This window comes from Bactrocera dorsalis, chromosome 5 (assembly GCF_023373825.1).
Source record: "Bactrocera dorsalis isolate Fly_Bdor chromosome 5, ASM2337382v1, whole genome shotgun sequence".
NCBI classification, from domain to species: Eukaryota; Metazoa; Arthropoda; class Insecta; order Diptera; family Tephritidae; genus Bactrocera; species Bactrocera dorsalis.
This window is the reverse complement of record NC_064307.1, coordinates 3,153,408-3,441,765: the sequence shown is the minus strand read 5'-3', so window position 1 is coordinate 3,441,765 and position 288,358 is coordinate 3,153,408. Positions and strand designations below refer to the sequence as shown.

General features: G+C 36.0%; 19 protein-coding genes and 2 long non-coding RNA genes across 53 annotated transcripts; 8 read left to right on the top strand and 13 right to left on the bottom strand.

Moving 5' to 3' along the window:
• Positions 1 to 75,237: 75,237 nt before the first annotated feature.
• LOC105232659 (transmembrane protein 184B) lies at positions 75,238 to 98,833 on the bottom strand. Of its 3 annotated transcripts, none has more exons than XM_011214433.4 (9): positions 98,392 to 98,833; positions 83,211 to 83,478; positions 82,933 to 83,098; positions 82,600 to 82,858; positions 82,370 to 82,539; positions 82,128 to 82,294; positions 80,545 to 80,619; positions 80,397 to 80,481; positions 75,238 to 76,700 (listed from the first exon to the last, which is right to left on the bottom strand). In XM_011214433.4, exons 2-9 carry the CDS (start codon positions 83,475 to 83,477, stop codon positions 76,417 to 76,419), a joined length of 1,473 nt encoding a protein of 490 aa, XP_011212735.2. In that variant the 5' UTR covers position 83,478; positions 98,392 to 98,833; the 3' UTR covers positions 75,238 to 76,416. The 3 variants fall into 3 exon arrangements, with proteins under 3 accessions (XP_011212735.2, XP_049314642.1, XP_011212736.2); XM_049458685.1 differs by lacking the exon at positions 98,392 to 98,833 and adding an exon at positions 89,576 to 89,599; XM_011214434.4 differs by lacking the exon at positions 75,238 to 76,700 and adding an exon at positions 77,534 to 79,769 and having other exon boundaries at positions 98,392 to 98,831.
• On the top strand, positions 86,785 to 88,482 carry LOC125775339 (odorant receptor 43b-like). The gene is made up of 3 exons (XM_049458686.1): positions 86,785 to 87,560; positions 87,633 to 87,990; positions 88,048 to 88,482. Exons 1-3 carry the CDS (start codon positions 86,797 to 86,799, stop codon positions 88,126 to 88,128), a joined length of 1,203 nt encoding a protein of 400 aa, XP_049314643.1. The 5' UTR covers positions 86,785 to 86,796; the 3' UTR covers positions 88,129 to 88,482.
• Positions 98,834 to 99,148: 315 nt separating the features above from the next.
• On the top strand, positions 99,149 to 124,046 carry LOC105232662 (putative uncharacterized protein DDB_G0282133). Of its 2 annotated transcripts, XM_049458684.1 has the most exons (4): positions 99,149 to 99,354; positions 101,023 to 101,075; positions 111,361 to 111,674; positions 119,740 to 124,046. In XM_049458684.1, exons 3-4 carry the CDS (start codon positions 111,532 to 111,534, stop codon positions 123,578 to 123,580), a joined length of 3,984 nt encoding a protein of 1,327 aa, XP_049314641.1. In that variant the 5' UTR covers positions 99,149 to 99,354; positions 101,023 to 101,075; positions 111,361 to 111,531; the 3' UTR covers positions 123,581 to 124,046. The 2 variants fall into 2 exon arrangements, with proteins under 2 accessions (XP_049314641.1, XP_011212738.2); XM_011214436.4 differs by lacking the exon at positions 101,023 to 101,075 and having other exon boundaries at positions 99,150 to 99,354.
• On the bottom strand, positions 101,251 to 110,487 carry LOC105232661 (uncharacterized). Its single transcript, XM_011214435.4, has 2 exons — positions 110,374 to 110,487; positions 101,251 to 102,408 (listed from the first exon to the last, which is right to left on the bottom strand). The coding sequence occupies exons 1-2, from the start codon at positions 110,386 to 110,388 to the stop codon at positions 101,251 to 101,253; spliced, it is 1,173 nt and encodes a 390-aa protein (XP_011212737.1). The 5' UTR covers positions 110,389 to 110,487.
• On the bottom strand, positions 123,975 to 125,866 carry LOC125778927 (uncharacterized). Its single transcript, XR_007423032.1, has 2 exons — positions 125,530 to 125,866; positions 123,975 to 125,454 (listed from the first exon to the last, which is right to left on the bottom strand). It is a non-coding gene; the product is annotated as an uncharacterized LOC125778927 (long non-coding RNA).
• Positions 125,867 to 126,572: 706 nt separating this feature from the next.
• LOC105232663 (DDB1- and CUL4-associated factor 11) lies at positions 126,573 to 129,752 on the bottom strand. The gene is made up of 9 exons (XM_019992546.3): positions 129,620 to 129,752; positions 129,105 to 129,520; positions 128,770 to 129,043; positions 128,537 to 128,683; positions 127,894 to 128,478; positions 127,677 to 127,832; positions 127,329 to 127,435; positions 127,116 to 127,265; positions 126,573 to 127,045 (listed from the first exon to the last, which is right to left on the bottom strand). Exons 2-9 carry the CDS (start codon positions 129,303 to 129,305, stop codon positions 127,028 to 127,030), a joined length of 1,638 nt encoding a protein of 545 aa, XP_019848105.2. The 5' UTR covers positions 129,306 to 129,520; positions 129,620 to 129,752; the 3' UTR covers positions 126,573 to 127,027.
• A 160-nt stretch (positions 129,753 to 129,912) lies between these two features.
• On the bottom strand, positions 129,913 to 131,279 carry LOC105232664 (peroxisome biogenesis factor 10). Its single transcript, XM_011214439.4, has 2 exons — positions 130,764 to 131,279; positions 129,913 to 130,708 (listed from the first exon to the last, which is right to left on the bottom strand). Exons 1-2 carry the CDS (start codon positions 131,070 to 131,072, stop codon positions 130,082 to 130,084), a joined length of 936 nt encoding a protein of 311 aa, XP_011212741.2. The 5' UTR covers positions 131,073 to 131,279; the 3' UTR covers positions 129,913 to 130,081.
• A 102-nt stretch (positions 131,280 to 131,381) lies between these two features.
• Positions 131,382 to 134,875, top strand: LOC105232665 (RING finger protein 10). The gene is made up of 5 exons (XM_011214440.3): positions 131,382 to 132,030; positions 132,085 to 132,616; positions 132,673 to 133,757; positions 133,824 to 133,978; positions 134,059 to 134,875. The coding sequence occupies exons 1-5, from the start codon at positions 131,946 to 131,948 to the stop codon at positions 134,551 to 134,553; spliced, it is 2,352 nt and encodes a 783-aa protein (XP_011212742.2). The 5' UTR covers positions 131,382 to 131,945; the 3' UTR covers positions 134,554 to 134,875.
• A 2,591-nt stretch (positions 134,876 to 137,466) lies between these two features.
• LOC105232666 (choline-phosphate cytidylyltransferase A) lies at positions 137,467 to 143,446 on the bottom strand. The gene is made up of 4 exons (XM_019992547.2): positions 143,003 to 143,446; positions 138,992 to 139,315; positions 138,742 to 138,904; positions 137,467 to 138,193 (listed from the first exon to the last, which is right to left on the bottom strand). Exons 1-4 carry the CDS (start codon positions 143,444 to 143,446, stop codon positions 137,610 to 137,612), a joined length of 1,515 nt encoding a protein of 504 aa, XP_019848106.1. The 3' UTR covers positions 137,467 to 137,609.
• A 4,775-nt stretch (positions 143,447 to 148,221) lies between these two features.
• LOC125778675 (guanosine-3',5'-bis(diphosphate) 3'-pyrophosphohydrolase MESH1) lies at positions 148,222 to 151,857 on the bottom strand. Of its 4 annotated transcripts, none has more exons than XM_049457660.1 (2): positions 151,717 to 151,857; positions 148,222 to 148,885 (listed from the first exon to the last, which is right to left on the bottom strand). In XM_049457660.1, the coding sequence occupies exon 2, from the start codon at positions 148,861 to 148,863 to the stop codon at positions 148,324 to 148,326; it is 540 nt and encodes a 179-aa protein (XP_049313617.1). In that variant the 5' UTR covers positions 148,864 to 148,885; positions 151,717 to 151,857; the 3' UTR covers positions 148,222 to 148,323. The 4 variants fall into 4 exon arrangements, with proteins under 4 accessions (XP_049313617.1, XP_049313620.1, XP_049313619.1 ...); XM_049457663.1 differs by having other exon boundaries at positions 148,222 to 148,906; positions 151,717 to 151,856; XM_049457662.1 differs by lacking the exon at positions 151,717 to 151,857 and adding an exon at positions 151,467 to 151,605.
• A 958-nt stretch (positions 151,858 to 152,815) lies between these two features.
• On the bottom strand, positions 152,816 to 161,668 carry LOC105232667 (DENN domain-containing protein 5B). 7 transcript variants are annotated; one of them, XM_019992535.3, is made up of 19 exons: positions 161,341 to 161,668; positions 161,165 to 161,244; positions 160,588 to 161,099; positions 160,375 to 160,484; positions 159,571 to 159,741; positions 159,271 to 159,509; positions 158,915 to 159,204; positions 157,803 to 158,847; positions 157,527 to 157,733; positions 156,184 to 156,349; positions 155,812 to 156,124; positions 155,711 to 155,746; positions 155,523 to 155,652; positions 155,208 to 155,458; positions 154,991 to 155,136; positions 154,812 to 154,930; positions 154,365 to 154,744; positions 154,061 to 154,310; positions 152,816 to 153,893 (listed from the first exon to the last, which is right to left on the bottom strand). In XM_019992535.3, the coding sequence occupies exons 3-19, from the start codon at positions 160,988 to 160,990 to the stop codon at positions 153,704 to 153,706; spliced, it is 4,446 nt and encodes a 1,481-aa protein (XP_019848094.2). In that variant the 5' UTR covers positions 160,991 to 161,099; positions 161,165 to 161,244; positions 161,341 to 161,668; the 3' UTR covers positions 152,816 to 153,703. The 7 variants fall into 7 exon arrangements, with proteins under 7 accessions (XP_019848094.2, XP_049313586.1, XP_019848092.2 ...); XM_049457629.1 differs by having other exon boundaries at positions 160,588 to 161,050; XM_019992533.3 differs by having other exon boundaries at positions 161,181 to 161,244.
• Positions 161,669 to 161,955: 287 nt separating this feature from the next.
• On the top strand, positions 161,956 to 164,008 carry LOC105232670 (probable splicing factor, arginine/serine-rich 7). Its single transcript, XM_011214445.4, has 2 exons — positions 161,956 to 162,623; positions 162,678 to 164,008. Exons 1-2 carry the CDS (start codon positions 162,234 to 162,236, stop codon positions 163,773 to 163,775), a joined length of 1,488 nt encoding a protein of 495 aa, XP_011212747.1. The 5' UTR covers positions 161,956 to 162,233; the 3' UTR covers positions 163,776 to 164,008.
• Positions 163,995 to 165,646, bottom strand: LOC105232668 (cyclin-dependent kinase 8). Its single transcript, XM_011214444.3, has one exon. It carries the CDS (start codon positions 165,515 to 165,517, stop codon positions 164,216 to 164,218), a length of 1,302 nt encoding a protein of 433 aa, XP_011212746.1. The 5' UTR covers positions 165,518 to 165,646; the 3' UTR covers positions 163,995 to 164,215.
• Positions 165,647 to 165,675: 29 nt separating this feature from the next.
• LOC105232671 (ribosome biogenesis protein SLX9 homolog) lies at positions 165,676 to 166,879 on the top strand. Its single transcript, XM_011214446.4, has one exon. The coding sequence runs from the start codon at positions 165,814 to 165,816 to the stop codon at positions 166,396 to 166,398; it is 585 nt and encodes a 194-aa protein (XP_011212748.2). The 5' UTR covers positions 165,676 to 165,813; the 3' UTR covers positions 166,399 to 166,879.
• On the bottom strand, positions 166,671 to 180,135 carry LOC105232673 (cysteine and histidine-rich protein 1 homolog). Its single transcript, XM_011214447.4, has 9 exons — positions 179,175 to 180,135; positions 171,383 to 171,441; positions 171,061 to 171,175; positions 170,846 to 170,969; positions 170,629 to 170,781; positions 170,302 to 170,462; positions 170,115 to 170,231; positions 168,899 to 168,984; positions 166,671 to 168,818 (listed from the first exon to the last, which is right to left on the bottom strand). The coding sequence occupies exons 1-9, from the start codon at positions 179,673 to 179,675 to the stop codon at positions 168,791 to 168,793; spliced, it is 1,344 nt and encodes a 447-aa protein (XP_011212749.1). The 5' UTR covers positions 179,676 to 180,135; the 3' UTR covers positions 166,671 to 168,790.
• Positions 174,205 to 174,769, top strand: LOC105232672 (uncharacterized). The gene is made up of 2 exons (XR_852840.4): positions 174,205 to 174,324; positions 174,502 to 174,769. It is a non-coding gene; the product is annotated as an uncharacterized LOC105232672 (long non-coding RNA).
• Positions 180,136 to 181,702: 1,567 nt separating the features above from the next.
• On the top strand, positions 181,703 to 202,244 carry LOC105232675 (epsin-1). Of its 20 annotated transcripts, XM_049457638.1 has the most exons (13): positions 181,703 to 181,943; positions 182,080 to 182,338; positions 182,421 to 182,971; positions 191,617 to 191,791; positions 194,033 to 194,121; positions 194,214 to 194,869; positions 194,929 to 195,094; positions 195,165 to 195,653; positions 195,724 to 195,826; positions 195,887 to 196,134; positions 196,262 to 196,360; positions 196,902 to 197,855; positions 199,531 to 202,244. In XM_049457638.1, coding segments are annotated over exons 4-13 (2,871 nt in total). In that variant the 5' UTR covers positions 181,703 to 181,943; positions 182,080 to 182,338; positions 182,421 to 182,971; positions 191,617 to 191,790; the 3' UTR covers positions 199,597 to 202,244. The 20 variants fall into 20 exon arrangements, with proteins under 20 accessions (XP_049313595.1, XP_049313597.1, XP_049313604.1 ...); XM_049457640.1 differs by lacking the exon at positions 182,421 to 182,971; XM_049457647.1 differs by lacking the exon at positions 191,617 to 191,791 and adding an exon at positions 198,999 to 199,037 and having other exon boundaries at positions 182,080 to 182,470.
• Positions 202,245 to 203,475: 1,231 nt separating this feature from the next.
• LOC105232814 (uncharacterized) lies at positions 203,476 to 213,356 on the bottom strand. Its single transcript, XM_049457677.1, is given in 22 exon segments — positions 203,476 to 203,658; positions 203,803 to 203,963; positions 204,164 to 204,261; positions 204,602 to 204,754; positions 205,104 to 205,219; positions 205,338 to 205,859; positions 206,917 to 207,075; positions 207,269 to 207,411; positions 207,559 to 207,656; positions 207,830 to 207,982; positions 208,052 to 208,167; positions 208,246 to 208,328; positions 208,438 to 208,653; positions 208,724 to 208,871; positions 211,021 to 211,188; positions 211,676 to 211,836; positions 211,904 to 211,998; positions 212,069 to 212,221; positions 212,287 to 212,408; positions 212,477 to 212,553; positions 212,898 to 213,125; positions 213,199 to 213,356. Coding segments are annotated over 22 exon segments (3,417 nt in total). The 5' UTR covers positions 213,263 to 213,356.
• LOC105232677 (serine protease snake) lies at positions 206,791 to 209,345 on the bottom strand. 2 transcript variants are annotated; one of them, XM_049457657.1, is made up of 8 exons: positions 208,724 to 209,345; positions 208,438 to 208,650; positions 208,246 to 208,328; positions 208,052 to 208,167; positions 207,830 to 207,982; positions 207,559 to 207,656; positions 207,269 to 207,411; positions 206,791 to 207,075 (listed from the first exon to the last, which is right to left on the bottom strand). In XM_049457657.1, exons 1-8 carry the CDS (start codon positions 208,842 to 208,844, stop codon positions 206,902 to 206,904), a joined length of 1,101 nt encoding a protein of 366 aa, XP_049313614.1. In that variant the 5' UTR covers positions 208,845 to 209,345; the 3' UTR covers positions 206,791 to 206,901. The 2 variants fall into 2 exon arrangements, with proteins under 2 accessions (XP_049313614.1, XP_049313613.1); XM_049457656.1 differs by having other exon boundaries at positions 208,438 to 208,653; positions 208,724 to 209,344.
• Positions 213,357 to 214,027: 671 nt separating the features above from the next.
• On the bottom strand, positions 214,028 to 215,806 carry LOC115066596 (trypsin-1). Its single transcript, XM_049457658.1, has 8 exons — positions 215,558 to 215,806; positions 215,284 to 215,499; positions 215,121 to 215,197; positions 214,908 to 215,032; positions 214,700 to 214,852; positions 214,543 to 214,637; positions 214,317 to 214,477; positions 214,028 to 214,259 (listed from the first exon to the last, which is right to left on the bottom strand). The coding sequence occupies exons 1-8, from the start codon at positions 215,625 to 215,627 to the stop codon at positions 214,077 to 214,079; spliced, it is 1,080 nt and encodes a 359-aa protein (XP_049313615.1). The 5' UTR covers positions 215,628 to 215,806; the 3' UTR covers positions 214,028 to 214,076.
• Positions 215,807 to 268,452: 52,646 nt separating this feature from the next.
• Positions 268,453 to 269,698, top strand: LOC105232678 (fibrinogen C domain-containing protein 1). Its single transcript, XM_011214452.4, has 3 exons — positions 268,453 to 268,727; positions 268,794 to 269,333; positions 269,403 to 269,698. Exons 1-3 carry the CDS (start codon positions 268,516 to 268,518, stop codon positions 269,545 to 269,547), a joined length of 897 nt encoding a protein of 298 aa, XP_011212754.2. The 5' UTR covers positions 268,453 to 268,515; the 3' UTR covers positions 269,548 to 269,698.
• Positions 269,699 to 288,358: the final 18,660 nt, after the last annotated feature.

Sequence of the window (288,358 nt, the reverse complement as noted above, 5' to 3'; positions counted from 1 at the left end):
CACTCTGCTGACAGTTATGTAACCGAGCATTGAGCGTATGCTGCTGCAATTTAGAGAAAATCTATTTTATTCACAAATAAAAGAAACGAACTTAAACAAAAATGTTTTCTGAAAAAAGAACAAGAAAACCCATTTCATAGCTTCGCAGCGAAGGCAGTAGATGGACGGCAGCAGGGGAAATAAGTAAAGTAGAAAATAATGAAAACGGAAGTGAGCAAAAATTAAATTGATAAAATTTTTGTCGAAAACTTCAGCCATAGGAAGTCACATGAGTGATGCGATCATTGTGGAGAAAATTCATGCATTCACTTTTTATGTTTTTTTAAGCCTTGAAAAAGTACTTTTTGAGCATTTTTTATGTTCAGTCACGAAATATGAATAAAAAAGGGGTACATTTATTAATGTATGCGATTAAACCTGAAGCAAAAATTATACTTTTTAAAGCGTTGAAAAGTTTGGCAACACTTCTTTAGTTTTTAGAGACTTACAAGAGACAATATAGTTTCGAACTTTTTCAAATTCTACATTTTTCAGCTTTTGTTGCATAGTGTAATCTGAGCTGCACTACATACATGTATTTCTATGTTTAGAAGCCTATTTTAAAGTTTATGATTTGACAATTTCTAAATTTTTTAGATTTTGTTACATAGTGTAATCTGAGCTACACTACATATTTCTCTATTTAGAGAACTATTTTAGGGTTTAAGTTTTGAAATTTCCTACATTTTGTTGCACAGTGTAATCTGTACGAAAACTTTTCCCTCCACTTCCTGCACCTTCATTTCAAGAAGATTTCAGAAATTTTCTTATTGCGGTACTTTTTCCGAAATGTGTTGCACAGTGTAGTCTTCAAGTCATCTACGCTTTCTAAAAAAACTCTTCTTTACTTTTAAAATTGTTTAATCTCTGAATTTTTTTAGATTTTGTTACATAGTGTAATCTCAGCTGCGCTACATATTTCTGTTTTTAAAAATATTTTTTTTTTGCTTTAGAATTTGACAGTTTCCAAATTTAACCAATTTTGTTTCATTTTTTCAAGAAACTATGAAAAACTGCGTTACTGCGGTATTTTTTTCGACATGTGTTGCACGGTGTATGGCTTAAATCACCTACGCTTTCTAAAACGACTCTTCTTCAGTTTCAAAATTTGACAATTTCTAATTTTTTCCCCTTTTGTTGCACAGTGTAATTTGCGACAATTTTTTCCTACACTTTCTTCACCTTTCACGTCTATTCATCGGCTATGCTTGTTAAAAAAGCTTAAACTTTTCTCAGCTGCGAAGAGGTACTCTTTTTCAAAAAGGACTAGAAATACGTCATCAAAAGAGTCGGCAGAAGAGGTTGTATCGGATATGGATCACGAAAAAGGTAAGAAGGTCTCTTCTGGAAAACACTTCACCTATCAGCATTAACTAAAGATAAGATTCTTACTTTAATCTTATAAGATAGTACTTCTCTTGAGAGCAGTATAGCGAAGATCGTCTTCGACCAGTCACTTCTTGTTCGATTCAACTTTCATAAAAGTAGTTATAGCAACTTAATTTTTGAAAAACTGAAAAAGAAGTATCATCATCATTGATCAGTACATGGAAAGCTAATGTTTTTTGGATCATTTTGTAAGCGTTTTCGAGTTTACTCACGCTACAAGGAGTATTTCGCCTAGAACTTGTTTAGAAGATACAACAGCTTTTATAACAGAAGCCGTTTCAAAATCAGAACGCTTTAGAACGTCCTTGCAAAAAGTAAGGATAATACAAGTATCATAACCAATTTTTGTAGAAAACCCCTTTGCATCAAATCTGCCTTTTCAAGCTTGAATTTAGTTATCCGGAACTACACTCTACAACCAAATTCCACTTCTGTTGTCAATTATTATAACTCGACAAGCCGAACAAGCCTCAAAAACAGCGTATCACATATCACAATGGGAGTAAAATGAGATTTGTTGAAGCATTCATTACTTCTCGAATTCAATTACACTCTTTTAGCAATGAAAGACCACACTTTTGACCTCAAAACGCCCATCAAGTGGCTGTTGCGAGCATTAACCAAACAAAAGCGGGCATAAATTGTTTCGCACTTGCATTTGTATTCCCATGTGTATGCTTGTGTGTGTGTGTGTATGTGTGCGAGCGTTAGAAAACACCGCCTTAAGTGGCCGCAAAGAGCACTTCACTAACACCAAATGAACGCCGAAACAGAGAAAGGGAAAAAAGAAAGAAATCACAAAACAAACTAATTCAAACCATAAAAATAGAAAGAAAGAAAACAAGAAGAAAAGCGAAAAAGAAGGGGTATAAAAATACACGACATGAAGAATAACCGAAAACGAAAAAGTCAAGTCTTTTCCAAGCTAACTGCAATGTATTAGTGTGTATGTGTGTGCGCAAATGAGGTTTTATGCACTATAGTGCCTCCCTCTCACCCCTTAACCCTCTCCTTATTTCCAAACTCTCACACATTTTCGCATTTCGCGGTTGCTTTTGTCTGAGACTTGAAAGAATTTTATGCTGCAGCGCTTTGGCGCAATGAATACACTCACACACATATACACACAAATTTATATGAGTGTGCTTTGGCTTTTGTAGAAAAAATGTGTTGTTGTTTGTGTGTGAGTCCTCATATTCGACTAAGTGTCCGTTTGTATATTAAAGGCGCATAACAAAACCCATAAATGCCAACACACACGCACGCCCATACAAGCACATGAACCGTGCTATAATTTCGCAAGCGTGCACGTCGTAAAATCCTCGAACCGCACACTGGCCAGTTGTACGCCTGTGGTTTCGCACAATGGGACGGGATTTATAAATATGGAGGAACAACTAACGAGAAATATATATATGTGTATAAAACGGGTGTAAGATTTTTAGAATAGAAGCGATCGATCCAACAACGAGTCGAAATTATTAAAATTTACCACCGAAATTCGGAGTCAGGGGCTTCAACTTTAAGAGCACTACGTCTAATTTATGGTAGTCATAATCGTCCTGTCAGATCAACAATTGAACGTACAGTACAAAATGTTCCCGTGCAGTGAGACAAAGAAGTACCCCTAGTGTCGATAATATTGCTGCCGCTGGCGCATCAACTGATGAAGACCCAAATCAATCTATCATACGTCGTTCTCAAGCATTGAACATCTCTTGGCGTCGTTGCAAAAATATCTTGGCCTACATCCTTACAAGATTAAATTGACGCAAGAACTGAAATGATAATATGGACTTGGACAATATGTCGATTGAAAACCAAGTTTGGTGAACGATTATCGCATGAACTGGCCCAGTCAATTGGCCGCCTCGGTCGTGCGATTTGACGTCATTAGAATATTTCCTGTAAGGCTACGTCAAGTCTATGGAATATGCCAATATTATGCGACGGTTGATGCACTTCGTATGAATGTCGAACGTGAAATTGCAGAAGTATCGGCCGATTTATTCTTGAAAATTGTCGAAAATTGGGTTCAGCGTCTGGACTTCGAATTTACTTTCGCAGGAATAAAGAATATTTAAAGAAAAGTTTGAGGTATAAGGATGGAAGTCTTCCTGCAACTCATTTGGAATACTTGTAAAATTAAATAAAGCTGATAAAGCTGTTCATCTCACAGGAACCCAAGAGACCATAAAACGCTTAAGGAGGTCATTCCGTATAACGGTTTCAAAATATTGATTTTTTTTTGTATAAATCCAATCTAGAGTTGTCATGGAATCTACTGGTAAGGCAATTGTTCTTTATTGAATGTAATTGGTAAGTTACAGAAGTGAGAAAGTAAGGTCTTTAGGGCGCGTTCAAGAATGTCACCTTAATTTCCAAACGAGGTTTTCTCGAAACTTATACTAGCGTTCACGATTTCTCAAAACCAAGTCCATCGTTTGCTTTGAAATTCGAATTATAGATTCATTACAGATGTGGCTATCGCTCGAAGAAGGACTCTTGAAAAGTATTAAACCTTTTATTCATAAAAAAGTAGTCGCAAAAAATTGTACATTTTTGGCTTAAGGTATTAAACGTTTTAAAAAAATTAATTTTTAAGATATCCTCGTTCCGACATAAGCAGCTACCTACAGATCAACCTGTATTTTTTTGACTTTACGTTAGCCAGTCTGCTGGAATCATAGACGCCATTTGTCTCCTTTTCTAGCTCTGTTTTTCTTCATTTCACTATAAAAAATTTCAAAAAAAAACTAAAAGAATTACTGAGAACTTCAGGGATTAGGTAGTTTTGAAAATTTCAAATTAAGGAGTGCAAAACTGTTTAAAATATTTTTCCAAATTTTTAAATTGATCCGAGTAAAATTCTAAGAGATACACCCGTCGAAAGTTCCGCCAATCAGGCGACGTAGGTGTAGCGTAAAACTTGAAATACGTTTTTCTCAAAACTCCATTTTCGAAGTCGATGGTCACGATTTCTCTAGAAGTTACCGAGACCGATTTGGTTCGAATTTTATACACATATTTAAAATAACATTGAACGAAGGATTTTTGTTCATTACAACTTATTTTTTTAAGCCAATAGTCCGAGAAAAAGTCAAAACTTTAATTTTTTTTCGTAACTTTCAACACGAGATTTATAAATGTACTAACGGAATACTTTCGTTTTTTTTAATTTTAGATGAACCAATGACAAGTTATGTTGTCCATGGCGAGATCACTTTTTTGTGAGACACCCAGGGAAATGTGGTCTCAACGGCTGAATTTTCAATATTTTTATATAAAGATTTCGGGAGACATATTTCAATTTTATGTACCTGTCGTGTGCAACATTAAATTCTTGAAATATATAATTCTTTATATATTGAAACAAAAATTGTAAAAATAAATTTTTTATACCTCTGAAACCCACTTAACCCCTTCATATAATATATATATGAGTATAATTCCGTGAACTCGATGCTTACCTCGCTTATTGGATATTTATAGTTTTCTTCAAATCTAAGTCTAAGCAAAATCGCCATCAACCTTACACACTGTGCACAGTCAATAAGTACAACCGAGTCACTCTATTCTTCACACAAACCCACACACCGACATATTTAACAAACCATATTTTTCTGCTGCAACACAGTTTTTATTTCAAAGCTTTTTTAGTTTTTCCAGCAAACTTTTATGTTTGCACTTGTATGTGTGTGTATGCGTATATGTCAATATATATACAATATCTGATCATATATAAAAATACTTGGGTGTGTATGGCTGCTGCCGTGCTAGGCGCCTCAAGGATCATACCATGCAAGCGCAGCAAAATCAACTACCAACCCAAAAGCAAACAGCAACAACAATCACTACAACAACTGCAGCAACAAACAGCAAGAAGAAGCAGTAAGATCTCACTCTAACGAGTTTATAGTGAAATTCCCCTTTCCCTATTTGAGTGAAAGTGTGTGCGTGCATGGTTTAGTGTTTGTCGGTGTGTGTGTGTATGCAGTGTGGACATGAAAATTCACTAACTTGTGCGTGCTGTGCGCCTGGATTTGTTGGCCTCCGCTACAGACGTCGCTCTCACTTTGTCAACGTGGAAGAGTGTAATGCGCAGCAACAACAACACTGACAACAAGGCAAATGAATTATTAGCAGAGGGCGAGTTGATGGCTATTAGAAGTGCTACGTGAAAGGAGGAGAGTAGTGAAGAGTAGGAGAGAGGCGGCAACAGAGCACATGGCAAGCAAACTGTAAGAGATGAGAGCGCGAGAGGCGCGGGCAACGCAGTGTGGCAAGCTGGGCAAGAGGTGTGTCGGTGGCGCCACTGCACAGTGGGTTCACAAAAGTCATTTCGTTTTATCACCAGCGATGTTGGCTGTCACTACACATACAACAACAACAACAACAAACAACGAATAATCAAAAAACTCAAAGAAAAAGTGAAAAAAGTGGCAGCAACAGCGGCACTAAGCCAGCTTACTTGTGTGGCAGCTGCCACAAGTGGGTGGCACAACAAGTACAAATTTAACACTTCACATCAATGGCGGCGGCAGCGGCGGTGGCGACAGGAGCAGCAGGCGTAGAGGTTGTTGGTTCGCTCATTGTTGTTGCTGTTTGCAGGTTTACTTGCGTTTGGATTTTTATTTTTCGCTTTTTTCGATTTTGTTTTCGTTTTTGCTTTTTCAGTTTCTGTTGTAAATAGTTTTTGCTGTTGTTGCACGCGTTGCATGCAGTAGTTCTTTTTCCGGTTGCACGCTGTCAAATATACTGCCGCATAAGCGTAATTGTTTGTGTGTGTGTGTGTGTGTGAGTATGTGCGTGTGTTAGTGTATACTCAACGGCACGTTGTTATTGTTGGCTTTTGTCATGTTACATTTGTAATAAATTCAACTTTTTTCTCTTGTGAAATGAAAAATTACACAAACACACGCTTAATATGCTACAGCAACAACATACTATGTAAAATATATATGCTCGCACACTTGTCGACAAACCCGAGTTGAGCCGAGCGTTAAACATTTCACGCATCGCATAGTTAATGCTGTATGTGTGGCATGAAATATGTGCTGCATACTTTCAGGCGTTGAAGCGTTTTTTGTCATATTTGTCGGTAAATTTATGCAGCTGCAGACATTTAAACGTGTTTGTGTGTGTGCGCGCTGAAAAAGTTTGCATTCGTGTTATTAATTTTTTCAGCAGCACATAAAATTGACATACGTACACCGACGCGGGTGGGTGGAGGGGGCGTTTTACGTGCGTGCATGCGGCTGTGTGCGCTGTCACATTAATGTATTAATTCTGTAGAAGTTTATTGTGCTCTTTTCACAGCGTTAAAAAGTGGCAAGCAGCGGTTGCACTGGCGGTGGTTCAACATTTAATTTATTTGTTTCTCTCAATTTGCGGTAAATGGATTTCTTTTTTCATTTCATGGCAAAGCAGTCGAAGCGAAGGTAACTTTATTATGAATGTGAGTGGATAAATTGATGACGATTTTTTTCTCAAAACACTTTAGAAGTGGTGGGAGGAATGTAAAAATATAGACTCGAAAATAAAATTAATAGCTTAAAGTTAATAAAGAGTCCGCGAAGCACATAAACCGTCATGATGACGCAACAAAATTCGGAAGTTGCATTGCAATTTATTTGAATGCGTAGGTTGTTTTTTACATTTTGGAATTAGAGAACAAAAACAAATATTGATCATCGAAAATCGATGAAATTTTGTTTTTTAAGATAATCTGCATTAAGATCTATACCCTTTTGTATGCATTTGAACCTATTCTCGAAGCATTTCTTCCACTCTGGTTGCGCTATCTCCAAAACATGCCTTTTGAACGCATCTACCTCCTCTGCAGGTGTCGAAAAATTTTGCGTACGAGAATACAAAGAAGTCTTTCGGTGCCAAGTCAGGACTATACAGCACATCGCACAACAAATCGATATTTCAAGTGATCAAAAATGTAAGGGTTTCGCTCAATATGTGAGAACTCGCATTGTCTTGGTGAAGAGTGATCCGTTTTCGGTCGTTTCTTGAAAGACAACAGGCAAACAAATAGTTGTGTACCACTCATAATTTGCTGTTATACGTCATTCAACTGACGAGATGGCGACATGGCCAGTTTTTCCACAGAAACAGGCAACCATTTGCTTTCGGCTTATTTTGAAACACCCATACAGTCAAATTCTTTTTACTTTTTAAGTCATATGTATATATCCATGATTTATCACCTGTTTCGTTGTCATGACAACATTTCTCTTGACCAGTAAACACGAGCATTTTTTGAGCGATTGACAAATAGTGTGAGATCCAACGATAACAAAATTTTTTTAGTCAAATGTTCATGCAATATTAAATGTGTGCTAGTCCCACCAATGCACTTATTAGTTCTAATCTCACAATAGGGCCCATTACGATCTTGCAATATTGATAATGATGTTCACCAAAGCAAAAGCTGAGTTAATTCACGTCGAAAGTTCTAAAAATATTCGCACTAAAATGTTCGCGTTTTGATTATATTTTTTGGCCAAGATGAATATTTTAAGTTACTGTAAACAACACAAATAATGCTCGTATGTCAAAATATTCTGAGCATGCAGAACATCTATAACGTCAAACTTTACGATAAAGTTGAGAATTGTCAAATTGCAACAGCAGGGTTGCCAAATCCCAAAATATAGAAGACAAATTATGAATATTAAACCTAAAGTGATTAAGATCAGCACTAGAAGCCTACACTGCAGTTAAGAATAGGTTTTAGCAACTACAAATGTCAACTGTGCCATTGGTATTGCTCTCAACAGAGATCGCAAAGATGTTCACAAACAAGTTTAGTCAAAAATCACCCTCAGATATCGATGTGGCTATTCCAGGTGAAGAAACTAGTACTTTTTTGTTTTATAAAGGACCGCTTTACAACTCTTCAAATATGTTCCCTGTGATCGCGGTCGCAGCAATCAATCTCAGTACCTAACCTAGTCTTAGTCAAAGAAAGCTGTTTGTAAGAACTGTTAAAGCACAGCCTCTTTTCAACTGAGGCAAAGATTTCATGTTTCAAAATTAGTATTTCCCCTAACACCAAACCATTTTTTTTTTTTTTTCAGAAATATTGATATATAATTACAAAATTGATTTCATCGATTTTCGAAGTTATCCTCCGAAACGAAATATTTGCATTCCAAGTTCTAAATTAGGCTTTTTGAAAGCGTTATTAATTAGCATAGTATGTTAGTCAGTAAAAAAATTATAAATTAGAGCATGATCTACTTTTTCCTTTGACTTTGACGCGGTTTTGGAGGTTGCATAGATAAAACTTAGAGTATTGATGATTTTATCAGTGACACAGGGACGTTATAGTAAAGTGAAGCGATCTTAGTCCTAGTAGTTTCACAATGGGCGCCCTAAAGGCCTAAATGTGTTATCAGACATCCATCGTACCAGCCCACTTACCTACGGTTTCTTAAAAACTGCTATCATCTTCATATGATAAATCTTACCAAATTCCATAATAAACATACCGTTAAAGTCAAAACGGATATCCATACGAGTACTTATAATCGTCAGAGTAAACAGCTGACATATAAAAGAGTTAAGTCACATATTCTCCGAAGCATGCGCTAGCGACTGTTTTTCTTAAAGTGGCACAAAAGTCAAATATGTAAAGAATGTATAAAAAAAATATATATGGCACACTTTGGTATGCGTGGAGAGAGTGAGAGTCTAGTTAGAGAGGAATAATGTAAAGCCTTTGCCAATATATCTCAAAACAAAGGACACCTTACATTTGTCACGTAACACATTGTTGTTAGCAACAAAGTAACCGAAGGCGGTCGCTGCACAATTTCTCACTGACGTTATGAGAGTGTGAGAATTTTCTAGTTTGCGCAAGGCAACCGTTTCTCACTGAGCATTTGATGGCAATAAAAACAGTTGCTTCACTAATGGAACTATAACGAGCTTATACTCTCGCAGATTTCTACAACATGAGTTCAACGGAATGCTCACTTTGTTACGAAGCGCTTGCGAGACAACCGAGTCAAGACACCCGAGTGAAAGCGGTTGCTTTTCATAAGAATCTCTCAAGTGCCCACAGCTACAAGTTTATAGATGTTTCTTGTAATACAAATTCGTTGACTTGTGTTGCCAGATTTGGTTAATAAATTAATGTGTAAAATTTAACATAATTTTTTATCAAAAAAAATTTATGAAAATTTGGTGAACATTTTTTTTAATCTACTTGTACTTAAAAAAATTACTAATATCTATAGGCTTGAATCCTATCCTTGGCACCACTAATTTACTTGGGTAGATCTCAAAATTAGAGTTTGAAACAACATTAAAGCACACTTTTGGCTTTTCTTTCATGAGCACAATTTTAAGGCTGACGAAGGATCGGCATGCGATTATAAACTACGGAGACAAAAAAAAATTTTAATTAATTTCAAGGAAATGGATATGTCAAGATTTAATCGAAATGATTTCTGAACGAAAACCTTCTAAAAAATCGCTTGAAGCATATGCAATCGGTTAATTCCGCTTCGGTCATAAAAATATCTTTTCCAAAAATGAAAGAATTTTGACTTTTGAAAAAAGTGTTTAATAAGCAAAACGACCAAGCCTACGCAAAAACTTCCAAAAATGCCAAAATAGCTTTTACACGGGTTCAATGTGAAACAAATACCTGGAACAGACTTTTAGAATTTGAGTTTTTATTGCATATTGAGACTCTACCCCATTTTCTATTTTTTCTGTTCTTTTTGTGGAGTCAATTACTATTACTTTTTAAATTGTTCCTCAGCAACACATCAAGCTTACTTCCAATTAGTATATCTATTTCACAATTCAAATTTATACCCTTTAGGTTATATATTAAAATGTCTAAAAATTTGCTTATAATTCATTCAAACCACAAAGTTTATAATTCGTATTTCGAAACTTTTCAATGCAAAATTACAACATTAAGCCAAAAAGTTTGTAATTCCCCAAGTCTTCATGCTGCATTTTCACATGGAATTTACTCAACTTCGAGGAACAACATTTGCCTGCAGATTGCAATTGGGATAATTTGCATATAATGAAAATTTTAAGCAGACTCCTCACGACACATAATTATTTCCATTAAAGCAAAGGTACCACCTGCAACGTCTTTGTATGAGTGGGTGTGGGTGTGGGTGCGCGTTTGTCTGCCGCTTGCACCACGCAGCGTGCAACATGCTCCAGTTAAGTCATTGAAACGGCAGATTACACACCAGCGTGGCAATGTGCAAGCGTGAGTGTATCGGTATGCCGTAATATTTAACGGTACATGCACACACAAAAGTAATAGCATACATTTCGGCGCCGACGCTTGCGGCAATGCCGAGCGAACTGCCTGCCGTTTACTGTCCACCAGCTGCCATGTTGGCGCTACCCTTTTACTCTTCCTCTCTCGCTCACTCGCTGCCCCACTGCTGACTGCCGACTGCTGTTGCTTTATCTAATTTCTTCCTTTTAACTTGTCTGTCTTTGTTGTTGCTTCAACCGTCTGTAATACGGAAAATGGAGCAAACTAATACAAACGCATTGGAAATTATGCTAAAACTCAAAGCGTAGTCGCTATACATACATTCATACATATATACATATGTATGCGTGAGGCTGTGTATATTTGAGTAAGTATTCCATAACCAAAATAAACCAAGGAAAATGATGAGTGTGATAGTTACGACATAAGACTTAAGCGTCAGAGAGAGTTAGTATTAAAAGAGCGAGAGAGCTGAAGTGTGCAGAAATAACAGCAATAAATGCAATATGTCAACGGTAGTCGGAAGGAATTATAACAACAACAAATTATACAAGCGAAACTAGCAGCAAGCAATGACTGCAGGGGGACACCATGTTGTATGAGTGACTTTTTTAACTTGCAAAGAGTAAGTCATTAATTCATGGAGAGCCGACAAGCGTATTCGTAATAAAAGCAACACTAACACTAACATTGGCGATTATCAGCTATCTCAGCGACTACGAACGCCATGTTGTATGAGTGACTTTTTTACGTTGCAGAGAGAGTGGTCTAGAGCGTTTGTAAAAGCTACAACACTAACAAAAATATAAACTACAGTTTAGGCAGACACCATGACGTATGAGTGACTTTTTGCTTTTGCTTTGGAAAGCGTAGTAAGCTATAGAAACAAGTATGGCGGTCTATCTAGAGATTATAGGGATACCATGCCGTATGAGTGAGTTTCTTATCCTCAAGAGGGAAAGCCATAGAAGTATTGAGTGGAGAGTATGCCAAAAGTGCCAATGTTAGAGAGAAAAGTGCTGAGCACAGAGATAAAATGAAAGACTTGGAAGCATTAAGAGAAATTTTCTGCTGCGATATCTAACTTCTGCGGAAAATCCAATGCTCTCCACGACATCGAGTAGGAGAACTTGGAGAGAGAGAAAAGTAATAGTTTCAGTTAGAGGGACAGGAAGAGAGAGAGAAAGAGAACGAGAAAGATTGAGAGTAGAGTTAAGAAAGAATGAATTAGCAGCAACTGCCATGTGATTTAAAGCCATGCCAACAGCAACATGACTACAGAAATTCAACCGCCAATACAAATATACACACTACGTATATTTTTACTTATAAATGTATTTGTGTATATTGGCTCTCACATACATACATATGTATTTGTGTCATCTGTGTGAACGAACAAACATAAATTTGTAAGTCGCTTTGTTTGTTGGCGTGCGACAGCCGTTAAACAGGTTCTCTTCATCTGCGAATTGCCGGTTGGCTTCGTGCGACCGTTAGGTGCAAGCAACGAGAGATAACAACGCACGGGAGCCACGCGGGCGGTGAGTGAGTAGGTTGAGCATACAAGCACATGGCTGGCGTAACTCACGGTGAGTTGCGCTTATGAGCATATTTATGTATGTGACAGTGAGTATATCATAAAACACACACACACATACATATAAGAAATATATATGTATATTTATGTGTGAGTGTGTATGTATGTAAGCGCGCCTCGTGCCACTTGCGCCTATAAATTTCATTCTATTTGCAAGCACAGAAAGGCGAGCATGTGGGCGAGGATGGGCGAGTGATTGTTTGTGTGGTTGAGTGTGTCTGTGTGTGTGCGTAGGTTTCGCATATTCATTGCAAGTGTTTGCTTTTGTTATCCTACGACTTGTGGAAATTTCATTGTATCCTTATGGCTGCTTAAGCTTGCGTAAGTAAATACCTATATCAACTACGTGTGTATGTATGTATGTGTTTGTGCATGAAAGTGTGTTTGTAAGCATTTAAATTGAAATGGTAATTCTCACAACGCCGTGGCTACGCAAATAGAGTTCTTATTGTGGTCTCCTCTTTAATTCTCATTAATAATTAAAAGTGTTATTGAAGAGTTACCGATAAAGTTAACGACTAATTTAAGGCAGTAAGAATGCTTAGTGTGTAAAAAGTTGGTCAAAAGCAGTAGATTAAATTTTGGTTCCACAACTCGCGTAAAACTCGAATTTGATAGCTTTTTTACAGTTTGGCATTAAGAACTGCACCCAAACGTTGAATTTACCACAACATTAAAGAAAAAAGAATAAGTTGAAAATGGTATCAGTCTCGCAAATTTAAGGCACACAGTTTCAACCCGGAATTGGCCCCGTTTGGCAGTGTCAGCATGAAAAAGAGCTCTCTGGAGTATATGGCAAAAATTATCGATTTCACTAGAAGATGGGAGGCAGCTAACATAGCGGTCATCGATAACGATAGTGCACAGAGGTATTACAATATGAACAAAGCTGAAGGTAGGGTTACTCCTTGGAAACAATAATATAAATGGATAAAAATGTTTACTTTGAGTCAAGGTGACCAAACATAGATATAAAAGGCCGGCAAATTGGAAATATATATACGGGATGCCACATCTAAGTAGCTATAATAGACACATGAGGATGAAGCAACGCAATATCGTTTTTCTTGCCATGCCAAGATTTTTCCCCAAGTTCAAATATTTAATCTAACAAAAATAAACAAACAGTGCAACCGAAATTTAATACTCTCGCAACTTGTAAGAATCAAAGCCAGGGAAATACTTTAAGGTGCAAAATGTCAACCATAGGATATATACTAGCCGACATATTTGACATTAGGTTGGTCAGAAAAAATTACATAAGTAATAAAGGGTGATTTTTTAAGAGCTTGATAACTTTTTTAAAAAAACATAAAATTTGCAAAATCTCATCGGTTCTTTGATATGAGAGTAGGGGTTAGTATAGTCTCTTATTTAATCTATCTACATAATATTAACGTGCCACATACTAATAAAATGTTATCTGAGATTTATTACGGCCCTATAATGGTGTAAAGTCACCCGGATATTATATGTTTCTTATATGGGGGATAGGTCAGTTTATATTGGGGACCGCATATTCGGTACTAAGGGACTTGAACAGTTTGGTAGGATTTGAACAAATTTTAATCATAAGGTGGCATATTTTGAACGAAATATTCTTGCAAAGTTGTATCCCCTTAGATTTATTTGTTCTTGATTTGTCTACCGGAGGGTGAAAAATTCAAACGAAAATCAAAATTGCGTTATGTCGGTAGGGGTAGTCCCATTTCACTCATTTTCACACCATAGCATAGGAATATATAATATAATGTCATGTACCAAATTTGGTTGAATTCGGTCGAGCAGGTCCTCAGATATGCAAGCCAGCCTACAAGAGGGTGGTGTCACACCGATAGTCCAATTTTGACCCCGACTCTTATAAGGCTGACTAATATCATCTCTATGGTAAAGCTTAATATCTCAGGAGTATATTTAATTATTGATTCATCCATCTTTTACCAGTTTTAAATAGTACCGTTATATAGGAAGTGAACGGGGTTATGATTCGATTTTATTAATTTTCACACTGTCGGTAGGGGTTCTTATAGGATTTATCTTCAGCGAACTTAGTTATTATAGGCGTGCGAAATTTCAGAGCGATATATCGAAAGCTTGGAGACTAACTCGCGAATATACAGACAGATAGTCAGATGGAGAGATGGACAAGGCTAAATCGAGTAAGCTAGTCATGATCAAGGTCATATGTGTTACAAGCATCGTGGCAAACTTAATCTACCATTTCCGAACTTGATCTATCTGTACACGGTACACAAATTGCATACGGTAAAAAAACCGCGTATGCAAGATTAACAGTCAACATATGGCAACGCCATTAAAAAATTCACTTAATGTTAACAGTTAAATTGATGGCGACTGAATTGCGTTGCACTCTTGTATTTGCTTCGTTTTTTATTCAGTTCAATTTTTATTTATTTTCATTTACTTTTTGTGTTGTTTTTTTTATATTGTTTGTGGCTTATGGCTATCAATGCGATATAACAAAAAAGGCAGCAGTTGCCATTCTACTATTAAAGGCAATAAAGCGACACACATGCGCACAGCAACCAATACATCGATTACACATACACACACATATATACATGCAAATGCATATAAAAATTTACAATTGTGTTTGCGTGTGTATGGGTGTTATTTGACAATGCGAATTTATTTGTAGCATTTTCATATCGGCCCACAAGAAATGATGGCAATGCGCCATAAAATTACACATATGATACATTTAAATAAGCATATGCATGTACATATATGTGCATATCGGTGTGATTATAGAATACCACTTCAGTGTATGTGTGTGTGTGCAAAGCTGACAGGTATTTATATCCCCACTTCCATTGTATTAAATTTACATTTGCTGGCAGTAAACAATTTGTATTAAGCGAATGCATATTCACCGATTTATTTACACACCCACACACATACACACACATTCATATTACAAATATTATTGCTTGTTGGCAGGTTGTACAAGTGCATACTTACGCTGCTGTGCCGGCAGATGTGTGAGTATTTATTCACTTTAAGTACGGTTCCAATTACAGTTATTCGCTTTTTGCGATATACATATGTATATGTATACATGGAATGCAGATATAAGTCGTAATTATCATTTCGAAAAATTTATAAAACGATTCACAGGGATTTCGAGTATATATACCATCTGATCAAATTTGACCCGGACTGTGTCATTTAAACTGCGAATAGAAACCGAAACGATAAGAATTGTTTTCCTAAGCTTGTACAACCTTTTTGATATTGGTGTGAAGCTTTATATCCATGTCTCATTTAATATGCCTGACGAGTTTGGTGAAAATTTTGTGTCTACATTGGAGTCCTGGTTACAAATCGTTGAATTTGTTGCAGAAAGTTTTGGCGAGCCTACTTTATAACAACAGAAAAGTATTCCAGTGGCCGAAAGCATACAGTGAAAGTCTTGAAGTCTTCGACAATCTCTCTCATACCAGTCGTCTATCCACCTACATATACATATATGTATTTAAATGACGATAACGCGGAAAAAATAAAGAAAGAGCGCTAGAATCGTCGAGACAACAGAGGATCTGAATCTGAAGACCAAATAGAGATCGCAAAATAAGTCTTTTTTTTGTGGTAAGTCCGGGTCATTTTTGTTCAGATGGTTTATTTCAGCTAAACCAAGGAAGTAAGTCTTTAAGCAAGCAGCTTTTCATTTGGCGAATTTATTTTTCGTCTAGAAGTTCAGATTTCAAATACTTGGCATACCAAACAGTTATGTGATGAATTATTGGAAGGAGTAAAGTCTAACTCTACTTATAAAATTGACAGACGAAACTGTAGAGAAACTTCTTGCCTAAGTAGATCTAACTGCCACCACTGCCATAAATATATATAATTACTTTGTTACTTACAACAAAATTTACGCAGAGCAATGACAACTCCAAGCAACCGTTATATGACAGCAAGCCGATGTCTAAAGTTAAAAGCAACATTTTTTCTATTTCTTGCAACTTTTACTTACTACCGTCTTGCTTTGGTTCGCCATTTATTTTACCTTCATCAAGCCCTTACCATCTATCAAACAATGACATACACGCGCATATAAAGGATTGTAATAGTTGAGGTTGCGCAGTCAGCAACGTTAGGTCGACAATTGTTGCAAACGTGTTCATTTGTAGGAAGTTGTATATATTTCGTATATATATATATGTATGTACATACTCGTATGTATATATTTGCATGGCTATGAAGGCAACGAGTCAACAAGAAACTGTCATGCAAACTTTGCGAGCAATGCAGAACGTACTTGCCAGTAGACTTCGTAGTCGAGCGGCAATAACAAATGATCTCAGAGTGTCTCGGAGGGAGCAGTTTTGTCGGATAAGTTGACAAGCTGGCAAACGTAAACACTTCTTTGTGGAATTGTGTGTATATAGCATACGAGCTTAAGTGAGGGGCTTTGCAATGACAGTTGCGTGCAAATAAAATGCAGTGAGATTTCGTTATGGATTATCACGAAGAGTCATGCAGTTTGTGGTGAAGATTCTTGCTCTGCAGTTCAGTACAGCTCTGAAAATTTGAAATAGTATATAGTATAGTTACCAATGCGCAAAGGACCATACGTTTTCCGCAAAACCTTTCTCTCGAAAACTCACAGAGTCCACTCATCAGATGTTGTCATCGTCCTTGCCAACATAGAGGACTTTACTTCTCAATTGCCTACTCTGTTGGGAAGAGTTATTCTGCTAGTACTGGTTCCAAAATAGATGAAATTATCTACAACTTCGAAATTATGACTCTCAACAGTGATGTTGGAGCCAACTCGCGAGTGCGACGACTGTTTGTTTGACGACAGGCGATATTTCGTCTTGCCCTCGTTCACTGCCAGACCCATTCACTTCACTTTCTCATCCAGTCTGTAGAAAGTGGAACCCACGGCGCGAATGTTGAGTTGTTTCAACTGAAAGCTTGCTACATTTTCTTTGCACCCAACTGTATTTACAAACATCACTGTGTTGCTACATGCCCATAATACTGCTACAGCACGTTGTAAAACTTTTTCAGAAGTCGGTCCCAATTCAGTTCATAAATTTTGCCTCAATGAAGCATAAAGCTTTACACCTCCATACATGCACGCATATGTACAAGCATTCACACACACATGCATAACAGCATACCATGTGTGAGTGGATGTGTAAGTTTCTGTGTTGCTCCGTTTAACTGTCTTCCTGGCATAATTTTATTGTTTTTTTGTCGTAATCGCTGTTTTTTGTTTGCCTTTTCTTAAACTGAACCCATTTCACTCTTATGACCTACCAGCATGCACGCTATCTTCATATACATACATATATACATATGTATATACAAGTACACATGCAGAATGTCTACGCTTTGTTCTCATCTTCCTTGCTTTGATACTTGCAGCGCAGTGTGAGCGTGTGGCGTTTGAGAGGAGTAAAAATTTGCGCTGGAAAAGTTTTCGGTTTCAGCATTTGCGCCATTGCCACACAGTTTGTTATTACTCGTCGCATTGTTGTTGTTGCTATTGTTGGCACAGGCCAAGTTATCAGCGTTTATATAAGCAGACTCCAATACAGACACAAACAAGTACGTATATGTATAAATATATGTGTAGATACAACGAGGCTGTGCACCGCGACCAACAACAATAACGGTAAAATAATATTTTTTCTGTTGCCTTTTGCATTTATCCACTTATCTACCCATCTGTTTCCCAGCTTTTGCCTCTCAATTCATTATAACTTTTCTTATGCAAAAATAAACGTGGCTGATGTTGTCGTTGTTGTTGTTGTCGCACAGCAGTGGCGTCTAAAATTCGGCTAAATTATTAATAGTAATTTAAATCAGCAGCTGGCGCTTAGCAAATCATTTTGCTTTGCCGAGGCAGTGAGCGAAACGCAGAAAGAATTTCGGAACGACAGGGCGTATACGCAACAATTATGCAGCAAACTTTGGCTCTTGGGTTGTTTGAGTTTAAATTAAGTAAGAAATGTCTTATGGATGAGCTAAAGTTGAATCCAAATGGTGTTTTGAAAATACTGTCGCCATTAAATTATGAGTGCATATAAGGCGTATGTAAATAAAGTGAAATATCTTAAGACTGAAATTATTTAATATTAGAAAATTAATAAAATATTAAAACACAGAAGTAGATTTGGAGTAAATTTGCAGTGTTGTGTAATTTATGTTTTTTTAATATTTGGTAAAAGTAATTTTTTTGTATTAGAAAAAATACGAAAATTTATGAAAAAAATTTCAAAAAATTAAGGATATCTTCAAGTCTGAAATAAAAACAAATCTACTTTTGTTTTTTTCATATTTTCAAAGTTTAACTATTCAAGGATATTTTTGAAATTCAAATTATTTTCGGTGATATGGGTATTTTCCTCGCTCGCAAGCCAAACCTGTTCGGCCAGAACAAAAGCATTAAATGTGTTTTTCTCGAAACTGTCTTTTGGAAAGCGTTAATCACGATTTCTCAGGATCTACTCCACCGATTTAAAATTTTCAATGTTCACTATTTTTAAAAAATTTTAAAAAGTCAAAAGTATAAAAATTATTGCTTTTCAGTCAGTCGCCATTTCGTGAAAGCTATTGTTTCAAAACATTTCATATCTCCAGATTTCTGACATCATTCTCAAATAATATTTTTTTTTCTTTTTTGCTTTCGGATTGCTGGAAGTGATAAAATCGTGGGAGAAAAAGAAAAATGGTTAGCAATAATATTAATTTTCTATTTTTACGACACTTTAAAAACACTTCAAAACTCATGCGTCTAGCCGGAACTACTTAAAATGGACTCAAACTGGCGTAAAGCTATTTTTTTCAGTGTTCAAAACAACTTTAAATATATTTTCAATCCTGTAGTTACAATATTCATTTGTACATATAAATAAAATCTTACTCCCCACTTATTTTAGCCAGACTTTAATTACCCAAACTGCCATCGCGTCTCACTCAACCCCTGCTCTGCCGCAGTACAAAACTAATTATAAACACTTTGTTTGCTGTCTCGCTGCAGAGCGTTTTGTTGTTGTAATTTGTTGTGCGTTTTTACTTTCTATTTTGTCGTTACTATTTCTAGCTGCCTCTAATTGCGTCAAACTTTGTACCCTTATCTTCTTATTCTCAGCACTCATACCTTTCGATTAACACTTTTTCTTGTTGTAAATACATACAGCTGTCTGTGTTTGTTTGAATTTTTGGTTTACTTGACAATAATTTAATTATTTTTTAACACATTGATTTAAATTTTCTGGGTTTTCCCTTAGACAAAAAATTTGGACTAACCAAGCTTAGAGTTTTTTTTAGATTTACTCACGCAATTTCTGTAGAAAGCACAGCAGAAAATAAGCTAAGTTCACTACTTTAAAATGGTCGTGGTCCCGACGAGGTGAAATGTGTATCCTAGAAATCACTGCACCACACGAGTTTTTAATCAGAGAAATCAGACGAGGGACCATAAAGACACAGAAAATCGTAATTGAAATAGCCCGAACTCAAAATTTAGGAAACGTGAAAATAAAAATGAAAATCTTAGCACCGATACTGACGTGTTTCTTAGATATAGTAACCCTGCAATAAACAAAGTAAGCAAAAATTTTAAGCTTTTTATAGACGAAGCATCGCTCTTGATAGCCATTAGGAAAGGTCGGTTATCCTACCGAAATTCTTGGGATTAGAACGTACTACTGTGATCAGTTTGAAAGGTGAATTTTGTTCATTTCATCTCGTTCGAAGTAATCCCCTCCCGCTGCAATAAACTTATGCCAACGAATTTTCCAGTCATCAAAGCACTTGGAAATATCCTCCGCCGTGATGGCCATCAGAGCTTTCTTCGATTCAGCTTTTATGCCCTCAATTGTATCAAAACGGTGTCCTCGGAGTGGTCATGTGAATTTGCAGAAGTTACTCGAAGGTAAATCAGGCGAATGCGGTGGTTGCGGCACGATATTAGTTGAAAATGTGGTGAAATGATCACGAATAACCAATGCAGTATGAGATGTTACATCATCGCACTTCTTTCTTCATGAAATACTAAACATTTCAGGAATTTTATTAAGAACAGTTTATCACCATAACCTCAACTTTGCCGTAAGTAGTAGCCAACTGTTTCTGTCGTCCTATGCTTCTTAGATAAACTTCTTTAAAAATAAAACACTTTAAGATTATAAAATTTGAGCTTGAAGCACATTCTAAATTAAAGAAACATATACAATAGTAAATACATACATTTATTAGATCTACTCGCGCCACTTATTTAAAATCAGCAGGCTTTGCACGCCGCCTATTCCCAGAAATGTTTACATGTTATTATTACAAAAATAACAATTACTAGTTTTTACTCCCACCAAAAACCTAATTATATTTACTACATGGATATTGTTGTTGTTGCAAAATTACAAAGCGTTGTTGCCTTTATAGCGTTTTATACACGCTGTCAACCGCCAACCTTTGCTAGACAAATTCACCGTTACACCAAACACCCAGCACAAGGACACTGCGACGCACACACCCACATGCACATGCGCATACAATTATTGCCATAACGGTTGATGTCAAAGTAATAATTTCCATTTAGCACCATCAGCATTGCACATTTGCTCATTCACCTCCACACACACACACACACCCCCAACTCCTTGCAAACCTTTTCATTTGGTTATGCCCACTACCTCTCACCCTTGTTGTTGGTGTTGCTGCGGCGTTCATTGTTAATGCCGGAAATGTTGTTACACGCTTGACGGCGGCGCACTTAAGCTTGCTTGCGCGCCTAAACATATTGTCAATTTTATGCATAACAACAACTGTTATGGCAACAACAACAATAACGGCAATAATAACAATGACGTACAGAAAAAGCAAAAACAAACAACAACAAGCAACTAAATAATCATGTTTGCTTGTGTGGCACGGCATAACAACAACAACAACAACAGCAATAATAATAATTTTCGCAAAAAGCGAATAAAACAAGAAAAGCGCGCATTTAGCGAGAATTATAATATTTCACCCACACCAAGCGAGAGCTAAACTTTGCACAGCACACACACACACACATACTCCTCGGTGTTTATGTATGTGTCTGACGTCTTTGGAAGGAGCTGGCGGCGGGTATATAATGTCTGTCTATTCGCTGCATATTGTCAAGCACATAGCCGTTATAATTCCATTTATACTTATAAAGAAAACACACACACACATTGACATAGACACACAAACCAACACACTCTCAAATCACATTTGCTTACTTAGCTTTCTTCAGCACGGCATGACGCTGCGGGTGCTCAGGTGAGGCATAAATTTTTGATGCGCTTCGCTGCCACTTTTTATTAAGTCGGCTTTTGTTGTTGCTTTTATAGTGTGTGTGTGTGTGTGTGTGCACGTAGCAACCGCCTTACGGTTTGAGAAAGCAGCGCCAAATATAAATTTTGAAAGGTTTGGCGGTGTGGTGGCAAATTAATGATATAATTAAATTTTACAGGCGCATAATGTCAGAAGAAACAGATTTCCAGCAGGTCGAATTTCACACAATTACACACTCACATAAAATATGTGTATATATATATGTATTTGTATGTATGAGTGCGCATTTACTCATAAATAAGTATATCTGCCTGAAGCGGTGAAGAAATTATTGCCAAATGTGTATACATCCATGCTTGAAAATATTAAGAGCACTTACCCTTATCACGGTATGCGCAGCGTTATTATCCTGAAAAGAAGAAGCAAAAATAAGTTATTTTTTGTGGTTGGAAAGCATTTAGTATTACGTTGGAGTAATTTGGAACTTGCACCCTATATGCTATCATTTTTAGACTCACTTGTAGAGCCTTTCCATAACCCTATTTTGACCTGAGGCAAATTCTTTCATTTTCATAAAGATCCGGAAAAATTTTTAGACCCTCTTGTTAGGAACTCCCTATTCACTTAGGAGTAAAAGAAAGCCTAAGTTAACCCGGGTGTAGCCGGGAATGTTGTTCTTTTAAGTTGCCTGAGACCACTCAGCTCCTTCAAGAGTTGCTTTTAGCAGTGAACTCCGATGTTGACAGAGAGGGAACAAAACAACCTTGTTCGAGTGATCACAGACCTACTTCTAAGATTTCACCTTCAGACGCTTGGTCAAGTAGCATCAGCAGAATGCAAACCTTACGCAGATTAAAAAAGAGTTACTGAATATAGCTTGCCATATATCAGTCCTATTGATCTAATAATGACTTCAGTGCGATAATCTGCGGACGCGCAGTCCAGCGCCACCGTTTTCAATCAACTGGCCATGTTAAAACTCTGCGTGATTAGGACTCGAACAACAATGTCAGTCTTCTGGAGCTACTTTGGACTGAGTGAGCAATTAAAAAGTAAAGTGCTCTCGACGAACAAGACCGAACTCTACAAGAACCTCATCATTCAATATGATGCGGCGACATGGACATAGACATCTTCTGATGAGTCATAGGAGTGCTCGAGAGAATAGTTTTGCGGAAGTCCGCAGTCGAAGGAACGATAAGCGATATACGCCGACGTTAACATTGTTCAGCGAATCAAGAGACATCAACTGCGCTGGCTAGGTCATGTCGTCCAGATGGAAGAGAACATTCCAGCTTTGAAGGTTTTCGATTCAGTTCCAGCCGGTGAAAGCAGAGGAAGAGGAAGACCTCCACTCCTTTGGAGAGATCTGATGGAGAAGGACCTGGCAACAACAATCATTTTCATCATTCCGTGAATAATACGTCATTCCTTTATAATTACAATGTAGTACTACTCCACTATTGATCTACCATACTCTTCTTTTTCTCCTCCATTTCGATCATGAGACATAGAAAGTACTCCTATTCCAAGTGATTTGGGATCTTTGCATACTTAACCAAACAATAACGCAGATGAAGTTATTTCAAGGCCTGAGAGCATTTCACAGGTAGCTTTAACAGAGGCACGTGGGTCTTAAAAAGTGTTTGTACTTCTAGTTCACACTTTCCTAGTTCCTTAGTAATATGACATTAATTTCGGGTCGGGTAAGCAATACCAACCCACTCTGCCACGAATTAATCATCTCAATAGCACGGTAGGTAAACTGAGTTCCAGTTCTGGGCTGACAGAACTGATATTTCTGATCAGTTGCAACTTTAGAAATTCACAATGAACTTCGGATCCCTACTCCTCAACTGTCGGAACCGACTGAGGCCCTCTTTAATGTGAATCAAGAAACGAACAATTGAATTGAAGCATAAGCACTATCAAATGAAGTCATATGAGCATATTCATTGGATATGTCTGAAGTTGATTGTTCAATCTTGGAGAGTATGTATTTCGGTACCGGTACTCAAATAACCCGCCACATCACGCAAAGATTCGTGGAAGAAAGGATAATTGCACAAAATTATTCTAGAATAATGTGACAGCTTCGAAGAGTTTGTAGGTTCATATAATACGAAATTAAAAAAAGAAATAAAGATCGTCAAGTAACGATGTTTGAATTAATTTACAAAAATGCTGATTTAAACATATTCATCTAAAGACTTCGAGCACAATAATTCATAAAGAGGGAAGGATCTGAAGCTGCCAGTGCTTCCTTCCACAGCAAGAATAACAATAGCAACAATGTATGTAAATATAATATATATATAACGGGTGATTTTTTTGAGGTTAGGATTTTCATGCATTAGTATTTGACAGATCACGTGGGATTTCAGACATGGTGTCAAAGAGAAAGATGCTCAGTATGCTTTGACATTTCATCATGAATAGACTTACTAACGAGCAACGCTTGCAAATCATTGAATTTTATTACCAAAATCAGTGTTGCCAAAAATGGAAGAACTGAACTTGGTTGACATGTGGTTTCAACAAGATGGCGCTACATGCCACACAGCTCGCGATTCTATGGCCATTTTGAGGGAAAACTTCGGACAACAATTCATCTCAAGAAATGGACCCGTAAGTTGGCCACCAAGATCATGCGATTTAACGCCTTTAGACTATTTTTTGTGGGGCTACGTCAAGTCTAAAGTCTACAGAAATAAGCCAGCAACTATTCCAGCTTTGGAAGACAACATTTCCGAAGAAATTCGGGCTATTCCGGCCGAAATGCTCGAAAAAGTTGCCCAAAATTGGACTTTCCGAATGGACCACCTAAGACGCAGCCGCGGTCAACATTTAAATGAAATTATCTTCAAAAAGTAAATGTCATGAACCAATCTAACGTTTCAAATAAAGAACCGCTGAGATTTATGCATTTTTTTTATGCGTTTTTGTTTAAAAAAAAGTTATCAAGCTCTTAAAAAATCACCCTTTATATGTATTTTTTATATTGTATTAATGATAAACGCCAAGCGAGTACATTTCCCTAATTAAATAATTGTCCTTGCCTCATCGAGCAACCTTCAAATAACCTTCTGTGCCACAATGCCGTCGTCTGCTGCTACTCAAAAATATCATACTACAATACCTAGACGAACGAACGAATCGACACGGTTAGTATTCCATTTAGCGTCAAGTTATGTGTACATAATTTTATAGCAAAGCAATAAACAGACACGCACACACCCCCACACACACATACACAAAGAGCTTACGCATTTTTGCGTACACACAAGACCAACAACAATGTAATACACAAAGTTATCACGTGTTTGTTGTTCTTGTATGGGACGGTATTAGTGGGTCGAGGACAAGTTAATGTTGACATTGCGCTCGTCGCTTTCTCGCTGCAGAAGCGGTGGGTGTGGTGGGGGCGCCATTGAGCCAACGTGCCAGCGGCCATGGCTGACTGTTGAGGGAAAATTATTATGCGATGACACACACGCACACTCAGATGTTGCGGTAGATATGTGTGTAAGTAGCGAGCAGTACCCTCCAGGCGAAAAGACAATGAAGGAAATTATTATTAATAAATGAGCTCGAATTTGTAGAGACAATCAAATAAATGCTTATGCACTTAGGCGTGGAACTTCAATAAAAATTGCAAATCATCTTATTGATCGTTATTGGAATTTTAGGCGAAACTTTTCATGTGTTATTAATGATTCCCGTGAAAAGTTTCGGCATCAGAAGAAGGTCAAGGTGAAATTATTTTGAGGTTTTTGCTGACCTCACTCCATCCATCGTTACCTTTTAGTCAACCGAGTTTCCAAAAATTTTAGATATTACGCCTGAGATTTCGATATTTTTGGGATATTCAGACTAAAACTACCCGACGGACAGACAGTAAGCTCATCATCCTGATCATTTATATACATATATATATCCCCATATCTAGGATATATATCTAGAATAAATATATACAAACGATAAGGATGACGAGAAGACTGTCTGTTTGTCTGTTCTAATAGGTTTAATGAACAGATCTCCAAGCCCACCACTGCTGCTATACCAAATTCGCCGAGGACAATTCTCATAAGAACTTTTCCCGACAATAACAGTACTACTTAAAACTGCTAAAAGCGCGATAAACAATTACTTAATACGCCAGGGACATATGAACATATACGAGCTGGTGTAAAAAGTGGACGATGGTTATGACACCGCCCACTAATAGGTAAATTCATTTACCTCAGGACTTGCTCTACGGTGCCAAAATAGGCGAAATCGGACTGCAACCACAATTATCAGATTATTTCAGTTTCCAATGTATAAGACAAAAAGTAATAAATATAACGGGATAAAACTTTGCACAAATAATTTAGCGTATGCCATAAATTGTTCAAATCCAACAAAAACTGTTCAAGCCCCTAGGTACCGCATATTTAGACCCCAGTACATATAGTTAGTTTTTACGACAAATATCGGTCAATGGGTGAGATATACTATATAAGTTAAATTGTGATAATCCTAACATGACAATGTGTGTCGAAAATGAATTGAAACATGTCAATATTTCCCTAAGCTCCCATTTACCTAGTACATCGATTTTGGAACTTCCAAGAGACCGCATATATTTACCAACATGTGAGTTATCTCAATGAAACTGAGACACAGTGCCTAGGATAGATAAAATTAGGCGAAAACTTGAGCTAGCCTTTATAAAAACAAAAAAAAAAACATGTATCATCCGGGTGACATTTTATTAGTATAGATATATAGTATATTATATAGTATAGTCCATACACTACATACATATGTATTTATAATGGTCTTTGTTTTTCTCACAACCCTTTTGACGAATATGTCGAAAAATGTATATAACTATATAATTGCTTGGATTCCGATTCTCTGGTTGAGTTTTTGCACCTTAAGGTATTTCTCTGGCTTGGATTGTAGCAAGTTGCACCCGAACTTAGACTTAATTTCCGATTATTTAGGCTAGGGAAATTATTTAAAGATTTTTTCTGATTGGTATCTTGGCAGTAAGTCTGAGATTCAGTTTTTCCCATCCTAAAAAATGGTTATATTTGACTGTCTGGAGGAACTTTTTGAAGAATCACCTATTGAGCAAAACATTTTCATGGTTTTTTCGCAAAATCATAAGGAAACAGATAAATTGGTAATAAGTCAGTTTTGCACTGCTTATTGGCATTCTATGAAATAAGAGGCCACAATATGTAATCAATGATGCAGATTTCAACGTACCACTTCCTGGTGGGGCTACCATCTATACCTGAATGAAAAAGAGGCTTAGTAGAGGAGGATGATGCAACCTCTATCTATACCGTCGTGTGCAAAATGAACTGCGTCGTAGGGGCGGTGGTATACTCCGATGATCTCGAAATTTCTCTACATCGCACTGCCAAAGTCAGCCAAAATCTTCCAAATGGCGAAGGCCTATTGAATAACTACGAGAGGATACAAAAATTAATCATCACACAATCACAGATATCATTTATTAAGTCCAGCGCCGTTAACAATTACAGGAAGGCTCGTTGCCAGGTCAACTCCACTTTCCCATTATTTGGGCAAACTAGGAGCCTCTTTTTAGGTTAATAAGAGGCTGGGCATGATCAAAAGAGAACAAAAAGCGCTTTTAAAGTGAACCCAATCAAAGACCATCCATATAAGAGATATCTCAAGCTGTAAGAATGATAATTGGCTTAATTTAGCACATCAGGAACATTTATAGCAATTCCGTTTTTCCAAAAATGTACGGTATAAATATATATCACACCTTAATATCAAAATAAGCTCGAATTTTGCCTACAATTTTCAGTCAATTTGAAATTAATTTAAATTCAATTTATCAAAAAACTAAAAGTAAACTCAATCGTTTAACAGAAGTCAATTCTATTTTTGGTGTGAAAATTTCTATTTTTATGCCACACAAAGCCACATCCAGCAGTGATAAATGCAAATCGACAAGACGTCACTGGTAAAGCCGGAAGTCGAGAGTCACAACAGATTGTCGCTCACCCACACATAAACCGTTGCTACTGTCGTATACAAACACCCAATGCCCACACATTAATCTCGCCACAGTCACTTTGTTTTTGTTTTGTTTCTACTGCCTTTAGGTGCCACATCCTACACCGTCAAGTGCACGTATCTAGAACTAGTATTAGGGTCGTTACTGATAGATGCAGTCTGCGGAATTTAAATTTTAGTTGCGGACGTCGAAAAGCCTTCCACAAATTAAAAGGGATCTCATATATTTTTGAGGGCTTCGTAAGTGGTATTTGTGGTACTCAGTTTCCGCTCAACCTTAATTTCGACAATAAAGTTTTGCTACCATTTTTTTTTCAAACCCACCCTAGTAGCCTACTACTTCAACATATACGAAAGCAAACAAGCACAAGCCAATATCTGCCCACAAATGCAGAAAACAAAATCCACAACGGTTTGTCGTTTCCTTGTTATGCCAGCTTTTGCTGTGCGATTTAACCTGCTCGAGGGTATATTTACATTCCGTCATATTATAACCGTTAACTGCGTTGTTGTTGTCCTTTGTGGCTGGACATTTCGTAGATCCTGTATCCATCGTCTATGCTTGTGGCGCGCTTCGTTCTATTTCCACTTCCTCTCAGTTTTCATATTTGGGTTATTTACTGGTCCCCATTATACTTTTCAACGCCGTTGAATGACGTAATCATCAACGCACTTGCACTCATCATTTTTCTATTTTCCAGCATATCCTTCGACGCTCTATCCGGCTAAGTAATCTATTCAAGCGACGCCATGACGTCATGCGTTTCACTTGTGGGCACTTCAATCATCTCGCTTACGCCTTTGCACATAATCACAATAAATAACGGTACAAATGGTATACGCTAATACGTTATATCGCACACCTACTTATATTTATTAGGATACTAATGTTATCCCCTTTGTTCCACTTCGGAACTAGTTCAGAAACTCTGCTTCTGCTCGCCACAGAATTTGTTGCTTTAAGCCACTTATTTTGGCAATTGCTTCGGCGTTATTTTACTGAATTTCACTTAGCGAAGATTTACGTTTACGAATATTTATGATTGTGGCGCTGATGACGCATTTGGTCGGAGCGACACGTGTATTGAAATTTCATATAAGCGTTGCCAAGGGGAATGAGTGAAGGTTTCATACCTGTCGGTGTTTAAATTTAAAATACAAACAAGCGGTGGCATAGACACTACCATAGTTATTGTATTATTAACGCAACGTTAAAGTTCAGTGAGAGGCCTTTGCGGAAAAATTTAAAAGAAAAGTATAGTAGAACAAATTTTAAGCTTTCCTCATCAAATGCAATTTTCTAAGATTAGTAAATGATAAAACTACTGCATATATCCTGGCCTCCATGCCATAAGGGAAAAGAAATAGTTAATATGATAGCCAAGAGTACCATTCGCTTCAATGCTGAACCAACTAGGGACATATGCAAGTCGTTAAAACGACAGTGTGAGATAGAATGGCTTAGAGACATGTGTGATCGACAGGATTAAACTCCTTTAAGGAAACACAGAAACTCTCTACTCACACGGTATCGAAAACATAGCAACGCAGTTGCTGGCCTAGTCACTACACACAACTTACTGGCATCACATGTGAGACGTAGTATGTATAGGCATTAATAACGATGCCACATGTAGAAAATGCAGGGAAGTAGGCATGAGAGAGATGCTGCAACACCTCCTCTGCTTTTTTCCGGCTCTATCTAGAACTCGGCTTAGATATCTGGGAGCTTCACAGTTCAAGGCACTGGAGGATATATCAGAATTAGTTATCCGGAGTCTAAAAAGCTTTTATCTATGTATATTCTTATCGAACTCTTCGCCCGTATAAATACTTTTGAAGTAATTCCTTTAAGTCTCTACCTTGGAAGAGAGTAATTTTTAATTGTTTTGTCATAAATCATGAGACAACTTTCATGGAACTCTTACTAAAGCAGCATCCAAATGTCACTAGCCCCTTCGTCCATTTCCTTTTTCTACAAATACATTTCAATCGAGGGCAATCAAATATATTTATATCTATTCCAGAATATTAATGGAACGAAGTTTTGAAGTTATAAACCTCTAAGTCATTCCAAAGGATGGTAAACTTTATAACAGAAATCAAATGGCATTCACATCCCTTAAAGCATAGGTAAAATTTAAGGGAGTATTCTGGTCTGGACGCATGAATTAACTAAGATAAAAAAATATTAAAAACATTTTTAATATCCATTTTTTTATATGTTTTTTATTGACATTTTAATAATATAAAAAAAAATGCAAGAAAAAAACAAAATTCTTCGAAAAACGGGCCAGTGGAGTTGGGGGCTTCAAACAAAAACGGTGCGTCCTGGTTGACGTGATTTCAACCCTTGTAGAGATCTAAAACACAAAAACCAAGAAGATTCTTCATTAGTAGGGATTTTGTTATCGGGTTGGCCATTTTCAAAAAAAAAAAATAACAAAATGGCGTCGACTTGAAAAAAAAATTTTTGACCCGATTTTTTCGACTTTTTCGAATTTTTTAAAAATACTTCAAATCAAAATTTTTGGAAATCCAAGGCAGACACGATATAGCATTGTATAAAGAAAGTATATACCAAATTTCAAAGGAATCAGTTCAGTAGAACTTGAGATATCATGTCAACCACCTCAAAAAAGTAGTTTCGAGGAAAACGCGTTTAAAGTTTAGGAGACAATTCTAGTGAACACGGACGCCACGTCACAAAATCCGCTGTATCTCCAAAATAAGTCGAATTTTGAAAAATCCTTCCAAGGTCATATTTTTGAAAGTCTAAACTTTCAAAATATGCAAAAAAAAATTCGTTTTTTTTTTTCAAAATCCTAGACCAGAATACCCACTTAAAGCTACCTATTTTACAACAGAGAAATGTTCTTTGGAAACTGCATTTATTTCTTTCTCATCTCTTATTCTTTTCCTATGCTCGTGTCTAAGATTTGCACCACAATTGAATCTTTTGCTACCGCAGCTCCAGGAAAAGGAAACCGTCAGTGGGTTACCTTTTATGGAAAGCTCCGTTGCTGAGAAAATAACTTCTAAAATTTTGGCAGCAAATTTGCCGCAACAAGCATCGCCTATTTTGCTGTTGCCATAAGAAAAACGGTGTAAGAATACAAAGTTTGGAAATAAATTTTGCATTACTCGCTAGTATTTTTTCTTTCGATTTGTAGCGGTGTGTGAGAAAGTAAGTAAAAGCCGAAAATGCACGAAAGCTGTAGAGATTGTGCTATGATTGTAATGCGGTGGAAAAGCAATAGAAACGAAAGCGGAGAAGCCGCTGGTATGCTTGAGAATCTAATAGCAGCGTACGATTATTGCAAACAGGTCCACCGCGCTTTGGTCGACTGTCATTCTATGCACCTCGGCTGCAGTTCTCACCACTTTACACTAGATTGTTGTCGATTTGCTTACTCATATATGGCTATGCAGTTTATTAGCGGAATAAACGTCAGAGACACTTTTTTGTGTGCTCTTCAGCTTCCATGCGCATAATTGAAATGCAAATGGAAGAATATGTGTGAAAATTAGAAATAAAAAATCAGATTTTTCCTCTTGTACTAGGGTGTGGTGGTTTTATAAAAAAAAAGTACGGAAAATATTGAGACATTGAGTAACCTAGAATATAACACAATAATCGAATCAATACATAATTTTTATGTTATTTCTAATTTTTCCATTTGTTTTTCAACATTTTTGGCTTTAATAATTTTCCTCTCGAGTTGTATAAGTGCGATCAGCTGACGCTATATGGCAACAGAAAAGATAAGAAGATATATTTTTTTACCAAAAAGCATTCTCAGATAGTGTTGTGATCACATATCTCAGTATTGATTGAGCACGCGCCAAAGATGGGCACCTGCAGAAAGAAAATTCATCAAAATTTACAACGGATGGTTAATGGTTATGGAAGGTAGGACATTTTTGTGTTTTCACTCGACAAACGGTCGTTGTCGAATCGCTGTGAGCCGACCTAAAACAATACCAGGATTGGCGGTCAGGAAGGTTTTGTTATGTTTGGTGGGATTTGCAGAAAATCATTCGTTACGAGTTGCTCTCTTACGGTCAAACACTTTACTCTAACCTGAATTGTGAAAAATTGGTCTGTCTACAAGAAGCAATCGTTGAGAAGCGACCAGCTTTAACTAATCGTAGAGAAGTTGTGTTCCATCCGGACAACACCAAATATACATATTGATAGGAACTCTCCAAAAGCGACAGTCCCAGGCTTTCTGACTATAGGAAGGAAGGTTCCTACGAACAAAACACTACATATTTGACAAACACCATACGAACACGTTTCGGTGCCATAGTATTATCGTTCGCAGGTAGTACGGGGAAACGTTTCAAATGGTTTCTATGGAACCAGACAATTCGAAAATCACAAAAGCGACTGATAATGTTGCTCAAAGACGGGGAATCTAAAGATTATACGTGATGAATACAAGCTTGAGGGATAAGAAGGATTGTCGTGTGATTTAATTATAATCGAAGTTTGGACATTATACTCGTAGCACCAAACTATTTAAAACTCAATGCCACCCCAGTAGAGATAGTTTATGACCGCACGAAGAACCCCTTTCAATAATATGATTATGAATGCCAACCAATAAAGAGTAAAACTGCAGAAAATAAATTAAATTCCGAACACTTACATCGGACCTCTTATCGCAAATTATCGAGAAACAACCGTAAGAAGTAATAAATATTACCACAGCTACAACAGCAACGAAGCATCAGCCAATGGCGACGAAGAGTCTTAAAGCGAACAATCAATTGTCGGACATAAGCAACAAAACACCAACAAAGTAAGTCAAAACGAAGCTTAAATTCAAATAAATCGAGGCCGGTGATGCAAATGAAATCATTTACCGAGAAATGTGCATAAATTGCTATAGCAAAAGCAACAAAACCAACAAGAACCACAGTGATTATGTGAACAAGAACGATAATTTCAATAAAAAAGAGTTCTCATGAAAAAAATAAAAAGAACGAACGAAAAGTCGACGACAAGTTTATCAGCCAGTGCCATACAAGGAGAGCGAAATTTACGACAAACAAGAGAATGCACTAACGACGAAATAAAGAAGCGCAAAAACAATAAAAACGGCACAAAATGGCATTAAACTAAAATAACAACAATATTAAGCCAGTATGAGTCTTTGCTTGCGAAAAGTGCTGAGGTAGGCAAATGTGAGGTTATGTGAGGCAGTGGAAAGAGCGGAGAAAGCGCCGAAAGCATGCAACATTAGAAGCATAAATAAATAACACAAATAAAAGCATGCAAAGCCATTGCCACAAATAAAGTTTCGAATTGCAAAATCTGTCTTAACATTAAATGTAAAGTCCGCGCACAGTTGCAGCGACTTTTACTAGACTAGAATTCGTAGAAAATTGTAATTGCACTGACTTTCAACACTTGGCGGCGCTACACAGCTGTGCCAGCCGGCCGGTGGTGGCAGAGTCAGCACAACAGTAACAGTATGTGGCTCAATTTTCAACTCAGATCTGTTCTGCTGCATAGTCGAGTTCTTTTTATGAGACAGCGCGCAATTCTAGCCATTTGTCTAGATATACCCAGCGAGCAAAAATCGTATATTTCTTTAATATATTGTGATCGAGTGTAGACCTGCTTCTGAGTGTGCAGTTATAGTCGTATAATCAGTTATTAATCTCGAGCACCCAGAAAACGTAAGCAACCCTTGTGTAAGATGCAGTGGCCAACCCTTATGAAGCCTGGGGTGACGGCTAAAAGAGAGAACGCCTTAGCGTAGTCACTCTGACCTATTCGGTTTAAGGGATCACTGAAGTCTAATTGCAGTGTCTGTTCACCATAGGTACGCCTCCGAGAGAGAGAGAGTCGGTCTTGAAGCACGCGGATCGCTTAAAATTTCATACCACATCCTCGGATCCCCTCATCATTCCCGTCCTACTTTATGGTACGGAGGATTAAGCACATTCCACATTTGAAATTACTCCATTCAGTCCCCGCCGGTGGAAGCAGAGGAAGAAGAAGACCTCCACTCCGTTATTGAGATCAGTAGTAGAAATTGTAAATCGACGATTACTGGGTATATACGTTTGCGCCTAAATACTGGCGTGTGTTTTCGACTTGCGGCTGCGCAACGAATTTGCGAATATTTCCATTGCATTTTTCCATGTGTAGAGCCACAACTGAGCATCGCTTGTGTCTAGCACTTAGTTCGCCTCTTGTGTACCCCTCCCGCTAACACTAGCGGAACTACAGAGCGGTCTGTTACGAGATTGCCACTGGGATTGTTGTGATTTTTGCGCGCTTTTCTCGCTGCTGCTTGCAAATCGCAAACAATTCAGGTTGCCACATCTTGTTACAAGCCAGTGATCCGCAACAGCGACAGCAACAGCTTAGCCACAGTTCGGCAGTGATCAACTCCGTTGCGATCAGCTTCAGTGTGCTCAACTCAACTCAACTAAACTCAGTTCATCTTAGCAAGTTTTGCAGATTACTCTTGGCCTCACTTAGCCAATTGACAGTTATATGTCTGTATTATTGTTGCTGTTGTTGTGTTGCTTATTTATTGTTGCTGTTGTCTCTTCATCGCCGCATTTTCATTTCCAACGCCGCTGGCGTAAATGTCTCTTTGTCTTTATCGTTTTTTGTTTTCTTCCAGCGCTTTTGACAGTTAGCAATGTCAGCGTCGTTGCTGATGTTACTTTTATTGTTGTATTTTATAGCACTGTTGCAATTGCTGTGTATTGGTTGCAGCCTCATTGGCTTTATTGCACTTAAATATCATGTAAATAGACGGAAAACTTCGCGGCCATTGACATAGGTCAACCAAAGCAACAACAAAAACAACAATTACCGTTAATACATTTATAGTCGTTAGTCGTCGTGGTAATTGCTTAAATTCAGCCAAAGTAGTAACATAATTGCGTTAAACTTATCTACTTCTTCACGACTTGTGGTTGTATGGTAATAAGTGCCTAGAAGCTTTGGGAATTTACCTAGAGGAGGAGGGGTTAGACTCACATTTTCATTGTTTTATTGTAATCGTTGTTTTTTAAGACTTTGAACTCAAAATATGATATATTTCTAGTGACAAATTACAGACTAAGTTCAGGCTATACCGAGCATATACCATCTGATCAAATTTGACTCGGACTGATCTATTTAAAGTTTGTTATGTTCGTGTGACGTTTGATCTCCAGCACAAGTATTTGAGTGGCTAGAAGCATTCAGTGATGTCGAAACTGTACAACAATTCAGCGAACTCCAAACAATGTACCAAAATTCGCTGAAGATAAAGGCGACCATTTTAGAAGAGACTTATCAAAACTGTATAGAAAATTGGATAGAGCGTTGTCAAGCTTGTGCTGGCTCTGGAACCTATTTTGAAGGCGAAAAAGAATGTTTTTATTAAAATACGTAAAAAGCTATCTTTTCTATATCAGTCCGGGTAAATTTTGATCAGATGCAAGTCGGGTTAGCCGAAATTGGTTATTAAACTATAATTGTAGAATAGGTTAGGTAAGGTTGCCTGAAGCAGATACTCAATCGGGAATCACATTTAATATGCTTTTGTGTACGGCACTTTCCTCCAACTAAATTCGAGAAACCATGGATTGGTTGCGCACCACGTTTATTCTAGTGGATAATACACACAGAAGGGGCTATTGCTGTTGTGGAGCACAGTATCGAAGAAGACCCGAATGAGTCCACCTGCCATTGAGAGCACCCTTGGAGCTGTGCCCATCCACTTTATGGAAGATTTTGAGGAACGATATCGGTTTGCCTCCTTTGTAAATCCAATTTGTACAAGAATTAAAGTCGAAGAGTCATCAACCGCGTCGCACGTTCAGTGAATGAACCCAAAACGAGATGGTCACCGATCCCGGTTTTCACAAGAAAATTCTGTTCAGCGATGCAGCTGACTTTTGGTTGAATGGGTAGGTTATTAAACAAAATTATCGCATTTAGAGTGATGATAATCCATAAGCCATTTTTGCGCCCTTACATGCAGATAAGCCCGAGATCATTGACGCCTCGGAAGAGGGCATTTGGTAAGTTATTGCTGACATACGGCCACGATAGCTGCAAAAAGTGACATAAAGTTAGGCCTCTCGGTCGGAGTTTATTCGAACCAGCCACGGCGAAAAATAATGAATAAGGCCGGATGTTAATATGTTTATCATTTTGAGTGAGAGTTCTTGAAGAGAATGACTGTACAATATTTTTCAAAATTATTAAGGCGCTTAAATCATTACAAACAAAAAATTGGGAGAAAATGTTTTTTCGCGCATTAATAAAACAATTAAATTTAATAAAATCGTGATTGGGGCACATTAGAGCGCTTTCGGCACATTAATGCATACACATACATACATACATATATACCTACATAATTTTATAAAAAACTCTTAAACTTTACTCTTCCTCCTTAATTATATATTTTAAGCAGTTTTATATATGAACGTGTCCGCGAATGCATTTAAACCCATGGACGTCATTCTTCATCTGCCACAGCGAGTTACCCGCCTGCACACTGGAAATATATCATTAGTAGATACATAAGTACGCGTATTTTTAGCTTAAACGTCGTCGCCTCTACCCTCGATTACGAAGGCAAAGCGATCGACGGGCAGCCAAGCAGTCAAGCGAGCGCGAGATCCGCACATCAAACGCCAGCGCAACGAAGATGGCAATGCAGACGCATGCGCACCAGCAGTTACTACGAAAATGACAGTATTTACACACACACATACACATATATGTGTGGGTATTAATATGCGCTTACTGAGCGCACTGTCGATCTGTGAAACTGCGTATCAAAATAAAATTAAATGAAATGAAAATTATTTACGATCGTTTTGTCGCAATGCAAAACATACACACGCCGTAACACCGGCATCACATTTGTGTGCGTATGTATGTATATGCCTGCTGTCTTGTCTTGAGTTGTCTCGTCGTTTTGTCGGTTTGCCTTTTTAATTTCTTGGAATCCCTGCCGGCGATGCTGCGAGTTTATCTGCCGGCATTGCGCGCCTCACATTCACCATTCAGTGATTGCATCTGCAGGCGCAAATGTGTGACGATGACGATATACCCAATCGTACACTTGTTGATCTGACCTCCCACACCCGCCGCCCTGCGCGCCAATCAACGAGCGACTCGACCATCCATCGCCCCAGCCACCGTTTCCGCACCTCTGGTATCCCTGTGCGCGCTGCGGCACTGCGGATGTGCGCCTGTCTGTGCCGGTTGCATATTCGCACATTCCCATCGCCGTCGTCGTCTGATCCGTGCGGCCGGCCGGTGACTGACCTGCAGCGCTTAAACGCCTTGACAGTCGTGTAGTTATCTGTCGTCTTGTCTACAGCAGCGGCAGTCGTAAATTTCCGCACAATAAAAATGCGTTTTGCAGGAATCAAATATACATAAATCGATATGCTCACCTACATACACATACATACATACATACATGCCTATATAGATATATATGCGTGCATAAGTGGTGGCATAACCGCTTGTTTGGGCGCTGAAATGCCCTCTGTTCACTCATTAATTACGCCAATTTACCGAAACAAAATGCGAATTTTGCCTTTTTCGCCGTCAAAATGCTTTCTTCGGAAATATTAACAAATATTCTTTGACAGACTGTCCCGAAGCGGGGTTGCGTGTGCGGGGGTGCAGCGGTATAAGTAATTGTTTGGATTGGTGGTATTAAGAAGATTATTAAGCCTGTACTTATCACAGCCTACGTTGCCTTTGTGGCACGAAATCTCTGGCTATCATTTACTAATGAATACATAGGTATGTTAGTGTGGATGTACAAATCTATTCAGATTATTGGTGCATTTAAGTTTATTGCTCCGCAGTTAGAATATATTTTTTCTTAGGAAAAAGGAAGAAAACAAGAAAAAATGTTAATAATACCCTCCACATGTGCATTTTTTATAGCATCAAATGGTAAAAAGACCTTATTCCAATTTTGATTGGTCAGTTTAAATGTAGTTAAATACTATAGTACTCCGATCTGATGAATCTGTTCGGAGATTATGGCAATGCCTTGGATAATTATTTATTTTAAGAAGATACCTTGTCAAATAAAAGAGTTTTCCATACATTGACTTGAGTTGGATTAGTCAGTTTCAATGTGAGCCATATTCAATAGTGGTCCGATCTGAACAATTTCTTCGGCGATTGTTGCGATGCTTTGCCTAATAATATATGTCCCATTTATTGTCGTAAAATGAAGGAGTTTTCTATACAAGCACTTGATGCCGATCGTTCAGTTTATATTGCAGCTGTATGATATATTAGTCCTTTTGGGTGTTACAAACGTCGTGGACAAACATCATCGTTGAATACAAGTAAAGAATGAGGCTGAAAAGAAGATGAGGGAAAGTCCTTTGGAGCATTCAAACGTTCACGAGTTGCTTAATATTTAAAGAAGTTTTTTATGGCTATTTTCTTCTGGTAATTGGTACTCTCAGTGGGAAAATTGGTAAAACCCATCTGGTGACCCAGGAGCAGAAGGAACGAAAACGCTGCCAAGCTGACCCACTCTAGGGCAGCCGAGAGCACAATTCCCTAAGCTGCCTTAGAATACTTTGCTCCTTCAATGAACTGTACACCTCAGGTCTTGGAACACTAGCAATACATGGCATACCACAAAGGTGCTTTGTAGGCGGTAACACAGAACACCTGTCTCTAAGGTCTCACCCTCAGAAACTACGTAAAGAGAAAGGGAAGGGAAGGGAAGGGAAGGGAAGGATATCATCCACGGCCACCAATCTTCCAACTTAAAAGACATTGGGTAGCTCTGGTGGAAACCAATCAGTTTTTTTTATCGATTCTACTAGGTTGCACTTGAAAACACAGTGAACCTAATAATGTTGGCCTAAACATAACCGCCTGTGGTCTGGCGCTCTTGCGCCTACCTTTTTAACTCTCCAATCAAAGGGTTCGAAAATTCTTACGTCACGAGCGCTTTCCTTTTTAACCAATCAACCAAAGCGTTCGAAAAATCTCAAGTGAAAAGCCTTGTTCAGTAAACTTTTTCGACAAGCTTTCTCCCAAGAAATATATCGACAGAAATCTTCCAGCTAAGCTCAGTTGAGATACTACCACTTGGCTTGCATCCCTCATCTGGTTCACATATAACCTCCCTTCCTCACACTGAGCCGAGGCTTGGAATTATAAAACAGTTTCAAGAGGCTTTCCACTATGAACAGAAACTGTATGTTATATTTTACTGATCTGATCTGCTAAGATGTGGAAGCGTTATGTATGAAGCTTGAAGAAAGATCCGTCTAAAGACCACTTTAGACCTACTTTCTATTTCTTCAAAGAATTATTATCAGGTTTGACAAACTGTGACGAACAAGCTAGCCAACTATGCATTTTGCATTTCTATTGCAATTTGTGCAACAACAATTGTATGAGCGAAGAGGCCTTACTGTTGCCCCACAATCTATAACCGAACGACAAACATATGTAAGCTCAACAGGCGACAGACAGCAACTTGTCCTTCCAACACAACACGGTGCAACAGCGCTGAACCGTAGCCCGAGTCCTTGAGCCCTGTGCGCATGTGTTGGTCGTAATGACCGCAAAGAACGGCATGTGCAACTCACTTCGCCAAAACACTTGCAACAACACACGCACACGTGTGCGCACCTTCGTCCGTCCGCACCTGTGAGCGTTTTGCTGCAACCACAACAACAACAAAGTGCGCTTCATATTATTATCGTCTTGACTTTGTTTTAAATATGAGCGAAATATGCGCCCAGATACGCCGATACGACATGTATCAACGGGTGCGCGACACAAAGCCAACCGAGTTCACGACGGCAGTCAACAGTTGCAACAGATAATCGCCAGGGCTTACCTGCTGGCCTGTCTGCCACGCCGGCCGCTGGTGTCGTGGAATTTTCGTCTCCATTTTTTCTTTTCTTTTTTTGTTTTTGACTATTTTTTTCGTTTATTTTTAGGGAATGTTTTGCATTTTGTATTTAATTTCATTTTAATGGCGGCCGGGCTAAGATGCGTTCGCTTGCTGGCTGCTTGGTGTGTATGATGTATGTGTTGCACGTCTTTCTGCAACCGCAAGCGGCAATAGCAACAAGAGCAACGACAACAGCGACGGCAGCAGGCCCAATGCAGCCAGAAAAAATGCGACAAAAACGCACTCTTTGATGTCCGCTGTCTGGCGACTCGCCGCTTTGCCTTCATTATTATTTTGAGCCTTCAATTTTTTTATTATTCTACTTGGCTGTTTTGAGTTTTTCACTTTATGCCTTAATTTTTTGCGTTTTTATTATTTTTTTGGTGCATCTACTTATTTTGTATTTTTTGTGTCTCACTTATTTGTGCGTCCTCTTTTTGTGCTTTATTTGAGCGCACTCGCCGCTGTCTAGATGGCACTGTGTATGTAAATGTGCTGTTATGCGAAAGTGGCAGCAAACACCCCCCAGGAAATTTAATATTGGAAACCCAAAAAAAAAACCTTGAAGGATATAATTTTTAATGCCGGTCTTGATTAGGTAGATGCTCAGGAGAAAGGCGGTGTGAGTCGGGGCGTTGTGGTGGTGCAACTTCCAATCGGCTGCGATGTCTTGTCAGACCCTTCGTTTGAGTCTTTTGAGGACTTCCACGTAAAATTTAGTGTTGACGGTTTGTATAGGAAGAACAAATTCATGATCTGTGATGTCAAATAAGACAATGAGCATCGCTTTCACTTTGGATTTGCAGGTCGCAGGTCTCCCAGCACGTTCTTTATCAGTGACCTCTTCTCGGCCATTCAAAAAGGCCTGATGCAACCGAAACACACCATTTCTTGCTAAAGCACCATCTGGATAAGCCTGCTTGATCACGTTAAACGTCTCTGTCGCAGTTTTAAAGAGTTTCATACACAATTTAATACACACATTTTCGGCTTAACACGAAACACGCGCAAAAAATGTTTGTCCATACTCTCCAGGTCCTCGAAGACAACTGACCAGCCGCTCATTGGTTAGCTAGAAACGCCCTCTACCGAGTCCAGTCGGTGCACGCACGCACGAAGTACAGTCGTGGCGGAAGAAAATCAGTCCTATTACTTTCCGGACAGAACCTGAACATCTACAAACATCTCAGAATATATGTATATCTACATATACAAATAACTCGACAACATTACGACCTGATTCTGTCTGTATATACGCGATCTTGGTCATAAATTTATGAGATATCGGTCTGAATTCTTGTACACATCCTTTTTTAGCTAATAAACTGCTGATTTGTTGGATCTGTCGACATCGGATCACTGTAGTATACAGCTGTCATACAAACTTATCGATGAAAATCAAGTATTTGTATGGAAAACTTTCATATTTTATCAATACAATATTACCAATTACAATATAATAGATTATTGTCGAAGACAATGCTACAATCCCCAAAAATAAGTTTACGAATCAGACCACTACAGCACTTAACTGTCACACAAACTAAGTGATCCAAATGAAAATAAAGATATTTGTATGTCCTTTCAATACTACTTCCAAATAAATTTTTCCTCTTTAAACGCATAATAATAAGAAATTAATTCTGACCGTCATCTGCACAAATTTTTCCTACAGGGAGTCTTTTCCCGTGTGTATCGCCATGCCCTGGCTGCACTAATTTTTTGCTGCTACAATTCGCTCGATATTTTTTCTGCACAAAATATCGCTAAATTATCTTTCCGAATTTTTTCCCCTCCATTCTGCCGCGTTTGCGTCTCTTTTTATCAACGCGCTTTTTTGACATTTTTTGCTCGCTTCATTGACCGTCGCTCGCTGCGGGTCTTTATTTTTGTTTACCCAATTTGGTTCATAAGTCACTGCCTACGATGCGGTGGTATGCATTACTGCTTGTTTTGTTGTTGCAAAGTGTTCGGCTGCGCTTTTGTGCCGCACATTTTGCTGCCTTGACCAAAAAATGAGGTTTTCTGCTGACCATTCATCGTTGCTTTTGTTCTTACTTATTACCTTTCTTTTATTTTCTTTAATTTTTGATGGTCTAAAATTTATTACTCTTTTACAGTTTTGCGCTCTGCGCGCTTAACGCAGTTGCCGGCGCATTTACATACACACACACATGCAGATACATATATGTATATATAGTATATCGCTATGGATATTTCTTGACTTGCCCTTTATATAAATTAAATTTGTCGCATTTTTGCATTTCTTCGGTCCTTTTATTTTATTTCTTCATATTGTGGTCTTTTATAATTCTCATTATTCTTTCTCTTATTTTTGCTGAAGAATTTTAATTGAAACGAATTTAAATTGAAGTTTAAGCAAAACTGCGAATTTCGTGCAAATATCGATGGCGGATGACTGTCAACTCTTATTGCCGTTGAAGAGTGTCTCTGGGAGAATTTTAATATTGTTTGTTGTTGTTGTGCTCAATTTGATGCAAACTACTTTTGCCTTCGCAACTCTTGAGTTTTTGATTTCGGACATTTCATCTGTCTTTTTGATTTTATTTTAATTCTTAACTAAAATGGTTACTTGGGAGTTAGCGGTCTTAGATTTCAGTTAGTTAACAACATTCTTCAAAAGGTATTGTGAAGATATTCCACCTTTAAATTTTACAAGAGCCAACACTATTCAGTGAAAAATATGAGATCTGAGGAACTATTGAATAATAACATCAAATTTGACCCGGACTGAACCCATAAATGTTTTTTCTTAGGAACAACCTTTTTTGTGTTTGTATGAAGTTTGATCTTTATATGTCAGCTATTTTTTGACGGCACCACAGGTTTATCTGGCGATTTTTACCAAAAAAAAAATTACCAAGAGTTTGCTTGAAATTTTGTGTTTCCATGTAATCAATAAGATCGAAAAAGTTAAAGAAACAGTGCTTTAATGTCGTCGCCAAGAGATAACAGAGGGTCTCAACATCTCTTATGGACCGACTCAACAAATTTTGGTTAATGTTTTTGATACGACGCGTGTCAATGTTAGACTTATACCAAAGTACTTGAATCTTTTGCAAAAATAACGTCGAGTCGACTGTCTGGGGATTGCCTGGTAACCAGGGGCCGTTAGGTTTATGAATAATTAGCTACAACAAAAAAAAAAATCGTTCAAGGCAAAACCTCCAGCCGTGGCTTATAATGAGTGTTTGGAAAACTAAATTGGACGTTGGCATACACGAGCCTATTTTGAAGGCGATAATAAAAATTTTATTAAAACACGTAAAAAGTATATTCTTTTGTCAGTCTGTAAGAAGTATTTAAATGATTGTCTAAAGAAAGTTTAGCGACAAATTGAAATGACATTAAATTAGCCAACATATTTTTGTTCCCAAGAATCATCCAAACTATAATTTTTTATATAAAATAAGCTTGAATTCCGCTTTGCCGATACCATCGCTGGGGTTTACTCCTTTTCGCTGAAGATCCTTCGAGCTTTCATTTCGATTTATGACTGTTCGCTTGCATAATCTGTTTATACGTACCATATTTGGCATTGTTGTTATTGTTTATGCGTTAACTTTACACTTAAGCCAAACTTTACGCAGTTGATTTTCATCATAAAAATTCAATTTGTATTAAGAGCAGCCGAAAATGCGTGCAAACAGGTCACACCAAAAACGCAACCGCCAAAAGAACAGCAACAACATCAGCTTTCGTTGCGATGCACAAGTTCGGTGGCAAAGCTGGCTGGTTGGTAGCGTTGCAGCTGTTATAATTCCTGGAAATTGTCTTTAATGTGTCCATATTGTTATTGTCGTTTTGTTGGTGCTTTTCTTTGTTGTTTTAATTTACCGACTGCTGCTGGCCCGATGATGGTGCAGACCTTTCTGGGTTGCTGGTGCATGCAATTGCAAGAAGAGTGCGGATTTTACTCACACATACATATATGTATATGTATTTGTTTGTGGAATATGTGTGATTGTATGCACATTTGTTTATTTAACTATATATTTCGTAAATTAATGAGCTCACATAAATGTAACTCAACGGTTATTGTTGCAGAAAGCAAGCGTCGCAAAGTTTTAAGGCACAGTGGTGCATTTATCGCAAAAAAATTAATAACATATGAACAAAATTCTCCACAGTGTATGAATCATAATTTTTTTTTTGTAAGATTAACCAAGAAAAGTTATTTACATAAGAAATGCAAAAAACGGCTGCACCGAATCTGCGATGTTTAATATTTGATGTTACAAATGCATAGGAAGGGTTAAGGGCTATACCAGTGTGACAATTTCAAAAAGTCGATTTTTCCTTTTTCGATAGTTTATATTTTTAAAAATATCCTGTGAAATCGGCAAGGTTGTATCTGCAAAAGTTTTTGGATGTCAGCCTTTAGAACGCTGCGACCGTTCGAAGGTACAAACATAAGACAATTTCTAAAATTGCTGACATCATAACTCAACGAGAAATTGACCGATCGACTTCAAATTGAAACTGGGTATTCTAGGATATATTTACTATACAATGGCAATACTACTACGATCTTAATGTAGTACATATTAAAAAAACGATAATTTTTACCTAAGAAAAATAAGTTTTTTTCTGAACTACGCCATTTTGTTAATTTTTGAAATTTTTCCAAAATCGTAGGTCAATATATAGGAAACACCTTCAACTTTAATAACCTTTGGAATTTTTTTATTTGAGTTACTCAATCGGCCGGAATCATGTCAGCTGTTGGGGAACTTTTTTTTGCACCTCCGAAGACAACACATATTATTTTTGTAAAAAAAATCTTAAAATATAGCTGAAAATATACCTTATTATGTCCAAAGAACTTCCAAACCTTTGATCGAGTACTTTCTTAAAAAAAATTCACGAAAATCGCCTAATATTTCATGGGTTACATTGGCATAGCCCCTTAAACGAACGAAAATTTTTTTGGACTAACCTATGATGATCAGTCAAAGTGCGATAGTAGTTTTGAATCTTGTCAGAATTGTCTGAAGAGTCCATGCTCATCCCCCGGCTTTTGCAATAGCATTAGCTCTATGGTTTTTTTGATAGCTATTGCTAACTATATTTGTATGAGGATTTGTTATCATGTAATAATCATTTGCAAAATGCTATCGACCAGATAGGTTCGAACTATAGAAGCACATGTTTGAGCTCTTGCATCACTCAGAAACCTAATGAGGATGACAATATTTTATTAACAGAAAGGAAAAGGTATAAAATCTGCTATTTTGAACAAAAACATCGATGTATCGAAAATAACAAGCCCCATTCGCATCGAAATTAAGCGATGTATCATAGAAAATCGATGATTTGTATGTATATCGATGGATATCGGCCATCACTACTTATCATCCCACGTCGCTTACTTTAAGCCGCTTCTTTATTTATCACATGAGACTTATGACCAAAATTTACAGTTAAAGTGTGTAAGACAATGCAGGCACAACAACAGAAGCAATCAACAGCTCGATAACGGTATTGTATTGTAAATTAAGTACCGAAAACAAGGCCACAAAAATACGAATAAAAAGGCGCGATTTTGGAACTGATTAAGGAAGCTGAGGCACATGCGAATGCGCAGATTGGAAACTTATTACCAAGTGGGGTCATAAAGTCAACAAATGATAGTAATCGACAGTTTTATATAAAAATAAACTCAGCTTTCTTTGGGTTCTTCATTGAGTTCATGAAAGTCATTTGAAGTTTATATCTCTATCAATTCTGCTAAAACAAATAACACGAAAATTAAGAGTTCCTTCGGAGGAAACGATGACGCACGGAATTATGTTAATAACCTTGTTAAATACATGTATATCAATAGTTATGCTGTCATGCTCTACAAGCCGGCCAACATGGTGTAACTGGAATATTGGCCGCACATGGCAACTGTTAAAATTCAAAATGAATAACATAAGAACTCTAATGTCTGTCTAATTCGTAGACATGTCAGAAGACTGGGTGCACCATACAATGACTATTGCAAAAGCTGTCAGGGAACAGAAGGGGAGGATTCAGGAAAATAACTAACTATCGGTCGAGGGTTTCTTGGCGATGTTGCAGAGATTGCAAAAAAATATTTTGTACTGATGAACTTCATCAGAAGCCGGGAGTTGCTCAGGGGGATAGTGTGAGGAAGTATAAGTCCTGCTGGTGTCACAATAGGTCTCCTAGAGGCCTAGATTCGCCGTCAGGCAGCCACTATACCTCCTACCTACCTAACATCACAATGGTAGTGAAGATATTGGTACTAATACCCAAAAGGAAAACATAATTTTATTCTTTCCAAAAAATACCAGGCCTGTTTTTGGATATTTTCATAAAGCATATGTTGAAGGCCTCACTTTTATCATAGTTCTTCTTTCGAATTATTTTTAAGACTATATACTCCGTATGTAGCATAGCAAATTTGAAATCGATTCATTTGAGCACTTGAATCCAGACGAGGTTAGATTGAAGGTACTAATATAGAGAATTTTATAAGCACCCTTTAAGTTAAAGATATTTTCATCCAGTGAGAGTTGGGCCTATATAAGCCAAGAATGGATGTGGCCCAGGATTATAAAGTTCATCTTTGATTTATTTTTATCGCTAAAGTAAATTAAGGTAGAAGTGATAGTTCGAGTAAATGGGTGAGAGAGTCTGAGGAAAAAAGTCGGTAACTGAGTTTACATGCCAAACTTACTTGAGATTTTATGAATACCTCAGTGAAGAGCACCGATGAAGGAAAACTCGACCTCTAAAGGACTCATAACTCAAAGACTAAGGAAAGAGGCAAGTAACAATTGTTAATAAGTGAATAAAATTACAATAAATGAGTTAAATATCGCAACAATTTAGAGATCAGTTTAAATTAAACCAAATTAAATTTGCAACAAATATGAGTTTCATTAGAGGAGCTTGAGACACCCGCCTGCTGCATACACGCCCATAAGAGTGCCCGCAGTTGCACGTGCAGGAAACCACACATTTAACGGCACACACCAGCATTGCAACAACAACAAGTGCAGAATGCGCAAATACTCAACCGATGGGCAAGTCGGCGAGCCTGTGGTGGAACTCTTTTATTGCCTTGCTTTTGTATTTCACTTTGCTGCTGTTGTTGTTGTTGCTACTATTTTTCGTTCTGACTAAGGCTGTGGCAGCGCACAAAGTGTTCTCCAGTGGTAGCAGCATCATTAGAATTTCGCTCATGGTCATTACACTATGTGCAACATCGATAGCAACAACAAACAAACAGAAGAACCACAACAACAACCAAAATCACTAAACTATTATGCCACTCATACACGGTTGCCGGGCCTTATTTATGCTGTTGTGTGCACTGCGCTGTCGTTATTATTTGTTGCTGCTGCTGTTGTTGTTTTTGTTGTTTCTTTTGCACAACTGCTTTCAACAGGCATGGCCGAGGTCAATACTACGCGTGGAATTCGATACTTTTGCATCTCAACTTAGAACGGCCACAGAAGTCCAAATCACATCACAACAACACACACACTACAACAAACATGTTTAGAAATATACGATTCGTATGCCGTGTTGTTGTTGCTACACACGGTTGCATAGCTGCATTAGTTGCTGCAATATGCTGCTGCAGGCACTGCTCACTGCCTCGTCTCGCTGTTGCATGTGGCAAATGGCAAGTATTTGCACAGCTTAAATATGAGATTGCAGTTAAATAGCCACAAAAGCACACAAACTCCACAACACGGCGCGCAGGCAATGTGTAGCGAGGGGCGAGGAGGTGGAGGTGGACAGCGACGGTGGCATAGAGGAAGCGAGTTGGCAGCATGACACAATGCGGCACACACAAGTCCAACGGGCACAAGAGGCGCACAACGAGCGAGCGACGATTGTGGCAGGCTGTGTGGCAGGCAGTTGGAAATTTTGTTGGTTTGCCGCCATTGCGACAAGGAAGCTCGATGCACATGCCAAACAAACGTGCAACACGAAGGTGACAAGCAGCGGCAAGGTGTAAGGCCAACGCACGCTCCTCACTCCGCGATTAGCACAACATACGCACACACACACACACATAGACACAGATTCTGCGCCGCATCACGTTACCAATAGCTTAGCCACTTATAGACGCTGAGTGGCTGGGTTCAGTTGGATTTGGTGGCAAGCTCCGAAGGTTCGCTTAATGCTTTTTAATTTTGTTTCGCTGGTGTGCGTGTTTCTGTACATTTGTGTTTATAATAAGCGATTTGTCCTCTGGGTAAGTTGCTTTGCTGCAACAACCACAGTCCAGTAGGCGTAGTGCTAACGAAATGCGGTGAGATTCGCAAACAAATAGCCACCAAAGTCAATGACAGTCGACCATTTAGATATGCTAGCGTGTGCGACGCCGTACATAAGTGCAAACAACAACAACAACAACTATAATCCGCAGAATTATTAAAAACGACTCTAAGCAACTCAACCGGAGCAGAAACGAAGCATGAAAGCAAAACGCATCGCTAGTATTGAATCCATCGCTACACACATACATACACACATACCTACACATATACTCATACATATGCATATGTATAATAATACTAAGCATACTGTGCACCGTGAAAATATTTTGTAAATTATCGTAGTGATATTTTACACCGAAGAATAACGAAGCAGAACCTCGAATGAAAAGATATTCAAATAGAGTTGCCACCTATTTTGGTATTGTATGAGTTATTGATTATAGCGCGGCCAACTTTTACTAATATTGAATCAAAAAAGTAAAAGTGTATGCGCAATGCATTTAAATATGCGCTTTTGCAGGAAAGGGAGAGGCTCAGAGTTGCCACTTAGCTTCAAAAAAATATTGAGAATTGTTAGTTGTCAACTATAGAGATACAGCTATGGAGGACTGATGTCAGCGGTTCCGAAAAGTGAGCAGGTAGCAAAAAGACGGCTGGGTAATTCCAGATGTATACCTTAAACACTTTTGATGGTGTAGTTCCCATATATACAGATAAACAGAGGGACATAGCTAAATCTACTTTATTCATTTCGCTGATCGTTTGTATCGTCTACCAATACTACTCAAATGTGGTCTGTGGGTTCAGCAAGGTTTAATTCATCATCACTTTGTTACAACGCTTGGAAATTGTCTAAGATTATGACGAAATTTACGTTCTCCGGTGGCTACAACATTTCTGGCTTACTGACTTCGTCATTATTGTGGTGAGTCAAATCCTCATGTGGTCCAGAAAACGCAAATGCGGATTGCAGTATCGCGGCAGCATAGGGTCTTATTGCTTTCAAAGACAGGAAAAGTCGACACCATCAAGAGCGAGCGTTATAACATGATGTAGACCGACTTTCTTCCCGGAAGTTGATGAATCGACGCGGACGACCTCATCTTCCAACAAGACGATGTGCAACCTCATGTTTCACATCAAAAATTGGACACCGTGCGCGCATAGTTTGGTGACTTGGATCTGGCGGTTTGTAGCCTCTAGATTATTTTCTCCGGGGTATGTTAAATCAAAGGTTACACCAATTAATCATCAACGCTTGAGAGGTTCGAAAGCAAAAATGGCATACAATTATTTACGAGTAAAAGCCAAAAAAACAGAATCCATTTTGGCCGATTTTAAGTTTTCTGTTTCATTTTAACATTACATCGTTTTTGTTGGTAGACCCCGTACTTTTTAAGATATCCAACGTATTCTCCTGAGTGTTAGAAACTTCGTGGCAAACTGTGAAATTTCCATGTTCACACTTACAGCAAAAAACATAAAATCATATGTTTAACATTAGGATCATATCGATTTTATATTAAAACTCGTCTAACTGGTGAAGATGCCTTAAACTTGGAGTTAAAGATTAGCGTAATATAAGGATATATTTAGGAGAGGTGTCTCAAGATTATAGAATACGATTTAGCGACTTATGTTCCAGATAAGTTCTATTTAAACTACCGTCAAATTCTCTAACTTCACAGCATTCCCGCTCTCGAGTCATATCAACACAGATATAGCTATAATCACTCTCAACATTCCATTAAACCAATTTTCCATTTTACGAGCTGTGAATGTTGCCAATTTACCTAATTTTCCAATCATTTCTTTCGACAACATTTCAATAATCAGGAATTATGATTATCGCTATTTCCTTTTGAATTGATTTGCTTTATTCTATTTTCATGAAGGCACACTTTCAAGGCGTTCCAGCCGAAACACAAATACCACGCGCATACACTACAACAAAAACTGGAAGCGATGCAACCCACAACGATAGCCGTTGGCCTTCAAAAGTGGCAAACAGCGAAAAATGCGGCACACCAATGCAACAAAAACAACAATATGGATATAAATAAAATAAAGCAATAACAAATCGGCAATAAAGCAAACGGGTGGAGAGAAACAACAGCAAGAATAACAAAGTAAAAGCTTTGCATATGTGCCGGCAAAGTACAAAAACAGAAAAAAAACACGAACCAGAGTTGCATGCAACACTTAATCTTCAGATCAACTGTTTGCCACCGATTGGCGCGAGAGACGCAGAACACATTCGTTGCAAGTTCCAACCGTGGCTGGCTAGATGATGCACCTATCACGGCCGCTGCTGTGGTGGTTGCATTTTTGACGCCAACAACAGCAACAACTAGGCAAATTCACATAAATCCAACCGGAATCAAGTCAGCACCAAAGCTTAGCGCTCAACGTCCAATGCCATGGCAGCCAAAACGCGCAGAAATAGACGACTTAGCTGCAGCAGCGCACCATTAAACCGCTCTGTGGCGACGTGAAATTTCTTCTCTTGCCATAAGAATTATATTTGTGTTGTTTTATTACTTTTTCGTTTTGCAATTTTTATTTTAATTCGCTGCCAGCTTCCCATGACAAAGCCGCTGTGCTGCTGCTTTGAGTGCTGAAACTTTTATTGCCACCACATGACGGTCAATATGCAGCGAATTGGCACTATGATGGCCGCAATGTTGCTGCAACATTTGCGGAAATTCCACAAGCGCATGCAATATCATGCATTGGACACACTGTGAGCCAGTGTTGGAAAGCGTTCACTTATTACATTTTCATTTGAGAGTTTAATGAAGAAGACCAGCAAAAGAGGGTCCTCACGGTTTTGGCCCGAGACATGTGATTGCACACTGCAATTAAACTGATTTGACCGATAAATTCGACCCGAAAATATATTATTTACAGCCACAATTTATATGACCGTGTAGATCAAACATTCTGTAAGACTCAATCCCTTTGGGTGGCTTCCCCGAATATTGAATCTGAACTCCGTGAACTTCGGTGTAGCTACTTTCTGTTATAAAACCTTCACCTTCTGCCCGTAATATCACAAAACATCGGTTCAAATTTAGAGTTTTCGGAGATGTGAAGCAGTTTTTTAGCCTACGTAGAAAGATATCAAGATGGCAAGGGTATTACCAAGACAGCCTCTGAGATCTGTCACTAAACCCCTTTACTGAGAAACCTTTACTCACCGATTATGACATTGATTGCAACCTGAAAATTATAAGAACAATTTAGAAACCGAAACTTAAAAAAATATATTATTATTGATTCTCAGTCAGATGTCCATTACAGTCAATCTTTGAAAAAGGAATTTAGCTCGGGTCTAACGGTCATTGTTTCAAACTGAACTCATAACGTAAAGTAGTGTCTGCAGCAAGGCCCTAAGGTCCACTGTAAACATCACTGCACATAAATAGACATTAGGCTTTGAAGCGGTGATGGAAAATATGGGGGTACAATCATAGCTGAGCTTAGCTCATGTGGCCTGTCATTTATTTTCAATCTTTACACATCTACCTCCCCCCGCAAGCAGTGTTATTTCTTTGAGCTGAACTAGTAAAATAGACGCTGCTGCCGCAGCAGCAACCTCACGTTCGTATGAGATTAGCAACATCGCCGGCGCCGACGTCTCAACACCGCGAGAAAAAATTAAAAATTAAAAAAACAAATATTCAGTTTGCGCATTATAGTATTTGCTGTTGTTGCTTTTTCTCTTGCAATTTACTATTTACTCGCTGCAGTCGTTGCTCACTCTCTGCAAGCGCTTTCCGATTAGGCAGCCCTGCAACCAGTTTCGTTCCTGCCTTCCCTGCTCTGTTGTTCTGTTTTGGCTTGGCTTCCTTTAGCTGCGCTCACCAGTCACTTTGTTGCAGAACTAGTAATTTTCTGCGGTTGAAAAGTTTGCCGAGGTGACAATGATAAGGTGTGCTACGTAACGCGTGTGAATGCTTTGACTGACAGCCCAACTGACACGCCCACCACGCACGATGGCGGTGATAAATTATGATTTTCTGTACGTATGGCAGCATGACAGCGGCGTATGGTGGAATGGTGTGAGCGAGCAAACACGATTTATTAGCGATGTAATGAGCGATATTATTCAAATCATTAGCCCCAGTTGGAAGAGCCATCGTGTAATTAAAAGCGTATTAATTAGTCCATCGCTTGACAGAACAGCATTGGGTGAGTTGATATAAAAAAGCAGACTACTTAGTGAACTTTTTTCTTAACCCTTACGTTCATAGAAGGTCCAGTTTAAATTACATAACCTCCTAACAGAGATCACGGTATTCACAAAAGAATTTTAATTGCTTTGGAGTGTTAATAGCAATGTTCAGAATTTCTTCTTCAAGAGGCAGGATTCAGCTAGTACCTTTCTCGTGTAATTGCATTGGTCTCCATTCCCACGACAGTCGCGTCTCCGTAACCGAAACCAACCCGGATTTTTATCCGGACAAGGACTCAACTCAGCAAAATTCTTCCGATTGAGTATTAAGTACTTTTAAATATACACTTTCGGACCAGAAAAAGTCTTTTAAAGACCAATAAAGATCTCAAAACTTAATATCTTTTCATATGATATTGGCTGGTAAATAGATATCTCTATTGGAGTCACAATTTCAAAATAAATGGCTGCAATCTTGATGTTATTATTCTCCATGAATTTTTCCGATTTCCGAAATAGCTTCGAGGAACGTGTCAGTAAAGTCAATTCTCGTTGGGTTATAAATCTACTGGTTTTATAGATCATGTAGAGCCGAATGGGGCTGGGACTGCCACAAAGATTGAATGACAATTCCCACAACAGCCAAATTGACCCAGATTTCATCTGGCCAAGGGCTGTTATTTCGAAGATCTAACCCCGTTAAAAAATCTAACTGCGGGATCAAATAGTGCAGTCATGAGCTTATTTTTAGTTTTGAAGGTTAACAAGTGCCGCAATATTTGGATACCAAATAACACTTACTATAGGTAAAAAAATATGGAGTCGATTGGAGATATCGAACATCGGATGATGCAGAATGTTTTAAGGAGTCTTCTTTACCTATCACGAGTACAAGTATTTGTGTAGGACAAAGTATTCAGTGAAGTCATCGAAACTTACTTTGTACATAGCATTAAGATCGAAATAACATTAAGATCAAAACGACGTCGAAGTAGAGGTCGCAAAAGAGATGCTTGGCAATATAGCCGAAGACCCTACGCTTATTAAACGTGAGTTTGACGTGGGTTTATGAATATGATGGCTCACCCCAAAATTCTGTTTAACAACCTAGCAAATGGCGCACACCAATATTCTCTTAAGGCACTGCGGGCCATCCTAACCGAAGTTTTTAACAACTACAAATATGGACAATAGGAATAAGCATTAACATGTTTGCATTGGCTCAGGATCCTATATTGAAGGTAATGTTAAATGTTTGAATTAATTTTGTTAGACCAGATTAAATTTGATCAGATATATGCAAATATAAACTTCGCAATAAATTGCACTTTTGTCGAAACACACGCATACTCACACAGCCAAATAAATAAGAAATTAGTAGTAGTACATGAAGACACATAATTTCTGCTTTCCCACAGCATAAAGTACACATATTAATATTCTCTACCCAACCATATACACAGCCAAGCATGCTTGTGTGCTCTCCCTGCTGGTGATGGCTTTTCTTGTTGCCGAAGTCAAAACAGCAATAACAACAGCAACAGCAGCACTTTTCCAATGAAAGCAAAGCGAAAGAAGGAAATGCAACGCAAAACTATTTTCCCGCGAGTGAGCAAACTTGGCCAAAAACGATGGTTTAACGATGCAAATATTTTGCGAAAGCAACAACAATGTACTATGCAGGCATACGTGTATTAGTGGCCAACAACAGAGCTGGAGGAGGGATGACAACACGTTGCAACTCTTTGAAATAAGACACTGCCTGCTTTTGTACATCATTAGCTCAACAGCAACAACAAAAACTACAGCAACAGCAGCAATTGCAACAAAAACATTGGACGCATGCCCAGAAAAGTATGTATGTATATACCAACATAACGTGTGTGCGCACATTGGTGGCAGTGTGCATGTTGCACGGTCGCTTTGTTGTTGCTTGCCAGCCAATGTTGCCGCTGGTCAAACATTTGTCGACTGTGGCAGATACGTTAACGATCGCTTAGTTTCGCTCTTGCCACTGCTGCTGATGTGCCGTTGTGCCGTGTTGTGCGATGGCATGGTGTGGCACGTTCAACAATGACGCTTGCTGCAGGCGCAAAAGCAACAACATCCTCGTTTGTAGCTATGTGTGTCTGTATGTGCATATGTTTTCAAATTGATGTAGTGTACCATATGCAACAACAACTGTCAATAAGGAAACTACTAAAGTAAGTGGCTAAGGTTTTTTGAAGCGTTAGGGAAAGAGGTAAATTTATAAGCGCTTGCGCAGTATTATTGTTGTTTTTTCAGATTGGCATTTATTTAAACACGTTGATTATATATTAACAGATTAATGATGTTTCGTGTTCCTAGAGGGGGGAGTATAAGTATAAGTATAAGTATAAGTATAAGTATAAGTATAAGTATAAGTATAAGTATAAGTATAAGTATAAGTATAAGTATAAGTATAAGTATAAGTATAAGTATAAGTATAAGTATAAGTATAAGTATAAGTATAAGTATAAGTATAAGTATAAGTATAAGTATAAGTATAAGTATAAGTATAAGTATAAGTATAAGTATAAGTATAAGTATAAGTATAAGTATAAGTATAAGTATAAGTATAAGTATAAGTATAAGTATAAGTATAAGTATAAGTATAAGTATAAGTATAAGTATAAGTATAAGTATAAGTATAAGTATAAGTATAAGTATAAGTATAAGTATAAGTATAAGTATAAGTATAAGTATAAGTATAAGTATAAGTATAAGTATAAGTATAAGTATAAGTATAAGTATAAGTATAAGTATAAGTATAAGTATAAGTATAAGTATAAGTATAAGTATAAGTATAAGTATAAGTAAATATAAGTATAAGTATAAGTATAAGTATAAGTATAAGTATAAGTATAAGTATAAGTATAAGTACAAGTATAAGCAGACATACATTCATATATACTAGATGTAAATAAGCATGATTATTCACAACGCTACAATTATCTTTAACGCCAATAATGAGATCAAAAGCACTTGTGTTCATTTGTTGAAGTGAAAATAGAAATTCATTTTTCCGTCAGACCCTAGTTTCTCAACCGAAACACTGCCGCGTTGCCACATAAGCACTCACTCATCAACTCCACCAGAGCGGCCACTGCAATAATGAGCTGCATAGCACGAGAAAAAGAAAAGCAACAGCAACAACAAAAACAACAATAGCCGCAATTATACACCGACTCTGCTGTGCCAATTGTAAGACAACGCTGGCCTCAGGTGTCGTGTATTTTGTCAGCATTATTTGCGCTTAACTTTCCGCTTGTTTGTTTCTGTAGCTGCGTCACAACACCACCACCAACAACAATAACAACAACAACAACTGCAACAACCGCTAGCATGCCAGCAATCAAATCATACCGCAGCGAAGAAACGGCAACTCTGCAACAGACATGCAGTCAGTCACTCCGAATGGCCGACAGGTAGAACGCATCGAACTGAAAGCGGCCGGCAATTGACGCCGCCGCGACAGCGTCTTGACCGTACGATCGCACAAATGAGCGCGGACGATGAGTTATTACAGGGCATCGTTTTCAACGCGGGCGCATTCAACTGTTGCGCATGCGCGGATAAACGAATGCACGGCCAATGTGGCCAATGTAGCCGCCCAGACGACGGACAAATGGACGGACAAACGAGCGGATATGCACACAGCTGAGTTTTGCCAAGCAAAATGCACAGCGCGTTGGAAGAAGTCAAGAATTTTTATTTGCTGCAATGCGCTTTGGACAGCACCGACACGTTGTCGCCACCGCCGCCAGTCAATTCTCTCACTTTTTTCTCCCACTCTTTGCTTGCGCATTTTTTCCTGGCCCGCGATTTGCGGTGGGCCTTTTTCTTCTTCTTCTTCCATTTCTTCTTTTTCATCGTTTTTATTGCGGTGTTTATATTTTTTTATATTTATATTTGAGTTTATTATTTTTTTATTGTTGTTTTGGCTGATGATCGCCGACGACGACGGCAGATCAAACAGTAAAGTGCAATAAAGCGCAGGCGCAAGGAGCTGCGAGTATTATGAGCGCTGAGCAAGAAGAAAGTCAGCATTTGCTGCGGTAAGTAAGTGGTGCTCCGTTTGGCAGCTGCGCCACAAATGGCACACACACACTTGCGTATTCGCATATGCAACATGCAGCATGTGGCAAGTTGTTGCTGCACCACTGCCTTTTGGACTGTCGGTCTGTGGCTGTGTGCTGTTCGTGTGCTTTGGGCTTGCAAGCTGGCCGTTTGGCTGGTTGATTGGCTTGCGTTGTGGTTATTTAGTAAATCTAAATATTTAAATTCAACATGCGTTAACTGCTAAATGGTATTTACTTGTAGTAAATACTCAAATAAATGGCCATTGTGGTAAACAAGTTGTCGCTTCACTTTGGTCAATTTAGTGGCGAAAATTGTTTGCGCATTTTAGGTGAACACTGAACAAGAGCACCAGCATTTCCTACACATATTTGTGGAACTTGCGTTTCTGTAAATGATGGTGCTGAACTGAAGAAGACATTCTTTTATTGTTGTAATTATTTTCTTAAATTGTCTGCATTTTTGTGGTAAGTTCTCAACAAATTCTTATAACAGCCAATTAACGGCTTAGATTGGTTATAATAATAGGAGCAGCGTTATCTTTTAAGGGTGTGTCAAAAAAACACTCGATAAAGTAGGAAAAATCATATGTTTGCTTGATGTGAACTCTGTTCCTTTAACAAGTGTTCTTTTGGTGCTCTCTTAAAAGGTAACTGGGTTATTTTTCACAGCAACGAGTAAAGCACAGTATATACCCATCAAATATGATGTTTCCAGACTTCTTAAATTGACTAAGGGAAGTTTTAGTAGAGCGTTCTTTTGTCTCTGCCTTACAAAAAATTTAAAAAATAGATGAAACCCGGAACTTTCCTTTACAAAATATATCAATTTTTTGCATTTTCCTGTTTAAAACAGGAGAGTTCGTATCTTCTTTTCAGATATGTGTTTAACCTCTAACCTCACTTCAATATCTCGCAAGAACGATATTATTTTTGAAAAATGGGTGTAAAAATAATCAGCTCGAAATTACTCAACTTATCAAAAAAATGCACTAATACATAATATTTTCTAAGAAATGCTTATTGTCACTGTAACTATTTGGCATTTTTTGCTCAATACGATGGTAGGCTGATGCACAAGTCTCTCATTATTTGGCGTTTTTTTTAGGGAAAAAGGTGGTATACTTTTTCTGCGGTCTCTAGGGTCAAGCACTGGTCGATTAAATCGATAGAATCGTTTTATATCGATCTTGGACATTTGTGTCAACATTAACCCAACAATATTTGTAGAGATCTGTTTGCATCCCAAATTATTCTCAACTGAAAATGTCACTTTTGAGCCGAATTCTGGACATTTGTGGGAAATTTTGCTTTTCTTTTTTAATTCCAAGTAAAGTGCGGCTGAGGCTCATCGAATGCTTTCGGCTACGTAGGCTGTCCTAAGTGAAAGAACATGTCGCGAATTGTTTCAAGGTTTTAAGAATGCTAATTATGAAGTCGAAGACCGGCATGGTGGAAGAAGATTTTCGAAGATGCTGAATTGGAAGCATTACCTGACCAAGATGCGTTTCAAACCCAAGATGAATTGACCGAATCGTTGCAAGTGACACAGCAAGCTGTAACAAAATGCCTCAAAGCCATGGGAATGATTCAGAAATAAGGAAACTGGGTTCCTTATGCCTTGAAACCAAAATATGTCGAACGGCGCTTCTTTGCATGTGAACAGCTGCTTCAAAGGCACAACCGAAAGGGATTTTTACATCGCATTGTAACTGGCGACGAAAAATGGGTCCACTACGATAATCCTAAGCGAAGAAAGTCATGGGAAAAGCCTGGATATGCCTCTACGTCGACGGCAAAACCGAACATTCACGGCGCTAAGGTCATGCTTTGAATTTGGTGGGACCAGCTGGGGGTGATATATTATGAGCTGCTAAAGCCATCACAGGAGATCTATACCGAACGCAATTGATGCGTTTGAGCCGAGGAGACACGATAAAGTCATTCTCCAGCATCAAAAAATATTTGGAGACGCTGAAATGGGAGATCTTATCCCACCCGCCGTATTCTCGAGACTTTGCTCCACCCGACTACCCGATACACACGATCTAGCTAACGAGCTCTTCAGTTCTTATGATGAAGTCAAAAATTGGATCGACTCGAAAGATTAGGAGTTCTTTCGTCACGGAATATGCATGCTGCCAGAAAGATGGTCAAAAGTAGTAGCCAGCGACGGCCATATTTTGAATAACATTTTTGTAACCGTTTTTATAAAATAAAGCCTTAAATTTACAAAAAAAACGGCGGGAGCAAAGTTGCAGACCTAATAATATCACGTTAAGCTTTAGCTTGATAATCTTGGACGTCGCTAACTTGACCATTTTATTCTCACACTTACTCTTTCAACAAATTTATGCTTTCATTCCGTTATAGTACGGCAATCTTGAAGCCCATAAATTCAGACTCGCCGAAATTCAACATTTTTCGGTGGCGGTACGAACAGAGTGGGAAATTCCACCACCTGCAGATTTCAGGCGGTTAAACAGACACCTGATATTTTAATGGAGAGAATAGCGCACGAGTGGGTATTTCGGTCTGCACAGCTGACGCATAAATCGCCACGTAGAAGGGAAATATTTCACCTAACCTAAAAGCAAGGATCGATTCGTTAACTTTAACTAGTTCACAGTACAAAACCTTCAAAGGCGGTCGAGAGATCTTTGAAGAGATGCCTCGTTCTGGACGACCTTCGACCTCTTCAACTGATGAAAATTTTAAAAATGTGAAGGATATGGTGTTTGAAAATCGTCAGGAATGTGTTAGGGAGATGGCAAAAGAGCTAACATCTCTCGCTAGACCGACCGAACTCAAAAAATCGTTGGCATCTGGGGGGATCACTTTGAAGGCGACAATATAAATATTGATGAATAATTAAATATTTTGCTTTTTAATATGATTTTATTGACGGCCTTCCGAGCATGTGCAAAAAATATAAAAAAGAGTTTCGAATGTGACCAAAGCCTCCGAGTCAAATTCGATCTTTTCACATGTAGAATAAGACTGACAATTTTGACACTGCATAAAATTATTCCGGTGGCTTAGTAAAAGGAAAAATGAGGGAAAACATACCTTAAAAACAGAAAATTATCCTTGTAAGGAACTTATGAGGTTTTTGAGGTTAGATCGCTTTTGAAATATAAGGGAATAGTTAAATAGAAATAAAATGGATTTAGTACAAGTAATGCCAATTAATACAAAGAAACCACAAAACGCCTTATTCGCTCGCTTTTTTTTACCAAAACGGCAACTCTTAGCGATGCTCGCCAACAAATGTATCAATTTATCTGCGGCAACCAGAAGAAGCACTCGTCATATCACTACTTCACACCCAAAATAATGTTGTAATGCATGCGCGCAATGTGCTTATTACAAGAAGCTGGTACGCATGCGCGTGGCGACAGGCAAACAGCTTGCAGGCGCAGCCAACTGCCAATCAGCAAATTGACCATTACCAATTAAAAACGAGTGTACAACAAGCGAACAAGCGCAAGCAGGTATTAATTGATTGCACTATGAAAGCGCCACGCCGCGCCGCGCCGCCAGCCACACAATTAAATGCGCTATGGAACATACCTATATATGTATGTGTGTATACATGGACGTGTGTGTGTGCGTTTAGAAGAGGCAGAGCCAACGACTTGCAAGGCAGGCATGCACAGGAAACACTTCGACTTCACACATTCGCACATAGTTACTTTGGTAGCGAGGCATCGTCGGCACATTGGCAGCGCCTTTTTAGGGAAACGCTCAGATATGTCGTTTTTGCGCTTGCGGCAAACGCTTTTGTCGCCGCTGTGCTTTAATTTACTTTTCCGCGGAAACGATGCGACAATGAATGAGCGGCTACCAACAACAGCAACCACAACAATAGCAGCAGCTGCCACCATATCAGTGAATTTCTGCCAAATGCTCGCACCTGGCTGGCAAGCATGCGCACTAACTTTACAAACTGTACACACATACACACACGAGTATATGCACGTACACACACATTATCTAAATAGTCAGTATTTTAGCTTCACTCCCACCAGCACGCCGCTGCCGCCCGTCCGCGGCAACCGCGCTCCATAAATGCGCACGCTCTATGCCCGTTTGTGCGCATGCGTGCGTGTGTGTGTGAGTGTGGTGGAAAACCAAATACCAAATACGGCGTTATTGCCACTACGGTCGCTGGCGCATCTAACAGCCGCAATGCTTCTTGCATATTTAATATGTTGCGAGTGCAAGTTGTCACACTGGTGGCGAGGCCGCCGCTTCCAGCCACCGCCAGCAGTCGCCAGCTAACTGTTTTGGTCTGATTTGCTGCCACTGCAATTGCTGGCATTTGCTGGCGATTGCCTAAGGCCGCAGCAGGCGCACAAAAATGGCCGTAAAAATGCAGTAATAAAAGAGTTTTATTATTTCTCGAAGTATTTATGCGTGTGTGCGCTTGCGCAATAATTTTCCACAATGCTTGCAGGTTAATTAAGTGAGCAAGGCGTTCTTCGGGCTGAAAGTGACTTGCACATATTGGAAAATAACTGGCAATAAATTAGTGTGAAACGGTCGGCATTCTTCGGATGTTGCACTTTTTCGCACCATTTCCGAGGCACGCAGATATTTTCCTTAATTAAATGCATTTCAGTTTTTATGTTAGAAGAATTCCTAACAGGATGGGTTGGCTGGATCGTGGGAATAAACCTTTTGGAAGTTGGTCTCGTATTTATATGGCCAAATAGTTCACTCATATTCATATCACATATACTATAATTTTTGTTGTAACTCCGATGATGTCTTTTTCTTTACTAAAACTTTGAATATGGCAATGTAATTCGAGGACAGTTCGAGAAAAGTATATAATTTCGAAGTAAAGTTTTAGTGAAATCCCACTTATTTAACTCTTTGGTCGGTATTTATCTCTGTGGAGATACCTCAAGACTAATCACGTAGATCATCCAGATGATGAAAGCTGCAACATTTTCTGTTATTGACCAAATTCTGCGCGACATAAATGGTTAGATCATAGGGTAGACACAAAACGTTATGAGCTTACCACAAATATGTATGTTAAGTCTGTTGATATCAATCCCAGTCACCTTACCAGGTTCCTCAAAGATGTGTGTTGCAAATCCGGAAATAGAGAAGAAGAGGACAAGATGATTTCACACCTCCATCCTCCAATACAAAGAGCGACCGACAAAATATTTAGTCATACCGCATAGATACCTATTGGACAATGTCCAGCCAGAACGCTTACAATATCAGCGAGATTGACTTTGCTAGGTGCAAGTAGTTCGGAGAACCTCCTACGGTTCGATCTCGGAGTCGCACAAGTGGCTGTCCGAAGCTAATACTAGCGATGAGCTCACTTACCATGCATTCAAAGTTAGTTAAGAAGTGTCTGACTTCATTATCGATAGCATCAAGCTACTTCAATATTAGACTCGTCTCAGTGTTTGATCATTGGGGAATCACAGAAAACACCAAAGCCTATGAGCTCCCAGGAGAGAACACCCTTGGTTAGATCTTCCTTGTTTTCTTGATCTTAGCAGGCGCTGGTCAACAATAGCTGCAGTGCGACTGCAAGTTCCATCTAGCTTAATGCGGAACGCAGGAGACCTTATTGTGGACGCCAACTGTCAAAGTTATATGGAAGTAAGTGAGGTGCAAGCTTTCAACCACTAACTCCTTCATTGTTCAGCTTTTACAAAACGTTGAAATATCTCGACAGTCATATATTAGTTGTCCAAATAGGATCCGTTTTAGCATCGATCTTTACCCTTACCGATCCTAACCCTTACCGGTATCCAAATCGACTAAAGAACCTATTGCCTATTTCGTCCCAAGTGCATAGTAAAGCGAAGAAATAAGACTTACGTCTTAAGCTTTGCTTCGGTATTCGGATTTCGGTATCTTAGCGAGAGCAAAAAATAATTTCCCGAAAGAAAGTGAACAAGAAGTACATTGAAAAAGAAGGAAGCACCGTTAGACAATATTAGATAGACATAATCTGGAGCTGAACATTTTTTTTCTAGTTGTGGACTATAGTCAGTTAACTAGCAACTTACAGAAAGCAATTGGAGAACATCATTTGAGTTCCAGTTAAGAAGAGTAGTTGGCAAACAATATCATGATTATCTATTTGAGATATTGTTAAGAAATAACAACTGTCATTTTGAGAAGTTTTCTAGTTTACAACTTGAGCTCAAATGGTGTTTTCTAATACATTGAATGGTATAGATGGGGTTTTGAGCATTTTGGTTTGTTAAACGCTGTCTTACTCAAACCTTCCCGAACACTTTCGATGCACGGCTGTTATTCCATGTTGAACGGACTTTGTCAGCATCTTGTAGAGTAAATTGAGCATGATCGCTCTTATGTTCGACCGACGCCTGCCACACAAACGAAAAACTAAAGAAATTCGAAGAGAAAATTTATCAGCCAAACGCAGGTAACTTAGAACTTGCAGCATGCTCCATATGGCATGCAACACTGCGCAGTGGTGAGGAGAGGTTCGGCATAAGCGCTTTATTACAAACATTATTGCCGCACTGTTGTTGTTGTTGTTGTTCACTGTCATTGACTTCTGCAATATTTTTTTGTTGTCTCAAGCTACGTTTACTCCTGCTTTCGGAATTAATGACTGCCATTGCGGCAATGAATGCAACATAACACTTCATGCACACACAAACACACAGTTACATAGGAGCATGCATCTTTGCTTGAGACATTTGTACAGCAATATGTTTGTACAGAAGTAAATGATTAAGCAAGAGCGCGAAACTGGTTTGCCATTCTATGCACTTGCAACTTGCAACATCCAAATGTATGTGTGGCAATTGCTACTCTTATTACCCTTGTTGTTGTTGTTGCTGCTGCTCACTTAACTTAAGAAATACCTGTTGGCCACCTCAAATGATTGATTACATTTCGATGCCGCAGCCGCCAACTGCCAGTGCCGCCACAGCAACTCGAGAACAACGCGTCTTTGTTGCCAATAGTGCTGTTGTCGTTGTTGTTGTTGTTGTGTTTACAGCGTTTTGTGTTTTTACTGTTAGCATAGCAAAAGCAGTTCTACCGGCCGCCACCGCTGCGCTCTGGGCGCATTTTAATTGTTATACAACAGCAATCGCTGAGCCTTAAGTGACTGTTGACATGATTGGCGGCTTCGTGTAAATTACGTCTGTCGTCGTTTAGCGTTTATTATTTTCATAGGCAAAAAGGTGCATAAAAACGCTTTGGCAAGTCAAGCATAGCGAAGAAACGCAAAAAATAGACGCGGCTTCGGAATGGCTGTCATATTTCGCAATTAACTGTGCAAGCGCAAGTGCGCATGCGTAGCCACGCAATGGGCGCTAGCCTCCCGAACGCTTGCTGGCTTGCCGAACATACACTAATGCATGTGCGCAGCGTTGACTGCTGCAGGGCGCCACCACTCTCCATGCGTTTGCGCAAATGCTAGTGTTCGAATCGCCTCCGTTTCGCTTTGCCTTTGGGTATGTGTTATAATTTTTCAGTTGCTGTTGTTGTTTGCGCTGATAGTACACTATTAATTGCATAGCGCTTTCGTTATTAAATTATGAATTTGATTTATGTGCGGTTAATTGTTGGGGCAAATTGAATTTCATTGAAAAAGCGCGTGCGCGCCGCAATCCAGTTCGGTCTGATGGAAGTGTGACAATTGAGCGTCTTTTTGCCTTAACACACACTTGTGTATGTAATCTGTGTTATTAGTATCTGAACGCATAATTGATTTCAACCCACCGCTGAGTTTCAACGATTTATTTTCTTACATCGAATGACAGTTGTCGGCGCGAATTTTATATTTTTTGTTAACACATACTTTGAAGTATTTTTTTATGCCGATTATAATATAAAACGAGCGCAAATGGCCAAAATTGGTAGTCAAAGTAGTCATGTACACATATATACAAGACACACAGTAAAACAAGCTTAGAACAAGCAATATTCAGCTAATCTCTCTCCAATGTGCGGAATATTCGAATTTTTTCTATAAGACTGATATTCAAAACAGAGGTGAGCTTTGAGCTCGCTCAGAGTTAGTAAAAAAAGTGTCTGTTCTCATTATCGATAACATCAAGCTACCTCTACTTCAATATCGGACTCGTTTGGCGAACTGCAAAGCCGATGAGACAAGCGAGGCCACCATTTTCTCAATTACATCGGATAGAACCTCTGGCCTTGGCATGGGTTTAACAGACACTGGTCAATTACTAGCTCTTGCGCAACTACGAGAACTTTCTGTCCTAGAGTAGAAGACAGGAAATCCACTAAAACTACTTGATCTCAACACGGTTCATCTTGTCGCAATCGTAGGGGTTCTTACTGGGCATATACTGTAGACAAAAAATAGTAAGACTTTTTGAAATATCTTTTTTTCTAGGTTAATATGACTGTGACATCTATGCAAAATGTCACATCGAAATAATAATTAGTGTTTAGTATAACTTTGTCTTTCTGAAGGACATAAAGTGCAGTCGGCGATTTTTGAGATGAGTGAAATTATTCAACTTACTGTGCGGAATCAAATTTCAGGTGCCAAAACGTTCAAAATGTTGGAAACGGCCTTCAGTAATAATTGTCTGTCGCGAGTAAGTATTTTTGATTGGTACAAATCATTCAAAGAAGGTCGTCCAGGACGTGCATCAACATAGTCTCCACCTTTATCCAGCTTTTGTTTGAGGTGAAAAATTTCGACAGTCATATTTTCGGCGATCATGGAGAAATAAGTGGAACATACGGCTAATAGTCTGCATAAATTTTCGACGGGCCCAAAACGCTTTGTCGATTTATAAGGATTAATTATATATATATATATTTATCGCAATAGTCCGGCGTTTCTGTTGTGAATCCACCTTCTAACATAAACTAAACTATATTCAAAAAAATAATGTAAGATATTATATCAAAATTATCCGAAACTGTCAAATAGAGTCATTAAAAATCTATCAGTCGGTCCACTTAATAATAAATGTTAAAAATAGTCATGGGTTAAAAAATTAAGAACAAAAGAGGTATAAGCATCGAGTGCAACTTAGTGGAAAGGACCAAGAATAAAGCGAAGTCAAACCAGGGATCAAAGGAGAAAACAGCCAACCAAAATCCAGCCAGTTAAGGAAGTGAAGTTTTCAATTTCGGTATCTGGGTATTGAAGAATTTTTAGTTAAGAGGCAAAGTCCACACAAAATGTTAACGAACATGAGATGGTTTTGAATATACAAGTAAGTAAGTAGCATTTGGATCATTATCATGAAACGCTAGAGAGAAATATTTCTGGTAAGCTTAGTTAGAATTACTTTGGCCCTTCGCAGTATACAAGTATATAAATTACAAATAAAAAGGGACTAGGAAACACCCATTTTTTAAAAACATGTAAAACGCACAACTCCTCTGAATTATAATCCGCTGCTAAGATCCATCGCTAAAAATACAAGTCTGTTGTTGTAAAATTTGACAATTATTGTTTAAGAAAATAACAATTATTCGCTCTGATACGCTTTTCAACCTGAACACATACAAATATTGCTCACTCCTTGTTCTTACTCTGCTTATTTCAATTTCTTTCATGTTTTACTCAAATTTTCAATTAAATGAAATATTTAAATAACATCTCATACAAGGCGAAATAAACACATATTCTGATAAAATATACATATGTAAAGGTATTCACTCACTCATGCATAACAACGGTGTAGTTGCCAACACAGGCCAAGCCAGCATTTTTCTAAATGATTCTTTTCGCCAAGCCATAAAATAATATTTGATATTTGTCAGACAAGTGTGAAATGTAAACAATTATCTTTTAAAACGTTCGGACAAAAGAGCAGTAAACAGTAAAATAAACAAGAAAGGAATTGCGTGACGGAATGTTAAGGCCACTGTTGCGTATACGTAACATTTTTGCATACAGCATTTTGCATACACGTCAATTTTCCATGTATACCACCTTTGTGTTTTAATAAAATATTGGTATTTAATATCTAAAAATCTATTTGCATTACATAATAGTTGGAAAATAATAAGTTTGATTGAGTGAAGCCTTACGAGCTGTTGCATTCAACCACACATACATACTTAGATTCTGCACTCGGTGGCTTCGTAAGTTTCGCTTTACAGCTTGTTGAAGATTTTCCAGCTCAAGTGAAGCATTTTAAGCGCAAAATCCACTTATGCTTATCAAATTAACTAAGTTTGCGTGGTCTCAATTCTATGCAAGCAATGTGAGTGCAATTTCTGCAAGCAAATTGTATTGCTATTTTTGGTTGAGCATAATTTTCAAGTGCGAAAGTTTTGCTTTTTCTTGTATTGCATAAGCGGCAGTCGTTTGCGTATTTATGTTTTGCGAAGGAAATCTTTTCTATGGAAATTTAAAAATGTATAGTTTGGAGAAAGATTCAGTATTTAAAATTTCATAAAATTAATTGAAGCTATTTTAGGCTTGCCACAAAATAATTAATGCATCAAAAATAGTTATTTCGCTTCTTCAAAAGGAAGTCACTTCTTTTGAATCCGAATATTTCGTAATTCAATAATTATCAAACGATGCCCAATCCTAAAAGTACTTTACTATATATGGAGCCTGCATTCAACGAGATAAATAGGCTATATTAGCACCGAAGACGATGAATTTGCTGTGTAGGACCAAAACAAACTATTGTATAACAAAAACATCAAAAAATCCACAAAATAATTTTCAATAAGTAACTGTTTCCTTTTTTCAGATTTGAAGAAAATCGTCGCTGGAATCAAATTTGCCAATGGTAATTTCCTATGAGACCCAGTTGTACTACAAATATTATATCGAAAAGGTGGAAGAACTTTCCCATAATCAATTTATCGCCTTTAATGCCAACTATGCTTAAGCACTTCCATCTGTATATTATATTGAATGTATAATTAAGAAGCACACCTAATGTGACAACCTAAAAATATGCTTATTTGTGGGAATTAAAAAAATAATAATTTATTGAGTTTTTTGAAATTTTCAAGATGAAATTCAGTGAAATTTTTGAAAAAAATTAATTATTTTTTTAAGTTTTACGAAATCTCCGACTTCCGCTGCTGCAGTGATTCCAGGCTTCCCAAATAGCGGCATGATAATCGTATCTTTTGTCTTCGATATATCACTTCAGCAAATTCTAAAAATTCTGTTTCGAGAAAAACGCGTTTAATGGCTGCTTCAAGAACTATTTAAGGTATAGATTTTTTACTATGTTATTTTTGAAACTTTAAACCATAAAAATAAGAAAAAGGCGATTATTTCAAATTTTCATACTACAGACTATAGACTTGAAAATTAACGATTCCATATAAAATTATTTAGCCAAACTTGTAAATGGCTCAAATGTACTTTTTCTTGAAAAACTTCGAAGAGTATATCAATGTTCTAAATAATAGAAAAAATAAATAACAATTCCTTCGAAGATTTTTCCGCGGTCTTGGAAATACCAAAATTTCGTGAAGATAAGACTCTTCAAACAAAAAAGTTTCCGGAAAAAGGGCTGAAATTTGACCAAAAACTTGGTTTGGCAGCTATTAGCTGTAGTGGTCCGATATCTGCGGTTCCGTCAAAAGAGCAGCTCTTGGGGAGGAAAGTACATCCGCACAATTGCATATCGATTTTCAAAAACTTAGAGACTAGTGCGCGTGTATGTATATAGACAGACGAAAAGACAGACATGACTAAATCGAATCGGGTCATCACGTCGCTTATTTGTATGTTATATATATTACAGGGTTTCCTTCTGGTTGTTACAAATTTCCTTGCAAAGTTCGCACAACCTATTCAGGATATAATGATCTAACGAATAAGATTATGTTGCGAAATTTGAGGTTTTGCCTACACTAACAATTAAAATTGTACAGTCAAAGGGGCTTTAGACCCAAAAACACTTAATAAAAATATTTTATTCGAATGCTTATATGGTTAAAGCACCAAAAAAGATACTCAATGCCTTGTTTTTGTAAAAGAGTAAAAAATCTATAAATCTATGCTTATCTGGTGCTTGTATACAACAAAATTACGGTGTATTAATAAATTCCGAACTTACACAAATATTCGAGTAGTATGCAAATTAAAAGTTAAGAGCAAAAATGAATTTATCATAAGCGCACATTTATGCAAATCAAACGATGGCCAATGCACCTGCAGGAAAATCTATATTGCGTAGTCGAAAAAGTCTTTTCGTATTTTGTCAATAGATTTCGTTGCAGTGGTATATCTCCAGAGTTACTAATTACATTGTGTCATATAGTGTTGAAAAGGTGAGATTTTAAGCTTCATTTAACCAAAAATAAATAAAATCGGGGAAGTTGAAAAAAGTTACAGCTGTTCAATAATGTGTGAAAATAATGAAGAAATTCGCTATATTTTGAAATTTTTGTATAAAATAGGGAAGAGTGCCACGCAAGCCACCAATGAAACTTGTGAAGTTTACGGGGACGATGCTGTATCAGTTCGTTTAGTACAACAAAGGTTCGCTCGATTCCGTTCTGGAAATTTTGATGTGAAACATGCACCTCGCTCTGGTCGACCTATCGTTAAAAAGTCGATGAAATTATGGAAAATTTTGACCAGGACCATCACATGAGTAGCCATGACATCGCTAAGGAACATAACATGCTTCATCAAACGTTTCTTAACCATTTAAAAAAGGCTGGATACAAAAAGAAGCTCGGTATTTGGGTACCAATGAAGTGTCTGTGGAGAATTTAATGGAACGAATTAACATCTGCAATTCTTTGCTGAAACGAAATGAAATCGAACAGGAGATGAAAAGTAGATCAAATACGACAATAATGTGCGAAAACTACCATGGTCCAAGCGTGGTGGAACTCAACATATGGTCGCAAAGCCAGGACTGCCCTTGGAAGGGTTATGCTGAGTGTTTGGTGAGATTGGAAAGGAATCATCCACTATGAGCTGCTTCTACATTTTACTATCAAAATCTGGTCAGATTGAAGCAAGCAACAACAGATTGAAGCAAGTTTCAACAGAAACGGCTTCGATCACCTTTGATGACTCTCTAACTTTGCACCATCGGACTACCATTTGTTTCGTTGAATGCAGAACTAACTCCCTCAATGGATTAAAGTTGGCTTCAAGAGAAGCCTGTGAAAATACTGATAGAATAATGTCTCTATATTTGTTAATTATTTATTAGTATAAGTATAAAAAATAAGCTAAAGTTTGATTAGAAATACGAAAAGACTTTTTCCACTACCCAATATGTTTTTTTGTTCCCCAGGGGACATATTGCTGAGTAACAAATTTTTGTATCACAAAAAAAACAAAATCGTCTAATTTCGAAAATTTTACGGTACCCTTAAAAATGGTTCAAAAATATCCCAAAACAGGTGTCATAAGCTAAAAATTTCCTCGGCGCCACTTTACCCACATATTAACATATGCGCATACTTAAATAACTGTAAATGTGTTTATTTGCTGTGGCGAAACTTTTGTACTCGACACGTATTGACATTTTTATTGGTTTCATATCGCCGTCGGAACGTGTGTAAACAAGCGCAATGTAATGTAATTATTTTAAAATTTATTATTTAATTAATTTTAATTGTAATAATGCGAAGGGCCATACAACAAATAAACGCACATACACACATACGCGCAACTGTGGCAGCAGAGGATAATAATGACGCTGTGAATGTGCAACATGAAGCCACCGAAAGCCGCACGTTCGGCGGCCAGAACTCGATCAACCATTGCGGATTGTGGCGCGAATGCATGCACAACTGCATTTGCATAAATACGAGCGTGTACGTGGCTACACGCTCAGCCACACACACACACGCACACGTGTACTTACAGTTGTGTTAACGGTGCGCGTAGCAGCTTGTTTGCCCTTTTGCGGTTTTCAATGCTTTTAATTTATTTGTTCGGTCGCAACCGCTGCACTCGACCACGCCCACACCCCAAATGCACACACACACGCACCCACATGTGCATGCGTTCGCCCACTTTTGGCAACACTTTTGTTTGCTCATTGCGTGTCAACATGAAAATAATAATCATCATCGACAATAAGCGCTCGCAATCGCTGTTTGCGCTTACATCCCCACATACATACAGATGTACAAGTGTGCGTGCGTGTGTTTGGGTATTGTTTGCTTAACGGCCCCCCGCCGCCTACACATCGCCTTCGCATTCGTCTCGTGAAAATCATCGCAATGCGCGCTGCACTTTCTGCCACCTGCACACACCGAATTATCAGTGGTTAACTGTTTTTTTCGTGCAACGCTTGTGTGGCCATGAATTGCTGCTGTTGCAGTTGCTTTTTTGTCGCCAAATAATTCAATTGAATGCAGTTACTGTTTCTCTATTAATTTCAGTGTTTTTAGCATTGTAAGCTTATGGCAGAAGACCCTGTAGGAAAATTTTTAATAAATGGAAAAACGTATCACATATGCATATGCATACTACTGTGATCAGAAAGTAAGATGAATTTGTTTGTTCTTATAATTTTTTATTATTATTTGAATGCCTTTAAAGTAATCTTCATCCGACACATTCTGCCAACGCTTTTCCAGCCCACGAAACCATCATTCTGGTATAACCTTAAGACTTTATTCGGTTTCTATCTCCTCAAACGTGTCAATACGGGGTTCCCGCTTTGGCCTTTTGAGTTTGCTGAATATGCAGAAGTCGCACGTAGTCAGATCAGACGAAGACGGTGGTTGCGGAACGATATGAGCCCAGTTTTTGTCAAAAAAAGTCGCATATGCCCAATGCAGTGTGAGAAGGTGCGTTATCGTGATTTTGGCACCGATCATGACTTGTGGCGTTAGAGAAACAAAACATTCTTCAAAATAGTTTGGGGTTTTTAATCAAAAAATCTTAAATTTTTTGGGTGAAGCTCTCGTCGGCAAAGGTTGTTGTCGGCCACACTCCGGTTCATCTTTAATTTTTCTCGGCCCGCTTTGAACTCGTTATACCACTTTTAAACATTTTTGTTTTGTGCTATAGTTTGATTATCAAAGAGCTTCTGCAACATATTCAACATGTCCGCACGAAATTCGTATCGGAGAAAAAAAGTTATGCAAGTTCTTTGCTCAACCAAAACTTGGCTTGATGACGAGTTTCCGGACACTGCTCCAGGAAATTCAACCCTCAAGAATTGATATACTAAGTTTAGACGAGGTTAATTGAGAACCGAAGACGATGAACGCAGTGGACGCCCAAGAGAAGTGTGCCGACCAAAACAAATATTCAAGAGTATAAAACCGAGTTTTTGCATCGATATGTCACAATGGATGAAATGAATAGCTAGGTCATTTCACACCGCAGTCCAGTCATCCGCGTAGGATGCACACAATGAACCCGCTCAAAAGCGTGGAAGAACGCAAACGTTTGCTGACAAGATCATGGCGACAGTATTTTGGGATGCGCGTGGAATAATTTTAATTGACTAACTTGAAAAAGAACCGTGGACCGTTTGATAGACGAAATCGCAAAAAAAAAGTTTTGTGCGAGTCAGCGAAAACGATGGCATAAACTCTTGAATTTGACTTCGAATTTCTTTGGCATCCACCGTGTTCTGCAGATCTAGGCCCAGCGACTATTCCCTAAAAAAAGTGTTTGCTGGGAAAATACCACACATATTTTCGTCGAATGAAAAACTGATCGCCGATACTGAGGGCTATTTTGAAGCAAAGGATAAATCGTACTACAAAGGCGTCATTGGAAAGTTGGAGCGTCGCTAAAATATGTGAATACGTAGGATTTTCTATAAATCCAAGTCAATCCTGGTCAATATAGATATCACCGCAGCCAGAATGCCGTAAACTTGGGTCCACTAAATATAGAAAAAAAACATACAATCTACTTACTAAGCCAAAAATTGTTATACTTTGGATGTCCTTTCATCGCCAGCCAAGCAGTTCATAAGCTTTCAAGACATAAAACACTAAAGTTCGCCAAAAGCATAAAACTCTGCCAATCAACGATACTTCAGCCCAATCGGACCAACTATTCATTTACAGATTTGAATACTACTCCTAGAAATGATGATCATACTAATGGGAAACTCTTGCAAGCTATTCTTTCCTACCACTATGACCACTCCGAAGACACGGTTTTGCCTCAATTGAGGATATATAAGCTGAATCGAAGAAGGCGTGATGCCGACGGAGGATTTTTCCAAGGAGAATTTTTTCCAAGTGCTATTATGACTGAAAAATTCAGGAGGGGATTACTTCGAAGGAGATGAAATGGACAAAATTCACCTTTCAATTTGATCACAATAGTATACATATGTATGTACATGCGTTTGACTGCGTGAATCTCTGTATACTTGCAACACTCAATTACGCAACAATAAATCCATTTTCGCCCAACAGTGCGTATGAGTACTAAAATATCCATAATTACCAAAGGTATGTATGCTTGAGTGTACACGGCTGAAAAAATTTACTGACAACGAGCAGTAAACGAACATTGGCAACAAATTGAATAAAAAATCATTAATTCATTTTTACATAACTTCTTTAATCTATGTTTACACTAACATATACATATATAGACACATACTCCGTGTTATGTGCATAAGAGAACTGGTAGGAAAAATGCAAATATGCGGTTATATGGTACTTAATACCTTCAGGAAATTATAGAAGGGAGCATTAAATTTCTATCGACAATTGAAGGAAAATAGCTAGCAAGTCTTTTTTGCGTTTTTCTCGGAACAGTGTTTAGAACTTGGTTGGCAAGATTGACTTGGAAACTAATTTACCGATCTTCATGAAAATTTACACAGGTTTTTAAGGTACACTCTTTAAAGACTAGGCTGAAGGATCTTTTTTCGATTACAATTATTTGAAAAAAGTCGCAAAATATTCACTGAAATTTTTATTTTTTGTAAAAAAAGTCTGCCAAAGATCCAATTTTCACCGAGGTTAAAATATTTTTTCCCAAAAAATTCAGAATTTCTTTGTTAATAGTGTATGTTTGTAACAATAAAAAATTGTAGTAAAAAATTTTCGTTTTTTATTTGAGAAAAATTAAAAAAAAAATACTGTTTTTTACCCGAGGCAACCCATGTAACCCCTTAAGTCAAGTCATGCGTGTGACGTTGCTTTATCCCCTTCGTAGCATTGTTACGAACAGCCGAATAGATTAATGATATATTGGAACATAATTGCTGGTCGTTATCGGCTTGTCAGTTAACTTCCGGAGTATGAAATTTTTACTAAGAGCAATAAATTGTGCACCCATCTTTTATACCCCTACTTTGGTTTTCAACTCCACGCGGTTGAAATGAAGTTCAAGCAATTCCTCTTTAGATCAACGCAACTATTTTGCGGTATTACGATATTCAACTATTTTCATTCGAAGTTTGTTTGGAGTTACCAATTTAAAAAATGAAGATTTGATAGATAGTTAAACATAAATTTTTATACGGTTGACTGAAGAGTGATTTCGTTCATTTGCTATTTTCCTTAATGCATTTTAGGTCTTGTCTCATTAAATGCTTGAGGTAACTTTTTGATATCAAGTGAACTGATCATAGTGGAGTTTTATGAAAAGTAGTCATGGTTGTGACCTGATTTTTTGCTTTAATGAGCTAATTTAAAATTTGTCCGAGTTTATAATTTTAATTTAAATACTTGATTAAAATGGTACCCCTAGTATGGCTGCCTAAAAAAATGATTTTTGCATTTTTTTTAAGAAATTACTGCTTGAAAGGTTTTAATACAAATTGGATAACAAATTGCAAAAAACTTGTAATGACTACAGTAACCCATGATTGTCGGAAAATTAAAATTTCATAAAAAGTCAAACATTTAAAAAAATGTCGAATGTCATTTGAGAATAATGCATTTAAAGATAAACTGATTGAATTGAATGGCTACACTTTAGAATCCTGTTACTCCAAACATTTTTAACATATCAATTTCGGTATGCTATTTTTAAAGGGGGAGTAGAATTAACCCTTAAAAGGTATAGACTAGAATATGCAAATACCAAAAATTACGTTAGTTCGAAATTTCTTAAAAACTTAAAAAAGACGCGGTATTTTTCAAGCATCTTTCTCAAGCCATTGCATTAGAACTAGTTTTAATTTGTCGTGTTTTATTTGATTTTATTTTTACTACTTGCTTGTTCAAATCCCGTTGAGTATCTTAGAAATTTTTCGAAAATGATTTTATTTTCACTCATTTGTTTTTAAGCGAATAAATAGTCCACAATTTCACACAATGTTCGTACTTTCATATGTATAGTGCTAATAATTTCTTTCAGGTTTTTATTTTTAATATTTTTATTTTATTTTAATACATTTTTATACAAATTTTCTTTACAGGAAAAAAGTAATTGATTTATTTTAATATTTTAACATAATTAAATTCTCTGCGTTGTAATTAACTGAACGAAGAAGCGCGTAAGAGGGCTGGATGTAATTTATTACAGAACTGTACAATATTTCTTCTAATTTGAGAAATTAACATTATCTCATATAAAAATAGTTGGGAAATGGAGTAACTAGCTGGAGGCTTAGATACACACAACATACTTATAATAAAAATTAAAATTAGTTTTAAATTTATAACCGTTAATGTGTATATTTGCATTTTAAACGGATTCAAAACTAAACTAGATCTGAAAAATAAAGAAAACATCACAAAGAACAGACACAAATTGGAAAAATGTATGTAGATGTATTTACGTTTTTTTTTTTAACAGATAAATATCTAGATGTATATATATAAACGTTGTTTTTAACATATAAAATACTCAATTTAAAAAATAAAAACTTGTGAAAGTTTAAAAACAAAAATTGTCAAAAAAATTGTTAAAAAAAATTGTAAAAATAAAGTTTAAAAGCAAAAATTAGAAAAAAAGAGAAAAAATAAAGTTTGAAATTTGAAAGTAATAAATAAATAAAAATAAAAATATTTAAATATTAAGCCAAACTATTATAACTAAATTAATTTGTTTAAATAAATATTTTTATATTAAATATTAGTTCACAATTGTTGTTTTTTTTTCAATTCACAATCAAAAAACAAAACTAAAAAGAAATTAAAAAAAAAAATTTTATAAAAAAAACTTTAAAAGTTAAAAAACAACTACATAAATTATTTAAATAAGTATTTTTATGTCAAATATGAGTTCACAGGTTTTTTTTATTTTGATTTCCTCTTTTCTCATCACTCTTCAGTTCAGTTAATATACTATTTTCTTACATTTCAGTGCTTTATCTAGATTTTTGAAAAGTTCTTATATCTAACCGCTTCCGTTCTACTCATCTACTCAAATACAAATTGTCACTCTCTACAAGTACCCACAAGTGTACTCTGCCCCTGCCACTACTTTTTTGAATATTACAATCCGTAATTCGCTTAAAATTCTAATACAAAGCATACATATTGTGGATTGTGGATTTGTATTTATTTTCATTTGCAATATATTTTTATTTTAAAATACACACTCACACACGACTACCGAACGACGGATGCGTGCTATACAATTGTACATACATACGACGTACATTAATAATAATACATAATATTTGTTGTTAATAATGTTACAATAATAGAAACAATTTTGGACATTTGTTGGTTTTGCTGTAGAGAAGCGCGCCAAATTCACCTCAAAGGATTACATATTTTGCTAGCTTATGTATACATACATACATACAATAATTACATAAGTATGTGTGCGACTGAGATTTGTTAAAAGCACAAAGTAAACAACGGCAGTTCAGTTCTGCATTTGCAATTTGCAATAAATAACGTAACTAAATCAGTTATAAATAAAAGGTAATAACATAACCTCACTTATGGTTCAACAAATGGAAAATGTGGCATAAAATTGCATATTTTTTCTAGTAAAAATGTTATGAATTCTATAAATAGCACCTTAGCTGCTCTTGCTGGCATTTAAAACGTTCTCCTTTATACATAATCGTAGTTATTTGTACTGATACTACACACTTTTGCTAAAAAATACAAAAATTAATTGCGCAAAAAAATTAAAAATTAATTTGTACAAAGCCCTACATTTGCAAAAAAACAATATTTTTCTATTTTTCAATCAAATTCGACTTCGGCCAATAATAAAGGCAATCGTAGCTAATTTCTGGCAACACTTACACACCAAAAACCCAAAACAAACGGCAAATTAAGAAGATTACAATCAAAACGCCAACACACGTCCAAAGCCTAAACGGTTCTTCCACCTGTTGCTTCGGTGTAATCAGTGAGTTGTTATTGTATTTAAAAAGTGCTGTTAGGGCGGCTCGCTTCCATTACTCACTTCTCGACGACACCATGATCCGGCCTCGTTTACTGGTACTCATCATCGCTGCTCAGCAGCATCGTCTTCTCGTTATAGTTCTGGCTGATTGTGGCGACCCGTTGGCCGCCGGGCATGAATTTCCGTTGATTGCCCAAGGTTTTCGAAGCGATGCAGCCGGCGATGCTGCCACCTGGTGTGCCTTGGCTGGTGTTGCCCAAACTGCTCATTGTGCCGCTATTGCCGCCTGTGTTGTTGCTATTGCCGTGATGTGTGGCATTCGGTTCGTCCGGATCGTAGGAAGAGACGCGTATACCACGCGAATTTTTACCACCTAAAGGAGAGTTTTGAGAATTGGAAATTTCGCATAGAAGTCTAGATAACGTTTTAGTTATGGAACAATATGACAACGCGCACAAAACACAACAGTTATTTATTGAGTGAGTTGGTTGCAAAAACAATTATTAGCTTGTCATGCCATATGAGTAGTGAGGTATTAAAAAAACAGTTAGTTTATAAAAATTTAAAAATAAAATAGTTTAAATATTTTTAAAATTTATTTATGTATTGTTTTATCTGATTTTTTTGCTATTAATGGAGTTATTCTTAGGAAAAATTGTAAAATTGTTTCAGTATATGTATTCAAAGATGAAAGTACCGCAAGAACAAATTTGACCCGAAGTGATTCGTGTGAAAATACCGTGCGTAAACCGAATTCTAGGCTTAGTAAAACCTCTTTTGATGTTCGTGTGAAGTTTATACGGCATATGTCATGAACTGAAAAGGGTCATAAGAAGCCCAATCGGCGAATACGAGGCTAAGCGATTTCGCTTCGTATTTGACGAAAAAATCAGTCACTTACTTGCTACAATTTGACAGCGCGTTCAGGTTTTTTAATACGAATCTAGCATTGACACGCTTTGTACCCAAAATGTGTAGAATCGATCTATAAGACATCTAGAGATCCACTGCTGTCGATTTTCAAGAACTGTTTCGAAGTTATCGTCATTAAGAGAAGTGCTTTGTGAGTTTATATGGACCATTCTGGGCCAAATGTGATCTTGAGTATATTTATATGAGAAAATATTTCCTCAAAAAATCAGCTATATTTTTTATTTATACTTAAAATAATATTTAAAATAAAAAAAATATAAAAAACACATACAATCATACTTAAGCACACATCTTTTATTTAATATTTATAATAAAAATTCATACAATATTTCATTTAAAAATAATTACTTTTTTAAGCAAATTTCATATAATTTACAAAGTTCCATATATGTATATGTGGTAAATAATCTTTAGTACAATAAAATTGTAACATTGTACAAGGTATGCGTAAAATTTTCACATGCGCATTGTTTAAGGCTATCACATAAAAGCTAAAAAAGACTATTGTGCAATGCAGTAGTATGTGTGTTCAAAGAAGCAAAAACACGGTATATACAAAAAAGTATACAAATATTAAATAAAGAACCAAAAAGGTGTATAAAAATCTGTTTATATGGTGGCTAATTTTTTATTCTTTTAGTTTAGTGTTATTAAAAAAATAAACAAAACAAAAATATCAAAAATAGTATAATATAAATAATACAGATCAAATTTAAGCAATCAAAATGTTATTATTAGTTTATTTTGCAATGGCAATATTAATATTAATATTTTTTTTTTATATTTGTTAAATAATTTTTTAATTTTTTTTATAATTTTTTTTTTTTTTGAGCAATGTGTGAAGCGCGACAACTGCAAATAATTTTGATAAATGTTAATAAATTATAAATCTGCGCTTTTGGCAAAAAATAAAAATAAAATCATTATATATTTCTTTAAATCCGATAAATATAAAGCGAAATATTCCCTCACAGCAACAGCAAAACTAAATGCTTAGATAAAATTTCGAAATTGATTTTCGAATTTTTGAAATTGTAATGCCTGAACGTTTGAAACAGGAGAAATACTTGAAATGAAAAAGGATCCGTGCAAATATAGGTTTTTAATAGAACAGATTTCAAAAATTTTCTACATAACTCAGATCACGTACTCGTAGTAAGAACAAGAATTGGCATAGAACAACTAGAAGTTAAAAAAACGTTTTGGCAATGATTAAAGTTGTTACAACAACAATGTCGGAACGGAATCGACGTGGCCCTTAGTTTTTGGGTAAAAAGGCCATTTCTTTCTGTGTCAGTCAAATTCTTCTAAAGAAAATTAAACTGTGTAGAGAAAAATTATGTAGAACTAACGGCACCAGAAATGTAAAGAACAATGCGAACACAACTTTAAAACAAAAAATTTATAAAAAAAAATTTCAATTTTTTCATTGTGCAAGTTAAGTACTTTGTGCTTTAGGCTCATACTAAAGTAACGTTATTTGTTTTCATTGAATAAGTACCCGAAGGTAGGTGGCTTTTTCTTTTTGGAAAGCCGAAATTTCAAACAAGTACAGAATTATAGCTAAATATGCATATATGCGTAGATGATATATTGGTAAACACATTTTTTAATTGCTTTATAATAATGTATAAATTCATGGGTAGTAATAATAACCTAGCTAGTGGGCAAACAATAAGAAAAATTTTAAAAACTGCATGAATAGTAAAATTGTATAAACATGAGCTACAAAAAAGTAAGAATTCAAAATTAAAAAAAAAATCAAAATACATATCAACTATGAATCAAGCTACGATCAACAGGAATATTTTTTGAATATAGTTGGCTTAAAGAGGAATGTATTGCGGCAAATTTCCTATTTCTTTTCGTAATCAATAAAAATTAATGTTTTTTCTCCCTTCTTGTTAGATATAACGAGGCAGTGCATTGGTCCAGGTGCACCTTGAGCTACGCTAAACAAGCAACACTTGTAGAAACTTAAAAGTATAAAATAAAAGCGGTGTACATACATACATATATTTAGAAAATGAACGAAAAACGCATACCTCCCTCGCAATACACGCATGTGTGCATGTGTGTGTGTCTAATTATATTTTAGTTCAACTTAAGAGCTACGCCATTTTTATCGTTTGCTTGAAATTCATCCTGTTCTTTTATTGATAATCGCTTTTAATCGCTAGCAGTATTTTAATGTATAAATATATATTTATGTGTACTCGTGTGTGTTTTGTATAAGGCAATTTTGGTAAGCAAATGCACTTCGCAAAGGCATTTTGTTAACGCATTAGCACTAGAGAAATATTGTTTTAGAATTGATTTCGTCGTCTTTTTTTGCTTTTTTTTAATTATATTTATTAAATTATAAGTAAGTACTATTTCTGATTCTGTTTCTGTTTCTGTTCGCCCTCTTCAACGCTCACAACATTTTATGTCTTCCGCTCGGCGGCTCATTAGCGCATTGTCAGACAATGATTTTAAAGTTTTTCATAACGTTGAGACGAGGTAACTTCTGTAAAAGGAATAGAAGAGAAAAAAACAAATTTTTGAAGAAACCTAAAGTGGTAGGTAACGAAAACAAATTGTTGGTAAACATAAAATGAAACCCAAGTGGCACCAAAACCAAAATGAAAAGAAAATAAAATGAATGTGTGTGTGTTTTTAATGGAATACAAGCGCATTGGACTTGAACTTGGGTGCGCTTTACAAGTGCGACCTTTCAAGGTGGACAGTGTGCAAAGAGTAGGATAAAATTAGTTTCAGAACGCGTGCATTGTAGCGGTTTTGTTGGATACCCTACAGCTAACAACTACTCACTAACCAAAAGCTAGGTGATTTGGGTAAAATGGTGATGGTGAAAATTAGTATTTTGCCAGCGCAAAGCTGAAAGCATTTCGGAAATATTAGCATATAGTGTGGGAACATAAAGCGGAGTTTAAAAGGGTTTATGAGTGGTTTAAGATGTGGGATGGCAATAATAGTAAGTGATATTAGATAAAGCAGTGCAGATATATGTAGAATCATACAATGATAAAATAGTTGCAAGATGCATAACATATTTACAGTTAAGAAAGGTCAAGCCACGTTCAAAGCATGCATATTAAACAAAAATATGGTAAAGTGAGGGAAATGAACTTACCGGAACTGTATTGCGTGTACTGTTGGTATTGTGGATGGAAATTGTGTATAGCATCTGTCATAATATCCTTGGGATTCATAGTTTCCTGAAAAAATAGTAAAACAAATGTTTTTTTATAAACATTAATAACCGAATTGCATTTACATACTTTAAGACTGCTTGAAATTGATTGCATGGTAACAGAGCGACCTTGGCCATCGGCAATGCAGCTGCGCGCGTAAACCTATAAGCAAATCAATATTTATTAGAAAATACAGATCTAGATATGGTATATGCATTTTATAGCAATGAAAATAATATTGTGTAAAATAAAATCATTATAAGCCTTTGAAAAATGTGGCCTTTCACTTTCTGAGGTTTCAAATAAATATATAAAGGATATCCGACGCAGGATGTATAAATCTTAAATTTATGATTTCTTACATTGATAAGAATAGTAAAACTCTTCTAAAACATATAGAAGAAAAATTAAATAAGACATTTGGAAATTTTTCCTATAACAACCGTTATGTATAAAATAAGTTGTTATTGTTATTTTTGTAATGTCAGCAAACGTTCCTCATAATGAATACAGAGGAATGGAGGACTGCTGACAAATTGACAGTTCTTTCACGAATATACATCCGATTGGATTCCAGTTATATGAACCCTACTCTCATGGGAACAAGAAATGTTAAAATTAGTAGGATTATTACTTAATATTATGAGCCGCCTAACGACTAATTTGCCGACAGGTAACTTTTGTTCGTTTGTCATTTGCCGATCTTATTTATAACGATATATTCGTCGCTTGGGACCGCTTTGGAGGTTAGTATTGCTTTTCCTTATTTGTTATCAAATTTGGTATGGTTTATTTTTCCGTGCAACGCTATGCTCTCCAAACAACTCGTTCAGATCGGATCGCTAGCATATAGCTACCATACAAAAAGGCCGATCAAAATCCCTTCCCACTACAGTCGGGTCTACGTAACCTAAACGGACATGGATTTTTATTCGGACAAGGACCGTCGACATTTCTATTTAAAAATTTATTTAGACCAACAAAAAACATCAAATGATCGAAACTTGCAAAACAAAACTAATCATATTATATTTGTATGACCACCTCCGTTCGTGAAAGCTCGCCTAATGACTCATAACTCATAATCACAACACTTCTGATAACAAGTAAATTATGTATATGACCACTAATATTAAGTACTAATAAATTTAGATCAATTACAAATCTGCAAGATATGAGCATAAACCACGCACGCTCACAAAGAGAGTACAAGAGATGAAGCGAATAAAAAGGAAATTAAAAATGCAAAATATTTGCCACGCTCCAACGCCTAACTATTACGCATATGCCATAGATATGCCAAAGCACATTACAAGCACTTGCAAACTTTCGATTTTCACCAAGTCAACGTCTAACTTTACGGTCCACGCTTTCTACTGGCTAATCGAGTGTGAGTTTTTCACTAGCATACGCAATAGTGTTAATTGCTTGCGAAATATGTTTATTAGAGGCTCATATTTATGTTGTTGTTGTTGTTGTTTTTGCATGTTTATCTTATCAATCGACTACAGCATGTCAAGCAAGCACGCCTAACAAACATTTGCACTCTATGAACTTGCGAGTAAAGCGAAATAATAATAAAATATGCGAATGTTAGTCATAAACAATAGTTACAAAGAAAAGCAATTATGAAGTAAAAAAACAATGAAAATCGTTTTTATTGAACTCACCTGATAGGGGAATGCATAGCGCAAGGCAATCGCAGCAAACAACATTTCAATACAAATGAAGAAGTTTTGATAGCCCGCCGAAACAGTACCAGCTGAGGTGACAGTGCCGACGCTGTCCACAATTGGCGAGATGACCTTGGCCTTTTCCAAAATGGCCAACATAACACCTGTAGGCGACAAGACCGCAAAATTAGTAAGACAGCAAACGTATAGACAGATTTAGACTCATTAGAGTGACTCACCTTGCCAAAACGATAAGAAAATAACCGATTTGATTGTACAAAACTTCAATACAGGCTCGAATGGTGTGAGTAAATCACGCGTAGCGAAGTAGAATAAGTATAGACCGTAGAGGGCAAGAGACACGGATATATTATAGATAACTGTAATGTAAATGTAGCCACCGTTTGCGCTGTAAATCAATAAAGTTTTATTAAATAAGTTCCAATATATTGTTTACACATTTCAATACCTCCAATCACCATCATGGTAGTGGCCAAAGGCTTGCAGGAATATAATAATGAATGCCACCAGCGGCTTCACCAAGCAGAATTGCAATGTGGCCTGCTTGCAAAAGCGCAGGAAACCGATTGTATACGTCTTGCCCTTCAGACAGCAGGTGCCATACAGACACGAGCTCTTGATGGGCTTGCCGCGTATCTCGGACATGATATTGCCCTCGCCACCAAGGTACTCATAGCACAGCGACAAGAAACTGTAGATGACAAAAGCTAAGGGAGATATTATGTAAATAATAGTTTTAAGAAGCAAATATCAGCAAATCTTGGCAATTTCGTGTGCTCACCTTCGTAGCAATCGCGCACGGTAAAGAAGTACACATACACATTATCCGAATTGAAGAAAAACAAACTGATCCATGAGTATGTCGCATACATGGGCACAATGAAAAGGATGCGCACTATCCAGCGCTGCTCCTGTGGATTTGTGTACCAACGAAGATGTTGATAAATCTACCAGCGTGTGGCGTTGTGTCAACAGCGTGAAGAGGCAATAAGAAAAACAAAAAAAAAAAAACAAAGTAAAGCCGTTCTGGACATTTTTTTTAAACACAAGACTACCCACCTGTTGGCATGTGATAAATAGTGCCACCCACACGAAGACGGTCGCAAGTCCTTGGGCGGTTTTTGTTTGCAGGAAGATACCATCACCGACGTGACTGAGCGGATCAATGGGCGACGGCATTGGTTTGGCTTGTACAACGATACTCGGTTTCAGCGTGGTCGATTCGGTCATCGTCGATGCGGCAACTGCGATGGCGGCTGCTGTTGTGCCATTCGGGTCAATGAAGCTCGTTGTACTTGGCGCTGTGCTGCTCACAACGCTGTTCATACTACGCGTATGCACAACAACGCAACGCAATTGGGAGTGTAAGAAGGGCGCATATGAAAATAGAGTAAGAATGTGTTTTGAAAAATTAGTTTTTTTTATTTGAGAAAATAAATAAGTAAAAAATAAAAAAATGTGCAAGTATTTTTAATGCTTTTTTTAACAAAATATTGATATAAAAATATATTCAAAATTTCCTACAAATTGATATAATAAAAGCAGTAGCAATAGTAACCATCAAATTAAAGTGGCATTCAAGACTTCAAAAAACCTCCTGCTAACATATAATTTAAATTTGTTGTTAGTTCAGTCCAATTTTATATGAAATTTAACTCACATATGTATGTAAATTCACCATATTTATATTTATAATTATCGAAATTGAGTTTTTTATTGCATATGTTCAGCTTCCGCTGTCAGAAATCACCGGTATATAATCAAAACTCAAATTTAATTTGTTTCAATATAAGCATTTTGTACTATATTGTTTTTTCTTCGCCTGTAAGCTTCTGAAAAGTAATGTTACGTTATTTTGCATTTTAGTTGATGATATACAGATAAGATTATTTGTAAATATTCTATGAATTACGATTATGTGAAGAGGCTTTCGTTCTATGCATAGAGTTGCATGTGTTTTCATTTCTGAAAGTTTCGGTTCCTTATCGCCACATATTTTTCAACAACATCTAGTATTTATTCCTCAATTGAAAGCTTTATTTTTTCGTAGAATTTCGAATTGAGACAGTGCCATTACTGTGTACTAAATGTTTATTCATTAGAAAATATGTAGCAAATATTGAAATGAACAAACTTTCAGGGAATTTTGTTGCAAACACGGTACACATTTATATTCTATTCATTTTCAGATTTATTAGAAAATAAAACAAAATTAATTTTTAATTTAAATATGAAACTTTTCCAGTCACATGTTCTAAATCTGTTCTAAAATCTATGGCGCCAGTCAATATAATCAAGCATACTTGTACATCAGTATATTTTAGCGTTTATTGGCGATATTTTATTAAAATTAAGAGATCATGATTATGATTACACTGTCCGTCCTTCTCGTTAATTTTAATCTGCCTTAATCAGTACATAATTCACATTTTCTTTTAGTTTTCATATAGGGATAGTAAAAATTAATGTTAGTCAAGGTAGATGATAAGTTAAATTGTAATTGATGATATATTTATGAGAATATAAGATTAAAAACAAATTTTTAAGTTTTCTTTTTCTAAATTAAATTTTTCTAAAAACATTACTATGTTGCTAGATTGGTGAACAACGCTATTTTCTGTCCAATTCTCTGTAGTATCGAGTCAGGTCCTCTCGAAACTGCATGCTTTAAGTCGGGCTACAATGTTAGTCGGAGACGAACGCCCTTAAATTATAACATTATATAGTACACAACCAAATATTTGTGTTATCATTGCACCTTTTGGTCATAAACAATTTAGGCTATTTTATCAATCAAAAATTGAAGTTTGCTTACTCTTCTAGGAAGTGTAAAGTACCGCTTTTACATGTTTAATACAATCTGAGAGAATCCTGACATAAATTGTCAAAGTAAAAGCCATTATGTTAATATTAACATCTTAAGGGGTTATTCCACTTTCAAATCCGAAAAAAACAGGAACGATTTTTCTGCTTAAAATAATTTAAAATTCATAAATTAAGAGTGGCTTAAGAAATCGTTATTATTATCAAAAATAGTATTTCTTCCCTCATTACTCGACAAATATATCTAAGAATGTCGTGTGAACATTTCAAGTCAATGGTTTCTGAGATTTGTAGGTATTCACACCGAAAATGTTAATCCGGTAATACGTTAGTTGAACACTTAACTGGGAACATACTTATTAAACATTTTGATCAATGAATTAACAGCTCTAGTGTGAATGTATTATATTATATTTATTATTTAATAAGTGTATGTGCATTCAATATTTCTAATATATAAGTAAGTGCTAAATCGCGTCTAAAATTTCCTCAACATTGATTTCACTGATGACTGTTTTCCCCTGTCATGTTTCTCTCTCGACAGTTTGCACACTCCTTGAATGATTCGCGAGTGAATAAGTGTATTATGTTGTTCAGAATTACTAGAAATTAATACAACGAGATAACACTTTAATGAATAGTGCCTTAGAGGTGTGCCACCATGACTAAAAATTGTCTAAATCGAAGTAAAACTGTTCAAGCCTAGGTACTGAATATGTGGACCCAGTGCTTACAGTTGAATTTTTAACGAAAATATCCTTGTCTGACAATAGTATGTGAAAACTTACATATATCCATCCTCATATAACCAACAAGTCTTTTGATCCAAAAGGAATTGTCCTGGCTTTTATCGAGTTCGACATGTTATACTGGTTCTCATCATAACACGCTTATGCAGATAAGGCGAAAAGAGTTCAATTACATGCGAGTAAAAGAAATATATCGCCTCAAAAATAAGCTCTGACTGAACTCTGATCTTCCTACAGAATTAAAAAGACCTAACAAGGAAAAAAGCTTTCGATACTTTTAGTATGGATTGTGTGAGAAAAAATGATTTGCGAGTGATAAAATTTGCAAAGTCATGAAAATTGTACAGTTTCCCACGCACATAAATAAATGCATCAGTAATTATTTGTTTACTATAAAATATTGGCAAACAACTCCTTTATACCCTAAGATTTACAGTTATAATTACTCAAAAAAATCTTACTACCAGTTTTACAAGTCTTAAAATTCCTCGAATGCTGAATAGGTTACTTCAATGAACTATTACCAGTTCAGAGGAAAGTCCTCCAAGAACGTTGTATTTGCCCTGGTCTATAAACTCAATATTAAACAAGAGATTACCATCTTTAAGTCTCATAGGCAGTCTTCTATTCAAGTAAATCTGAGCCCTTGGATGAAAAAGTTAACTCCTGAATATTTCACAGATCGCGTTAGTACCTAGTACGTACGTATATCGCAACAGTTAAACTTATAAATTAGAAAAAACCCTTTCCTAATTCAAGTTTTCTCAGCAAAAATATGATGAATTTCATCACTTGGGGTGTTCACTGTAAAAGATCGAAGTTGTCGCCCATTTATCGCAAGCTATAATTATTCCTCTGATTTCAATATGGCTTACTAACAACTTACTTATGCAAAAAATCAGGTCATGTCCACGTCTCCAACCTTTATAAGGACATTAGTTGCGAAAATGTGGACAGAATCTCGTTTTACTTCAATAGAATAGTTTTGGAATCGATTTTCCAAGAGGATATCTATATACATACATATACATATATTTTAGTATTATTGCAGACAGCCAGAGGATACTAGGAAAATGCGCAAACTCTCCGATTTATTATATGGACGTGGCGCTTTGAAGTTTGAGACCAATGAATCGTTCCAGCTTTTATTTCAATGTTGGTCACTTGTCGGTATTAAGCCATTAAAGCTGTACAGATTGCGTGGCATGCTGCACATGTGCTGCTGTTGGTTTTTACTTCTCCTGTGTCCGTTTACCTTCTTCATGGGTTATCTGCACACTTTGGAAACTGAGCCTATAACTATTCAACTTAGCATTTTGCAAGCAATATTCAATATTCTAGGACTGCCAATGAAGGCGATTGTCATTACAATTTTGCTAACGCATCTGCGAAGCGCCGAGACGATCTTTTCACGTTTGGATGCACGCTACCAGAGCATCGCGAGTCGGGAGCAGATAAAAAATTGTGTTATCATCAGCACACGCTTACTCAGCAGCGTCATATTTGTGTTTCATTTTTATGGCAGCGCCACATATCTCCAAGCGCTGCTCACAAATGGTTATCCACTGAATACATGGTTGCCATTCACCGACTATATCCCTCAGCCAACCATAAGATATTGGGCGCATTTTATTTTCGAGGTTTTTCACTTGATTTTCCTATTGACGGTACAAGCCACAATGGATGCGTTCCCGGCAGTTTATATACGAAATTTGCGCACACACTTAAATCTGTTGACGGAACGCGTTAGTCATTTGGGCGAGAATGCAGAGCTTACTGAGGAAGAGCACTTTGAGGAATTGGTGGATTGCATTGTTACCCATCAGGAATTGTTGGAGTAAGTTCAACTATGGTGTTTTTGAATGCGTAAAAGAAGTTTATAATTATGTATTTTTTTTTGGATTTATAGGGCGAAAAATATTGTTGAATCCGTCTGCTCGATAACATTATTTATTCAATTTGTGATTGTTGCCGTAGCACTCTGCGTTTCGATGCTAAATTTTTTCGTATTTGCCGATCGCCAACAGCAGGTGGTGACGGTAACCTACTATTTAGGCGTCATGTTGCAGATCATGCCCACATGTTATCAAGCGTCAATGATAGAAGCTGACAGTGCCAAGTTGCCCGACGCCATTTTCCATTGCAATTGGTTGGCCATGGACAAGCGTTGCCGCAAGCTCATCATCTATTTCATTCATCGTGCACAGGAGGACATCACCTTTGTTGCACTCAAACTCTTCAACATCAATCTGACTACTAACCTGTCGGTGAGTAAAGCTTTCCAAAAACTTCAGATTTTCTGTTTTCCCTGATTGTCTTTGTAGATTGTCAAATTTGCGTTTTCATTATACACATGGATGAGCAACATGGGCTTTGGGCAGAATTTAAAGGATCTATTGGAATGAATTGGCATATTTTCAGCAAGCTAGCGGTATCCGAATACGCCAAGTTGTGCTGGGAGTTTTGATTATGCTCACATTTTGCACAAGTATACTCATAATTGGCCTATTTGCACTATCCACTTTAGACATTGGAAATAGCAGATGTCTTGTAAATCGGCGTTCTTCAATATATTTATATTAAAGTGATATATTGTAAATTATTGTGAAACAGAAATATATAACAGGTAAAGGTTTTAAGTATTATGTTCAAAGTATCTGCTTTATATAGTGGAAACATATCAATTTATATTCAATTTAGAATATTCTAGGAAAATGACGGACTCGAATGGAATATATTGGTGAAGAAATGTTTTCTAATCTTTGTTTATCTTTAATGGGGTGGAGAATGAGGAATTCAGCGCAAACTCAGCCATGTATTGTATGAACGTGGCGCCACGAAGTTTTTCTGCAATAAATCGTTTCAGCTTTTATTTCATTGTTGGTCTCTTGTTGGTATTAGGCCCATTAAAACCGTATAGATTGGGTAGTTTGCTGAACACATGTGTTAAGGGCGACAATCTAGTGTTTACTGACGAACAGAACTATACTTGGTGGATTGTATTATAACTCATCAAGAATTGTTGGAGTAAGATCCGCTAACTGCCATTTGAATAAGTAAAACAAGTTTCTAATCAAGTGATCACGTTATCATATTTTTTATTTATGCCTACAAGCTATCATGCCTCAGTGATAGAAGATGATGGCGCCAAGTTGCTTGACTCAATAATATTGGATGTCGTCCGCAATAAAGGATGCGCATCTACCTTACGATATCTTCCACTGCCATATACCACTAATATGTAATATAAGGATAATAAAGGGTGTCCCAAAATTATTTCGATCATATTTTGTATGAAATTCGGCTGCGGCTGCCAAGCTATAATTATTTTTGAAATATTGTTAATGAAGGCACGTTGTTTACTACATGAATGGTGGCAAAATTTAAATATTTCGTTAACTTTGGGACACCCTGTACTTAATTACAATCTTGTATAAACTTTAGGACAGCCTGTATATTCGAAAACTTTCTCAGAAACTTTAGCAGGTTTGAAAGGTTGAATTTTTATCATTTTCGTCGGAAGACTTCTGCCCTCCGGTACCGAGTTCACAGTTTTTGGACGTATAAAAATCAGGGACTGCCGTTAGAACGGCTGGAACTAAACATTCCTTAGTATTAGTATTTTTTGAATATTTTTCATAGTTTTTTCAGCGCTCGGTAAGCTATTGAACTTATTATATACTCATTTATAAGTTAACACTAAAATGTGCCACAAAGCACCAACTCTAAAATCTCACGTTGCATTTAGAGAAATAGTTTTTCGTCGATATCTTACTCAAACCTTATTTTAGAATACACCAGTTCACCTGCTAGGCCTTTCTTCTTACCCAACACCGGCACATATTTACTCACACAAAATATTGATAAATAAAACCGACGCCGTTAAAGGAGAACACAAAAAAACCTTTCGGAACTGGAACCACGCTAAGTATCTAATCTAAGTATATTTCACGAAGTTTATGGCACTGATAACACGATCGTAAATACAAGTCATCGAGAATAGCAGCATTTGACGGAAAAGCTTTCGAGTAAAATGGTTTAATGCATTTGTAAACGAGTATACGATACATATACAGGCACATATGTGCCTCGGTATTCGGTATATGCGCCGTTAAAAGTTGAAGTATGACAAGATAAAAATTGAATTATATCAACACGCATTCCCATTAAATAGGTAAACACTCAGGCATGCATATATTTTCGCCCATTCACTTATTCACACGTTTACTCAGTCGCCTACACGCCGTCGTTAAGTGACGTTTTCCATTTAGTGTCTCTCATCATGTTAATATCATATTTGAATGTTGACAATGACAAGAAAAGCGATGCGAATGCTTGCAAGTGTACTTATAAGATATTAACTAGACCCTTGTAGCAACACCGCTATACCAACTTGCAGTTATAATCAAGTGTCTTAGGCTATAGTCATGATGATACAAGAGAAAAAAGAAAAGCGAGGAGTAGTAGAGAAATATCCATTTTAAAAATACGAAATATGACATGTATGTGGTCTTGGACTGAATCTAATTTTCAAAGCCACCGTGTTATAGTAATTTCGGATTAAACGACCAACTCCAAAATACGACATTAAACCCGGTCACTCCTAGAACATCTTTACTTTCACTTTACCTCTAAATACCTTTGGTTTTTATAATTTCCAAATCCCTTTCTTTTTATAAAAATACTCTAATATATTCCCTGATCAAAAATGACCCATGACATCGAGTCTGATTTTGCATTTCTAGTAGCATTACGGTTAAGGAATCGTTGAAAAGTTTGCAAGTGCCTGGGGAAGAGTGGGGAAAATTATTCAGTGAAGGTCGTAAAGCCATCGAAACTTGCCTCATACGAAACGTCCATCCATCTCTATCAACGACAAAGTAAAGAAACAGTGTTTCAAAAACAATCTCACAATAGATATCAGCATCTCTAATGGATTGACGCAGTACATTTGGTTAATGTTTTTGGGTATGAAGCGTGTCCAAACTCTGTGTACCAAAAGACCTAAATATTTTGCAAAAACGAAATGGAGTAGAAGTCGCAAAGGCGATGGAAGCAAGGAGGACCATGTCGTAAGTTTATAATGCCATATTCATAAACCAATGTTAAACAATCCAACGAATGGTGTACGGAAAATGAGGCGAAATCGAAAAAAAGAAAGTCATCTCAGTCCATCCCTAAATTGTTCCTATGCACTTAGCCTTACGTCGCGCATGTGCTCTGGTTCAAGTCCAGCTATGGTTCATGCGTCTACTCTGAGAGAAAGTGAATATTTGTACGGGATATTTGTCTTAGCTTAACGGATATGAGAATGAGCAAATTGAAAAATAATAGAAGACAATTAGATCATCGTAAAAAGGAAAACTACGCGCCGCTATAAATATTTGCTGTCTAGTGGTAAAAACTAATAAGAAAATGGTGCAAATGAATTCAAAAATATATGAAGCAGGCATATCGGATATGGAGACACAACACACATACATATGTACATGTGTACACATGGAGCCTATTTATCGCGTGCAAATGACAGTGAAGTGGCGGATAAAATACGGGGAAGCAAACAGGACACAAAAATAAACACAACGTCTCAAACAGTTGGATAAAAAATGCAGCAAATGGTGTCATGAAACACAAATAAAAACATAGGAAGCCAACCATTATGGCCAGCAGGCAATGCGAGTATACCAAATGAGACGAGAGGATTACGTATTATGGCGATAGGAAAAACAACGCCTCGTCCTTAAATGGTCACGGTCACCAGACGCTACGCTACAGTTGCTATGTAGTATATGTAGGTGTGTTAAAGTAGCCGTGTGTACACGTACTATTATTAAGCGGACAACATATCGTAGCTGACGGAAAAATCAGTTAAGTGGAGTTAACATTTGTATGATAAACTCTATATTTTTGCAAGAAAAATGGCTATTCGGGATACAGTTTTGTGCACATTAATGCTATGTAAACGAATATTTACTTAACTACAAGTTTGATTACATATAAAAAAGCTTATACGCATGTCAAGCTCGACGATTCAAAATTTCCTAAAAGCACTTAGCAGGTTTTGCTTGTTAACCTAAGATAGACACATAAATATTTGTACTAGCACGTAGTAGCGGAAGGCCCGCACAGCCCACGCTTTCGCAATATTTTTCATTACAAAATTCCATACAAATACACTTTTATTTACTGCTATCACTTTACCACAATAACAACTAAAACATTTCACTCAGCCTTTAATTATTTAAATGGTTGACTGTTGCTTTCGCATGATGTCGGTGTCGGTGGAAAATCGATAGAGACGGACTTTAAAGTGGCAAGTTCACTGAAACTGCGAGTCTAATTTGTTTAATGTCACAGAAAATTGACTAAACAATGAAAACTCGAATGGAAATTATCATTTGCTTAATTGCCAAAGCAAATAATTATTGTTAGACGGGCATGAAATCAGCAACACAGCGGTGCAAAGCTCAATTTAGTGAACTGAAATTTTTGGATATTTTCTGCTATAATTTTTTCGTGATTTTTCGGGTTTATGGTAGTGCTTTCTGATACCATTTTTGAAACAACTATTTATAAGAACGCTTCCTTCATTTGATGAAACATTTGAAAATAAAAATCATTCTTATAAGATTCCGAGAATAGTAGATTGAAGGCATTGTATCAGCATCGAGTAAGTTTATTGTGGCGTGGGGTGCCTTAAACTCTCGATGAACCCTAATTTCAAGCCCAGGGCCACTGCAGCGTTTTAAAGGTTGAATTGCAATTAGAAGACAAAAGACCAAATGCTTTGATGTGCAACCATTCCTTATACCAGAGCGTCTAAGAACTTCACGCAGTTTCATTCGCTCAGTAAATCCTGATAAAATAATTTTATAAAGTTTTCTAAAGCTTTATTAGCCGATATCATATATATACATATATATACATATATATATATATATTTTGATAAAGTATATAAATTCTGATAAAAAATTCTAAACTAAATGAATCGATACCGACTACATATAACATTTTTATTTTTTTTGCATTTAGATCTTTTAGATCTTGTGGTAAGAATGTCCGCCAAAAGAAACGCAAAATGGTGTAAGCACCGGAGCAACAAACTGCAGCCAACGAAACACTCAGCAATTTGCAGACAATAAAACTCGCTTTTCTTTAAATCTTTCAGGTTAAGTGAGCTTAAATAAAGAAAAGCAAGAGTGTCGCATTAAAAATGCAGATGTGTAAGAGGGCACACAAAAGCAAAAATACCGTTATAAACTAGGTCACATTTTGGCACAGCGTAGTGAAATAAGAGAGTAGCGATATTTCATACATTTAAAGGGATTGCCCAAAAGCGTGCGGCAACAACAAAAGCAGCATGCACACTTATGTGTGAACTAAGCTACTCGGGCTACTTGCGCCGCACGAAGCGCGTTGCAACAAAGGAACGACGAATATGTGACAAAAATGAAGCAACAACAAACATGTGTGAGAGTTTAACTAAAAGAAAATAATATACATAGTTTATATCTATACAGCAAACTAATGATAAAGGCTAACCAAAAAAAGCAGGGAAAAAGAGCCAAAACGACCTGCCTTTTTGTATACTCTGGAAAAATGAATGTAAATCATGGAAGCGTTCTACCAAATAAACTACAGACCCTATGAACCACACGCATACACATAAACATTTATACACTTGTATGTATGCGTAACCGAGTGTCTGTCAGACTGCTTGGCTATGAGGGAATATGCTAAGCAAAGTGGCTGCGTTGGCTTACGCTGCGAGGAACTTGGCAGATGACACACCTTGAAATCCTTGAACATTCAAATGGCACTACAGCACGCACGCGAAAATAAAAGCATTTATCTGCACAAATATAATATTATACTCGTAAAGGAAGTGCGAAGATACCGAAGACTTTGTGTATATAAAGAGGTTGCAGGGTATAGTCCATGAATTAGTGATAGTAAAGTGCGAATAAATATGAGAAAATATTGGATTTTTTACTATTTGACATGTATGTATATCTCCAGATGATTAGAAAACTATAAGTAGTGTTCACAAACGATTATCTTTAAGACTCGAGCGTTTAACTGGCCGTAGCTTTAAGAGCTTTTTGTAGAATTATCTCTAAAAGAGATGGGCAAGCTAGATCTTAAGCGAACCTTCAAGCTACCGGAATACTTCAGAATTTTACCAACGGAAGTTTTTGCGGCGAGGAAAGCTGCTGAGATGGTTGGTAATGCAGGAAACAACACAAATACGAATAGCCAAGCGGCAATTAAGGCAATAATCTCATAACGTATTACGACGGAGAATGTATTTAGAAGCAGAGTGACAGTAGATACATATATGGATGTCTGCATATATACACTGGGCCACTCACGCCACAAGGGCATACCGGGAAACGAAACAACTGATATGATTGCCTAAGTGTCATTCGTCTGGCTACCAAGCCAGTACAGATACGGTATGTAAGTCGCTAAAAACGATATACAATGAAATTTCTGAAACACTTGATACCTAAGTAGCTAAGACTAATATTAATTTATTCTTACTTTCTACTTTGCTTGACGTCAAAAAGTTAATACACCCTAAAACGTATGAATTTTGACGGGTGAAGTACAGTCAAGAAAGAAAATTCTATTGAGTGAGTATCAGCGATTTTAGAGCTCGACTAATTTTATGATTTTTAAACGCAGAAAATCTGTTCCTTGCACAACTTACTCATATCTAAATATATAAGTATCTATATATATCATATCTGTTAAATGTCTGATGGCCTATAAAATAACTGCTCTTAGGCATATTGCAAAGGTTTTCCAGTGAACAATTTGCTGCCAGTGATATAATAATTATCTGTCGCAGCGAGTGCTCACTTCTTACACACTTAGGATTTACATGCCGAGTGTAGATTTGTCTCAGCAATGAGCTGTTTGTTGCCAATGTAAAAAGTAATGTTTCAATTTACAACAGGAAGGTAATTTGTAAACCCGCAAGAGTTCATTAAACTAAAGGAAAAAGGTAAAAGCAAAAGGCAGGAGCGAAAATGGGAAAAAAATAAAGGCGATGCCCACATAAGTCGTGCGATAATGAGCAATGGGAGGTGAGCTGGTAATGTGCCCATGAAATAAATAAACACAGCTAAACATGTAGGAAAGAAAACTAATATTAAAACAGGAAAACATAGAGAGCCCACAGAAATTGGCCAGGCCAGGTAGGCAGCAAACTTGAAAAGAAAAAGCGGTAATTGCAAAAGGCGCTAATACAACACCGCAATGAGAGACCACTGCAGGGCGAAGACAGATGAGTAAGTGAGACTTGTTAACTGAATGCTAGACTGACTGGTTGGCTGACTGCTTGCCTAAGTAGTTCGCTGACTCGGCGACTTTGGAAGCACAAGCTGAGACTTATGAAGATTGAAGTTTGAATTAGGAAGTAGGAAAGAGAAAGAAGGAAGGGTGAGGGGTGAAGTTGTGGGTACATATACATAAGTAGTGGCTACTGTAATGTATTTGTGCGTGTGTGTGTGTGTATGTTTTGGCGTACAGGACGTATGAATAACATATTATTTACGCAGCGCGAAGCAAGTTGAAGACGATATACATATGTATGTACATATGTGCGTAAATATCTCTCAGATAGGTATAGCGCAATTAGTATAATGTTTAACTGTTATAAATACAACAATAATTGTAGACAAGAACGCGGTACTAAGCGTGCAAAAAAAGATATGAGACTGCAAAGTAGAGAAGACAAACAAAAGTTATGATGGAAGAGAAAGTGCCTAGGCACTGCGGCATAACTGCGAACGTCAAACACTTCACCAACGCGCCATCCAATCAGTCAAGCAACAACACCCGCTAGCCTTGAGAAGCATGATGGTTACATTACTGTATGCTCATGTGCGAATAAGAAGCAAAATAAAAATAAAAAAGAATATAAACCACCGACATTCGCATCAATAGTATGGGAAAACGAAGCTAATGACACGTTCGCAGATAGTCATGTATTTGGTGAGCGGAAAACATCTTTTACGCTGCGCGTTTCAACCTCAAGCAAAGCAGCACAACAAAACACAAAACGAAATACTTGCTTGTACTCAGTTAACAGGTTTTTATGCCACAATTATCTCAATTTATCAGATAACAAAAGCTATTGAAATTAAAAAAATAAAATATGAATTCAGCGAAAAAAATTAAAATTAGTCACAGAAGAAGAAGCCAAAAAATAGTTTACAGTTAAATACCGTTTACATTACCTCATTTTTGTAAATCGGGAAAGTGTGCTCTTCTTTTGAGTCATATAGGTCACCTTGTAACTTTTTGATTGTGAGACAAAATTTGTAAAAAATTTATAAAATTCGTTAGTCAATACATAACGAATATATACATACATATATGTAGTTCAAACTTTATAAATATTAAAAAATAAATTATTTAATAGTTTTTGAGTTAGAGTCATGTAAACGGTAACCGTTCGAATCGCTTTTTCAATATATTGGTAAAAAATTTGGAAAAATATTGTATTTTTTATTGCACTAGACCTAATAATTTAGTTTATCATGTTTCAATCTCCTCACTCTACAGGTGCCAGTATTTATTCGTAACAAATCGTTTTTCTGAAGAAAAGGGTTTTATAAAATGTTTTTGCTAATCAAGTGCTTCTACAAATTGCCGAAAGAAAACAAGAAGTGCATGTTCGGCTATGAAAAAATTTAAGACAGCATTGAAGCACAAAGGAACAGAACATTGTGAAGAATTCACCAGATCTTTGATAATGCTAAATCCTTTGTACATATATAAATAAATATTACATTTAAAAAAAAAATCACGATTTTTTTAAATTTTTTTCAATATTATATGTACATACATATCGTCACCTGAAATGCAAAATAACGTATCATCAAAAAAATCAAAACTGAGTGTCTTATTGATTACGCTTCACTACTTCAAATTATATACATAATATTACATATGTTCAACATTTTCTGGTTCTGCGGTCATATATAAACCAGTCTTAACCAATATTAATATTTTGTTTCACTCATGTTCGATTTTGTTTCGTGTTTCATTCATGCCACTGTAAATTTCTGAAAATGTTGCTACGTTATTTTTGCATTTCAGGTCACGATATATTGAACATATAGCAGCAGGCAAGCTTAATATTTTATTGTCGTTATATATTATATAATATTAATTATAAATAAACATATATAAAGGAAAACATCAATTTTTCAAAAGCTGCATATTTTTAAAGCTGAAAAACTTGTTACTCATTCACGCGATGACCACAAAGCTTCGATTTGACTCATCTTTCAAAAAGAAAGCTTAGTAAAAAATATACATAAAGCATGATAAAGAGTGTAAACTTGTAATATGAAATTTAAATGTACTAATATTTGTTTACGATTATTTGTTACCAGCGATTTAATTTATTTTGCGGCAAAACGGTAGGCAATGGAAAACAAGTAACAAATTCAACAAACAATTCACGGTCAAACAATAAAAGAAAAGATAAATAAATAATGTAAACTTTAATATGTATATACACATGTATGTATGAATTGGTATTCATAGGCATAGAAAATAATAATCGATGAAAATACTGACAAAACCACAAACTCACAAATAAGGGCAGTAAAAATACTTGATTCTACGTTTGTACGCCAAAGTGGACAGAAATAGATGTGAGAAGTAGGGAACACTGAAACATAAATTTTAAGCGCATATGGAACAAGTGAAGTATTAATAAAGGACTCTCTTCTAATTTAATAGAACAAACAATTTAATAGAACGTATGTAGCTTGCCTAATTATTTTTGACTGGAAAGTTTCCAATTTATATTTGCCAATACCAAATTTTGCATCAAACTGAATTTTTAATGTGAGTAGACACTTTGTCTAATTTCTCAATTTGTATAAATTTGTAACTTTTTTGCAAGAAAAATTTAAAAATGTGTGAGAATAAAAACGTGAATTTAAGAATAGTAAAAAGAATAGTGCTACTCAAAAGCAAACATAAGTTTAAAGCTCAATTTATAATCACAATACGTTAGTTAATACCAAGAAGACATATACCAAGAGGTATGGATGCATTTACATATGTACATGAGTTTTTGTATATCAACAAACGATTAACGCTCAGTGACAATTTCAATCAAACTGAAGCTGCTTTTGGAACAAACATCGCGATAACATCCTTGAAGACGCACAGATCGCCATGCAAATACACAAACTCAAATTCATGTGTCGTTGCCCCACGCGAACATATGGCTTCTAAAGTTTGTTAAGCTGCACACTAAGCGAATAGTTAGCTTTAAAAGTATAAATATTGATGAATAATTGTTGAATTGGTTTCATAGGAAAACCAGAGGGTCTTTCATTTTTATTGTTGATATATACCAAATTCTTAATTCTTATGAAATTAAGATATATACATAAGTTAGTTAATAAACAATTTTTTGTATAAATTACTTGTACTTGGCACAATATTCGTAATTATTTTACGGATTCAAAATTGCAAATATCAGATACATACATCGTATATATTCGTTTTCACCATTTAAAATAAAAACTATTTTTAATATATACTTATGTATATGAATGTAGATATACCTATTTTAACATTATTATTCAATGTAGAGGTTTGCACAGATATACAACTTTCCAATTCGCACTAACCTTGTTTGTCTGCGTCTTATTTAGGCTGTTTTTTTATAGTATTCCTGTTGACACTTTTATAATTTTATTTTCTTTTTATAATAGCGTTAGAAACAGTTGCAAAAAGTAAACCAAAATCAACCACTTGTCATTTATATGATTATTGTTTAATTTCTTTTTTCTCCTGTTGCGAATGTCGTTGTGGTCGCCAGCGAATCAATTCGACAAAGATGACGTTTTTTTTCTTTGGCTTTGCGAAAGCACAGGCTTTACGTATTTTGTCCAAATACACTGATAACACTTTAAACACTCGTAATTCGATTTTTGTGCGCGAGTTGTCCGTAATTTGTACTAATTTATGCGATTTTTTAAGCAATTAAACCGATTTTAACTTTTTCAAAAATCACTTTACGATCTTGGAGGAAAAACTTACTGATTACTATGAAAAATAAATACGAAATGACTGATGTGCAGTATTGCCAAAACACAAAGTCATTTCAGCTCACCAACAGGTGGCGCTCTAATGACTTTCGTTAAATATATATTTTACGTTCTGTTTTTAAAACACGTGCAGTGGTTCTGCAATATTTTTTATATTATTATAACTACGACATTATAACATCTTTAAAAAGAAAAGTTAACAAACTTGCATGAACCATCATATTTTTGCATTTTAGCCGTTTTACTAAATGTATTTATTAATTAAAATTTGGTATTCTAAAAAAATGTGGCATCACTCAAGGTATTGCAACACTGAAATTTCCAATATTGTCATGGCTTCTTTTAATTTTAACGAAAGTGTCTATCTGTTGTCTGTCATATGATGAAAAAATAGGTGACAAAAGATTTTCTTGCTGCGGACTAATTTTGATCAAAAATTAAAAGAATTTTACCAATAATAACGATATTATAATCACGAAAACGGGCCCATTTGCTAGTGGTTTTATTGGATTAGTTTATTTTCAATTTTTCTTGGTTTTAGTGGTGAGTAACGTTCATTCAAACTTTCTAAAAATGTCGTAATGAGTGAAAAAGTGTGACGCTGGCGTTTGTACGCTTTGTAGCGTTCGACGCTATTAAAAACGAAAGTGTACATCAATTTTTGTTTCTATCACCAGAGCCCTAAATTCATTTACAAAAATAAAATAGTTGTGTTTATATCGTAAACAATATATTGCGAAGTTCAATATTGAAACGGTATGTGATTTAATGCGTAAGGAATATCGACTGACGACTGGAAATAATATTTTACACATAGTATTGATTATTCAGCAGCTGCAATACCACGCATACATTTATTAATCAATTTTAGTTTAAATAATTAATTGAGTGGTTTGCAGCATGCATGAAATCCAAACCTGATCAACTGTGGTATTAATATTGCTAAGAATGCATAAAAAATTATATTTTTTTGTTATTTACAATAAATAAATTTAATTGGAAAAATAAAATCCTTAACATCTTACCACCAATAAAGTTTATTATTAGTAAGTTTATTTCAAATCTTTCTGTATAAATACTCCGTTATTGGCTCGGAGCAGACCTTAGCTTGCTTACTGTTCCCATTACAGTCGGGCCAAGTAACCGGAACGGACCCGGATTTTTATCCGGACTAGGACTGTCAACTAGGCATTTTGGCAGGAAATTACCACAGGAAAGTTTTCTGCCGCTACAACAACTTTCTTATCTCTTTTCAATTAAAATTTCGAGTTTATGTATGTTGGGTCATGCACTACGTAATTTCGTTCGATGATAATAGCTGGTCGTAGTGTATTTTCCCGCAACCAGCTTCCCACTTAATGGCTTTACCGTTATATATTTAAAATTAGCTCTTGAAGCCGTTGCGGTTATGATAAAGTTGTTGGTCAATGCAAACGCCTAATAACAACTCGTGGGATTGCTGAAAGATTATATTTGTCTACCTTCCTAAAAAGTGTTCCCCAATAAAAAAAATCGTGCTAAATTGTACTAAACTGAAAATACTTAGTGATGTAGCCAATAGGTAGGTATGTATTTATGTATTGACATGTACAACTCACATTCCCATAGCAATCAGGGATACGTAAACGAGACAAGCTCGCATGAATATCCGACCAAAAACTGTCAACTTTGCAGCAATCCTCAAATATTTTTGCGGATATTTTCTGGAGCTGCCGCAGTTTTCTTCAGCTACTTTGTTACAAAGTTATTTAGTGGTTCCGGTTGCAAATATTAATATTTTTTTATTGAATAATTTTTAAAATATTTTTTTTTTATGTTACAGTTTGCTTTACCAGTGTGGCTAAAATGTTTCAAAGTTTCATTCAGACCTTTTATTCATTTTAAACAATCTCTTGCAACCTATCGGCAGAAAATAACTCAATTAATTTTTAATTTATATTGGAAGTGTCGATTAACGGTATTCCTTATAAAAAATTTTATTTTGATATGTGTACATTAGTTGCCTTCCAATGCTATCATAACCGCAATATAAAATAATAGGTCTGAAATGCTCTTGTCTTATTAGCTTTTATTTACATTATTAAACGTTTCTTAAACTAACTAAATGTTTAATATTTACATTTTTTATATTTATTTTTATTTTTTTTACTGTCAAAAAAATTTCTAAACCTGGAGTAGTAATAATAGATAATTTCTCTTATCCTTTTTAAGCTAACCATAGTACAATGTGTATGAAATAATATATAGCTTAGATTTGGAAGCAGGTAAATGAATATTAAACGAAAAATAAAAGTATGGTTTTTATTCATAGGTTGCGTATTCAATTTAAAAAAAATGCATATTCTTCATTTACATGCAAATTTCTTATACAAATATATGGATATAATTTCATATGTATCTAATTTAAGGGCATTTACATTTTAAATATAAAATTTAGTCTTATCGATACTTTAAACCACGTGATCTGGCTAAATTCGCCCTATTTGCACCTAATAAAAACGAATTTCCCCGATAGGTGCCAATATCACTTCTATATAATGTTCGAGGTGTCGTGACACCATTAGCATTAAAGCCACTCCGTAGATTGGGTGCAACATATGGCCGTTGACTGGTGTAAAAGCTCCCTCCTTGATCCTGACTTGTTGGATTCGGAGACGTTGGTTGAAGTGAAGGTAAGATGGAGTTAACGGAAAAATTCGGCCGCACAAAAGTAGATGCTATGTTTTGTGTGCTGTTCTGCGGTTGAGATCCAGGCACCTGAGTTTTCTTAGTGATGGAGGGCGCTATGTAAGGCGTGCCTGGTGAATCTTCTGATACTGGAATATCGTAGGAACGTCCCGAAGATGGGTTTGTAATACTAACAACACCTTTTCCACCTTGGGGACAAGGTTTGGGGTAATCATAACCTCTCGAAACATCCTGTATGTATTTCTCAAAATAAATGTTCTTCGGTTTATCCGGTGAAGTATAATTTGGATTAGTTAACGGTTCACGCGTTAACTCTTTATTCATACCCAATGATAGCGAACGTGCATTTGTTTGATTCTTTTTTAATCCTGGTATTACCTCTGCATCACCCTTAATCTTTACCACTATTGGAGTGGTAGTAGCCTCAATCTCTGATGAAGCATCTGTAGTTGGCTTGGCGTTTTCCTTCCTTGCAACGTCCTTAGGTTTTAAATTGGAAACTTCTTTCTTATCCCCATTTTTATCATCTTTAGGTTTATTTTTTACAAAATCAAAAAGTTCATCGATATCTGGTACGTCTGGTATACCGCCATAGGTATCGAAATTGTCTCTAAAAGCATTTGCCCAGTCCTCATTTTTATGCAAATTTGGATTAATTACTAATTTCCCATTGTTTTTCCCACTGTGATTTTTAATAACAGTTATAGTTTTTACTCGTGTCCCTTCCTTGGAATCAATGTTTGTAGCTGCATAGCTCAGGCTTGTGTCCCTCTTAACTTGACCGATAGATTTTAGATCGCTGACCTTTGTGCCAAAGATGTTTAAATCTTCAGTGTTTGAATCATGATTACTTGTAGGTATGGTAGATGCATCAACAAGTGTGAGTACTATTATTACGAAGGAATATATCTAAAAGATAGTAAAAATGTTGTTGAATAATTATAAAAATGAAAGAAACACGGTAAGTTTAATACAAAAATTATGAAAATGGACCTGTTTATTAGCATCCATGGTCTTATCCTAAAGGTTCCTATGACAGAGGGGTCTTCATGACCGGATCAAACCCAAATTTCCACCAAGACTATTACTGTCTACTTTGTAGAAGCCTGAATAGTAATTGATGAAATGTTTTCTATCAAACACAACTACAAAAATATTAACCATAGCTACATCCTTAGAATCATATTTCAATCTTTAAAATGTTACGTAGCGGGTGAGTTTCTACTCCAAAGAAAATTATTTCTGTGCCAGCAAAGTCTACATAACAGACACGGATCCATAATTATATCGAACCAAGATATGTCACCTTAGCATCAAAACTATTTTGATATATATTTAATCAGCTAAAACAACAACGATCTCTGTCGATCATATCATTTTGTGCCGAAAAATAAGTAAATTGCTTTTCCATTCAAATAAGTATGAGTTTTCAAAAGGGCACTTGTCGGAACAATTTAAGATGTGCAGATTTTCTTTATAACGTGCTATCAATAAAAGACAATCGATAATGTTAATATATACATTTTTTGTTGAATAATAAATCTATAATAAAAATGTAATGCAAAATTTTATACCATCGAAGTATGCCTGCTTAATATGCCTCTTTGCTTTTAAATAGTTTTCATCAGACGTTTTGTCTTAAAAACTGTTTATAAAGAATTTATTGCTTTACATAACGGTGATCCAAGTAGAGGAAATTTTTTCAATAGTCTTTTTTTGACAGATCACGCGTAAGTCGTGTCAAGCAGTCATGTCATTTTTGTTAAGTATTGTTTGGCATTTCATCATGGAAACACTTACACATGAACAACGTTTACAAATGTTAAGAATATATTTCGCGCGCTTCGCTCAACTTATAGTTGTTGATATTGTTGTTCTAGCGGGTACCTAGTCTCCGTTAGGATGGTAAGGATTAGCTAAATTGCCCTCGACGTCATCTAACGAAATGCACAAGAAACGTGCAGTTTCGTCGGGGTGGGACCAAAGGGAGAGGGGTGTTAGATGAGTGGGGTTGGTGCGGCATGCAAAACGTACTATTCGCACCGTTGCCTACCATCATGCAACTGGAGACCCAGCATTCATTATTAGATAATATTCGACGGATTAGAACAAGTTCAGCACATAGTGAAGGAAATATAGCAGCCGTAGTTGGAAATGTACACGAAGACCGTGGAGACTTGGACTGACATATGGAATAACGTCGCACATTTACGTCGAGATCTTAAATTGGAAGAGTACAAAATACAGCTTGTGCAAGAACTAAAGCCGCTCGATCTTCTCAAGCGACATTGCTTCGCTCTATGGGCGCTTGAAAAGTTCCAAGAAGATCTGGCGTTTTGAAGCCAGTTATGAAGTCCATTTCTGGCTCATGGGAATGTAAACAAGCAAAATCGACGAATTTTGGGACGAAGAGCAACCTGAAGAGAAAAAACAACAGTTTGGTGTGGTTTGTAGGCCGATGGAATCATCGGACCATATTTTCCATTTAGTTCGAACAAGAAGGTTCCCTTCCCCACACAACGCATTAATCAATGGATTTATTGAGAACACTTCGGTGAGCAGATATTTTCACATTTTGGACCGGTCAATTGGCTACCAAGGTCGTGTGATATCACGCCGTTAGACTTTTCCCTATGGGGATATGAAAAGTCTAAATTCTATGCAATCCTTCAGGCCTTGGAGCAAAACATCACCCGTATCATTCACAAGTTACCAGTCGAAATGCTCGAACGAGTCATCGAAAATTGGACTCAACGGAAAGATCATCTGAGACGTAGTCGCGGCCAACATTTGAAAGAGATAATCCTCAAAAAATAAATGCCAAAGAATGTTCTTGCGAATGATATTAAAAATCCCCCTTTAAATTTGAGGTTTTGTGTGTTTTTTTTCTAAAAAAAAAGTAGGGAACCTCGAAATGGATCACCCTTTATTAATTAAGGGGTATCAAATTAAAATGTTTGGTTTATAAAAAAATGTTAGTAATTGAAAAAAGAAAACTTTGCAAAAGCATCTGTCGATGTTCTGAAGGTTAGTGTTCTATAATGAAAAATACCGTTATAGTTACACCTTGAACTCAATTTATTTTGCAACATAGGTAAGTACGTGTGTTGTTTCGTATACAGTAAAAAGTTTTCACTTTCAAAGTTTTCGAATGCAAACTTTTTGTTACAAAGAAAGCTATACCATATGTAAAAATGTGTGGAATTGTAAAAGAGTTATACTGTCATATCAAGAAATGTTTTTTAATATTTGGCAAAACTTCGACTCATGGTCCCGGAATGAATTTTGAAAGTGACGAGAAAGCGAAATGCAATGTCCAAGGGAACAGTTCAAAAACGTGATGAAGGAAGGAAGCCCCGTAAGTTTCATCTATATCTGTATTGCAAACTAACGATTTCTAATTATGTAAATACTTACAAAGCCATATTATAAACTGTAATTTTAATTGTCCACTGCTGAATAAAACTTACACTGGAACCTAAGGCACAAAATAGTTTTTAAGTTTAATGGTGCAATAAAACTTTAAATTTACAGTCAGTTGGTGGGTAGATAATCTGGGGTGTTCAAAATAAAAGTGTCGAGCAGGACAAAAATGTTTCATCACTTTTAGATTAATTAATACCTTCTCTCAGGATTCGGTATTCGGTTCAATGTTGCAGTTGAAATATGGTTTCACTTCATTGGTTCGACAAAGTGTTTCTTACTAGTTTTATTTCAGTCTTTGCAAAGGGATATGGTGTAACAATTTATATTTTTTTAAAATGGCATTTAATACTCTTCATATTGATGGACAATCAGCAGAAAGGACATGCTCAAAGATATTGCAGAAAAATTACAAACAATTTTACCGGAACTAACAGAAAACCTTCTCGGTTCAATGCCGTGTCTTTTACAAGTCATAATTAGAGCAAATGGAAGGCATATGCAGTTCGATCACTTATTGTTCTTTTGTCGTCAGAAATATAAAGTATTTCTTTGGTATTCATAACTTTTGTTGTTGTAAGAATTTCGTCTTTGTTTTTCCATCAATTTAAAAAAAATATACATTTTTTGTACTATACACTTAACAAAGACCGAAATAAAAACAAGCAATGTAATAAACAAGTGTTGCACACTTTCTTTTGAATGCAGTCGTATTTGTATATATAACACAGCTCTACAAAAACATTTCCATCGCTCCTCCCCCCTGGATATGTTACATACGTATTAGTAAATTTTTTCACTTTCAAGTGTCTAGATCCTTATTCTTGAAAATATTGAATGTGCTCTTGTTTTTAATCATTGGCTTTCTAATATTTGAATAATTATCGGCTTCTGAGTAATAAAAATTTAGTTTTCCAGTTATGATAGGGTTCTGCACACCGTTTTTGCGCATGCAAATGTCCCGCGATATCCACTCTCAGACTCCTTACCGAAAATATCCGAAGAATAATGCGAAAAGCTTTAAGGGGGTATTGTAGTCTAAAAATGCTATTTAACGACATTTTTTAAAGTCCAATAAAAAAAAACTAAGAACATTTTTCTATCTAATTTTTTATCAGATATTTATTGATATTTTAAGAATACAAAAAAAAAAAAAATTTTTTTGTGATAATTTGATTAATTGCGGCGTGGTGGCGTGGCGGGGGTTGAAAATAAGGGTGCGCACTTCCTGACACGATTCCAACACTTTGGGTGATCAGAAAAAAAAAAGAAAAGAAAATTTTTAATCAGTACAAATGCCGCTATCGTCTGAACTAGGATAAATAAAAAAAAAAATTCAGTAAATGGCGACTGTTTGAATTTTTGCCCGTTTTTTGGCAAAGATCAAAATTTTTTAAAAATAGTAAAATCAAATTTTTTTAAAAATCCTAGTTCCAACCATAGAGAGATATATAAAGAAGGTCCACACCAAATTTCAAGTTAATCGGTTCATTAGAACTTGAGAAATCATGTCAGAAGTGTTGAAAATAGTAGTTTCGAGAAAAACGCGATTAAAGTTTTGCGTTATACGATATTCGCTCACTAAAATGACTGTAACTTTGAAAATAATTTGAGTTTTGAATAATCATTTTTGGGAGATATTTTTGAATATCAAAAGTATTGAAATATGAAAAAAAAAAATTTCGATTTTTTCAAATTTTTAGACTAGAGTACCCCCTTAAGGTTTTACTAAAAAACAACGTGGAAACATCTAGTATTACAGTCTGCAAAATATTCAGTTTTATTTAATCAATGAAAATGAATGAATGATGACCCCAAATATTGGTACAGTCTACCAATGGATATTAGTAAGAGTGTTGTGACAATTACAGAAAAGTTATTTTCCCAAAATTAATTCAGGGATTTGGTACATCATCAAGTTAGGAACAATTTGTCAAAAACATCGGACACGCAAGAATATTAATTTAGTGGCATTTGTAAAAACTGTCCGAACTTAGTATGACAAAGTTGAAAGATGGACTATTCGATCGTCTTTAAATACGGCAAATAATGAAAGATACAGATATATCAAGGGGATAGGGAAATTGAAGAAGAGTTTTGAATTGAAAGGCGAAAAATTCCTAGCCAACCACTTACTACCAAATTATGAAGAAAATGCGCCAAATATGCTGACAAGCTGGCGCTATCTCTTAAAGCAATTTAAATATCAAGCTGAAATATCTCCTAATAATCTATCAATTTTCTAATAATTTTGGAAATTATAGTAAGGAACAGAGAGAGCGGTTGAACTATGATCTAAAAGATGGAAGAAAGGTGTTGTCGATGGGAACATCGCATGATGGCAGATTACTGCTAGTTCTTAAAAAAGGACTGTCGACTGGAAAATTATAAAAGAAAAGTTCAACAAAAGCCTTTTACCGAAATATAACATATGTTTTCAATAATTGCCTCCATGTTTACTTCGATGCATTCTTATTTTTCAAAACAAAACTGACATTACAATAATTTCAATTATTTTGTATCATGATTTCTGATTTTTGTAGAGTAAAATGAAAATGCAGATTTAAAAATAGACGAGAGCAAATCTTACAAAACCATTAACTGTAAGGACAAATATATCCAAAATCAATCATATATATATATCTAGGTAGTGTAATAGTTAAATCCCGTTATTTTATAGCCTATAGGTCATTAGAAAACTTACTGATAATAAGAAAACCTCAGAGTGTATATGTAATGTCAACAGAAAAATTCGACGGCAAATTGATTAAATACATATAGTACTTGTAAATTTTATTAGCTGCTACTTATCAGCTTTTGATACAAATCAGCATTATATGAGTGAAAAAATATGTTCAGTGGTCGTATTGAATAACTAAACTAAACTGTTATAAAACCATGAACTGAGTATATGTATTAAGTTTGTCATGGGCTATGTAACGCCCAGAAAGAAGCGTCGGAGGCCCTATAATGCTATATATACATACAAGGTGCGTTCCAAAGTAAACAGAACTTTTTGAATCTAGCGCCCCCTGGTGGCGCCATTTATATGTGGACTGTTGCTTTAGAATCTGCTATCTTTATCGATTGTCCAGTCAGAATTTCATGAAGTGAAATTATTGCGTTTTAAATGTCAGTATGTTTGTGTTATCGGTGCGAAAATGAGCTTCGAACAAAGAGCCAACATTAAATTTTGTTTTAAAATTGGTAAAACTTTTACCGAAACGTTTCAATTGATGAAACAAGTTTATGGCGATGATTGCCTAACCCGTAGCAGAGAGCACGAGTGGTTTCAACGTTTTCAAAGTGGCCGTGAGGACATAAATGACGATCAACATGTGAGCCAATCAAAATCCGTGATCACCGGAAATTCCATCGAAACTGTGCGTGAATTCATCAAAAATCAGCCGAAATCATCATTGAAATTCATGGAATGGGAATGGAACATCTCCAAAACATCGATTTATTGCATTATGACCGAACATTTGGGCTTACGAAAGCTGTGTGCACGGTTTGTTCCGTACAAATTGACTGACGACCAAAAATTGCTCAGAATCCAACATTCGAAGGACTATTACTTGACCAAAAATCACATTTTGACCATTAATCACTCCCCGTATTCACCTGATATGGCACGGTGCGATTTCTTCCTTTTCGGAAAGCGTTATGCAGACGTAGAGGCCATTTAAAAGGCTTGCACCGGCCAATGAGCTGAAACACTCGTTCGACATGCTTCCGTGCAAATAGCTGTATTGAAGCAGAAGGAGACTATTTTGAATAAAATAAATTGATTTTGCCGTAAAAACATTTGTTCTGTTTTTTGTTTTTAAGTCTTGTTTACTTTGGAACGCACCTTGTATGCATACATATAAATTGACAGCATGAAGAGCTGAGTCAATTTAGTCATCTCCGTTTGGCTGTTTATACGCGAAATAGTCCCTAAGTTTTTGAGATATCGATCTGAAATTTTGCACACGTCCTTTACTCTCCAAGAAGTTGCTCATTTGCCGGAACCGCTGGAATACTTTTTTTTATTTGTATAGACTTGTTAACGGATTATTGTCTACGATGAAATTGTTCTGATCGGACTAAAATACGGTATAGCTCAATAGTCAACTATTTGAGACTCGAATCGATTACTTTAGAACAATCCAAATTACTCAATTTTTTCGAAAAGCAAACACGCGTTAATGTCTGAGAAGCAATGCTTTCCGACTACCAGGATGTTATGAAACGAATTATTACTGGCGATGAGTATTGGATCTATGCTTACGATCCCGAAACAGACGATCAATTGGTCCAATATCGTGGAAAAAACCACGTCAAAGCAGGTCAAAAATAAAGATTGCGTTGACAGGTTTCTTCGATTATAGAGGTGTGGTGTGCTCTTAATTCCTTCCGACCGGCCAAACTGTCAGCAAAGAATACTATTTGAGTGTGGTGCATAGTTTGCGCGAAGCTATTCTTAAAAATAGGCGGAAATTATGAACAAAAACTTTTGGTTTCGCACCACGATAATACACCCTCATATACTGCATTGATTCTTCGTGAGTTTTTTTGTCAAATTTTCAACTAATATGGTGCCGCAACCTCCGCATTCGGCTGCAATGAAGTAAAATGAAGGTCTAATCAAACACTCTTGTAATTAAAGCACAGTGAACTGTATTATTCCTTCTAATTCTAATAGAGAATCGTTCAAACGTTCACCTTCAGTTCAATGAAGCAAATAGAGTATCATTAGACTTACAATGGAGATCTCCATAACAATATTCAACAATTAATTATTTTAATTTGTATTTAAAAGCTAAAATCTCTAATCTGTGAACAGTAATGGTAAGTGAAAGTCCAAAGGTTCTAAGGGTAATTAAAGCAACAAATTTATCTAACAGACACCCACCATCAATATTAAAAAAAAATACATGAAAAGACAAAAAGAGACTATTTGGAATATTTTATATCGCTAGATGGTTTCGATTGAGCCAATAAGAGCCATTGGGCGCTTGCGTAGATCACTGCTTGCTTGCTGTTATTATTTTGAATATTCTTCAGAAAACAATATTTTTGCTAACAGAAAACTGAAATTAAGCCAAATGAATCCTGATTATATTTCATACAAAATTTACAAATTTCTAGGTTAGACGACTATGGATGGTAAAACCAAAAAAAAATTGATTTTTAATATTTTTAGGTTATATGTACTCATAAACTATCCGAGGGGAATATGAACTTTTAGTTCGGAGTTTTGACACAAGTTCATCATGGTGAGCACCGAAATGTTTGCAAATTGGGGGAGAAGCTGAACCAAACATCTAGCAATCGTTTAGATACATATCTGATGTCAGTGAAATGAAAATGTCCTTATCTGTTTTACTTATTTTTTTATATCACATACATATATAAGGTTTCCTTTAATTTATAACTTATTTTTTTTTTTTATGACATTCAACTCACAATGCAAAAGTTCATTTTCTTTAAACCGAGTATTATCTTTTTATTTCGAACTTCGAATTTTTGTTTTACCGTTTGACCGTAACTGCACGCTTTTTAATCGTTTATAACCGCAAACAATGCTTGGTAAGAGCTTTTATACACAATGGAAAGAAGGAAAATTGATTTCCTCTACAAGTTTTATAATGAACTCTAGCGTTTTTTTCATTCCAATTCATTAGTATGATCTTCACAAAGATGAAATGGTCAATTACGTCTTGCCATGTCCACAAAAGCATACACTTCGTCCAAAAGTTCGTGCATTGTATTATCTTGTTTGATCTGCTTCGTAATATGCATCGATTCATATCTCGGAAACACGTTTAAGACAAGTTGCTAGGCCTACTGGACCATTACACATACTCTTTACTTATATATAGTACATACATACATATGTATATGAGCTGAATGAATTTCAACAAAAGTAGATGCAGTTTTCTCGTTTTTGTATTATGATTGATTAAAGAGAGGTGCCGGAATCAGTTGACATCTTCATATTTGGGCATATATTTTTTTGTTTTTATTCATGAACGCTTAATGAGGAAAAGCAACTGTTTTGAGCCACATTTTGTGCAACTAATGATGATGTCAGCACATGTTTCGGGAAATTCTCCTTTTAAAACTTTTATTTATATATGTGTATGTAAAATGGAATTGTAACACTCATAGCGTGTAGTGGGTGTGCAAATAAACCCAATATAGGATACGCAAAGTTTAAGAGCTTAAAAAGAAAAAGGATGTGTTTGGGCCTTTTAGCTCTAAATATGATACATAATAATCTGTTCTTAATGCCTATCCTCAGAACATCACCAATGTTTTGAATCCACAAAAAATTCTTTCCGATTTTATATATTAGTATCTGATACCTGAAAATTTGTAATATAAATTATTTAATCCAACACTATTAGCACTAAAAAGTGAGGTTATATGTATGTTTATGGTATTTTTCAGAGCTCATGTCATCTCTACAACTAACCGTATTGGACTAATAAAGACAACTTAACCAAATACATATTTAATTAAACAACGCGAATAGCTATTGTATGGCTGTTCGCTAAATGGATGTTTTGAACCTGTAATAAAATAAATAATAATTGCGTAGAATTCTCGGACAAGTAAAAGATGAGTGTTATAATTCGTTTGCAAAATTTGCCGTGGTCGGCAAATGCATTGGATATACGGCAATTTTTCAAAGGTCTCTCAATACCGGATGGAGGTGTTCACATTGTTGGTGGTGAAATGGGCGATGCTTTTATCGCATTCAGGTAGATATTTACACTTCTTAACTTAAGTTTTGGTTTTATGAATAAGTTGTTAGCGTTTAATGAACGCGCTAGATCAATTGAGTCATTCTAGTTTGGCTGAGAATTATGAAATAAATAAATGAACTATAAAAAAGGTTATGTCGAAAAGGTAAGAGAAAATGTTCGTCTATTATGACCATATACATGTCTCCATAGACGACGATATATTACCCTTAAACTACAAACTCTAAAGATTAAAACTTAACAATTGAATTAAAAATGGAAAGCTTTTGAATTGAAATTGGAACAAAAATATGTGTCTATAGGGTACATAGAGATGGAATATCAAAAATTAAATAAAACGTATCTTTTTAATAATGGGATACGATATATAATACTCACTGCTTATTTCTTACTACACGTTTGCTCAAATGCAATAGCTTCAGTTTCCAATCGCACAACTGAAACAAAGTCAATTCAAAAAGCTAGTTGGTCTCATTTTTTTTTTATCTATTTCAAAAACGTATTTTCAAACATTTTTGGAAAAATTGCGAAATATTTGTCCTTTTAGTTCGCCATAATTGACCAAACCAAACGAAACTTTTACTTCTTTAACCTGCCAGAAAAATATTTCTTTCTGCACGTCTGCCAATAAGTTTGCCACCTAATACTGCGTGGTAAGTGTTCTTGAGTCACTTAGGCAATTGCTTTGCAAAAACTAATTTTTAAATGTCGCAATCGAAGTAGAAGAGTCGCCGCATTCAAGAGGTCTTCTATCTCATTGCTCTATTTCCAAAAAAAATTGCTCAGCTGAAATTTTCGCAGTAGTCTTCGAGAACATACTAAACGACAGTAAGTTTATCTTGTGATATTATCGCTATCGTAAGGTGAGGTTAAGTGCTTATCGTACCTCCATGCAATATCATTTCTAAAAGGCCGGCTATAACTTCAAGTATGAGTTCTCTAAAAATAATTAACACAGTAAGTTGTTTGGCCATGGACTTCCCAGCGGCTAAAAAGCCAACATCTATCTGGACATTTTGCGAAGGACTTGTGGAAATAACCATGAGGTAACCGTGTATTCGACAACGAGTAATACATTTTTGTACATACTCGAGTACTGATCCGATACTCTGGCTGATTTCGTCAGTTTGATTCAAATTAACGGCAAAGAACAATTTTGAATCAGTAGCGATTAGCTTATACATACATATGTACATGGTTGCAGGTGAATCATACTCATATTTGTATGATTGCAACGTTCGCCAGTGGCTTGTATACTCGTATATCCTAATGCTGAACACATGTACCTATGTAGGTACGCTTCGAAATCATTTAGTATGAGTACTAAAAGTATACCCGAGTTAGCTTCAGGTAATTGGAATCAAAACTACATTACTCGAGTAATTGATCGGTTGGATTGAAACAGCCGGCACAGCGCTCTAAGCTTACATGATTTGATTTAGCCATACCATTTACGAGATCTTGATTGCCGAAAAATGGATTGGTTGCACTGCATGAAATCAGTTAACGCTAATCGGTACTTGAGTCGATCAACACTGCTGATTTGATTTGGATTGTGTTTTCGGCACGAGTGTTTAATCCGACTTAATCATACTCGTTGCAGCTCTCTTATGCATGTGATCTCAAGATAGTCTATGACTGCTTTTTCTACTATTATTGAAAAAAATATAAATCAAGCGAAAACAATAAACATGGTTATATAATAGTTGATGTCTATTCTTGTTTAAAAAGAGGTAATGCCGAGATCCTTTTAAATAACTTATCAGAATCTTTTATTTCAACAAAGCCGAAGAGAGGATATCGGGACCCTAGGATGATCATAGTGAATTATTAGGGAAAACCGGGAGAAATCATCTCCGATCTCCCCCCTCTATATCACTGGGGTACATATGTATATGTATATGAAATGAGTTTAAAAACGTTCGGGCGATATTCTCCAAGTAAAAATATAATAATACCAATACCAGGTGGACTAAGAAGTTCATATAGTTTCTAGAGAGATCCTTATTGCTTGTAGTTAGACCCAACTTTCGAAAGGCGTTTGTCAGACAACTGGTTCTTTATGCATAGTTTTTTTACCGACGAAGTAAAGTAAGTAAATTCTGTTCTGCCCATACAGACATGAAGGAAAACATTACCAAATTAAAAATATATCTGACGTTCTGAAGACAAACGAGTGAACATGTGGGACATATCGTTGATAAGATTCGGGAATCAAGCATGTCATATGTTTGTGCCTTTCGTTTTGGAAAAATCATATAAATTGAAGAAAAAAATGTAATTTTGGAAAAATTGCGATTTTATATTCAATATTGTTTCCTTTTAGCTCTATACGATGAACTCAGCATCGCTCTAACTTTTTTAAACCGTTTGAAAAATACTTTTCCATTAGGTGTGTAATTTAGGCTCCTTTGGAGGTGATAACCTTATCATTAGGTTAAAAAGTTTACCTAAACTTTTCAAATTCGGAAACGAAAATTACTCGGAGGGCCAAATCTAAAGAATCCAAGGGATGAGCAGCAATTCATAGCCTAATTCAATTGAATTAATCGTGTGGAAGGTGGTGTGAGTTGACAGTGCCGCTTTCGCTCGCGGTCAATACAAAACTAATGGGCTGAAATTTTGGCTATACCCAGCATACTTTATGAAAGTAAAGTCTATTGCGATAGTGGCACCATCGGGCGGTGAAATTAAGTTCTCTTTGTACTCCCTCGTAAATAACCTTTATTATCCTTTTCGAATCGGTATTGGCTCTAAAAGGTTCGTATAATTCTCTTTTATTAACAATAAGTTTTTTTTGGATTCGCAATTTAGGAAACGGTAATCAAAAAAACCCCTCAGCCCCTCAAAGGTGGCTCAAAATTTTATAAAATATTTATCACAAAAATAAATTAGCAACTAAAAAAGTGAGAAAAACAATCAATGATATCTATGCAGATTTAAAATGAGTTTGAAATTTGCAACCAGTCTACACCCCTCCAATTATTTCTTCACACCGCGAATACTATTAAAGAATACTTATGCGCTCGCATTTTGCAAAGTATTTGTGGGTTTCGCTCTTATATTTTCGAGGAATATCTTTTACTCTGCAATCAAGGATTTCTATTAGTATTCAGTCGACTGGAAATATACGGTGAATACTTCAAAGAGTGAATACGTATGATCAGAAAAACATATGTTCTTAGTAAAATAGCAGGAATGGTTTTATATCGAATGAACTTTCAAAAATCCGTGAACTAATTCTCTCTAACGAAATCATTAAGATGCTAAGATCTGAAACGCGGCACGAGAAATGCCGGTTACAATGGAGACGATTGGTAAGTAAACACCGAATGTTTTATTTGGTTGTATATGGTATGGATTCCATGCAGTCACCTGACCAGTTCACTTTAACCTAAATTGTATGGAATACGTATATATATGACCTTTACTCATAAATTTATCATGGATAAAAGACATGCTGTATAAAAGACTTTTGTTATGCAAAACATAAAACTTGGACGATAAAGTTTACCTTAACTAAAAGGTATAACCTAAAAACTGATCCATTCAAAGTTCAATGGACATTATTTGTAAGTTTTTAAGGATTAGTACACGGAAGATCATTTTATCAAGATTCCCATAAGCAGTCTACGGTCAATTGTAAAAGTTGTTTTCTAACGGCTTCTAACTTATCGAAAAAGACTTAGTTGCTACCACTGAGTCATATTCCTCACAAAAGTCCCAAACGTTTTAGTAAAGCAGGGATCGAAACATTGGATCAAGATGACTTGTAAATCACCTGAATATAGTACAGCAACTGAATCCGATAAAGTAACTTTGAATATCTTTCTTTGAAGACAGATCGGAAGACATCTCATGGTTTAAAACCAAAGAGATCTGGTTTATGCACCAAAATTGGTGGTCAGAAGGTCATATAAATAACGTAAGTTAGCTTATTTGCCCAACTACCCTAACATGACGCTGTTGAAATCAAATATTTAGTTAAGAACAGCGCGGCAGTCCCTTCTCCATATTGCTATTAGAGATTCCAAGCGAAGCGTGGTCCTTCTCCACCTGGTCTTTCCAACGGAGTGGAGGTATTCATCTTCCTGACGTTATGCTTTCACTGCCATTCAGCAGACTGGAGAAGTGTTCCCTCCATAATTTTAGTATGCTCTGGGCATCAGTCACTAAATCGCCCCTGGGGATTCTACAAGAATATGCTCCGTTCTTGAAACCTTCTGTTAGTCGACGCATCTTTTCGTAGAATTATCGAAATTTTCCCCTGTCAGCCAGCTTGTCATACTCACACATTTCGGCCTTTTTATGTTTGGAAATGCGTCTTGCTTCCCTCTTCAACTCTCAGTATCTATCCCATCCGGCTGTCTGTTGTGATTGTATCTTCTCGCAGTAGAATATTCCTTGCGTTTTTTGCTGCACAGATGCGGGTGCTTATTTTGGCTGCAACAAGGTGGTGGTCCGAGTCGATGCTAGGACCACGGAGCTTACGCACGTTTAAAACACTGGAGACGTGTCTTTCGTCTATCACAACATGATCGATCTGGTTTGGGCTTTTCAATCCGAAGACAGCTTGGCGAATTTTTCTATGCTAGAATCTAGTACTACAGATAATCATATTTCGAGTCCCGGCGAAGTCGATAAGATTCAACCCATTTGGGGATGTTTCCTCGTAGAGGTAGAATTTACAGACTGTTGTGCCAAAGATACCTTCTTTGCCCACCCTGGCGTTAAAGTCGCCTAGAACGATTTTGATTTGAACGATTTGTGGCTGGGGCAGCTGTAATAGGTGCGCTCCAACCGCTCATAGAAGGTATCTTTACTCACATCGTCCTTCTCTTTCGTCGGGCGTCGGCGCAAATCAGCGATATGTTGCAGAACTTCGCTTTGATGCGTATTGTGGCTAGACGTTCATCCACAACGAATTTGCGCTCCTTTGTGTTCATTTTCTGTGGTAATGCCAGTCTTTACTCTAACGAGGACATCAACCAGCTAGGCAGCAGCACCTTTCCCATTAAGCGACCGGATATTCAAAGTGCATGCCGTTAAATCGTTATCCTTAATGCGTTTGGCATGGTCGTCATCAAAATGGGGGTTTCTCTTCTGAGGCTGTTGCTAATTTTTCATTGGAGACGTTTTTTACGTGGCGGATCTCAAACCCAGCGCAGAACTTTTTGATGGGATGGTTCGCCTTCAAACGGATGTTCTTTGGCTACCCAGAGGATACTTGGTCTAAGACCGGAAGTCTTAAGCTGCTTGAGACACATGTAAAATAATCGTTTCTGGCCGCTCCCAAGTGAATGGCAATCAGAGAACTTGCACTCACTTGCGTGAACTTCTGCACATGATGCCATCCTGTTTGTGCAGCTAGGTTAGATATAAAAGCAACCAAGACGGTTTTAGTTAAAGGTGAAGTTGATGTGAGTATTTTATATAATTTTCTGTATAATTTACACGTGCGTTCATTAACAACCAACCTGACCTAGCAATTTATTTGAGTAGCTGATTCATATACATACATAAATAGTTGTGTTCAAAGTAATAATAGAGCGTGAGTTAGAATCATATCATTGAAATTTTGCTCGTAAGTGTACGCTAATTAAGAAATCGAGCATGTACATCCAAATAATTGAAATCAATTTAAAATGAAAGTTTGCTTGAGTTTCGTTCGAGCCCATCAGTGGTTGTTATAGTTTCATTGAGAAATGTACTGTTCAAAATAAATAATAGTGAAAAACTTTTTCTACTTAATTGCACCGTCAAGAAACGCAGTCTCATTATAAAATTAAGAAATTAGGGAAACACTTAATCGGAAACAGAAGACCTCCTGGGATGTACTGCACCAATGATAGCTAATGTCACTAAATATGTCAGCAATCAGAGATAGGGAAAGACAACTGCAATAGACGATCGGTGCATAATTCGCTATAGCAAAACTATTCGTGCTGCGTCTTCGTTTGACTTACAAAGCAAAAACGACTATTAGAAAACAATTTACATGGACGAAGCCCGCGGAAAATGCACCTTTTAACAAAAAAACACGTCGCAAAACGCATTGCATTCGACAGAAATCATGTCGACTGGCGATTTGAAAAGTTGCGCAATTAATCGTCCTTCTTGGAGGCGCAGGTTCACGGCAGTATGTGCGTCGTGCGCCGAAGACTGGATATCATCCTAAATACCACCAAACCCTTAAAACATGGAGGGTCAATATTAGTTTGGGCAGGTTTTTCTTTGCATGGTCGTATCGACACTGTCATAGATCAACACGTCTACGTGCATATTTTGAATACTACAATGTTACCTAACGCAGAATACGAAATGCCTTTGAAATGGCCTTCCGGCGGGATAATGACCTGAAACATACGAGTCGGCTAGCCAAGGAGTGGTTTCGTATCAAATGGATTAAGGTCATGCACAACCGCCCGCCCTCAATCTCATAAAGCACATATGGTAAGACCGTTAAAAGGGGCTTTTCGACCATATACTGAACTCCATTCCATTGCATCTATACATAATTTTTAGATTTACCAGATGTGATACATGGTAATAATATTTTTGAACAGCGAAGAGATTATTTTACAGGACAACGCTGCAATCTCCAACAAATTGTTCAAAAGACCGACCAAAAACGAAATCATATTCATGAATAATATTATTTCATTATTAAGTAATTATAGACAATGCTCCGTGTCTTTGGGAAACAGCTCTATCTGTTTCTTCAAAGGCCGCCGTGTTTTGGCGAAGGTATTCAAAAAAATTTTTCCAAAATACAGACGTCATAATCTTGCCAGCCGACTGTTGCGTTTTTCCACGCTTTGGAGCGATTTCATACTGTGCAGTCCACACGGATTATTGTCGATAGGACTTCTGAGTGAAATGATGAAGTCATGTTTCAACTATTGTCACATATGGATGCAAAACTCGGGTTCATTATGTTTGAACCTCTCCAAACACTGCTTCGAATCATCAACTCGTTGTTTTTGGCCGAGAATGAGTTCACGTGGTATCCCCTTCGAACAGAGCTCTCTCATACCAAAATATTCCTGAATGATATGACGTACTTGATATCTTCAGAGCTATATTGAATATATGAATATGTGTGTTTTGGTGTTCTCATTGGTAAAAACCTCTTCTGGGCATCCACCACAATCCTTGACGGTTTTTGCTTTTCAACTAACTAAAAATCAGAAGGATTTAATTATAGTAGCACCTATGTGTCATGCCGGGGACTTTTCAATTGACCTGTTATCAAACAACGTGGGTAGGAAGATTTACCAAACATTTTCCATTAAATGCAAGCCGTTGGTCGTTACATTTTCTGATTTAGTTATATGGAATGGAAAGAGATTTAGTTGTAATAAGAGCAGATCTAGGGTCGTAAGTACGTAGGAACAAAAAATACTTCAATTTTAATTGATGAATTCGCGAAAACAGATCTTTATACCGATAAAACGTACATATATAGTGATGTTTTCCACACCGTGTCAACTGTCAGGCATTGGAGCACAAAACAGCACAACACGAATATGGAAGTTCTTGAAACTAACCCTAAGTAATGAAGTAAAGTCTTCACAGGGTCTAGCTTTCAATGCTTTTTATGGATAACACTATCGGAATGTCCTATCTCTAATGTCACAATGGCTTAACGACGGCCTACTTTGTTTTTATTTAAAAAAATAAGGCGATTACATCCTTGTTTTGAGTAAAATATTTCGAACCAATCATTTGTCAAAATGAGATTAAAAAAGTCTTTACAAGTAGAATCCCAAAAAAATGTTAATGGTTCTATCAATAAATTTCAGCCATAAGCATAATCATGAGACCAAAATGGAGATTTATATTAAGCTTATTCGCGAACTCAAAGTATAAAGGTAAGATATGTATCACCCAAAAAAATTCTAAACGAACTGTAAAGGAAAATAAACATATCGGCAAAGCCCTGATTCGTCAAAACCAAAACGAAGATGACTCAATTGTCTTGCTCTTTTAGTTTTCAATATATGTCCCAGAAAATAATGTTTCACAAGTCTTTTGTATTTTTCCTTTTGTCCTCATATAGCACCGACGAAGATGCTCGTCAAGCAATGATGCATGATCGTAAAAAAATCAATGAGGTTCAAGTACGTCTATTGCTTTCGTCGCGAGCAGAAATGCAAAAAGTGATTGAAACTGCACGCCAGCAATCTCTCCAAGCCCTCAAAAATGCTGGTGCCGTACCAGCTATCAAAGCCACTGTAGTCCCATCGACCTTATCCAATCCGCAACCACCGGTCATTACTCAAAATAGTCTACATAATATACTTTCGAGTGCAGCACCATCATTTTTGGCATACCAAAAGCAAGCTGGCATCACACTTGTGGAAACGCCAAATGAGCCCAACATTAATGAATCCGTGAGTACACATCGTAGTAGCGTTGAAAAAACTCGCGATCGCCGCCGTTCTACATCACGAGATCGTCGTCGATCGCGTTCACGTGACCGAATCGAACGTAATGATCGTAACGGTTCACGTCGTGGTCGACGCGATAGAAGTCGCTCTCGATCGCGAGATCGCGATTGGAAGAGTCGACGATCTAGCCGACGTTCAAGAAGCCCAGATCGTGGTCATGACAGAAATAGAGATCGCAGTCCAGATCGTAGTCGAAACTCCAGCAGAAGCAATATGAACAGCAGAGAACGAGAAAGTGGAAATACCCAATCTAATAAATCCAGCACAGATTTACTCGGTACCAAATCGCTTAGTAAGATATTAGACACAAATGAGAGTGCTAGCGCAAAACTAGGAAGTATTTCGCCTTGGGGTATACCTGGCATCAACTCGTATCAAACAAACAGTTCAGACAACATTGGTGGAACATCTACCAACAGTTCTACACCATTTTCAATCGCTGGCTCCAATACCAGTAACATTTTAAACCCATTTAGTGTGGGGACTGCCATTCCGGGTTTACGAGGTTCGCAGTTGGCTAATTCATACACTAGCAGCGTTGGCAATAAAAGTCCTGATTCTCAGTCTAACACGAGCGCCGTGAACATACCAGCAGGCAGCGTCATGCCACCATTCCAGAGCTACTCCTCTTCGGTTGCGACACCCAATAATTACAGCATACATTTGTTTAACTCTAATTCGAACAGTAGTGACTCACCTAAGACCTTTGCATTGCAAAATCCCTATACGACGGCGATACAACAGGCCACATTGAATACAAACTCAACAGATTCAGCCAGCGCTGAAAAGCGTAGCCCCACTCAACAGAACACTAGCACAATGTTCCCTGGCCTTAGCTTGATTGATAAGAAGCCGGATGTACCTTTGACGCAAGGTAATCCAACGGCAACATCGACGTCTAATTTCTCGTCAGTGAGTCAATTGTCACAAGAGCCCATCGCATTCGCTAATACCAACCCTTATGCCCAAATGTATCCAAATCTGTTCGCACAGGCCGCTGCAGCCAGTGTTGCCAAGCCAAGCAACATCTCACAGAAATCAACAGAGCCGGAAACACAACGTTCTAAAGAGCCGGTAAAAGGAAGCTGCTGTATCAAGGTTAGCGACATGTGTGCGAGTACCACATACAGTGATGTACGTAAATTCTTCATGGGTCTCTTCATCCCACACAATGGAATCAAAATGGTAAACGATAAGCATGGTTTGCGAATCGGCGTAGCGTATATAAAATTTTCACGAGTGTCCAGTGTACATAAAGCGTTAATGCGTAATAATTCCACGCTTAAGTCGAAAGCTGTCAAAGTAGAGATGGTAACTGATGAGGAATTCGACGAGGTGGAGGACAGTTATCGCCCCCAGGGACGATTTGACCGTAACAATGATCGTGGAGACCGCAACTATTCCGATAATCGCGGAGATTATGATCGTAATGATGATGACAACGACGATACGAATACTCGTGGTGACCGAGTGCCGAACTCCGACATGGAATTGAAATCGGAACCTTTTACTGTACTCTATATTGAAGATATACCCTCATCGGCGGTTGAGCACGATCTTATGCGCATGTTCTCCTCTTACACCATTTTCGATATTTTATTAACACCTAGTCGTGAAAATCGCCGAGAATTCAAAGGGCATGTGCTCTTCTCACGTGCCGAAGAAGCGAAAGCAGCTTTGGAGGACAAATCACGGCATATGATTGGCTACCGCAAAGTGCGTGTACGCCCAGCTACGGTCGATGAAATGGAAAGAGAAAAAGAGAAACTACGTTTGGCTAATGAGCAATTGATGAAAGAAGAAGAAGCACTCGCCGAAGCGGAGAGATTGAAAGAAGAGCAAAATCAAGCTGAAGATGATATGGATGTAGCGGATGACACGAGCAGCCTGGCTTGCACCGATGTTAATAATGACATGCAATTAAACGAAAAAACAGAACGTAATAGTTCAACCGATTCTAAGAATACTAATATACCTAGTCTTTTCGATATTGATTCAATGAGGGGTGACGATAATATGTCAAGAGGTGGTAATACACCAAGTGATCCCCGTCTGCGTCGACAGAAGCCAAGCCGCTTTGAACCTTTAAAGCCCACGGACGAGATGAACCTGAACATGAATATCGGCAACAATATGGGTATGAGTAGTAATATGAGCCAAAGTAGCAATATGAGTATGAGCAGCAACAGGGGTATGAGCAGCAACATGGATATGAACAGCAACAGGGGTATGAGCAGCAACATGGATATGAACAGCAACAGGGGTATGAGCAGCAGCATGGATATGAGCAGCAACATGGGTATGAGCAACAACATGGATATGAGCAGCAACATGGGTATGAACAACAACATGGGTATGCACAACAACAACATGGGCATGAACATGAATAATGGTGGAAATTTCATGGCGCCGATGATGAATAACAACAATAGAAACATGAACAGCAACAATATGATGAACAACTCAAACGGGATGAATAATTTCATAATTATGAAAAACTGTGATTATAATACCCGTATGAATGACATAGCTGATCTCTTGCAGGGCGCATTTTTGCGTCTCAAACATATTGAACCGTTACGCGGTGAACGCAATATGCCAACCGGAGAATTCATTGTCGAATTCCAAGATTCTCGTGATGCAGAAACCGCCTTACATCAATTCAACAACACCACATTTCGTCAACGAAAACTTCGTATACGACCGATCATGCCACAGGAGATCGCTGACAAAATTGGAAAGCCTTTCATGAATTGTTACCCTGGTGGTGGTGGTAGTGGTGGTGGGCCAGATGGCCGACCATTCGACAGGAATCCATTTCAGGGAAATAATAATGACGGACCACCGATAATGAATATGGGCGGTGGCTCTGGTGGGCGCTACGGCAATAACAACATGAACAACGACAACAACAATGGCCGTGGCGGTATGGGAGGTAATAGTAATGGCGGTGGTTCAATGATGAATCGCGGTGGTCGCGGTGATCGCGGTCACAACGGTGGCTATCGAAGTGATCATTCAAGTGGCGGAATGCGCAATCGTGGTGGTCGCAGTAACAACAGCGCATCAAGTCACGATGGCCACAATTCGGACCAGGATGACGAAATACAAATAATTGATGATAGCAGCAACGATGTTGTTATTAGTGGTGGTAGTGGACCAAACCGTGGTGATGGAGATAGTAGTGGCATACCGGAAAAATTCACACGCCCCGGCTGCGTGATAGCCATGGAAAATGTGCCCTACAAGGCCGAGCTTATAGACATATTGAAGTTTTTCGGTGGTTATGATTTAACTCCAGATGATATTATAAGACGTTTCAATGACGATGGCACACCGACAGGCGATGCACGTGTTGCGTTTGAAACGCCATCGATGGCACGTTCGGCCTACAATTCACGGCGAAGAAAACAGATTTTCAATCGCACCATACGCTTGTCATTGCTGTAGGACAGGGAGTACTAATTTCAGAAGGGTGGCTGTAAATATGGGATAGATTACGTTTAGATTTACGCATACACATACATACATATGTACATACTTAACCTATGTAGACTAAATTATAATTTTAAGATTTGCTTCATACCATACTCAATATTTGTATTTTGTAAATACGAGACAACAATAGGGGTATTCAGACCAGCTTTGTTAATTCGTTAGTCGTTACTCGGTAGTTTTTTACGTGGGCTTTGTTTTTGTAAAATTAAAAGATTATCGTTTTACCGAGTAACGAAGTACCAGACTGGCAAGCATGATAGTTTTTTCGTTACTTGGTAACATCACTCAGCTGTTTTGTTTGCGTTGTTGCCTCAAAAGTTAACTTAATTCATTGCAAAAAAATACATTTGCTGTCTACTACAAATTAGTTTCTGACAAATTTTTCAAAAGTAAGTATTTAATATAATTGAATCAGCTGTTTTGAAACAAAATTTACACCCACTACTGATGTACAGCAAAAAGTATGTTCACAGTTAAGTGTTTTAACGAAGTATCAGCTGACGAACTACCAGATTAACAAGTTCGGTCTGAATACCCCTAATATAATAATGAGAAGTTAAGTACCACAATTGGATCGGTGGTATGCTAATATTTTGTACACAAACATACTAACATATGTTATAATTAAATTTTATTTAACGTAAATAATATATAATTCAAATATGAGTAGTATATGGATAAATATAAAATTGTTTTTCTGTAACGTATATGTTGTTTTATTTAATAATAAATTTTTAAAGAAAAATATTTGTTTTTGTAACCGGCAACTAGTTTAGGAACTATAAATATTTAGTATTGATAAATACGTTTTCTGCAGTCCTGTATGGCAACGATAGTTTCAAATTTCAGTCCGCCGGATGACTTGGTCATATTTTGAAACGTAATTGGACCAGACACCAAATCTGGAGAAACCGTTCGATGAGCTAGCAATTCGTAACCAAATTGGTCTTGACCTTTAGAGCCGATAGGACAGTATTCAACTTGAAATCAGACTGTATTGTTGTTAAATCCGTGGACCCGTTTGTTGCTACCCGCACCCAAAATAAAACTGTGATAGTAAAATTTTCTTGCGATTGTAGCGTCATCGTACGGTTACGCTAAGTACTTTTCGAACTTCCATATGTAAATTAATATATGGAATACACCAAAAACTGTCAATAAGGAAATAATTAAAGGTAAGTAGACGAAATTTTTTTTGGCTCATTGAAAAGACAGAGAATGAATATAAGCTTGAGTAGGTATAAATAGACACATACATATGTACACATAATAGACTGATGCCCAAAACATACTGACAATATGGAGGGAATAATGGAATGGACGTTCCTTAGACCTGGAAAATCAACAACTGACCAGATATTCACCATGCGCCAAATCTTGGAAAAGACCCGTGAAAGCTGCTTTTGACAGCACGAAAAAGAACTGCCTTTGTGGGGGGTGGTTCATTAAAAGTTATACATTATTTCCATTATAAGCGACACTCCTGCAAGTACAAAATTATCAGTTCACAGCACATTTTGTTGATGGCCAAATGAAATCTTCTCATCGAACTTTATTTTTGATGTCCTATTTTTCTTCATTACAATCGGTACTTTTCAGAGACTCCTTACCATTTAATTATATTTAAAGATGCTTCGGTTAATTGTGTTTTAAATATGTATCGTATAATCTCTATGCCCTCTTGATTTATTACATGTTGTTCACGATTCTTCGCTTTATCATTGCATTTTAATGCAAGCTTCGATTCAATTTAGGTGCTGTCCTGTTTTCATATCAATCTTCTTTATCAATTATCGCTTCTCATTGAAACAACGTCATCCTTTACCCTTTAAAAAGGAAAGAGCATTGGGATTTCAAAAAGTTCTCATCAGAAAATGATAACAACCCTTTAATAATTTCACCTTTCTATCATTTTAATGAACAGCTCAAAATTCAAATTAAATACCTGAAACACTATCAGTTATTAATTGGATAAGTACCGTGTTCAATTTGTGTCAGCAATGTGAAAACATTATTTGAATAAACCTATTTTAGTTAGTATCGATTATGTTGAGAATATACAAATTTTCGTTATCAGAATTCAGTTAACAGGTATGAAATATGTACATATGTATGTATGTTCAACGGATTTTCAATTTTAGTGGAAGACGAATTTTATACATACGCACTGAACATACCGCCAAGCAATTTCTGGTTGCAAATTATGATTAGCTCGTACCAGCTGCATGCACTAATGTACATATACATACATATGTACATATTTAAACTGATTAAAACCATTTGATTTGAAATATATGTATGTATAAAGAAATATATTTCTGTTAAGTATGAGCAAACTAACTTAGCTCAATCAAAAGTAGATATTATATTGGAAATCATACCTTAACGGTTATTGAACGCTTTTTCAACGCTCTCATGCCTGAAGGAAGTAGGATATATACCAAATTTCGAAGTATTTTTATATTTGTCTTTTAACCGTTTTAGATCAGAATTCTGAAGTTTAAAGCGTTTTCCGCCAAAATTATGTTTTTTTAATTTTTTACATACATTTTCTAGGAAATTCGAAGGCTTTCAAAAATTGAGGAAGTGCGATTGAAGAACAGTTAGGTTTAGTATTTAGTTTTAGGTGTTAATTTTAGAGACTGGAAAATATTCAAATGGCTTTATAACAAAATACAGCATTACAATGTTTTCTTCTAACAAATTTTAAACGATGTGAATTTTTTAATGTCAAAAACTTCTCCAACGGCATAGTGAGTACATACTAGATTATTGAGTGTCTAGATTAGTGGATAGATTAATTGTAATCAAAACATACCAAAATTTCGGTCGTAACATGCTAGTAAATAGGCAAGGGTTAACTTACGATTCGCCGCCACAGTACAATACAGTTCGTACCACGAAATGTTCCTGTTTATATGTTAAATTAAGAAAATAATGAAAATTAATTATAGGCCTGAGTAAATCCATTTTTATTAAATTTAAACTTGTTCAATTAGGTTGTGTTACAAAACGTTGTAGACCTAATTAGAGTGGCAGTCAAAGAAGCACTATCGTATTTCCACAGCTAAGTGAAAATTAGAAGCTAAATTTTGACTGCTGCAGAACACTAATTTAAAGTAGTTAGATCACCTATTGGCATAACATTACATATTTACATGTTGCTACGTAAAATGATTTTAAGTTATACAACACTTAAAAATAAGAGTACAAACTAACTGAATTATATATAAATATATACGCATGGATGTGTATTTATGTACTGGTTTTAAGTCAAAAGTATTTATGTGTATGTTTAGATAGAGCTGTGATACATATGCTGATGCTGATTTTCGTACACCTTTCCATTTTTTAAATTTCTTCAGGCAAAAATGTAGTGTATGTATGTGTCGCAGACTGCTACCATGACTGCTCGGGCTAGGATTTAAAAGCACACATGGTAGGTTATTTTAGTCATATTATTATATTTCAAATTGACGTTATTTACCTCATCTTCATCAGCCTCGTCGTCTAAGTCACCGTTTTGATGCGCTATACGGAGCGAGCGTCTTAAGGAGCCTTGATAGCCTGAACCAGAACTTGGCCGTTTCAGTAAAGGATTATGTTTGAAGGTGTTCAGATTGACATGAGAATCCCACTACATATATTCATTTTTATTAAATACTGCTATTACTTATATAGAATCAATTGCTCAACCTACCGATCCAGATACAATTTCTGAACGAACAGGATGCCATGACAAATCACGCACAATGTCTTTATGTCCTTCAATAGCCTCTTTTATTTGCCCTGTCAACACATCGTATACTGAAAATGTAACAATAAATATATAAGAATTTTTATATGAGCTAAATTTTTTTTAAATGGATGAACATGAACATGAAAAGTGGAAATATTTGAAGAATCATGTCTCCCGTTCCCAAAACAGTCGAGTCAACGTAACAGGAACGGACCTGGATTATAATCCGGCGGAGGACTGCAAACTCGTCAGAACTCTGCCGCTGCAACAACAAAAATTATGTATTTTTGTTAAGCCTATAAAACTTACTTATAATTCTGCCTGTGCCACAGCCAGTGTATATGTAGCGCTGTCCCGTTTGTAGAGCTGGGGAGAATTTCGCTCGCAATAAACTCTTGGTAACACGATGACCACGATAGGTCATCACGCTTACATCTCCCTCCAACGTTGCTTTTGGATTGTAATCTAAAAATAAATTCAAGCTTACAACCATATTCATTTAGCAAAATGTCGATAGCAAACTCACATTCACGTGGTACTGTATCCCAACGGTAATCCCATGGAATAAGTGGCAGTATTACTTTATTTAATTTGTTGTTGGGACTTGTCATTCTCATGTCCCAAATTTTTATGCTTTGATCTTTGGAATTAGTTAATAAGTAATGCCCATCGTTGCGTGGGTCGATGTAAGTAATGCCATCCAAGTGACCTTTGAATATGCCCACTGGCATATGCCTGACGCTAGTGCAGCTATTTCTGTTATTGTAACTGCTACCTGAACCGCTTCTTCCGCGGGCAGTACTACCAGCACACCGTAAATCCCACAACTTCAACACGCCATTATTGCAGCCAGACACAAATATATTTGAATCTTGATCGCTTACAAAACTAACAGCATTTATATCGTCTTTGTGAGTTCGTTGTGTATTTATCATTCGTACAGCATGTGTCTCACGATCGACCACATAAATTAACGAATTATTACTCCCGCCGATTATATGTTGACCACATGGGGAAAATCGCAGTGAAAATATACCGGCGCGTGATTGTTCGGCATTTAAATGAAAAGACTGCACATCTTTCCCGTCACTATTTACGGGTAAAACAAAAACTGAGGGAAATAAATTGCTTTAAAATAAGGCAAACAAATATATTTAGCTAAAACTCACAAGTATCTGACCATGTAGAATATGCTAAGTATTGCCCGCAGGGACTAAAGTCTACATCCAAAATACTCCAGTTACATATATCCGTTACGATACGGTTTATGCGATGGTATGTGCCCTTTGAAGAATCAAAAACGCGAATCACTGAATCTACGATATAAAAGAATGCACAATCATATGCATAGTAATTGCATTAATATATTTTTATATATGTATGTTTATAAAAAAAAAAATACCTTGGCAAGCAGTAATCAATTTACTTCCATCTTTATTAAATTTGCAAATGAAAACCTTGGCTTCCAATGACATTAAACGCAGGTCCTTGTTGTTAGGCACAAATAGATTTGCAATGCGACGTTGCTGATTAGGTGTAAATGATCCGGCTGGATGAGCGGCTATCCCATTCTCCCGTTTAAACAATCCACGAGTCAACGACCAACGATCACTTGGACGATTGCTGTTTGCTGGTAAAGCACACAACGCTTTTATTTCTTTGTACAACATGGTGTGCTGTAACATAAATACAAGAATAAAACCACATAGCATACTTATGTATATGGTAGCAACTTACACGAAAGGTTCGCAAATCTGGTTTCTTTCGTATCACAGGCATTCGCGCTGTTGGTCTTTCCAAGGGATTCAGGCGTTCCAGACGCTCCAGTTGACTCATTACAGTTCCAACGGCCAAACTCAATTGTTCACCAAGCATATCGTCCACATCCTCATCATCGAAGTCATCTTCGTCAATTTCATATACAATATTATTACCCATTCCTGAAACTAACTACTTCAAAGTTTTTTATGCTAATCTTAGTGACAAGACAAAACTAAATATTATATATAGATGTACTCAAAAATATGCAGATAAACGTTTTTGTTTTTGTTAAAAAAAACTCAATTTGTTGTTTATTTTCAGCTAACTTTATGATTTCGTCAAATGTTATAGAGGCGCTGCACAAGTAATCCTTATGTTTTCTTCATCAGCGCCTATGGAATAATAATGCAGAAACAAATTAATAAACGATTTGTTTAATATTCAAAAGCGAAATGTTTAATAACATTTTTTATCTAAATTATATTAATTACCTCACAAGTAGTGAAAATATTTGGTTCAGCTGCAACAGTGCAACTATTGCGATGTCTGGTGAAAACAAAGAAAACAAAATACTCAAAGGTATGTTGCCACCTGTGTATAATTTTTTTCGTTTTCCGTTTTGAGGTCGAATTCTTTTAATGTTGTCATTAACCCCTCATTCGTAAATAAAACTAATGGCGTTAGAACACTTTGCTTGAATCTGATCAAATGTTTTGTACAGTGTAGGTTTGTTTATTTTTCCTAACAGTCTATTGACATATCCAAAAAAAAACATCTTCAAAAATTTCGAGTAGCCTCTTTTGAACAAGTCAGGAAATATTTTTTTAGAGGACTATGGAACCCAGGGAACACTGAACCATGGTGTAATTTTTATTCTAAAATCTTACAAATACCATTTTTTATTAATTCATATGACAAAAAATACCCTATACCAACTTCGAAACAATTAAGCTTTATAAATAGTTTTGTAAAGGTATTACACTGGACTTCTTTAGCTTTTCTCTACACAAAGGGCATTCATCACGTTCATCCAGCCAATCAAGGATACAATTCCAACAAAATAAATGTCCACATGGCGTCAAGGTCGTATTAGTACGTGAATCAAGGCAAAGGATGCACTGTGGCGCCTCAGATTTTTCGGAATTTGCATTTCTCTCTGTGTTGATTGGCCTTCTAGAAGAGCTGTTTATATTCTCTAACTTTTTTCTTTTATGTTCTTTCCAATATTCGTATGCATTTATTATTAGTGACACAGTTACTTCTAGAAATGTTATCACTCCAAGTATTTTATATCCATATAATGAAAACTCTGGTTGTAACCAGTGGCGTATTAGGACGTAATTTAAGCCAGTAAAACGCTTGGAGATTTGGTATTTGCCGGAATGCACATAAAATAATGATTTATGTAAGGCCTTTATATATTGTGGAGAGAAATACAATATTCGAAGCACCCTTAGTAGTTTTTCCTTTGCATCCGGTACAATTTCCTCATTATCTTTGATGTATTTTTCAAGTTTTTCCAAAATTCGAACAAATAAAGCATCTCCGCCGAATTCCAGTATGATTGCAACTAGTTGTAACTGCAATTATTTATTATTAAATGGTAGTGCTTAAAAGGGTATATTGATCACATACCAAACGGGATGGAATGTGCATATATGCACTGTCAACTTGAATAATACCAGTGTATTCCTCACCAAGTGTTTGTAAATTATTGATTGACGCAAATCCATGATAACTAATTTCGGCAAAGAGTTTACATAGTTGATTGTATTTTATCCAACTGCGAGAGCCGGTTAAACGTAGGAGATCCGAGAAATCTTCTGTTAGTTCTTCTGTGTATTTGGCATCTTTTTGAACAGATCGTACAATTTCAGGTTGGCGTGCTTGAGCATTTCGAAAATCTAATGGATTTTTTCCAATTAACTTACGACCTTGTATCATTCCTTAATTTTTATAAAAAAATTAGAATTACTAGTGGTAAATTGTCCAAAGTACGAAGTGATAACAACAGTCATGTTTTATTTATTATTTATTTCAGCATAGTGGAAACATATGTTTTTGTAGGGTTGCTTATTTTTAGTAATTTTCAGAACAACGATTAACTGCATATGTATATATTTTTTATATTACAATTAATAGATGCATCTCAAAATCAGTTATTTATAAGTTCCTTAAAATTAATTTGTTTTTCTTTTTTAATCTTGAGGCAAAACACAAAAGTCTAATTGACTAACACATGATGTTCAGTCATTGTCAAGTTGTACTCGTTGTTTTGTTTTGTATTTAACGAGTAATAAAATTTTTGGCACGACGTCGTTCGCTGGCTTTACTTTTTGTTCCCGAATAGCAAAAAGCTGAAGTTTTCAGAGTTTTTGGATACCTTCTTATCACAATATTTAACATAAAATTTATACATATAAATTTAATAACTCAAAAGCTAATATATTAGTGCGAAAAAACTAGGACTGTGTGCTAAAGTAAGCCGAAAACGGTTGCTGAAGTCATAAAAAATTGACGACGTCATCCACTGATGTACTAGGTCTACTCGCCTACGAGTCTTCTCCTCGTTTTTGCAAAAGAAATATACTTCGTGCATTCACTTATATACGCGACTATTTTTTCGTGTATTTTGTAGTTAAAATCATGGCTCAGTAAAAATGTCTCGCCTAAAAATTAATAAAGTGCATAAAACTCCATCTGGAGAAATTTTCATAAACTACAGTTCGCTGTCAAGGAATTCCTTTAATTTCAAGTTTCCAAACCTTCTTTGCCCAGCTACTAGCTGCACTTCATCTAAAATATTTTTTAATAACAATGGAGAACAAAAAACCTCAAAACATTTTTGCACGCTCAAAGGCGTGTCAACCAATTGATTCCTCACTACGCAAATCGTCTTCAGGTAAAAAAATATTCTGTTAACCTTACGAAATTCTTATATGATATTTATTTTTAGATTTACAAGTCAATAAGTGTTTACCTCGTAATTCCCGACGTCGAGAACAACCGTCAACCACTCGTAACGATTCGCAGCGAAATTCGAAGCAGTACTCTTCAGTTAAAGCGCGACCAAATGTCGATAAACGACCACGCCAACGTGGCGGCGGTACCTGTAGCAATGTTAGCAACAGCGATGAAGCTTTCATTAGCGAAGACAATCTTACATGCGCGACTGAAGATGTTTCTGCTACCAGCACCGGATTAGCCACGGTAGTAGAGCCGGTGGTGACCGGTGCATTGACCAAAAAAAAGTTTCGGCAATATGCGGACTACGAATTGAATTCTGTGTACGCACCAGGGAGCAAAAAGCAGAATTTGAATCATCTGCTCAATTTTCATTACGCTCCGCGTGACGCTGATAACGCTTTTAGTTTTAACGTTTTTGGCAGGAATGGTGGTAGTGGCTCAACTGTGGCCACAAAACGACATGGAGCCAGTAACGGGAGTAAACGCCATCGTTATAATAAAGAGCAATTCTTACAAGCTAAGTGAGTTATTTCTTAAAAACTTTAAATTGTCATACAATGTAAATTTCTTATTCTAGTTTTCAATTTGTTGTGAAATCTGGTATCAATTTGAGTGTCTATTCATCGCCTGACAATTTAATCGATTGGAATCTTATTGAACAAATCAATATTCAAACTGAAGAGGAGCCGCAATGTCCCATTTGCTTATATCCACCTATTGCAGCGAAATTAACTCGTTGTGGTCACGCATATTGCTGGCCATGCATTCTACATTATTTAGCGCTAAGTGATAAGACTTGGCGCAAATGCCCTATTTGCTATGAAGCTATACATACAGCTGATTTGAAAAGTACTACGATTGAACAACAACGTCAGTTCAGTATTGGCGATGAAATTACGTTCCATTTGATGCGTCGCAAAAAAGGTTGCATGATGATTGAGAAATATGATGCTAATACTCATCAAAATGCGATGAATAGCTATCCATTAATTTCAGCCGAAAATGATTCAAAAAGTTTTTCCAAATTCTTAATTGCCAATCGCAGTGACATTTTAAATATAATTGATCGTGAGCAACGTGAATTGGTTGCTGGCCAAGATCCAACCAGTCCAGAATACATTTTCATACAGCAAGCTTTGGACTTGCAAAAGGAGCGACGAGAGAAAGTTGAAGAACTGAAAGAGGGTATAGAAGTACATTCAAATAAAGCTGCGAATAAGCTTAATGAAGAAAATGAACATTATGACAATTTAGGGGCGGATAATGCTGAAGGACTCGAGCAAAATGTTGATGTATTAGGTACTGAGAGCGTCATTAGCAATGATGATAATTCGCTAAATACTAGTAGTCTGGCGCTATCCTCCGTGGATATTGAAGAAGTTCATACAAAATATTATTATTTTTACCAATCTGTGGATGGGCAAAATATTTTTTTGCATCCTTTAAATGTAAAAATGCTACAAGCATGTTATGGTGCATTAGAACACGCCCCGTTGGTAATTAATGCACGTGTATTGCAAAAGGAGTACCACTCAATGGATGAAGAACACCGCCGTAAATTTACTTGTCTCAGTCATTTACCACTAACATGTCAATTTGCAGTAATTGAGGTCGATATGCAACCACCATTTGTTTCTAATGAGATACTACGTCTATTCAAAGGTATGCCTAATAGTCACGTTATTGAAACTAGAAATGTACTAAACTTTTATTACAAAATGCATTTAGACGATATTTTTATGCGCAAGAAAGAACGCCAGCGTCGCGAACGCGAGGAACGTCGACGCGAAAAGCACATAAATGAAATTAATGATCGTCAAATGGGAAAACTGATTGCTAGCACAGCAAATTTGAACTTATCATCCGCACAAGAGTTTCCAACAGTAAGAAATTTGTTTATATTTCCTACCTCTAGCAGGATTAAAATATTAATTATATTTCTTATCATAACCTTTTTTCTTAGTGGGGCTTCGAAGAGGCACTTCCTGGCAGCAGCGCTACTACGGATAACAACACCAGCAACCCAATTGCATTACCCAAGACAAAAACTCAAGCAACTTATTCAACTGTAGCTGTAGTCGGAGAATCGCCAAACGTAAAAGAATACTGGCCGACATTGGCATCGCCTGTTAGCAGCAGCAATAACATGTATCAGGAATTATCAGCTTGGGGTAAAAATATATCCACTTCAAAACCTTTTGTGGCCAACACAGCCGTTACCAATCGCACCATAAGTTCTGGTCGCTCTAGTGAATGTGAATCGCTTGACGGCTATTTAGCCGAAAACATTGGTTTCACAACACCAATGCGTACAGATTTAGGTGATGTTCTTGCCATGGCTATAACACAAAAGAAGCAAACTGTTACCGCCACAGCAAGCGCTGGTGGTAAAAAGAATAAAAAGGCTAAAAAAATGACGCCACTCTTCTCCACTGGCATAAACTATGCTGGCAAATAAATACATATGAACATTTACAGTTAATATTGTTCAATGTGAACCTATTTCAAAGTACTCTATTTAATTTCAATATTGAAATGAATTATTTTTTCTTTTGGTTTTCCTTAGTTTGTATGTGTTTGGAATGAATTATAAATTGAACAAACATGATATAATGCTAAAATTCTTTTTTAAAAATTGTGAACAAACCACAAATTTAGACTATTGAATTTAAAATTCGCTGCTAATCGGAATACTATAATGCATAGAGTGTACAGAATTGCGCCATTTGTGCAAATATTACTGGCAATTAGAATGCAATAAACTCAACTAATTGGCAAAAGTGTTACGTTATATTTTTTTAAACTATGGAAATGGTAAGTAAATATTCGCATTTATAAAGAATCAGACAGATCTCGCATGTTTGAATAATGTTTCTCCCTTGTACGTTTTTAATATGGGCATCCTTGTCTTCTTTGTCATGAGTAGCATGCTCCTTCTTCCTGCTATGTAACTTGTTGGTTACCACCACTCTAGTATGCCTCGGTGAGTATGCAGCTATTAATAACGACAATTTGTATCTTAATTATGAAAACGTCAAACTTTCCATAAGCAGCTTTTAGATATTTGTCAACACTTTTGTGTAAGACACTTGCATTTATTTAATAATTTCATTTGGACATCATATTTTCATTCTAAACATCACATATCATCACATACAAACAAGCGCATGTACGTACATACATACATACAAATGCACGTAACTTAGAATGAATTTATTTTATAATATTTAATTTAGGGTATTTTGGCGCCTAGCGCTCATATGCAATTTGTCATTTACCTTCTTTTAACCTTTGTGTTTGATTTCATTTGTGTGTGTATTTACTTGTTTTTAAATAATATCTTTTTAACAAGTATTTGTTAGAAATCAGTCGAAAATATAATCATATTTCGCATATATGCATGTTCTAAAGCATGGTTCATATATATATTTCTTTATAAATATTTCCAAAGTATAATAAATAAGAACGTTTAATACTTAAAATTAGTGGGATTACGCGGATATAATTTTCCTTTTTTACAATTGATTGGTTTCCGGTATAGGTTTACGTAATATAAAATGTCAATAGGCATAAGTTCAATTTAATTCATTTTAAGAGGGCACATGTTTCACCATCATGAAGTCAAACTGCTGACTTATCTGTTCTCAAACATTTTAGTATGTACTTAATTGCTTTTATATATATATATTTTTTTTTTGCTTTGCAGTGTGTACATATGTATGCATATTAGGGTTTTTTGAACTATTCATTTCTTTCAATCCCAACTGAAATTTACTTGGAAATACTCAAAAAAAAATTCCCTGATAATTTGAGCCTTCAATATTAACATTAAGGACTGGACCAATGCATGTAAAAATTTTCCATTGAAAATACACGACAATCGTGATTTTGTATCTTTAAATTCCTACAGATCAGAGGTATTTTATGTCATCGCTTTGACTTTAGACGCATATTTCCCAGAATTGTTCGCTCTACAAAAGTGTTCATTGCGACAAAGTCGAAGCTCACACCGGCGAGGTAGTACGGGGCTCCAAACTCGATTTTCCCACGAATTTCGCATTTTTTTTTTGTATATATGTATCTCATAAATGACAAGAGCTAGAAAAAATGTACATGACACTTAGAGGAAGTTTTATTTGCTACAAAGAAGTCCAAGGTCAAAATCACTATCATTCATACTTCTCGAGATATTTGGCTTTTTAAGTAAGGCTGTATGAAATTTTGTAGAGTGAACGATTCTGAGAAGAAATTTAAAGATAAGATTGCCGTGTATTTTCAATGGAAAATTTTTACATGCCTTGGTCCAGTCCTTAATGTTAATATCAAGGGCTTAAATATTCAATGAATTTTTTGGGGTATTTCCAAGGAAATTTCATGGGATTGAAAAAAAGTAATAATTCCAAAAAAAAAACACCCTAATGCATATACATTCCAGAGTAATTTCTGCCATTTTTTTAATATTACAACAGTAAAATTAAACAAGATACTCTCCAAATGTCACACATTGATGTACCATTAGTTTTTAGAAATAGATTTTAACTGTTTCATAAAAAAAAAAAAAAATGTATCACTACTCCTCCATAAAAAACGCCATTTCAGAGAAGTTCAAAATAGTCGAAATGTTGAATGTCTAATTGTTGTTCCATTGTTGTAAAATAGTTATAAAAAAAAAAATAATCATCGTTTTTATCTGTGGATTTTGGCATAAATGTTACTATGCGCCCTTTCATTTATTCATTCGATAATATTCGATTATGTCTTGAATTTTTCAGCTATTAATAGTTTTTAAATAATGCTTTGCCTTTAATAGTGAGGCCGGTATTCAGTAGTATATATATACATGCATGTGTACATCAGCAGCACCCAGATTATTAAAAAAATTTTAATTTATGAATATCGAGATTAACCTAATAGCCAAACGTCTATGCTACGTATACAGCTGGAGAATAAATAGGATTCTATTTTGTGGTATTTCCTGTTGCTACTGTTACTGTTCATGACATACTTTTGCAGTTCAGCAGGAGTGTTGCAATTTAATTATTATTTGAAACTAATTTTAGAGTTTTTTCTATTGAGAGTTATTCGGAGGATAGATTGATAAAGTGTATATTCAAATAACTTTAAATATAATGCTACTCATCGGCCCAAACTTTAAAGTACATCTTTTACACGCGCTCACACTTTATCTCTCTCTCTCTCATTCTATCCAATTAATCAATTCGCATCGTAAATGATGTCTGTGGTCCTATTTATTTATTAAACGTGTAGAGATTCTTTAGTAACTTCGTTTGAACGTAATAGGCTACTTTTGGGTTCTAACTTCATTTTTCCACCTATGACTTAATTTAGTTTTTTATTCATTGACGAAATATTTCATATTTTCCAAAGACATTTGCATGTATGCAAATAATTGTATTTGTTATTCTTTAATGTAATTATTTTTTGCTTTTCATTTCGCATTTTTTGCGTTACAATTATAATATTACCTACGAAATATTTGGGTATCGTATTACTCTAATTACTTCTATGCTCATATTCGCCATCATCATCCTCGTCGTCGTTGTCGTTCACTTGTGTTGTCACCTTGGTGGCCTTGACAGCCTTGGCAGATTCGGCTCCACGATCGGTTTTACCACGTAATGTAGGACTATCTGTGACTCGACTCCTCGCAGCAGGAGCCGGTATGCGTACAGTTGCGAAGTCGGTATCATCATCATCATCATAATCAAAATCGTCTTCATCATCGTCACCATTCATCGAACCACTTGGACTACCGGGAGGACTGAGCGCCTGGATTAATTTGCCCTTAGATTCGTTCCACAAATGATTAAGACGTTCGCGTCCGAAAAGTAGAAGGAATGCATCGATAAAGTCACGAGATGCCTCCTCCCATTTTGTGATGATATCATCCTTCACTTTATTCAGTTCGCGTCGTCCGCGATTCTTTAACTCATCCATTTTATTTTGGAATCGAAACTTCTTCTCCGAAAGGAATGAGACATTTAAATCTTTAGCCGAGTAACCACGCGCCAAATTCCGGCGTACATACAAGTCATAGTCCTTGACAATACGTGCGACAATATCTGAAGTAGATACGCCTGAGCGGAAATATAAAAAAAGAGAATTATTAAAAAAATATTTTTTTATACAATAATTGAATTACATTGAATAATTAATGGACAAATAACCAAGAACTACTTTTTTTATATGATTTAGGAAAGAATATGCATGTGTCCCAGAATACATTGATAAAAATTTACCAGGACTGATAAGAAAAAACGTCATTATTTTTTAATTTTTTTTTAGTCCAGGGGCCCTATTCTGTATCTCGATTCGTAAATGTATTCTATTAGAAATTCGAATCTACTTTATAATTATGCGAAAGTTGTACCACCCTGTGCCAGAATATAAAAAATCGGAATTCCGAAATCCCCAGATCAATTTTAATCAGTTGGTATGTATCATGAACGAATGAGGCCGCTAGCAATTAAAGCGCATAAGCTACATCATTATATAATAATTTTAAACAAAATAAAAAATTGAAAGCTTTACGGCTATGAAAAATTACAATGAATCTCTACTATCATAATATTAGGAGTAGCTTAATTATTATTAAACAGCTGTGTTCGTTAAATAAAGTACTCACCTTCTGTGCGTTCGGTGGCAACAAACATGCCTTTGGCCTTCAATGGCGCGTATATATCTTCCACGCCTGCGCCAGTGTATGGAATGTCATCGTGCGCAACAAAATCAATTTTGTTCGATGCAATAAAATCATCACATAGAGTCCAAGGGGCATCCGGAACAATCTAACGACAAACACATATTTGTATAAGTTTATGATGGAATTTTTTTTTTAAATTTTCTTAGAGGTGTATTTTGATAAACAAGCTCACCTCATCCACATAGCGGCAGTGACGTAACGCCTCGTATCGCTCTTGATCATTCATAACAGTGCGCCCCTTCATGCGGTGTGTTAGCTCATCATTGCACACACCCACAATTAAGTAAACATTTGGGAAAATGTTCTTCGCCTGCATTAGCTGTCTGGCATGACCTTGATGGAAAAGGTCGTAAATGCCATCGGCGTAGACACGTACGCGTCGTTTCGTTTGGCCAGACCGCGCCATTTGATAGGTGATTTTATAATTGTAGTCACATTTCTCCCGCTCCACAACAGCCTCTTCGTCGGTGGACAATGGTGCAGGCTTACAAATTGTCTGCAATGAAAAAAAAAAAAACAATTTATTAATTTCTTTGTACGTTTATATTATTATTTGAGGAATTTTTGTTAGTCTTCATAGCATTTACATAATCTTTGAAATCCATTTCCATTGGCAGCATTTTAATGGCCAATGGTTTGGCCGTCACCAAATTTGTTGTCATCTTTCACACGTTTAATAATTTTTGTGGTCTTTCGAAAACGTTTAAAATTGATTTTAATGAACGATATACACGCAACTTTTGCTTTTCTGCTGATTCGGATCGTTTATTTGTTTTGTTGAATTTTTCGATGTAAATATGTATATAATTTTATTTAATTAAGCTGCAATTATTTTTGCTTATATTTTACTTAAAGAAGCCGTGTCATAAAGTGACAGGAGACGCATTGATATTACTTAAAAAACGAGTTCAAAAATAAAGTAGTTCATAAAATGTGTATAAGTTGTCTTTCATGAAAACTGTGAAATCAATAAAAAGTAATTAAGTGAGTTGTTTTGAAATTGAAGAATACGGGGTGTTGAAGTAACACTCTTCAATATTTTCAACAATATTTAATGCGAGCTCTAGGGATATTTTTCCTTACATTACTCATTATTACTGAGGTAGGTAATTTTTACAGACGAATTTGGAGTTGACATTAGAAAAATATGTTCGATTTTATACTTTCTTACTTTTTCTTAGTTTCGGTATTTGTTTGCCCGTGGAAGTGATGAAACGTCATTTTGAATTTTGGTTATAACTTGGTTTTATCTGACAGAACAAGTTTAAAATTTTGTACATAAGTTCATATGATGTAGTAAATCATAATCAATAAAGCTCAAATAAACTCCATTACGACTTTCTAGATTTTTTATACTTATATGTAAATAACAATTTCGCACTTAGTACTATTTTAAATCATATTTACCGAAAATCCACTAATGCGCTAATTAAATGCTTTAAAATTTGGCAATGAAATAATATCCTAAGGTGTGAAGTATTGGAATTATTTTTTTGAATTTTTCAACATTTTCGAATTATATTGCCATAAACGAGTGTCCCATTAAGAGATATATGTACATTTACATATATTTACCAAATATTAATGTAGAATTTATGTTTGTAGGCATGTTCAAATGTACAATGCGTCAATTTGAAAGTGGCGTGATTTTTATTTCTATGTTGAAGTTATTTCACTTTGCATTGTATTCGTTTTTGATTTCTTGCAATCGCTATTTATTTCGCCGCATTTATACAACTTAATGAATCATGTATTGGTTTTTATGGAGGCTAAATTGTGTGCAGTTCTGTTCAGAGAAATCTCAATGCAATAATTATCACAAATTATCAGGTACGCACTCTCAAAAATATTTATATACATGTATTATATGTATGTACTATATATACATACATACCTACATTTATGGTAGGCGTAAATAAGAAATTTGTAATGGCAATTTTTTCATGGAAGTGCTTGTAAGACAAATGAAATATATAAATATGAAATATTTCAAAATTGCGTAATTTTAACAGCATTTTAAATGTAATTACGTAATTACTATATTTTGGTATAAGAATTATATGCGGAAATAATTGCGAATTTCAAATTCTATTATTTAATGCAGCACTGTATAAATTTAAATAAATATTATTACAAACATTGTAAATGCTAACAAATTCACTATAAATAAAACCATTAAATTAAACGTAGGGTATACGTGTATGTATTTTCCGCATTATTTACAATAAAAACGCTTTCATCACATGGGTCTGAAGTACTTAAACTGTCCACATTGAAAGGCACACAAAAAAATTATTATTACTCAAGCAATCAATTGAAGACCGGCCAGCGCAGATTGCTTGGCTTCGTCAATTTCATTCAATTAAGCCCGGAACGCGCACCGGCTGAATTGGACTTGTGGCAAAAATAGTATTTTCTAATTTCGAAAGATACACATCACTGCATCCACATTGCGATCTGACCCTCGAATGACTACTCGTCGCAACCAAAGAGATGGTTTTATACAATTTTAAACAACAGTTATGTATATATGGACATCTATTTTAAGCAATGTCATACAGCCTTTCAAGCCGACCTAGTATACTAGTTTCACGAAGTGCTTCCAGAACGAGAATTTTATCAATTGTGCTTTCGATCTGCACACTCCGAGTGTGTAACTACAGTGATGACTGTTTGATGATATTGGCGTTTAGGGAACCAGTCACTGTCATTGAAAATAAATCACTGATTTATTGAAGATGAATTTAGTTTTGCTAATATGAAGCAAAATTTATATATTCAAAGTGTTGGTCAAATATGATGGGTTTAATTGAACAAAAATAAGCAATCACTATTTACTTTGATTACTATAACAAAATAAAATGCATGTCGCCTTCAATTAAGGTTTTATTGATAAATGATCCAGAATTAATTTAAAATTTGAATTGAAGTCATGCATCTCAAATGCTTCAAGCGCATACTTTCTAACTACGCAGCAAACTATGGAAGGAGGCAATTGAAATCAGTTAAATTTATTAAAAAGTGCAGAAAATATCAGAAATTGCGAATCGGACTTATACAAAATGTTTATTTACATATGTAGGTACATACATACATACATATTTTAAGTTAACAAAAGAGTGAAATCTGAAAAAGAAATGTTCTCTTCATAGTTCAAATCTAAAACCATAGTCATTGATATATTTTTTAAGCAATCTAGAGGTAGTTTCGACAATCGTAATGCTGTTGTTGCATCAGCATAAGTCTTTCGCCAAACATTTTAGAATCCGTTTGGGTTATGTAGACCCAGTTAACTTGTGCAGGCGGTCGTTCTACATTTTATAAGGAGCCAAAAAGGTTTTAACCTTGTACTTCTTATTTATTGTTTGAAATATATCTCTTTGTTGTGTTTTATACAACTTTGAAAGCGCATTAAATGAATTCAGTTAAAACTGCATTCATTTTTTTTTAGTCTTTCCTTGCGTAATGTTAATCTTTATTAGGCGATTTTATCGATTTTTTTATGAGCACACCCCACTTGTTCAGGCAATGAAATAAAACAATAAGCATTGGTTCTTATCTGAATTAAAAAGCTAATCAATTTCAGCAGAAAGGGGACCAGTATAGAAGGAACATAAAAGCTATATTATTTTTTTATAAGTTTTCGCCTCAGAAGGTCGAAAGATTATTAACATGGGATGAGATAAAATGCTTGCTTATTCTAAATTTATTTTTGTTTTCATTTCATATATCATATTTAAATTTTTCTTTATTTCTTTCGATAATTCCATGGTACAAAACGATTAAAGAATTTAATAACAATATATATGTAACAATTACATATACCATATAAGTAATGCTACCTTCTTGACGAAATGCTAAATAAAATCGAACTTTTTATCCTATTTGAGAGAACTTAACTTTTGTAAATAGATCACCCTTAGCAAACGCAGCTGAAACAAGAGCCTGGACTACTTAAACAACCAGATTATTTTGTTCTACAAAATCAGAAAGAAGGTTAAAACGCTGGCATTTGTTATCCTTTGAAAAAAAATTATCATTTCGCATCGGTTTTAAACTTTTGTTCTCAAAATGCATTTTTAAGTGTTTTTACTAACCGATCTAAAATGGGAGTTTGACACACAAGTAAAAAGTTAAACAAATACGCATACATATATAAATCCAAAAAAGGAGGCGCACTCACCGCAAAATCTGATGAACCACTACTGATCATGGGCAACGGCTGTGGCACCGGTACGTACTCCTTCTTAAGAGGACTATCATAGTATGCAGACGATGAGCCGGACGCTTCTTCATCCGGTTCACATTGTGAAACTGTGCGTGTATAATCTTTGTTCGTTGTTGCAGCAGTTGCTGTACTGACACCATCCACAAGTATATCATTGAGCGCAACATCATTACCATTCACATTCATTTTGTTGGCAAGTGATGCTTTAGCCACAGCAGCAGTTGCTCCTCGAGATTTTGTTGCGACAGCGGGCATTGAGATAGCAGTATCGTAGGTGCGTTTACGTGTTGAAATTAAAGTAGGTGAGGTAGTAGTTGTTGACGATGACGAGGAATTCACAGCAACCGCTGATGCTAGTGTCGAAATTGGATTGCTAGCGAGCACTGATGAAGTGGCCATAGCAGCAAAACGTTCAAAATAAAATTGTTTAAAGGAACAACAACAATATAACAGCTGTGATGAATAGTACGTGTGAAGATAGTAAGGATGATAATGATGCGACGTACGAAATTTGCGAACCCGCTGACGTCTTCAGTTTTGAACTTTGTGCAGCTCTCTCTCTCCTCTCTTATATGTAGTTGCCACGAAAGTAGTGAGGCAGCTAATTGAACAGCATGTGCGCCAAACAATTTGTTATATATTAAAGCGACAATTGTTGACTTTATTTAGTTTCGTCTGTAGAGATTCAATTATAAAAAGCAAATTGTAGTGGCCCTGGTAATTTCTCAATGCTCATGCGGTAATTAAACAGTAGTTGTGCTTAGGTCGCAATATTATTTTTTATTTGCGCGTTTAAATTAAAATGACCTGCAATTAAAGAGTAAAAACGCTTACTTAATGCAAATGTTTGTAGAAACAGCTTTAGTTTTCTATAAAAATTACTTAACACTTTGGAAATTTACTATATTAGAACCATTAAACGTTATATTTTTTAAATAAATTTTATTTTTAAATATATTTGCATAGGAATATTAAAAGATAAATAACTAACCTAGATCAACTCGAGACCTAAAATAATATGAAATTATTGAAGTATAAAGTAGAAATTATGTAAGGTAGGTGATATCCTCACTACTTAGGGTCATATCTATTAAAAATATAATGGAAGTCTAATAATGTGGGTGAGATTAGTTTGGTGAAATCTAAGTCCAGATAAAAAAGTATTTTTTGTAGATTATACACATATCAGACCCAAAATTATCCTACTTAAAGTTAGCTTTCATCGCCTTTTCTATTATATAAATTACATAGCTTCAAAGTGGTAAAGATATCAATGTTACTTTATTCAGCATTTTCCCACCCATACTTCTTACATTTTCTTTACAGTTTGTGTTGTAACAAAAATAGTTCAAAATAAAATAATTCGGGTAGTATTTACCCAATACGTGTGACCTCAAAGCTAATTGAAATTGTGCTTTATAGATTTTTTGGAACAATATCAAAACACAATCTACGAAAATAGCTATATTTTTTAAATTTTACACCTTTGCTATACATAGATTATCTGATTACATGTCGAATGAATTATGTCAAATTTCTTTTAAGTACCCTATTTTTTCAAAATCAAAGTCCAAATATTAAATATACAAGCTTATTTGTAGGCATTGAAATATACATACTATGTTTATTCCAATTTCAGGGTCTTTTTATTCATATATGTATGTTTACATACATACATATGTAAAAATGTATGTATTGGATCCGGTAGTAAGTATTTAGTTCTACAAAAAAGTGTTTAATATAGAGATTCGTCAGACGAGTTCATTAAAAGTTACTTAAAAGCAGCTTGGCAATGTGTAATTAAGTTGAAAGTCAGTTGTATTTTTAACATTACAATATGTGTGTATTATTAAGAGGGTATTGAAGGTTTTTAGAAATTGCAAGTGGACTACATTTACATAGTTATTATTATTTTTTTTTTAATTTATAAAAATTTGTATTAAAATACATGAAATTGTAGTTTTACACTTTTAAACATTATTTGTATTGACGTGTCATATTTAAAACTGTCAAATAATTTTAGTTTCTTTCTTAAGTATTTTGTTTTATGGCAATTTATCAAAGAGTTAACTTAAAATCGAACTACATACATATATTCAATATGCATATTTGCACTGGTTCTTGCAATTGTCAAATAGCCGGAATCCCCACAATGTTATCAGAACACAATTCACATCTTTCTCAGAAGTTAGCTGATAAACATTATGATTTTTAAATGCCTTTGGTTAACAAACGTTAATAAATAAAAAATATTTATTTGCCTTTCTGTACCTTTTTACTTTCCGGGCATACTGCGATGTAAATAAATATATGTATATGCTGTCACTGCTTGGACGTCACAATTGTTACTATAAATAGTCTGGTCACTCAGTTTGATGAAATTGTTTCCACTGCTGTATTATTATTACTATATTTGTTATATAGTTTGATTTATTTATATTGTTGCATAAAACACGTGAAATACTTTCGTTATTATTTTATTGGTTGTGTAAAATTGTCTAAATTTATAATACTGCGTAGAAGAAAGAGTACAATCCAAAACTTAACTAAATTCAATTGCTTTCGCACTAGTGCCCAATAATTCTTTCAAATAGCTTGTCTGTGTAAGTATGTATTTAGATAGACACGTACTAGAGTAGGTGAAATGTAAGACTGCTAAAGCTCAAGTCAAACGTGGGCAAAACGAACAGCACAACGCGAGTGGACATTAGCAACAGTGAAACAGCACTGACGACGCTTTCTGATGAGTTAGTGAATTGGACGATGGAAAGGCGGCAATTGCATATACTAGAAGCGAACCTACATAAATATATGTACATGTTTGTATGTATGTATGTACCAAAAAAGGTTATGACATCTATGTGAATACGTGGTATGTTTGTAGGTATATATGTGGATACAAGTATAAAGTTAAAAGTTCCTCTCATTTCTATTTAATGAATATAAGCTTGTGCGTATATATTGGCTTACTTATTCGTTATACATTTATTTGCAAAAATGAGTAACAAGAGAGCCACAATACAATATTGGATTTGGTAATGATCGTGAACACGACGATCAGCCAGTTGACAAACGAAACAACAGTAAAATAGTCAGCGACGTCGTCGAACGTGTTGACGCATAATTAGTGATTGCAGACGAAGTCATAACCGACCGGCAAAAATCCATTCAACTATGCAAAAAGCAACCACTATATTTACACGATCGTGGCGTGATCAGGAATGTCTGTTCCGTTTGAAGCTTATCATTTTTGTTTTGGGCGTTAAAAATACATTTACTACGGTTGATGTTTTTTCTTGCTTTTTATGGTGCTACAGGTGACTCACGTGTTCACCGGTTCAATTTGTAAATAGTGCTCCTAAAATCAGATTTATTTACGTACATATGTACTATACGTACATACATATCTAATGAATGCGATATTTCGAAGTAACACTGCAGTAAAACGATGGCAAACAGTTTTTGTAAAAAAAAAAAAAGTAATAATGTTATCTCATTTGACTCATTCAATTCAAATTTTTGTCTATCTACATTTACGCCACGTATATTGTTGTTCGCCCATAACCAAAATTTTAGTTTGTGTTTTCAGCATTTTCTTAGTTTTATTAAACATACGTAGTCATACATACATATGTATATACTATATTATTGTATTTTCTTTCTCTTTAATCGTTTAATTGTGCCAAAATACACGTCATAATATGTTAATACGTAAGTGAATGTGTGTCGTCGATATTGTTGCCTTCAGTGCGTATACGGAACATACTTATCTACTGAACGCGTGAGTTTGCCAAAAAATCATATGGTATAAATTAGCACCGTGGGAAATTAGAGTATTTTTTTATCTCCAAGTATATGAATTGTATGAAATGATATAACAGTCAAATATAGTGTGTGGCTCGAAAATTCATTAAAAAATGTCGTTAATGAGACTATAAATTGGTTTATTGGTAATGTTCTTTATAAAAATAAAGGAAAAAGAAACATCCATACACATACCTTTGTATGTATGTAGTATATGCGATGCGGGGAGTTTTCTTAACAATCAAACTTTTTTTTTCTGTTGGGTTTGAAATGATGTGATGATGAGCTTTTTCACAGAATTCTTCAATCCCAAACGAAAACAATAGGAATATAACAAAATATTTAAACACCAACGATAGACTTGTCAGTGGTGCTGGTGGAAAAAGATCGTCGGAAAAATTTTTAAAGCATCCATTTTGACTAGGAAATTTAATGGACAAAGCAGAGCAGTCACCAAATGGCTGCAGTTTTTTTAGCTTTCACCATGTCTTTAAATATGTCTTAAAGCCAAACATATTTTTTCGGTTTAGGTTTTGAAAATTTATTATTTTTTTATTCGCAAATACTTGTATCAAACCTTGGATTCTTATACCGGTAATAATGTTTTCGTCTTTATTTGTAAAGGACATTTTCACTGTATTGAACAGTTTATTATAATAGCATTTAATGCATGTAGGTATAATATGTGTCATGAGACCAAGTGTGATAAACGATATATTTTTTATTTCTTAAATGTTAAAAATGTATGTTTTGGAAACGTTATGAATAATTTTTTTTTTTTAATTTTTTGTTCATATAATCATAAACCATTATAATTTTTTAATATTAACCTATTTATGTCGTGATTTTATAAGCGTTAATAGACAAATCTACTGTCGAGGTATGTATATCCCTATTACCATATATTAATAGACACGACAGTCAAAAGAAGCACGCATTGAATACATGACACACATTTCAGCCCACTAACGAATATGTGTAGATACCCGTGGATATGAAAGCATTAAAATTTCCCTTGGCTAACGGCTGATATTAAAAATTTCTAGATACAACGGAAAATTCACTGTCAGTAATTCGCACATAAGTAGATTACGCTGCATTTTTTAAGAGTGCACGTGGCTACTCTAATATCTTTATCAATTGTAAAATTGTTTGGACTTAAAGCAACGTGTGGTTGTGTGATACCAACGTAAGTCTTCTTCCGTTATACGTTTTTATATTGATAAGCGGCTTAAAAATGTAAACAAACTTAATTAAAGATAAATGTACATATACATATAACTTGGTACATAGGAATAAATTACGTAACACAATCGAATCAATTTCAGTATCTAGTAAAAAGCGTTCGGTTATTAATAACAATAGAGATATTTGTATTTTAAATATGTTTATTTTTATTTCCTACAAAAATTTCATTCAACAAATAGTTAAGAATTAATAAATTAAACCGATATCTATTTGGAAAGTATATTTTAAAGTAGCTTTTTAGCTTTAAAAATTTCATCTAATTCGCGCTCCAACTCTACGTTTGTGCCACGCATATTATCCACCACTTTCTTAGCCCAAACATAGTATTGTTCTTGACGCTCAGGTGTCCAACCGATTGGCGCTTTCCTGCCTAAATCCCGTAGATTGTCCAACTTATCCGCCAATTTCACTAATTTGGCATTCTCACTTGAACTTGCCGCATGTTCGATTTGCAAGCGTTTGCGTTCTTGTTTCTCCAATGTCTTGTCGTCGGTGACCTCACGCACAATTGCACAAATATCCTCGCCAAAATGTTGCTCGATTTCTTCAAATGTGGTATCGGTATCCTCAACAGTGTCATGCAATAGAGCAGCAATGAGTACATTTTCATCGGAGATACCACCTTCCACAGCGAGAATTGTTGCCACATTTATAGGGTGATTTATGTAGGGCGTCTCATTATCTTTCCGCAGTTGTGTACGATGCTTGCTGGCAGCAAACTGCAGTCCGTGCATTAATTTCGCTGTAGGATGTAACGTTTCCATGTTAGGAACAATCACAGCCGGCCTAGAGGGAGTGCAATCAATACTTCAGCCGAAAACAAGGTAGAATGAATATACAAATTAAAGGAGGCGTAATGAAATATTTTGAAATAGCAAATTAATATATTCTATCTGCAAATGGAGACCTTGCCCGGGCCAATCAAGGATATGCTAGCAGGATGACAAAACAATCAAATATCACGTTAACACATGTTTTTGCTCTTGGTCATAAAATTATAGTTCTATAATGGTGTATAGTTCTATAGTTATAATCTCTAAACATTTGTAACGTTAAAAATTGAAAATCTTATCACTGGGTTGATAACGCGATAATCCCGAGTTGGTTTTGATTTACGCTTACGTAAACCGGCTGCATTAAGAACCCTGCAAGTACAGGTCTTAATAGAGTTAAGGAGGGTCCCATTCAGGTGGAAATGCAGACGGAAATGGTTTCCATGACAGTCGGGTCTACGTAACCGGAACGAACTCGGATTCTTATCCGGCCAAGGACTGCCAACTCGGCGGAATTCCGCCGCTACAACTACAACGGAAATGAAACCAACCAGAAATTATATTCTGAACAAAGGCCAGCACGGTATACTTTTAATAATTCGGTGAAGTAAATTTCTGTCCTATTTAGCCAAATAAAAGAAATAAATATTCCATCTTCACGATAGTTCAAAGTTTCTTAAAGCAAAATCTAGTCAAGAGGTCACTATGGAAAAAGTTTGTTGACCCAAAATTAGGTAAATTGGTTGAATTATTTAGAAATCACCAAAACAGGTAATTTGTTCTTCGCATTGAAAGCAAATTTTAAGATGTTACATGTTTGTTTTCTACTAATTAAATACATACATACGTACTCGTATAGTATATATGTACGCTCATAAAAACAAACAAACAATAATAAATAAAGAAAACAGCACTGACCAAAAACAGCGGATGAGCGAAAATAGCGATAAGGTAAGTGAAAACAGTCACGCCATGTAGCCAACGTAATTCACGAAATTAAACGATGAACTACGAAAAAAATTAACTTTAATATTTTGAATAAACACAATTTACTTATGATTCACTCTAAAATAAAACCATCCAAATTGATTTGATTCAAAGTATATGTCATCTTAAAATTAGTAATTTTTAACTACAGTGAGTTATGTGGCCTTTTCAAAGACAAAAATATTAACTCTCAAATAAATTTACATATATGTAAATACTTTTTTAGGAATAGTTTGTACATTTATTGATACCTCATTCACAACACTTCATTGATAAGCAAATTCAAATCTTACGCACACGAGCTACTGTTTGACGAATAATTTACGCACTCTATCTACTTATCTATCTATGTAGTAATACGTACTTATGTAATTATATTTGTGATTATTGAGTTTTATGGTGTATACCTCTATATCTTACTAATTTATATACATTATATGTACGCCGGTATATATGTATGTACATTTGTATGAATGAAAATTTTAAATATACATACATTATACAGGAATAATATTCAGGAGCGTTTAAGAAACGTTCCTATGGAATTCCCACTTTTTTTCTTCGTTACATTTTTGTCATTCTAAAATAAAATATAGAAATATGTTTCATTCTATACATGTATGTATGTATGTATGTATGTTTATTACTTATAATTTAGTACGTTACAACTTAGAAGAATTCTCATTGCTGCAGTCAATTTGTTACTTTTGGTACAACTGATGAGGCCTATAAGAACTTGATTTTTATTGGTCAGTTTTATAGTAGCTATATGCTATCTAGATCGGATCACTATCTGAGATTGTAGCGTTGTCTTCTAAAATATTCAATGCAAATTTCGTGAAAATATATCCTTAAATAAAGAAGCTTGATTTTGTGCGATTGCGGTCCTATAATTTGGTTATTATAGTCAACAAAATTAACAGAAAAAATAAATTTCCTTCTGCTTGAGGATCAATCTTGATAGTGTTTCATTAGCTCTGAGAATAAATGTCAAAATTCAGATTTCTTTGGCGCCGCGATCTGAAGGTACCGTTGGAAGGAGGAAAAAATTATTTAAAAAATATGTAGGATTATAGGTACCGCAAACGCTTAGGTCACGAGATATTCGACTTTAACATAACATGATTTTTTGCCCACTACAGTGTTAAGACCCTTTAATTATTTTGTTATTACAATTACAATTATTCGTCAAAATCAAAGTTCAATGCTAATTCTCTATATAAAATAGCAAATTTAATTCCACATCCACACAATATTGTGCATAAATTAACCTTTGTTGAATTGGCGACCTGATAAGCGCTACAAATTTTGTGACATACTTATACATAATTATTTAAACAATATCAGTAGATGTGAGCCCTCGCTATACTCTCCGATTTTAATAGTGTATTATAAATATACACTTGACATGCATTGCAAGCATATATGTATGTATGTCCAAACATGTCGGAAGATTTTTTTTAGCAGATACATTGACATACTTAGTGTTTGTTTTATTTGACCTGGCAAGTTTATATTAGTATGCATCTATGTATTCGCAAATTGTGGGAACATCTTTATACACGGTTATGCAATCAATATTATAAATGAACCGAAATATATATTACCAGGTTAAAACTGATCATACTGAAAAGTTTCCTAGAATGTGATGCCTTGGTGACGTTTGCAGATAATCAAGTAAAGACTTTCCGCATAGCATGTGTATGTATGTCAAATGTACGCAAAAAAAAATGTCCACGTTGTGACAAACACTTTTACAGCCTCCCCATCATGAGAATGTATAGCTTTTGTAAAAAAAAATCAAATAAAATATTTGCAATTCCTTGTATTTTATTAGTGAAAAATTGTGGTGCTTACCTTCGATAGATCTAAATATACACCTTTATCCTTTTTATATTATTTGTGTTTAGGGTAATTGAATTGCGTTCTTAATTTTTGGTCTTTATTGTTGTTATTCTTTTCAAACTCGAAGAAATTTTATTACAGACGTGGAAAATCGATTTGGGTAAATTTACACATAATTCGCATTAAACTTCATCGATGATTTCACTTTGTGCTTTCGAAAAATGCAATCAAATATAAAACTTTTTAAAACTAAAAAGAAAACATTCTTCAACCAATTTTATAACGATAGTTTTAATTAATTTTTATTCACAGTTGATTTATTTCGCGTCTGAACTAAAATTAAATATACGAATAACAATTTCCCCTCCTGCACTTTGAATAGAAAAAATTTCGAAGTAACAGTGTTGCATTTCGATTGGATTGACACAGTGTTACTCTTTTCGTAACTTCGAATAGTTTGAGAGTGTTCTCATATTCTAATACTATTTTCCAGGTACACTTTTTTTCGAGTAACTCTTTTAATTATGCTCTATTAAATTTGCCACAAAACTTGAAACGCCCAGAGGAAAACGTCGGAGACCCTATAATATATATACATATATAAATTATCAGTGCGATGAGTCGATTAGCCATACCTGTCGTTCTGTATATGCATGAACTATTCCCTCGGTTTTTGAGATATCGATTTGAAATTTTTGCATATGTCATTTTTTATAACTAATTTATCAGAACTTGATATCGGACCACTATAGCATATAGCTGCTATACAAACTGAACAATCGGAATCAAATGCTTATAATGAAAACATTTCATTTGACAACATATCTTCTAGAAATTTTGCATGGGTTATTGTCGAGGGCAACGGTGCAATCTCATGAATTGTTCTGATCGAACCAGTACAGTTTATAGTTGTAATACAAACTGACCGATCAAAATATAGTCCATGTATGGCTGTGGCAACTTCCAGTGAGCTTTTAGATTGTAAGTAAGTACATATGTACATACTTGTATGTATGTATGTATGAATACGTTCCGCGCAAATTGCAAATCAAATTATTTCAAAAAAAGTAAAGTACCAATTTGTTAAAATACACTTTTAACCAAAAAAGAATTTGTAACATTTTTGTATTTTAATTTTATTCATATGCAGTTTTGTCTTTACACTTTGCAGAGATTCGCATTTGAAGTTTTGTGTATATGTATTACATAGAATTGAGAGTATTCCACACAATAGAGTATTAAATGTTAAGTATTCGAATGTTGCAAGTACATTATTATTTATGTCTTAAGTTATGCACCTCAAAAAGAAGTAAATAATATCGTTCGTAGCAAAAATAAATTGAATGATGTTTAGTCTTATTTTATAAATGGGAACAAAAGTCAACAAAAAAGGCATATAAATATGTAAATAATCTCATATAAAATAAATCTTATGAAAATAAGTTTGTGAATAAGCAAATATATATCTTTGGTATATTAAGGAAATGTGTAGGTATGTGTATATATAAACAACCAATATACCGATAATTAAAATTTTAGTAAGATTTGACACCGTGTGAGTTAATTTTTTTAAACACAATTTAAAGAGTGTTATTTTTGCTTTGACTTATATAAATATTAAATGATAATTGCACAAAAATAGTCAACCCTTAATTTTGAAATTAAATGTCTTTGTTGAGTCTTTAATTTACACTTTTCAAATATAATATTATTTAAACAAAAATTATATTTAAACAAAATCGAGCTCCTATCTTGAAGTCTTTGGTTAACGTTACTCGGCAAGAATCTGACTTCCAATTCATAAATTTTCAACGATATTTCAAATATCATCTGTTCTTTTGTTCATGACAAAAATATACTACAATAAATGACTCGCATCAGCAGCTGCACAAAAAAAATTTCAAAAACTACACGTTTTTCTATCTTCGTTTTAAATGTTAACAAGATAGCTAGCTTATTTATAATTGTACATGTGTGCGAATAATCTCTTAAAATTAAATTAACACTGTGATGGAATGCCTTGAGTGATTGAGTTTTCTAGCACAATGTGGCAATCATCCAGTGGTTCGAGTATTTGAATTAGAAATGTTAGAAGATTTTTGCGTCGAAGAAAGCTTTCCTCTTCATACATCTCATGAGTGATTTTCGTCATAGCCATGGGTTTTATCATGCGCGTTAGCAAGTGTTCACTTTATATAATAAAAAGATTGAGGGTAATTAGTAAATTCCATTACACATTTAGATACGAAAAATAATATTTGTTTATGTTTTGATATTGACTTCAATAGAGGCTTTTTGGAAAACGATTCAGTTGTTCTAAACTTTCATAAAAAAACGGTGTTACACTCCAGCTTACCGTAAGCTCAGACAAATTAGCAACTGAAATTTGCCATCTTTTCCCAGTTGACTGCCGGCCGCGTTTATCTCATCCATTAAATGTACATAGTATCGCCATATGGCAGACAATTCACGCCGTTGCAAACTATTTGCACCACTACCATCACTAAATGATGAATCCATACTAGATGCGGAGTCATCCAATTGTTGGTGTAGCTGTTGTTGCTGTTCGTGTTGCAAGTACTGCTCGAATTGTTCTTTAATTTTAGCTAAATAAAAAGGATATTAATCAATGTAGCGTTAAAAATATGACTTTAACTTACAAAAGTAATCCCATATATAAAGATTCTTCCCAAAGAAACGAGTTGAACGAAATCCACATAAGAATACACGCTCAAGGCATTTCACTAAGCCATCATCGCCACAAAGCAAGTTCGTTAATGTTCCGACATCACGATCGCGACTCGGCTTATAGTGCCACTTAACGATAACATTCACACAATTGCCCAACTGATGTTGCAATTCAGAGGTGGGAACTGTATCTTGCCGTTGAATGCTTGGGCTGCGGGTACGTGGTGGCGTCTGATTGGTTACGGTCGGCATCTCGGCATTCCTAGAGCTTGTTGAGGCCCGTTGTCCAACTAGTAACCGTTCAGTTGAGTCATCATCGACTCCTTTGCCAAGCCAACGACCACAAGGAAATCTAGGTTTTTGGAAACAGTTACAGCTAATTATTATAAAAAAAATATTATAGCAGTTAAGTTTCGTACTTATAGGTATGGCCTGTAACTTCATTACGCATAACTACATGCTCCACTAGCCATTTGTGCGTAGGTCCCGAGTTATCGTGGCCAATGCGCATCGTTGTCAATAAACCGAGATTTTTGTACTGTATCAAGATTTTAACTTTGTCATCGAATATGATTATTTAAAACAAAAGAAAACTCACATGAAAAATAAACTCCAGCGAGCCTTTGGGCACTGGCACCCGCTGTGTCTCATTCATAGTACCCGATACAATTATCCAAACATTACTGGAAGTATGATAGGAGCCATATTTACGTGATGGAAAGATCACGACTCTATATGGCAGCTCTAAAAGAAAATACAATTTTGTATTTAGTTACAATATGCTTTTAAATTGCTTATAATATGAGCTTATTTACTCGTTGTTGGATAGGTATTTGTGAATGAGAAGTAATCCACTGTATTTAGTGTGAGTAGGTGATATAAGAATTGTTCCTTTTCTTCTTCACAACGCAGGAAAGCATTGCGTTTGTAAAGTGAACGCAGCAATGAGTCCTCCGAAAGTAAGGTTCTAAAATGACGCGATAGCAATTTTTTCTCAAGTGATAGCCGCACCCAGGCGCGTGTGTAGCCGATGTGTGTTTTTATATCCGCCATGGCCAGAACGTTCCTTAAAAATTTAATGACATCAAATATTTACAAAATTATTTTTAAATTATTTAATTATAACGTACTTAACATCGAACTCCAATGACTCCGGCAAGGGGCATAATTGTTCGAGACCTACAAATTTATTACGATCACGCGAACGACTGCGATTTGGACTGGGTGGATTGTCGATATCGGTTTGGAAAGTAGACAAATCTGCAAAAAATGCAAAATTATGATTAATTTATTTTCATCTAGTAGTGCAAATACTCACAATCCATTCGTTTGCGCATCACATTCCAGGCAAGTGCTATATGATAAAATATTATTATTGTATGGTGACAAATCTTTACTATATTCTTATTGTCTACAAACCGGGTGTTGTACCGGCGTAACTGCCACTGCCAATTTTGTTGCCTCCAAGCGCTTTGGGAGCAGGATTTGTTATCGTCGTCGTAGTGCTATTATTGGCTCGAGCATCTTGCAATTCCAGGTACGCCTGTAAATGACACCACAATGCCGATTTACCTTGCTTGGACTGTAGACCATGCGACCAAATCTTCTCCAGTAGATCACATAAAGAAGCAATTAGGGTATTCTCTTCAATGCCATCGCCTTTAAGACCCAATGCCACAGCTTCTGTGCCCATTTTCTCTAAAAGCATACGTTTCGTCTTCGATTTGATGTCCTAAAATTTAGTAAATCTTGGTGTTTCCGTTTAACTTAAATACAAATTGAACTATTTACTTTGAGTAGACGTTCCACAAAGGTCCAATTAGCCTGTGCAAGTAAAGCCGGACTCACTTCAGCGGTTGACAGATTTGCTGATAGACGGTTCATCTGTTTCTGGTCTATTGATATTTCTTTGGCTCGCCATTTATTACCGTTCTTTACACGCCGCAAACTATTGCCCCTGTAAAAATAAATATTACGCGAGAGAAAAAAACGAGAAAGAAAAAAAGAAAAAAAAAAATACGCGAATTTGTGGCAACATTTTTGAAAGTTAGTTGGGTAAGTCAATTAGAATTTCTTATTAGGTAATGTTGTTCTGAGGTACAGTCAAATTTCTATGGGTGTAAGGTTTCAAAACTAAAAGATACAGTTAATACAAATTTAATGAATAAACATTATTACACATTAAAGATTTGGTTATTTTAGTTTAAACAAATAAGACTTAGTAACAGCCTATATAGCCTAAGGTTCTCAATTTTTAAGTATATACATATTTGTCTAGGCATTGATGGACATTCTCAATTATTAATCCTTAATGTTTGTTTGTAATTTCGAATTCAGAATTGAAGCTTATATAAATATTGCTTATATTGTTGTTAGCAAATGTTAAAAATATGGAAATATATGTTTTATGATTATATTCATCGAATTATGGGTATAATATAAGTAACAATTGAAAAACTAGCTAAGGAAATTCAACACATATTTTTCATATCACTAGTTCGAAAAAAACTTACTAGATATAATATTAATTTTTATTGGCATGCCAACAAAACAAAAATGACTTTACTCAATAGTTAAAACGCATTAAAATTTTATTATCATTAACAGTTAATTTAACAAATGAACAAAAAATATAAATGTTCACAGAAATATTATTGGAAGACCTTCGTTTTTTAATCTTTAAAGATTTTCTATTCAAATATTATTTCTGACTACATAAAAAAATTAATAGTAGTTCTTAATACATAGTAAAATAATATCAATCTGCAGTAATTTGCAGTTAAAAATAAATATTTTCCAGATTTGTGACGCAACTACTTAGTAGTTCTGGTTTAGTATTAGAAATACGAGTGAAATAAAAAAAATCAACTAATTACATTACAACTCTTATACACACTATGCACATATCATTTTATTTATGGTATAATTATACTAACACAAACTGAGCATTTGAGCATCTAAAATATTATATGATACACAATGAACAAAAAGGGTAAACGCCTATGTGGGTGTGCTTTGTAGAAATGAACAAACGAAGTTTTTTAACCCTTGAAATTCGTGCATGTTAAATTGTATATTTTAGAAGCTTTGCATATATATATACGTCTAGAACACGACAATAACGACAACACTACCTCGAAGCACATTCCTGATTTAGCACGGATTTTTCAAGTATGGGAAAACTACGAAAATATGCAGCTCTATTGGAGAGTATCTCACTGGGCGGTGTTACTTCAATGTCGATGCAATGTAAACGTTTCTCGTATACCTGTTGCGCCTCTTGTGACATAACGCAAGGCTCATAGCTGGTAGCGCAAATCATATTCTCTCCATGCCGCTTTCTAGCAAACAAAAAAACAATTAAAATTAACCGATGGAGAAACTAAAAATCAGCTATGTAAAAGAGTCACCTTAGGAGTTTCACTCGCAGATCGAATATGCGTAAATTTACATCTGGCTCTTTCTCCCACATAGCGAGAATTTTGTTGTCGATTAATGTCGCAAACATTTGAGATTCGAGAAAGCGAGACAAAAAAGCCCGATGATGTTCTGGTTGGTCGGATAAAAATGAGGACTTATCAAAATTTTGTAAACTTTCACGATTCGAAATCCATTCGTCGCGTGCTTGATTCGGATAGATAACAAAAAATTCATATGCGTAAAACATGTGCACGAAACGATTAAGAAATGTCTCGCGCAACGCATTATTTATACGCAAGTCCTGATAGTATTGCTCTTCCAATGACAATATAGTGGTTGGTTTCGTGTCCCTGCGTGCAGCAGCTGCAGCTTTGGTTGGTGACATTGTTGCATCGACGACATCGTCGTTAAGTGAACCAGCACCAGGTGATTGTGTACGCACACCTTTACGACGAAGAAAGTCTGCTATGCGTGGTACATGGTCGATTTTCGAGGGATGTGCGATGAGTGGTTGGTATTCGATATGATGACCAATTCCATTATCTGTACCAGTTGGGCTGCCATGACCGCTACCGGCCAGCGTGTAAACAGTCTCTTGCAGTTGATTAAAGCGTTCCTTGCTTCGTCGAGCCGCTTGTATACCCGACGGCAGCGTGCAACTACTAATCATAACATCGTGATCACGTGTCGCATAACCATTTTTGAGTATTGGTTCATATGAACGATCTCTTTCTATTTCGAATTTGTCCAAAATTGATATAATTTCTGCCATGAAATCAATTTTATGTGGAAAAACTGGCAACTCTTCCGGCAGTTGTATGATTTTCTTATCTATATCGACAAAACAAAGCGTTGCCTCACTACCGATCTTATTAGCGGACTCACAATCGGCATGAAGACCCATGACAAATGGGACGGGAGCATCCAAAAAGTGATGGAGGGCAGCAGGTAATATTGGAGCATACACATGGGGCCATACAAATGGAAATAGAATTGAAGTAATGCACTCACCAACGATCATTAACTTTTGATGATCTAAATATGATAAACAAATAAATTTACAAACTGCATTTTAATCGAGTAGTTTTAGAAATATGCGTACCATTTGAACGCAGTAGAACTTGATTTTCGAGAAGAACACAGGTCAATAATTGTATTACGCATTCTACTCCGAGGTATGTGAATAACAAACGTAATGGAAAGTCCAGTAATGGCAGTTCTGTGCTTGACTCGGGTCGTTGCAATACCACAGCTAATGGTGGCAAGTGCGGCTCTGAAGGAGGCAAGTAAATTCTTATAGATTTCCCCGACTGTGGCAACATTACTTCGTACAAAATATTGTACACATAGGATTCGAGACTTATGCCAGGTCCTGGTTGACGTGGAAGACATCTGAAAGAGAAATTAATAAAATTGTAATTTTGTGTAAAACAAATTTCAATATTCAAAATTACGTACTTATAAAGATTACTGAGAAAAACTTGAGCAGCGAATGCATACGGAACTTGACATATTAGTGAGATACTTTTGGCGACAAACAATTTATCTTTTGCAATGTCATAGTAACTTTGTGCTGATTGAGGTGCTTGTCCGGCTACTTTGAAATGCCGCGGAAGAGATCGACTTACAGGACTCTCCCTTACACGGCCAAGCGAATGAGTTTGTTGGCCGCTTGACAACTCCGTTATAAACATGGACTGCCGAATAGTAAAAGTTATTAATCAAATTGTATTTTTAAATTATTTAAACGTAGAATACCTGCAATGTGTGCATAGCACTACATATATTACGATTCCGTATTTCCTCATAGAACACCAAACTAAAACCATAACAACGTTTTCCATCTTCTCTAGTAGTTGCAAAGGAGTGAAATTTCGGTTCAATATCATGTTTCTGAGTTCGGAAGCGCAACCCTTGGGGCAGTGAAAGCTGAAACCATATTAAATTATTATATATATGTACATATGTATTTATACAAATATAAAAAAATGTGTTGTATGGGCACACACATATCATAGAGAATCTAAATCCATGGTATAATATTTTTTTTAAACTAATAACATTTTAGGTTCATGCGGGCTATTTGTAAACATTCGAAATTTCAATATGTCCTTTAAGAAACTTTATTATTTTCATTTTTTTCAAGGAACTTTTGATTTGAAACAATTTCCCTAATTTATGTTCGTCTACATACGTTGTTAAGAAAATTTGTTGGTAGTTTATCTCAACACTGTAGATTACAATATGAAAATTTTACTACGTCTTGTACATCACTGTTGAATTTAAGTAATTTAATCTTTAATTGAAATCAATTGAGGTCAGCTTTATGTGTAATAAACAGATACATGTACATAAATACATACCAACAATGTACACATACACATATGTGTATATTTTTTACTTCACATTCACATATATATATCTATATACATATATATATATATATATTTATATAGGATCATAAAAGATATACATACATATGTATATATTTATGAAAGATGCTCTTTAATGCAAACAACCAAATAGTCTTATTTAAAACGTTATACATATCTGATTACTTACCATACAAATACCATGTGCATCGAAGGGATTCCATGGAACATTTTCGGGGTAGTGTGCCAATGGCTTCGACTTATAGGCTCGATCCAGAGGCGAACAATGCAAATTATCACCTTAAATAGCAAGTAAACAAGAATTAAAAAATTTTGGTGAAAATTAATTAGCACATTAAGCATACTGCTTTTGATTATACATATATTACAATTGATCACGCACCTGCAAAACGATCCGGCTCTAAGCCAGTATCTAAGTCTAAGCCACATATCACAAAATAGTCGGCGAATCGGGAATATTGAGGATCGGATTCTCGTTTCAACTGCCTAAGTTCGTGGGAACTCATCTCACCGGGTGAAGTTGGAGATGTGGCCACGCAATCAACCTTTGTCTCACTAGAAGCAACTTCATTGCGATGGCTACAGCTAACAGTATTTTTACTACCACTTGCACCATTATTACTGCTGTTATTATACTTTCTCATCACCACTTTACTGGCCAGCTGATTATTGCTTGTTGGCGCGGATATACCCGTTGGCGAATTTTGATGTGGTTGTTGATCGGCAAGCATTAAATTCGTCATTCGTTGAATATTGTTCTCCGTCGACATAGTATCACTATACATACATACACTGCCTCCCAAATCACTGACAGTCCAAGCAATGTCAGTTACTTTGGCTGAGCACTAAGGCCCCAGGCAAAGTGAAGGAGGTTTTCAAGGACACAAATGTAGTCTATTAATACGTGAACGTGAATGATTTTTTAAAGATAATTATTACATGTGGGGTATTAATATTACCAATTATTCTTCTCACCACTTTCTAAATAATTTAAAGGTAATTTTCCTTTGTTTAATTATTTCTGAAAATATTGATTTTTCTGCAAGTAAAATAGGAATGAACAAAGCACAATAAAAGTACACAAATTGTTAAAAATTTGCCAACTGGTTATAAAATTAGAAATTTCTTTTCTTACATGTATGTATATTGCGTACGTAGTTTATGTTTATTTGTTGTTGGTAGCAGCAAATGGTTTGTTGTTGTGGCTGGTCCAATTGACTCAAATATTGTTGAATTTTCTATTTCCTTCTGCCTCTTCTGCGCTTGCCTCTTTCGTTTCGGTTTCATCAAATACACAATAAACATTTTCACTTTGCCAAATTTTTGATCACAAACAACTAGTGTTTATTTCGGTTTATCCATTAAAATACAATTTCCATATTTATTTCGTGTATTATTTTTTTATGATTATTTTTCTTAAAATCGGAGAAAACTTCCCCATACAAATTAATTTACTTCATCAACCATCACTAGATGGCAGTAAAATAAAAGAAGGTTTAGACTATAGAGATTAAATATTCCATGAATTGTACGCAGGAGAACAGATAAATACTAGAATGTGGTCTATAAATGAAAATACGACAAAATCCAGATTGATTTATTTTGAGGTAAGTATAAATTTTAAAAAATATAAGAAACATATTTTTATTAAAAATTAACTCATATGTACATATATGTACTCAAATATCCGTAGTACTTTGAATATTTTGTTACTAAAATACTTTACAACTCTGGTTTTCATAGCAACCCTTCTGATAGTTATTGTTCAGTGGTCGGTTTTTCATCGCAAAAAGAACTTGGTGCCGCTAATATTTTGTGATGAGTTTTTCCGCTTAATAATTTAATGAAAGTTAGTAATTGTATAAGTTTGCAGAATAAACACACATTCGTAAATCATAATAGAATAATATCAATTGAGTTTCGATAATTTGGGCATCCGTGCAGTTAAGCTGTCGCACGGTGCCCATGTGGAAAATTGATTACATTTCAAGCTTTACAACTCTTGAAATTCGCAAACAAGTTTAAAGAATGGCTGGTGGAAACCAAGCGCGCGTCATTCAAGTGACGAACATTGCACCCCAAGCCACGAAAGATCAAATGCAAACATTGTTTGGTAATATTGGGAAAATCGAAGAAATCCGTTTATACCCAACTGTGCGTGATGTGTCCTGCCCTGTGCAATCACGCATTTGCTATGTTAAGTATGCGGAAAGTAGCTGTGTTCCAGTGGCACAACATCTAACTAACACTGTATTTATTGATCGAGCACTGATTGTCATACCTGTGCTGGCAATTCCTGAAGAATATCGCGCATTGGAGATGTCCAAGAATGGCACAATAGTACCGGGACTACAAAAGCCGGATTCAAAGTTGCCTCCAGAAGTGATCAATCGCATTGAAGGCCAGTCCCCACAACAGGTTAGTACGTATATATTTATTGTTGTAATTACTAACAGAATTTAATAATTATAGGTTATAAAAACTTATGATCCTAAATTGTTGGACAACAATTTACCCGAATACCCAGCATTGCCATCGTTTTATGACGCTAGAAAAATTGAAGAAATACGCAGAACAATAATCGTATGTGATGTGAAGAATGAATGGCGTCTTGACGATTTAATGGAATGTTTTCAACGTGCGGGTGAAGTAAAATACGCAAGATGGGCGGAAAAAGATGGTAAAACTTATTGCATGATCGAATTCTGCGATCAGCCAAGTATTATACATGCTCTTAAAATGCAAGGACACGAATTCAAGGGGGGATATTTAAATGTGTATCATTCAACTGATTCCATAACTAAGCCAGAAGCAAAATCAAATGAGGCAGCGCAGGCAGAAATCGAAGAGGCAATGACTATTGTAAAAGAAGCTCAAAATATGATTTCAGCTGCAATTGATCCCGTAATTGGTATGTTGGCTAAGGACAAGCGTCGACGTTCCCGCTCACGTTCAAGATCTCGTGATCGGCGCACTAGTCGTTCGCGTTCACATCGTTCACGCTCCAGACGTCGTTCTCGGTCTCGTACTCGTAAACGCTCCCGTAGCAAGTCCAAACGACGTTCTCGCTCGCATTCTCGTGGTTCACGTTCACGCAAACGCTCCAGGTCACGAAAACGCTCTCGATCTCGTCGTAAGAGTCGGTCTCGCTCACGTTCTAAAAGGAGGTCTAGGTCCCGCGACCGTCGTGCCAAACGTTCTCGTTCACGTCATCGTCGTAGTACCTCGAGATCGCGTCGTTCCCGATCACGTACTAAACGTTCTCGCTCGCGTGAGCGCAAGCGTTCGCACCGTACTCGTGATGAGAAACGTTCCCGCTCTTCGCGGTCACGCAGCAAACGTCATTCGCCATCTCCATCAACACGATCACGTTCGAGTCGCAGTAAAGATATTGTTCCACCAACAAAATCGTCTTCATCTAAGCGACGTTCGCGTACTCCTGATCGCAAATTAAAACCTATTTCAGAAGATATAGAAATCAAAAGCACACGATCAAGTGTGGACTCCAAGTCTCGCAAATCTGTTAGCGTGGAAAAATCAGACAACATGGATATATCTAATTCACCATAACTATCCTTTTAGTAGCTGAATGAACATGTCATTCTTAAGTTAAAGTTTAAATATTCGAATTTTTCAGTATAGTAATTTATGTTTGATGTATAATAATTTATGCTTTAACATATTCTATTATACTATTTTATACAGAATTCAATATTTCAAGAATATACTGTTTGAGAAATATAACTTTTATTTTCCCCCGACAAAGCTATTACAATAAAGAACGCACTCTATTATCCGCCACATTTTGTATTTTGTTTTATTTTAACAAATCTACAAAAAGACAACTCTTCTTTTTGAGCAAATTAGTTTAAAAAGTACAGTATGGACACATTTTAAAAATATTTGTTTTGTTCAAAAATTATCAACTTTGCACTAGTCATCGAAATATTAGAGATCTGTAGCCAAATTACATATTTAAATAAATTAAATTACCGCATTGCATGTAATATTTAAAAACGTTGCTGAAAATTTTGTTGTTGATTGAACATCATTTGTTGTTGCTGCTGTTGTTGATGATGAAAATCTTGAGTTTGTTGCACTTGCTGTTGTTGTTGACCTGGACCAGTAGGCCCCGATAATCGAACTCTTTTAGCATTTGGCTCTTGCTGTTGTTGCTGCTGCTGTTGTTGTTGTTGTCTTTTGTTGTCGGCTTTATCTTCTTGGTCATCATCTGTTAAAAATTCTCTCTTCGGATAAGGAATGGGGGTACCCGCAAAAACGTCTTGCGTAGGCAGTGGATCTTCTTGGAAGTATGGATCTTGCATAGCTTGTTCTGAAGTGATGCGCTTATTAGGATCCATAAGTAAAAGTTTCTGTAAAAGATGGAATGCTTTGCTATCTGGCTTAATTTTGTGGCGTTCCATATATTTGGCTAAAGAGCAAGTCGAATAAGTTGAACGTTTGAAATCTTTTATTAGAGTATGATGCTCAGGCATTTTTTTGATGTCCTCCCAATCCTTGTCTTGAGGAAATCCCATTACATTGAAGATACGATCAAGTTGATCATGGTGATATGGATTACTAGTTTTAATATCTTCTTGTCTACAATGGAAAATTGGCTCGGACGTAAGCAATTCGGCGAAAATGCAACCAATTGCCCAAATATCAATTGCTTTTGTGTAATGACGCGCACCTAATAGCAGTTCTGGGGCCCGATACCAGAATGTTACAACTACTGGATCCAAATCTGCTAAAGGCTTAAGTGGCGCGTTAAACAGACGTGCGAATCCCATATCTGCAATTTTTACGCGTCCCCTCTCATTACCATCACCCATTACTAAAATATTTGCCGGTTTTAGATCTCGATGTAAAACCCAGTTACTGTGTAAATAGTGTATTCCATCCAAAATTTGATACAGTAAACTTTTCACCATTCCTCTCGGTACAATTACTTGCTTCTTGGCGGCTTTAGCTGCACGATGAAACTTAATAATGTGCCATAAATCGTGCTCAGCGTAATCGATTAAAAGAAATACTTTACGGTCGTTGTGAGAGAGGAACACCCGAATCAATGTGATTACATTTTGATGTTTGAGTTCACGAAGAAGTGCGATTTCTCGACATGCAGACATGGATAAACCAGTACCATCTATCTGCTTCAGTGCGTATTCTTTGCCGTCAGTACGCTCCTTCCATTTTGCTTTGTAGACATGACCATACGTACCGCGTCCTACCTTACAGCCTTCGTAGTTGAAGAGGTCCTCCACTTTTGTTCGTTCCATTTGCGTTTTCATCTTAAAATCGTAATCCATTGCAAAATATTAACTAAATGTTTTAATGAAAAGTATTAGACGAGTTAAACTGAATTAATAAGTTATATTTTTGCTATAGTGGCGTCTATCAGCTGTTTCACCGGCTGTCAAATGTATGACAATTAAGAAAGTGTTCTCAAGAATAGTTAGGGCTGCTTCAAGATTAATCGATTACAACACTTCACCTGTCAAAAGCGCATGGTTATCAAATAAATAAATATATTCGAATTGATTATAAACAAATATACGACATAGATTTAAATCCTGGTTGAAAGGGGAACAACAAGTTAATAAACATGGGAAAAGTCAACAAAAACATCCGCATGAAAGCCAAGGCTGCGGTATCAAAAGCCGCTACTGCCACCAACAACATTAAAACAAAAATACAAAATGTTGGCAAGAAAGATGATACGGGTGTCCTCGAGGACAAACTTCTCCTAACTAAGACGCCTACTAAGAAGAAAGCAATTACCAAACGCGAGAAGGTGCGCCAGAAACACAAACATCTAATGAATAAATTTGCATTGATAAAAAAGCAACGTAAAGACGAAGCAGCGCGTAAAAACAGAGAAAAGACGGCGGTTATAGGTGATTTGAAGCCTCTGAAAGATGCATTACCCTCCTTAGATGAACTATTTAAATTAAGTAAACAATCTGATAGTAAAACGGGAATCAAAGATATTGATGAGCCAACATCTAAGGAGAATCCAAAAGATGATAAGAAATTGAATGTTAAGCAAAAGTTGAAGAAAAAGAAGGAGAAATTTGTACGACAAGTTAGCTCTTACCAGGCCCTTCTCAAAGATCCAGATTTTAAGAAAAATCCTCGTGATGCAATTTCCTATCATATAAAATACACACGTGGCCTTATAGATGAATAAAGTAGAACTAACTATATACATATGTATACATTGTGTTTAAAAGTATATTATATTAATATAATATATATTTTTGTAGCGTAAAAGCCTGCAACATTAAATATTTAGGAAACAAATTATTCATTGAATCTAATAAACCTTTATACTCCATAAGGCCCATTTTTCCTTGTTTTAAATTTAATGTTAAAACATTGCAATCGTTAACTGACGGTTTCAGAATGTTACAATTTTTTATTGAACTTTTAATAACGTCGCAGAAATCAAACCAGAAAAACTCGTTTTTATCATATCATTTATTAATACTAATCTTACGGATGAGAAGATTTTTGTAATGATTTTTATCATTTATTTGGATTTCCTTCATTCTTACATGAGCCAAGTAATTGTTCTTAACTATTTTAGATCTACAAGCATATTGAACTTAATTTAGTATGAATGTGTGTATGCGCTTGAGTAAATTAAATAAAATTATAGGTTTTTATCACTTAGATTGTATTTATAACTTTTCTGTAGTCAATCGTACCAGCAGATACAGCATTTTTATGCGTTGTAAGTACCAAATAATCAATAAGGTAATTTTTGAATGTAATACGAAATTTTTGAGAAAAGTTCCAAACTTAAATCATTATTCATCAATATAAGACATAAATCTCTGTGCCGAAATAGTAAATTTTTACCAATTAGTTTTTATTTTGGTTGAAAGATTTTTTTGACTAAAATTTTATTAAAAAAGAAACAAGTTTAATTTAAAACAACCTTTTGAATCTAGAGGTATGTATCATGTACACTTATATGTTATGTCATGTAAATGTATGTGTTTAGTTTTGTGAAATTATGCAAAAACTGGGTTTAAAAAATTACAGTAAAACATATTCTTGGTATTGGTTAATTAACCTCATACTAGAATTAATGAAAAAATCGGTGCTAAGACAATAATATAAGCATGTACATATATATGTATATTAATATTTTCAACTGAAATACTTTAAAATATATTTTAATTAAAATACCAATAGATTATGAAAAGTAAGGTGTTCCAACTTTAAGTTTTTTATTAGTACGTCTGCCTTAAGAAGTCGATTTAGGTGCGAGAGAGGTTTTAGTTCGTTTGATTTTTTAAATACATTGTTAAATGAGAGTATAATTGCTAATTGTTTAACAGATTGTTTAACAATGTTTCAGTATTCGATGTGTCATTTGTCATTATATAACATATCAAGTGGTGTTGGCTCTTACAGTGACGTGACTATTAGACACGGTTGTCCTTATTGATTTAGTAGAAGCATTAAAAAGTAAATTTGTATGTAGTACATTTATTTATTAATATATATATGTAAGCGCTGTAGTATACAATCTACAGTACATTGATCTATGTTTGCATGTATGACGAAAGTATTTATTACTTGTCTGTGTTTATGTATTATGTATGAATTAATATTTATTTGGTACATCGACACAATTGTTTTGCTATTTATTTTATTAATAGATTAATATTTGCAATTATACATTATAGGTATTATTTCTTATATTCTGGTTTTAATTTTTTTATTTTATATTTTCGCAATGTTTGAGATCCTTGGAAATATTAAATTTACCCCATATATGTTTGTAATTGAATCAAACGACAGCGAGAATTGTGTTTAATGTAGGTAATGTTGTTGTAAATGTACTATGAATTGTGAAAAACTAATATAAGCATGTATTTTTTGTAAAGGATTTACACTAATTTGTGTAGTAATTGGATAAATTGTAAATTAAAATTAATTTTACACGTTGAAAATATTTTAATAAATGTTTGTGGTGACATACAACTCAATTGTCACATAAGATTGATTGCTTAAAAAGGCATAATTATGACATGGAAATTTGTAGAGACATTATTCCCCAAATCACTTTCGACCCTTGAGTTGACGCCACATAAATATTGTTTTAATTACCAATTTACTATATAGTTCTTTTTAGCCATGTTCGATATCATTTAACATGTTGTCCGTTTGTTTTTGTATGTGTAAATATAAACTTCACTTTTTACTTAAAAGTATTTATAATTTTAATGTTTAAGTTGCTAGAGAAATAAATTTTTTTGTAGTTATGTTATACATTCGTGCATACGTACATACTTATATATATAAATATATGCATAAGCATGTAGTATAAAACCAAACGATTGAAGGACTAACGTTATTGGAAACGTGCTTCGCCAATTTTTCTTACCCACTATGCGCCGATGCGGATTTAATGAAATTATTTTTAAGCATTACAAACGACTTATATAACCATAACTTAAACTATGAAGAATTATTGATGCTTTAATGGAAAATATATATGTATATATATATCTATATAAATGTATATGTATATATCTCTCGTAATTATAAATAAACCAATAAAACATTTATTTATTCAGTAAAAACATCAAAAGGCTGCAATAAAACAAAACATACATATATTAACCAATCGAATAACAAGTGTTTGTGATTATATAAAAGCAGTTAAATCTTACCGGAAATTGATTCCTTTATTGGATAAGAGCCTATTGCATTCGGAGCTATCCGGCAGTGGCAGTATGTAGTAATCACTTTCGCTGCTCTGTGGAGAAAATTTAAGCAATAGTTGTCTTATAATTTTGCCATCTGATGATATATAAAAATTCGTAATTTCTTATCAATAATAATAAAATCGTGCTCCCTGAAAATATTGTAGAATTCTTCAAGGCAAATAACATATGTACGTGCATATCACCAAATAAAATGCAAAACAACGTATCATCTTTTGAATTCGGTTATTACCTGACTATTATGTTTAATAATACAAATTTGTGCATGTATGCATTAAAACAACAATTTAATTCATTTTTTTCTTTCTTAATCACGAATATCTGTATTAAAATTTATAATCCCAAATACGAGATTGGAAAAAAATGTAATTGCATGTAATCACGAAATTCTTAATTATTATTTTTTTGTTTTAATTTTTTAATCCCAAATACCGGAATAATAAAATAGTTAAATCCAAAACTGGATTAAAAAATTCTTGCTAATTTTTAACCTAAATATTAGATTGAGCTTATTTTTAATCGAACATCAACATAGTTTTTCCCTTCTCATATTACAATATTTATATTGAACTACTTTTAGTTAAAGTGTTTCAGTTAGAAATAACTAAGTAAATATATTTATTTTATCCCTTTTCAATGCAACCATTAATTTGAATATTTTTTTTACTTGTTACTTTTTAAATTAAACAAGAAAAAACGTTAACTTCAAATGCAGCGAGTCCGATATTACCCTTCACAAGTACAATTGATACCGGAACTTTGATCGGTCAGTTTGTATGGCAACTATATGTTTTAGTTGTTCGACCGGATTTTTTCGGAGACTGTGCCAATTTTCGTGTAGATAACCCGTTAAACAAAAGTTTTCCATATAAGACCTTGATCTTGATCGTTCATTACATTACATAATAAAAATTATTAAAATTCTTATAACAAAACTAAAATGTTTAATTCCAAACATCTTTAAAAAAATTAGTATTCAAAGTTTAAACCCAAATTTGATATTTTTGTAGATCATGAACGACTTTGCGATGGAAGGATACGAACAAATAAAAGCTAACACCTCGTCAATTGCCTCGCAATAACATCACTACTTTGATAATTTTACTATACTATATGATATATTTTAATTATAGATATAACAATTTAAATCAGTTTTACTTACTTGGTCCGTGAATTCATGCTTGTAAATTTGAGTGGATACTTTCATATCAGAAAAAGGCCCTTTTAAAGCAAAAAAGTGAATACTCATTGGTGTGGTGGTTTTTGTTTTCAAGATAAGCTGTAAATGTGAGAGTATTATAACAATATATTTTGTAATTATTTAGGCAAAATTTAATGCATTGTATTACCTGATAGGTTATGGTGCGCTCATTGGATTGATGTGGATCACGTTGGCTATTATTAATGCGAGCCTTCACCACCCACTGCTGGTTGAATGCTGTAAATCTAGCTGTCTCATAAAACAATTTGTGTACATACTCATCGGTACGATACGGTTTCATTTGCAAATCTGTAAAATATATTCATATGTAAGTACATAAATAAATAAATAAAACAAAATTTTATTGACTATTTAATTCGTAAAGTTTTCAACATTTTTAAAGGTAAATTTAGTTAATATTTACATATAATAATAATAATATTTTAATATTTACATTTAAGCATTATTTAATTACCGTTAAATATAATTTTCTCATAACTCAACAAATCGATTAATGTATTAAACATTTTCTTTTCCTCTTTAATTCTAGCGTCGTGTGCTTCCAGTGCAGCCATTACTTCATAACCAGATTTGGTGGGATGCAAGCAGTTGCGCTCATGTTCGTTAGCTACATAGGCAAAAAACTAGATTGCACATGGACGTTCCATTTAACAAATTATGTAGGTACATACTTTCATGATTCGGTCCACGCCATTGACAACCAATTCGTGAATATTTGCAATTTGTTGGCCGTTCTTGGCATTCATATTGTTCATGGCGATCTAGCGACTTGTATGGGAACTCTTTGTTGCAAAACTAAAAAAATACAAGTTATTAGATTTAACATAAGTATTAGTATATATATATAAATGCATGTATGCAGTTATATTTTGGAGTTTTGAAATACTTGACATTCGCTGGGCAACTCAGAGGCGGCTTTCTCCACGGCCAAATTACGCGATGCTGTGCTCTTCGAAATCTCCACACGACAGTTTGGACAGGTGGCAATTTGATCACGCAAACTGTTGCAAATTATATAAATATAAAATAATCGAATACATAAAACTTTTAAATATAACGTTTTAATCGTTAGCTGAAAATTAAAAATATGCTGGAATATTCTCTTAATGGTCAGTTAATCAGTGATTATTTGAGTTAAAGTCAAATACATATAAATTTTGGTAGAAATATATATGCAAGTATGTATATATATTTTATATAGGTCATACCGTCCATCTGCGAGTAAATGTGTAAAACAAGCAGCACACATTAAATGTCCCATTTGACACTGTAATGAGAATGGTAAGTGGTAAATAGTTAGAATTTCAAGAAAATGCCAAACACGTTAATAAATAATTATTTGTTTGTAAATTTTGTGTATATATTATTTAATTTATGAATAAATAAGTGAAATCCTGTAAACGGGAAAAAGAAAAAAAGAATCTATTAGTTTGAAATCTTTGACGATTTGAACAATTTTATAATAGCATGGTGAAATGTGCTCCCCACACAACATATTACTGTTAGAAATACCACAAACGTAGATCGCATTCAAAGCCGTTCCATCACATAAAAAGGATGCGAGCCGAATCACTTTCAATTAGGTCTACACAGGAGTGGCGTTTCTTGCAGTAATAGGCAGTAGAAAATATTGTGCGGGACGATCTGAGTGTGGGTATGTATGTATGAATATATTGATTGTATAGAATAGCGGGATAGGAACTTGATTGCATGAAGTGTTGTGGGAAAAGTGAGTTTGGCCAAGTGCGTTGGAGAAATAATTAAATGACTTGTGTGAAAATTATTGCTTACGTGGTGAAATTAAATTAAGAAGAGTGAGTATACATGTAAGTCGGCAAATGTATTAAGTAATGAGGATAATACTAAATGGAAATTGTGGGGATGATTGTTCGGTGGCTAAGTGAATAGATAAGCCGTACTTTTCTATATTTTTCTTTTAAATAAAAACAAGCGCATTGTTTTGGTTTTCAATTTAAATTGTGAACTTTTTTATTGATTTAACTTGTCGATACTTTCTAGTATTATACAATAAATACGTTTCATATGCGAAAGCTAGGTGTTGTCATTTTTTTCCATTATATATATGATATATTTGTTTTTTTTGCATTTTTCTGTGTCGCCTATATTTTTCAAATTCGCACTTTTACTTACTAAAATAGTGACAACAAAATGAAAGTTTTAATGCATATATGTATGTGTTGGTACAGTTACAACATATTCACAGATTTTTGCTATTTCATCACTTATTGCATAGTTATTGATTACATGTTTGTTTTTATTTAAAACATTTTGTTTGCATTTACAAAATGGTACATTTATACATTTCTCAATATAGGTACTCATAAACATAGGTATCTATATAAAATACTATATTCGTTAATTTGTATTAATTATCTAATTGATAAATGAACTATTAATGTAAATTAACTAAATAAAACTAATGAAATCATAATATCTGAATTTTAAGGCACACGATAGTATTCTAATTAATTAATAAGTTATCAAAAAATTATTTATAGTCAACGATTTAAGTGGAAAATAAATTAAAAAAGTGATTTGTGTATAAAATTAAAATAACTGAGAACTTAAAAGTCAGTAAACTGAGAGTATTAAATAAAAGTCAATAAAAATTAATTAAATATACTTTATAGAACTTTTTTTATACAAAATAAGTAATGGATATTATGTTAGTTAGAAATTTAATCACATCTATCAACTAGATGTATGAAGAAGATCTGAAAATTTTTAATTTAATAAACCGAGTCCATTAATTGAATAACTATTTTCCAAAAAAAATTAAATAACGGTTTCCATTAGACAACAGTTAACTAATGATCACCGTAGTAAAATTAACTGATTACGAAATGATCCGGAAAAAAAATTATTTAAAAATTGGGATTGCTTTTGCTGGAGACTGTTAAATATTATACCAACTGTCTATTTAGAAATCAGTTCTTAGCTTTTCTCCCATGTTTTTTGATTTACTATAAAAACGACCCCGATTCTATGGTTTAAAAGTGTTAATTCATTTAATTTTAGTAATTTGAGAAAAAACAAACATCACATAAGTCCCTAGTAATTTTTGCAATGCCGTTGTACATTAATTATTTCGAAAATATGTAATTTTTTACGATTAAACGACATTAAGGGTGTAATAAAAATACAATATCGTTGAGTTTGAAAATTATATTATTTTTTAGCATTTTTTCGGTAAAACTAGTGGTTTTTTGCATTATACCGATTTTGTATTTTTATTCCTAATTTGTTCGGTAAAATTTTATTTTTAGACTTAACTTGCGTTTAAAGCGAGTAAGTTCTACAAATATGTATCTCGAATGGTAATTTTTGTTTAAAAAATAAACACTATCAGCTTCGTTAAATTGAAAATTGCCTCAAGGATCGCTATAAAGGAATATACATATCTTCCAACGAAATAGTTTTCCTATGCAGTTGCATATAAAAAATGTATGTATGTATGTATATGTGCATATGCATAGGCATGTGTGCATATGTACACACATAAGTAAAATGACTCACTAGATTCAAGAAGCTAAGGTACAAGTTGAATTTAAGAGAAAAAAAACGGCTAAGGGCAGATCAATTGTGAAGAACATTTCTAAGAGCGAATTTAAAAAAAGAAACGAATAATTGTGAAAATTACAAAGAAAACAGGGAGTGAGTGACAGTTGATCAAATTACTATCCAGCGAATCAGTGAGAACTATAGCGAATACTAAGAAGCGAATCAAAATACACTAAGCTATTAAACTTAAGGTAAAATGCACACTTTAACAATGCTGATATTTTAACTATTTTTAGCAACCACAAAATATACAATAGGACGAACACTAACGCATAGATATCCAAATAACTGCACATTGTAGAGTTGAGGACCACAACCTCCTCTATCTTTAGGGTTGGCCTCCCAATATGTGCCAAGATGTATGTATGTACACGTGTTTACATCTATTTTTAAATGAGGGAAAATGTCCCCGACCAAAGACAAAATAATATAAGTATTCAAGTTGAAGAGAAATTCTCCTGTCCACAAAAATTAGCTAAAATGCCCCAAAGAAATTTATTTAAAAGTTGCTAGAAAATTGGGTGTGATGGTTATGACTGAAAGATTGCCGTAGAACAAAAGAGGATGGGTGAGAATTGAGTGTGTGAAAATTAACAATTTCTTTGTTTACGATCTTCATTGCATCCCATACATACATACATACATATGTATGTATATCTTTCAATTTCCCATATACTTATTTATTCATTCACATATACAGACTAATTTACATCGGTGTAATTGCATTTAATTGAATTTATTTCAGCGTTCCAATGGCTATTCAATGGCCATGGCCATAGTATCTATCATACAAACGCAAAATCGCATTCGTTTCATATCAAAAAATAATAACAAACTATGGAAAGAAAGCAATATCGTCGGCAACGAGAAGTGTTGTATGCATGTATAATCGAAATTAGTGGAAAACTCGTCGTATTAGAGGCAAAATGGCGGTTTGGAAAATTATGTACATTCAAATTCTTTGCCTTACTACAAAGTCATTTGCCAGAATAAATTGGTGAAATTGTTTGTAATTTGTTTTTATTAGATGTTTTTTTTTGTGTTTTGTTTTTAAGTAAATGTGCACACATGTACATACATATACATATACATATGTACCATCACCGTCAAAGTCAAAGTTTTTCAGTTTATACTTATGTACATTCAGTATTTTTTTTTCACCAAGAAAATTCAATGGAATGTATGTAGTTCAGTACAGATGTATATGTAGTTATGTATTTTTGCACACACATATATTTCTCCGACTATCGCACAAGGATAGAAGTTTATGAAAATTAATTCATGATTACTGCGGTTGAATGAACTTAAATTAACCAATAAACACAGTTTTCGATGCGAAGCATGATCTTTTCTTGTGCCATTGACGATTTATCAAATACTTTTCAGAGCTCTTCAATGAATTGTTAAATTTAATATTTTATGGCAGTTAAATTTTACAATTTAACAGTAAGTAAGAAAAATTAAATACCAAAATTCGTACAAAAATATAGTGGACAAAATACAGTAAGTAATACATATGTATGTAAGTACATGTACATATGTGCTTGGTTGTGTATGGAGCTTTTGTACAAGTCCGGAAATTTTTGGTTCAGAACAAGTTTTTTGCAGGGTATTTACATATGTACATACTATATGCACACTAACATCTATTTCTATTTTCTAAAATCGAATTTACTAATGTATATGGGGTATTTTCAAAGATGATCGTAGTGAGTGGTCATTCCATTATAAGCAGCACTCATAATATCAGAATACAGAAAGAGGATAGAAATTACCTTGAAATAATAAATCTTAGCAGAAACGATGTGTAATGGCTAGGAAAATTGACCCAAGTAGCCTATGTATGTGTGTAACAACCTGCACTTACATATGTACATTAGAATTTTGTACAACTCATGAAAACAATAACACACGAGTTGTAGTGTTTACAACAAAAGCTTTCACACTAATAACAACCTGTAAAACCAGTTTGTTTCTTATTAGTTCAGCTGGCTAACAATGATTGTTGTGAATTCTGCCAGTTCAGTTTGTTGGATATTATTTACCAAATGCTGCCGTTAGACGACAACCTGTAACTTATACATTGCCCATTCATACCAATATCTATACAAGCATATACATATAACATATGTATGTATGTAGATGCAGGTGCTTGGATGCAATAGCAAATTGTGGCTCATCTACATACTTCCATGTATACAAAACAATTTTAGGAACAATATTTAGAAACCTAATTTACCGGACGTATTAAAAATAATTAAACAGGATAATATGTAAATAACAATTATTTAAAATTCGAACTGACTTTAATGGAAAAAACAAAAAAAATTGCCTGTATATAAAAATTAATACATGTATGTATGTATGGTACGTACAAATAAAATCCATATAGCATTTACCCTTTTTTACGAATAAAACTTTATGTATACAATAAAACTTTTTGTCTTAAATAACGAAATAATTAAAAATCATTTGTAAATGAATTCGCATTGGGCCAGCCGGGTACAAAATCATTCAATGTCTATGGGTGCATGCATGTTTATTCTATGAATGTCAGAAACAGCTGACTTTTTGTACTTGCTTCGCACCGAATAAGAAATAATAAACACAACATACATAAACACATACGTACACACTCGCATGTGTATACTGTATGTATATACAGCGTGAAATAATTGATATACAAACACAGCAACACATACATACATCTTTATGTGTGTATATAGGAGAGAATAATTACCTGTATATATGTACATGTGTACATATATGAGCACGCAATTAGGTATCAATTTGTCCACAACATTGTAGGTGTTATCGTCTCATATTTAAAGCATAATCACTTATAAATGCGTATAAATGTATTACTATATACATATGTATATGTATGCATATGTGTGATAAGAACACATACATACATAAATATCATCTTATGTCACGATTAAGCATACCAAAAATAAAGTAATATAAAATATTAAACATAAAAGTTATATTTCAATTAATGGCAGTAGGAAATTCGTATTACATGACAAAACAAAACCAAAACTCGCATGTTGAATTCATAATGCACACTTGAATATGTGTTTCTCGGTATGTAAGTGAACATATAGTATGTAGGTTTGTGCATACAAACATTCATTCATACATACTTATGTGATTATATTAACAAAATGCATCAGAATATCTTGATGACGTCAAAAACCGATCCTCCAACACGCGATTGATTCAGCAACTATTTTTTCCGCTGCCTAAGAGTGGTGAGTATTACGAACAGAATGTGAGAGAAACGCGAGCAAATATGTATGTACATACATACATAAGTATGTATCTATATGAAATATGTATGTATGTAAGTATATAGGTTAAATTTCAAACAAATTACTTGCAAAACCGAGCTGAAATTATTTTATATTTTCTTATAACTTCATAAATTAATGATTTTTCTAATGTGGCGTATTTAATAACATATGTACATATGTACATCATACATACATACATATATGTAAAAGAATCAATTAAGGTTTTAAATATCTTCAAAACTCCAAATATATACATACATACATACATATCTATTTGCATAAACTCATACATAAAATATTTAAAAATTGACTTTACTTACATACATACATACATATGTATGCATGTATCTACATTATTGGAACAGGGAGCTGGGGCATAAAGAGCCAAACCCACCACTGAAAATAAAAAGACGCAATAGTTGCAACTTAACTGCGCCGTAGACATTTGTAAGTTCTTACATACACATATACATGAACATACATACGTATATGTATGTACATATGTATGTAAGTCTGTTTATGGACCATGGCTACAGGGGCTACCATCAGTGAATGCATGTTTCAATTCACATAACCAAGGGAAAAAGAAATGTATTGAATAGAATATTTCACAGATTGCGTTTTATTATAGTTTCTCCCCTCTTTTGCTATATATTCGCTGTTCGCGTTTCTATTAAAACCAGTTACACCAAAACTAACACACTTAATCGACAAAGTCATCATTAACTTTCATTCAAAATAAAAAATACCTAATTCCACACTTTTGGTATGTTTACATAATAGATGAATTTATTTGCATACATACATACATACATACATATGTAGGTGTCAATATGTTCATACATGTGTATGTATGTACGGTATATGGTTATGCAGCAAATCAAATTTGGAAACAAAAATATCAAATGCTTATCATAAGTGACATATGACGATAACTACCTGCACTCACATGGTTTTAATATATTCCAATATATCCATATGTTCAAATGTAGGAAACTAAAGGTCATTTCTAAAGTAATATACATATGTAAATATGTATGAATATGCTTAAATACATAAATATGTACATACGTATACGTATGTACATACTATATTATCAAACAGGTCACAAAAACACCAAAATGTCTAATCAGAAAAAAAATATTCAGTTTACATAAGTACATAAGCATCAACGTACATATGTATGGACGAGTGTAAGCAGATAAATGCATATGTATATACATACATATATATATATATATTGCTTTACTTTATGCTCATGCATTGATATTCTAAACAAAATACGCAGTTCCCATTGTGTATGTATACAAGAAGTAGATAAGTAAAAGCAAACTCAGCTGAGAACTAAGCCAATTGAGAATAACAAACAGCCGATCAGATACGTAACCAGTCAGCCGAGCACTTAGAAACAGTCCCACCCTACGTCCCTTGGAAAAAACAAAATCACTGAGGCAGCCATATTCTAATACACGATTCACACCAATACATTCTCTGGCCAACCAATGCCCAACAATAATTTTCCACCATCCCTAAGAGCAAAAAAATCACTTAAAAACAGTGGCAAAAAGTTTTCTTATTAGAATCTAGCAATTTAAAATTTGTACATAATAATTCTTCAACTAGCTTATATACATTTCTTATGTGGAAAGAGGAAGTAAAAAGGTAATTCGATACAATGGGAATAACAAAAATGGCACATAACAACGCACAGCTGATATTTATACTGCGTGTTTTTTTTTCATGAGTAAACGCCAACAATTGTTGTTGATTAAGGGGAAACAAATTATATTATTTATATTTTCAAATTAATTTTTTTGCGATATACACAAATTGATTGCATTTCATAACCAAAAACATTATTACTTTAGCCATAACTCTAGCTATTTATCTACCTGTTTTTTTATATAGCCGTTACCTTTTTACCACTATACTTTTACGGCATTTAAAATAAATATTTGTTTTTTTAACATTATATGTCAATAAGCTGGTTTTCTTGAGACTTTTTGAAAAAAACTATTTAACGGTATCAATTTAATTTTAATAAAAAGATACAATAAACAAGTTAAAATGTTACCCCTACACAATGCTAATTTGAACATTTTTGTGTAACATTGGTACTCACCTGATACATTGCTGTCTTAGGCAAATCCAAGCAAACAGCACAACATAAAATCCCTCCCAGACGGTACTCGAGTTTTTCATGTTGCGAAGCACTATTCCCACTACCCGCAGATGTGCTCGGATTGTCGAGCATTTGTTTCTTAGCTGGTGGCTCACCAGAGTCTATTTTACCCCCACCAACACTCGATGGATTGCCACCACCCACTCCACTCCCAATCACTCCACTATTGACCAGACTTGAATTTTCACTAGAAGCAACATCCAGTGCTAAAGAGCTGGCATTGCTGACCGAATTCGAGGAAGTGCCAGCGCTACCACCATTTCCTCCACCAATAGCACCAGCAATAGGTTGTGATTGCTGCTGTTGTTGGAGACTTACTTGGGCACTATTACTTTCACCGAGTAACTCGGCGGATGCCAATAGAGGGATAGAATTTAGGTTCATGCTATTAGCGTTTGTAGGTGGTTGCTGCACGACAGCACTTGATTCAACGTCAGCCATTTTTATAATCTAAACTGTGGTTTAAGTATATATTTATTATTTTTCAGCAAAATCGGTTCTTCTTTATTATTGATGCACGAAAAACAATTCTGAGCTTCCTCAACCAATATTTCGCCTAGTATATATGCGATTATACTCCTCCTATTTGTCCCCCTTAAATCGATTTTTCGGTTTTACGATGCCTAAATTTTTTCTTTGCTGGTGAATTTATTTTTTCACTATTGCTTAAAATTTTGCTTATACAAATTCTTAATTTGATCGCTTCAATATAACAATGCTCTTTTTACGTAAACTTTTCCGTTTGATAATTTTCAATTCTTCCAATTCCAAAAATAATAGATTGATTGAAAACAAATGGAATTGTAGCTATTTTCTTTTTTCTTTGTTGGGAACAGTGTTAATATACCGAACCGTTGCTAAAGATGTGTTTATCGGGCGAATTCAACTCAAAGAATGAATACAAGAACGAATGAGCAATGTATTTATATTTATGTATTCTTCTTATTAGACACCAGTGTTGGGTATTCTAGTAATGTGGTGTGTTAAATTACTTTTTTAAAACTCTTTGGTTCTATTTTTTAAGGAATATACACATAAAAAATTTATAAAATTTACCAAATTGACTAGATATAATTTCAATTTCGTCTTTTCAATTCTAGAAGTGAAAGTTTTAAGATAGAAAATGCTTCAAAAGATTTGGTTTTCTTTAGTGGCAACGCTCAATCAGCTGGATGCCAAAGCAAATATAGAGAAAAGCAAGATAAAGATTAATTAAGCAAAACAAAACAATACGAAATACATATTAAAGCTTTACTAATTTGCTTTGTCTAATAATTTTAATAATCATTATAGTGATAACACCAGTTGTAGTCCTGTGCTCTATTATATTTATTTTGTAAACAAACATTAACAGGTACTAAACTTTATGAACTCCATTTTAACAACATGTAGAAAATAAACTTTGTTTCCTTCCTTTGGAAGATATATAGGATTTTACGGTTTAAATAATATGTATATACTTATATGTGCATATTTGTTTATCACACATATGGTTTTAATTCTGTTATGAAATATCTGTATTGAACGAACTAGTAAGCTCTACGGAATGTAACTATGGAAGTAGTATATACATAGCATCTTCCTTTTCCAGAAGGCTTGTGTAAAATTGCTATGAGAAAATGTAGGTTAAATAATATCGCGTTAATGGTAGAATTAATACAGTTTAAACTTTTAAGTTAGGGCTCTTAAATATTTTTTAAAATAATATTTTGTATCAGAAATACATATATAAATTATACTTTTATATAAGATATTATGTTTTATATATGTATTTATAAGTTTATACAAAGGAACAATGGACAGGTAGAAAAGCAATAACAACATACATATGTAGATATTTATCATATCCATTGAGCATAGCTACTAGGTGAGTATAGTAACTGCTAAGCAACTAGCAATTATAGGGTGCATAGCTATCGGCTATCAATCACGGGCGACTGAGTAGCCAATCAAATAATCTTTAAAAGTTGGTTTGAAAGTTTTGAAATCAGCAAATTAATAAAAGAAGTCAACAACAATGAAAATTAGCTTGGTTCATAAGGATATACAAACACACATTGTATATTAATTCCTTGATGTTAATATTATATTTACCATTTAACACGCTTTTTTGTTACTGCTCTTAACTAGTTATTTGTAATAGTTAGTGTATTTTTGTAATTTTTTTACATTGTGGTTAAAGCAGACCTTGCTATCACACGACAGATGTCTCTATTTAAGAAAATTAGCATTGTGCTGCCAGAACCTACATAAATAAAAAAAATCATTAATTACGCGCACCTAATGGTTTAAATTGTAAAAAAAAAATAACAAGACTTTTTTATCAACTTATGTTGTATTTGTATATTGCGACAATTAATAGTTTTCAATTAAAGAATTGCTATAATTGACTATAAATTGAGTTTCCGAGCATATCTCTTTTGCTAGTTATTGGCATCTTTATATGCAACACTGCTGATTATTTAGTGTTTTTGTATTCGTAGAATTGGAAAGTTTGTGGGATCAAAATCTGCTCCTGTTTTTTGTTATATATTTTTATTAGAAATTTGTAAAAATTCTTTGGTTGAAAAATATTAAGCTATTCACAAAGATAAAATATTTTAAATTAGCTTGAACGTACACATATATAGATAAAAGTTTGGTTTCGGAGCTGAAAAAGTAAGCACAAGAAAAACAATAACCTTTGCAACATACGAATCATCAGCAAAGGTGAATGACAAAATAGTTAGTTCTCTGAATTTTTCTCTTAGTTTTGTTTTATACATATTTTGAGTGATGAAAATTGTGGGAATCTATTATTATTAGAAATTATTAACGACTTAACTATAGTTTATACTGTTTTTAGGAAGTGAAATTAAAAAAATATAGCTATTTTCGAAAGCGAAATAGCGCAATAAGAAACAGGAGCAATCGCTTCAAATCAGTACCAAATGATCAGAGAAGCAGCGAAGTATCGTAAATAGAAGAAACCAAAAAACGTCATAAGTTGTCATCGCTCTACGTTTTGCGTTATTCTTCCACTCCCATTCTTAAATTCCTACTGGTCATAGAAGGCAGACGACCTAATCATTCATCCAGTATTCGTTCGACAGAAATTTTGGACGGTAATACTAGTAATATTTCGTGAAAAGCTAACATAGCTTAAATAAAATCTAAATTTCATTGTAAATGTAAAAAATCGAATAGTGCAAATAATACTGAAACGTTAATGCAAGGAAAACTAAAATTGTGTAAAGGTGAACATATTACGAGTGGAAAAGAAAGAAAGTAGTAAAGAGCAGCTATAGAAGAAGGGGCAAACCCAAAAGTGCAACCGAACACATATGCAGATTGGTCGCTATTGACAGCAATAGTTACAATAGCAAATTAAACACAAATTGTACAGAAATTCATCGTCGTGGTATTTCCTATCCTACTTGTACTCCAACACACAAAAGCTCCTGCTGTGTTCGCTATACTCCTCCTTATGTGGTTTTACGTGTCATCGCCAATATAGGCCTAGTAAGAAAAAAATAAAAATATAATTAAGCGCAGTACCAAAGTTATCATTCGAGCAAGTAGCACACCAAACAGACGGTGTCTCGTGACATTGTTCAGCTGAGACTTAGCGCGACTGGGCCAAACGGAGAAACTTCTACATTAACCGCAACAACAATTTAGTGTTCGCAAAAAGGAAAACAGCAGTCAGACTGCAAGCAATCAAATACTTAACTACGTATTCTACCTATAAGGCTCAGGTGAGCCAAATAATTCTTTTTATTATTTTTACTTTTTTGTTTTAAACTTATCAACACACTTACGAGCAAGATTTGATTGCATATTTCAAATAAAAATATCGGCAATTGTATTTGCTTCTATATGCGCACCTCGATATGCAATCAATTGCTATGTGAGATGTGCACATTAATTTCGGACTTCAGCCAGTTTCACTTTATGAATTGTTTGTTTAGTTTTGTATCGTAATTTATTGTTTCAATTTTTGTTTGCATTGTTTATCTCCTGCTAACTCATTTAGCAGAATTCAATTTAATTTTCTTTGTTCTTCGACGAATAGTTTTTTTCATTACAATTTTTTTTTCATCGTAATCGAGTTAATTAACAATATATGATGCAATTTTTAATAAAGTTCGGCTTTACGAAATAAAAAGAAAAATATAATAATCAATTGATGCCGTCGCCAGCTACTAACTTGAACGCAGAATTCCCTATCACGAAGTTGTTTAACCTTACCTGAGTGGCTATGCTACTGCTTCAACAACTGTAAATGTAATATAAAACGCTTTGGACACTCAGCTATGCCGTAAGCTTGGCGCACTACCTTTTCCGTGCACTACATTTACGCTCATATTGCCGTCAGCCGGAAGCGGTTACTTATCTGCTTTGCCGCTTTGATTTTGCTCTTCGCTTTCATACATTTTCTGCAATACAACATATTTAAATATTTTGCTTTTGTGAAGAGTACATAAGAGTATGTTTTACGTTGTCAGAAAATAGTTCTGAAGTGTTCTTAATTGTTTAAATATTTGTGTGATGCAAATATGTTTATTTTGTGATAAAGAGCGATTTTGTAGTAAATGAGAATTGAATTGTAATTGATTTGTAACGTGTAAATGAGCTCAAATTTTGTTTTATCTGTCAATCCATTAATTTATATTGCCTCGCAATTATTTATTTTGAAGAAGCCAAAATAACAATATATCAAAATTTTAAGAATTTATGCATATATACATTTTCTAGTTTTGTGTACTTTTATTTGTAACGAAGACATTGTGCACGTAACTATACGCTTAGCTGAAAGTAATACATTGTGCTTTATAATCAACAGTGAGTTTTCTTACAGCCTACAACTGTAGTTCCATTTGTTATGTTGATTACACCATCAGTTGCTGTTATGTTGCACTGGTACAAAACGTAACACAAAAGTGAATTAACAATAAGCCGGAATGTGTAATAAAATTTCGTTGCGCATTCAATTTGTAGTAGCAATTTTCATTGTTGTTTACTTTTGAGAAGATTTAGTTCAATACGACTTTGCCTATTAATTGGAGCACCTCAAATATGGAGTACGGTGCTTATATATTTTGCTACAGCAAAACCATTTCGCAATCTAAAATAATTTAATTTTCTCTTTTTATTATTTATTAAATTAGAAATAGTGAATGGCTAGTTTGTTTCAATGGCAAACATGTCTTATTTAGGCATATGCACATGTGGATATAGTATATGTAGGTATGTACATATGTGCAAACCTACATGTATAGATTAATACTGGATCTAAGTCATTTGTTTGCTATCAAGCATTAATTTCGTATTTGCACTTACTCACCTTAAAGTATGTGTCGTGAAAAAAATATTGTTATACCCTGAATAGTACCCTGTTATTAAGTTTGTGACACCTGACCCGACACAGTCGATTAAGCCTTATCAGTGTGTACGTTCATCCCATTGACTTTCTGTATACATATATGCGAACTTGTCGATCTAAACTTTTTTGGAAGCTGTTCATTGTCGGAACCGCCGATATCTGAGATTATATCATATAGTTGCCATACAAACTCAACGATGAAATTAAGTCTTTGTAGGCAAAACTGTTTTATTTGATGAGTTAGCTTCACTTCGCATGCCAAAGCAAAGGTATAATCTCCAAAAAAATTCTTCAGTTCGGACCACTTTAGCATATACATAGCTGCAACAAAAATTTACCGACCAAAGTCATGATTTAGTGTGGAAACTTTTGTACTTGTGAAGGGTATTATAGCTTCGGTGCAACCATAGTAAACGTTTCTTCTTGTTTTAAATTACAAGCCTTGTACTTTTCTTGTATTTTTTTGCTTATCAGTTTGTGTGGTATTTAACAAGTCATTTCGAAATTGCCGACATATGGAAACGTGTGATATTTGTGGTTAAATTTTTTAAATGGCACACTCGCAACCAAGTTTTTTATAATGTTGCAATTGAAAGAACTTATAATTTTTTGCCATTGATGTGGCTTTGGAGAATTCTGCTGAATCATCGTCAAATAAATTCATATTAAATTTAAATTTCATTCTAATCCCTTTCATAATCTATTTTCAGACTGTTCAGGCAAATCTTTTCTCTAGCCAAGGCCAATTGCATTTTAAATAACAACGTTTCTAATTTTGCGCCGAACAGTTTAGAATATTTGATTTTTATCACTGAAATGCCCGATAACAAGCACTTCATTGAGACAAAGAACTTATTTTGAGAAGTGCAATCACCACAACGAAAACATACTTCAAATATATATTTATATATGTATTTTTATGACTTTGTTTAGTTATGCTTCTCTCTGTCGCGTAACTGCGTCAGCATCAGCAAAACTCCAGACACTTGACGCCCATTGTACTAACACGCAGTTGAGAGAAAGCAAGTGCAAGCTTTCGAGATCAATGTACATTGAATAGAGTTCTTTGTGGATTTCTTTGCATTTAATTGCTACTGTGTGTGTTAAGCAGATACCCGATTTTATTTAGTTCGCATTTGTTTTTGTGCTTGCGTGTAATTTATATGTATGTATGTACACTGATTTAATTTGGCAAAAAATGCATTGAACTTATCGTATTGAAGCTTTTAGCGCTCAAAGCCATTTACATAAATAAAATGTGTGCGCTGTGTTCTCACAGCCTCGAGGGTGGTGGCGGAGAGCTAAGTGAAATTGTCTGAAAGTCAAGTTCATGCACCCGTTAAATATTTACTACTTTCATAATGGCCGTTGCTTTCGCGCTACCACTACCAATTAAGAGCAGTTAAACACATAAAAACACTTTCAAAACACTCAAATTCATACATATGTATGTATATGTATGTATAAATACAAATATACACATACATACGTATGAAAGTTTGCATTTTATTCTGCGTCATCTCTTGATATCACATTTTAAAATTTCTGTCTGTGTTTTTATAAAACTTTTTTCAGAGCAGTACCCGTTAACCTCTTTTAACCGCCAATATATATTATGAATATCTACATGTACATATGTATGTTATTTTTGAAGTTTATATTCATGCCGAAGCAACTGTCAGTGTTCATGCTTTCCGTTATATTTGCCAATTTATGCAAATGAAGCGATGCTAACGATTTTTAATTAGTACAAAGCAAGAGTCGGTCAGTTTGCCGCATTCGCTCATACAATATACATAAGTTCATTCATAAGTCTTAGCGCTTTGAATCAGCGGTGAAATATGCATATGTAAACTATGTGCATATGTATGTATGCGGGCCATATCTGTGATAACGTTTGTCAAAATCATGAATATTTTATTTATTTTAATATGCGTTCGGGGTTTGTTATGCTTTGTATACTCGTATATATATTTATTTATTGCTTTATTTTTTATGAATTTTATTTATCGTTGTTATTTATATTTTTTGTATTCCTCCAACCACATTTTGCGGCTGCAATTTTTTTTTCAGCTTAACTGTAACCAAAATTAAATTTGTCGTCGCAACGTCCAGTCGACAGTTTTAAGAAAAATTTTCGCATTCCAATAATATGCTCTCAGTCGCAATGCTTTCAATTATTCATGGTATTTCACCGACTTTATTTATGCCACCATTTCAATCTGATTTGTACTTTTTCCGACTTTATTCAGGGCGAAATGCGCTATCACAAAAATTACGGTAATTTACACCTTTGTGTGATAAAGAACATTTTTGACAACTCGCCATTTCATATGAAAATTGCTTTTTATGTGTATACATACATATGCGCAATATATTAGCACGAAAGTGTTTTCGTCTATAATCAGCACAGTTTGAACATACATACGCACATATATAAAATATGTAAGTATATATATGTAGGTGTGTACTATATAAACATATACATAGCATGTTAAACAAACAAAAATCAGACGTTAAGGTAAAAAATCACACACACATATACTCAAACAAAAAAAAACTGGCAAATACTTGACAGCCTTCGTTGCAGTTGATAAGATTACGTTAAAAATATTTATAAAACCGAAAATGCCATTAAAGCAGAAATGGCTCGAAGGAAATAGTGGATAGTGCTCCGTTGTAAATATGTCAGTATATAGTCACAAGTCATTGATGATTTCAATAGTTGTAGCGGGTAAACATAGATGAATGACGAATAAATATTGGCAATAAAACGCAGTATTCAATAAAACATAGTGATTATTCAAAAATCATTGGGCAGCGGGAGCAATTAGTCAATTATCAGTACTTAAATCAGCCAGCAGTCAGTCAGTCAATTTAAACTGAATATTCACTACAATCGAACATAGCCAAAAGCAACGTTTGATAGTGTATACTCACTGCCACAAAGTCTACAATGAAGTCAACGGCATGCTAATTATTTGTCTTTAACAGCTACTATTTAAAGTCAAGGGTCATTTTTAGAAATTGTGTACAAAATCAAAGAGAAATTTATTTCTTAAAAATACAACTTTTATGCCCGCCCATCTGCTCATACAAACACTTTTAATTAATATACCCTTTCCATGAACTTACTTCCGCTACACAGCTGCATTGTATTTCGTGTGAATAGTTGGATACTCGTTTTGAAATGAATATATTACAATTTTCTGCATTTCATCGATTTAGCATAACTCTAAAAATCAGTCGCTGTAGAGAAGTTGCATGGCGCTTCGTGTGCTCATTGTAGCCGAGGCCTCGTCTTTTGCTCGCTTGCCACCAAAGTAAATATCAACACCACGTGTTTGCTGTTGTTTACATGCCAATTAATTTATTTTTAGTTTCAGTTGAAATGAGCAACAGAAGGAATAAAAATAAAAGGGGGAAAAGACTCGGGCGAACTTGAAGAAATCAAAAAGTATATACCATGTAGTAAAATTAATTGCTCGTACTAATATTAAAACTTGTCAGATCCAACAGTTAGCCGAATATCATCGCTCTAAACAAGCAATTGGTATTTTTTACATGGCGGTATCCCTTGATGTGTCGGTGGTCAGAATTACATCAATTTTATACTAGGTCAATATAGACAAAAAAGTTTATTTCGATTATAGACCAAAACAAACTACAAACATTTGAATTCGAAAACGTTAGAAATACAAACTGGAAATAAAGTCAAAGCAAGAAATCATAAATCAGTTGATAATCGATTACTTCCTTTTCAATATCGAATTTAACATTGTGAACAATTATTTTCCTCGAAGAAACTCGACGAATCAGTCAGGAATTTTTCTTACTAGTTCTATTTGACACCGCAAGGTAGTTACAGTTGTAGGTATACATTTTTGCATATATGATTCATAGTTGCGGCCACACATGGTCGTACATTATATTGTAAATAAATCGATAAATAGCTTACCATGGCCACAGGTCTAACATAAACGTAACTGATTAAATTGAATAATTAACGTAGTACTTTGTTTGCCTTTGGCAAAGGGAATCAGACATTAGTTAGCTGGATTTAAAGTTTCTCTTTTTCTCTATTCTTTTTTAAGGATCACTGTTATATTCCACCTTACTTTCTTTATATCTTCCAATCATATGGCATGTAGTTGAATTCTGTGTTTCTGCTAGTTTATTTTTATTTTGTTATTTTTATATTATTTCCATTCAGTTTTATCCCAAATGCGATAGTTACCCGACAGGGCGTATGAGCAACTAATTTGGTTTGAAAAATTTCGAGGCGTTCAATCTGCCAAGCTTTCAAGTAATATTTTACATCAGTTTTAATGATTGTAAGGTAACGAATTTAATCATTAGTATTTTTATATTGTTTGTTTTTGTGGTTTAGTAATCACTAGATAATTCCCCTCTCAAACCACTCAGTAGTGATTAAAGTGTGTTATAATGGGAATAACTGAGAAAAAAACCGATTTTAGTATATATGTAAAAGAGATATCAGAAAAATATATATTAGCTAGCACTTATTAGCTAATTCTCCTATATTAATTACAGCAAACCTTTTCTGATACGTATAAGTAGGCATATAGCGCTTGCAAACCTACAAAATCGCAAAATATATGCCCATTAAAGTATTGTTAAATCTACTGCCAGCTTCGCGGTCAGCTGTAGCGATTTCCCCTATTTATTTTAGTTCTTTCGCATTGCTAGGGTTTCACCTAAACACTTTTGCCTCAACGTAGTGCTTTTTTCGCAATTTGCAAATTGAATTATTCACTTTTTCGCTTTGTTTTTGGTTTGTTTGCCAATATATTAACGGACATTTATATATACATACATGTACACATATGTATGTATGTATGTTAGGTATGATTCGCATTTGGTGTGGTTATTTTGGCTTGGCAAATCCTTTGGCTATGTGTGTGTGTTGTGTTTGGACTCTGGAGAATGGTCAGTGTGCGCTGACGTATGTTCGTATGTATTTTTGTTGAAAGTCGTTTTGTTGTCTGCGGCGTTTTCCATTATATTATTGTACCTTAGTTTAGTGGTTTGTATGTCTTTTGTGGTGGTGATTATGGAAATTCATAAAAGTGTGCGTATGCATATGTGTATGTATGTATGTGTTCGCCCGCTTATTTTCATACTTTGCATATGCAGATAATTGTATTTAGAACTCAGACCGCAGCTATGCGCTCTACTCAATACAGCTCTTCTTTGTTGTTGCTATTTCTTATAATAATCGCCGTTAGCTTTGGCTGGGTGTATATGTATTTTGCTATTTTTTACTCTCATAGGCATAATTTTTCATACTCTTTCGCACGTCGGTAGGGCCAATGTTGTTTGCAAAGGTGTTGCGTGACCTCAGTTTTCGCGTGAACTTGACGAGAAGGTATTGTACAATTTTTTGTGCGTTCTCCTTACTCCGTGCTTATAGTTTGTTGAATTTTTTCGGCAGCTTTTTGTTAAAGTTTGAAGTGTTATAGTACAGGAAAATATAAAAGTTTTGCTTTTGGTTCTGCAACACAAAGGTACTTAACTAAAACATGTGTTTATTTGTTTTTTAGTGTAGTTGGAGCTGTTTTAAAAGTGTTTTTTTTATTTGTTCATAGTGACCATTTCATATATTTTTGCTGTAAATAGAAACAGCTGTGTGTTGTTTGAATGATCACTAATATTCAAGTTGTAAAACAAAGTTCGACATTTTGTTGAATGGATTAAAAATGTGGTCTGCAAATGTTTCTTAATCGTCAACGGATTTTTAGAAAACTGTAAAAACCAAAACAATAAGCATGACAAATGTTTGCATAGTAGAAAGAAAATAAAATAATATGTAATAATATTGATAATTTAATGTATGTATGTATGTCAAAGTTAATAACAACAAAGTTAAAACTTTTCAATCTGAACTAAAAACAAGAAACAACGTTAACATCGACTGCATAGCAGCATAAAATCGTATAAAAAAGGTCTTTATCTTGATTTTGATCGGTCAGTTTGTAGGGTAGCTATATGCTTTGGTGGTCCGATCTGAATAATTTGTATAGTTGCAGTATTGCCTTGGACAATTGTCTGTACCAAATTTCATGAAGATATTTGATTAAATAAAAAGTTTTCCATGTATGGATTTGATTATGATCGATCGGTTTATATGGCAGCTGTATGCTATAGTGATCCGGTACCGGCGGAACCGATAAATGAGTAGCTTATGAGGAAAAAGAGGTCACGTACAAAATTCCAGAACGATATCACAAAAGCTGCGATACTAGGCGTATATACAGACAGACGGACATGGCTATAATTACTCGGTTAGTCACATAATTTATATGTATAGTAAAGGCAAAAGTAGTTAATGATAAAAATCTGTAAATTTCTTTTCACTCTGTGAGGTGTATGACTTGGTAGAACGATGAGTTGGGTATTAAGATTGAATGCCTGAATGTAGGCAATAATTTTGTAAATTTATAAAATATTACATTATGTAATAAATTGAATAAAATAAGTAAAAGTGATCAATAAGTTAGAGTAACCAATGTTAGAATTTGTATAATTGACTGCGCTGACTAAAATATCCATGATATTAAGTGTTTTGGTGGCAATAATTGCACTGTAATCATCAGTAGACTTATTATCCAGAATATATACAGTATCCAGTACGGCTTTTCCAGTATACTATACGTATTAAAAAAATCAAATTTTTAAATATTTTAAACTGGTTTTTATAGTAGATCATAATTCAACACAAAAAAATATTTTTTTATATCCAAAGATAAACTTTTATTAAAACTGCAACTTTCACGCTGAGTATTATTTTTAATTTAAAATTAAAAAAAAAATATGCTCGACGCTCTTTTTTTAGCGCTCTGTAATTTTGCTTTCAATATCTGCGTGTTTTTATGTGTTCGCTTTGTACGTTCGTCCTAGTGTAATGTCCTTTAATTTCTTATATAATAATTACACAGAAAAATGTTCATTATTTTTATTTGATTGTGTTATTATCTTGTATCTTGTATCTCATAGCTTGCTTTGGAGCACTATCTAAAAACAAAATCTACAACTCGACAAAAGCAAAAAAGTAAAACTAAAAAAATAATAATAAAAACTAGCATTTTACGCAAAAACGCAAAGCCATAAAAGTTTAAGAAAAAGTACATAAAGAAAGCAAAAAAACTAAGCGTAGCGAAAACAATCAAAAGTAAGTCCTACAACAACTACTACCTACTACATACAATACAATTTTACAATTATTAGCAAATATTCGAATTGCATATCTACATATACATATATATATGTTTGCTTGTTTGTTTGTATCATTAGCAATTATGAAATATTCTTCTACTTTTATTAAATAAACGCATCAATGCAATGAAAAAGCAATTTACTAAATATCTACCTATTCTTTTTACATACATACATACTTTTCTTGTGCATCAATTCACTTCACACATATTATATGTATTTGCATATGTATTTGAATTGTGCGTACATACATAGTGTTACATAAGCATTACCACTCTCATAAATATCCACAGCTTAGCCGAAATTCAAATATTTCTGCACTCCATCCCCGTTTTTTGTTGTGTGTTCATTGAAATTTCATTTTGTGCATATTTATGAAATTTCGAAAACAAATATCGATCATCGAATAAAATGAGGAGAGATCATAGATTGGATTTTAGTCTTTGACCCCTCAAATCGTTTAAAAACCCAATTTTTGTTCAATTTGATTAAGTTATGCATTTCCTATTGTTCTCCATTATCTACAGCAGTTTATATGACTTTTTAACCTGGAGTTCTCTTCACAATGGCACTTTTAAAGACTTTTGCGATACGTGTTCAAAATAAAGTGATGTCTTTCGTTTCTCTCTCATGCTCCAAAAAAATTCTAAGACTTTGATATACATACATATGTATGTATGTAGTTAATCACGAAATCATGACTGGTTCGTTTAAAATTCTTTATTCGACCTTTCAAAATTACCCTAGAACTCCTTTGATAATTTTAGATAGTATAGACAATAGGGTAATACGTAGTACATACTCCACCAATTGAATAAAAGAGTTAATAAAATGCCATAGAGAAATTAATAAATAAGTATACTAAAAATGTATGTGTCACTCCTTATGTAAACTACTCCGAACTCATTCCGAAACTACTCCGAAAGTATTTCGAAATTATAAATTCCGATTCCTCACTCCTAATTTACTCCGAATTTTCCCCGAAACCACTCCGAATGTTTTCCGAAACTACAATAATTATACTCTATCCTTAAGTACTTTTGCATTTATATTACATATTGTTTATTCCACTTGTATTTTAAATGAACATTCTGATGCATAAACAAGCTTATTTCAAATAAAATATGTTTGCAGTTTTTCACTCAAGTGTGTCTATGTCCTGGTGCATTTCTATATTAAAAACAACTATTCATATATACATATACATATGTCCATATATAGCCACCTTAATAACACCAAAAACAAGTAATTGTCCAGCCAACTTTCATAATCGCCTTTATCGCCTTGTCCATTATTTTCAATAATTCGGTGCACTCGCATAAAAAAAATTCCGCATTCTTATTTAAATTGCTGTCACCACAAAAAGCGTGCCTTTGGCACTTTAAATTTTGTGGTTTTCTTTTAATTGTTTTCGTTATCGTTTCAGTTTTTGGTTATACTAATTTATTTGGGATCAATTAAGTGTGTGGCACGTGTGAGACAGTTCTGTTTTGGTTTTTGAATTTTGCACAAAAAATAATTAATAATAATAATAATTTTATAAAAAATATGATTTTTGCTACTAAAATTTATTGTTCTCCACACACAACTGCGGCCATATACATACATACTTTTAACCTAAAATGCAAGCATTAGTTTTCAATAATTTTTATTTTCATTTCATCCTCTAACCACAAAGTGCTCTTCTGTTCAAACTCGATAACCCTGGTTGACAAATCAAATCGCCAATGCAACGCCTGCCATCCAATTTTCAAGTGTTTATTAACAAATGCATACCATAATAATACACATAACAACAAGAACAGCATGGATGCAATGTTTAGCCAAAAATTTGCCGTCAATAAAATTTTGGCGCAAAATTATGCGTAATTGCATACATTTAGGCTCTTATGCATTGTTTTTTACCATAAGCGCTTATTAGCATGTTGCATAGATATAGGCGCATACTATTTTTTTTCTATTTTAACTTTCACTGTGAACTTAAAGTTAGTTACCAGCAACTTTGCATCCCTGCTTGTTCTTGATAACCGTTATGAATCTAAAAAAAGTTATATTCTTCGTAGAGGAAACCCTATCCATTTGCATGTTCTACAAGCTAAGAGTTCAAAGGAATTTGTTTAATTCATGTCTAATAATATCAGAAAATAATTTTCTGTTTTGTTGACACAAAATAATCGATTATTTATCTCATCCAAAGTGCGAAAACAAAAGGAAGACATGCAAGTGAATGTCGCTGGTCTACGTCGGAACATCAAAAATCTTGCGCACAACTACTCAGATGCGCAGGTAAGTTGGCTCCAAACCCCAGTCTCTTCCACATAATCATAAATCTCTTCTAATGTATATTTTCTTGTGCGCTCTTTCACTCTTTTTCACAGGTGAAAGTACGTGAGGCCACCTCCAACGATCCGTGGGGGCCATCGGCCACGATAATGGCCGAAATCGCCGATCTCACCTACAATGTGGTTGCCTTCTCGGAGATAATGCAAATGATTTGGAAGCGTCTGAATGATCATGGCAAGAACTGGCGTCATGTCTACAAAGCGCTCATACTGTTGGAGTATTTAATCAAAACCGGCACAGAGAAGGTGGCGCAACAGTGCAAAGAGAATATTTTCGCCATACAAACACTGCGTGAGTTCGTGTATTTTGAAGAGGGTAAAGATCAGGGCACGCATGTGCGCGAAAAGGCTAAGCAGCTGGTGAATTTATTGAAAGACGATGAGCGTTTGAAGAATGAGCGCGTGAAAGCTTTGAAGGCGAAAGAACGTTTCGCTCAACATCCCAGTGGTTTTGGTAGTGATGGTTACATTGATGGACCGACACATCGTGATATGCCGCCCGGCTGGCAGGAGGAACCGAAGCCGGTGTCCGAACTTGAGCTGGTGCGTCCACAAACAGCGGGCGAAGAGGAGCTTCAATTGCAGTTGGCCATGGCGATGTCGCGCGAAGAAGCCGAACAGGAAGAGGCTAAGCGACGCAGCGATGATGTGCGACTACAGCTTGCGCTGAGCCAGAGCGAACAAGATTTCAAGTGTGTACAATATTTAACTACTCTGGTTCCAAAATATTTACATCTATCTACTATTTCAGAGATCAAACGGTTCCAGCTGCGGCGCCTAAAAAGGAAGAACCACAATCACATCTGTTAGATTTGCTGGACATTTCTTTGGGTGCGACGAGTATTTCGAGTCCACCATTGGGCGCCACAGGCGGCAGTGGCGATCCATGGGCCACACCGGCACGAGCTGCCAGTCAGGTATGTATATCCAACAACAATTTAGATTAGTTTACATATCTTATTGTTGTTCTTATATAAATTCTTCCAGCTATCTGATCCTTGGTCGGGCACATCATCGCCACAAATCGATCCTTGGCAACCGGCCGCAGCTATGCGTACCGCCATCGCTCCAGCGCCGTTGGGCGCCGTCGGCGGTATAGGCAGTAATGGTGATGATGCCTGGGGTCTAACACGCACACAATCGCCGTCCGTCGCTTCTGGCTCGTCGACTGAGGGTTGGCTGCACAGCAATGGCGCTGGAATTGCTGGTGCGGCTGGTGGCGCAGCGATTTTGAATGGCAACTCCATTGGTGGCGGTGCTATTGGTGGCCTAGACCCTTGGCTTTCGAAAACGGGCGCTATTGGTGGTGCAGCTGCAGCGGAGAGGGTGGAACCAACAGATCCTTGGCTGACGGAAAGTGTGAAACCAGTTACTATGGCACCACTAGGGGCTGCGCCTAATGTCGACCCGTGGGCGCCCAAAGCCGGCGCGACCAGTGATGACCCTTGGAAGAGTAATCAAACGAATGCGGTTAAGGTATGGCGCCATAAAATCGTGCTTCACATTTAATGATATATGTATGTACAATAATGACAATATTTTCCAGAAGCCTTCGCCCGATTTGGATGAGTTCGATATAATAACCAATCGTAATAAGGCTGGCGATTTACTAACTAACAACTTGATAAGTGCTTCGAACAACAATAACGGTAATTTTGTTTAGAATTTTCATGTTAATTTACTAAAACTGATTTGTATCTTCAATACAGCATCACTACTCGATGAAATGGATCCTCTGTCTGCAACGAATTCATCGCTCAATGCATCATCAACGAATACGAACAAACAACTGAAAACACCGCAATCGTTCTTAGGTGAAAACTCGTCATTAGTTAACTTGGATAATCTAATAAAGCCCGTGCAAACACAGTCACAAGCTGGCAATGCTGCCTACAATCCATTTAGCGATACTGTTATACCACCAAAAACAAATCTATTCCAACAACAACAGCCTGCGGTGAGTCGTTTGTGTAATATTTGCTTATATTATATTTGCTTGGTTTGGAAAAGTTAGGTTTTGAACACTCAGCAGCTACTGAAAGTTATAACAAAAATAACCTATAAATTTATTACTGTATTTACAGGTACCGTCCATTAACCAGCTAAAACAGCAACAGCCTTTTGCTATGACTATGAATCAGGATCCTTGGGCGCCGGTAGCTAACTCCACTAATGCGTCTCAGGTACGTTCAGCCATACAGTCATTGGCCAATGCCATAATTGCATAAAAAATGCGAAAATTAATTTGAAATTTCTAGCAAAAGATCCTTTCAAGTAAAGAATAAAACTTTGAAATTATTATTATGAGTAATTTAAGCCAATATCTTTGGTGCATGGTCTGCTAGGGTCTGAAATGCATTATGCGGTGCCATTAAAGGATTGCGAAATGTATAGGGGAATCGTCTAAGATTTCAAAATTCCTACCTAAATACTATCCCCCATCAAAATCTATTGCTTATTGTGATTATTTCGCTTAATTACGTTTTATAGTGAATGTGCTCTAAATACTTAATTTTTTTTACTTACTATAATCTGCTATAATTTAACGTGTACTTTTATTTGACTTTATTAATTCAATTCAATTCTACAATTATCAATTCTTTTTCTTCTTAAACATTTAATTTCTCTTCTCAATTCAACAAAAAAAAATGTTTGCTTACGCATGAAAAAAAAACAACCAAAACAACAACGCAATATTATTCTTCACTTCCTTTGACAACTAAGTCCTCCAGAAACTTCTTTACTGATTACGATAGCGACGACTTTACAAGTTTTAATAGCAGCAATGAGCATAATCACAATGACATACTGAACAACAGTAATAATAGTAATAACAAACAAACCAACAACAACTATAACAATAACAATAAACAAGCTATGCAATACTCCAAAAGTGATTATGATGTCTTCAACTCTTCGTTTGCCAGCTCAAGCGACTTTTTTATTTATCCCAATAACAACAACAATAATTGCAATACTAAAAGTCAACATGATGGACCACACCAATTCCAAACACAAGTACAAATTCATAGTCAAAGTGTAGATAATATACGTAATATGCAAATTGCCAGCGACAGCGACACCGAACTGCATGAGAAAGCCTCAACCACTACGCTACGCAGCTTCCAAGGCAACGTCAACAACAATACGCTGCGCTTTCAGTCGACACTCGCACCCACCACCACTCAATTTCAGCCTTTTGCTGACTTCACCAACGCAATTAAGCCCGATTTTCCGAGTGCCAATACTAATTTTAATACTAATAACATCAACAACAACAATAATCCTTTATCGAATTACGCATTTGGCCAGCCACCGGCCGACAGTGCAAATGACAAATATCCAGCAGCGTCGTTGACGTCAAGCTACAGCAATGCCTTGACAGCTGCTCTGGCCGACACGCCGGGCATTAAAATAGCGCCGGTATCGATGCTGCCCACGTCAGCTACAACAATGCAAACAACATTTGGTTATGCCGCCGGTTTTGGCAACAGCTTTGATAACAATGGCGGCGCCGGCGGTGCTGGCGGTGGCTCGCTGTTCAATTATGGCTTCTTCGATGCGAATTCTTCAATGAACCACAACCACAACAACAACAACTTTGGAAATAATATCGATAACAATAATGCAATATTTTCGACGTCAACCTTATCATCGTTGAGCAACTGTAAGCTGGAAGTGAGTGTCCATTAAACACGCTCTGATTGCTCTGAAAAAGTTGAAAATAGTACTGTATTAATGCAAAGTTGCTGTACTTGTTAACGTTGGCTATAAAGCGTACAATAGTACATATTTGTTGAGTTCATTGCTACATTCTGCCGTTGCTATGCTATTGCGTTGAATTTGTTGCTGTGACGAGCGTTTATTTTTACATTTGAAATTTGAGTTTGTTAATTTGACATTAGTTGCGTACATTTATTTGTTGTATTGCTCCGATTTTATTCGATGCTCGTTACTTGTTTTGTTAGTTTGGCTAGTTTTCTTCTTGTTTGTTGTATTGTTTTTAAATGGCGAACTTCCAAAAAATGATGAAAAAACCGATTATTTTATATAATTGATCGTGTTAAATTTTTTTTGTGTATTTTTACCAAAAATTCATTCAAAAACAAAAATTTAAAAAAAAAATGGTCCCCAAAAGTCAATTTCTACAAAAGTTATGGCTATTTGAAAATAAAAAAGCCATTTTTTGAAAAATTCATAACTTTCTTGAAGTTGGATAAAAAATTTTGAAAAATTTCTCAAAAATGTTTTTCAAAGGGTAGAAAAGGATGTATAAGTTTCAGCAAAATCTAAAGGGGTCGGGTTCGAAAGTGGTCGATTTGGTATGGAATACCCTCTACATATATGTATATATTTATTTTTTTTTTCAATTAATGCATTTTTTAACTTTTTTTTTCAATTAATGCATTTTTTATATAGTTTTGTTTTATTAATTTATTTTTTTTTTATGTAAACACACTTCAAAATATTAAATATTTAGTATTTCAATATTTTTCAATCCAAACAAGTTTCAAATAATTAAATTTTCAGAGGTACTTTAAAAATTATGAATTTTTTGCAATTTTTAGGTACAAAATCTTGCTGATTAAAATAAATTGAGTAACTTTTCCTATTTTTTGTTTTTATTTTACAAACTCCTTGATAACTAAATTTTACAAAATAGCTACTGTCTTTCTTGCTACCCCTTCTTACTCCCACCTTCTGCGCTCCTTTAACCAACGTTTGTCTCTTTGAAACATTTTTGCTCCACATACATACATAGTATATATGTACTCACAAGTATTACTTCCACATAATCTCTCAAAATTTTGTATCTTATAGCCAACAATGGAGGCTTGGACGCTTAAATAAAAACAATGGGTAAACTTAATAAACGCTTTAAACAAACCTTAATCGCATGCCATACGCACGCGCAAATTCATAAAAAAAAAAAATAACTCGAAATGTTTTATAACTGTTTATTATTGTATGTTTATGAAATATTTCGAAGTTTTTTATGAGTTGCTGCGTTATTTTATTGTCTAACCAGTAGAAAGTTGTCGTAGCTGCATAGAATCACTTGTAAATAACTTAAATAATTGTAGCGGGCAAACTAACATTCGACAAAATTTGAGCTAAGAAGTAATATGCATGACAATTGCGGCGCCCTACTAACCCAAAAACTTACTTACTGTGTATATTATATACTGTTAGCCTTATTATATACAAAAAAAAAAAAAACATTTACAACACTTAAATGTAAAATTTAGAAAAAATTACACTTTTTATAATTTTTTCTGTTTCTTATATTCACACATATGCATTAACATTTCATGGTTTTCGAAAATTAAATGATTTCCCATCTCCATTCCAGAACAACAATAATATGCCTTGGATGAACCCGGAAGCAGCATCGTCGTCGAATCCATTCTTATCGTAAAGTAGTTTTTTAAATGCGGAAATTTATATAGGGCGGGTTATAAAACAGCGTGTGCGAGTTAGAGGAATAAAGAGTTCTTTTTTTTATATAGACATATTTACGCATAAAAGAGAGAAAAACTAAAACAAACAAAAAAAAAAAAACAATAATGATAGTAAGAAGTATAAATTTAATATAAGTATTATAATTGTAATAAATGTTTGAAAAGCGGACAGGACAGTTGTAATTGAGCGTGTTAACAAAGTGAGAGAGAAAGTCAAACGAGCAGAGAGCGCGCAACAAACTGTTGTGTGCGCATGCGCGCGTGTGTGCGTATGGTTGTAGCGCCCAAAAATTAAAATTTCCAAGCACTTCAAAGGCAATGCATGTTAAATGTAAAAAAGATATGCGCATTTGCAACCACATACACATGGGCGCATTGCGCTCTTCAATACGTTGCATAAGCAGCAGATCAATTAAAAACAAAGAAATTAACTAAAACCACACACACTCACACACAGACACCTAGAATTATATAAACGTAAGAAATTAAGCTGTTACGGTATGCGAAACGATTGTGTAAACACAGATTCTACAATATTTTATTTCAAATCCAATAGAAATTTTAATTGTTTTGTTTAAATATTTTATTCGTTGTAAATTTTCGACAATTTTCTCCTGCAATTTTTAACAAAAGCGTTATGTATACAAAAATATTTTTATATAAACACAACACAAACACATGTATGAAAAGGAACACTATGAACAATGCTATGTTGCAATTTGCTAAGCGCCAGAGAAATTATGTTTGTTGTAATACTGTTGTATGCGTTCAATCAATAATGACAGCTAACGATGTGTACCACTTACATACATATATACCTATATATTATATTTACAAAATACTAAACCAAAAGAATGCGTTAGCAGCCAGGCTAAATTAAGAAAGCGAATCAAAATTATTAAAATGTGCAAGAAATAGCCTACAAAATGTTTATTACTTACTTACAAGCTTATTATTACTATTTAGTGACTTTTATTTAGCTGGTAGCAGGTATCAACGATTATGTGACATAATACCATTTGCGCTACTAACTGTTTTATTTCATGTTTAACTACATCTCATACAAGCGCTATGATTTTGTTTCATTTCATAAAATTTACAAAAACAAATATGCGTGTTGTGTAAAATTTGTTTAAAAAAACAACAATATTTGAGCAAATTTATTGGGTTTTACAATTATTTTTACTGCTCTTGCATATTGATTTTTAGAATTGTAAATATTTACACTTGCAAATATTTTTTATTTATTGGCTGAGCATTGTAGTGTTGTTGTTGTAGCGGAGCGTACTATTTTTGGTTAAAGTTTGTTGTAATATACATATGATTTCCATGGCGCTATTATGCAACCGAAGTCGAAGTATTCAAGCGAATATCACAAAGGATTTTGTTGTTTTAGTAACAAAAATTAGTTTTCCAACAAATTTTGCACATATTGTTAGCGTCTATATGACCGACACGGACCAGTTAGCAATATACACCTAACTACAACGATTTAGTTGTTGTAGCGACAAAAAATACTCTCCAAATAACCATGAGGTTATTCGAGATGCTATCGAACAGACAAGCTTTGGCCTGATAAAAATCAGAGTCCATTCCGGTTGCAAACGATTATCGTTGGAACGTGCCTTAGTTTTTCAATTAACTTCTGCTATAACTATTTGCCAAAGTTTGAAAATCGCAAATCGAAAAAACAACTGGTATAAATCAATAGAGTGTATAATCAACTGAAAATGGCACATTTAGTACGTGGTAATACCCCCTTAAATATGCTACGAGTATACATGAGCTAATAATGGCTCATGCAAGTTTATGGCGCTCTTATCTAAAGAAGCTTCCACACATTGCGGAACATTTTGAAAAGTGTTCAATCATTAGTAGTAGTGCAAGCTTCTTCTGCTTTTTTCTGGATGTTTTTGGTCTTCTTCCTCGGTATCATACGTACTGGATTATATTTGTTGTTTTTGTCTAAAGTCTCATTGAATGCTCCTAACAATTTCCAAAGAAGGTTTTCAATTTCTCGACTTCAAGTAACTAATAGTTTCAGGTCTGCTATTGGAATTTAACTGATCCAAACAAAGAGTGATAAAAATTTCGAAGAAATTTCAGCTCCAACAGACAATAACGTATAAGTAAGCGCTTTACTGTACAGAAAACAAGTTTTTTTTATTTGAAATATACATTCCGGGGTTACCATATGTTTCGTTTATTTAATAATTAATTCCACAAATTCAACTGTAATTCTAAAGGCAAATGTTGATCAAAGTATTGGTCAGAATAAAAAATAGAAACAGCGTGGAAGCAGTGCAGTTATATAGAATATATTGAGTTGCTCAACCATACCGATTTCGCTTACTTCCACTATAATGCTCACCTTTATTAAAGCATAAAAATAACACTGCTGTCGCAAGAATATTTGCTCCAAACACACGACATTAAATTGACATTTGAAATAGGCCGGCGGAAATGGTAAACTATACAACACTCAAGCTTAGCAGCAATATAAAACAACAAAAACGATAAGAAAATCAACTAAACTAATATAATTTCTTATTTATTTAGAACTTACAAATATATACAAAACCAAAAAAATTTTATAAAAACCTAATTCATGCATTTTTATTGACAAATTAACATAAAAACAACAACAAATGTGCGATATGAAAGGATAAAAAGCAAATTTTCCATTGAAAGCTTGGCTTGAAGTGAAGAAGAAGCAGAAATGCACAGAAAAACGCAGTTCATATACATATGTAACAGTAATCACGAAAATTTGCTGCGATTGGATTTAGGCAACGAATTTCATGTATATGTATTAGGGTGGCACATGCCGCTCATAGTAGGTATAATATGCCCGGCGGCAGTAAAATTTGCTATTTATTTGACCGCGACCGAGGCAGCACACATGGATACATATATGTATATGTAAGAGCATGCGCGTTTGTGTGTGAGCACTGATTTTAGGTGGCGCCGACGTGCAATTCACTTTCTTTGCAACACCTTCGGCCCAAGCTGGCGCATATGCTGGCATGTAGGTATGTATGTACATATGTAAGTGTGTATGTGTTTTCCTCTCAATTTATATTCCATTTTATAGACGCGGCGTGCCTACAGTATCACGATTATGTTAATTCGGTGAATGATAGCCTGCTGCAACAACAACAAAGCGAAAGTGTTTTGCACATTTTCCGTAGAATGAATAGAAGGTGGCGACGAGACAATGCACACCTTATCAGCGGCGACTCGTGTTGCGAACAGGCGTTGATGCGACCGCGTCATAGCTGATACACTTATCCTTCGTGAACATGTGTACACTCAATGTACATATATGCATATAATCCACTCCTCTTTGGAAATACTAATAATTCAGCTGCGATTAGTGCCTGGAGAAATAGTTACGCAGTAATAGTCTCACCAAATAAAATCTGTTTCGAAATGTGTGTGTGTATTTCGCGGCGTCTGAGACACAGTTGTGCGCAGGCGCAGGCGTCACATGTTTTGCATAACATTTGACCTCTGTTACACCGCATCCATGTAATATTTGGAACTATCTGTGCCTCCAGCTGTTTTGCGGTGACATCACTCTACAAGCAATTTGGCGGCTAGTGTGTACAGTTAGCGGCAAAACGTGCCGTTATTTATGCGGAAATTTCAAATTTAACGAACCTTTAAGTGCCACAAAACCAACAAAAAAAAGCGAAATAACTACAGAAAAGTGCTATTATGCAAGCGGCGAAAATGAAGATATTTTTAGATTCGTTTTCATTGAACTTTTAGGTTATAATTTTTATTGGAAAATTGTTGTGTGACATCATTTATTTTTTTATTTGCTTATTTTCTCAGTATACGATTTTCTCAATCCAGTCTATATAGCTGGCGACACGCGTGTACACCCCCGGCACCCCAGAACCACAACCGTTGCCGAATGAGGTGATGCCAACCACGTAGGGCATTTCGTAAAAATAACCCTCATTCTCATCATCATCAGTACGGTACATTATGATGGGTCCGCCAGAGTCGCCCTGTGGTTTCAAGGAAAAAAAAAATTTTGCAAAATATTCAACAATTAATCGGAGTTTTCGAAATAAGAGACTTTTCAGCAATAAAAATTGATTAATCATTGTATTTTTCATCAAAATTAAGCAGAACATGTGATTATTCCTCACCTGGCAGGTGTCGCTCATTCCAACCGTATCGTTTGCACACAACTGCGAATGTATAATACCATGATAGAGCAAATCGTCATCTTGCTCATAGTATTACCCACATTCTTCATTAGTCAAAATTGTAAGGTTCGTCTTCATTAAAGAGTCCGATGCTAAACCGGCTGAGCATGTGAAAATATACATACAAACTATGTAAGCATAAATTTAATATTTGATACTTTAAATTTTACAATTGGAAAAGTAATTATTATAGGATTACTAAGCGTTGGTGCGGTTTCATACATTTCTGAACAAAAAGTTTTAAGAAATTTTATGATTATTTTTTTGATTTCTGACAGTCGTGCTTTCACTTTCTTCTCACCAAATCGTGTGCTTCCATAGCCGATAGCTGTAACATTTGCTGCAAATAAGGGTAGTGCCCAAGTGCAGGCCGGACCAGTGTTTTCGAAACTCTCGGCACTGAAAAAATTAAAGGATAATATATAGTTTTCAACAACATTATTGCTCAGTTGCACTTTTTCTTAAGTTGCTAACAATTGGCATCGATTGTTTATTGTTCAACACGTTTTCGAAGTTTGTCTTTAATCGCTATTCTTCAAAACAAGTGTCTAGCTAAAGTCAGGGTACACTATTTCAATTGGAATATTGTCGCTAAAGCAATTATGAACGCATCTCAAACTCGCTTTTTCATCTTAATATCTACTAAAATCTAACCTCACTTAATTTTGCAGCAACAACACTGCTTTATATAGCATAATTATTAAGTGAGGTCAAAACTATTTGAATTTTTAATTTTTACTAATATGGCTCCTTCATGCGTATAATTGCAATATCGTTGTAGGCGCTCGGATATTCATAGCCAGGATGTATGTAAATTTCATCGATTTCGAAATCCTTTGCATGCGCATCGGTTAGGTTGAAACCGCCAGGACGCACCACAATGGGGGGCTCACTGAGATTTCGGAAAATATTTTATTAGTAGTATGAAAAGTATGCATTAAGATTACCCAAAAGCTAACCTTTCGAATTCATGGTTTAAATGAACCTTAGGTTTTTTCGTAGAATTAACAATCTTTCCCCTTTTAAAGCTTTTATATATACGAATATTGGTATTGAAACTAACCCCGCTGAGGTAGATTGTTTAAGAAATTTTATGCTCTACTAAAATCCGCATTTTAAAAATTTTATTAATATTTTCGATTAGAGGTTTATTTTTTTCTCCGTATATAGGTGCAGTTAAACCCGCGATTTCGATCGGTTAGTTTTTGATTAACTCTTGTAGGTACATATGTTATACATACTTTGAATGAAAAAGGCAGTGCGCAGCTGTCAGCAGATATCTTCGATCGATTAAAGCGCCGCCACATTTGTAAGTTGTCCTGTTGACCGCAAACAAGTCACGCCAACCAATGGCGCCCTGTAAATAAAATAAGCCATAAAATAATTATGCAAATGTTAAATAATTAAATAATATTATTGAAAATAAAAGTAGGTGCAATACACACCATTTTCAACCACAACTTTAATTTACCTACCATAAAAGGGAACTCATTTCGCTCTGCCAGTTTGCCATGGAATATTAGGTGATATCTCGTGTGATCTATGTCACATTCTAGAGTTGAAAGTTGAGTGAAAGTTGCAATTAGTATGTTAAAATATACATTTGCAAACACGAATACAACAAATAAGAATATTTTCACAGAAATATTGCCCGTATAACACTCACGAATATGCGATATTCTTCTGTCCGCCGGCTCATCCCGATATGCACAACAAATCAGTTGTGTACTTTTGTTGTAATTACAGGCACCCAAACATATGTCTTGTGATTCCTTCGCCATTTGACGATACACATCGCGCGTCACATAGGAGCCAAGCCGGTTTCGTGTGGTTAGACAGCTTTGGTGTTCATAACAGCCCATCACTGTGGGGTCACAAAAATCATACGACACTAATGGATTTGCAAAATAAAGCTTTAATATAAATTTTCTAATTACCCAGACTCGAAAAGTGTACGAAAAGTAAAGCAATAATGCTGGCGGAATACAAAATCTGCATTTTTAAGAAGATTTTTCCCAGTATGCCAGGCGGTAAGCGTGCGTACACAAGGATGACTGAACTTGTTCTGGCTTTTAAAGCGAGTTAAATGCAGTATTTGCGACTTTCCAAGAATTTGTGTCTACTAGCAACCACAACTTGAGGTTAATAACTGGTATATGCTCAAGCGGCGAAAAATTTACGCGCATTTGAGTTGGAGTTAAACTTTGCTTAAAATTGAATTTGGTTTAAATGAAGGGAAACGTCTATATATAAATTATTAATACTTGACTTTAAACTTTGCCTACATTTAGGGTCTAAAAACGGCTAAATTTTTTCCAAAAGTGCTCACTGACGACCAGAAATTACAGTGGAAATGTTTCAAAAAAAAATTTCAAAATGGCAGTCATGTAAATGATATCTCGAAGACCTATGTAAAATTTCATCAAGATCGGTTGAGTAGTTCGCGAGAAATCTTGACAACCGACTTTGAAAACACAGTTTCGAGAAAAACGCTCTTATAGACGGCGCACTTAGCCTAGATTGCCTCGAGCGCACAAGTTCTCAGGGTTGTATCTCCGAAAGTATTGATCAGATCAACTTGAAAATTTAGGACAACTAAAAACAGCTAAAGGTGATCCCAAAAGTGCTCACTGACGACCAGAAACTACGGCGAGTGGAAATGTGCCAAGAAAATTTTAACATGTGTGAATGTGACCTCCAATTTTTATATAACGCATTCACAGGTGACGAGTTATGGATCTTTGAGTATGATCCTGAGACAAAGAGCCAGTTTGAGACGACAGAGAGGTTTAAAACTTCGGTGCAAACTTAATATAATATTCATTACTACACTCCCATTTTAAAATTACAAAAGTTTTGGCCTACATTTAGGAGAATAGGCAACAAATATATGGTCTACGTTTCTATTTGCTTTCTACATATGTTTTATATATTTATTTTTATGTATATATTAATATATTTATTCTCTTATAATAACAAAGTTTTCGTACAATTTAAAATGCAATATTTATTCTCTTACAATACCAAAACGAAGCACATTTAATAGTAGACAACTTTCTCAATCCAGTCTATATAACTGGCGACGCGCGTGTACACGCCTGGCGCTCCAGTGCCGCAACCAATGCCGAAAGAGGTGATACCAACTATGTAGGGCACATTAAAATAATTCTTGCCGATATTACGGTACATTATAATAGGGCCGCCGGAGTCACCCTGTGTAAAGGATGTGTTCAATGAATGATATGTACTACATGTATTTTAATAATTAAATACTATAAAATCAAATAACAAAAAATATGCAACAATATATTAGAAGAAATTTTATGAAAATACTTTCGAAAATGAAAGACTGCTGAGCTAAAAATTAAAAAAAAAAAAACACCTCTTTGGCAGATTTTCAACTCACCTGACACGTATCACCCCTTTTTATCGGGTCATTTGCACACAATTGCGAGAATATAATGCCGTCTTCTTCATAATATTCGGCGCATTTTTGATTTGGTAGAATACTCAGCTCGGCCTTCATTAATTTTGACGATGATAAACCGGCTGAATATGCGGAAAGTAAGACAAAAAGCAATATTATTATTTACATTTAAGAAATTCACCACATGGTGAGTATAATTTTTTCGTTTAATAATTTTTTCCTTGCCTTTTATTTTCCCCCTCTATCTATCTTATATATACCTTACTCACCGAATTGTGTATTACCATAACCGATAGCCGTAACATTTGCAGCCTGCAATGGTTTTGCCCACAAGCATGCTGGTCCAGAGTTAACGGATCTGCCGGCGCTGTAATCAAATTAGACTTTAGTCCTACGGCAAAAATCTAAAATCTAATGGTCTCCGGTCTACATATGAAACAGAACTAAAATTTTTGGCTAAACAGTATTGCAACTTAAGACCGCTAAACGCTTTCATTAAAATCCTACTTTCTTCGGAATTCAGATAGTTATTCTACTTACTAGTATTCCTCTTTCAACAGTAGAATTGCAATGTCATTGTAAACACCCGGATATTGATACCCTGGGTGCATGTGGATTTGATCGATTTCAATGTCCCTCGCCTCAGTATCATCTAAATCGAAACCACCTGGGCGCACCACAATTGGCGGTTCACTGAAATGTTGAAATGTGAAATGCAAACATTAGTTTTTAATGTGTCGTTATATACATATTCATACATACTCCGAATGGTAAAGGCAATGCGCCGCAGTTAGCAAGTGCCGACTGGTGATCAAAGCACCACCACATCTGTATGTTATGTCACTGCTGCCAAAGGTAGAGCGCCAACCTATGGCGGCCTGTGAAGAATTTTTCCACACAAATTTTAATTTAAATTTTTTTGTATATGTATATTAGTATGAAAGCGACATACGCACCATAAACGGAAATTCATTTTCCCTCGCAGGCATGCCATTTGTGATAAATATGAAAGAGAATTTTCGGTGATCTCGCTCACATTCTGTGATAAGAAGGTGGAATTATCCAATTTTATAACAATTTAAACAAATATAAACATTTTTATTACAATTTGTGCTCTTTTTATTTACACATTTACCCATGTCACTTACGAGTTTGCGATATTCTTTTGTCTGAGGGCACATCTAGCGAAGGGCAGCATAGAAATTGTGTTGTTCCATTGTAACTGCACACACCCAAACATAATTGTTGCAACTCCTTGGTCAACTTGAGGTAATTAGCGTGTGTTACATAGCTGCCAAGCCGGTTTCGTGGTGTTAAACAAGGCTGATCCTCGTGGCAAGCGACTGCTAAGCGTATATTAACTGCTGTGAAATAGTTTTGTTTAGTTTTTATTCAAAACCTTTATTATAAATAAATAAAATATTTTATACTTACCTATAAGCAGCAATTGTGCTCCTGCTAATAAGCTGAAAAGCTGTGTAAAAGACTCTGGCTTATGCATTTTGCAAGCGTTTTCCTTCGATTTTCGCTTCAACTCCAAGCGAGCGCAGCGCATCTGATCGCAAGGACCAGCAAACTTGTTCTGAAAATTTGCGGTTCTTCATTAGAAGAAGACACAGTTGCAGCATGTTCGCTTACATACAAGTTTAAATAGGTGAACACCTGTTAGCAACGCTGATAAGAATATCGGTAGATTTGGTTTGTGGGTAGAAATCACGGTTTAGCTAACCAAAAAATAAAACTGCCAAAATTTTCATAATAAAGATGAAAATGTACCGTTATTTTTGTCGGCGTTTAAAAAATATAAACGAAGAATATAATTCCGAGCAATTATTTTATGTTAAAAATAAATTGTCTATTGGGCCTACAACCACATTCCTGCGGTTTGCTGAGAGATGGCGTAACGTGAATACTCTCCCATTGTTCAAATTTAGAAAGCTACTGTCCTATGTTATTCATCAGTGGTTTGAGGGAAGTTCTTCATCATTTTAATTCGAAAAAATCCTCAACCAAAAGTCACTATATTTGGGTGTATTTCTGTGGTGAAATGATGTAGTTGAATGAATATATAAAAAGTGGTTTGCACGATCTTAACATTGTTCGTGTTGATTTTGGCTTTGGTGTAGGTGGCCCAAAAAGCTTTAAGCTGAGAATTCAACCAAGAACGAATTTTGAAAAAAGACATTTTTGCATCAGCAAAATAACCCTAAATGCGAAAATAATATCTATATCTATTCTATCTATATCTATATACATATATAAAAGAAAGTTGTTGTTAGTTACACCATTTATAACTCAAGAACGGCTGAACCGATTTAACTGAAAATTGGTGGATAGGTAGCTTAGGACCAGGGTAACATAGGATACCCTTGATCTTTTTATGTCAAAGTTTAATACAACTCATAAATACAATAATTATATTTTAAATCATAAGCATTTGTTCAAAATTCATGTTTGTAGGAATCATTTGAATATATACGTACGTTTGGAATAGAAGAAAAGAACTGCAACCAAATACGCAGTGAAATAGATTATAACTGGCTCAGTAATCAGTCGTTGAGTATGTATTATACCACGTGCATCCCAAAAGACTGATGTCATAACCTTTCCAGCCGCCTTTTTCGTTTTTCCACGCCTGAGAACCGGTTCATCATGTGCAGTCCACTACAATGACTGTCGATTGGACTCCAGTGGGAAATGATGGAGCTATGTTTCTATCACTGACGAAAAATTTCGGCTTTATTCCGATTAGAGAGCACTTAAACACTTCTCAGAATCAGTTATTCGTTGCTATAAAGAATAATCCGAATACCGAAACCTGACCAACCAGCCAAATCAACAGCAAAACCAAATATTCATGACGCCATGGTAATAAGGATATGTATTTGAAGGGATTACAATGGCGTACTGTATTATAAGTTTCTAAAGCCGAATGAAACAATTCTTCAACGTCAACGTTCAAGACGTCTCAAATTTTCGACTAGATACGAGGCAATCTTTTTCGATCATGAAAACGCTCGCTGATGTTACAAATTGGTTTAAAAATTATTTCCAACGCAGCGGTTAGGAAATTATGCTTTTCTCGCCTTATAGCCCAGACCCTTTCCTATCTGACTAGAGTTTTTTGTTTGCGGCCTGTTTGGTGGTCCACATTAGAAGTGGGTATAGAAAATTGGTTTAATTCGTTCCTGGTCGCTAAGCCGGCGGACTTCTTTTGGATGGCATCCACAAATTTACAAAAAGATGGGAAAATGTTCTAGCTTAAAATTGGCAAAACGGGGACTAACATTTATAACAGTATATCAATATTATTCAACAGCTTTAATATTTTGCTTGTTAAATCAAATTCTCTCCTTCAAATAATTCTGAAGTTAAGTATTCCCTTGCGATTCGATACAATTTTTTTCTCAGTGTAGCTCACTTAGATACAACAACTTCAACTTATACACAAAACTGTTGCTGCTGGATTAAACATTTGAGATTTCTGCTCTCCATGTTCTCCTTCTCTCTGTCTCTCACTCTCAGAGGTGTACTGGTAAAAAATGACCTTTTTTTTTAAAGGGAACGTGAAAAAATTCAGTATTGACCGTTGCTTTTTATACGTTTTGATCACCTTTTAAGGTTCCTTCGACACAAATGTTCCCTACCAACACATTGGTATCTCATCGTTACACCGTTATAAAAAATTAAAATTTTACAAACGCATATATTTCTACATAAATGTTTGTTTATTTAAAAATCGTTTCCTCAATCCAATCAAAATAATCTGAAATACGTGTGTAAATGCCCGGGAAACCGGTGCCGCAGCCAATTCCAAACGACGTAATACCCACAATATAAGCCATACGAGTGTAACCTTCGATTTTTTCATACACGATCAAAGGACCGCCAGAATCTCCCTAGAAAATGAAGATAATTATGTTATAAATTGTTGGTGTGTGATATATTACTATGAGTATAAAATGGTAAAGCTTTTTTGATCGTCGTCTTATATGTGGTTGTCAGCTCTTTCTCGGCCCTCTTTGAATAATTTGTATCTATTAAAACACTTGCTCGTGACAAACAATTATCACCGAAGGTGTTTTCGAGCACTCTGAACGTTTTGGCACTAGACATTTGATTCCGCACACGAGATTTAATGGAACTTCTTTGTTGAATAATTTCACTCACCGTAAAAATCACCGAATGCATTTTATGTACTTCAGAAAGACAAGCGCACACTAAACACTAATGATTATTTTATTGTTGTGATATTTGGCACAGATGTGAAAAAGAAAAAAATATTTCGACAAATGGGTTTTCGTCAAAAAATTTAATTAAAATGTCTTACTATTTTTTGCCCACAGTAGTATTATATGCATTTGAAGAAGTTGAGTATTAAATTACCTGACAAGTATCACGCAGCTTTTCATAATCTTTTGCGCATAATTGTGTAGAGATTACACCAGAGCTGAGCACTTCATCATCCTGTTCATAATGTTGATTACACTCCTCATTGGATATGATTGATAAACTAGTTTTTAATAGCAGTGGCGAAGAGGTTCCGGCTGGAAGACGCAAAAATATCAAAATTTTAAATCTAAGAAAAACTTGGTTATTTTTCCCGTTCCTCACCAAACTGCGTATTGCCGTAGCCTATGGCAGTGACTTCCTGCTCGGCCAGTGGGCTATACCACACGCATGCTCTAGCAACAATCGGCGTGTAGCTACTATAATTCAAAAATATTTCTAGTCAATATTCTTCAAAATAAAGATGACTCAAAAGATATGCTTTCTCACAAATATGCTTTCGCCATACGAACAATTGCTATGTCATTGTATAAACCAGGATATATGTAGTTGGGATGTTCAATAATCTGGTCGATATCATAATCAGTCGCTGTGGTGCTATTTAGGTCGTAACCACCTGGACGCACCACAACTGGGAGGTCACTGAGGAGAAAAAATTAAATATTAGAGAATAAAAAAATATAAAAAGTAATATTCCTTCAGGGAACCTGGAATGATAGAAGCAGTGGGCCGCTGTTAGTAGATATCTGCTGCCGATCAAAGTGCCACCGCACCTATAAGCTATGCTCTCTGTACCATCCTCTTTGGTGAAACGCCAGCCCAAAGCAGCCTGTGATTTAAAGGGAAAAATTAGTTTAAATATATATTTAAAAAAGAATATTTTAGAATCGAGCTTACCATAAATGGAAACTCATTTGGCTTGGCCACTTCGCCAAATGTAATAAATCCATACGGTAAATGAGCGTCTAAGCAGGCTGTGAGTATTATTTAATGGTTAGATTATTAATTTACTATTTCATTTCATTAAATTTTCGAACATATATCGAGCATCTAAGGCATTCAAATAAATTTAACGATCCCTTCAGATGGCAACCATCATACATAGATATTATTTTTCAAAAATTCTTTTATTCTTTATATAAACAATTCCATCTGATCAAATTTGACTCGGAGTGCTTTCATCGAATGACTTTTAATGGCTTTATCAACATAGGAATATTTTTTAATTGATTCGCAATTTATCTGTACCAGTCCGGGTCATATTTGATCAGATAGCATTAAATAAATTAAGAAATACGATATGCAAAAGCATACATACGTATATACATACATTGATAGAGTAAGCGATATTTTTGTGGTTGATCATTGAAAGTACAACAAATCAGCGTCACGTTGTTATCAACACAATTACCCTCGCAATTGGACTTCTGACTATCAGTAAGGGTTAGAAATGTCTCAGGTGTATAATAATATCCCTTATAGTTTTGCGGTGTGTAACACTCTTGACTGTTATGGCAGGCGTCGACTGGCAAAAACAAGTGAATAACTGTCGATAAAATTAAATTTTAAATATAAATATCTTTTTATAAATGTGTTAGTGTGGTAAATTATGCATTTACCCAATATCAACCAATTAATGATGCCAAAAATTATAGGTTTAGAATAATTGCGCAAGCGCGGCATCTTCACCAACTTCTCCAACTGCCTGATTGCGAGTGAAAACAAAACTTGAATGCGAGAATTTAATGCTGCTGGCAAACATTAGGCTACTAATTGAAAACAATTGCTGTTAAAACATGTTCGGCTAAAAATAAGTGAGTAATGCCTATAAGCTTCTAAAACGGTTGAGAACAGTTTGCTAACAGGTTTCATACAATACAAAAGAAATGCATTTATATTTATTATTTTTTTATTGGAATTTTTGTGTTTTTTCTTAACAATTTGCTTCTCCACATTTCTCTTCATTTAAAATATTTTGATACATCGTGCAAAAATTTATTGTTAATTTCTAAGATAATAATATAGAATTATATCAGTGAAGCATTCGACCAAATTAGATTGGTAATGGCAAATGCTGGAGAGGTTTTTCAAAAGATTATATATCAATTTTATTTAGAAAATTTTTTCTACTCGAAAAAATTGTAATTTTTACATATTTTAGACCTGGATGTCATTTTATGTGGATTATGTTTTCAGGGTTCTAACATTTTTGAAGTCTATTGGGGTACTCATAAGCCGTAAAATCATAAAGTTATAAATTTTTACACTTGTTTAAAAATATTGTTGTTGGATTTCATACAAAAATGAGCTTACACATTTACAATTCTCAATGCTGAATCGTTATAACTTATAACTTTATGAGACTTGTGAAAACCCTTTATGAATATTCTTTCATTTCTTTCTACGCTTAAAAAGACGCCGTATAAAAAGTTAAGGGTGAGTCAATACTTGTTAATTATTAACAATCTTGAAATTTCTTTATTATATTATTCCTTCATTATATTGGCACAGTTCGATAGGTAACATTTTCAATCCAATCAATATACTCAGAAATACGCGTATAAACACTGGGCATACCGGTGCCACAGCCGATGCCAAACGAAGTGATGCCGACAACAAGGGACATGGGATTAAGATCTTTCGGTTTGATAAATTTTATAATCGGTCCACCGGAGTCACCCTGTGGAAGCACAAAAATTACATTTGAAATTAAAGAATAATAAGTCATAATCTCCACCTGACATGTGTCACGCAATTTCTCGTGATCCTTCGCGCATATCTGTGTCGATATAATGCCATCACTCAGCACATCGCTATCTGGCTCATAGTGCAGTTGGCACTCGTTGTTACCAATTGTTGATAAATTCGTTTTCATCAATAAGGGGGAGGATACACCAGCTGCTTACAGTTGAAAGGATGCCACTAATACGATTTTCTTAAAGTGTTTATACAAACATACATACCAAATTGAGTATTCCCGTAACCAATGGCTGTAACATTATGCGCGGAGCTGGGATCGTCATAAAGACATGCCGGCTGATCATGAAACGGGTTTCCACTTTTATCATGTAAATATTAAATTTTTATTTATACACTAATTTATTAAAGAAAATATCTCACTAAAATATGGTCTTTAGGCGTATAATTGCTATGTCGTTATATACATTTGGATATTCGTAATTGGGATGCTCTATAACCTCTTCGATTTCCAAGTCCCAAGCCTCAGTATCATTCAATGCGAAGCCGCCGGGACGCACCACCACAGGCAGATCACTAATATTGATTTTAGCAGTAAATAAAAACGCGATTTCTTTTATTTTTTCCGTACCTCGAATGATAGAGACAGTGCGCAGCGGTGATTACATAACCCCGATCGTAAATTGTGCCACCACATTTGTAAACTATTGTCGTGTTTCCAGTAGTTTCGTTCTTAATGCGCCAACCCAAAGCGGCCTGAAGAAGAAACATGTTTCATTTAAGCTTTCAAATATATATGGTGTTCCCGCAAGAACACCATTTTATTACGTCTTCTTTTACCTACCATAAATGGAAATTCATTGTCTTTGGCTATTTCGCCAAAGATGACGAAACCTCGTATTAAATGATTGTATCTGCATACTGAAAGATATAAGACAAATTTTAAGTTCTTCGATATTCGCATTCCTCTCTTTTTAAATCTATGTAGTAATAAAAACGCTCGATACCTTGTTCCGATATTCGTTCCAATTTGACTGTGGCGTCAGATGCACAGCAACGCAACCGCAATGTACTGTTATGATGGCAAAACCCATCGCAAAGCATTTTGGCTTTATCGGGCATGTCTCCATAAGTCTCGTCTTTCATATAACGTCCGCTGTAGTTGAGCGGCGTTAAGCAAAATTGGTACTCATAGCAGGCATTAACTGATCGATCGTAAAAAACTCGAGAGAGAAGCTTTCGATTATAATTTTATCAATAATGCAAAATTAAAATCTTTACCACTTATCGCAAGTACTGTCAATATAGCGGCGTAAAAAAGTTGATGTTTATTAATTCTTCCGGGCCCCATAGCTTTATTTGTTGTACTTCAGCGTAAACTTGACCGGTTCGTGCGAAACTTATTGCTCGAATGCAGGTTTCTCTGGTTATATACTTTGACTTAGAACACGTATAAGTTGAGCACAGTGGGCCGTTAGGCAGTTATTGGGGATAAACATTTTTTTATTTTCTTATTTTGCGACTATAGTTCAAAGTTTTCTTAGTTTTTGTAATGGGTAAATATGTTAATAAAATTTGTTGGGTGTATTTATTGGATTATTGCAATTTCGTTAATTTCTCTTTATTTGCTTTGACTTGCTTCTATAGAGTTTCTTCTGAACTCTGTAGCGTTTATATGGAATTAAGGGAACGCATTGACCGAATGCATTTATTCCACTCATATTTAATTGTAGTAAAATGTTTTTCATATTTAAATTCTAATGTGAGCAAAAAATGCAAAGATTTTTTAATTTAAATTTCGCGCGAAAACCGATTCGTCGAAATATTGTGTTTTCTAGATTGACATGACTGTCAGTGACATCTCTGCCAATTGTCATATCAAAATTATAATTAGTGTTTATTATATATATAATATTTGTTTCTTATATATATATTCATCATAAGGGGGGGCTTCCGGGGAAACCGTTTCGAGCCAATTGACGTGAATGGAAGGCTGATCCGGAAATTGAAGTTAACAACTGTTTGAAGGATTGAAAAAAACGTTGGCATAAGTGTATTGGGGTCAAGGGAATTTTAAAATTATGAACAAAGTCAATCGAACCCAGAAATAATTTTATTTGGTATGTAGAGACTGGGAACGAGGTTTATATGGACTAACAAAAAGAACTATACATTTTTGTTTTGGACCAAATTTAATTTACTTGTGGCTTCGGTGAAGAAATATATGTATGTAAGAAGTTGTCAGCAGAGTAACCAATAACTCATTGAAACAAATTTTTGCTTACAATAATTTGAAATATCCATACGTATTTTCATTTATACGAAATTTCCTTGGAAATTTTAAAAAATATGCATGGATTCGTTCTTCTGAAATATCGGCCAGTGTTGTTACACTGTGATAGTGAATTTATTCCGATGAGCTCGCCTTGCAGCCTTCAGTTTAATTTAAGTACTATTCAACGACTGCGTGAATTGTGGGTTTTAATCTCAACCCAGACTAGAATTATAAAAAGAGTGTTTCTGAACGCTGATCTATTTAGTCTCGATCTCTCCGACATTGCGAAAGCTCTGCTCTGCATCAATTAATTTAGGATAAAAAATCACTTGATCAATTATTGCCAACTTCTACGACACTAACTTGAAGAGCCGAGCATTTACTGAGGTGCCATTTGTTTTACATTGGTAGCGATGTATGTAGATACATTCTATAGTTCTTCAAAGCTTTATGATTTGCAATTGTGAGAACATTGCAATACCGGTTTTGGTTTTAAAACACATTTACTTATATATATGTATATTAAAATTATTCAAGCTTAGAGGATAAATTAAGTGTCGGTTTAGAGATTTTCTTTGGAAATCTGATTTTGTTAAGAGTTGTTTTTCTTTTCAAGTTCTATGTACTCATTGTATTATGTACGTAGGTATGTATATCCATATACATCATCTGATGAAAATTTAACTGGACTGTCAAAAAAAATTAATAATTTTTCACCCAATGCAGTAAAAGTCTTTATTATAGCTTTGAAAATAGACTCCTGAATTAGTATAATAGAACGGTTAATCTCATTTTCCATATACTTTTTTATAGGCCTCAACTGTGATGACCATATTAACAGCACATGTCGCATCATCAGTGATGCTGTGTTTGATGAATGTCAAGCATCTCTTTAGCGATCACTAATCGATGACAAACATTTGGGTCGTAAACATAGACATACGGAGAGCAAACTTCAAAGATTCTACGAATCTGGGAGAAAAAACTATCGATTCGATTTGCGCTTCAGTTTAATTAGATTAGTCCGGGTCAAATTTGATCATGCGAACGAAAAACATATATGTGTGTGTTTTATTGACAAAAAATAAAATTAACAACTCTAGTATTGTATATTGATGAATTGAACCACATTTTCCTTCATCAAATTAAAACGAATTGCTGGAAGCCGTTGCCATTTCGGAGCTTGTTAAGTGTTAAGAGTTGCATGACTTCATCGGCATTTTTCGCCACACTTTTCGCATACGAAATATCAACAAGCCCATTTTCCTTGACAACATCATTATTTACTGAAGTTGTTGCAGCTTGGCAGCTTGGCAGCGCGCAGCAACACTGCTCCACTGACCGAGTGCCATTAGAGAAGGCGCATCAATTGCACGTCCACACATACTCTCATACACATGTGTATATGTGTATAGACGAGTCCATACCTAGGCTTATTTGTAGGTGTATAGGCGTACATTGTAAGCGTGCTTGTGTGTATGTGTGTGTCCTTGTTGCAAGCAATTGTCGCTGGTGTTGCATATTAATCGCTTGTGTGCTACATAGCTCGCGGCGATTTTTCACTTTTCTCAATTACACGACGCCAAAGTCAAATGCAAATGCAGCGAAAGTGTTTGTGTTGTCCACGATCGCGTTGCGGTCACTATTTCAGTATGGGTACTTTTTTTTTTACTTTTTTCGATATTTTTTATTTTTACTTTTGTTTTAATTTATTGTGTTTTTTTTCTGTTTTTCTAATAAAAATACGAAATTCGTCGCGTGTTGGCAAAATACACGCATTGGCAGATACACGTGTATATGTGTGTGTGTGTGGTAAATACCTTTGCTGTGAAGTGATCGGCCTGACAATTTTCTTCGACACTTTTGGTCTCCATTATTTATCGCCACTTTTTGGTGTTTGTTGAGTGCTTCTTCCAAGTATTTTGCCCACTAACTCAGATTTGTTGCAGTAATTTTCGCAATTCATCGCTCACATTCTTCACTTTTACTGCATTCAAGGAATGACTAACCGCCAGTTGCTGTCCCATGCAAGTTTATATGTATGTAAATATATATGTATATAGATATAGGAATTCATTGTGGAAGCAAATGTATGTATGTTTATTCAAAAAGTGAGTAAGGAAGAGCTCAGTTCACATGCAACCCGATATAATATAGTACAGGAAGCTGGAAGATTGTGAAAAGTTCGAATTTATGCAGCGGATTTATTATATTTCACTTATTGCCCGAAATATCATAACATCATGAACCTAATTTGGCGGAATGAAATCTAAACATGTACCATATACATATATGACAAGGAAAAATAATATTATTTTATTAATTTCCGATATAAAAGCCCATATAGATACACAAGTGTACTTTGGGAAAATATTGACTACTATTATTTTTTGGTTTTATTAGATTTTTGTTTCGTTCTCTCTAGTTTTTTTCGTTATTAACCAAAAAAATCCACTGTAAATTTTGTTCGATAGATTACAGTGAATTAATTTACGCGAGTTATAGAACGTATTCCTTATAATAGTAACAAACATCAAAACAGCTTTTAGTTGAAACAATTGAAATGCACTATTACTACAACAAACAATCCTAAACAAACAAGTATCAAAACAGCCTTGAGTTTGAATACCACAACAACCTTATCTTAAAACAAAGCAAATGTACTTAAGCAAACAATATATATGTAAACAAACCTAAACAAACAACAAAAATTGAAAAATAAGTGTGCTCGAATTTCTGTCTTTTTAAAAAAATCACAGTACCGAAATAGTTAAAAATGTTGTATAAGTCTTTTGGGAAGTCTATCACTAGTTTATCACGTCCACATGTGTTTGAGTGTCAGAAAGCGCCCAGAGAAGGTCGTCAAGTCAATGAAAACTGGGCTCTTGCGGTGGTTCAACCCTAATGAATGACGATAACTTTGAAAAGTGAAAAAAACAGTGATTGGGAATTATCGTGCTGGCATCAAAGCGAGAGCAGAGGATCTCAACATATCCTATGGGTCGACTCAATATGCTTGTATTTGGTAAATATTTTGGGTATGAAGTGTGTCAAAATGACGTCGAGTAGAAGTCGTAAAGCAGATGCTTGGAAACTTAGCTAAGGACTCTTCATTCAGATTAAGGCTTCATCACTAGTGGCAAGACGTGAATTTATGAACGTGACGTCCGAACTGTACAACAATGAAGTGAGTGACGCACCAAAATTTAGCCGAAACCGAAAAAACCAAAATTCGTGAGAGACATTAAAGGGCATCCCAGCTGAGGCTTTTAGCAAGTGTATGGAAAATTGGTTAAAGGTTGAAATACTTGTATTGGCTCAGAAGCGATAATAAAGACTTCCGTTAAAATATGTGAAATTGTAGTTTATTGTCAGTCCTTAGCTGCTTAAAATCTCGGTTTGTTGCATAAAGTGTAAATACTCCGACGCAAGCGTTTAAGCTCGGGTGGCACTTTTTCCAGACTGAAATAGTCCAATTTACTGCTTGTACATATGTATATGTGTCTGTATGTAAATCGCTTATGCTGATAAGCAAACTACAATTGCCAGTACAAGCCAATACAATGTGTATAACTCTTTTCGTGCGCAACTCTGTGGCACCTTGGCTACAGCGTGGTGTTGGTGGCGTCTGTCGCCGTTGAAAGATTTAAGACAGCACCCCACTTGTTGGCAACGCCAAAACCTTGTACTCTCCATTGTGGCACATAATTGGAGTTTCACTTTTCACCTGCGAACGCCACGCACTCCTTCGCGGATGTGGCAACTACATGAATGTATACGTGCAACGGGGAATGCTGCATGATTTAGCAAAGTTTGCCGCCAAATTACCGCAACATTAATTATCGTTAATAAATGTTTAAACTTATTTATTGGCATTAAATCATTGTTTAACGTGTCTTTAACATGCACTCCACTGCACTCTGCCACTTCCAAGCCACTTCCAGGCGAACAACTGCATTTGAACTGTGCTGCCATGTAACTGCCACCACAGCGCTCCGCTCCAACATTGTTTGTGTGTGTTTGCGTGTGTGTGATGAATGCGTCGGTGGCTTTGCTGGCCTTTTGGCGATAATCGTTTTGTCTGCGCAACAGGTTTCTTCCAATTTATCTGCATTTATTAAATGCGTTTAGTAGTTGCTGTTGCTGTTGTTGTTATTGCTGTCGCTTCTTCCCATTTCAGCATTAATTTGAGTTTTATTGGCGTTTTAAAGTAAAATAAGTCTAATGGCTTTGTTGATCTCTCTAGCGTAGGTGAATCGTTGTGCATCTCTACCGTCTTTAGGGTTTTACTCGTTGCACAGAAATGCGTTCATGGCAACTTTGATAATACCATCTAAAGCATGTACGATTGCCAATATCAGGACAAGGCAGTTCAAGGAAAACACGCAAGCTTTCCACTCATTCGGTCTTGAAATGACTTCAGGACGGTTGTTGTTCTAGTCAAAGATGATGACACATACGGAAAGTGCGAAGAAATGGGCTTGAAAGAGACACTGAAATACCTCTTCTGCTTGTGTCCCGTCTTATCCAGTACTCGGCTTAGATATCTAGGAGTTTCGCATTTCAGGGGACTGGTTTAAGTACCAGAATTCAATATCAAGCTTCTATTAAACTTCGCTAAAATCGGTGACGTCCTGCACGACTTAAGTTTCAGATCATTTTAATTATGAACCTTCATCTAACAAAAAGAACCTGTAGGTCTATGTGTGACATGAGAGTCAGACAGTGTAAATTAACCTATAAATTGACATAGTGCGCGATATAAACTTAACGACTAATCTTATGATAAAGCTCATTGTACTAAACTCCTACCGTTAGGTTGGTTAGAGCATCTAATCCGTATGAATTACCCAGATTTGGAAAGTTCAAGTGGTCGCATGAAAGCTTAGATTTGTGTGACCAAAAACCGTAATAGAATTCTATTGTAGTAGGAAAAATAACCATATCCATATGCTCATGTCTCCAGAAACAAATTGCCGATATTTTTCCCGAAATTAGCACAGCATTTGCATATTGTGTCGCGGAAATTTGAAAACTGTCATACAAAACTAAACTTTACCCTCCACCAACTGTGTACATACAATATGACCGCAGTTACCTCGACACCTTTAGTCTTCCTACCGAATTCACATCATTAACGTTGACTATAAATGGAACTGTCAAAGTGGCTATTGTGTTTGTAGTTCCATCGCGCCTTGCCTTTTTTCACTTGCAAGAAGCTGAAGGCAGAAGAAAGCATGTAAGTACCATAAATATTTACGTGGCAATTTGAGTGCTTGGCGCACCAATGGCTGCCACCAAATCAATCAACAACTTGGAGGGTACCAAAGCTGAAGCTGTCGAAAATGAAGTTGCTGTCATATGCTGCCGTTTAGTGTGGCTGCCTTCTACCAGCTTCCTTGCTAAGATCTCGTTACACAGGTACCATGTGTAGGAAGTATGTGGACAACTCTTGCTTTCATATTGAAATGAAAACAAAACGAAATGAAATGGACGCATGTGGTGGCAAGTGAACATAAGGTTTCAGCTTTATGAGATCTAAACATATCTGGGACATCCCAAATAACCAAAAATGTACAGATGAGAAGAGATCGTACCAAACACATATTGGGGAAATCGGTTTATATGTTGAAAGACTGTGATGATAAAGACAGCGGCATCTTAAATGAGATGAGTTAGATTAGTCAAGGCGAAATGGCTTGTGGAGTAACAGCAACTGACCATCGGTAGATTGCCATACTTTTAATTGATGCGCCCATTACTTCAGCTGCTGACAAAATGCACACTCACACACACATGCATAGAGGCGCACAATTGATGTTTCCGCTGTTGCTGTTCGCCGCTGTCGCTTCTTGACTACGCTTTTATGGGTTTGTTGTATCTTCATGTTGTTGTTGCTTTGTTGCATGCCAACCGAGCGTCGCGATTTTGAGCGTTTATTGGCTTGTCAGTTACTACAAGCGTTATGCATAGCGTTCTCTGTTGTTGTTGTCTTGGTGGCTAGCGACCGTCCAGCTGGTGCTTTCTTTCATCTGTCACTTTCTGATGTGCGAGCTACGAACTTTCATTCTCGTTTGTTTCATGTCCACAAATTGCATTTTTTTCATTTGCTTATTGTTGTTGGCATGGTACTTTTGTACAACCATCTCGCAGCGTCTGTCCGTCCCATGGTCCGAACGTTGGTCCGTGCTCGTTGTTCGTAACGCACTACAACTTTCGTTTTTATTTAAACAGATTCAGTTGTCAGCGGTGGCGGCACTGACAGTTGGCGGCATTGCAATTGACATTGCCATAACAACAACAACAGCAAGTACAACAACACCATTAATAGTAACAATACATAGTAGCAACAAGCCGTTAGTGAGCTTAACCACCGTTCAGCCAACATCAAACCAAACCAACCAAAAACAAATGGCAACAACAACAGCAAAAAGCAATGGCCGCGCGAAAGAAGGCTATCATAGCCGCATATCTGTGACGGTGTCATAGCGGCCATAGAATTGCATTTTATTGCATGCGTTTTGTATTAAGATTTTACATTGTTTGGTGTCATCTCGCGTCTGCGGTTCGCTCGCGGCAGCTGCCACTTCATTGGTATTCCAAAGTAAACTTGACTCATTTATTCGTGCAAATACGAGGCACATTAGATAAGTGCGTTATAAAGTGAGGTTATAGAAGGACATATTTTTTGGCCGCAAAAGCGACATTGATCAGTGGAACAGTATCTTATTTTGTACAGATGACACCGCAGCCTGCAGGGACCTGTATCGTACTCTAGCTGAAACAACCTCGCATGTCGAAGCCCAGGTACTTGGAAGCCAACAGAGAAGAACGGTTCTGGTTGTGTCGGACCGGTTGCCGCAGTTTCTTTTGTCAGGAGATAGGTTAGCTCATTTCCACCGTTTCCTTTATGCACAGGAATCCGCCTAAGTAAGGTATTGTTTCCAGTGGAAATGCTTTTAAGCCCTTTTATACACTCCAGTACCCAGTACTTCAGTTCAATGTCGCTTGGCTATCACTGAGTATGACAATTCGTTCCCCATGATAGTTGCTCTCTAGAACGATCTCTGTACATCTGCTAATGGCATAGACCTCAAAGGAAAAGTTTAATATGACTTATCTAACGAGTAAAGTAAGTGTGCGTGGATTTCAAATCGATTTTTGTTGGGTCTTTGACAGAGTTTGTAGAACTGTATGTTGGTCATGTTACCCAAATAATACCATAATGATAACTAAATCTAACAAAGCTAAAATGAAATGTTTTTTGATCAACAATATTTGGTGCTGGTCCAAACTCCCCCACTATGGTAGGCGGCTTGACTGTTTCCATAAACGAACGAGTGTTGGATTTTATGAGGTGAATATTCATGTCGGAAATGTAATCGGAGGTTTTAGAGCTGGAGCTCACGCTGCTAGAGCGATATCAAAATTATCAAGTATCGAAAGAATTGCCACTTTTTACAAAAGTGCTTGATATCGACAACATTTTCGCATTTCTACGTATTTATCGAACGGAACTCGTATATATCCATTAAATAGCATATAACTGTATGTATACTTGTATGTATGTAGGAGTACATCAGTCTGTGAAATGTTTTCATCCAAGTTGACAGCCATTTGTTTTTTCTTATAAATTTTCGTTAACATTTTCCTTCTCTAGCGCTGAGGCGCTGTATTTGTATTCGTGTGGTTATTTTCATTTTATAACTCTTTCATAAACATAGCGGTTTGTATTTTTATGTATGTTGCCATTTTCATTTTAATGACATTTCTTCTGATCGTTGACAAATACTGGTTGTCCGTCTGTCATGTCACTTCAATCTAATGCATTTGTCTATTACTTCATTACGCTTGCAGGCGCAACTGCTTCTCACCAAGTCGCGTTGTGTGTGCCATAGGCCGGTGGAAAGTCTTTTTATATGCGGTATGGTTGTTAGTGTTGAACAAAAAGGTGTTGGATGCGTTGTCTTCACGCGGAGTCTGTATAATTTAACGGACTTAGTTAAAAGCGCCACTGCGTGCTTAAGGAATTCTCGCGCTCAATTTGGAGATATTTTCATTTTAGTTTATGTCTTTATAAAAAGTTTTTACCAAGCGCGTGGGCATACATATAATTATGGGCATTTGTAAGCAAGTAACTTTGTTAGTGGAAAAGGAGTGTCTCAAATAAATTAGCAGTTTGTCAACAACTCACTTAAGCAGTAAAATAGTAAAATTTATGTAGTGATTTTGAATGATTTAAAAATTGAACTTAACAATAATTTTTCATTTATAGCTATTTGAAAATAATCTATAACTTTCAATCCTATTCGAAGGTGGCTTTAAATTGGTTAGATAATTCGGCAGAGAAGGAAAATTAAAGATTTGGAAAGAGACTTGCGCGTAAATTTTATATACCTTATATATATAATACACATTTGTTCGCGTTTAAGTCGCTTGTCGAAACACTTGATTGAAGTATCTCCAAAACATACGCCGAAAAAAGTTGACGTTTTTGTTTATTTCTTATGTACGGGAATAAAAAGAAGTTATTCGGGGCCAAGTCAGATTTATACCGAGGATGACTCATCAAATCGACTGTTTACTTTCGAACCAAAACGCGTAAATCCACGATTCATCACCTGTCACGGTGTCATAGAAGTGTTTCGAACTGCCGCTATGGTATTTTTTTTAACATTTCTCTCGACCTATCTACATGAGCCTTTTTTGAGCGTTCTACAAACTGTATCATCGTATTGTGGTGTGAATTTATGGCGAACAAGCTCTAGCTCAGCGAACATGCGTAGTGATTTGCAGGATTTTAAAGCGGTTATTTTGCAAGAAAGGCGAAGAACGTTCTGGTTGGAGTTTGAAGATGAGGAACTGGAAGCACTCGCTGAAGATTGAAGAAGAAAAGCTAAGAGAATCTTTGAACGTCACTCAAGCAGCCATTCTAAATGTTTAAAAGCGGTCGGAAATATATAATATATTATATTATACAATAAATGGCAACAAATATCATCGATATAAACTTCCCTTTGGCTTTTTAACCTCATTTCAGCGTCTGATTCAGCAAAGTACCATTTAAGGGATTTTCTGCAGCTCACAAGCCACAGGTAAGTCTACACAAAAAACAAAATGAAAATGATGACGAAAAATTTCTTTCCCACAATTAACGAACTCCCGAAAAGCACGCCTCAACGTGTGATTGGGTTCTTCTCACAAAACTCAAGTGCTTGCACCGCTCGTCCACACCTTTCCACTTTTCCCGACCAGGTGACCACCCACCCAACGGCCATTAAATACGGAAGCGCTTTCGGTTTTCGCCTTGCGCTCTTTTTGTTTTTGCTTTTGGCCTACTCGCATTTCCTTCATGGCAATCAAAGTGGCAGCGACGATGGCGGCCAGCCACAAATGGCAACACTAACTGTTTACCACTTTGGCGCTGTGTGTTATATTTCTTGCATTGTTGTTGTTGTTGGTGGTAAAATTTTAAATTTGAATTTCATGTCCCTTTTATCTACGCTTATCAGCAGCAGACAATACCAAAAAGGAATTATTAATTGGTCGGGCAGAAAATTTCGGTGTTGCGAGTAACAGTAGTCGCTGCAGTAGCGTTGCAACAACAACAATGTGGACAACAAATTTCGATTGCAGCAGAGACTAATGTCTGCAAGCGTCAAATGGCGATTGAATATTGCGCGCTCAAATTACGGCTTTTCGGTGGCAGTGAGGCTGCTGGTGGGAGGTGTTACAAAGGGCGATTGGTGGGTGGGTGGCTGGCGAGTTACGCACACGAATATATGTATGTTGCAGTGCTTGGGAAGCGAATGCAGCAGTGACAATGTGGCGTTGAAAGGTACTGGGGAGCGAGTGTTGCACGTTGCAAGCGGTGGCATGAATGGATTTGATAACATTTTTTTTTTTAATTTCTAAATTTTTATTAGTTTTTTGAAATTTTTTTTTTGTTTTTTACAGAAAGCGCTACTCCAAAGCAATGTGTGGCACCATCGCAACAAGAGTAAAAAAGCATAACAATAACAATGCAGTGACACCAGCAAAATAACAACAACAATAGCCATGACTCTTGCAACATATTTGCATTAGCAACGCCAAAGTCACCGTTAACACATGACAATTTGCACGCGGTCGGCGCTCTCTTCGTGTGTCAATTGCCGCTCGCATGCAAATGAAGATAAATCGCCTACGCTGATCGCTCTAACAATTTGCTGCACGCCCCACGAGGAGCGCTTTGTCCAAATATATGCCCAAAAAGGTAGGCCGGTGAGCACTTGTTGTTATTGCTGTTGCTGTTGTTGCTCACTTCGCATTGTTGTTGTTGTTATTATAATTTTTATTGCTGTCGCCGTGTGCTGGCAGGCCGATGCCGCTGATTATTGCCTAGTTGGCGCGTTGATTGTGACTTGAGAGCCGTCAACGAAATAACAAACACGCACAACAACAACGACAACATGATGCACAAGCCTCCGCAGACATATATGTATGTATATATATATACAGAAATCTGTGTGTGTGTGCGTTTAGTGTCAATTGATCAAGTAATTTATAAATGTTGCCAGCAGCCGAAATGAGGAAGTCCTTCTGCATCCTGGGTGCCACCAATGCGGCAGCAATGCTTGCAACACAATCAGTGTGCCGTAATTCAAGTGCGAAAGTAACAGCAGCGGCAACGGCAACCACATGCACACACCCGCCGCAATCATAGCCGCTTACACAAACAACAACAACAACAACTATTGCGCGCTTATTAATACAATGTGGGTAAAAGCAATTTGTTGGGGTGTTGACAGCCGCTTGCTCTTATGTTTGTTGCACGTGTTGTTGTTGTTGCGTGTATTTTATAACAATGTTGCACGGTTTGTTGATTAGGTTTCGCCTATTGCCACTTTTAAGGCCGTTTGTTGTTGCTATTAGGAGAATAGTGTGAGTGGTCGTTGTTGTTGTTGTACACAATTTACGTTCAATTAAATAATGCGTTTTTCGTCGAAATTTGTCACTGATTTATACAAATTAGCTCCCTTTGTGTTGCAAGTGACGGTATTTATTAAGTAACTGAGGGTTTGGTGGCTCACCTTTGCCTCTGGCTTGACCCTTGCGAAGCAATAGTCTTTTGTGCGCCGTTCATGCTTTGGAGACGCCACACAAACAAAAGAGAGAGAAGAGATTGTTAATGTGATCTTTCAAAGAGTTGTGTACACAAAGTTTCAACTAAGCATCCTTCAGGAAATGTTTATAAGCCTGGTAGGTGCATAAAATGCTTAATGTTCTGGAACCTGAGTTCATCTTTTGGTCAAGCCACTCACATTTCATATTGGCCCATTGGCTCTTTATTTTTCGAGACTAAATTATTGTGCTATTCCCAAATATATCTAAATTGATCTCTTTCCGTAGAACAACCTTTTAGACCTGTGTTAAAAAAATGATCCGAGGAAACCTGTTTCTCCTTGAATGGATCTATTATGGTCCTCACAGACGGATACGGAGGAAAAATATTTCATTGTTTTTTCGATCATATAATTATTAAATTATTATTCAATCATATAATAGGCAAAGATCGGTTAATGAAACTAATAAATTGTGACTACTCTTTCCACATAATAGTAAATGAGGAGCACACCATTAGTTGCTGAATAGTACACTCATAAAATAACCAAACCTAACAAGTGCTCTTAGAATAAAACTTTGTGGCTGCTGATGTCATCGAAGTAACTGTAAACTTTTGTGCTCCAACGGTAAACGAACCGGAAGCCAAATAACAACGCACGGCACTTGACTAACTGTAACGAGTAGTAACATAGGTGGACTCTCCGTCCACGCGCGATAGGGATTAACGATTGATATGCGCTTTCATCGACAGTTTAATCCCTGTGGCGCCTTTTGGAACGATACAGTTGCGTGAATTTGGTTTAAAATTAGTTTGCTTTGCTGTTTAATCTGGCGCCAAAGTTGACTATTAAAGCGAAGCCATTGAAGATACTTCTTAGAAATTGATGTAAATTTGTATGTAATAAATAGTTATTTGACTTTCATTTGTTCTCAAGGTGCAATGTATCTCCGCTAATTGTTCTTAGAAGTTATTTTCCAGAGAGCTGAAGATCGAACACAACATATGTTCTACTTACGCAATAAACTCGAGTTTATTATTAATGTTAATATTAAAAACTATTCCACTCACCCATTGCAGGCACCAATTATGTCAACAGTGAGTGAAGCTTTTATGAAGCAAAAAATACTTTTGGCTTCTACCAATAGGGATGACGTGATTTTGACAGCTTGTGGCGGCCATGTTTGTTTACAGATTTGTGTAAAACTTTTTCAGTGCCGTCAGTAAGGCTTGCCATTTTATTGTGTCACATTTCACTTTGGTACAATGCTTGGAAATTGTGCGAGATTATTACGAAGTTCACTTTCTCCGAAAAATTCACAAATTCACGTTAATCGAAAAACATATTCTAAGATTAGAACATTTTCTGTCACAATGGCTTCGTCAACAAAGTTAACGTAATGACAAGATATTGCTGGACGTTTTTTCCCGGAATTTGAAGAAATTGAGGTAGACGATCTCAAATTCCAACAAGACGGTGCACCGACTCGTTAATTTATAGAAATGGCCGCCAATTATATAATTTAACGGGTTTAAATTATTTTCTGTGTGGGTATGTTAAATCGAAGGCTTACGCCAATCAACCAGCAACGCTTGAGAAGCTCGAAGGCTCTATTCAGCGCGCCATAGCCGAAATGCTCCACCTGATTATCGAAGGTTGCCGTGAACGGGGCTATGTAAACAAAGCCTTGGTACACTTGGCCAAGTTTTGTTCAAATAATCAATTCTCAAATCATCAAAAAATCAAAAATTGGGTTTTGGTTTAGAAGATCGTGATTTGCCATATAATATTATTGAAAAGATATCCAAATGGAATTATCTGTTTACCATAGATTGTTTTCAGCACCATCTGTGTCTACGGCTCTATAAACTCTTATCGAACTTACTACTACTTATAATTGAGCGTTTATCGCCTTGCTTACTGCAGTTATTGCACCTAAATAAACACCATTGGTCCATTGTCAGAGCCTTGTGTAATTAAATGTTGCATAATGCGGCAAGCAGCTCATAATATGAATGCGAGCTCTCTCATAAATCAATAAAAATCAAAAACTCTTTTCAACTTGTAACAGCCGCCGCGGCACCCTGACGGAATTTCAGCCGAGCGCTGATTGCAAACGATGCGATTTGCATGCGCTGATAACGGATTTGTACGCTTTCCTGTTTCCTGCTTCTGCGGCCGCAAAGCGATTGACTGTGCAAAATATTTATTGTTGCAAGCATGTGATTGGCGCGCGGTGTGTTCAACGCGCTCGGCATTGCTGTGAAATCTGAGTAAGCTGCTGGCGAGCGGTAACCGGCAGCGGGCAATAGGAATGCGTCAGCGTTGTTAGCACGAAATTAATTGTATGACAATGTGGCGCGAATGCAATGCGCCAACGAGCGCCTGTCGACAACACAAACACACACACATATTTTTATACATGTGTTTTTGACAAGCGTTAATGTTACGCTGCGCAAATTTTTGGCTTACAACTTACAGCTTACCGCTGCAACGGTGGTGCGCCATTAGCTCGGCATCGCTGTTGTTGTTGTTATTGTGGCACATAATTTACAAAACAAATTAATGTAAATAATGTAAATACAATTTTGGCGCGGAAAGCGAACAGCAACCGCAGTATCAGCAATATCAGTAATATCAGCGTAAAAATAGCGACAACAACAATAAGTACTACAACAAACACCGTAATAATCAACATAAATAATTTTCATATAAAATCGGAGAGGTGGATGCGCAGCAAGACCCAATAGAATTGGCAACCTACGCCATCTAATTGGTTGTTGGTGCCACCAACACAGCGCACACCACAACAACAACCACAACAACGGCGATTGTAGCCACCTCAGCTTACCATGCAGCATGGTAGCGGCAATAAAGTTTAATATTCAATTGAGAAAATTATTTATACACCTTTGCATACATACATACAAATATTGAGATCTATGTGTGTATGAGTGTGTGCATAGATGATTGAACAGCCATGCAGACAGTTAGCTAAACGAATGCGCTGACATCATTGCTAGTCACTGGATAGATAGTACACGATATGAGTTGTACTTTAGACACGACACACACACAGACATACAATATATAAATACACTTCTGTATACAAGTGTGTGTGTGTGTGCCGCATAAGTCTTTGCCTCCAGTTGAGTTTAATGTCAAGGCACTGACATCGGCAGTGGCAGCGCGCCAACAACAACAACAACAGCAGTGTTCAAGTTGTCGCTCGATGAAAGCTCAATGCGAATGGCGAACGCATGCGCAGGGCCGCCGTAATGTGGCACGCTGTTATATAGTGGGCGTAATTGTGATTGGGATTTCCGCGCGCAAGCGTATGCCACCGCTGCTGTTTATGAGCAATTCTACGCATGTGTGTGTGTTTGTGTGTTAAAGTGCCGTCAGGTGAGAAACTCAATTGATGATTGTTTTTTCTTTGCGCCACGTTCAAAGGCAAATTTCCATTCTTGTGTCAGCTGCAATTGCAGCTACAACAAAAACATCAGCAATAACTGGTGCTGGCTCTGGCTGTTGACACGTGCGTTGGCAGTGTTTCATGGCTTCCACGCTCTTCGGTATGTAAGTGTTAATGTGTGTGTGAATATGTTATAGCTCTGTTCGCTTTGTTGTTGTGATTGATTGCATTTTTATTTACATTTTATTACAATTTCAAGGTGACTAAAAGCTAATATGGAAATTCTTTTAGTTTCAACAAGCTCTGTTGGGCGGATGTACTCGTGTGCGGCACTTATTCTATGCAATAGAGCGCATGTGCGGCATGACGTAATATCAAGTAGAATTTTCGGCCTTCATTAGCTGTTAAACAATATGTTGTAGCTTATGATGATTGTTACCAATTTTTTTTAGTTTTTCGATTAGGTGAAACAAGTAGTTAATGTGGTGACAGTAATTACTTTATTTCTCCTAGTAGTTCCCTTCTCCATTGAAAGAGTAGTTGATGAAAATTGTCACAGGAAAAAAACTCAGTTGTACACTCAGGTTTGAAGTTTATAAAGCCTAGAAAGATGTATAATAGTCATGAACAGAGAATTACCACATTTTCATGTAATTAAACGACGTTTATTTGAGATCTTAGAGCCAAAAAGATTTTTTCAATACTTCTTTTTAAAAATAAGTTTGAGTTTCTATTGGCGTATTTTTGTCTGGACGTTGAAGAAGCACAGTAGTTCTGCAAAAACTACTTTTTAGTGTCCACAATTTTTCTGCGTAAACTCTCCCCCAAATTCTGGTGTCCGCATTGTGGATGAAACTGTGTACCACGCCTCCTCAACCCTGTATCTTCGCATCGCTCCACTAATTATCAATGGGCTTTGCATGAGAGCTTTGCGCCGGTCTGCTCAAGACGTCAAACTTTCTGCAGTGAACCAATTTTTGACATTTCTAACTGCTTACTGTGGATCATTGTCATCCATAAAAGTACATTTCACCGGCATGCGAATCGAAAAATTTATACATTTTTCCATCTTTCCTCACCAATGGTCGAACGCCGTTTTTTTTTTTGTATAGACCAAAAATCATTCTCCATTTTTCTAGCGAACAATGCAAATTTTTTGCAATTTATCCAATTTTTAAAATTTTAATATTATTTAACATCTACAATTAAAGCAATGTCTTTTTCCACGAATGCCAATTAGTAATGAATATTCCTTTGCCGTATCAACTTTCGTTAGAATGCAAAAGACAAAATGTACACTAATATAGGAAATTATTGCGATGCAGTTATATGATAAAACTAAAATTTTATTTGAAGAATTTATTTTTAAAGTATGCTATTTCTCTGTCCATGATTGATAAAATGATCAGCAAGACGAGCTGAACTGATATGGCCAAGCTGGTCTGTTAGTATGTATGCGAACTAGACCCTCAGTTCTTAAATATTGATCTGAAATTTTGCACATATCCTTTCATCCCTAAGAGACTGCTCATTTGTCGGCACTGCTGATAGCTGTAATATAAATTCGTATTAACGTTTATTCTTGTTATAAGTAGCTTTAAGATGAAGGAGAAGGTTTGCTGGCAAGCTGGTCTATGCATAGCTATTGGTCTTGGACATTTCATGAATAAAAAAAAAAACTTATTTTTATTTAGATAGCAGCTGATATTTAAATTGCCATGGTTTGCCGTATTTCACATAGATCACTTAAGGACGGAACGAAATGAGTCCAGGAAACGTACGAAATAAAGAAAAAGTTCAAGAATTGAGTTTGTATGACTATAAATAATTAAATCGAAATTGTTGAGACTCTAAAGATATCAAAAGAAAATATGGGAAGGCGGGATGCAAAATGAGTACGTCGTGAGCTCTTAATCTACCAAAAACAAAAAAAGACCCAGGTTCTGATAATTTCGAATATGGCGTGGTCTGGTGATGTAAATTCGTGGCAATAATAATATCAGGACGCCATCGTTTCTCTTCGAAGTACAATCAAGTTTGATCTGAGTGCACGAATGGACTCTACGTTGGACTTGACGTTATTCCAATAGATGTCGTACTTCGGCAAGTCATGAAAAATCTTCGAAACTTGCAGAATTCGGCTTGCAATTTATAAGAACCTCCATTTGTGGGCTTAGATGATGACAGACGCTAAAGAAGGAAGTAGAATTTCGTACAAGCTCATCGTAAAGGTGCAAGTAACTTTCGACCAGGTTCGATAATCACGGAAAAGCTGACGGCTAAACTATTTTATTTTGATCAAAGTTACTTACGCACTATAGAAGTGTTCTTATTGGCGATTACAAATTTATGTGTCACTCCGGGTAGTTCACTTGTGAAATATCTCTATTAAAATGTTGACATAAGAGTCCAGTTCAACTAGGTGTGTGCAACGCTGATCGAGAGACACTCCTTTGCTACATATAATATGTATAATATGTATACACATATTAATGCTATCACCTATATATTATAATATGTTAATGCAGCTAGAAATGACTTAAACTACAAGCAATCTCGTGCGCTAATTATTTGTCGGCTTTTGTCGGCGAATATTTCATTAAAAGAGCTGAAGCTGAAGCTAAGGGAAAGAAAAAATTGAATTTCCATTTCCCCTAAATTACAACTTGCAATTTCGACATCTTCCTCATTGTCTTACCTCATTTACTGCCTAAGCGAAAACGTAATTTCTTTCTTACCTTCACACGCCCACATGCCGCTTTTGCGGTTGGACCATGCCACCTAATCGCGCTCAAAGGAAAATAACACTTAAAATGCAATAACACTTTCACCTCTCAGACGCAGCGGCCCAGGCGAAGCAATGAAAACAGTTTGAATGCCGAAAAATCAAAATCCAACCGAGACAAAACGAACAGCAAAAGTAAAAACATGCGACATGTAAATGTTTTCGGTTTTCTTCTCGGTTCGCGTCTCGCTGCAGCCAATTGTGTACTTGTGGGTGTTTAATTTATAATTTGGCCGTCGCTTCCAACACGCAACGCAAACACGCGTCGTTCAAGGCGACTGGGCGCTGGTGGAAGGGGGTGTGAATGGCGCGTAGCCTGGGCGGCGGTGGGAAGCTGGCGCTAACAAACGATAGCCGAAAAACGCTAACATCAGTTAGCCCTGACAGCGTTGCAATTGTGGCATTTGTTGCATTTACTGCTTGCATGCTACGTGCAACATTATGTGGCATTGCGTCCTGGGCAATGAGATTTTAATCGTTTGACCACACAATTGGACAAGTGAACACAACAAATGCAACAAATGGAAATGCATAGAGTTATGCATGGTCGGCGCAATCAAATTGTGTTTTTGTTGTATGCAAATTTGTACAAAATGAGCGACATGTCATGCTGTCCGGCGTCGACATGCTAATCTATGTGTGTCTCTTGCTGCGTAAGTGTGTGTAACTGTTTATGACAATTTCTAATTGTTTACGTGTGTGGGTGGGGAGTGTTTGTGAAAAGGTTTTTTAATGGAAATTTCCTTTAAATTTCACTCAGGATATAATGGAGTCTCGAGATTTCACCATTTTGTTCCCATACTAGCAATAGTTATCTAATGCATGGCTTCTTCTATATCGGAAAAAAATCTTTTTTAAGGACCTTGACAATTTTATTATTGGGTTAAAAATGAATTGGAGAACCAACTAAACTAGAACGTGCGAAGCTTTTAAAGAAATTTGAGCTTTTTCGCAAAATTTAACATATCAACATGGTCACCCTGTATGTAGACTTTACGTACTATATTGAAAGTTTCTAGCTTTCTTGAAATATAAATAAAGAGTTTTTAGAAAAACTGATTTTATAGTGTACTCCAAAAAAGTTCTGGGACATGAAATTTTCTACAAATAAATTCCCTCGGCTTTTTAGTATGAACACTGATTATGTTTAGATTGGATTTGTGCACCTTTTAATTAACAGTTTTTGCGTTGGATTAATTTTTAGATCTCTTCAGGATTTTATTAGAATAGTCGTGAATTAATATCCGGAGAAAAACTTCCAATTCAATAGCACAACAACAATAATGCCAGACTAATATGTATAGGTTTAAAAGAGCTATTCTTATAAAATGAAATTGTTGGAATTTTTTTACAGAAATTACTTTTTCCATTATGCTATTAGATTATCTTGAATGAAAGCATAACACCAGGAGATGGTGATCCCGATTACTCAATCAATGATGATGGAGCAGATGTTCCATTGCCCGACCATGAAGTAGTTCGAATTGCCCGCCTGAAGAACAACAAAGCGGTGGGGGCGAGCTATTCAAATACGACAGCAAAGAACTGATAAGGAACATGCATCAGCTTCTTTGTAAAATATGGTCGGACGAAAGCATGCCCAACGATTGGAATTTCAGTCAGCCCCTCCAATCCGCTAAAAGGGAGACTACGCAATCTGCGCCAATTACCTTGAGATAAGTCTCTTAAACATTGCATATAATGATAAAACGGGATCGAAACACACCATCTCTTCGTCGATTTTAAAACCGCTTCTGACAGCACGAATAGGAGCTGCCTTTATGCCGCGATGTTTGAATTTGGTATCCCCGCAAAACTAATACGGCTGTGTAAATTGACGTTGAGCAGTATCGATAGCTCCATCAAAATCGGGAAGGACCTCTTCTAGCCATTCGATACTAAAGGAGGTTTCAGACAGGGAGAGTCTCTGCTGGCGTGCTCTAATAATATTGATATCATTGGCTTTAACAGGGGAATTGATATATTTACTTTCTATAACTTCTCTTCCTAGTCTTGCTCGGTTGTTGTATTCATGAATATATATGATAAATATATATCCCTGCGGGACAAACTTTAAGATAATCTAAAACTATCGTTGTGTCTATCAAAAGCAAAATCTTAACATTTTTAAGAGCTTTTGGGGGCGTGATGAATCGATGTCTGTATATATGCAAACTAGACCATCAGTTTTTGAGATTCTGAAAATTTGCACACGTCCTTTTTCACAAGGTATGTTCAAAAAATGTGTATAGATTATTCTCCAAGGCACGGAGGAGAATTAGGTGGAATCATCTTGTCATATCTTTCTTTATTGTCCAGCTTTTTCCAAATTGAAATTGAAATATCTCGGTAGACACACTTTTGTCGAGGAACCAGCGAAGTTACTCGGTTTGATACCAACCGCTTCAATAAATTTGTGGTAAGCTGAAAACGCTTCGCCGTTCGTGGAAATTATGAATATTTGCAGAATCCATTGATTTTGGATCACCCGTACGATTTAACTTAACCTACTGTCATATTTATTGGCTTTAGGTCTTTACTTGGCTGGTGAGAATTTAGTTAACTAACTTCTTTCTTCTAATCTTGTGTTTTATACTGTGGGTAAAATATAAATGTGGTCAATATAGCTCATATTATATTTTATTATATTTTCATATTTATTTACCATGCAATCGAAGTACTGAATACACATCTATTTAGCAACAAAGCTTTCCAGCTGTTTCCGATCACGCCAAAGTGCTTGTCTCATTTGTTCTTCCTGGTTTGTCGGCACTTTTCACTGTAAACTATTTCTATATCCATAACAGTATCTACTTCCTTTGTCTAGTCTAGCATTCTAAGCAAATATTCTTCATCATATGTGTGTATGTACATGCTCAGTGCTTCGTAAGTGCTTCAGTCGTGCCACGTTTTGTCATATTTACCTTATTTATTTGAATACAAAGTTCTTTTCAATGCGGTTCGCTTTTGTGCACTTGAAATCAGCGCAAGTATTGCATGGATCATCCTTACATCAAGGGGTTTGCGCCGTCGCGCTAGCGCTAATAGCCATCGCGTGGCCGCCTAGTGGAGCGTGTCGACTTTGTGGCGGCAGCGGCAAACAACACAGAAGAAGCTCGCTTTTTAGGCGATTAATTTTGCTTTTTTCCCCAGTATCAGAGTTTCTTGTTGTTGTTGTTGAAATTTGTTTGTCATTATTGATTTTGTATACTAATCCTTTCCTGTTTCATTGCTCGAACGTTTGTTTACAAATCGTTGAACAAAGATCTTCAACCCTACGCCAAACCGCTAAGCAGCTCGCTACATAGCTAGCCGGCTGCAAGACAGACGTTGCAGGCAAAGTCCGATGCCAACGCAGGTCAAAAATCCGTGACTACTTTGTTGTTAATTTCGTTTTCGTTTTGTGTTATCGTTGCTTTTTATTGTATTTCTTTGGATTTGCTATTTTTTGCTTGGCTGTAAAAATCGAAATGAGGTTTTTGTTGTAAATTTGTTGTTTTGTTGCCTTTGTCTAGTTATAATAACAAAAAGATGTTGCTTTTGTCTTTCCACCAGGGAATAAAATCACATACTTCCTTTTGCCAAACTTTTAATTTTGTTTTCCGTTTTAGTTGTTGTTGTTGCTGTGGCTGTGGCTCTTGTTGTTGATACAACAAACGACAACATGCAAAAATTGTCAAAGTGCATTATTTATGTTGGCAAAACGGAAAAAAGCGGCGTCTCAGTTGAAATGAAAAGCCACCAGGCAAGGAATCGCATACGAAGTAGGCAAAAACAAAAACAAACACATGAAAACAATGCCAGCAAAAATAAGTAAATAAAACATCTACAACAAATGAATGAAAAGCAAAAGGTTAGCTAAAAGCTAGCAAACTTGCGTCCCAATCGCCACCGAGAAAACTGAGTCACATAACACAGCAGCGCCCCTCGCACCACAGCCGGCGCAACGTGCGAGGCGAGCATAGCGCCTGCATGTTTTTTTCTATTGTGATCAATTTTCATTTCAAAGCGGCTACACCAAGTGGATCTGCGATTCACAATTCAAACCAATCCGAGACCCGGCCTCCGCCGCCGCCTTTGTCGCCTTGCGCGCTTTCAAAGTGTCTCCGATGTTTTGAGTGTTCGCGCACTCATTCGCTTGTTAATACTTTGACTGCTTGTCGGTGCGCCGGTTGTTGGCGTAAAACCCTTTTTTATGTCGCAACGCGATCGCCTCGACCACGACCATTGCCAGACACCGCTGGCGGCTTCAATTCCAGCTGCTCGCTTGGATGCCGCCAATCGAACCAGCGCGTGCAGCAGCTTCCTCTGCGCAGCCGCCCGCTCGATTCAAGCGCCTTGTGGCACGGCCCTCCAACTGTGAGTCAGTTGTCGACTGCTGCCGCTCCCGCTGCTTTGCCTACCCCCACAACAACAACCCCACCAGTTATGTGATCGGTTGTGGCATGTGCTTGTATGTGTTTGTGTGTTCGATATCCTAATTTTTTGCTCGTTGCTGGTTGTTTGTGTTGTTTTCATAGTCGCGATAAAAATCTCATGACACGATCTCATATCCCAAAACAAGCGCCAGTAACCCACATTTCTTGAATTGAGGAGCAGTGTTGAGCGTTTTCTTCTCTATGGACTTGTATGAAAAGCATGGAACGGGGGAAAGAAGACGCGAGTTAGTTGATCGAAGTGTAACCGTAGAAAACTGAGGCTTTGAAAAATCAGCAAATAGAAAAAAAGAAAATATTCAACAAAGGGAGGATTTTTCGCGCTTTTTATCTATGGTACCTGTGTGTGCTGTGTGGGTAATACATTTCATTTGCTGCAACAATCGATCTACGACTCGGCAATGCACTGTAAAAAGTGGAGTTTGCTTAATTCTTCTTTCCAAAAGTAGAGGTTTAGATGATAATGGCAGAAAGACTCCAATTTCACCTCAAAAAAATTTCAAAAAATGCTGTCGCTTTGGCAATCCTTGAACGGATATAACTCCGGGTCCGTTCCGGTAATCTAGGTTTGATAGCGGAGATTTGGTCTCTCGAGGAAACGTCACTTTGAAGTGACCTAGAACTATGTTGCTCTATTCATAAGTATCTTCGAAATATTCACTTGAGACTTGACTTGACTTTTCTATCGGTGTTATACTATTCTCTATAAAATGTTTCAGTGACGACTGTGTAACGATGTACCAGTGAGAGTTTAATGAGATACAATATGTTACTTAAAGCGGTAGCAGCTTTGGTTGGGACCTCAATTCCAATCGTTAGGTAAGTTTTAGCCATTTTGTTTTTTTACCACTAGAATGGGAACAAGTCGAAGGACAGATGCCGGAAGCTTGACTAGCGCAGTCGTAAGATCTTTCTGCGTCGAGGTAAACCGTAAGAGGTTTATTGAGCCCATCTTGCTGAGCAAGGTTCACATTTCCGTAGTTGTCAGAGTTTTAACTGGCGGTTGTCCAATCGGTGTCAAAGCCGAAAGATTAAAAATTCAGTAGAAAAAGTTGCTTGAAAGAAAACGAGCTGAAGTCCCATTAATACTTTCTTATTGGCTAAAATATCTTGGATTTCACACCGTTAGGCAAGCAGTATGAGAAAGGAAATCCGATACAGAGCTTTTATGATCTTAGAGTGTAGTCCATGTGTGATCACGTCTTTAGAAATTTAGTGTCTTTTGATTAGGATTTGCCATGAAACATTATGTATTTCTTTATATCTAGCCTCACGTTGGAGGCAACTATGATTCGGTCTAAGCCAAGCTTATAAGTCTCAGAGTTATAAAAATTCTAAAGTTGTCCAACTAAACTTTTAGATTGCGGATCAAAGTTATTTTTGCATACTATACCGACGAATTGAAAGAACACTGCCAAGGAACTAAATCGAGGATATAAGAAGTACGGAGGGACTTAGTTCGGGTGCAAGCCAAGTTGACAGCTCTTGGCCGAATAAAAATCCAGTTACGTAAGCTTGACTAGCTGTCTCTTATTAGAGTTGCTTATGTTGCCAAAACCACGAATGAACGTAACTCTGTGTCTGCAGGTACAAAGGATTGCTAAGCTCTCAAGCCCATTTTGCCTGTCACCTTATCGTAACCATGTTTTTCTTAAATTCTATAAAATTTCTCAAAGTGCAGCCAGCAAAGCGCTCATTTTTCGCGTATTCAAATAACAATTTATTTTTGACTTAGTTAATTCTTCTTTTTTGCACCTACAATGTTGGCGCAATCGTGTTTTCGGGAGGTTTTCTGGGCGCTTTGTTTGTTTTGAATTTCATTTAACATGCGATGAACTCTGTCTCGTGTGCTCATATGTAAAATAAAGTTTAGTTACACACACACACACGCGCACACACCTAAAACGACAGAGGGGGCTTAGCGTTGGAGGCAGCAAATATAAAGCAATCGCACACACACCCAAACACACATAGTGATGTGACATTTGCTATTTGTAAGCGCCAAACTGCACGTGGTGCATGCCCATATGTTTGCGTGTGTATGTGTGTGAGTGCATGTGGCGTATTATTGTCAGCATTCGAAGGCATTTGATGACAATTCCACGCTGCCGCTGCCGTTGCCGTTGCCGTTGCCGCCGCTGCATTTGGGCATTGTGCCGTTTTCACTTATTGAAATGAGTTTTACCATTTCGGTAAGAATTGAAAGAAGTGCAACAAATAATAAAAACGCAAACAAATTGAAATAAAGTAAAAGAAGCTTAACAAGCTACAACAACAACAACAGCAACATCAAAAGGCCAAATCATCACAAACAAAAGTCGCGATTTCTTGTGTGTAAGGCTGACAGGCGACAGACGGTGTGTGAACGATTTGCGCCATGGCCATGTGCATGTATGTGTGATGGGAGCAGCAAGAAAAGTGAAAACATCAAAGTTTGAACGGCGACCAGAAAAGATGAATTGAGTGGCGGTGAAAAGTGAAAGAAATCACCTGATATGCGCCGCATAGCGGCATATTTCTGGCTCTAGAAGCGGCGGAACAAGAAGCAGCAGCAGCAGCAGCGGTGGCGGTTGCATGCAACGAAAGTGAAAATGAAATCGAAAGTCGTCTGCTTTCGCAGCGCCAAGCCGCAATGATTACAGCAACGTGCGCAACGCTGGCAAAATGAGCAAAGAAAGGTCAAAATGGTAACTCTTAAACAGTAACTTTTATAAATATTTCATGCTGACAATCGCCGCTGATCAGAATTCCAGCGCACAGCAGCGGCGCCAGCAGAAAAAGCCCCAAACGTTGCGTTTTTATCGCGCAATCAATGCGTGCCGGCTGACCAGTGTGGCCGGCGACGGTCTTCCCGGCCTGTGTTGCTTCTTCGCGTTTTTTGCATTCGTTGTTGTTGCTATATTTTTGTTTCCTTTTTATTACTTCTCGTCATTGTTTCGGTGGCTGGGAACCACGCGTTGCCGGCATAATCATTGAGGTGATGTTGATGCGGCAACCTGTTGCTCACTGCCGTGGCTGCATCTTCGGCGCACATTCTTTTCACTCACTTTCCGCCGAATGACTGTGGCGCTCTTACTGCATGCGTTTGCGCACCGCCTCTTCTTTGATTTCTTTTTTTTACCGTTTTTTTGGATTTTTCTGATTTCGATTTTTTTCGCATTTTTCAAGTAATTTTTGGCGGAGTTAACGATGCCCATTGATCAAGCAATCGCCACTGGGCATGACTGTATTTATCTTACGACTGATCGGTGGTTATTCAGTGCGCATGTGTGAAATATGCCCACAGCGTGCCATCCGGCCAACCGGCCAGCCGTTCGGCGAGTGCGTTGTGAAAACAAGAAAAATCTTAATTCGTACTTTTTGGCACATTAACATATTTGATTTGCTGCTTACATTTAAGCACATCGTCTTCTTGCTCTACACCGTTAAATTTCTCTTCTTTAAGGCGCCGATTGACGGTGTAATGCACGAAATGAGCGAGCGAGCATTTAACTCATGGTAATGAATATGCAGGAAAAAAGGTTGTAAATAAATGAACTTGTTGATCCTTTTTGATACTGTTAGTGCAAAATTGATACAGTTGTGAGCAAAATTTCAACAGAAATTTCTTTGGCTCAAGTACATATATGCTTACAGGGCATACGAGTACACGCTATTACGAGACATTTTCTTCCGTGATTTTATCTTCATGTGCTGAGAATTTTATCTTTGCGAAGAAGAGGAGACTTAGACTTTAAACGGTTGGAATATTTTCTAGACATTAAAGTGAAAAAAATTTAGAAATTTTATCAATTCCACCGAGCTGTTAAAAGGTTACTACGGAGCGCAATCAGTTTAATGATGGCTTAAGAGTCGCCATTAAGTGTTGAGTGGGTTGCGTTTATGCCAATTTTCGATGAACCAGTGCATCATTTCGGACGGAATTCCGTTGAATGATGTAAGTAAGTAAGTTAAATCGCTTGATCTTGGCGGCCATTACTAGAAATTAACATTGCACTGTCTTGTTGGAAGTATAATTCATTAAATTCCGGGGAAAAAGTCAGTCAACATCGTGTTAGAACGCTCGATATTGATGGTAACGGCATTTCCCTCCTCATTTCGGAAAGAAATAAGACCCGATGATGCCGCCACACCACAATCCTGAACCACAAAAGCGTCAATTTTGTTTGTTCACAAAGCCATTAAGCCATCGAGTCCATTCACCTGAGAAAATAATTTTTCTATGAACGTGGTGCGAATTTTTCGGGGAACGTGAATTTGCTTAATAATCTTCGTCAATTTCCAAGCGTTGTGCCAAAGTGAAACGTGACGTGATGAAATGCCAAACCTTTCAATTTTTGCTTCTTCTTTCACCCAATTTAATTACGTAAAGCGCAGAACCAACATAACATACACATTATCTAATTTTTTTGTAGCTAAAATTCCTCCAAGCGACCAAATTGTCAACAAGGAATGCTATTTGAGTCTAATGCGTCGTTTGAGTGAAGCTATACGTAAAATGAGGCCGAAATTATGGTCCGACAACTTTTGGTTTTAGCACCACAGTAATGCACCGTCACATACTGCATTGATTCTTCGTGAGTTTTTCGTCAAATTTTCAACCAATATCATCTTGCAACCACAGTATTCGCCCCTTTTAGCTCCGTGTGACTTCTGGCTGTTCAGCAAACCCAACGACCGCGCCGGAAATTGTTTTGAATCAATTGATACATTAAAAGTAAATTGCTACGCTCATTGAAGGCTATTCCGGAAATTGACTTTAACAACTATTTTGAGGATTAAAAAAACCGAGAGCACAAGTGTGTTGGGGCCAAGGGGTATTACTTTGGTTTTATATTAAGATTATTAAAATTGTGAACGAAGTCTAAGAACTTTTGCTTGTAGGAGTATTTCATTTACAATAACCATAATTAAATTCCTATTTATATAATTTAATTTATTTTCATTAAATTCTGTAATTGTCCAATGTGTTATGAAATATCTAGCAATAGTTTTGGAAATGTGTGTGAGAAAATGCGCAAAGTACGCGGGATTTAAAAATTAGTAACACAAAATACTGTGTATTAAGAGAAAATATTGTAAAATCATTTGTTTGTCATAAACGATTTCCGTGTGTCATACTTTCTACGCTTCAAAATGAAATCAAGTAGCTCGGCACGCCAGCGATCTGGTAAAATTATGGAACGCAATCACAAATCATAAAAGACAACGTTTTGGTTTTTGCCATGTCAAAAATGAAGTGAAAACATTCAACTGCCGCCTGTTGGCCCGCCCCACTGCCACTTGCCACCTGTCGCTGCAACTTAATTATACATAATGCCGGTGTACATATGCAACGACAGGCGCGCAACAAGTGCACATGCGTCTGCGCACGTTCATGCACTTCATTTGGCAATTACCGCGCTGGTGGCTGGTGGCTGGTGGTTGATGGCGACCCGTTTTTCGAAAGGTACCGCTTACCGGGCCCACCCAGAACGTCCGTGCGCACAACAAGCACAGCCACAGCAGAAACCGTTGTGAAATAGCAACCATGTGTTCAGCATTTTACGCTGCAACTTGGCTTTGTGGCGTCTCCAATTAAAATTTGCGGCATATTAATCGAAATGCAGCTGGTGTTGTTGTTATTGTTGTTGCAGCGTTTCTTGAATTTGTGAAAGTTTAACATACTAACTTTAATTGCGTGAATGCGTGTGTGCGTGTGTCTGCATGTGAGTACTTAGCGAGTAGCGTGGTCCTGCGTCCATTGTGGGCGAGACGAGTGAACTTAAGGTCCACATCTTAACTGTTTCGGCACTTAATTGATATAATGAACGGTAATTTGTGATTTAATAGCATGATTTATGTCATTGCTCGCCTTTGTTGAAGAGCTCGGTTCTTGTTTGTGTTTTTGATTTCGAAACATTGTTGTCGAAAATTGCTGTATTATCAGAGAAAAGATGCATATGTAAGTATGAAGATAGGCTTATAAGTGGCATTCCATGAAAGCAGTGTCGACAATAAATGGTTGGTGTGTAAAGACCCAGAAAGCCGCGAACGGAAAGCAATTATCAGCAGGCTGAAGCAGAGAGTTTCTGGATAACCGCACTTATACACATATATACATATATACACTGGAGTCTAAAGGAAGCAGAGAATGTTCTTGTAGCCGATATCTCCAAATCGATAATTTATGCATAGATGTATTAAAAATAGAACCTAGTAAAATCCGTTCCAAGTATTGTGGGTTCTTTGTAAACCACTTGCCACTTCCCCCTAAAGATCGCTTGAAAACGGTTTTAGACCCATAGTCTCGCAAGCAAAGTTGTTCAAAATGATGCGTAGAATATTTCCCGCAAACGCGATTTCTCCGTGTTTTTGGCCGCATGTACATAAATGAATCCGCTCTAAGGTACACGCATTTATGGCAATAATTGTACAAGCTCCAAGAAGTAATTACAACTAAATATGTTTGTGAACATAACTAATCTGAAATAAGCCAATTTATGGCAAATAAAAATTAAGGAAATTAATTTTACAACTCATTTCCTAAGCAACAACAAACACATGCACTCACATCTAGCTGCTTGGTCAGCTCACGAGGCCGTTATTTTGCGTGGCTTGCGGTTTGCCGACTGCAGCCGTTGCGGTCGGGCGTGCAGGCAATTTTCTCTCGCGACCTCTGGTCCCTCATGCCAGCAATAAATGCATTTAAATGTACACTAAACACGAATATTTGCACTGCATTGCATGCAAACGCAATAAAGACGAGGGAAAAATGAAACGAAAAAATATACGAAAATACAAAATAAAATTATTAAAAACAAAAAGAAGCTCAAACAAGCGTTAAAATACACAAATCTCCGTGTGAAATTAATTTTTATCTGTTTACTTGTCTGTGTGTGCGTTTTGATTGCTTTGGTTATTGCTTGTTATGTCTGCCTCTGAACTGTTGTTTTTTTATTTTTTGTTTTTATGTAGTTTTTTCTATTTTTGGTCTTGTATTATTTTGGTTAGTTTGGAATTCGCTTGTTGCCGTTCTTTGACGCGCCAAGTGCTTGGCTGTTGTTGCATAAACGTAAATAATTTTTGACTTTTGACTGCTGGTTGTGGCACGTGGTTTGACCTTGAAGTGCGGAAGCGTATTCTCCGTTTACATTTGTGGTTTTTTGTGTACGTGTAATTATGTGTTTCAGGTTTTAGTTTTATTTTTGAGACATTTTCAGCATTTGCGCACTTCAGTACAAAAGACTTAAGCAATGAACTCGTTAATGAAATAAACTGCAGTAATGCGATATTCGGCGGAAATGAGTTATTATTTTGTAAAAAAAACCTTATTTAGTTGATATTTTGTTTAAATTCAAATAAATCTAGGTTTTATAAATGTATAACATTTTGAAATAAATCTTATTTTTTGTATTTATTTAATTTTTTGCGTTACATTACATTATTGAGATGAAAACAGCACAGTGTGTTAAGAAAAAATAATAATTCGTTATAGAAAATCAAATAAGCTGTGAAGAAGTTGCGGTTAATATTAAATTATTACAGGTGATTCATGAAATGCAATGATATTTAAACAGATTTTTATTTTGGCTAAAGTAAATTGTGTTTTTTTCTTTTGTAAACACTGAACAGGGTGTATTAAGTTTGCCATAAGGTTTGTAGTGCCCTAAAAGAAACATTGTAAATCTTAAAAATAAATATATAAATGATCATCGCGACGAGCTGTGCCGATTTAGTCATAGCCTGTCTGTATCTATGGTATATACGATATCGATCTGAATTTTTGTAAACATCCTTACCTACCCAAAAGCTGCTAATTTGTCAGAAACGTCAATATCAGACTAATATATCACATAGCTGCCATTCGAAATAAACGTTTAAGGGGGTAGTGCGGTAAAAGCAACCGTTTTTTGTATGTAAAAAATGTGGCTTTTCCTCTGTTGGTGCCTTAAAAAGATTAAAATTCAAGAACGCACTTCAATATGTTTTCTTACTGAGTTGCATTCTGAGAACGGTCCATTCCAAATGGCTTGAATATTTTCAATGTACGCCCCACAAGGTATTCCCGCCTCCCTTCAAGAACCTTATGACCACTTATTTTATGATTTAAACAGATCTCCTCGAGTTCCCGTCTCAGGAAGGAATATTTAATCAAAGTCTTTATTCAAGATCTTAAAATCTTAAACCAAAGTTGAATAAGCAAGTTAAAAAAAAGTATTCCAAATGTACTGAGTTACATGGATTAAAAATATACTTGTATTAAAATATATCTTCCATTTATTCAAACATGACTGGCATGACTTGCAGCTCTCGCTTGCAGCCTAATCAATAAATATAATAAATTTTCGCGCTTAAACTATCATACCCCGAACAAAGTAGCGCCTTAAGTGAAAAATAAGCTGTCGCTGGTCATCTCAATTAAACTGCCGTTATTATTCGCTTATAATAGCCTTAAAAATAGCGATTAAAAATCAAATTATTGTCTTTCCGAATCAATCAATCCAAGAGCTGCCCGCCAATCACGTCAATATCTATGTTTGTGTGGCTTATGCGTCACGCGCATCAACTTAAGTCTTAATACCACTTAGTGTAACAAATGCGCTGATTGAGCTGTTGCGAGCCAGCTCAGGCCAGTCTTCGAAACCGAAAATCCAGATAATTGATAAATATTTGCGCATGACCCACAATTAAATATCTGAATGGGCCAATTTAGAGGCGCTTTTAAGTGAAGCAAGCAATTTCTCATTTTTATCGCGACAAGCATTAGTGTAAGTGTGTGTGTGTGTTTGCAAGTATGTGTCGATCTGGCCGTCGCGCCTTGACATCACCTCAGCGCACCACTCAATTCCATAATCAATTATGAAGTGTGAAACTTTCGATTTTACGCAAATCTCATTGACGACGACGACACACACACACGCGCGCGCTCTGAAAGGTGGACAGCACAGCAACACCACGGTGCAACTGGTTGACTGCGTGACAGTGTGAAGCGGTGGCAAGTGGTGTCAGAAACAACAAAGTTGTAAATTGAGTTTGGGCTTAAATTGGTGAAGATATCATCGATTGATTTGAAAGCAAATGGAGACAGCTACTTCTTATTCGCATCATGGTTAATTATGTGTGTGTATGGATTAGGGTGGGGAGATTAGTAATGTATTTCTACCTGAAATTTTAAATTAAATACATATGTCCCATTGGTTATTTTATTATCCATTTCTTAGTCTTTCAAAATATCTTTCAACTGTCATTAGTGGAAAAGATCAAAGCATACTATATTTCAGATTGTATTGGTACACTACGTGTTTAATGCGGAAGAATAATGGAAAAGAAAATTGTTAAATTTTTCTCGATATATTTTCAACAATTAATTTGGATATAGAGTTCTTACTCACATTCTTCACATGAACAATTCCAGCTTGTCTATTTTCCATTGTTTTAATATCTCCAACAAGCTGATATTCCTGATGAATAAAGCTTGAGTACTTATTCCAACTAATGCGTTTTCTTTTCAGGTGATATGAGAAGGCAGGTACTTTGTGGATGTCTAGTGAGGCATATCAGTGAGTCATGTGTCAATATGTGCTATAATCTACCCTTTTTTGCTTGGAATGAGGATTTTTAGAAATTCCGGTAGGGCAGTCGAAAAAGTCTTTTCGTATTTTGTCAATAGATGTCGTTGCAGTCGTATATCTCCAGTGCTACCTATCACATTGTATCACACCATATTAAATTGGAAAGGTGAAATTTTATTCATTTAACCAAAAAAATTAAATTCGGGGAAGTTGAAAAAAAGTTACAGTTGTTCAAATATGAGTGAAAATACTTGTAATGAAGAAATTCGCTACATTTTGAAATTTTTGTATAAAAAAAGGCAAGAATGCCACCCAAGCCACCAATAAAATTTGTGAAGTTTACGGAGACGATGCTGTATTAGTTCGTGTAGCAGAACAATATTTCGCTTGCTTCTGTTCTGGAAATGTGTCGACCTATCGTTGAAAAGTCGTTGAAATGATGTAAAAGATTGACCAAAAAAAGTCATGGTTCAAGCGTGGTGACGCCACTACCAGCTGCTCCGGCCTAGTCGGACGATTGATTCTACATTTTACTGTCAACAACTGATGACATTGAAAAAAAACGGCGGAATTGATCAACAACATGGATCGATGACTCGGCAAAAATTTTGAGATGTTGGCTTGGAAGTTGTGATCCATTTACCATATAGACCTGACCTTGCACTATTTGACTATTATTTGTTTCGATCAATGCAGAGTTCCCTTAATGGAGTAAAGTTGGCTTTAAGAGAAGCCTGCGAAAGTTACTTGTCGCAGTTTTTTTCTCCAGCGGAAAATTGGCAAAAGTGGTTGACCAAAATGGTACATATTTGATTCACTAAAGTTCATTATAAATAAAAAAAAATATCATAAGTTGAAGTTTGATTAAAAATAGGAAAAACTTTTTCGTCTACCCAATATCTGGTGGCTTATTTAGGCATATCGGTTAGTGCCCTAGCTAACTAAGATCCCATGTGTCAATATGTGCTACAATCAACAATTAGTAAATTCGTTAGAAAATATAAGGACAAGCTAGTCCTTATGTCAGAATCATGTCAGCAAAAGTTAGAATATTTGTTTAGTTCTTGTGATGACTCCTCTAACTGGGTGGATTAGACTTTAGTCCACTTTAAAGACGACCTATAGGTGAACTACGTTGCTAAGAAAAGCCATGACACCCATTTGATATATTTTTCTTAAAAGAATTAGGTGACGAATCCTTATTCAGTCTTTATTTTGACTGTCAAAAATTTGTCCCACCCTAAGATATACATATATACATACATATGTATGTATGCTATGTGTATTTCACAAATGTGGACTTGTATATACTGTCGCTAGTTACAAATTCAATTGCCTAGTTAGTTTAAGTGAGCAGACCTGCAGGCGGACTAGTCAACAGCAGCTTGGCTATTTCTCAAAGCTTGATCACGGTAGCGTTGCCGTCTTAGTAACTGGAAGCGTCTCTCAAAACCCGGCAGCTAACTAATGGAGCAAGTACTCTTACTTGCTTGCCGTTTGCAATTTTCAAGTTTACGACTTCTTATTTCTAAATGTCACAATTTTAAAAATTGTTTTTACCCCTCAGTCTACTCGTTCTGCTGGGTCTACACATGCGTGCCACACTGACTGACTGACTTGGCAAGATTCGGCGGTGGCGAAATGACGTGGTAAATATAGTCACTTCAATATGATCATCAATACATTTTTGCATATAGGTGTGTATAAGTACGTGTGTATATGTATTTGCCCTGTCCGCACATGAAAAATGTTAAAATATGACACACGAATCGATCGGTCTTCTGGGTGATGTGATGACTGCGGCAGTGTGGTCAGCCAGGCAGGCCGGCGGACGGACAGCGCCAGTGTGTCGGGTAGGCCAGCTGTGTGGCTCGCAGTCTGGCGGCCAGTTTACCCAGTGTCACCTGCAACAACAATAACAACGACGACACTACAACGGATGGGAGTGACGTTGCGCTTGATTTGAGTGAAATCTTATCAAAATGTGGGCACGCAGCCACCGCGCAGACGCGCACACACACACACAAACACATGCATACATACAAAATTAATACATACACCGCCTGGGTGTCGTGCCAACACTCGTGCGTTCGTGCAGCGTGCTCAAGTACAAGTTGATGGCGCTTGGCAATTGATGTTTCTATTAATGCGCTGACATTGCGAATTCGTTAACGGTTTTATTTTGATTATCATGACTTGTATTTATTTCTATTTGGTATTTTTTCAACCGCTTTGCTTTATCGATCACTGCTTTCGATTACTTTGTGCGATTCTTGGTTGTTATTATTTTCATTTCTGTTTGTGTTGTTGTTGCATATTTTCTCAAGTTTATTTGATTTGGGTGAAAATGAAAGTTGGCGCAAATTTAATAAATGACCAGACGTATAAATACTTAAGGTGGCGCTTGCGCATGCGCATACCAATATTTGTATTTGCGCGCGTGTGTGTGCTTTTTGTTTGCTTGGTGACACTGAAGGTGTTGTATATTGGCTGCGCATTGCATTAATCACGCGAAAAGTAATATTTTGTGTGCTTTGAATTTATTTATATACTTTTCATTAGACAAAATTGTTTATCGTCACGTTAGCTACACCGATATATGTACATTTATACATATGTGTACGTGTGCACATGTGTGTATGCAGTTACCAAATTATTGACAAAAATGCGATTGAAATGATTTGCTTGCGCTTGGTAATATCTTTAATTGCACCGCACCCAACTAGATGGAGCCGGGCCCGCCACATATGGACACATTAGCCATACGTATGTGTAATGGAACGCAAATATATACAGACATATGCATTATCAAATATATATTTTTGCACAGTGGTCAATACTATTGTATTTTGTAAGTAGTCTTCTGTGATTAGCCGTGATTTTCATCCGTAAAATCATTAGATATATATCAATTATTTCTCATGTGTCTGGAAGATAGTCATAAAACTATATGTGAATGATTTAAAATTCCCTTTGTCTTCTTTTCATTCCAATCGCAAGTGAATGTCGACCAGAGAACTTGCCTCACTTGCGTGAACTTCTACACATGTCTCCATCATCCAAAATAAAAATCTCTTCCTCTCAAAAAAGGGCACCCCAAAAAAAAAAAATCTCCAAAAACGCCTTCTTCTGACTTTCAAGTGGATAAAACCTCTTAATCCGAGTTGAAAACTGTCTATTTTTGAATCAAAGCAGGGGAATCAATAGATTGCCAATTATAAATAAAATTTTCCATACCCTGCTTAGACATTTTTAGGACTTTATTTTGCTCAGTCAACTAACTTTCTTTTATAGTTCCTCTTGGCCCATGATTCTTATTATGGATACTTTATGCTACATCAGAAACGGCGGCCGTGATTACTACACTCTCTTGTTTGGGTCCACTGTTGGACGTTCATTTTGTATTCTATTCAACGGCTTGGTTTGAGTGTATAGAATCGACGATTTACACTCAAGACAGCTAAATTGATGAGGTAATATTGTGAGTGAAGTCGGAAATAAAAAAAATGTAAATGGTTATCTGAAATATATAATTTTTTTTTTTACATTTTTTGAAAAATTTTTAAACTTTTGAATTGATTTTTGAATTATTTGAGTGATGCCACCTTATATATAACAAACAATTTTAAAAATCTTCAAAGAAAATATAAAAAAAATTCAAAAAAATTTAATTAAAAAAAAAAAATAGTTTCACTTACCTTACGATTTATACCCAAGACAGCTAAATTGATTAAGCAATATTTTCAGTAAAGTCGGAATAAATGTTTGAAGTTTTTTTTTTGAAAATACATACAATTTTTATGAATTTATTTTAAGCATGTTTTCAAAAATTTCAATTTTGGTGATGTCTTATATTTTATCTTATATATAACAAAAAAATTAAAAAAAAATTAAAAAAATTTCAATATTCAAAAAAAAATCCTTTCGATTTCACTTACTTTTACTATACATTTAAGCTCATATTTGTTCGTTTATCGAACAATTTTTATAAAAATGCAAAAATTAAATTAGTAAAATCTATTTAACTAAGCGCGCCTATCTGCTTTGTGCCACTTGTCTATTCCATTCCCAACTGCGCAAGATTTTTGGCGCTTAGAAGCTTAAGGCTATATTTAAAACTATTTTAAATTTCCTCGAAACATGTGAAGATTGAGTGCTAAGCTCTCATCTTTTCCACAAATTATTTTTCAAAAACTGTTATACTGTGCCCTCATCAGAACGGCGCTAGGAAAAACGGCAGCAGCAATGGTAGCTGACAATTGTGTGAGTCTCGCGCGTGACCAGTGGCTTTGTCACCCGAAACCCTGCCACAATGGTGACTTCCAACCAACATATTTGTACATACATATACACACACACACATATATATGTATGCATATGTGTGAACTACTTGCTACGGAAATTGCGCTTTGTTCCAAAAGCGAACTTCATAAATTGTCATAACTCATTTTTATAAGTTTTTTTCCTGAGCAGCAACTTAACCTTTAGGGTATTGAGCACAAGTTATTAACCCCGAATAAAGGAAGGAGGGCGAGCGCCAAGAAACGAAAACCAAGTCAAATGCGACAAAATAAATCTAAGCCGCCAGTAAACGCTCAACAATGCCAAGATTTACAATCAGATTTTTCCAAATAAATGAAACCGAAACTGCAAATCGGTCGAATGCGCGCCTTAGCTCGCCGCTGAGCCGAGTACATATACATATGTGCAGTGGCGTGTTGTTGCTGCTGTTGAACTTAAACTGTGGCAATGTCGCCATCGACCCTCGCCATCTCGCGCTATGGAAGCCATTGGCGCGTCGTCGTCGCCGTCATCTCGCTGTGATTGTCGTCATTGTGGCATTAAGTACTTGTGGCAGCATACTGTTGCTGTTGGCGTTGTTGTTGTTGTGTGCTACCTAAAATGGGAGCTGTAGTTGCTGCTCACTGGACCGACCACCCGCTACCGTCAGCGCGCGGCGCGGTGCCCCACTAACTACCACACTATATTTAGCGCTTTTCCGCTGATTGCGCTGTGTGTGTGTGTTTAGGTGTGTGTATGTGTTTGCGCTGCTGTGAGAACTTTGTCGCGCGCAAACATTTACCTAGAACAATTGTGACTGGTGAGAAAACGAATTATTTATTGTTTCTATTTTCGGCCATAAATCTTAGCCGTTATTACTATGGTTGTTGTTGTTGTAGTAGCTTGTTTGCTGCCGCTTTTAATTTGCAATCGTGACAGTTTATTTCCATTTGCCACACTTTGTTACAATTTCTGCGGTTTTTTTCTTTCACAGCAATTTTTTATTTGTCATAATTCTTTTTATTAAACTGTAAACCAATTAAATTGGCGTCGTTTCTGTGTTGTTGTTGTGTTGCACATTAAGACACTCCTAGCTTGCCGTTGGTACCTATAGACCATAGATTAAAATATTTTTCTTGAATTATCTCTCATTCGCCTGTTCGAAGCATTTATGCAAAATGCAACATTTTGTAAGTGTTTCTGTGTTTGTGTGTATGTATGTGTAGATGTGTGCACGTATTGGTAAGCTGCTTGTCAGCCTTTTATTCGTGACGATTGCGCTTAAAAAATCATCGCTCCATTACCATCACCAACGGTTGATTTGAGTTCCCTTCGTTAGCTGTCATAGTTTGATGAAGCATCAGTAGGTGAAGGGAAGCCGAGGCTCCGAGGACGCAAAACAGCAATATGTTAAACAACTTCGCGTTCATTCATCGGTGTGAATGCCTTAATTTGGCGACGTAGTCTTTCTGCCTCAACGAATCCGACACCGATTTTCGCTCTTTTATATGGCCACTGTGGTAAATGCTACAAGGACCTAGTCGTTTCAGTCCTTGTTCTTGTAATGCGTTTGCCATGGTCGTCTCTGGTCTTAGGCAGTTGTTTCATTTCCATTAGGAGCGTTTTTTACGTGGCGGGTCCCAAACCCAGCGCACTAACCGGGGAAGGAATGGTTCGCCTTCTCACTTTAGCTCACCTTCAGACGAATGTGTTTGACTACAGAGAGGATACTTGGTCTAAGACCGAAAGCCGTGAGCAGCTTAAACCATATGTAAAAGAATCATTTCTGACCACTCCCAAGTGAATAGCAATCAGAGAACTTTCCTCACTTGCGTGAACTAGTTGAGTTGCCATCTTAAATGATTTGAGAAGACGACTATAGCTCTATAAATAGCGTTCAAAAGTCAGGTAAGCAACTGGTAGTGTATCAAAATATACACCATCTGACATTTAAAACAAAATTAAATAAATTATAAAAGGGTGGCAACACTGTTGCATGATTATCACCTAATCACCAAATATTTAAAGTAAAAGCCTTTAAAGTAAAACATTTCGACCTAATATTTACTGATACCATAATAACATTTTTCATATAAACGAGAATTTCAGTAAAAATTTCAACATTTTTTTTAAATCGCGCACAAACTTGATAGCGTATAACAAATCGAGCACAACAAACGGTTACAATTTGTTCGCTTCAATAAACGGTTAACGGCTTTGCTTTTGCTCTTTTTGCGTCTACCGGCTTTGCCTTGTCTTAGATAATTATAGGGTTATGGCTAATATGCGCGCATGCACAGCATTTTGCTTTATTGTCATGCTTTTTTGCCAATTCAGCGGCACACATTGCGGCAAGGAAGCGGGTTCGTGTTCGCTCATGTCGCTTCGCCGGCGGCCACATTTAATTTACTGCTCTAATTTTACTTACAATAAATGTCCGCTGCGCAAGGTATTATTAAAAATCAATTTTTCCTTCATTTAGGACAAAATCATAAAAAAATTATTTTCATAAAACTTTGATTGCAAGATTTGTTGCTAGAAAATCTGTTTTTTTATTAAATTTTGTTGAATAGGAATCACAAATTTGCGTGGAGCTAGAATATAAAATCATGTAGCGTATTCCTGGAAGGCCGTGCATGCTCTTTTCGTAGTTAAATTTTAACTTCAAAGAATATTTTTGAAATTTGGTCACAAAAAATTTAGCCTTGAATTTTGCTAAGAAAACATTTGCGCTTTTAAAGACACTCATAAAACTTTGTTTTTGCATGCATTAGTCATTAATTGCAGTAATTGCCCGAAGTTGCCGCCAGTGAAGCCGTTGCTTAAGTCTTCTGTTTCTGCTTAAATTGCGAAGAGTTCTACGGCGCATGCGCTGGTTCACAAATTCGTCACATTTGTTTTCTTGCTTGGATTTCGCAATAACAGCTTTAAGCGTGGCTTATTCTTAAATTTGAGCCACTTCATGGGTTTTTATTTATAACGGATGTTTACAAGTCGTTTGATTTGGTTGTTAAGTAGTATATAAAAAATAAAAAAATGTATGTGTTTATTTTATAAATATTTTTGAACTGTTTAGAGGTACTAATGTAAAAAATATAAATACCATAAACGGTTTTTTATTCCACATAGTATCCGTAGTGATTGAGCCGTTCTTGCACGAAACCTTTAAACTGATTAATGCAGGCCTTTCTGTGTAATATATGTATATCAGAAATAAAATTAGAGTCACAAATAAGTTTTCCAGATAGTCATCTCATCAGGATGATAAATTTTCATTATTATTAGTTTATAGCTGAGGGTAGGTTAGCTAGGTTAGATAAAAAGCTAATAATACTCGTGAGACCACGAGTAATGGCACTTGGACACTTTAGGGTAATTTGGGTAAGAGTACGGGCCCTTTCTTCCAGGCACATCGGCTTTACAGTTCGAGCGATTGCGTTGTGACCAGGCACTTAGACACGTTTAGTATAGTAGAAGTAGATTGATGTTACTGTTGATTTTTAAGCTTCTTTTATTGTGTGAAACACAGTGACCTTTTCGAAGATTCATTCAAATCCGACGTGCTTTTTCCTTATTATGATTAAGTTGTTTTAGTGAAAGTAGTGAAAAAAGTCCATAACATACATTTTGGCGGGTTAAAAAACGCATGTAAAACTCAGAAAAGTAAGAATTTATATTTTTGCTAAGTTGTTTCAAAGATTAGCACCTCATTCACTTAGTGGAATCTAAATTCATTATTATTATATTTTAGATATAATTGAACTTGTAATAGTAATTGCAATACTAGCTGTAATTATGGCGATAATGTTAATTCTAATTGCTTTAGTACATTGCTCGGCGTTGTAATTGTAGCTATAATTGTCATCAAAGTAATTTACTGTATTTTAGTGGTAATTATAACGGTAACAGTGTTTAGTTTTTAAAAGAATTAAGATTTTATTATTATAACAGATTCAGTAAATAAAGATATGTTAAAACAAGTAAGGAATGGTTAATTTCGGATGCAATCGAACATTTCATGCACTTGCAACATGCAAGAATCAAAGCTAGGGAAATACCTTGAGGTGTAAAACGTTAACTAGAGGATCGAAATCTAAGCAATTTTATATACACATATACTCCTTATCACTCAAACGCTGATCGACAAATTCGGCATAAGATTTGCTAGAAAAATAAAAATGTTGTTGTTGTAACGGGTACCTAACCCCAGTTAGGATGGATAAAATAAAAATTAGATAAGTTGGCAACGACGTCATCCAACGATATGCCCAGGAAACATGCTGTTAATCCTAGTAATAGTTATAGGGGGGCTAGGTCAAGTTTTCGGCAAATTTTATTTATTTTAGACACAAAGATACACTTAGGGGTTTCACAAGTCTCATTGGTTATAAGTTATAACGATTCGAAAACATATAATTGAGAATTGTAAATGTGCAAGCTCATTTTTGTATGAAAGCCAACAACAATTTTTTAAACAAGTGTAAAAATTTATAATTTTACGATGCTTTACGATGGGTTGTGAGTACTTCAAGTGTTATGAGTAAAAACTCTCTCTTATTTTCATTAAGATAACTCACATATTGGCCGATATACTATGTGGTATAAAATCTCCCGGAAGCTGGAAAAACTCTATAATAGGTATATGGGAGCTCAGGGAAGTATTGTCCCGATTCATTCCATTTTGATACACAGAAATACTATTGCCAGAAAAGGATTCTCTCTGAATTTCCATTGTACATCTCACACATTGACCGATATTTTTAGTTAAAAGTCGACTATATATACTAGGGTTCACATATTCGGTACTTAAGGATATGTAGTAGTAATAGATTTATATGTTACAGTATTACAGGGCTAAGCCACGCCCTATCTTAATTATATATCATATATATCTTTATTTATCCTTTGTCATGGCACTTTATAGGTTTTCGGCAACTGACGTTTGTAGGCGTGGCAGTGGTTTGATTACGTCCACATGCGAATTCGAAATTTTTTTGTACCAAGGAACCTGCACACCAAGTTTCATCAAGATATCTAATTTTTACTCAAATGACAGCTTGAATGGATGAACGGACAGACAGACAGTCACTAGGATTTCAACATTACTTGTCATCCTGATCATTTATATATATGTTTATAACCCTATATCTATCTCGCTTAATTTTAGGTGATACATACAACTTTTAAGTGAACAAAATTCTTACATTCTGTAGCAAAAGGCTGCGAGCGTATAAAAAGTTTAAAATTAAAAACATATACATATGTATACATTCGTACATTTCACAAATATTCCCATATCACTTTTGGTATATTGTATTTAATGCTGCTGTTATTTTATAATAAACTTTAATACCGCAAAATTTCATTCACGAACAACGCTGCTTGCCACAACTTGGGTGGCATACTACACATGGCTGAGGCTGCGACCGGCAATTTGTCTGCCCGGCCTGGGTCCTGGCATGCAGCGACGTGTGCGTTCACATTCATCAAATACGAAAGGTGCATGCGCCAGCAACAACACTACCAACATAAACAAAAACATTTCAAACGCTGCTGCTATTAGCTGAAAAGCAATCAAAATATTCGTGAGCGTTAATTGATTACAAAGTGCAATGCACTGCTCTGACAAATTCAACACATACACACACAGAAACATATATGTACATACGAGCATATATAGGCAAGCATATGTTGTTCGTGTTTGTGTGCGTGCGCATGAGCATTAAAGCGCGTTAATGATTTTTATTCGAGAGACTTTTCGCTGCATTTCATACCGCTATCTGGACAATTCCAACGGCAATTTGCTTCCTTTTATCATTCATCGCTGTCGTCATGAGCGCACAATGCGCAAATTCTCAAGTGTGGCCGGACGCCAACTGCCCAGCTGTCAAGGTGGCGGCATGCAACAAAGCGCGTCACAAAGCGAAAATAAAAAAAATAACGAAATAAATAAAAGCAAATAACATATTTGACAAAATCGCCAACAACTAATAACGAAGAGCACACAAATTTACACACACACACACGGGGCTCAAGCCGAGCTATGTGGCAACATTGTGGTGCTCAGTACAAGCACATAATTAGCGAAAATGTCGATTTCAATGTCAATGTGCCGTGATTTTGCCCATATTAAGCGCGAGCTTAGTCACAGCAATAGCAAAAACAACCATGTACCATGCCGTAGTTGTTGTGATAGCATTAAAGAGACAATAGGTCTGAATGTGCTGTCGTTGTCGTTGTTGTTGTTGTTGGTAGAAAGTAAGACGACAATTTGTACTTCAACTCGGCTGCAATTAAAGTGCTTATTGTTAACGGTTTTGTTGTTGTTGCTGCTGTTGTCAGCTGTGACTGCGTGAAGAGTAAGCAAATAAATAAATATGAATGAAAAATGAAAGAAAGCATTGGCAAATGCTGCTGTTGTTGTTGATGTCGTTTCGCTTTCTTGCAACCAAGTCAATTATTTAAGTGGTCAACCGCGTCGCGTTCGCTTGCTTAGCCGCGACTATTTTTCTTTCTAAGCGCAACTTTTATTGCGTCAATGCTCCGGCTTGGCGAGTGTTTCCTCATTTCGCTGACTTTAACGGCAGCATAAACCTCACCAGCCGGGAAATATGTGTGTTCATATGTGCGTATGTGTGTGTGTGAATGCGCACTCGATTGCATAAACCAATCAAAAGTAATAATATTTTCATTTAGACTGACAATTGCATTTTGCAACCCACACACATACATATGTGCTGGTTTGCATGCGCACATACTCCAATTAATCCATGCTTGCACACTACACTCTCTTCTCTCCCCTTGCACACATTTGACATTTGGCTGCTTGGCAACTGGCACGCGGCACTTGGCTGCCTGCTTGACTGTGACGATTGCCGCAGAATGACCTTGCCTGCAGGCAAATATGCTTGTCATGAAGCTTATTCGTGTGACTTGCTGCAAAGTGATATATATATATATATATAAACGGCTATTTTATATTTGTAGTTAGCTTTGTAGCATATTATTAAACAGTTTATCGATAAAGTAATGTCATATATTAAAGGTTAGGGAGTTCATCAACTTTATCTGCAACAGGGAGCACTGTTGCGATATCTTACAAAAGGGCGCTTCAAATCGCTCTTGGGAAATATGTAATGTGTCGAAAGTACTTATTTGACTAATAGAGCTTTCCGAGCTGAGACTGTACAGAGTACAGTGAGTTGTATCGGAAACGTGTGCACGAATATGACATAACAAAAACTAAGCACATTTCTTGGAAAAACTTGGTCTAAATGAACAGCTTTTTTTGCTGCCACGCATGTCAGATTATTACTGTATAGTATTGCAGTGCCTATTAAATTGAGTTTTAACTTCTTACACAACAATTCTATTCATATTTCGCCTTCTTGCTAAATCTTGATCGTTTCCTTTGAAATTTAGTTGAAATTATCTTTGTAGAAAATTTTTGTGTTTTCCCAAAAAAAGTAAAATTATGCATAAATGCCTTTATGAGTAAATTTATAAAGATTCCATTAACAACGCTGATGTTGTAATCAAAAGACTGTCAGAAAGCACCGTGAGCTTATTACAAATTTGTTGAAGCGGTTAATATAAATTCCAGTCAATTTGCCTGATTTGTAGAACGTATTACTGTCGATATGCGCGAACCTTAGTCTAGCAATAGTTGAAGAGGGAAGATGATTTTGCTGCCGCACAGTTGATTGTTGCTAACTAACACTTGCTGAGCTTACAGTGTTTCCACAGATCCAGTGTTTGTGGCATATATTTTGAGCTAATGAGGAAGTGATAAATATTTTCATTACCTTTTACCTTTCTCCGGATATCGAGGGGAACCATTCCTAACTCTTAATAATTTAGCCACGTCCCTACCTTTTTCTCGTCCTTAGATCGCCTGTAAAATATTTCTATCTTATTTTTGGTAATTTAACTTTCGATGAGCTTCAATCTTCTATGAATTAATTTGTTTTATATTTTATAGCTGATTTATTTTCAAAAATTATTTTTAAGAAAATTTCTAAATTAAATTCATTATTCTCTCAGTAAAAAACAATCAACCTCACAACTTGCCAACATCAGCTTTTAATATTTCCTATACAGCAACACGCTCCTTTAAGCCATACTCCAATTTTCGTTCGCAAACAAAAGACTTGAGACACAAACCTGGTTTGACCCACAAAAACACAACAAGTCAGTTGTTGCTTTTCCGCCCTGGTATAGCATGAAGCCATCTCGTTTCGCTTGATGAAGATGCAATTTGTAAATTACATGCAACTACTATTAAAAACAACAACAACCACACTAGCCTTGAAATAATTTGTTTTCGGTTGCAACAATTATCTCATAAAAGGTGTTAAGTGCATACAAGCAGGTGGCACCGCCGCTGAAGTGCACGCCGTGTGCAACATGGTAATTATTAAGTGGGTAGGATGTCAAAACGCGAAAGTGCAACAAAAATGAAAATAGTAAAATGAACGGTTAAAAATAAAGTGGCAACAAGGCAAATAAAAGCGACGAACTGGGAAACGCACACACACGTACCATACCGAAATTTCAGACGTTACAAAAACAACAAAAGCAATAACAAAACCAACATGATGCATTGCAATTGAACTCTGTGTTGTTGGTGCAATAAGCGAATTGCATTTCACACAATTGTCAAACAGCAGCAGCAGCAATCGTCCACAATAACAACAACAATAACAATAATAATAGTTGAAGCAGTAACAATAACAATAACAGCTTCACGCGGCATACTCCATGCTCCATGCATATTAAGTTTTGCACAACAAGTGAACAATTGAAAGGTGTTGACAATGCAATTACCCGAAAATTTCAATTGTTGTTTACAACCGGTAATTTGAAAAGTAAATACACGTACGTGCAACAAGTGGCCATTGTCTATAAGTGAGTGGGGATGTTTGCGAAATGGCTCAATTGTTATAGTTTTGTGGAATCGATTTTTTGGTTTAATTTTCCCGGTAAATTTATGGCTGGTTGCTGTGGAGGCGTTTAACATTTTGAAGTTTTGAAGGTCGCAGAAGCACTTTTTTGTCTAGCAGCAACAAACAATTGACCTCTTTGATTAACAATTAAATTGTTTTAATCACTGCTGCTTATTGTAGCTTTTCCCGAAAAATCATAACTTTACAACTTTATTTCAGTGCCTAGTTATTTGGGGGAAATATAATGTCGCTTAACCTTACCTTAGTCCTTATCTTTATCTTTATCTTTATCTTTATCTTTATCTTTATCTTTATCTTTATCTTTATCTTTATCTTTATCTTTATCTTTATCTTTATCTTTATCTTTATCTTTATCTTTATCTTTATCTTTATCTTCATCTTTATCTTTATCTTTATCTTTATCTTATTCTTATCTTTATCTTTATCTTTATCTTTATCTTTATCTTTATCTTTATCTTTATCTTTATCTTTATCTTTATCTTTATCTTTATCTTTATCTTTATCTTTATCTTTATCTTTATCTTTATCTTTATCTTTATCTTTATCTTTATCTTTATCTTTATCTTTATCTTTATCTTTATCTTTATCTTTATCTTTATCTTTATCTTTATCTTTATCTTTATCTTTATCTTTATCTTTATCTTTATCGTTATCTTTATCATCATGATATCTACCTCAATGTCTTCCCACATCTTTATCTCCAGCTCTTCAGCGTTCATCAATTGTGAAGCACTGTGCCATCACAAATTCACTCAACATTTAACGGATCACAATCGTTTACTACTTACGCTGCCAACGCAGTCATTTTCCTTAATATTATCAACCAAAACAAGCAAAGAATCGGTCAACAACACCGCTTGTTGTAGTTTACACATACCCCGAAAATAACACACGACGTCGTTACCGCTCCATGTGTAAGCAAATCGTATGTGAGGATGTCCATCATCATGTCAGAGTCGGAGTCGGAGTATTCCAACGAGCGAATTATCAGCGAGTAAGACCAGCCAATGCATCGGCAGACAAGCGGGCAGAAAGCCAGTAGCCGTCGTGGTTTGTGGAAAGTCGTAAATTTTTCCGAAGTTTTGGCTTTGAAGCGAACGCAAGTGCTGTTCAGCAGATGAAAATAAAAGTTGGCAAGGTCTAAGATAGCGGTGCATTCACCTAGAGACACACATCAACAAATGTGGTAGACATATAGAGACATACATATGTATGTGTTAGTTAGCGAGTATGTTTGGTTGGTTCTTCTCTCACCCGTCAGCAGCTGGGTTCAATGTGCTGCAATAGCTGTCACTGTTTTTGTTGTTTCTTAAAACTGAAAATAAAGGTTGCAAACGGCAGCGATTAGCACATAACTCACACTTACGAATATTAACTAACAACCGGTGATATCTTAAAATTGATCTTGGACCATGAAAATAAAGAAGCAATAATAAGAATATATCTATGTAACTCAATGAAAGAGAAATTTTCTTGCACGATCTTGTAGGCCATGCCACAGGTCCTTGATGCGAGATTACACCCTCACCAAAAATTTTCTTCAATAAATTGATTGTTTCATTATGTGCATGGCATGTAGCGTCGTTTTGTTGGAACCAAAAGCCGTCCACATCAACAACCTCCAATTCAGACATTCAACTCATTTAACATGGTTCTAGGGCATTCCTCATTGACTCTAACATTATAGTCGGCTTCATTTTTGAAGAAACATGCACCAATGCTTCCAGCAAAGGTGAGTTTCATTGCTGAACAAAATTTTCTTGCGACAATCAGCAGTGGAGACCATCTCGTTTTGAACCCGTTCACTGAACCTTCAACGCACTTAATGGTCCTTTCGGCTTCCACTAATGGATTTGCAGACCCACAAGCCAAAATCATTCCACAAAATCTTCGACATAGTAGATAAGCACAGCTCCAAATGTTCCGTGCAATGGCGCCTGGACTCATCATTCCTTATGAAATAGCAAACCAAATTGAGTATAAATCAAGTAGCAGCTGTCAAAAAAAACAACTCCGAAAAAAATAGTGCCTCAATGAAAACCACTTGTCTAAAATAGCAATTTTCTCTAATCCTTGATCGCCAATAAGAAGTTATTTAAAAAGTTCCCTTTTCTTCTCTTTCAGAAAAGAGTGGAAAAGGGGTGAGGTGAAAGTCTTATTCCTTATTAAGTATGTAACTTCAATTCGCCTTGAAGTTTGTTTCTTATGAAAAAACGTGACAAAAAGAACTAGCAAGGCCGAAAGTCAACCGTTGGCTGGTCCTTTTTCAGATTGGGGTAATCATATGGTTCAGCCGAAGTTAAGTAATCTGTATATAGTGCTACTCCTCTCAATTTTGATTATACCGTTAAACAAATTTTATATGCTTAAGTATTTAAGCTTTAGCTCCGGGGATTGCATCTCTCATAAAAATAAAATTTTGAAGTTTCTTGCCACTTATAAGGAAATCGCTCTTATAGAGTTCGTAATTATCTAAGACCGCAGCAAAAAATAAAGTATCTCTGCAAATTTCGAAGAAAATTTAGGAGTTGGGCACGAAAAATTGCGGAAATGCAAAACCTAAATCTGTGATTTATTATTTCAAAGGAATGTCTGGCAACCAAAGAGTTTTTTCAGCTTTTTCGAAAGAGTAACTTGCAAATTTTTTTCTTACTTTCTTACTGCGAGCATACTTACTTACATACAAACAGGTACTTTAGGTATTTGCAAACAAACCTGTGGTCCAAGCTCTTCCGCATTGCCTTGTCACACTTACCACACACTTGAGGCACTTGCCATATAAGCCACATTGCGCAGCAGGCAAATAAGCAGCAAGAAACACGTTAAATGTTAACAGCTAATTACCGACAGCTAAACAATGCTGCCAAAGAAGCTGCAACAAAGCACAATTACACACACATGTATACAAACATACTCGAGAGCAAACAGCAAATGCAATAAGCGATAAGAGCACAAACACCTAGAAATCTCTGCTCCTCAGTGTTTATGTAAATGTGGTGTGTGTATGTGTGTCGTCGCTAATTGCAAGCAACGAAATTCCTAAAGATATTGGCTCGACTGCCGATAAGCAAACACAATCAAGGCACATGGCCAATGCTGCGGTAGCCTCCGGGGCGGCGTGTTGACCGTGTTGCAGCGCACACCGGCAGACACGGCTTTGGCGACATTGTTGTTGCTGGCTCAGGTCGATACCGACCGCAGCCAGAGAGCATGGCGTTGGCCAACGTCTGCAGTAATTAAGTTGCTTCCACAATAATGAAAAATGTTTTTTTGATTGTCCATTGTTGTTATTGTTTCTTTTAGTTGTTTGTGTACATACTTCACTCTATGACTACTTGCAGCAATGTAGAGGCCACGCAGGATATTGCTTGGCTGCTGCCTCGCTGCCATGGAAAGTGAAAGAGACTTTGCTTAAGAAATTTACCCACACATACATACGTATGCAAAGTTATATACTGACATACATACACCTTTGTACACATGTGTACGTTGGTACTTACTTGCGGGTTGTCTGCTTAGGTTATTATGTAATGCCCAGTTGATGACATGTTGCTTAGCCATGCACGTTCTCTCAGGTAATCACATATACGAATGTATGTGTGTATGACCTTTGTACTAAAAATGAAAGCAACGAATAGCAACAACAAATAGAATTATGATGTCAGTAGTGTTTTGAAAGCAAAACTAATTTTAATTTGGTTTGCTTGTTGGAATTTGAATATTTTGGTTTTGAGTAACCAAATTTTGAAAATAAGAAAATGAAAATACTTGCGGCCGGTCGCTAAGTTGGAGATTTTTAAAGTTAGACGATTCTGAAAAATAAAGAATAATATTTGTATTTAATTTTTACTTAGTCAAGGTATATTGAGTTTACCACAATGTTTGTAATATTTAGAAGGAAACGTCGAGTTCACTGTTCTCACAAATATCTCCAGTAGAAATCTTTCTTTCATTTAGGAAACGCCCTTTTAGTGTAGGAAAGTAGGTATGTAGGGTGGCTGTCTCACGATGCACCTTGGCCTTTAGTAGGCCCATTGTGATACCAACGGTACTAAAGTCCCTCTTTCTGTAGATTCCACCCCGAGCTTCTGATGAAGTTCATCAAAAGTTTTATCTGAGCAACCTCCGAGACGTCGTCAACAAACCCTCGGAACATTAATTGCGATTCTTTTCCTGTATACCTGTAGAGCTATACAATCGCATAGAAGATGCTTGTTCATTGTAAGACGTTCCAAGTTCATTGGCAAGTCTATCTATTAGACAGTGACTTGTTAGTACTTCTACTAGAGTTGTTATATTATTCCTTTAAATTATAATTGTCAGCATGTGCGATAAATTCTCCATTCATGCGTTTTCCAGCTTGTTGTGTAATCCAGGGATTGACTCCAACGAGCCAGAGGCATACAAATTGACTCTTTTCCGCAGTCTAATAGTAGGGTGGCTAGTGCATCTGCTTCACAGTTCGCTATGATATCGTTGTGTTCACCGCAGGGTTATCGTGAAACAGAACGTTGGATCCATTAAGAGATCAAGGCATTCTTTCCCTAACTTAGGTGAATTCCTAAGGTACTTTAGTGATCTTCAAGCCGTCTGGTTATCTGTGAGTGTACTCCTTGTCAGAACAAAATTGCGTTCTTTAATTGCTGTGATCTTGGAAGACACTACAGTGATCTCGGACAGAGGCGGAAGACGATTTTGCTATCTAGTTACGCCTTACGCTCTTCTCTAGCTCACTCCTTTCCCCCTCTTCTGGAAAGGAAGACAATATTGGCGATTGGACTTCGGAAATCCGTGGTAACGGCAAGAACAGGAAACTTATTAAGTATCTTGGATTCCCCCCTTGTCGTTGGCGACTAAGGATTCTCTCAGTCTAAGAACTGACTTCGCTGCCATTAGATTACAGAAAATTGCTATTTTAGACTTGAGGTTTTCAATGCTGTAATAATTTTTCCGAGTTGGTTTTTTTGATAGCTGTTACTTGATTTATACTCAATTTGGTTTGCCATTTCAGTACCAATGATGAGTCCAGCCGCCATCACCAACAATGGGAGCTGTGCCTACCCACTTTGCAGAAAATTTTGGTTTGTTGGCTATAAATGTATGAGTGGAAGTCGAACGACCAAGTGCTTTGTACGCTCGCAAACTGAGATGGCTTTCAATGTTGATTTTCACAAGAAAACTTTGTTAGGCGATGGTGCATGTTTCTTTAAAAATGAAGCCTACTATAATGCTACAGTCAATGGGGAACGCCCTAAAGCCATGTCAAATGAGTTGAATGTCTGATTTGGAGGTTGTTGATGTAGACGGCCTCTGGTTCCCACCACTGAATTCTTTTTATACTCTCGCAACAAAGTTGCTAAGGAGAGTATTATAGTTTTGTTCACATAACGGTTGTTTGTAAGTACTAAAACTAAAAGAGTCAGATATAAGGTTATATATACCAAAGTGATCAGGGTGACGAGTAGAGTTGAAATCCGGATGTCTGTCTGTCCGTCCGTCCGTCCGTGCAAGCTGTAACTTGAGTAAAGATTGAGATATCATGATGAAACTAGGTACACGTATTTCTTGGCTCCATAAGAAGGTCAAGTTCAAAGATGGGCAAAATCGGTCCACTGCCACGCGCACAAAATGGCGAAAATCGAAAACCTATAAAGCGTCATAACTAAGCCATAAATGAAGATGTTAAAGTGAAATATGGCACAAAGGATCGCATTAGGGAGGGGCATATTTGGACGTAATTTTTTTGGAAAAGTGGGCGTGGCCCCGGCCCCTACTAAGTTTTTTCTACATGTCTAGGAAACTACCATAGCTATGTCAACCAAACTCTATAGAGTCATTTCCTTTAGGCATTTCCATGTACAGTTCAAAAATGGAAGAAATCGGATAATAACCACGCCCACCTCCCATACAAAGGTTATGTTGAAAATCACTAAAAGTGCGTTAACCGACTAACAAAAAATGTCAGAAACACAAAATTTTACGGAAGAAATGGCAGAAGGAAGTTGCACTCAGAATTTTTTTAAAAATCGAAAATGGGCGTGGCGTCGCCCACTTATGGACCAAAAGCCATATCTCAGGAACTACTAGACCGATTTCAATGAAATTCGGTATATAATATTTTCTTAACACCCTGATGACATGTACGAAATATGGGCGAAATCGGTTCACAACCACGCCTTCTTACAATATAACGCTATTTTGAATTCCATCTGATGCCTTCTCTGTATAATATATACATTAGGAACCAATGATGATAGCGGAATAAAACTTTACACAAATACGGTATTTGAGCTGAGGTATCCCTTGTGGAAAAATTGTCGTGATCGGACTATAACTTTTCCCTGATCTCGAACACGAAGAACTCAGTGCCTAACCTAACCTAACCTAATTTTTCACCGAAAATATCGGTAAATCTCTCAGAATTTAATTCTAATTAATTTTACAGCAAAATAAAAAAATATGTAAATGGCGGATAATGAAATCTCGATTATCACTTTATCATGCGAGAGTATAAAATGTTCGGTGACACCCGAACTTAGCCCTTCCTTACTTGTTTTGTATGTATCTTGAAGAGAATATTATACGGCCGCATTATGGTAATTTTATTTGCATTAACATTAACATTTTATTATATTACTAATATAATATTTGTAAAAGACTTAAAGGAATTACACCAATGCAAACTGAGTCCCAATATTGCTGCTTACTTCCGTCGTTCAATTATAGTTTAATAAGTTCAAATTATTTATGTTTTGTTAACACCCGTTATTATTAAGATGCTGATGCAAAGCCAAACTCAGGAACAGCGTTATCGCAATTTCTCAATTTATTTTTTAAATTCCAGAGAGCATTTCAGAGTAGTTTACTGATTAGGACTGTATGCAAAAGTCGGGGCAAAGGCTGTGTTAAGTGTGAGCGTCGCTTGCGATTTTTTCATAGCTACTTATTTATGCTTATCGCAGTCGCATACATACATACATACATGCATATACTTGCGATAGGAACATACTCATTGATGATCATTGCGGGCGAGTTGTCTTCGTACATGGCAAACGTTTTGTGGACGTGTGTTCAAATCCATGCCAAAGTGAAACTGGATGGTCCTCGGCTCTAGAGATAGAAAGCAGCTGCTTTTGATTGCCAAACAGCTGTTTCTGGGTGATCTTCAGCGTTTACGAGAAGTCCGCAAAGGTTGATATCAAAGCGCGGTGTTCGAACTGGCATGGAAGTCCGGCCTAAAAAACAACAAAATCGCATAACATAAATAAGAACATTTTTAGCAACAACAACAGCTTAAGCTTTGTGTGCTGTATTATCAGCAAATGTTTGAGCTCCATAGAAATTCCCAAGCTTCTGGGAAGCACAGTTTTATTCTGAACTTTCTCAGGGGCAAATGGTTGCATTGAAAACTGCTAGAAAAATATGTTGCTTCCAAAATTTATCGTCCTGCTTATGAGCCCAATATTAGGTGTTAAACTATGCGCAGGACAAGAGGACTTAACTGTCGAGTCTCTCGACTGCAATTGCGATGTTGATATTGACATTGTGAAAAGAGTTCTGGAAAAACTGGAAAAACTTGAGAAACGTGTGGAGGAAATCTACAGCCGAAAGGAAAACACCCAAGTGATCACAGCGTAATAAAGTGTTGTTGTATAAATAGTTTCGAAAATAGTTAAAATATTTTTGGTTTTATTGTATAGCACACCGAAAACCAATATGCCCGGCAGCTGCTTGGAAGCTACAACCGCCACATCTAAAAGTGGCATTTATCAGATTAAAGTTGAACGCTTTAGCGACACTCCCTTCGGTGTGTGGTGTGATCAGGATTCCGATTTTGGCGGTTGGACTGTCATACAGCGGCGTGCCAATGCTGAGGTGGACTTCTATAGGAATTGGACGGACTATAAGATCGGTTTCGGCAAATTGGATGGCAACTATTGGATCGGGCTCGATAAGTTGCATGCGCTCACCACAAGTTGTGAACACGAGCTGTACATACGAATGGAAAACTTCAGCGGTGTGAAATACTATGCGAGATATAATCAGTTCGTTGTGGGTAGCGAGGCGGAAGGCTACGTTCTAAAATCAGTGGGCGATTACAAAGGTGATGCAAGTGATTACTTCAAAAATCACGAAGGCAGTAAATTCAGCACATACGATCGTGATAATGATCGAAAGGACGATGATAATTGCGCGAAGAAGTGGCGTGGCGGTTGGTGGTATAACTGTTGCTATTGGAGGTGAGTTGCAATGCCTTCATAATGCTAAATATTTGAATAAATGATATTTACATGCGCGTGCATTAACAGCAATTTGAACGGGGATTATACAAAAAAGAACGGTGGTGAGGGCATAGTGTGGATCGGCATAAGCAGAGATGAGTCATTGAAGTTCGTGCAAATGATGATACGCCCCACGCAGGACTGCATGAGGCGGCTGGCATTGAAATATTGAGCTATGCGTTTGCCAAACAATACGTTTTCTACTTCACGACGCTCAAATGGTGACCTATACTATGAATTATTAAAAATTATTCTAATTACATTTTTCAAAAGTTATTATCTGCTGCAAATTTATTACTGTAAATAAAAGAGAGCTAGAAAGAGATGAAAGGGAAAATGCTTTTTGATGTCCCTCTCACTTTTGTGAAGAGAGATATTCAAGTACTTGGGCGTGTTCTGTGTGACTCACGGAAAGCATGCGTCGGTAAAGTAAACTTCTTTTGTTTTGTTGTGCGGTAATTTAGAAGAATGCTACTGAGATGTCAATTCTTGAATAAGAAACCGAGTCCATGCCGGTTACATATATCCGACTGTCGTGGGATCGGGTTATTTTATAAGTAAAGTTATCATATAAGTATTGACATCGGTGTTTCAGCTGTGATATTTTGAAGCTAAAGGGCAATAGACCAGACCAGAGAAGAAAGATAACTCAAGATTGAACGATGCTGATGCCCGACAGTGGAAATCCTGATATGTCACTTTTAGGTCCGCATTCAGTATAGAACAGTGTATATTAAGTTTGCCACGAAGCTTCTAAAACTTGAAGAAATCGTCAGAGAATCTGTAATATATTTTTATATAAATGGTAAGCCATGGTTTAGCCATGTCCGTCCATTGGTATATACGCCTCCTAGTATCTCAGCTTTTGAGGTATGTACTTTTGCACTTGCCCTTTTCTCACTAAGAATCTGCTTATTTGTCGATTACTATAGTATATAGATGCCATACAAACTACAAGATCGAAACCAAGAGCGTGTATGGAAAGCTTTTTTATTTGACGAGATGGCTTCAATAAATTTGGCTATACACTTTTCGCTCACTGAAATTCTGTCAAGCTATGAGTGACCTTTTTGTACTCAGAGAGAAATTGTTAGTTTTCCTGGTGGTGTAGACGGGAGCTCTTCAGTGACAATTCACACAACGACTCTTTTGTCTCCCAAATAGGTTTTTTGTGGGCGAGAAGACGACGGTTTCAAATTAATATCTGTATGATATGAAATTCGAATCTGGTAACCTATTTTTGTATGAAAAGAATAAAAATGGAGTTACTTTTCTTGTTCATAGTCGCTCGTGTAAACGCTATAAATGACACAAACAGAATTTACCGATATAAAGCGACAAAAGAGTCACCTTGTGAGAAAAAGAAAAATTACGGAGATTTAATATGTATTTTCTGAAAAAATATGAAATTCATGCAATAAGTTTGATCTTGAATATGTTAATAGCGGGTATTCTAATTACATATTCTTCTACAACATTCATGACAATTCCTTGAATGCAAAATGTGAGATTACTATTACCAACCGACATCGAGAGGCATAAGGGTCACAATGTGGACGCCACTACACAAGGAACCATTCCTAAAATAATACTCAGTTCATATGTACTTCTTCCAAAATACCTTAAAGTTATAACACATCAAAGCTTCAAAATGATAATTGCATATTTTGAGATCATATGAAAAATTCAACACCTATGTAAATGTGTATTAGACTTACCCGTCAAACAATGCCACTGCCACAGCAGCGTCCATATAAAATTTAATTATTTGCCACTAACTAAAACGCCTCACTAATTGGCATCACTGCTCAGCTAAATTGCACGCAAGCCCAACTTTGCACCGCCGCTCTGTCCACATTTTGACAGACTATTTGCCAAACAAACAGCACTTGGAGTTAACGAAAGCGATGGGGCGAGGGAGAGTTCGCAGTGAAAAGTTGCATTTACTGTTTAGGCTCCAGACGTCACAAGCCACACACACATCACTCAATCAACTCGCCAAGCGGCGGACAAATGATGTGGCAGGGCGACTGCATTCGCAGCGGAGTGTGTATGTTTTATATGTAAGTATGTGTAGTATTTGTGCGTATGTTTCCAGTGATGATAACAATAAAAAGTGGGCAAATAGCGAAAAAGCTTAAAGGTTAATTAATTTTCAATAATCGACTGCGAATGTCAGTTGTAATTGTTGTGTTTAGGCCGTTGATTAATTGTCGTCAGTGTGTGGTGAAAAACAAAAATGACAGTCATGTGTTTAAAAGAATGCTTGTATAGTATAGTATGTAGTAAAATTTTCCGGTTAAAAAATATGAAATATTAAAAACAATTACTTTTAAAATATTTTTAGGTATAAGCATTTCGTATTTTATAGGTGAAAATATAGTTTTGTTTACACCATGTGTATAGTAGTAAAATATATAGACATATATGTATATGTTTTTAATACGAAAGATATAATACTAACAACCGTAACAATTTATATAATATCAACGTGCGTAAAACAACCATTGCAGTATTATATCATTGTGTAATGAATTTATGCCCTTCGGCTTTGCAAAAAGTATGAATAAAACAAATAAGGAACCGTTGAATTCGGTCCACACCAACCGTAAAATTACTTGAAGTCTAGATAAGAATTTGTCGCTAACAAACAGGCGCCCACGTACAGGATTTGCTTACTATATTAGCCTCTGAGTGCAAAAAGAATGCTCAATTTGGTTAAAATTTTCTTGAAGTATTCAAGGATTGTTTCATAAAGTGTTCATAAATTAAAAGAGTAAGAAAAATGTTATAGTCAATATGTAGATCAGACTCTTCTCTCTTTGATGGGCTAAGTGAAGGTATTTTTTCAGTAACGCAGCTTAAGATTATTGGTTGAAGTTGGCTGCACTCCTTTCAAAATGTCACAAAGAAAGTATTTTTCAGACGCTTCCTTTCATGTCACTTATTTTAATATCAATCTCACTGAAAATCAAGCGAGCTTAATATAGGGTAGTCGAAAAAGTCTTTTCGTATCTCTAATCAAACTTCAATTTTTTTTATATTTAGTATGAACTTTAATGAACCAAATATGTTCCATTTTGGTCGACCACTCTTTGCCATTTTTTTTCTTGAGGCATTATTCCATCAGTGTAAAACTTTTCTGGTTTCTCGGCGAAAAGTTGCGACAAGTAATTTTCACAGGCTTCTCTTGAAGCAAACTTTACTTCATTAAAGGAGTTCTGTATTTACCGAAACAAATAGTAGTCCGATGGTGCAAGGTCAGGTCTATATAGTGGATGCATCAAAACTTTTCAACTTAGCGTCATCAAAAATGTGTGTGGTCTAGCGTTGTTCTGATGGAAGCCCTATCTGTTGATCTGTTCTGTCCGTTTTTCGATTGCTTGCTTCAATCTCATCACTCGTTGACAGTAAAATATAGAATCAATCCTTCGACCAGTCTGGAGCAGCTCACAGTGGATGATTCCTTTCCAATCCCACTAAACAGTCTGCATAACCTTTCGAGGCGTCAATCCTACCTTTGCGACCATTTGTTGAGCTTCACCACGCTTGGACCATGATCTCTTTCGCACATTATTGTCATATTTGATCAACTTTTCGTCTACTGTTACCATTTGCTTCGGAAATGGTTCGATTTCATTTTCTTTCAGCAAAGAATCGCAGATTTATATCAATCCATTTAAATATTTATAGACAATTCAAGTGGTACCCATACATCGAGCTTCTTTTGTACCAAGTTTGTGCTTTCAATCACCATTAGCTGCGCGATACAAAGCACCAAACCTTTGCAACATATTGCGCGCGGGTACAATCGTGAGAGAGTCCCTTTCCAGACACAACGTGAGCAACTTTCTTGGCGCCAGGAACAAGCGATCGCGCTTGGGCAGCCAGCGGGCGGCCCTCCTGCAAGCACAGCAGGTAGACTGTGTAGGTACAACATGATCGGGAGTAACGAGCCAAAAGGCAATGCGAAGGAAGTTAAAGTACTTTTTTAATTTTTTTATCATGTTGTTGTGGTTGTTGTATTGTCTTATTATTTTCACTTAAAGCCGCTTGCGATATGATTATTAAAGAGTATTAAGGAGCAAAGCGAGTCGAGCAAGTATTCGTTGTGATTGGCGATTTGTGATAAACTTCTGACATGATGTTGCAACGTCGATATGGCATGTTGCATATATATTACGTGTACACAGATTTCACGGGCAATCTGCGGTGCATAATAGTGCGAGACGAATTTACTTTTACTTCGTTGGAAAGAGCGTGCAAGAGCAAACGGTTGATGATCCGTGATATTAATATAGAGATTAGTTTCATATTTGCATATTTTGTTTTTGCTTTTAATTAATTGAGTTTAATTTAAAAAGTTAGCATAGGAAATTAGTGCAAATGCCTTCAATAACAAAAGATAGTTCAAATTAGATTTTTAGATCTCTAACAAAATTCCTGCACATTCAAAAATATCCAATTGAATTATTGAATTATGTTATGGATTATTATGAATATTTTTTCAGTTGAATTGTCTATGGGAAGCCAATTGCCTTAGAAAACATTTGAAAGGCTCAGGTATGCTATGTTGTAGTGGCTGATAGTGGCTGATAGTGGCTGAAACCATTGAGAAGATGATAAATGCAACCCTGTGTTAACACTTGGTGACGTATAGAACCATATGCTGAAATGAGTAGCATTAAAAAGGAAAAATCGAAGAATCTATAAATACATAAATGATCAGCGTGACGAGCTTAGTCGGGTAGGTTATATACACCTGTCCTTCCGATATCTTTTTGAGATATCGATGTGAAACATGTCCTTTCCTTTCCAAAAAGTTACTCATTTGCCAGAACCGTTAATTCTCAGACCACTATAGCATATACATAGCTGCCGTACCAACTGGCCCATCAAGTTCTGGTATAGAAAACTTTTTTATTTAACATGATATTTTCACTAAATTTTGCATGGAATATTGTCTAAGGTAGAAGTTCAATGGCCAAAGAAATAGTTCCGATCAGATCACTGCAGCGTATAGCTGCCATATGAACAGAACGATCGGGACCAAGTATACGTTTGGGAAAAACGTAAATTTGACAAGTTCTCTTAACGAATTGTACAGATCAGGGGACTATATCATAAAGCTGTTAAGTTAAAAACATATCACTGAAATAAAATACATATTAGGGAATCCTCTAAGAGGCCTTGAAGTATTGAAAATACTAAAAACAGTAAAGACTTAAAAACTGCCTAAGCAATAAAAAATATTTCTCATCTCGCCTCGAAGCAGCTACTTCCATGCAATTATGACCCGCCCACACACAAATATATCTTGCCTATTGTCACCACAAACAAGGCGCCTTTGTTGGCATTTTACTTTCGTTTGGTCTGTTAAGAAAATTGCGACATAGTAAAATTCTGCCCACTTTCGATTTCGATACGGCGCAGAAAGTACATTGGCCCAAAGATTGAGCTGGAGAAGCGTTGTCGCCACGTTTTCAACACCAAATTTGGTCAATATATGCAGCGTGGCCGGCAAAAGCAAAAACAAAAAAGAAGTAACGACAAACGAAAACACCTACACACATGCAGATACACACACACACATATGCTGATAATGTATAAATGGAAATATTTATGTGTGTGTCTCTGCGCCGTCTTTCGCCATGCGCGCGTGGTTTGCCAAAGCTTTTCTCAACATTTGTGGCATTTTCGCCAGCCGATGCTTTAGACAGCTGAAGCGTATGCATGCACACATACGAACACATGCTCAACTATGCTGACTGGCAACTAGCGGCTGGCAGCGCATAAACATTTTCCTAAACTCACTAAATCGTTTGTTATGCTAGTTATCTTGATGCGCGTTCAACGGTCGCGCTTAGCGGTATGCTATTGCTGTATGCTCTGTGCGCGCTGGTCACCTTGATTTGTTGAGAAAATTGCAAATTTTGGCATTTCAACGAAAACATTTTCACCGCTCATCGCGCGCAGAGCGGCGGCAAAGAAGCGCACCGCGGCGCGTCGCCGCTGCAAGGAGTTGCACTGAAAATCACCGACAATGATGAGCTGCTTTCCTCGCCTCATTGTGCGCCAAGTTGATCGGGGCAAAGCGATAAGCGGCGGTGGGTGCATGTCGCCATGCGCAGGCGCTGCAGCTGGAGCGCGGTGGCGGTGGCGGCGGCGGCGCGTGTTGGCCGCGAACGAAAGTGAAATTTCGCGTCCTAAGAATTGGCGAATAATTTGAACAGCTGTTCAGCCAGCCAAGCCAAGCGCATTGCTCCTGTTGCGCGCTGTTTAGCTACTGTTTGCCGTGTGTTGTTGATGTTTTTGTTGTTGCTGTTGACTGCCACAGCTACCGTTGCGTCGAAAAGGAATGAACTTGCTATAGCAATTATTTTCACAACATTTGCGGCCGCTTGGCGTTGTTGTTGTTGTGAGTTATTGTTGTTGTTGTAGTTCAACGATGCATGCGTAAATAAATCGATTACCACGCTGTGATAAGAGGTTCGCGCCGCAATGCTTATTGCAGACCAGTGTTGCTTGGTGTTTGTTTGTTGCTGTTGTTGTTGTTGCGCGCGCATTTCCATAAACACACATTTGCTTTTTGTTTTATTGAATAACAATTTTTACTTACCTTAACACTATATGTATATTTGTTTTTATTGTGACTGTTGTTGTTTTTGTTGTACATTTTGCCCATTTGCTCTTGTCTTGCAAACTAGTTTACGAGCGCCGTTGCCATTGTTTTTCAGTGTTAAGTGGGGCCAATGTACTTGACAATCATGCCGCCAACACACATTCGACAGACCGTTAGCCCGGTGCTCGGCGTTCGGCGCGCGGCTCGTGGGTGACTGATTGATTTGCCTATGCAAATGAATTGTGCTCCGGATTCGCATTGAAATCGAAATTCGTAAAATGAATGACATTTAACAACAATAAAAACAACAGCAGCGCAGCAATGAAGTGCGCAACAACAGCAAATGGTGGTAGCCGCTATACTTAGCGCTCGGTCACAAAGGCCATGAAGGCAATGTCGATCGTTCGGAGCTGGAACGCGCGCGCATTCAAAGCGTCTGACTCGCCCTCAAATACATATTTACATACATACATGCATAATACATACATATGTTTAGGTGTGTGTGCTTGAATTGAAATCAATTTCGTTGCATGTTTATGCTAATCCATCGGCTCGTTTATGCAAACGCTTTATATGGGCAGTGAGAAAATTGACAACTCGACGAGCGATCTATCGCGGCGGATAATCACAGGCAATTATAAGATTTCATTCAACAAAATAATTCAAAGTTATTGCAATATTGTTGCATAAATAAAGTTTAGAAGTACTGCAAACTAAAAAATAATATATTTTCTACACATTTTATGCATTTAAGGAGCCTTTAAATGCGGTTGGTACAGTGTCCAATATTGTAAAGTATATTGGAGATATGTAATATTAAAAAAACTCTACGAAACCATGATCTCTCGTTCCAGTGATCTGCTTTAATAGATAAGCTAATCGAACCAAATTTAACAAGAGTAACACTTGTAGCGGGAGGTTGGAGTCCTGTGTAGAAGTTCACGCAATTGAGGAAAGCCCTCTGACTGCCATTCACTTGGGAGTGGCCAGAAATGATTCTTTTACATGTGACTCAAGCAGATCAAGATTTCCGGTGTTTTACCAAGTATCCTCCGGGTATCCAGAGAAGGCAAAACATCCCCACCACAGGGTTGTGCGCTGAGTTTGGGACTCACCACGTAAAAAACACTACCAATGAAAAAGCATAAACGGCCTCGGCTGAGAGACCCCTCCTTTTGATGACGACCATGGCATGCACTAAGGATCCCAAATCACTGTTGACAGTCATAACTTCGAAGTTGTATATAATTTCATCTATCTTGAAATCAGCAATAACAATGTCAGTCTCGAAATTTAACGCAGAAAACCCCTTTCCAATAGGTACTTCTTGGGACTGAGTAGGCAATTGAGAAGTAAAGTCCTCTCTCGACGAATAAAAACCAAACTCTATAAGTCACTCATTATACCCGTCCTGCTATATGGGGTAGAAGCATGGACGCTGATTACATCAGAGGAGTCGGCATTACGAGTTTTCGACTATAATCGCGTAAGCGGTGTTTACGCCAGTAAAAAGTTGTTCTTACACAAGAAAAAAGGTTTGTTAATGAAACCCATGAAAGACCGTGAAGTCAGTAGACCACCTGATCCATTAAATTTTTTGTGACCTGTAGATAAGTATAAAAATAATCGGGTCATGGTCTGGATTTTGTGCTGGCCATTGGATAAGCTAAGCTTATTGATTAGAAGCCAGTGAGTAACAGTTTTGGTAGTGTGTTTCGAATTGTCGTCTTGACGGACAACTTAGCGATAAATTAGGCTGAACGTTTTCAAATAGTCATCGTTTTTCATTATTCCAGACATTTTGACTTACGGATAATGACAATGTGACAAGTGAAGCGTCCCTATAACATAAGATCATCCACCTTATTTGTTGCACGTGATGTCGTTGAAGATTGTCATGTGGACGACGCCCTAGCACTATAGCTTGAGCACTATTGTTTGTCATTTTATGGATTTTTTTTTAAATCTTCCATGAAGCAGTTTTTACTTCTCTACATAACTTTAGACGTAGTTAAATATTTTTTATTAGATGAGACAAGTTTATTCTGTTTAACGGCGACCGCAAAATCAATTTTTGGAAGGACTTTTCGACCTGTCTATTCGCTGGCACTTTTATTTGTGACGATTGTTGCTTCCTTCGGACTTCTTTGTCTGCTTTGTGAGTCTTTTTACTATTGGCTTAATATCAGCCTTTGATAACAATCATTAGACTTTATTCCATATAGCCACAACAAAGCTCGAAGTAGTCTTTTACTGACTACCAACTTTGCTTCAACTTCGGATGGCACTTGACTTGACTGAGAACTTTTATTTTGAACTTTGAGCTGAAATAGTAATTGACCATTATTTATTAATATAAACATCAGCTGAGTTCTGCAGCTCAAGAAGATTTTAACTTTAAGTAGTTAAAAATTTGTCGGAACCTTGAACTGTGTTAATGGCTTCTGCTAGCTTCAACTAATTGAAGAAAACTATTTTTTGTGCTGATGAAAATATTCCATAGAAGCTTTTTATAGCAAAAATTTTTGCATGAAAATTCGTATTGTGGAAAACTGCAATATTTTCTTCATTTATACCCCATAGCGTGCCATTCTGTGTCAACTACAACACTTTGCTCCAATTCTCTACACCTAAACACATAATATATATTTATACTTCTCACAGCGAGATATAGTCTTACAGCATTGCCATTTGCCATATGTTGCGCATAAATAACAAATATTGACAGATTTGCATGTTTACACCAGCTCAAAGCAAAGAAAAGATTAAAATAAAAAAAATTGAAATGAAAAAATTAAAAAAAGTCCAACAATTTGTTGAAGCGCGTTTTTCATTTCATTCGTTTCGATTTTTCATTTTCTTATCAAATGCATAAGCTTGTGTGCGTGTGCACCGGCAGCAGCAGCCGGCAATTGACAAGTCGAACAAATTGACGTGACTGCCACAGTCACGATTTGGCAGCAAATGCCGGTGCAACATTTTAGTTAAGCTGCGCAGCACTTCATATTGTTGTTGTTGTGGTTGTTGCTGTTACACTTTTTTGTTAAATGCTCCATTTATATCTATAAAGCGATATTATGATTATTTTTCGATTTTTGTTTTGTTATTTTTGTTGTTGTTACTGAGCGTTGGAGGCGCAGGGTTATTACGCTTCACTTTTATTTAAAAGTGTTTATATTTATTCCTAGTATTTAATACTTAAGAAATATATTTTTTCTACAAACTGCTTTTAGATTTATCCCCTTTTTACCATAAATTGCTATATTTGTAAGTGTTTCCAATCGTTTAATTCCCTCGCAAGTTTGTTGCTTAAGTCTTCTGTTCGAAAATTTTAAATGACATTTATTTGGTATTTTTATTTTCACATTTTTCCATGCAAACGACACTTACACTACACCGTTTTTTATTATTTTGTTGTTGTTGTTGTTGCCATACTTAGATTATGCAAGCCGTTTACTCGCTTCGCGGCTCACATGGCCTGACTCGCTGGCCCGCTGTAGCTCAAATCTGTCATCTTTTAAGTGTCTGACATATAAATTTGACACATTTATTTTGTCTGCTGTCCAGTGATGCGGCTACCGCTGGTCGCGCTCGCTGTTCGCTGTTGGTTATCAGCGCCACTCGCTCATTGTACATCACAACACTTTCGTTTTTCAGCTGCCAGCCAGCTGCGATTGCACCCTCTTGGACTGGCTGGTGGAATGTCTGACGAAAAATTATGCGTGCAGTGGCGGCGCTGAAACAAGTAACAGGAGGGGCAGGGGAGAGAGAATATTATATTAATTTGAATAATATTTACTATTTACGCTGTAAAAAAATAATCAATCAACTTAGCAGTCTACAGCTGTGACAGCTAAGACTTAACTAAAGAACACCAATCAACAGCATAATACGACATACTCTCATATCCGGAACGTTCATACACAAAAGAGTTACGGTAACCGCCTTTGAGCCGTCTTTTAGTAACAAGTATGTATATGAACGCAGTGGATGTCCAAGAGAGATTGTTACCGACGAAAACATCAAAGAAGTCTCAAAAATAATTTTGAATGACCGTTAGTTGAAGTCGTTCGAGACTGTAGACACTCTAAAGATAACAACTGAATGTATTTAAAATATTATTCACGAATATTTGGGTACGAAAGAGCTCCGTGGAAAGTGGGTGCTACGCGAACTCACTTATGACCAAAAACAAGAACGAGTTGTTGATTCGGAACAGTGTTTGGAGATGCTCAAGTGTGATAAAACCAAGTTTTTGCGTCGATATATGACAATGGATGAAATATGCCTCTATCATTTCACTCCGCAGTCTTATCGAGAGTCATCCGGGAGGACCGCACGATATACACGCTTCAAAGGGTGGAAAAATGGAACAGTCAGCTTTCAAGGTTTGGCGTCTGCATTTTCGGAAGCGCACGGAATAATTTTTAATGCTTAACTTGAAAAAAGGAGGACGCTGTTTATGGACTATTACATTATTGTTGAGTTATTGGACCGTTTGAAGGACGAAATGACCGAAAAACGGCTACTTTTCAAGAAAACGAAAGTGCTGTTTCAATAAGACAATGCACAGCGTCACAAGTCAGTGAAAACGATGTCAAAAATTGGGTTTCGAATTGCTTTCGCATCCACCGTATTCTCCAGATTTGGTCCTCAGCGACTATTTTCTGTTCTCAGACCTCAAAAAAATGCTTCTTATGAAGAGATTTTCGCAAATGAAGCGATGCTCGCCGAAACTGAGAGCTATTTTTAAGTAAAGAACAAATCGTACAAAATAGTATCCGACAGTTTGAGATTCGCTATATCGTAATAAGTGTACCGCCCGTGAGAGGAACTAAGTTGAATAAAAGAACATATTTTTCCAAAAATGTGTTTTACTTTGGTAGGTCGAGGACTTTTCAATTGGCCTGTTAGAAAGGACCTCTTCGAGTCGGCGAAGACTAAGACAACTTTTTTTGTTGTCTATTTGTTGTATTTTCACAAATAAAAAATTCTGGTTACTTACACTACGCGTTTCTTCTATTAATACTAGATCAAAAATAATTCCTTGATCTCTATTCAACTATAGCGCCATCTGTCGGAATTTTGAAAGCTAGATAGTGATGCAATTCACTATCTATACAACTCCAAACTCTGAATTGAAACTCCGTTGTTGTTATTATAATATTAGAAAACATTTCTGAAGTAATTTTGTGGAATGGCACCAACACCACCGATTGAAACCCTCCTTAGTTTCGCTTTGTACGACCACATGCAAGCCATAGAAGCATATCAGACGAGAAAATAATAAAAAAACATAAAGCGGCACAGCACTCACATGCTCCCTGCTCGGGTGTGTGTGTGTTTATTTATAAGAGGTGTGCTGCGCATGCGCGTTGCCGAGTTTAATTTGAATGCATTTAAACAATTTTTTCGTGCAGCTAAAATACAGCGTTTGCGTCCGCGATTTACTTGCGACTCCTTACCCTTGCCTTGGCATCGCGCCACATCACTGGCCCCCGGTACACATGTAAGTATGTATACATATATGAGTGCAGGAGGTGGTGCTGCTGGCTATGTTGCGGTCTTGTGAATTTGTGAATTTGTCATCTCGTTAAAAACGTGACATATGCATGTGTCCACGTCGACATTTGCTCGTCAACGCAGCGATTTTTTCAATTATCAATTTTGACAATTTAATTTGGATTATCTCTGTGGCGTCAGCATGAATATCGTGAGTGTGGCAGCGACAATGTTTTGTTCGTTGTTCAAAATATTTTCGTAATTTCGGATTTTCTCGTCGCACGGTTGGTGCTTATGATTGCCTAAATAAATATTTAACTTAAATTTGCATATGTATTTTGTATATACATATATTCTCTCCAATTGCTGGAGCTCATTTATTTCGCGCTGTGGCAATGCTGCCTGCCGAAATTGCATAATTCGCAGCGTTTCTGCGCGTTGCACGTTCACATTCACTCGCATTCGCGGGCTCGTTGCCGCGCCGCACTCATTCGTGTCTGGCGGGCATCGCGTTTGCTTGTCGCCTTCTTTATTGTTGCAATGCGTTGCTTGCAATCGTTTATTGACTGCAAAGCAATACAAATTGCCACTGATTACCGCATAAATCTCGCACAATTTGTTGGCGTCGCAGCGTTTTGTTGCATTTTCTTTATTCTTTTTAAGCCAAAACATTGAACACAGCGACTCTTTCACTTCCCGCTCGGAGACTCGCGTGCAATGCGATTACGCATGCGCAGAGTTAACAATTTACAATTGTGCAAAATCAATAATCTGTGCGCCCCCTCCCTCTACCCACTACCAATCGAGCCGCGCAACACTTTTTATACCGAAAGCACCTCTGCCCTTGAGTGGCTGCGCATGCGCGGCACTCTCGCGTTGCACTTGCACTTGCGCGCTTGTATTTACATAATAATTTGCGACTTCGATTATTGTTTGTTGTTTTTGCATTGACTTCCTTTGACCACCATCGTCTTTTGCCCATTATTTTTATGTTTTTGTTTGTTTGTGCACAGAGTCCATACTCCGCTGCGGCAGCTTTATATTTCGGTGCCTCCGTTTTTTTATGCAACAAAGTAAGAAAATATTTACTATTTAAACTACCGTTATGTGTGGGCCATGTTAAGTGCAATTGTGAGAGTTCAACACATCATTTACGTTTTGATTTGATTGAGAAAATAAACAGAAATTTTGGGTTAGAAAACTCTGCTTTGAGTGAGGTTAGAAACAAATGTGCTTGAATTGGCATTCTTTCTTTAATTTCCTGTTTTATTCAAGTAAACCAGCAAGCGTAAGCATTATCTTTTGATAATTCTGAGAGTTCTCGACAAGGGTTTCCATATTAAGGTTTGGGATTCTAAAATATGTAGCTTTGTTTCTGGGTTTATAGTTTCAGTTTCGAGTTTATATTTAACTCCGAGCTTGTAATTTCGGGTTAACTTTACTTGTATTTGTAAAGTCGCAAAGGTTTACCCTAAAGATAGATGATTATTGAAATTTAAGAGATTTTTCGGGCATATTCGGAATATCAGTCTCAAATAACAAATACTTGCGATGTGCATAATTCTTTATAATAATTAACAGGATACCCATCTAGGTTCATGGTCATATAGGAAGAGTAGGAAATAAAAATGTAAACAAGTTGGCCCGCTCCGGAGCGATCAGCTGAAGACACAATGCCGCTAAACTTTCCCAGGCCATTCAGCTCCCCCATGTTCATTTCCCTCATGACTGTTTGGAGCACAAGCAACAGTGGGCATACCTTAAAGATCCTTTGGAATAGTGTTTATAGCTGATAGACCAAAAAGCTCTTACTTCTAGGCGAAAGGGAGGTTAGTAATAATAAAGGGGTAATTACAGGGTATTTACGCTTAACATCCCACTTCCAGAAAATTGAAAAAGTGTATTCGTCGCTGGGACTTGGAGACGTTGGAAAACTATACATGCAAATGACCAGCCTTTAGCCGTATAACACGGGCCATATTCCAACTTAAGAGATATTGAGCAGTAGGGGTGAAAAACCCAGGCTTATTAGAAAATGCACTGAGATGCTGGATAAGGCTTAATTTTGGGAGTACAATAGGGCCTAACAATGGCCTAAGTGCGACAGCCTTCGGTCTTCATTTTAAACTAACCAACCACCCAACCAGCAAGGCATATTATCTTTGCCTCTGATTATATGAGTGGCTAAGAAAAATAAAATACAATTTATTCCTTGTCTCTAAAAAAAAAAGTACTAATTTTGTTATGGGTGGTTATGTGTACTAATTTTTTGTGGGTGTATGGGTGGTTGTGTAGAGGTTTTGTTTTATTATAATTCTCCTACATTATTAGATAGAGCTTATGCTTGCGATATTAAATTTAATATACTGCTCTTTTTACAACTATTTACCTCTATTTACAGTTTAGCTCGACGGTTAAAAATAATATAGAAGAGAGACAGTATTTTCCCCAGGCGCAGCTCTCTGAGAACATTTTAACATTTCAAATTAGCCATCAAGGCCTTCTCTGTTTTTTATTATAAAAGTGAATTCTGAATTACGTTAACCCAAACAAAGCACCGTATTGTTTCACCAAAGCTATAAATGCGCCTTAAAGAAAATAATAAACACCAACAATTCAGTTAGCAAGCGAGAGGCTGAGTAATGAACTAAATAAACAAACTTACGCAAAAGTTCGCAAGTATGAAAATATTGTTCTACAAATTGGACTTGAGATAAACAACAAGCAACAACAAAAAATTCGGTACAATACTCGTGTCACATAAACAGTTGTTTTTATTGTGTCATAATTAGCTGAATTCATATTCGCCGTTAATGCCATATTTGTGGACCTCAAATGAAATGGAATTTTTTGTCTACTTACTTTACTTTGAGTTGTGTGCACAAAAATATTTTTGAAATGTGAAGGTATTTTTTTCTTTAGGAAATTTGCAAATACTAAAAATTTGCAGCGTCAGATTACCATAGCCTTCGCGCCGCTGATGGACATGCTGAATGAATGCGCAAACATTTTGTGAGCATTACGAGACCGCTCATATATAACAAGCGTGCTTTTTTTTTGTTTTTTGTGGAGCGACGTGAATAAGACACACTGAGAAAAATTTGCAGCATTTTTATTTTGGTAAAAAAATTGAAAACATATAACAAAAATTTAAATATGAATTTATATGTACATATGTATAAATTTGTATATTTCCAGGAGATTGTGACAAGTACATATGACATATGTTGATAATCTTTGTCAGTAAAATAAGGTAAGCCAAATTTAGCAGTTACAAATCTGATTGAATATTTTTTCGAACAACTTTAATTCATTCATTTTGTTCTTAGTATTAATCTATAGTCCAATAATTTTTGTTAGTAAGTTGTAACAACTGCGCCGTCAGCCGAATACCGCATGCGCTGGAACGATGAGGTGTATGAAATATAGTATCCGACGACATTGGCATAGTTCAGCGAATTTGAAGTCAGTGGCTAAGGTGGCTAAGTCATATCGTTCGAATGGACGAAAACACTCCAGCTCTGAAAGTATTCGACACAGTACCCGCCGGGGAAGCAGAGGAAGAGGAAGAGCTCCGTTGGACGGACCAGGTGAAGAAAGACCTACCTTCGATTGGAATCTTCAGTTGGCGCCACACAGCAAAAAGGAGAAACGACTGCCGCGCGCTATTGTTAACTCGGCTACAACCGCGTAAGCGGCGTCTACACCCTACAGTCCAGATGTAGCTCCCCGGACATTTTTTGTTTGTTTTGAAAAGGCCGAGCAGCATGCACCTCGGCTCTAAAGGCTATTCCGGAGAATGCCTTCCGTGACGCCTTCAATGCTTGGATATCGGGCTGACAGCGCTGCATTGGCCCAGAAGGAGCCTATTTTGAAAGTTTTTAAAGAATTGTAACGATTGGTTCAATAAATTTCTTTAATTCGATTCAGTTTTATCACTTTTCGGACAAACCCTGTATTATGGTATCTTTTTACTGTATTTTAAGGCTTATTGTTATTAAATATTTATTTGGAAAGGAACTGCAGCTGATCTCCGGGAGCTAGTCTCAAAAACACGTTTTGCAATGAACACCTTGTTTCCGAACTGGGGCTTCTGAAACTAAAAAACCAAAAAGATTTCGTTAAAGTAATATTAAATCTATTAATTAATCGAAGGAATAGAAAAAAAGTTTTTGAAAAAATTGTGGTTTCTAAAAAAAAAGACTTTTGACTAAAATTTTGGCCTCAAATTTGTTTATAAAATATATGCATTTATCGGTGAGAAAAGAACTTCAATTAATTATGAAAAAATATATTTAAGAAGCTTTTGTTAAAATTTGAGACTAATCGGTTTAGCCGTTTTCAAGTAATGTTGCTCAGCGATTTCGACTATTTTGATAAAGACGCGTTTGAAGTTTGGTCCTGTACTTCCAAGCACCCTGAAATGCCTATTAAATTTTCGTTTAAATTCGAAAATCTTTACCGAAACGATGTGAAGTTTTCTGTGTGTATTCTTTAATCTCTGTTCCTTAAGAATTTAAAATAAAAAAATTATTTTTTGAAAATTCTAACTGTATATAACCCTTTAAGTACTTTTGTAAATATTCTTATGAAATTCTTTCTTTTTGCTTCGTACTAATTTCCCATTTCTTAAAATCTTTCGCATTTTCTCAAAGTGTGCTGGCACCTTTGAATAATTTTCCAGCACGCTTGCGCTAACATCACTACAAATTTTCACAGTTTATGTACAGAAGTTCGGCGTTGCCGTGTCAGCCACGAAATTCTCATTCTAAACAATGCCATCGAGTGACAACCGCCACTTAGAAATACAAAAACAACAACAATACAAATTTCAAATACATAATAATGATAAACAATTGTTGCGGCAGCTACAATCACTGAGGCAACAACAAAACCAAGCGCAGCAACAATAGTAACAGTAACCGTAATCACATATGAGCGCATGGCAATAAGATTCGAAAGAAGTAATCATGAGCAAATGCATAAATAAAATGTGGGGCTTCATATGTGTACACACAGCCACACACTTATATACATACATATGTATATATGCATACATCACTGGCAGTCGAGTGACTCCTATTACATGTCATCACTTGCCAATGGCTTGCATTCCAAAAGCTACCCAACTCCCATTTCGCATGCATCGCACGCCGCAACAAACATACACACACACAAGCGCGTGGCGGCCTCCATCGGCGGCGCACTGTGTGCCCGTCTCCATCGACTCATATTTCGTCCTCCTTTTGCCAGCGTCCCCACGAAATGCGCTACCGAATTGTTGTTGCACATGTTTACTTCATTGTTACTGTTGGTATTTACAAATTATGTGTAGTTGTTTTTATTACTTTGCCTAGTGAACGTTGAAATATTCTACAAGCCAGCAATGAGCACATGTGTGTGTATGTGTCAGCACCTGTGTTTGATAGTGATTCCTACTTTGTGTTAATCTCATCAGACATTTGAGCGCCGTTACCGCCAAGCAGGCCTCCGCGGCCCCAATTTCACTTGCGGCGCTTGCAGTTTTACTGCTTACACATGTACTCGTAGCACCTTCCACGCTCTATTCTACACGCTTTACAACTCACGCTATACAATTGAGCGCATTCGGGGCGTAGAGGCCTCTAATGTGTAGCGAAATTTGATTTCATGTAATACATACTTACATAGTATTACTACACCCGCCAAGTGAAGGAAAGGTACACTGGCGCACAGTGGGTTAAGTAGAAAGACTATTGTGGTAGCAAACGTCAACAGTTTTAGATGGAAATTGATTTGATTTGTTGATGACCCTGAGTTTTATCATTCTCAGCGTGCTTTCTTTTGAAAGTCGACAAATATAAGTTTTCCACGCATTTTATTTGATATCTTCTTTACTGGCATAGACACCGCCTACGCGGTTATAGCCGAGTTAACAACAGCGCACCAGTCGTTACTTCTTTTCGCAAGGTGGCGCCAATTGGATATTCCAAGCGAAGACAGGTCCTTCTCCAAGTGGTATTTCCAATGGAATGGAGGTCTTCCTCTTCCTCTGCTCACCCCGGCGGGTACTGCGTCGAATACTTTCAGAGCTGGAGTGTTTTCGTCCATTCGGACGACATGACCAAGCCAGCGTAGTCCGCTGTCTTTTAATTCGCTGGCCTATGTCAATGTCGTCGTATATCTCATAAAGCTCATCGTTCTACGATGCGATATTCGCGGTAGCCAATGCGCAAAGGACCATAAATCTTTCGCAGAACCTTTCTCTCGAAAACTCGTAACGACGACTTATGACATGTTGTCATTGTTCATGCCTCTGCACCATATGGTAGGACAGGAATAATGAGTGACTTATAGGGTTCGGTTTTTGTTCGTCGAGAGTTGACTTTACTTCTCAGTGGCCTACTCCATCTGAAGTAGAACCTGTTCACAAGAGTTATTCTACGTTAGATTTCGAGGCTGGCATTATTGTTGGTGTTGATACTGGTTCCAAGATAGACGAAATTATCTACGACTTCGAAGTTATGACTGTCACCAGAGACAGAAGATATTTGGTCTTGCGCTCGTTCACCACCAGACCTATTTGCTTCGCTTCTTTATCCATTCTGGAGAAAGCAGAACTAATGGCGCTGTTGTTGCGGCCAATGAAATCGTTATCATCAGCGTATGCCTCCAGCTGTACACTCTTATAAAAGATAGTATATTCCCTATTTAGTTCTGCAGCTCGAATTATTTCCTCCAAGAGCAGATTGAAAAAGTCGCACAAAGGGGAGTCGCCTTGTCTGAAACCTCGTTTGGTATCGAACGGCTCGGATAGGTCTTTCCCAATTCTGACGGAGCATTTTTTACGTGGCGGGTCCCAAACCCAGCGGATGTTCTT

What these genes read in the sequence shown, in the direction of transcription:
- LOC105232659 (XM_011214433.4), bottom strand. Translation starts at nt 83,477, where the DNA reads ATGAACAGCGTTGTGAGCAGCACAGCGCCAAGTACAACGAGCTTCATT. An exon ending in TTTCTTATCGTTTTGGCAAG is followed by an intron (nt 82,295 to 82,369) that starts GTGAGTCACTCT and finishes TGTCGCCTACAG; the next exon opens with GTGTTATGTTGGCCATTTTG. An exon ending in CAATTTCAAGCAGTCTTAAA is followed by an intron (nt 80,482 to 80,544) that starts GTATGTAAATGC and finishes CTATTTTTTCAG; the next exon opens with GAAACTATGAATCCCAAGGA.
- LOC125775339 (XM_049458686.1), top strand. Translation starts at nt 86,797, where the DNA reads ATGCGCAAACTCTCCGATTTATTATATGGACGTGGCGCTTTGAAGTTT. An exon ending in ACCCATCAGGAATTGTTGGA is followed by an intron (nt 87,561 to 87,632) that starts GTAAGTTCAACT and finishes TTGGATTTATAG; the next exon opens with GGCGAAAAATATTGTTGAAT. An exon ending in ATCTGACTACTAACCTGTCG is followed by an intron (nt 87,991 to 88,047) that starts GTGAGTAAAGCT and finishes TTGTCTTTGTAG; the next exon opens with ATTGTCAAATTTGCGTTTTC.
- LOC105232662 (XM_049458684.1), top strand. Translation starts at nt 111,532, where the DNA reads ATGAGTGTTATAATTCGTTTGCAAAATTTGCCGTGGTCGGCAAATGCA. An exon ending in GATGCTTTTATCGCATTCAG is followed by an intron (nt 111,675 to 119,739) that starts GTAGATATTTAC and finishes GTCCTCATATAG; the next exon opens with CACCGACGAAGATGCTCGTC.
- LOC105232663 (XM_019992546.3), bottom strand. Translation starts at nt 129,305, where the DNA reads ATGGGTAATAATATTGTATATGAAATTGACGAAGATGACTTCGATGAT. An exon ending in TGGCACAGGCAGAATTATAA is followed by an intron (nt 127,436 to 127,676) that starts GTAAGTTTTATA and finishes TTACATTTTCAG; the next exon opens with TATACGATGTGTTGACAGGG. An exon ending in CAGAAATTGTATCTGGATCG is followed by an intron (nt 127,266 to 127,328) that starts GTAGGTTGAGCA and finishes GAATATATGTAG; the next exon opens with TGGGATTCTCATGTCAATCT.
- LOC105232664 (XM_011214439.4), bottom strand. Translation starts at nt 131,072, where the DNA reads ATGATACAAGGTCGTAAGTTAATTGGAAAAAATCCATTAGATTTTCGA. An exon ending in TGCACATTCCATCCCGTTTG is followed by an intron (nt 130,709 to 130,763) that starts GTATGTGATCAA and finishes AAATAATTGCAG; the next exon opens with TTACAACTAGTTGCAATCAT.
- LOC105232665 (XM_011214440.3), top strand. Translation starts at nt 131,946, where the DNA reads ATGGAGAACAAAAAACCTCAAAACATTTTTGCACGCTCAAAGGCGTGT. An exon ending in ACTACGCAAATCGTCTTCAG is followed by an intron (nt 132,031 to 132,084) that starts GTAAAAAAATAT and finishes ATTTATTTTTAG; the next exon opens with ATTTACAAGTCAATAAGTGT. An exon ending in GATACTACGTCTATTCAAAG is followed by an intron (nt 133,758 to 133,823) that starts GTATGCCTAATA and finishes AAATGCATTTAG; the next exon opens with ACGATATTTTTATGCGCAAG.
- LOC105232666 (XM_019992547.2), bottom strand. Translation starts at nt 143,446, where the DNA reads ATGGCCACTTCATCAGTGCTCGCTAGCAATCCAATTTCGACACTAGCA. An exon ending in ACTGCCGCTATGTGGATGAG is followed by an intron (nt 138,905 to 138,991) that starts GTGAGCTTGTTT and finishes GTTTGTCGTTAG; the next exon opens with ATTGTTCCGGATGCCCCTTG. An exon ending in TGCCACCGAACGCACAGAAG is followed by an intron (nt 138,194 to 138,741) that starts GTGAGTACTTTA and finishes ATTTCCGCTCAG; the next exon opens with GCGTATCTACTTCAGATATT.
- LOC105232667 (XM_019992535.3), bottom strand. Translation starts at nt 160,990, where the DNA reads ATGTATAGTGATACTATGTCGACGGAGAACAATATTCAACGAATGACG. An exon ending in TTGTGGAACGTCTACTCAAA is followed by an intron (nt 156,125 to 156,183) that starts GTAAATAGTTCA and finishes ACTAAATTTTAG; the next exon opens with GACATCAAATCGAAGACGAA. An exon ending in GTTACAGGCCATACCTATAA is followed by an intron (nt 154,745 to 154,811) that starts GTACGAAACTTA and finishes CCAAAAACCTAG; the next exon opens with ATTTCCTTGTGGTCGTTGGC.
- LOC105232670 (XM_011214445.4), top strand. Translation starts at nt 162,234, where the DNA reads ATGGCTGGTGGAAACCAAGCGCGCGTCATTCAAGTGACGAACATTGCA. An exon ending in AAGGCCAGTCCCCACAACAG is followed by an intron (nt 162,624 to 162,677) that starts GTTAGTACGTAT and finishes TAATAATTATAG; the next exon opens with GTTATAAAAACTTATGATCC.
- LOC105232668 (XM_011214444.3), bottom strand. Translation starts at nt 165,517, where the DNA reads ATGGATTACGATTTTAAGATGAAAACGCAAATGGAACGAACAAAAGTG.
- LOC105232671 (XM_011214446.4), top strand. Translation starts at nt 165,814, where the DNA reads ATGGGAAAAGTCAACAAAAACATCCGCATGAAAGCCAAGGCTGCGGTA.
- LOC105232673 (XM_011214447.4), bottom strand. Translation starts at nt 179,675, where the DNA reads ATGGCTGACGTTGAATCAAGTGCTGTCGTGCAGCAACCACCTACAAAC. An exon ending in AGTTGCCCAGCGAATGTCAA is followed by an intron (nt 170,970 to 171,060) that starts GTATTTCAAAAC and finishes GTATTTTTTTAG; the next exon opens with TTTTGCAACAAAGAGTTCCC. An exon ending in AGCGCACCATAACCTATCAG is followed by an intron (nt 170,232 to 170,301) that starts GTAATACAATGC and finishes TCACATTTACAG; the next exon opens with CTTATCTTGAAAACAAAAAC.
- LOC105232675 (XM_049457633.1), top strand. Translation starts at nt 182,443, where the DNA reads ATGCAAGGAAAACTAAAATTGTGTAAAG. An exon ending in TCCAACAACAACAGCCTGCG is followed by an intron (nt 196,135 to 196,261) that starts GTGAGTCGTTTG and finishes CTGTATTTACAG; the next exon opens with GTACCGTCCATTAACCAGCT. An exon ending in ACTCCACTAATGCGTCTCAG is followed by an intron (nt 196,361 to 196,901) that starts GTACGTTCAGCC and finishes TTGACAACTAAG; the next exon opens with TCCTCCAGAAACTTCTTTAC.
- LOC105232677 (XM_049457656.1), bottom strand. Translation starts at nt 208,844, where the DNA reads ATGCGCTGCGCTCGCTTGGAGTTGAAGCGAAAATCGAAGGAAAACGCT. An exon ending in AAAATGAATTTCCGTTTATG is followed by an intron (nt 208,168 to 208,245) that starts GTGCGTATGTCG and finishes AATTCTTCACAG; the next exon opens with GCCGCCATAGGTTGGCGCTC. An exon ending in TTATGGTAATACACAATTCG is followed by an intron (nt 207,412 to 207,558) that starts GTGAGTAAGGTA and finishes CCGCATATTCAG; the next exon opens with CCGGTTTATCATCGTCAAAA.
- LOC115066596 (XM_049457658.1), bottom strand. Translation starts at nt 215,627, where the DNA reads ATGGGGCCCGGAAGAATTAATAAACATCAACTTTTTTACGCCGCTATA. An exon ending in ACAATGAATTTCCATTTATG is followed by an intron (nt 215,033 to 215,120) that starts GTAGGTAAAAGA and finishes TTTCTTCTTCAG; the next exon opens with GCCGCTTTGGGTTGGCGCAT. An exon ending in CGCCTAAAGACCATATTTTA is followed by an intron (nt 214,638 to 214,699) that starts GTGAGATATTTT and finishes ACATGATAAAAG; the next exon opens with TGGAAACCCGTTTCATGATC.
- LOC105232678 (XM_011214452.4), top strand. Translation starts at nt 268,516, where the DNA reads ATGTTGCTTCCAAAATTTATCGTCCTGCTTATGAGCCCAATATTAGGT. An exon ending in AACACCCAAGTGATCACAGC is followed by an intron (nt 268,728 to 268,793) that starts GTAATAAAGTGT and finishes TTTATTGTATAG; the next exon opens with CACACCGAAAACCAATATGC. An exon ending in TATAACTGTTGCTATTGGAG is followed by an intron (nt 269,334 to 269,402) that starts GTGAGTTGCAAT and finishes GTGCATTAACAG; the next exon opens with CAATTTGAACGGGGATTATA.